This window comes from Talpa occidentalis, unplaced genomic scaffold, assembly GCF_014898055.3.
Source record: "Talpa occidentalis isolate TD23 unplaced genomic scaffold, MPIMG_talOcc4v2.1 talOcc4.4, whole genome shotgun sequence".
In the NCBI taxonomy this organism is placed as follows: Eukaryota; Metazoa; Chordata; class Mammalia; order Eulipotyphla; family Talpidae; genus Talpa; species Talpa occidentalis.
Window position 1 is genome coordinate 31870116 of NW_023604295.1, and position 288358 is coordinate 32158473.

The 288358-nt window shown below is 39.5% G+C and overlaps 5 protein-coding genes across 8 annotated transcripts in view; 2 read left to right on the top strand and 3 right to left on the bottom strand.

The window, feature by feature from the left end:
• The window catches only part of EHHADH (enoyl-CoA hydratase and 3-hydroxyacyl CoA dehydrogenase), a 62648-nt gene extending 30147 nt beyond the window's left edge, over positions 1-32501 (bottom strand). The window contains exons 1-5 of the mRNA XM_037525231.2: positions 31841-32501; positions 25762-25865; positions 23043-23215; positions 21289-21400; positions 13609-13713 (exon numbers count right to left, since the gene is read on the bottom strand). Coding sequence (XP_037381128.1) covers positions 13609-13713; positions 21289-21400; positions 23043-23215; positions 25762-25865; positions 31841-32106 — 760 coding nt within the window. The 5' untranslated portion in view covers positions 32107-32501. The remainder of the gene's footprint in view (positions 1-13608; positions 13714-21288; positions 21401-23042; positions 23216-25761; positions 25866-31840) is intronic.
• A 12525-nt stretch (positions 32502-45026) lies between these two features.
• MAP3K13 (mitogen-activated protein kinase kinase kinase 13) lies at positions 45027-177798 on the top strand. Of its 2 annotated transcripts, XM_054700417.1 has the most exons (15): positions 45027-45096; positions 47344-47478; positions 139338-139894; positions 146250-146433; positions 149536-149727; positions 152326-152484; positions 155074-155232; positions 155762-155870; positions 163931-164040; positions 164728-164844; positions 165552-165689; positions 169757-170543; positions 171993-172063; positions 174559-174856; positions 175606-177798. In XM_054700417.1, exons 3-15 carry the CDS (start codon positions 139423-139425, stop codon positions 175705-175707), a joined length of 2898 nt encoding a protein of 965 aa, XP_054556392.1. In that variant the 5' UTR covers positions 45027-45096; positions 47344-47478; positions 139338-139422; the 3' UTR covers positions 175708-177798. The 2 variants fall into 2 exon arrangements, with proteins under 2 accessions (XP_054556392.1, XP_037381129.1); XM_037525232.2 differs by lacking the exons at positions 45027-45096; positions 47344-47478 and adding an exon at positions 96829-97061.
• A 3947-nt stretch (positions 177799-181745) lies between these two features.
• Positions 181746-190452, bottom strand: TMEM41A (transmembrane protein 41A). Its single transcript, XM_037525233.2, has 5 exons — positions 190278-190452; positions 187953-188106; positions 185748-185909; positions 185255-185393; positions 181746-183560 (listed from the first exon to the last, which is right to left on the bottom strand). The coding sequence occupies exons 1-5, from the start codon at positions 190394-190396 to the stop codon at positions 183343-183345; spliced, it is 792 nt and encodes a 263-aa protein (XP_037381130.1). The 5' UTR covers positions 190397-190452; the 3' UTR covers positions 181746-183342.
• Positions 190453-195301: 4849 nt separating this feature from the next.
• LIPH (lipase H) lies at positions 195302-233759 on the bottom strand. The gene is made up of 10 exons (XM_037525234.2): positions 233578-233759; positions 212663-213030; positions 212089-212197; positions 207127-207228; positions 205083-205172; positions 203245-203415; positions 201863-201958; positions 201258-201369; positions 197885-198058; positions 195302-196483 (listed from the first exon to the last, which is right to left on the bottom strand). The coding sequence occupies exons 1-10, from the start codon at positions 233624-233626 to the stop codon at positions 196396-196398; spliced, it is 1359 nt and encodes a 452-aa protein (XP_037381131.1). The 5' UTR covers positions 233627-233759; the 3' UTR covers positions 195302-196395.
• Positions 233760-247256: 13497 nt separating this feature from the next.
• SENP2 (SUMO specific peptidase 2) lies at positions 247257-285458 on the top strand. 3 transcript variants are annotated; one of them, XM_037525236.2, is made up of 19 exons: positions 247257-247378; positions 247579-247729; positions 248402-248565; positions 251724-251779; positions 256918-257051; positions 257490-257556; positions 259490-259580; positions 263444-263612; positions 265365-265468; positions 268187-268281; positions 268869-268920; positions 269961-270024; positions 272068-272244; positions 273906-274037; positions 275783-275986; positions 276540-276619; positions 279150-279234; positions 282166-282261; positions 284273-285458. In XM_037525236.2, the coding sequence occupies exons 3-19, from the start codon at positions 248462-248464 to the stop codon at positions 284333-284335; spliced, it is 1773 nt and encodes a 590-aa protein (XP_037381133.1). In that variant the 5' UTR covers positions 247257-247378; positions 247579-247729; positions 248402-248461; the 3' UTR covers positions 284336-285458. The 3 variants fall into 3 exon arrangements, with proteins under 3 accessions (XP_037381133.1, XP_037381132.1, XP_037381134.1); XM_037525235.2 differs by having other exon boundaries at positions 247257-247729; XM_037525237.2 differs by lacking the exons at positions 247257-247378; positions 247579-247729; positions 248402-248565 and adding an exon at positions 248600-248945.
• The last annotated feature ends 2900 nt before the right edge of the window (positions 285459-288358 follow it).

The following is a 288358-nucleotide window of genomic DNA, read 5'->3' on the forward strand; positions in this document are numbered from 1 at the left end:
TTCTCCAGGATCGATCACAATACTGGGGCACAAGACAAACATCAACAGATACACCAAGATTGAAATCATATCAACCATCTTTTCTGACCATGAAGGCATCAACTAGAAATAAACCATAAAAAGAAGGCAAGGAACTTCCTACCTCATGGAGATTAAAAACCACACGACTGGAAGACCATTGGACTAATGAGGAGATCAAAGAAGAAAATAAAATTCTTTGAATTGAACGACAAGGGGACACCAATATCCTAAATGTATGGGATGCAGCAAAAGCAGTAATAAGAGGAAATATATAGCAATAGAAGCTCACATCAAAAAAGAAAGAACTCAAAGAAACAACCTAATCTCGAAGCTCAAAGATCTAGAAAAAGAACAAACAAAAAAACCCCAAACCAGTAGAAGAAAAGAAATAATAAAACCAAAGCAGAAATAAATGAAATTGAAACTAAAAAAAACATCCAAAAGATCAATGAAACCAAGAGCTGGTTTTTGAAAAATCAATAAAATAGACAAACCCTAGCCAGGCTCACAAAGGAAAAAGGAGAAAGCACAAATAACAGGATCATCAATGAAAGAGGAGAAATCACAACGGACACAGCAGAAATCAAAAGAATAATCAGTAACTATGAACTGAATAATCAGTACTATGAACAGTTATATGGAAACAAGTTTAACAATCTAGAGGAGATGGACAAATTCCTACAACTCTACAATCACCCAAAGCTAGATAAAGAAGAAATAGAACACCTAAACAGACCAATTACAAGCAGCGAAATTGAAATGGTAATCAAAAAACCTCCCCAAAAACAAAGCCCAGGACCTGATGGATTTACAAATGAATTCTACCAAACATTCAGAGACGAATTAGTGCCTATCCTTCACAAACTTTCCAAAAAATTGAGAAGGAAGGGACAATACCAAACACGTTCTATGAAGCCAACATTACACTAATACCAAAACCAAACAAGGACAACACAAAAAAGGAAAACTACAGCCAATCTCCCTAATGAACACTGATGCAAAAATCCTCAATAAAATTTTAGCTATCAGAATCCAACAATGTATCCATAAGATAATTCACCATGACCAAGTAGGATTCATTCCAGGGACACAAGGATGGTTTAACATCCGAAAATCAATCAACGTTATCCAACACATCAACAAAAAGAAATATAAAAACCATATGATAATATCAATAGATGCTGAGAAAGCTTTCGACAAAGTGCAACACCCATTCATGATAAAAGCCCTTGAAATTCTTGGATACACATACCTCAACATCATAAAGGCCATCTATGACAAGCCAACAGCCAGTATCATTCTCAATGGTGAAAAGCTGAAAGCAATTCCATTAAGATCTGGAACAAGACAAGGATGTCCACTCTCACCACTGCTTTTCATATAATACTGGAAGTCCTAGCCAGAGCAATAAGACAGAGAAAGACATCCAAGGAATCCAAATAGGAAAAGAAGAAGTCAAACTATCACTATTTGCAGATGATATGATAAATACATAGAGAACCCCAAAAAGTCCACAGAAAAACTAATTCAACTCATCAATCAGTTCAGTAAAGTGGCAGGATACAAAATCAACACGCAAAAGTCAGTAGCCTTCCTATACACAAACAATAAATCTGAAGAAGAAGAAATCAAAAAAACCATCCTTTTTTTATTGAAACAAAAAAAAATCAAATATTTGGGATAAATCTAACCAAAGAGGTAAAGGACCTATACAAAGAAAATTATAAAACACTGTTAAAAGAAATAGAAGAAGACACAAAGAAATGGAAGACATCCCCTGCTCATGGATTGGAAGAATAAACATTATTAAATGGCCATCCTCCAAAAGCAATATACAGATTCAATGCTATCCAATCAAAATTTCAATGTCATTCTTCAAAGAAATAGAACAATTATTGATGAAATTCATATGGAATCACAAAAACCCCGAATAGCCAAGCTCTCCTGAAAAAAAAGAAGGAATGGAGGCATCACCATCCAGACTTCAAACTCTACTACAAAGCCATAATCATCAAAACTGCATGGTATTGGAACAAGAACAGACATACAGACCAATGGAATCGAATAGAAAATCCAGAAATAAACCCACAGATTTATGGTCAACTAATCTTTGACAAAGGAGCAAAGACTATGCATTGGAGCAAAGAAAGTTTGTTCAATAAATGGTGCTGGAAAACTGGGTCGCTACATGCAAAAGAATGAAGCTTGACCACTACCTCACACCATACACAAAAATCAACTCAAAATGGATTAAAGAACTAGACATAAGACCTGAAACCATAAAATATATAGAAGGAAATATAGGCGAAACACTACGGTATTTGCACATCAAAGACATCTTTACAGACACATCACCCAAAGCAGTGATAGTGAAGGCAAAGATAAACAGCTGGGACTACATCAAATTAAAGAGCTTCTGCACAGCAAAAGAGACAATAACAAAAACAAAGAGAAACCCCACCAACTGGGAGAACATTTTTGCACACAACACTAATGATAAAGGACTGATCACAAAAATCTGCAAAGAGCTGATGAGACTCAACACAACAAAGAATAACAGTCAAAAAATGGGCAGAAGAGCTAAAAAGCAACTTCTCTGAAGAGGAAATGCAAATGGCCAACAGACATATGAAAAAATGTTCAACATCACTTGTCATCAGGGAAATGCAAATCAAACTACCATGAGATACCATCTTACACCAGTGAGAATGGCACATATTAAAAAACTAGCAACAACAATGTTGGCGAGGGTGTGGAGAAAAAGGAACTCTTCTGCACTGTTGGTGGGAGTGCAAACTGGTCCAACCACTGTGGAGAGCTGTGTGGAGATTTCTGGACCTACTAAACATAGAGCTTCCATATGATCCAGCAATCCACTCCTAGGTATTTACCCAAAGACACAGAAACATCCATTCCAAAAAAACCCTGCACCCCTATGTTTATAGCAGCACTGTTTACAATAGCTAAGCTTTGGAAACAACCCAAATGCCCAAAAATAGATGACTGGATCAAGAAGATGTGGTACAATATACCATGGATATTACTCAGCATTCAAAAAAGAAACACATGCAATTTGCAGCAACATGGATGGCACTGGAAGGGATCATGCTCAGCGAAATAAGCCAAAAAGAAAAAGAAAAATACCGGATGGTCTCACTCATAGCAGGAATCTAGAAAATAAATAAGGGACCAGGAAACGAATAACTATAAGAAAGTGAAAATCAAAATCAACAAAAAACTACGAACCAGAGACACTTTTAAGGGGCGGGGGTGGGAGGGGAGAGATTGGGGTCAGAATGGGAGGCTGCAATTGTATGGGGAATATAAAATAAAATATTATTAAAAAAAAAAAAACTACATATTAAAAAAAACTAGGTGTAACAAATGTTGGCAAGGATGTGGTGAAAAAGGAACTCTCCTACACTGCTGGTGGGAGTGCAAACTGGTCCGACCACTATGGAAAGCTGTGTGGAGGTTCCTCAGACTACTGAAAAAAAAAAAAAAAAAAAAAAAAAACACAGAAACTTACCATATGACTCAGCAATTCCACTCCTAGGGATCTACACAAAGGACACAAAAACTTTAATTCAAAATGATACCTGCACTCCTATGTCTATTGAAGCACTTTTTATAATAGGTAAGACTTGGAAACAACCCAAAAATAGATGACTGCATCAAAAAGATGTGGTACATATACACAATGGAATACTGTTCAGCAATCAAAAAAGATAAACTAGTGCCATTCACAGCAACATGGATGGAGCTAGAAGGGCTTATGCTCAGTGAAATAAGTCAGAAAGAAAAAGAAAAATATCAGATGGTTTCATTTACAGGAGGAATATAGGGGAACCAAATAAAGGACCAGGGGGGAAAAATGGTAACAATTAATAAAAACACAACACAACAAAAGAAAAATAAACAGACAACTATAAACCAGAGCCATACTGCAGGGGAGGGGGAGGGAGAGGGATCAAAATGAGGGAGGGAATAGCACAAGGCACTGTGGTGATGGTGCACAGGTGAATTGGTGGTAGAAATTCTATGGGGACTAGACCTGAGAAAAGAAAGCAAATAATTAAAAAAAAAAAAAAGAACAATGAACAATAATGTAAATTATATATAAATTAAAAAATTGTTATAGTATCAGAGTCATAATCTTAATTGGTGGTATCAACCCTGTTTTATATATGATGAAATGGTATATAATAACATGACTAAGGCAAGTCTCAAAAAATCAGGTTTAATTATCATTAGGTGTGCCCATCTTTTATATATTATTGCAGACACATTTTGTCTTTCTGTGCATGAAGTTCATTTGATATTATGAATCTGTTATTTTTCCTCTGTAGGCAAATATTTGTTTTAAAAACTCAAGCCAGTCATAATGGTGTGATAGGGTAAGACTTCTTCTTTTGATGATCAACCTCCTTTAAGAAGACTGAACTCATGAAGGCATATATAATAGCAGTGTTCCCCAACTGGCAATTTATGCTTTAAATTAAGAAATAAAGTGATTTTTCTCAATATTTAGTCCAAATATTTATTTACAATTCCTTTCCTACAGTCTCTGTTAAACCACTTGTGACTATTAGCAGGTTGTTGACTCACTAGAAATTGGCAACATTTTAAAATTCATCATTGTATTCCTTTGGATTTTGCACAGTATTGTGCATGTGGTAGGTACTTAATAAAGATGTGGATGAGAAATAAAAAGGAAAACTTTTTCAGGCTGCAGTTAGAAATTAGATGAGGAAGGGTTAGAGAGGTGCAGCATGAGAGACCCCATTTGCAGGTGATAATATGGCTTTGAAGGTGGAGGAACAGAGTAAGCACCAAGGAACACAGAGGCCTCAACAAGCTAGAAACAACCCCCAGTTTAAAACCTGCAAGAATAGGGGTGCCTTGATCCTAGATGCCATCTACCAAATCCTGCCAAAAACCCGAATGCGCACCAAGTGGATTCTTCCCTAGGGCTTCAGAAAAGAGTGTAGGGCCTCCCTGGTGGTGCAAGGGGTTAAGATGCAACATATGAAGCTGTCGCAGCCTCAACAGCAAGAGTTCAATCCCCAGCCGGCCAGGGAGCTACCCACATGGTTCAGCAGACCTCTCCTGTCTCGCCCGCTGCTCCCCTCAGCAGTGTATTTCAGTCAGTCTGCCTGTTCTGTTCCCCACTCTGTCTCTGGGGAATCCTCTTACCACCCCCCACACACCACTGGCCTGTACCCCAGTTCTTGTATGAATAAATAAATAAATAAATAAATAAATAAATAAATAAATCTATCTTTAAAAAGAAAAGAGTGTAGCTGCAACACCTGAATTTTAGTCCAATAAGCCTTCAATCAGACCTCTTGCCAGGTAGATAAGATAATAAATTATTTTAATAATCTGCTAAGTTTGTAGGGAATTTGATATCAAAGCAATAGTAGACTCATACAATTTGTAAATCAAATATCTAATAAAGAACTTGAATCCAGAATAGATGAGTTTTAAGATTCAATCAGAAGGCAAACAACCTCATTTTAAAAATGGGAAAAAAACTGACAATTTCACCAAGGAGGATATAAATGACTGATAAGCATACAAAAAATGTTGAACATCATTAGGCATTAGGGAAATGCAAATTAAAGCCACAGTGAATATGGTAGGTAGTCGCTAAGTAAAGGGATGTCATTTCTGAGATTAAATTACAACAAGACTCTGGTTTTGGGCTTGTTCACCACTCCCTGCTTTCTCATTTGCTCAAGCTGATGGCAGCCACGTACCCGCTATGGGTTGCATTTTGGTGAAGCCAATATGGCAAAGGATAGAAGGAGGCCTTCAGCCAACAGCCAGTGAGGAAGTGAAGACCCAAGAGGAACTGAATCTGACTCACAAGCACTTGAGAGTTTGAAAGCAGACACTTCCCAGTCAGGTCTTTTGGAACAGTTGTCAGTTAAACCTTGAATGTGGCCTTATGTGAAATCCTAAACCAGAGTATATAGCTGATCACACCCAGATTCCTGGCCACAAGAACTACAAGAGAACATGTGATTTTAAGCAGCTAAGTTCTGAAGTAACTTGATATGGAGTTATAGAAATTAATATCTATAGAATGATAATCAAAAGATATTAATACCGAATGTTGGTGATGAAACAATATAGCTGGAACACTTGTACTGTACTTATGAGAATATGAAACAGTATATTAGCTTTGGAAAACAGTTGAGCAATTTCTTATATAACTTATTGTTCAACTTATTGTTGAGTAATATAAACTTATTGTTCAGCTCAGCAGTTTCACTCCTAGGAATCTAAGAGAAATGAAAACATGTGTTGTAACAAAACTGCATATGAACGCTAATTCATAATATTCATAAAATTCAGTCTTATTCATAATAGCTCAAAACTGGAAACAAGTCAAATATCCAATAAATGAATAGATTCAAAAAAATGGTATAGTCTTACAGTGGAATACTATTCAGCAATAAAAATGAACAAGCTACTGACACATGCCACAATATAAGTGAACTGTAAGAAGCCAACGCAAAAGGTTACATATTGTGTGATGCCATTTATAGTATATGTCCAGAAAAGAAAAATCCATAGAGGCAGAAAGAAGATCAATGGTTGCGTGAGTTGAAGATGGGAGTAGGGGTTAGATGCAAAAAGTTGTGAGGGAACTTTTTGAGGTGGTGGGCAAGTCCTAAAGCTGGGGATGGTTGCATAACTGTATAAGGTAAATTATGCCTCATTAAAACCCTTTTTAAAAGGCTTCCGTGTAGTGACATATATGAAGAGGTATGACGCTTATACCTCTGAATCATATACAGTGTTATAAACCAATGTTACATCAATGAAAACCAATAAATAAAAGAATGATGATATTCCTAAAAAATAAAGCTCACAAACTAATTTACCAAGAAACTGAAATAACTTTAAGAAGATAACTACAACATTTTACTGAAGAATATAAAATGAGACCTTAATAAAGAGAACCAGACCCCATGTTCCTAGATATAAATATTTAATAACATAAAAATATAAATATTGTCCACATATATTATATATGAATTTCTAATCAGAGCCCTTATGGTGCCTATTATTTTTTAAAAAATAACTTAACAGAATGATTCTAATGTTCACATAAAAGAATGAATGTGTAACAAATTATATCACCAAAATTGTTTTCTAAAGCAGCTTACTGGGAATTGTTTTCAAAAAAGTGCTACCAACCATTGCTTCAAAAATAAAACAAAAATAAAACATTGTATCAAAAACATACACCTTAGGTAAAAAGATAGAAAACCTACCAAAGCTTATAAAGCAGTATCTCTATAAAAGACTTAATGAATTTGACATCGGTGTGTTACTGTGTGTCCAGGTTGAGTGAGAAAGGTTTTGGTGTAATCCCATTTTAATGTTTTAATTGAGGTAAAAATTAAAAAATTTTTTGTATTTTGGAAGTATAGGCTCTCCCCCCTTAGAGATCATCATATAGCACACCTGTCACCAATTCACCCATATTCCACCACCACAGCCCCTTGTGCTCCCTTCCCGCTTTGTTGTCACCTCTCCCTACCTGCCTAGATGCTTCAGAGAATCAGCTTTCAAGGATTTGTTTTTAAGATTGTCTTTATCTGACCCTTAGTTTGGTTTTTCTATATTTCACATATAAATGACACCATCTGACATTAATCTATGAGACGAGAATGTTTCCTTAATATGATTACTAAGGAGAATTGAAGAGAATGGGTTACATTAATGCTTTCCTGGGTGACACAAGGAAAGGACTCAGGAGAGGGCAGATGCAGTTAGCAGCATGTGGTCCCTGTCCCCACCTCTATTGTTGGAAAAACATGAACTGTACCCCACAGGCTTGTGGTACTGTTACTTGTTCAGTTATCCACTGAGTTAGCCCAATCCTTAATTTATGGAACAGAAAGCACAGCAGAGAAGGATGGAGATCTTCCCAGGTCGACAACTGATTTAATTCCCTAGTGGTCCAAAAGGAAAGTAGGAATGGACAGTGGGGGGAGGACAAGTGAATGAGGATCTAAGCAGATGAAGAATGGGGGCCAAGTTGTCAGAGTTAAAGCATCAACAGCAGCTAATGAGTCTGCACTGGGGACAGCACAGTCATGGGTCAGGCCCTCTTGAGCCAAATCTCTGTCCTTGTCCATTCCCATCATGACTGGGGCTGCGTCCCAAGCCACAGTACACATCAGAGCTATTGGAAGAGTTGTAAAAGTCCAGTTGTCCAAGCACCATCATAGACTCAGCTGAGAATCTTTAAGAGTAGAATATAGGTGTCATGGGGCCTCCCCGGTGGCGCAGCGGTTGAGCGCTGGGTTGCGAGGCTGCCCGCAGCCTCTGCGGCGCCGGTTCGATCCCCGGCTGCTCCCCGGCCACCGGAGGAGGGTCCCACATGGTGCGCAGACCTCTCCTGCCGCCCGCTGCTCCCCTCAGCAGTGTACTTCGGTCCTTCTGCCTGCTCTGCTCCCCGCTCTGGCTCTGGTGAATTCTCTCACCCTCCCGCACTTCTGACTGTACCCAGTGCATGTATAAACAAAACAAACAAAACAAACAAACCAGCAAACAAATAAATAAAGCATGCCTCTATTAAAAAAAAAAAAAAAAAAAAGAATATAGGTGTCAGTATTTTTATAAATTAACGTCTGCTGAAGCTCTTGGCAACTTTGCCCTGGATCAGGCATTGAAAAGAAAAAAAAAGAAGAAGAAGAAGAAAAAGAAGAAAAGCAACGCTTGCTTAATGAAGTGCAGTAATTATTGCTGACCAGCACAACCCAGTTGTGCTGTACCCCCAGTTATCATGGGGATACTCAGCTTCCCAGGCTGCACTTGGGCATTGTGGGAGCATCCACGCACTTGTCCAGACCAGCCCAAGGTCAAGTCAGGCACATTCACTGGAGAGTTCTGGATCAGGACACAACAGGAGATGAGTTTTCCCTGCTCAATTTCCTATCCCTTTCTTGCTGAAGCTGTAACTGAAAGATGCTATTATCCTATAACTTTGGTTTATTACAACAAAATATATTCAGAAATTTCCTTTTGGGTCTAGCTGCCCAGGATGGGAAGGAGAGGAAGTATTTATTGATTCAAATATGATTATAATTGAAATATTTCCAACCCAATCACATTTTTTCCTTAATTCTTCAGTTTTCTAAAACAGAAGAAAATTAAAGTTTTTATTAAAATCAAATGTATCACGTTCCTGAAGAAAGAATAGGAGACAATTAGTTTCCTTCTTTCCTTTCTGGTAAAACAGCAAGAAGAGATTTTTCTCTGGCTAGGATAGAGAGACAACATGCAGTTGGCCAAATGGTTTCCAAAGACATAAAGACCCTCTTTTCTCTAATTCTGATAAACTGTAAGCTGTGTCTGTCATGGAAACTCTGCCTAGGACAGACAGAACAACTGCCTGTTTCCAGGCTTGCAGGGATCACCCACAGACATTGGGCAGGACATGAAAAGAAAGCTCATCGTAGACATGTGTTTAGGCCTCCGATGTGAGGCCAGGTCACTCTCTCTTGTGAAGCATGTTTATAACGTAGAGAGTAAAAATGAATTAAGGGTACAGAGAAAAGGAAGACAAAGACATGAAAGCATTGAGGTTTTTTTTTTTTTTCCAAAACCACAAAATCCAAGCAGACAAATAGACCAAGGTCTTTAAAAGGCAAAATTAGAATCACTAAAAATAGTTACAGCCCAGTGCAGTCACAGAAGAGGACCAGGGCTCATTCCAGGACAAAACCAGAGCACCAGGTTCCTGAGTGGAGACTCCCAGTGGATGTCTCCTGTGCCCACCTTTAAATAACAGCACATACTTTTCAGCTTCATGCCAGACACATCACATGGAGAAGAGGGAGCTCTTATCCAGATTGGGACAAGCAGGCCTCTGGCCAAATGCAAGTACAAATAAATAGCATTTTCAGGACCCTCCCCTCCCCAGTTTAGCCAAAGCAATCTGGTTTGCCAAGTATTTCCAAACAGCTCTGCTAAACCTATAGCACTGCGGTAGTCTGAGAGGCTTCCTAGAACAAGAGCATTAAGATGCGCGAAGCTAATTAACTTCCACAGTCAGCTCTCCAGGATGTAAGTTAAGTTTGTGGAGAAATGCACAGCTTCTTCCCAAATCACATTTTAAGATACATGCTAACCTCCTGCAGTGCCTTCTCACTCATAACTGATTTCAAAAATACTGATTGCAACACTGACCCCAGAAATTCGCTTCCCTGTCTCCTTTACTATTGGATATGGAAACTAAATAAGTGTTCTTAAACTTTTCCTTTGTTATTTTTTTAAAATCAACATTTCAGCAGTGGGGGAGAGTGATAGGTTGGGTGGGAATAGGATGAAAATGAAATACTTTGACAGCACCCCTCCACACTGACCATGCACCCTTCTTTCTTTGGTAAATTGAATGATTCATTAGGAAAAGATAAACTTAAAAAAAAAATCAAGCTTCTTCATCACCTAGCACCCAAATACAACCACTATAAAAATCTGTTATATATTTTTCTTATGTAAATAATTTAATACATACACATACCCACATATTTGTGCAATTTCCTATCTACCTGTTTTCTACTTAATAGTACATATAAGCATTGCCCCAAATTTTCAACTTTTTTTAAGTACAGAATTTTAAATGCAGAATGGGATCATTTCATTGAGACTTATCGACTTTTATGTAACATGATTTAGTTGTTTCTGATGTTTAACAGTGATACAGCTTCAGTGAGTATTACTGTATACAAATCTTTGCATACTCTGTGATTATTCCTGTGGTAAATTCTTAAGCTGGACGAGCAAATCAAAATACAGGAATAAGCCTGAGCACAGGTTTGTCCTATTGTCCACTAGATGGAATACATATAAGGAGTGTAAACATCTTATTTAAACTCAATCTTACCATGTTATTTTTCTATCTCTGCGAATTTGCTTGGCAAAAATTAGTGAGTGTCTTTCAAGTCACTAAGGGTGGTTTTTATTTTTTTATTTTTGTAAGGGTTTTTTTTTAATTTATTATCAAGTTTAAAAAGCATTTAAGAATTAAACATATGTTTACTATACAGCCAAGACATACGAAGCTTAGATATTTACACAAGCGAAAGGAAAACATGTATCTACAAAGACTCCTGTAGACCCAAAGGAGAAAACACCTAAAAGTTCTTTCAGTGGGTAAAAGGATAAACAAATTGTGGTGTACTCACACTATGGATAACTGTTCAGAAATAAAAAGGAATTGAAAATTAATACGTGAAATAATATGAGGAATCCCAAAAACATTATGCTAAGTAAAAGAAGTCAGACACAAAAGTGTACGTACATACTACATGTATGCTTCTGTCTACATGAAATTTAAAAAAAAAAAAAAAAAGTAAAGCTATAGTAATAGAAAGTAGGCCAGTGTTTGTGGCCAAAAGGTAGGGGAGGGAATCTACTAGAATGAGGCATGAAAACATTTTTGAGCTACATCTTGATTGGGGAAGTGGTTACATAACTACAAACAATTACAAAAATCCATCAAACTCTACACTTTAAAAATGTATGAATTTTCTTGTGTAGAAATCACAACTCAATAAAGCTGGACAAAAATCAAAACAAAAGTAAAAGTCATTTAACAAAAAATTGAGAAAAGCTAACTTTATTTTTGTGTAGTTAAATTTTGTCTATATTCATACATTCTCTGATAGCAATAATTATAGAATCTATGTAAATTTATATTTTAGACTTTTTATATCACAACTTTACATATTGCTTCATGAAATAATGAAAGTCTTCATGATTATAATTTTAAATAGGTATATATACTTTCCTAAAGCCCAGCACATCCCTCTGTTGTTAACAGTGAATTACTAAGTTTTAAAGTATGATTCGTCCCCGATATTTGGATGCCATCTTGTGGACAAACTGCAATATTGCTGGGATTGAGTAAACCATTTTATAAAGAAAAAAGGTAACTTAATGTTCAAAAATTTAATGTAATTTTAAAAATTAAATAATTTTAATGAAAATAGAACATTCATAGAAGTGCTAGATTGTGATCCTCATCTGTTAAAGTAACAGTTCCAAATTTAGGGAATCACTTAAGAAAAAGGAATTTCTGTTTAAAATCTGAAGCCATTGAAGAAAACAAAACAAACCTGAAACTATGGTGTAAATGATAGACATGGATCAACCTTAAAATAATTTAGGGATCTAAAATAATTTAGGGATCTCCAAATGCAAATAGTCTTTGCTGTTAACTCACCCAGTGCTTCTTACAATAAGCCCTCTCTAGAAGCACCAAGAAACATGTGATGAAACACTGAAGGTCATTGCAAAGCAGAGAAAGTTACCAGGAAACTCATTCCCATTAGAGCAAAGACGTGCTGATACTGAGTCACCAGTGTTGTTCTCCCCCAATTCCCAGGCTCTCAGTGCAGGCCTTTACTATTGCATTGAAACAGCAACTGGTTAGAGCCACAAAAAGAAAGATTCTTTTAGGGAAGTGTTTGGTGCCTGCCAGGGTCAACAAAAGAATGACTTTTTCCAAAGAAAGCCTTTGAATGGCACAGAGCCATTGCCGACCACCTAGGGAGGAATAATCACACAGCCGCCCAGTACTCCTCCCAATTATTCTTTCTGGTACTCTTTAACCCTCTCCCTCCTGCTCCAACCTCCATGAATTGAAAAGAAACAGCAAAAAGAACTCTTGGAGGAATGTCATAAATCCTTAAATTGAGAAACCATTGAGAGAGAGAAAACAGTTTACAGTGACAGAATCATGGTTTTATTGTGTAAATTATGCAGATTTTCTTCCATTTGCTGAAATGTTTGTATGCTTGTTTCTCTTTTTTTTTAAGATTTATTTATTTATTTATTCATACATACATACACACATACAAGCACTGGGTACAGTCAGAAGCACGGGAGGGTGAGAGAATTCACCAGAGCCAGAGCGGGGAGCAGAGCAGGCAGAAGGACCGAAGGACACTGCTGAGGGGAGCAGCGGGCGGCAGGAGAGGTCTGCGCGCCATGTGGGACCCTCCTCTGGTGGCCGGGGAGCAGCCGGGGATCGAAATGGCGCTGCAGAGGCTGCAGGCAGCTTCGCAACCCAGCGCTCAACTGCTGCGCCACCGGGGAGGCCCTGCTTGTTTCTCTTAATTTTAACTGTATACCATAATAGAAAACACATTTATTGAATAAACACTCAAAAAGTACAGAAGATAGTACCCTTCCAGCTGCTTCCCTGACTGACCAGCCCATTTCCAGAGGAGCAATACCCATTTCTTAAGAATCCTTATAGCAATACTTCCGACATAGACAGTTACATGTGTACATTCTCCCCAGGTAGACATGTGATTCCACCACCCCCAGCTTTCTTATTAGACAAATGGTAAACCATTTTCCACAAAGATGCTTGATTTACTTAATACAATTTGTCATGGTGCTCAGACCATATCAATGCACAGAGTTCCTCATTCATTCTAAAGTTGTGCCATATTCCATTCTGTGGATGTACAATAAGATATTTGAATTCCTCATGAAAGTGGACAAAGAGCTTGCTTCCAGTCTTGTGTTATTTTATTATTATTGTCTTACCTGAAACTCTCTGGGCCAATTTGATAGCTTCTTCAACTGGGTCTGAGGTCACAACTTTATCTAGAATACCTAATTTGAAAGCTTCATCTGCCAAAATACGTCTCCCTAAAAAAAAAAAACAAGACAAAACAAAGAAGGATGTGAGATGAAGGCAAAAGCATTAATTTCTCTAAAAGGGAAGGTTATCTGTCTAGGATATAAACAGCTTTTATTAAATGAATCTAATAAGCGCCACAGTGACTTGCAGTAAAAGAGCATTACAGAATTACTGAGAAGTAACCAGAAAATTTGGATTTAAACTCTGGCTCTACAGTGAAGTACTACAACCACAATTTCCTCATTGGTAAATGGGGATAATTGTGCTTAACTTAGCAATTTTGAGTATTAAATTAGATTGCTGTAGTCTAATTATAGCCTATAAATCTCTATAGAAGTATTTTACGAACTACACGTTTCTATATAAATGAGACAATTGATTCTTTCATAATAACAATAGCAGTATTAGCAGCAGAGTAGTGCTATCTGTTTTGTACCAGCAGCAGGGACTGTTGGTTACAAAAAAAAAAAAAGTGCCCGAAAATATAGATGGATAGACAGAAAGAAATCAAGTTAGCATTATATGAATGGTAATCAAAAAACACAGGACCAATGGGATGGACTTCTGGCATATTCTGGCTCCCCAGCATCTTGACCCCTCCCTTAATTTATGGAATCACTGTTGCAGGAGCTGAGGACCACTGCTGCCTATACTACAGAAGCTTCGAAGGTAGCAGATAAGATCAGACAGTAAACAGCTTTAGGGATTGAGTCTCCTGTGCATAAAATCACTTGAGCGAGAGGTGAATCAGTCTCCCCGGGTAAAGGGGACCACATGGACACAAAATGGAACATGAAACCTGAAAGGATATTTGGGGCCACTGACTAGGGGGACATGAACTGCCCACAGGATGGACAGAATATTACTGCAGCTATAATGATTTCTTCTGGTCTAGATTTCATAAAAGAGGAGGCTTCCCACTACTGTTTTCTACAGCCAATGAGATCCAGATAATTTTATTCTGCTTCAAGGACTTAAAAACACAACTTTATACATCCAACCCGAATCCTCAGGTGAGGAACTAACTGAGATGAAATCAAGTGTTATTTTGCTGGGATATAAACTTTTTTCTTCTTGTGTTGCCTCGATGTAGATGACAACCACTGTCCAGTGAGCTCTAGGAAGAGTCCTGTCTAGGTCTACTCTAAGTAGACCCCAAAGCAACTGTGGCTGAGATAATCTCAATTTTTTTTTCCAGTTTTATTTGTGGCTTCTTTTCCAACCTTTAGGAAAAAATTCCTACATGGAACCATTTCCAGGTGTCATTTAAAAGTTTCCCTAAAATTGTAAGACTAATTAAAAGATAGGTGCATGACTCTAAGGTTCGCTTTCCTCTAATTCATGGTGATCTTTTCTATGCAAATAAAAATCCATCATATTCTGTTTTTACTTCTTCCTTCCATCACCACATTAAAAATAGTAATATTTCTATAAGCAGCAGTACTTCGGGAAAGGCCAATCCAGTTCACTTCATTTTTGTTTTGTTAAATAAGCCAGATTTTCTCCTGATTTTCCCTGAGATAATCTTGCCATAGAGATTTAATACTAAAAATAGTCAAGGAATTCCTCAATATTCACCTCCAAGCCTTAATTTTTATAAACTTTAGACTTTACAGATTCATTTCACTCCATTACATTTTTTCCTATATTTTTGCTTCTTTGCTTTCTTTCTATTTTGTCTCTTTCAGAATGTGCTTTGATTCCTGCAGCATGTTGGATTGTAGACATCTTCACATGAAGTTTACATTACTTAAAACAGATCACATTTGTAAAAGTAAACTTATAACACTGTAAAATAAAACAATTTTGAAATTAATTTATTGAAGAAATATAACATTTTTTCCTCCTTCTTTCATACTTTATAGAATTTATAACACTCCTTCCTTTTTGTTAAAGAAAAAAAAGCTATTTTTATGTATATAGACTCATTTTCTAACTTGGCTCATGTGTACACAGTTCTATATTGTGGTTTTGTGTCAAAACATGGATTTTGATAATCAGTTCTCATTCTCAAACATTTTAGCCTTAGACTTTTAATTATGAATGGAATTAGTTCATGACAATGTAACTTGATTAATGCTTTCCCTTTATACTCAGTTTTGTGGAAAAAACATTACAAAAATACTCAGAGTCGATCTCATGAAGAAATGTCGTAAACAAACAAATGTCACTGTTCTATGAGATCAATAAAATCTCTTGAAACTTATTGGCTAAATAATATGTAGTTCCCATGTACCAACCACCATTCCTTTTTCCTTGCTTTTTTTTAAAAAACATTTATTTATTTATGCATACAAGAACTGGGGTACAGGCCAGAGGTGCCGGTGGTGAGAGGATTCACCAGAGACAGAGTGGGGAACAGAACAGGCAGACTGACTGAAATACACTGCTGAGGGGAGCAGTGGGCAAGACAGGAGAGGTCTGCTTCGCCATGTGGGTTGCTCCCTGGCTGGCAGGGGATTGAACTCGTGCTGCAGATGCTGTGGATTGCCCCATAGTGCGGTGCTTAACCCCTTGCACCACCAGGGAGGCCCTTTTCTTGCTTTTTATTATATTCTTTACACACTTAAAAGTTATAGAGGATTTCAGAGTTTTTATTTATGTGAGTTATTTCTATCATTGTTTACTGTTCTAGAAATTAAAACCGAGAACTTTAAAAGTGTATATTAAGTCCCTTAAAAAACAATGATAAACCTATCACATGTTAACAAATGAATTTTATGCAAAATGACTAAATTTTCAAAATTGAAACTACTACTGAGAAGAGAGTCATTGTTTTATATTTTTGCAAATTTCTTTAATGTCTGGCTTAATAGAAGACAGTGGAATTTTCTAATCTGCTTCTGGATGCAATCTATTGTGATATTGTTAGGGGGAAAAGGATGTCCTAAGCTAATTCCATACAGGCGTTGTGGACTCCACCCCCACTCCAGACCAAAGCCATCAGGACACTGGGAAAGACAAATCCCGTCACCACCAAAGGGAAGGTTGCTGGGACCTGAGGGTGGAGTTAAGCAGCCAGGTTGGGTATAAAAACCAGACATGTGGGTCTTGGGGTCCTTTTTGGCTTCACGGCTCTGGGCTCACAGCCAGCTCTCAGAGTGCCATTGGGTTTCCAGGTCAGCAGAACGGGTAGGATGCATTTAAGACTTTATCTCCCTATTTTCTCCCTGAGTTGTACATTTCCTCATTTCCCCTTCTCTTGTAAATAAACCTTTTATTAACCTTTTGTGTGTGCTGTAGTGGAGTATTAATAAGTCCCTTTTAAGCACGCGGGTGAGGACCCACAGCCAGGCACCCGTTTTATATCGGGGCTGCCCTGTAACAATATGACATGGCACATAAAGGCCTCTAGAAAATTCCACTGTACACTTTTGTGAAAATGAGAGTGGAAAAGGCAAGTAATTAATTATTATAAAAGAGGTGTGATTCCACTCTCCCCTAGTGGTGGGAGACAGGCTCAGCAGACCCTGGATCACACTGTGCCAGCTCCTGCTTTAAATGATCACTTTAAAGGTGCATAGCGCTTATTATGTGCAAGTCCCATTAGTAGCATTCATTTATGGCTGGAGTGATTTTAGTTCTTTTGAAAGTAACCTTTTGCTGTGTTTGCTTTTATCCTTTGGAGCTTACAGGATTCTATTTCCTGGAAGTATAAAATCATTACCAAAGTACATTAGGGCATTGATCTCTCCTCATCAGTTTTTCCAGGAAAATGGTGTTCTTGCTAAAATACAGCCTTGGATTCTATTTCAAATCTGAAGAATTTCTCCTATTTTTTCCTGTGGTTACTGCTTCTCACCTTTTGCTTTGTGCTTTGGGAGCTCTTATTTGTAGCAGAAACCTCTATTACATACCTTCCATTTCTACTGCCTCATTTACACTTTATGTATCTTTTTGTTAAATTCTTCTGAATTTTATAAGTGGGTTTCTATCCTCCATGGTGCTGATTCAGCTGCCTGATCTATTATGACTTTATTCATTGTTTCAAAAAAAATTATTTTGGCTAATGCTTTGATTTTAAACGGAGTGTTCTTATTTAATAAATAAAATATTTTCTTTCATGACTAATGTGAATTTTCTAAAGTTTGCATTTAATCTTTTTCAGCAGATTCATATTTGTTTAATTTTTTTAATGTCACAGGATATTTTTATAGGTTTTAGGTTTGGGGTTTGGTTTTCATATTTTTGTCTGTTTGTTTTGATCATGTGATGTTTATTATGGCTGCCTGGGAGCCCTGGGTACTAAAACTCACCCTCAACATCTTGTTCAAATAAAGGAAAACCCACCTGGACATAAATCCAGAAAGGCAGGCAGGAGAAAGATGCCACCCCCAACTTCCTCCCTCATAGTCTGGGTGGTGAGAGGTAGCTCTTCAAAGTCTAGAGCCCAAGGGCATCCCTCTCTGAGACAATCCTAAAACAGCTCCTCAGGACAGGGGCAGTGCTCTGTGGGAATAGAGCTATTCGGTGAACAAGTGGGAAGGGACTTAGAAAATAAAAGCAGAGGAAAGGCAGGAAACTGCAGTTCTCATGATTTGATGAGACAGAGAATGTCAGCTGAATAGCAGAGAACTGCAATGTGCCCAAGCTTATCTTCTGTGATGGCTGTTCAAGGTCCTGTTGCTTTCAAGTGGCATTTAAATTTAAGAGAATTGAGGGGAAGCAGTGGTTAGAGTTGGAATTATTCCACTTTCCAGGATTACCTCTCATGGATGTCAGATCAGAAAGGTTAGCTATTTATGTGTTAATTTAATCTTAAATTTATTTACTTCTTAATTTCCAGTGGGGACAGTGTCTACAAAGTTGGTGTCTACAAAGCTGGTGTTTTTCTTTCACATTAGTAGGGAATTTACATTAGTAGGGAATCTTTGACTTTAAGTAACAATTAATTTCTTTTTATAATCCTTTCTTAGAAAAAAAAGTTTTTCCAAACCAAAAAGCAAGAGCCATTAACTTCCTACACAAATTAACACACATCTAGTAGCTTAAAATAACGCATATTAATTAATCTAAGTTTGGGATGTCAGAAGTTGAAAATAGGTCAGTCAATCATTTCTTGTAGAGGCTCTAAGGCAGAATCTGTTTCTTTGCCCATCCAGTTTCTACCAGTTGCCTACACTTCTTGGCTTCTGGCCTTTTCTTATCTTCAAAGCCAAGCTGTTTAGTGTTGTCTCACCTCTCTGAACCCCTGCCTGCCTCTTTCAGGTATTAAGGATAAAAACAGGCCCTAACACACTCCCCCAGAGGAGCACAGCTGTTTCTGCCACCACACAGTCCTGGAGGAAGGGGGAAGGGCCATTCCAATTAGTCCCCAAAAAGGAGTGACAGGAGAAAGGTATGCACAGTTATGAGGGGGAAAAAATACTTGAAAAACCCTCTTGCTTTACTGTTCAGAGCAGCCCTCCCGCTTTCCTGAGGCTGCCTCACGCGGAGTTCTGCCCTGTCACTTCCTAATAAACTTTGAGGCTGGCTTCATACTGATGGTTCATGAAATTCTTTTGTGAGACATCAAGGACCCCTGGTGTCATGGTTCTCAACATAAGGACTCTGTGATAAGTCAGGCCCACATAGAAAATCCAAAGTAATCTTAAAATCCTTCTACATGTATGTCTGTCTGCAAAGTCCCTTGTGATAAAAGGTAATATATCCACAGATTCTGGGGATTATGATGTAGACATCTTGGGGGTCCAATTGTTCTGCCTACTGAAGTTACCATTTATAAAGTGTCTCCTATGTGACAGTAATATACCAGAAGCATGCCATGTAATTTCATTATCCCATAAACCAACTAGTGGTTGTTTCACCGCTAAGCAGCATTCAGAAGACCTCTCTGATAAACTTCAAGGTCAATCTATGCAACTGGCTTCTTGACATCTCCATTTGGATGTCTACTAGGCTTCTCAAACATAACACATGCAAAACTAAGTTCTTATAATTTCTCCCTGCAACTTGTCTACCAGCAGATACTCTCTTTTTGGTAATGATACTATCCTTCCAGCTGTCCTGCTATTAGAATCATCCTCACTCTCTTCCCTCTGGTACATCTCACATCTGATCTGCCACACAAGCCTGTGAATCCCTGTCATCATAAGATATACCCAGAATTTAACCATGTCTCACCATTTACATTGTTCCACTCAGGTCCATGTTCCCATTATCTATCTCTTGGATTATTATAGCAGTCCTCTATCCAATCTATTTATGCCCTAACTTCCAAATAACATATTTTTAATAGCCAAAGTGATCTTTAAAAAGCATAAGTGAGAGCGTGCTATTTCTCTACTCAAAAAACTCCAATGCCTTTCTAACTCATTCAAAAGAAAAGCAAGCATTCTTCCTATAATCTTCAAGCCCTACACAAAGTAGGAAAAACTACTGTCAATCAAAACAAGATTCACAGTAAATGTAAATGGCATCCTAATTTGAAATATGTGAGAAAAAGTACATTTTTGAGCTGATAAAATATGGAATTATGATTAATGTTTTACTGGTATAGTTTTCTCCACATAATCACCGTATGGGCAGGCATTTTTCTTGGTTTGGTTCACTACTATAGGCCCAATGCTTAGAACAGAACTCGGCACATGAGAGAAAACTATAATAGTTGCTGGATAAATAAATAAAAATTAACTTGCACAAATCATGTTGTCTAAATGTTGACTCAAATTCAAGTCTTTGATTCTAAAGCTCATACTCTTTTTTTTTGCCCATTCTTCAGGATATAATCTAATACCAAGATTCTCATCAATTGCCTATTATTGTAGGAAGACAGATATGGGAATAATAATACACAACAAACACAGCACCAAGTCTAGGGCTGTTCTAAGCGCATTTCATTAACTTATCTAACTTATCTTCACTGTAAGTATTAAGTATGTGGCAGATAATATTATTTGCCACATTTATGAGGAAACTAAGGGACAAAAAGATAAAGTGACTGACCCCAAGGACTCATAATGAGTTCTACCTGTTGGACTAAATAGTTGTATATGTTCTTTATTCCAACTTTACCTCAACTCGAAATCTCTTTATATATCACCTTATGGTGTTTGTTAAATCTAGAGTTTCTAGATGTATTCTAGCGTTGTGCTGTTGATATTCCCTATTGAAAAAAGAACAACCCTTCTAATTGTAGCTAATATCTTAGTCATTGGAAAGGAAAAATTCAATCATTTCCACACTAAAACTTGAAAATTTATTTTGAGAATTCTGGTCTTGTTTATATTACAATTTCCAAATTGTATCATCTGAATTTCCAAATTGGATCATCTGAATATAAAGTACCCTACGTGACACCAGTGTCTGTAAATACATACTTGAACTATACTAAAATCCTGAATGTATTTAGTATGTATATACACTTTCATTTACAAAGTCATCACATTTGATCACCATGGTAACATTTGAAAAGCCCCCAGAGAATGTATCCTTTCCATTTATGGATGATAAAATTAACATCAAAGAATTTAAAGTAATTGCTTAAGGATATATGAGTAGGGAATGGTCACCCAGGAGTTTTTAAAAGCCTAGACTAGTTCTTCATATTGATGTAGACAGCTATTGGCAGAGTTGATACTAACCTGAGGTAATTAAGTCAAGAGCAGCAGGAACTCCAATGAGTCTGGGGAGAAGCTGGGTTCCTCTGGCACCGGGAAGAATTCCTAGAGTGACTTCTGGAAAGCCAATGTGAGTCTATCAAGTGTAGAAGGCATAAAGATCATTAAAATTGGGTGATATCATCAGAGTCAAGGAAAGCATTCCTCTTTATTTCCCACATTTTCCAAAACATTGTTTCATAAAATTTAGTGAGAGGTTCAAGGGACAAATTAGTGCACACCCTCTACTTCAATCAACAGCATAAAGAGAACCATGTTGTCCCTAAGCCTTCATGTTGAAACACATCTCTAGCTCCTTACACAATTTCTCAATTACTCTATTAAATATTAAGACAACAAAAATAGGACTCTCCAGAACAGCTTGATGGAGTCCTGAGATCCAGGTAGCTCAAGAAAGTCAACCCACTGATGGGCAGAGAATATTCGCTAATCATATGTTTTGAACACATAAAGAGCCTTTACAACGCAATAATAATTAGATAAATAATTCAATTAGAATAGGCAAAAGATCTGAATAGACATTTCTCCAAGGAAGAGATGCAGTGGCCAAAATGCACATGGAAAAGATGCTCAGTATCATTAGGCATCAGGAAAATGCAAATCAATCCCACAAGATACCATTTCATACCCAGTAGGGTGGCTATACTCAAACAATACAGACAATAACAATTTTTAGACAAGACGGGAAGAATACAAAATCCTCATATGTTGCAAGTGGGAATATAAAATGGAGTGGCCTCTTGGAGAACATTTGGCAGTTCTTCAAAAATGAAATATAGAGTTACAATACAACCCAGAAATTCTACCCATGAATATACCAAGAAAAATGGAAACATGCCTATCAAATTTATACACAAATTTCCATGGCTTTATTGTTCATGAAAGTCAAAAAAGTAAAAACCTAAATGTCTATCAACTGAAGAATGGATAAAGAAATTATGTTCATACATCCATATAAGGGAAGTATATCCATATAAGGGAATATTATTTAGCCATAAGAAAGAATGAAGTACTAACTTCAATGAACTCTGAAAACATGCTAAGTGCAAGAAGTCAGACATAAAAAGACAACATATTAGATGAACTATTTATATGAAATGTCTAGAGTGGTTAAGTTATAGAGACAAAGTATATTAGTGGTTGCCTAGGACCTGGGGTAAGGGAGAGGAGTGATGAAGTATTCTAAAACGAGCTGTGGTGATTGTTGCATAACTCGTGAATATACCAATACATCACTGATTTGTATACATTAAATGATTAAAATGCATGTATCAAAAAAAAAGGAGAATCAGGCACATAAGAGACTGAACTTGAATTCTTTATCACTCTGCCTTCTTGGCCATTTACAAGTGGCCAGAGCAGCGGTTGAGTGCTGGGCTGGGAAGCTGCCCGCAGACTCTGCAGCGCCAGTTCCATCCCAGGTAGCCCGTGAGGGTCCTACATGGTGCGCAGACCTCTCCTGCCACCCGCTGCTCCCCTCAGCAGTGTACTTCGGTCCTTCTGCCTGTTCTGTTCCCCACTCTGGCTCTGGTGAATTCTCTCACCCTCCCATGCTTCTGACTGTACCCAGTGCTTGTATAAATAAATAAATAATTATTTAAAACAAAAAAAAAATAAAATGATCATCTCTGATGCTCATAACAACATTTAGAGCTTGTCGTAAAGAAAAGCCCGCCCTTTCCCCCCACCCCAAGTCTCATAAGGAGCCTCTCTTTTACCTCTGCATGGGCAATCCGATAGTGACAGCCCAGGGCGAGTTCTAATCCTCCTCCTAAAGCCACACCTTGGATTGCTGCCACCACAGGCTTCTTATTTTTCTGTATTTCATCTACTATATATCCTAGTGAGATATTAGGCTTCTTAGCAGAACCAAAACCACGGATATCAGCACCTAAAGGCATAAATATAAAGAAAAAAGGAAGGTGAGAAAGCCATGGGCTATATTATATAATAACAAGTTACCATATAATTCTTAAGGAATCTCAGACCTCTTTGAACCCATGAAACAATTCATCCTATGGCTGGAGAAACAATAAAGGAGCAAATAACCTGGGAAATGTGAAACAACATGAGAGAAAATCCTCAAATCTTTGTAAGAATCCTGTACTCTTCTAAAATCTGTCTTTCTATATAAGGTAGCAACTCTACATTTAGAAAAATTAAAAAGCACCGAGGAGACCAGGAATTCTCTAATAAAGACCATCATTCTGAGATTGAGTCAACCGTTCTCATTTGATGCTGCTCACCAACCTGACTCACAGCAATCTAGGCCCACATCTTTAATAAGAGCACGAGTCATTACAAAATAAAATCTCAGGGTAAAATGCACACAATGTCTGTAAGTTATTTGTTAATCAACCAGCTTAGAATTATGTTTGGTGACAGATTTTTTTTCAATTAAAGTAACATTTATTGTTTTTCCTAATTATAAAAATAACATGCATTATAGAAAACTTGAAAAATACACAAAATTATAAAAATATAAAGATCACTTCAGATACCACAGAGATAACAGCAATATTTTGGTGAATTCCTGTTTTTTTTTAACCAATGCACATATATAAGTGTGACCTTAATAAGGTATTTAACATTTTTTTCTTGATACCGATCTTAAAAAAACAATGTAATAAAAAATGTACTAAGGTATATACTTTCAACAGTCTCAAAAATCCTGTAAAATCTTATATTTTCTGTTTTTAACAAACATTATACATGCTATTGGGAAAAATATCCTATCTGTCTTTGAAAACATTGCTTGGTACAAGTTTAAAAGGTAAGTTAATGTAATGATGTCACATTCAGCCTATTCATCTTCTTTTTCGTTTGCTGTGTATTCCTTCTCTAGCATCATTTTGCATTTTTCTCACTGAACCATCATATTTCATCATTCTAGTCTAGTGGTTTTTTTCCTAGATTTTTTTGATTCCAATTAAACGAGATGAATTTCTGAGTCTCAAAATTATCATTCCTGTAACTTGAGATTAAAAATGATTTTTCAGGGCCTCCCTGGTGGCGCAGCAGGTTGAACGCAGCTTTGTGAAGCTGTTGGTAACCTCAGCAGTGCCAGTTCGATTCCTGGCTGGGGAGAAACCCACATGGCATGGCGCGGCAGACCTCTCCTGTCTCACCCGCTGCTCCCCTCAGCAGTGTTTTCCTCAGTCCGCCTGTTCTGCTCCCTGCTCTGTCTCTGGTGAATTCTCTCACCCTCTCACGCCTCTGGCCTGTACCCCAGTTCTTGTATAAATAAATAAATCTTTAAAAAAAAAAAGAAAATAGTATTTCATCATTAATAAATAAATAACCTACCCAGTACTGGCATATACGGGCAAGATAAATGACAATTATTATAATATTAACATTTTTATATGTAAATATTGTCATAATTTCAATATCTACTACATAAGCTACTATTAACATACATTAAATTCCTCTGGGTATGGTAAGATTGTATAGTCCATCATCACTATGTAACTTTTGTCAGAGGGTATAATATATTTATTTGGGAAAAGAGGAAAAGGTAACACAAATACCATTGAATAAATCAATATTTCAAACACTTCTGCCATATTCTGTCAATATTTTTGATCTTCACATAATAATCCAATAAAGAGTGCCCTGGTCACTGAGGTAGGTGACTACCAGAAGAAAAATGAACTCCATTTCAAGCCTCGGTGTGAAATGAAAAACAACATTTCTGCTTGAGGGCACGGCACTAGGAACTTTCACATATAGTGTCTCATTTCATCTTCAAAAGGTGATTAAAATAGATATTACTGCATCTACTTTGCAAATAGAGAAATTGAGATTCAAAGATAAAAGTGGGGGCCTCCCTGGTGGCACAAGGGGTTAAGCACAGCACTATGAAGCTCTCCGCAGCTTCTGCAGCAAGGGTTCAAGCCCCTGCCGGCCAGGGAGCTGATCCACCTTGCGTGACAGACCTCTCCTGTCTCACCCGCTGCTCCCCTCAGCAGTGTATTTCAGATAGTCTGCCTGTTCTGTTCCCCGCTCTGTCTCTGGTGAATCCTCTCACCCCCTGCACCTCTGGTCTTCATCCCAGTTCTTGTATGCATAAATAAATAAATCTTAAAAAAAAAAAAAAAAAGTTAAAAGGGACTTGCCCAGGCTCACATAGGGCAGAGACATATGCAGAGTAGGCAGGTTCCAACAGGTGTGTGCTAGCAGGTAAAATAGGCAGGAAGCCTGGAATGAAATATCCTCCAAGGGACCAGTCCAAAATAACAAATAATGAGGTCAAAGTTTTCTCTGGGATTCTCTTTTGACGCCTGTGTCTTTTTCCACAGTGGATTTCATTCCTACTCAAGACTTACATATCTATTAACCCATTAAGAAATTATCCAAAAGAACAGCAAATGCAGTATCGATTTCAGTCTGTGGCTGGATTCCAGAGTTAGTGGGAGAGGGCAAGACACTGGTTACCTGCACAGAATTTGCCATCTGATCCACAAAGCACAATGGCTTTTACTGAATGATCCATTACAGCTTTCTGCAGTCCCTCTTTTATTCCATGTAGTACTGCAATACTGAAAGAAAAAAATACAGGAAGCTTAGTCAGAATTAAGTTTCTACCATTTCAGAGATTTTTCCTCTCATAACAATGAAAATCAAAGACATACAAGATGGATAAATACTGTAGGGACTCCGTGGTGGTGCAGGTGGTTGGGACACAGCCTAGCAAGCTATCTACAGCCACTACAGCATGAGTTCGATCCCCAGCCAGGGAGCTACCCACATGGCACAGATCTCTCTTGTCTTGCCCTCTGCTCCCCTCAGCAGTGTATTTAGTCAGTCTGCCTGTTCTTCTCCCCACTCTGTCTCTGGTGAATCCTCTCACCCCCCCACACCTCTGGCCTGTACCCCAGTTCTTGTATGCATAAATGAATCTTTAAAAAAAAAACTGTAGATAAGTTTTTACTAATTTGTTCAACTAATAACGTATGTGCCTATGATGAATTATAGAGAGACAATTAACTTTAAAAAACCAGTATTGGGGCCTCCCAGGTGGTGCAAGGGGTTAAGCACAGCACTATGAAGCTGTCCGCAGCCACTTCAGCACAAGTTTGATCTCCGGCCGGCCATGGAACAACCCACACGGGAGCAACCCACATGGTGAAGCAGACCTCTCCTGTCTCGCCCACTGCTCACCTCAGCAGCGTATTTCAGTCAGTCTGCCTGTTCTGCTCCCCACTCTGTCTCTGGTGAATCCTCTCACCGCCCCCCCCCCACACCTCTGGCCTGTACCCCAGTTCTTGTGTGCATAAATAAATAAATCTTTTAAATAAATAAATAACCAGTATTTTCCTTCACTCTGCTGTAAATTTGACCACTTAGAATTGGTCTAATCAATTTAAACACATTACACATCATTTTTGTAAAGTGAGAATTTATGACATCCTAGGAAAAACGAAATGTATACAAGAAAACATCACATTAAAATGGATATTGTAATAAAGATACAATGAAAGCAATGCCAAAATTTAGAGGGGAGGAAATTACTTTCAATCTGCTATATTGAGAAGATATAAGAAATGTGAAATAGTGTAAAAGAAATAGGCTATGAGATGTAGCAGAGGCAGCAAACCCAACACTCTGTCCTCCCTACCATCTTCAAAGTATTAGATATCTGGTTTTAACCAAGCTGCCCAAAATAAAGACTGTATTTCCCAACTTGTTTTGCAGTAAGGTCAACCCAAGGTATTACGGTCTTGCCAATGGGATGAAAGTAGATCTGTTTTTAAGCAACATTTGGGAAGAGTCCTTAAAAGAATGAGTACACTTTTCTTTTTTTGTTTCCCTCTTACTCCTGGCAGGATGCAGATGTGATGGCTAGATTGGGAGCAGCCATCATGGACCAAAAGGTAGACACCACATATTAAGGATGGCAGATAAAAAGATATATGGAATTGGAGTCCCTGGTGTGGAGCAGCCATAGCATTTCAGGATAATGCCGTGAGAGAAATTAACTTTTTCTTGTTTAATCCTTGACAGCCAAGCCTAATCCTACCTAATTTAGGAGGTCAGAGTAAGGTAAGAGGGAAAAAAAGAGCATGTAGTAGGTTTTGCCAAGTGCCAGTGGATGAGGGCATCATCCACAGATGAGATGGTTAAAGACAAGATTAAACGAGTCTGTCAAAGGAAAAGAAGAGAGAAAATAGTCATAGTGCTTCTCGATACACCATCACTTAAGACATGGGAGAGCTCGGTAGAGTGATTCAACCAAAAGTGACAAAAACCAAGAAAAAGCAATGAAGAGGATTTGCCAGGAAGCAGGGGATCCTAATTGCCAAGAGATGGTGAAGGAGAAGAACCTAGGAAAAACGGCAAGGGTTTCCTTAAAGAAAAAATAATAAAACAAGAGTCCACTCAGTTTTGTCTTGAACTTCTGAGTATTGGGCCTCCCTGGCATCGCAGGGGGTTAAGCACCACACTATGAAACAATCCGCAGCCTCTGCAGCAGGAGTATGATCCCCAGCCTGCCAGGGAGCAACTCACATGGCAAAGCAGACCTCTCCTCTCTCACCTGCTGCTCCCCTCACCAATGTATTTCAGTCATTTTTGCCTGTTCTGTTCCCCACTCTGTCTCTGGTGAATCCTCTCACTGCCCCCTCCATCTCTGGCCTGTACCCCAGCTCTTGTATACATAAATAAATCTTAAAAAAAAAAAAGAAATTCTGAATATTCCCATCAAAATGTCTCTTCTTTGGCATACAGGGTAAAAACAAATCTTAAAACAAAACAAAGAACAAACTTCTATAAAAGCCATATTGTTCAGGCCATCAGGTATGTGTTAAAGGCTCATGGAATGAAGGAGATCCTTTCTCTTGTAAATGATAATTCCCTTTTACCCAGTTACCTTTTTTTAAAAAAAAAAAAGATTTATTTTTATTTATTTATGCATACAAGAACTGGGGTGTAAGCCAGAGGTGGGGGGGAGGTGAGAGGATTCACAAGAGACAGAGTGGGGAGATTCAGGCAGATGTACTGAAACACACTGCTGAGAGAAGTAGCAGGGTCAAGACAGGAGAGACCTGCTGTGCCATGTGGGTCAGCTAGGGAATGGCTAAGACTTAAACCACTGCATCACCAGAGGCCCCTACCTAGTTTATTTTTTTTTTTAAAGATTTATTTATTTTATTTATACAAGCACTGGTACAGTCAGAAGCGCGGGAGGGTGAGAGAATTCACCAAAGACAGAGCGGGGAACAGAACAGGCAGGCCGACGAAATACACTGCTGAGGGGAGCAGTGGGCATGGCAGGAGAGGTCTGTCAAGCCATGTGGGACCCTCGCTAGTGGCCGGGGATCGAACTGGCGCTGCAGAGGCTGCAGACAGCTTCGCAGCAGCCCAGCCCTCAACCACTGTGCCACCAGGGAGGCCCTACCCAGTTACTTTTTATCAATTAATCTAGATGAACTCAAACAAATCCACTAATCTTTGACTGGTTAATTAGAAACTAAATCTACTAATGAAAACCAGATTGTAAACCATCTGTCATAGCAAGAAGTCCAAAAGGTACATATTTTCTTCTGGGTAAAATGATGGCTCAAAATTAGCCAAAATGAGCTCAATCGGTTCCAAATGGATTTTCCCATTTCAATCAATGCCTACTCTGTTTCTTATGTTTTTGTTACTTCTGCAAAAATCAAACACAAGGAGTGAATGAAAATGGTTGTAACAGATATACCTTTACTAGGTTCATACCAAGGAGAGGGAGAGGCGTGAAGAAATTATTTTCTCCCTTTACTATGGAAAATGCAGTCTGAAGATAACTCATGGGTGCTGACCAAAACTTTTTAGTTTCTGTGATTATCAGAGATATATTTGTGAGGTGATATTTTGTCTTTTTTTGTCTAAAGTTCATCAGGGGCCTCCCTGGTGGTGCAAGGGGTTAAGTGTCAGCACTGTGAAGCAGTCCGCAGCTACTGCAGCAGGAGCTCCATCTGGGCTGGCTGGCCAGGGAGGTGACCCACATGAATGCCACAGACCTCGCCTGTCTCGCCTACTGCTCTTCTCAGCAGTGTATTTCAGTCAATCCGCCTGTTCTTCTCCCCACTCTGTCTCTGGTGAATCCTCTCACCCCCCACACCTCTGGCCTACATCTCAGATATTGGATGCATAATAAATAAATCTTAAAAAAAAATAAAATAAATTTCATCAAATCAACTTTGTGACTTGTGACCAAATTTTTTTTTTTTCAGCAAAAATAGAAGAAGAGAGAACACTGACTGTTGTCAAAGGATGTTGAAACCATGGTGATTGTGGTGGTCTTTTCTGGTTTCTATATAATCTGCAAGAACAGCAGGGGGGCTTGCAAGAGTGAAACAATGGGACAAAAAAAAAGTAACCATTTTAAATGAGGGAAAACCAAACTTTTCAGAAATTAACAGTTGTGTTTCAGAGCTCAGGGTGACCTCTCTTTGCCCAAATAGATAAAGTAATGGATGATGGGTCTAGGAGGACTGGTTCATGGTACATCAGACAACATGCAGAAATGAAGGGCACTGAGTTTTGTTGGCAGTTTGGACCGAATTTGAGTGACACAATGATTCAGCAGAAAGCAAACAATTGGACTTTACCACCGTGCATTTTTTTTAAATACTTTCTTTGTTCCTTAACTCCATAAATACTGGCCAAAGCCCCATCCTTGGGGAGATTGAAGCCTTGCTGCCAGTCTTCTGCCAGGTGACCTTACATTAACTAGTTTCTTTTCTCAAATGCTGCTGGCATGATTCTTGGCTTCTATGCCTTTAAGTAGTGGGCCCACATTTGGAAACAACAGCAACTTTATGATCTAGTGATTAACATTTCTCCTGTAAGGGAGGTAAGTTAAAAATCAAAAACATTTTGAAGCGTTGTGAGAAAATATTGTTAGTTATAAGTATTAGATTATAGAATCCCCCCTCCCCCACACCTCCCCAAGTTCTTGATGGCAGTTTCCCTTTATGAGTAGAGGGTAGGAAAGAAAGCCTGAATATCTAATAATTCTAAATTAGAATATAGACAAGGCCAAAATGAATATGTAGTCATTTTACTTATGGTTCTCTTTGTCAAAACCAAAAATAGTGAATATTTTGCTTTTTTTCTGAGAATGGCAAGTGAGTTGATATAGCATTCTTGTGTGATTTTAATCCTGCAATTTTTTGGTATTATTAAATGCAATAATTCATATAAAAAGGAGAATTATAATACAATTAGTGAGTAATGAAATAGTTCATTTGTAACTATACATTTTAATTAAATATAATTTTAGAATTCAAGTATAAAAATACTCTTTAAAAATAATGAAATATTGGGCCTCGCCTGGTGGCATAGGCAGTTGAGCACCACACTGTGAAGCTGTCCACAGCCTCTGCAGCACCGGTTCGATCCCGCAGGGCTAGAGTCCCACATGCCGAGGCAGACCTCTCTTGTCTCACCCGCTGCCCCCCTCAGCAGTGTATTTTGTCTGTCTGCCTGTTCTGTTATCCACTCTGTCTCTTGTGAATCCTCTCACCCCTGCGCATCTGGCCTGTACCCCAGTTCTTGTATAAATAAATTAATTAATTAAAAAAATAATAAAATATTACAATAAAATAAACTCTAATATAGTCAGGTAAAAATTCAGTTAAAATTAGGAGGTCTCCTCACTTTAATCTCTTGTGATAAGAATTTTGATCAAAGATCTTTGTCTCTATGCTTTAGGTATTTGACGTAAATTATAATTTCTGCTAATTTTACTCCTGTGGATGGGTGACTCATTCCTAGGCTGATGTATCACTATAATTTTTTTCAGAGAAATGGGATAACCAAACATATGCAATGTCATTATTATTTTAAGCAGCAGAGATCTACTTTTTATAAGTAATGGCGTAAGTGCATTGCACAAATCTGGGTTAGAGAGTTTAACATGATAAATAAAATAAAAGGCATAGTAGTTTTTTAGAGAATGCTATTTAATATCTACCCTGACACTGATTTTCCACTAAAGCGCTAAGGCCCTGACATTTAGAACCTATCAGGAGGGAAAACCTTCCATTTCTGGGTCACTTTGCATTTCTTTGCTCACTGTTGGCATTCATGGGGACTTTTATGTATTTCTAAATATGTGAAACTGCCTTATTGCCGGATTCCTAAATCTTTTAGGTACACCATGGTAAAAGTGGCCTGAAGTGGGGGGCTGGGAAGTGAGGGGTCAAGATCTATTTTGCATTGTAGGAAGATCTTTGGAATACAAAGTACACCTGAAAGTCAACGTTGCAAAAGCAAACAGAACGGTTCAGCACGAAGTTAGCATGGACAGACCGATTGGAGCCAAGTTCTCGGGGTTAGCCTGCCTCTCCGCTGCAGTTTCCTTACACAGATCAACCAAGTTAACCTATGCATAAAGGCCCTGGCACTAGTTCCACCTGTGTGAGTGTCTTTCGAGGTTTAAACCAGCAGGAAAGAGTGACCGCCTCCGGAGCCCGCAGGCTGCTAAGGTCTCCGCGGTCCCCAGGCGAGAGACGCCGGAGCCTGTTACCTGAACGCGTTGACCGGTGGGTTTCGGAGGCGGATCAGCGCCAGGGAGTTGTGCAGCCGCGAGTACTCAGCCATGTTTCCTCTGCAGCTGAGGTCGTCTCCGCCTCCCGCTGTCGGGCTCTGCCACTTCCCCCAAGCGCCTGGCTCTCCTGGCGAGGAGTGGCGCCGGCTTGGCCAATGCGGTCCCGGCGCCGCCTCTGGTCGTGAGTCTGTTCCCGGGTCGGCGCTCCTCCTTCGCTGACCGCAGCCCCGCAAACGTAAACGCATGTTTTCCCTTTTTTATAGGCTCGCATCTCGCGCCCATCGCAAAGTAGATCTGGGAGGATGATGCAACATGGGTGGAATTGCCAGCAAGTGGAGATTTGTAATGCCCGGGTGCACAGGGACTGGCTTCTCTGGACAAATTCTGTCTTCACTAAACTGGTGGAGTTGTCCCCAGCACAGCTTTTATCTTCTTGAGCCTTCTCACAGGGACAGATATCTGGAATCCTGACAATTATGTGGTGGGTCACACACATGCAACACTAACGTCAATCGGTTAATCACATAACAGTCATTGTAGCTGTCTTACTATGAACTGGCAAACCTAGTGAAAACTGGGGTTTCTAGGCTTTCTGCTCAACTCTTTTCTTCTGCCTTTCTTAAAAATTGAGAGTTTTTTTTAAATACTTCATTTATCCATGAACTGAGCACCTATTATTTTCCCAGTTTAGGCAGAGATTAAAAGACAAAAAAGGGGCCTCCCTGGTGGCACAAGGAGTTAAGCACAGCGCTGTGAAGCTGTCAGCAGTCTGCAGCGCTAGTACGATCCAGGCCCCAGGCCGGCCAGGGAGCTACCCACATGGCGCGGCAGACCTCTCCTGTCTGGCCGGATGCTCACCTCAGCAGTGTACTTCGCTCAATCTGCCTGTTATTGAGACACAGGGCAAGCTAGGAATTAGGCAGTTTTAGGGACAGTGCAGGAGGGGGCCTCGGAGAATTGAGGAAGGCTTCAGAGATAAGGGCAGCAAGAGGAGTGTAACTAATTCCACCTGGAAAAACAAACATCTCAGGACCAAGGACAACATTGTTAATGCTGGCCTTGGTTTCCTTCAGGTGGTAAAGGGAGGCAAAGATTGGAGAAATAGAGAATGGTTTAATTTATGGACAACTTAAAAGGGCAGCTGTTTAACTTCAATGCAGAGATGCTCATCAGAGGACTGGGCCATAAAGATAAAGAAGTAACAAATGGGGAAAGAGAAAGCTGTTAGACAAGGAATGTGAAGATCCCCTGCTCAGTAGCAAATTAAGTGAAACAGCCAAGAACTAACCAATCACAGAGAGACTGGTGAAGCTTTAGAATAATTAGGGAAAGAAGGTATAAATACCCTGGGACACGACTCCACTTTGGCTTCCTTGCCCCTCCCAGGCCTGGTTCTATGGCCTGGGAGTCCCACTTTATTTCTGTTTTTTTTTCTCCTCAATAAACTTTTCTTTCTCTAAACAAACCTGCCTCTTCTCGCTTGCTGGCTTGAGCATCTGCGAAGTTCCTGCTGCAGCTTCGTGAGAAACCAGCCCGTGGGGGTCTAGTGGCTGGGACTCAGCGCTGCCCCTGCAGCCTGGGATCTGTTCCTGGCTGGGAGACTAGGCCTGACAATTCCAGTATCATTATGTTCCCAACTCTGTCTCTGGTGAATCCTCTCACCTCCCACACCTCTGGCCTATACCCCAGTTCTTATATGCATAAATAAATAAATCTTTTCTTTAAAAAAAAAAAAAAAGACAAATAAGGCTCAGACCCTTTCCTCTGAAAGTTCTCACTGGAACAAAGTCTTTCTAAATGCAATTGATAGTGGTATCCTTTGTCGACAATAAAACACTTTCCTTTTCCTCAAACTCGGTTTCCTTTTATTGGCTGAGGGAAACTGGGGCCAGCGTTCAGAAACTGGGGCCACAGCCCAGCAAATAGACTTTCCTTCTGAAAGCAGACTGGCAGCTTAAGAGTTAAAAAAAAAAACAATGGAGTGATTCTGGTCACAGTTGTTTCACAAATTTTAACAATAACTAAAAACTATTTTCACAGACATTTACTTCTTGGAAAGAAAAATTTTCCAACTCCTAGGAAAGTATAACTGGAGACAAATAGCAACAGAAGATTGAATCTATCAAGATCAAACTATCAAGGACAGCCATCACCTCTAAGAGCTAGCAATTCCAAACAGCCCAGTGCATAAGCCTCTGAGTGACAATGGTCAACAACACCCAGCTTCTTACAGGTGACATGCCTCTGGAAACTCACCAATCCCTGAACTCCTTCTTGGCCCCAGAACTCAGTGTAAGATCTGCTCTGCTTTCAGACGCTGTAAATGACTAGAAGCATAGCATTCCCTTACATTAGGAAGCAGTAAATTCAATTTTGTTTTCTTATTTCAGATATTGGTCTCTAGGGCTGTTGTCGTTTTTGGAGTCTGTGGGTTTGTAGCACGGGGTCCTTGGGTTCACTCTGGGAAAGATGTCACCAGAGCTCCTGTTTCAGCGATACCCGGTGAGTTTCTCCATAAGACAGAGATGGGAGTATATTTAAAGGGCAGGGTTATTAGGGAAGGGATAAAACAGTTAAAGGCACTTGCATAGACACAAGCGGGCAGGAAGAGCTGCCCAAAAAGGGACAGGTTTGCTGAGAGGCCTGCATGGTTGCAGGCAGGCAGGGAGGCTGCTGCCCTGCAGAGGAGAGTTGGTGAAAAGTAGCACCTGCATAGTCACAGGTGAGCAGTGGCATTGCTGCCCCAAGCTAGTGTAGAGACTGAACTGATACAGTATTCTTCTGTTTGGGAGGGATCACTCCTAGTGTCAGTTGGTTGCTAATTTTGGATAACTATGTAGAATTTGAAAGGGACCGGAGATTCTACAATGGACTTGTTAAGGGAAAAATGATGTCCTAAAGCTAATCCCATACAGGCTTTGTGGACTCCACCCCCACCCCAGGCCAAAGCCAAAGACACTGGGAACTCCAAATCCCATCACCACCAAAGGGAAGGTGGCTGGGACCTGAGGGTGGGGTTAAGCAGCCAGGTTGGTGTAAAGCCAGACACATGGGCTTTGGAGGGGTCCCCCATTTTGACTCTCTGCCAATTCGCAGCCTCTGGCCAGCTCGGAGAGTGCTTTTTCAGTTTCCAGGTCAGCGGATCGAGTAGGACGCATTAAAGACTTTATTTCCCTATTTTCTCCCTGAGTTGTACATTTTCCTTATTTCCTTTCCCCTTGTAAATAAACCTTTTATTAACCTTTTGTGTATGCCTGTAGTGAAGTATTAATAAGTCCCTTGTAAGTGTTAGGGGGAAAAGAATGTCCCAAAGCAAATTCCATATAGGCTACTAGACTCCACCCCCACCCCAGGTCAAAGCCAAAGACACTGGGAACTCCAAATCCCATCACCACCAAAGGGAAGGTGGCCGGGACCTGAGGGTGGGGTTAAGCAGCCAGGTGGATACAAAAGGCAGACACGTGGGCTTTGGGGGGCTCTCCATTTTGGCTCTCCACCAGCTCGCAGCTTCCAGCCAGCTCAGAGAGTGACTTTGGGTTTCCAGGTCGTCGGATCGGGTAGGACGCATTAAAGACTTTATTTCCCTATTTTCTCCCTGAGTTGTATATTTTCCTTATTTCTTTTTCTCTTGTAAATAAACCTTTTATTAACCCTTTTGCGTGTGTCTGTAGTAGAGTATTCATAAGTGTGGAACCAAGCTTAGCCGAGGTTTCGCCATTTTGTATATCCTCCACCTTGCTATGTTAGTCCTTGTCCAGCCGCATTCCGGAGATAGTTTCAGCAGTCACAACCCTCACTCCACTTGGTGACGAAAAAGCAGACCACCCCAGCCACCAATGAGGGCAGTCCTATCCATAAATGGGACAGCATCTCTAACCGTCCAATGAGTTTGAAACTAACCGCGCGTGCCAAAATGCCTTTGTAGTAGCCAATGAGTAATTGCCAGCTTCTTGCAAAGTTCGCGTCACTCGCGACCCAATAAGATACCCCTGCTTCCTCTGTTCGGGGCTCTCGACCTCTGCCGTTGCATCGGTGCGTGTCGAGGGCCCGGTCTCGAGCCCGTAATAAACTCCCTTTTGCGTTTGCATCAGCTGTCTTTGGAAGGAACTTTAATACAATTAGGAGACAATGGCAACTTTTATCTTGATTTTAATTTTGCTCTTTTCCTTCCGAGCTTGTCTGGTTGTTTCTAACCCTTTCCTGTGGGTCCTCACTGGAAGAGGCCTTAAACTTGTGGCAGGCTTTGGGGCCTGGCTTGGGCCAATCCCATTTGGACGGAGTTTTACCCACGAGGGGACAGAGTTTTACCCACTTTGGGTGCTTAATTTAAAAACTAAATTATTTGCCTTTCCTGTATTGTCTCCTAATTGTATTAAAGTTCCTTCCCATTAAAGTCTTGTATGTTTTGTGTTGATGCAGCTGATGGCAGAACCTATTTAGAACAGGCAGGTTTGGGGTCTGGGCTGCCCCTCTCCCTGCCCTGTAACATATCTAGTGCTTGCCTAAGGAAAAAGACTTGGTATATAAAATTGTTACAGTGGCAACTCTGAAGTTGACTTAAAATTCCAGTTCTAAGGAAAAACTAAAACTAAACTAAGGTTTTGCTAAGTTTAATAATAAAAATTTGCTAACCATTTACTGAACTTTCAGGTTTACATTTTGTTCCTTATTGTAAGGAGACTAAAGTTTAATGTCATCTCAACTAAAAAAAAAATTTTTTTAATTAAAAATGTGTCTAAATTGTGCATTCTAAAGAGATAATAAACAGCTATTATGGTGTCTTACATGCAGAGATTAGAAACTAGAATGTAATAATTCTAAATACAAGTAAAGTGAAGGTAGTACCTTATACTGTTGTGCGTGTTTTAACTTCTTTTCCCAGGAGTCCTGTATCTCTGTATTTTGGCCTTGACTCTATAAACTGTATAATGTTATAATTGTTTTTAATAGTCTGGACTCTGGTTAAAAATTAGTATAAAAATTTTAGCTTCTTAAGTAAATCTAAAAATTTCAGTTTTGTATTTTATGAAATCCCTTGCCTTTTTGGTAATGCATTGCTGGATTTTGGCAATTGCCTATTCATTGCTTGGTTGAAAAAAACCAACTATTTTATCCCATGTGCCCCTGGCAAAGAGGTGTTATATGCAAAAATGTGTATGTAAAAAATAGTAACATTTTAGACACAGGACAGGTAAACAAGGTAAAGTAAAATAATTTATATCAACCACCTGTTTTATAGTTAATGACAGAAATGGTAAAAAACTAGTTAGCTTCTTCACAAGAGAGGCAGCATGATAACTTTTGTGTTTCCTGTATTTTTCTCTCCAGTATTATATGTAGACACTATATAAAAAAAAATATAATGTTTAATTATTCAAAATTGGGAGAATATTATTCACTGTTTTGGTGTCACTTAATATCCAAGTGGTCTCTAGTCTCTATTTTATAAAAATTGTATAAAACGTATAAAATGTGTAATTAAAATATATATCTTTTAGCCATCCTTGTTCTGACATCAGGTGCAGGCTCCGAAGACTAAATCAAGGGCCTAAAATCCTTTTAACACTTTTATTAGACATAGCCTTCAAGGCCTACAGTAATATGGAGGGGACTTACTAAAAAAAAAAAAAAAAAAAAAAAAAAAAGGGAGAGAGGCAAGAAAAGGGCCCAGTAGATGGCAGTTGCCATCACAGTATTCTGCCACCTCAGACTCACCCAAGGCCCCATGCGCCCTAGGGCATTCGGGACCTCAACCTCTCAATGGGCTGCCAGCTTGCATCCACTGCCAGCAACCAGGATACCTCAGCTGCAAAAAGCTGTCCCCAGGGCCATGCCTTCAGTGCCATCATACAAGGCTCTGAAAAGGGGGACTGTCCCACTCTCCAGAGAGGGAGGGGGCCAGCCCAAACCACGGGCCAGGATGGGAGGACAGGCTTGACGGTCAGCTGCCTCTGATGAAGAATCCAGTGCAGGAGAAGACCTCTGAAGAAGCCCAGAGGTGAGACAAGCTCCCCTGTTTACTGTTTATATGGATAAGCCTCGGGTGACCCTAGAAGTGGCAGACAAAAAGATCATCTTTTTGGTAAATAAGGGGCCACTTGCTCTGCCTTACTCCAATTCTTTGGATTGACCTACTGGTCGATTGTCTCCCTCACTAGTAAAGATAGCCAGACTGAGCCAAGACACTTTACAGCACTGCTACCTTGCTCGCTACGAGGCTACTTGTTTGTACATTCTCAGTGGTTAAATAAAATAAAAAATAACATTGTGTTTCTTTGTCATTGACAAAGTTGCACCAAAAATGTTTATGAAAGTATTTCTTTAAGACCGTTTTATAAAACATAAAATATAATTGTGAAAAATTTTTGTTTGCATGATCATGGTTGGCCAGGTCTCATTGTGCATTGATGTTGAGCATCAATTCAAAGGAACTGTTCATTGCAGATTTTGATTGGTACCGGTGAGTCTGTGATTTTGCAACTTGTCTGTTCACATTTAAAAAAAAATTATCATGTAAAATTTCCATTTTTCTGTAAAAATAGGTGCAATAATAATCAAAGTTTTGATGTCCTGAGTCTTCATCTTGGAGAATTACCTTATTCTGTTTAAACTTAACATTTTATGCACTAACATTTAGAGGGCCTCATTTTGATAACTGCAGTAACATTAAGTATGTATAAAACCCTAAAGCCCTAGAGCTGTTAATGGCTAAAGTTAAAAAAAAAAAAAAAAAATTTGTAACCTCCTTACTCTTGAACTGAAATCTTTTGTTTTTGTTTTTCTCTTGCTTGGGCCTTACATCCTCAATGCCTTCATCGAGGTCATTTCTCGCCTGGAGACCATCGAACTATGAAGCCTCCACTGTCCTTTCGAGGTCCCTTAGATCATCGCCCTGCAGTGGAGCCCTGACTGTTTCCCCTCATCGCCCACTTTCAGCAGGAAGCAGTTACTGATCAGAACGACGCCCCTTTTCCTAACTGCAGTTAGGGGCTCCATTCGCAGAAGGGGAGGAATAAGACATAGGACAAGTTAGGGTAATTAGGCAGTTTTAGGGACAGTGCAGGAGGGGACCTCTGAAGAGTTTAGGAAGGCTTCAGAGATAACAACTAAAGAAATGTGTTAACGTTGGCCTTGGTTTCCTTCAAGTGATAACAGAGAGTGTTTTAATTGGAGCAACAGACTCATTTATGCAAGGAGAAAATAAAAAGGGGTTAGTATTAAAACTGGTGGGCAGCAACCTGTTTTATTCAATAGCTGATGTTTAGTGACCAAATGAATAACTCTGTGACTGGCTAACTGGAGAGAGATCCCTTGTTTGAGCAGAGTAATTCTCATTTGTTACTGAAGATAATACCTCTTGCTGACTAGATAGATGGTTTAGAGTCTGATTTTCAGAGGTCATGGTCTGAGATGACCCAGAAAAAGTCAGTGTTTTGTATAAGGATGGCAATTTTAAATTTTCCTGTACCTATAAACCTGTGAACACATTATGTGGCTGAACATAACCATAATTCTGAGACTGACTAACGGATAAAAGGCTTGGTAGCTGTTGTTTTCTTAGCTGACTAGCCGTTTTTCAGAAAAAAAAAAAAAAAAAAAGGGGGGAATGTGGAACCAAGCTTAGCCGAGGTTTCGCCATTTTGTATATCCTCCACCTTGCTATGTTAGTCCTTGTCCAGCCGCATTCCGGAGATAGTTTCAGCAGTCACAACCCTCACTCCACTTGGTGACGAAAAAGCAGACCACCCCAGCCACCAATGAGGGCAGTCCTATCCATAAATGGGACAGCATCTCTAACCGTCCAATGAGTTTGAAACTAACCGCGCGTGCCAAAATGCCTTTGTAGTAGCCAATGAGTAATTGCCAGCTTCTTGCAAAGTTCGCGTCACTCGCGACCCAATAAGATACCCCTGCTTCCTCTGTTCGGGGCTCTCGACCTCTGCCGTTGCATCGGTGCGTGTCGAGGGCCCGGTCTCGAGCCCGTAATAAACTCCCTTTTGCGTTTGCATCAGCTGTCTTTGGATTCTTGGAGGCTATGCTCGCCGAGTCTGCTGATCTTGGGCACAACAATAAGTCCCTTTAAAGTGCGCGGGTGAGGACCCACAGCCAGGAACCCGTTTAATATCGGGGCTGCTCTATAACATAAGCACGGGTGAGGACCCACAGCCAGGCAACCTGTTCAATATCGGGGCTGACCTATAACAGGCTCAATCTCCATATCTTTACCTTTGGGTGCGCCCTCGGGCCCTCGGATACCTGCTTGCATATTATGCTTTGTAATCTAGGCGTTAGGTGTCTGCGCCTAAGGATAGTAGTCTGCACCTAAGGAGACTAGTTTCAGCAACTGTGTGTCTGCACCTAAGGATCTTGGTTGCCATAGCTGTGTCAATGGTTATGTTAATGTCTTCTCCCCCCACCTCCTTGTGTGAGCCAGGTTTCTGGTCTAGTAGCGAACATCCTTTTCAGTTTCTTTTTTTTTCTATTCTTGTCTTCCGTCAGGGCAACAATCTGATAGGGACAGCCTAGCCACTGGGACATGTCCACAAAGGTAATTGAGGCTTGAACTTCCTCGTGGAGCAAGTGCAGATCATCTGCCCATGGTGTGGGATTGTTTTGAGGCATTTTCTCATCTGTATCTCATAGGAGACAAGTCATTTCTCCTTTTCCTAGCTTTAGTTGAATACAGAATTTTCTGCTGTGGGTGTACCTTCTCCCCACCCTCTTAGGTACAGCCACAAACTTCTGCATAAATGTATAAAAATGCTTAAGTTTAGTGTTGGGTCCTCAACACAGTAAGGAAAAGGGTACACAAGTAAGGCACCTAGTGGGCAAAATTTAAGAGGGTACTTACTCTCCTGTCCTACTCCTCAACAACAGGGTGATCCACGGTTTCTGTGATCGGTCAGCAAGTCCCTCCTATTTGCTGTCGTACTGTAGAACTAGGAATCAAAGATTGGGTGCCATCTGATCTTTCTTTTTCTGTCTGTAGAAATAATAAACTGCCTAAACCTATTTGGATTCCTTGGTCTACAAGCCAATTTAGCAGGTGCTGTTCACAGACCTCTTGACAATCTCTTGATTATTGTGACAAATTATTATGTTTTTAAATTGTCTTTTCATTTAATTTGTCTCAATAAGGGCTACTTGCCATTCCTCTCAGCTAATGCATTTCTGTATCATTTCCATAGAACTACTTTTGCTTATTAAATATCATTTTGTTGCATTATATCCCCAGTTCATGAAAATAGATCAGTTGGTCAGAAGTGATTCATTAACATTTAAAAGAATAAAATTTTTAAAAAAATTGTAAACAGAACTTTTGTATACTACAGCATGCAGATATGTACTCACAGCAAGAACACAGATGGCTATCTAAACTTGACCTTCCCTGCATTGGTCATGTTAGCTCTGGAACCAGGCTGTAGTGTTGTGAAACTTCACTCAATAAGCGCATGAAGCCATTGGAGTGAAAACCAATCAATTGTATTCTGGAACAAGCACAAAATCTTGCTTTTCAGACTGAAGTGATAAAATGTTTTCCCGTATCTCTTCCATATCCTGTCCCTTTTCACTGTGGGACATAAAGGGACACATAGCCCCCGGGGCAGACACAGCAGAGATAGAAGAAAACTGATTTCCCCAATGATTTTGTGAAAGAGGGCTGCCTTGCTGACTAGAAACAACAAGGATTATGCAGGCGAAATAAATTAATTTGGCTCTGTTAAAGATTTTTAACTTGTCCTAACTGATGCAGTGAAGAAATGGGCAGTGTGCAACCTCTTTCATAGTGAAGCTGGTTTTATTTGAGGAAAAAAACTGCTCACATAAGTGTATGAAATGAGAGATGGGATCTAAATAACTTCTTCACTATATCAATCATAGCAGTAATGATAATTTCTGCTATTTCAACTGGCTTCTCAAGTATTGAGCCTTGGAGATACACACACACTCACACAGACATTCAGTATCTTGAAGACAAGATATCAAGATTTCTAAAAAAGATCCCACTGTAGCAAAAATTACTCAGTCATATGTGGATTATTTTCACCAGCTGAAATAAGTAAGAGATTAATGTTTTATTGAGTATATTTAGAGATCACGCCTATATGGTGCAACCTGAGCTGAATGCAGGCAAAACTTGAATTGAGAATCTATTCACTTCTATCTCCCAAGACCCAACCTCCAGTTTTCAGAGATCTGCTCATCACTTTAGATTTGCAAATAGTTTTTCATTTATACATGTCATGTCTATGAAAGAATATAATGAAATGCCTCTACCTAGGTTCAATGGACAAATCATTGTCTTTTGATATCACCCTATATTACTCTAAAGTAAGCCTCAGCAATGCATTATTTAATCCACAAATACAACAAAGCACTGATGCTTTCAAATGCATTGCAGTGCTTTCTGTCTATTCCTCCCAATTAGACTCTTATTTATTGTCTTTTCTTCCTTTTCCCATCACCATAGCTTTAATACGACAAAGTATTTTAATAGGAGAAAGAGGCAGTAGTATAGCAGGGCCCGAAAGAATACCTAAGTCCATTCAGTCAACAGACATTTTATATCTTTCATTTCCTGGATTCGTGTTACCAGTACAGTAAGCCTACATTAATGTGTTCAATAGGATCTCGGAAAGTGTAATTTTAAAGGATGCATTGTATACTGAACAAGGCCCTCTATTAAATTCCCTTCAACATAGGTTAGAATTCCTTTTCAACACTATAATAAAATGTTGAACAAATCACATTATTTGAGGACCTCCTATATAGGCAGTTGTTTGGATATGCAGGGCAATGGTGTCTTTGGGCAGATAAACTAACAAGAAAGGGGTGGGGAATGGAAGAGAAACAGAGGGAGGGAAAGAGGAAGGAAGGGAGGGAGGAAGAGGGAAATAGTGGGAAATACCATGTTGGGTTTTTTTTTCTGCTAGGCAGAACAAGACAAAGTTTAGTCCAGTAAGGACCCTAAAGAGGAAATTGAGGCCCAGAGAAGTGAAGAATAAGGCCTAGAGAAGGCCCAGAGAAGTGATTTCTTTAAACAGCTAATAGCAGAGCTGCAGAGCTAAGGATAGGACCCAAACAAACTGATCTAAGGCTTGTGTAAGCTATGATTTTTGAAACTCTTAAAAATGTGGTCAAAAAAATATTTCAAGCGATTTAAAATTTGATGAAGTGTCATATTTTGTATCATATCGATAGCAAAGGATTGAAAAAGCGCATTGGTTGAATGAAGGAATTAGATGGATATTAGAAGGACATTGAATTATTTTTTCATTAAAGAGTCTGCCTCTCTCATCAGATAGGAAGCCCACTGAAGTCAGGGGATATTTTATTCATTATTGTACCTCTAATGCCTGGCATGGTGTCTCAAATTAATGGATAAATAAATTAGGAGGCTTCGATTCTAGAACTGAATGTCACTGTGACTCAGCAGTTTATTTAATTTTATGGTCCACAGATTCACTGAAAATAATTGACTTTTTTTATAGAGTTGGAAGAAATCTTATATTTCATCTATTCCAATTATATTATTCTATGGGTCTATGGGATTTCTTGGTTATTTGGACTACAGACCTATTGCCAATATTTCAACAATATGCTAGGTTTGTCATAGTTCTGGAAGAAAGGTTGAATACTTAAGGGAAATCTTACAATAGAGAAGCCTAAATAAAATTGTGCCATGTCACTGACAGTGCATTCACAGTCTTTATGTCTGCTTTCAGAAACTGCTTAGCTGAGTTAATTTTCCCTATTCTTAACTGAAGGTAGAGCTTAAAGTTGATACTTAACCTCTCATTTCTGGTTAAAAATTAAAGATTATAAGACCACTGCCAGACTAGAGGAGGTTACTATTTTAAAATGAAACCAGTTGAGGTGAGACTGGAACATTACATGAATATCAGAATTATATGGTGTCTGCTGCTAGGCTACACTACCCTTATATATCCTGGACTGTCCCTTTCCTGGTCCTTTTTTCTTGAGAGAAAAGGTTTTGAATGTGAATCATTCGGGGGACTGGAGCGAGGTAGTGAGCATTTTGACACTTCCATTTCTGGTCTTTGCCTTGCCACTAATTGTGTGACTTTCAGTGGCATCTCTGAATCCAATTTCCCTTACTTGTAACATCAGAAGGGTGACTACAGGTTATCTCTAAAGTTCTTTTCACATCTAACATTCCGTGATTTATTTATTTATTTATTTGTCCTGAGAACAAACCCTCAACTCAATTAGTCCCCCCTATTTTTTTTCCTGGGCTTTCTTCCTTCCATAAAAATCTAAGTAATCCATATTTTCTAGGCTTTATTCATCTTCTCCCCAGTATATAGCAGAATTACCAAGCAGGTTATATGAAGGAAGGTTGAAGTTGTTTCTTATATTAATATGAGTCCACTTTGAAAGAACTCACTGCTCAGAGGTGCAAAGTACCAAATACTAGTTACATAATTAAATTCGGAGGATACAAAGGACAACAGGAAAACTGGTTCCCGAGTTCCTTACTACTTCATCTGTTCCAATAGGAAACCTGAGAACGCTTTAAATAGTTACCTCATTGAACACTTTACTTTTCCCAGCGCTTCCCATGTATGACTTCAAGTGATACACACACCTATGTTCTAGGTACCGGGACTGCTTCCCACTTGAGGCAAGGCACAGAGAGGCTAAGTAACTTGCTGAGGGAACACCGTTACAACAGAGAAGCAGTATTATAAACTAGGCAGCACAACCTCAGAACCTACACTCTCATGCATTGTTTTTTCTTTTTAAGATTTATTTATTTATGCATGCAAGAGCTGGGGTACAGGCCAGAAGTGGGGTGGGGGGGGTGAGAGGATTCACCAGGGACAGAATGGGGAACAGAACAGGCAGAGGGACTGAAACACACTGCTGAGGGGAGCAGAGGGGAGACAGGAGAGGTCTGCTGTGCCATGTGGGTTTCTCCCTGGCCGGCCGGGGATCGAACTCGTGCCTCAAAGGCTGCGGACAGCTTCCTAGGGCGGTGCAGACGAGCGACTGGGAAAGAACCAGGTAAACAGGTTGCGAGAAGCGGCAGGACACCGGGCGAACTCATAGCAGCTCGCCAGTGAAGCCCTCGGCGGGCGCTGGACGTGAAATTCCCGGCGGAAGTGACGCCCAGGAAGTTACGCCCAGGAGGCGGCGTCTGGTCGCGGAGGGCGTCGCGATGGGCGGAGCTGGGCTTCTGTGGTCCTCCTGGAGCCTTGGGACCTGGGCAGGTAATCTGAGGGCGGAACCTGGACGGGAGACAGAGGGTGCAAGGGGCGGTTGCTCGCGGCCCCAAACTTAAGCGCTTAGAGACGGTGGATCTCGAACTAGGTGGTGGCGGGAGGAAGGCTCGTTGGCGTGGGTCTCCATGGGGATGGGGACGAGAGGAACTTTGGCAGTGGGGTTGTGAGGGCCAAGATCATGGAGGAAATACAGGCAGGCTGAGTTTCCTAGGAATCGTTCATGTGAGGGGGTCACGGGCTTCTGGGCATTCGCTTTCGGAGATGGAGAGATGGAATCTGGATGTAAAGATGGGCTGGCTGTAGAGTTTATTTCCCACTTATCTCGACCCTCAACTCTGATGCTAGTAGGGTACAGGGACGTCCTCTTTATCTCATCAGGACAGTACTTTGCTGCTCTTCGGCATATTTGAGATGCTGTTGAATGAGTGAGTTAATATGAACGTTCGTGAGCGCGCGAACCTGGTTCTGGCTCAGCATGGAGAACTTCTCCCCAACTTCAGTATCCCTACCACTGAATGTGGAAGTGACTCTAGCTTTGTTAGAGTGATCTATGAGAATGCCCACTACAGATCAGGACATGTGGTTGAAGTTTTGTAGTTACTGAAATGTGGAACTGTATCTTTTTTTTAGAAAAAGATTTATTTATGCATATAAGAACTGGGGTGCAGGCCATAGGTGCGGGAGGGTGAGAAGATTCACCAGGGACAGAGTGGGCAACGGAACAGGAGGATTGAATGAAATACTGCTGAGAGGAGTCTGCTGCGCCATGTGGGTTACCTCCCTGGCCCGGGATCAAACTCTTGCTGCAGTGGCTGCATATGGTTTCTTAGTGCTAAGACTTAACCCCTTGCGCCACCACGGAGGCCTAGAAATGTATCTTAATATTTTTCTTTGAAGTGGATAAGAGGGTAAGGCGATTGACGTCTCCTCTTTTGGGTTCCTTTACTTTTCTGGGAAGAACTTTCAGATGAATAATAACCTGGGAGGAGTTAGCCATCAAATGACAAACTGCAGTTGTTGGGCTGAACTTCTAATTAATGTTCCAAGTGCTATATTTTCAGCAATATGAACTTGCTTTTCTTTTTCTTAATGTTTTTCTTTTTTATGTTGGGGTTATTTCATAATAAAAATCCAGTTAGAGGTTTTACCTGGAAAGCGAACTCTTTCCTGGCAGTTGTAGAAAGCTTCCAAAATAGTGAATCCCTGGAGATTAAATTGCTGCCTTTGTAAAATATTTGTTTAAGTATCTTAAATGTGGTGAAGAGTGGGTCTACACCCAAAAGAACACATACTGTCATCAGATTGTTTTTGGTGGTCAAATGGAAAAATTGCAGATGACCCATCAGGCTATGTAATGTGAGCTGGGCAAGAATCGCTAAGGAGATGTAGTCCCAGTGAGGTAACTGTGTGTATGAGCTTCCTGCTATCTAATGAGAGAATAGTTGTTAAAAGATTCTAGATCTTGTGGATTAGATATAATGGAATAGGAAAACCTAAATTTACACCTTTTTCTTTTAACAAAGAAAAAAAATAGTAAGCATATTTGGATTTTAAAATTCTAAGATGTTCTTTAAAATAAGTTAAAAACAAAAAGTGGACATGTAAATACATCACTGCAGTCATTTAAATTTTAAAAGTTGGACTGGGGCTTCCCTGGTGGCACAAGGGCTTAAGACGCTCACTATGAAGCAATCCACAGCCACTGCAGCATGAGTTCGATCCCTGGCCAGGGAGCTGACCCACATGGTGCAGCAGACCTCTCCTGCCTTGCCCACTGCTCCCCTCAGCAGTGTATTTCAATCTGCCTGTTCCCCACTTCTGTCTTTGGTGAAAGGTCCTCTCACCCCCCACACCTCTGGCCTGTACCCCAGTTCTTGTATGCATAAATAAATAAATCTTTAAAAAAAATAAAAGTTGGACTCCCTTTTAAGACTTGTTTACATAATTTCTGGCAAGTGTTGGTATCCAGGTCATCCCTATCTTTGTATATGTGTACTATGGTGTCATCTTTAGAATACATATATACATGGCACAAAATAATGTTTTGAGATTCTCTACATTTATGTTAATATTAACATTTTACTTAAAAATTAAGTCTAATTTTGGTACCTCAGTCTGCTGTTTAATATCATGTTCACTTATTTACATACCTACATTCATAATAACTTATAATTATTATTCATAATAAATTGACATCCAAATGGTAACTTAGGTATATCTGTTGATATTCTTAAGGTTTTCAGTTTTGCAGAACATGGATATCTATGGACTCTAACATGGACATCATTTAAAGAAATTCATGGACCATTAATGGACAAAAACATGAATCAATTTGTATTGTGGCATTCAAATCCTAGCATTTTGGGAAAGGTAAGTTGATGACTGTGTTTTATGTTAGATGAGAGTTAGTACAGCCCCGAATTTGCCTAGTGAATTATAGGCTTGTGAATGAAAAATAAAAGCAGAATCTCTTTAAAATGTCTTGATCTGGACCTTCCAGAGATGTTTGCTTTGTATATGAGGCAACTGTTACTAGTTCCCTGTCAAATTGATGAGAAATTAAAAAGATTTACAAGGTATATTATTCCTGGAAGATTATTGCTGTGCTTACTTTTGGGGGAGACTTCCTTTCAACACTTCAGAGCCTAGTGGAATATATCAGCAAATGGATATCTATAGAAATGTGGCATCAAATAGTCATTTAAGTCACTTCATATCCAAGTTTGGCTCTGTGAGAGTATATGTCCCAAATCTTCTGGCCAATTTTATTTTGTCTATGTTTAAGCTACAAAAATGTCTTTTTTTCCTTAATCTCTTAGATCATTAATTCTCCCAGTCATCTTTCTGTCGTGGGGGTAATTTCTCCTTTTTTCCCTGTTTAACCTTTCCTAATTTATCAGTTTGTTGCTTTTTAAAACCTTAACTTCTACCTTTGTGATAACATTTGGCATAGTTTTTCTTGATCTCCATTGTATATACATTGACTTCTTGTTTAGAATTTTCTTAATTTTAAAAGTATGCAGTACTTATAGGGATTTATATTTCAGATGTACTTGCATACAAAAATTTGTTTACGAAGATATTGATCACCGTATTGTTTAAAAAATTTTTAAAAACTAGAAATAACCTAAATATCCCTCACTAGAGATCTAGTTAAATGAATGCCTTCATTCAGTGTAGTACATTGCAACTTTTAGAAAGAATGAAGTAGATCTATAATTGAGGTTATGAAAAAAATCTTTCAGATGCGTTAACAAGAGAGCAGTGTATAGAACTGTATGTATAGTATGTTTTCACTTGTTCCATGCATTTATGGAAACCCACGCAAAATATCTTCAAATTCACAAAAGGAACTATTGACAGAGTAACCTGGAAAAATGAGATGAGGTCTAGAGAAGGAAGAAGACTCACATTTTTTTCCTGTATACTCTTTTTAATGGATTGAAGTTTTTACTATGAGCATGTTTTTATTTTTGTAATAATAAGAAACAGCAACACTTTATGTGACTTTAATAATAATGGAAACCTACTACCATTCCTCATGACTTTTGTGCTTATAATTACTTTCACTATTCAGAAGAATTAGGGTTACCTAAATGAGTTAAGTTTTTTCCAAAACTGCATGGAAGATTTGGTGATGTTATAATAAATTTTTAACCTTGACATTACATCATTGCTTTTAATAAGTATTTGTGAATAAACTAAATGCTTAGTGCTGCCAAATTCAATGCTTATTTACAGCTTATAGCATGTTGCTGATCTTACCAGGTGATGCATGTTGTGACCCGCGTTGGCGAGCTAGGTTGTCTTGCATTGGCATGGCTCTTCTGAGCTACTCAGTATTACTGAAGGAGATGAACTTGGCTTCATTTGATCCTGTTTGGATCTTTAAACATATCTTACAGTTATTATTTCACTTTTTCTTGATGTTTAGAACTGGTTTATGTCATTCAAAGAATGACTTGTTCTATTAATAAGATCAGTAAACCAGAAATGTTTTTTAGATATACATGAATAATTTCATTCTATATTAAGAATACTATTTTGAATTGAATGATTACCTACCTTTGGATTCAGTAAAAATTTCTGGTGACTTTCTTTTCTGTAGGCATCTTTATTTTTATTTCATCTGCTTTTATAGTAGGAAATTTTGAATAGTGATAAGTGAGTAATTGAGTTATACGAGAAATTTAACAATATAACATCTTCATTTTATTGTAGAGGGATTTTATTTGAAACTTTCTTGAGAATAGGCTGCATAAGATACATTCCTATATGATATGTCTGATTGTGTATCTTGTTAAAATCAAAATGAGGGCTACTAATCTATTGGCTAAGTCATAATTAATGAAATAGAACAGATGATGGTATGTCAGGTGTTTTATACTGTTGTTTGACAGATTATTTTGCATATAATCATTTCTATGAAATGATGATTTGCTTCTTGAAGTGCTTGAGGTTAATCACTAAGAGCTACCAGGGGGAAATCATTGGATTGTATTCCTGGAGTGGAACTCTATTCTTGTGGAGAGCAGTGAATTGAATCTAAGGGTAGATTGGGTTATCCTGAGTCCAATTGTTAGATTAAGGTGACATATAGGAAAAAAGGAGATTAGCATGAATGTAAAAGTTACATGCAGAGAACACAGAATTAGAGAAGATGCATGTATGTGTGTGATACGCACACATATGTACAGTGCACATATATAGATACACAAATTACAAATGTTCAGAAAACCAAAATTACAGAGAGGAAGATATCCAATTAGTATAAGAGAAAGAAAAAAGAATTTCAAGGCCTCAGAGCTAAGCCTGTCATAGCTAAGTCATAATTGTGAGAGCAACCAAAAAGAATTTACAATCCAAAATTTATAGGGTCCAAGTGTTAGAAAGGTAGACAGAGCCCAAGAGTGAAAAAATTAAAATCTGGCAACATACAAGGTTAAGATTAAGAATCTCTTTCAGGGTTCCGTTTTATGGTATTGTTTTAGGAAAGGGAAAAAGAAGGGGGAACTGAAAATGTATTGCCATTCAGTTTTAAATGAGTCAGGCCCAGAAGCCTTTCCTAGTATTCCAATTAGTATATGGCCAAGATGGATTAACTAGACCCATTAACCTACAAAACATTTATATATAAAAACTAATTTCATTGTTAGATAAACCTTGAAGAACAAGAGAATTGCTTTTAATCAATTTTGTGATTACATAGAAGGACTACTGTGATGACCTAGATTGAGGGAACAAGGACTGTTTTGTTCAGAAAATAACAGACTTTGGAAGAGCTGCAGAAACTCTTCAAGAAGCATACTTGTTCTCTGTTATTTGAGGCCAAAATTAGTTCTAAACGAGAGAAGGTATAGAACTAGTCAGCAGTAGAGCAGATTGTGTCAAGAGACTGAACTTGGGTCATTAGGGTTGCTTAAGTTGTTTTGAACAGTAGGAGTGTTGTAGAAGGTTTTCCTGCTGTATGGGAGATTATACTAGATTATTATGAAGGTCCCTCAAATCCTGAAATTTTTTTGTGGGGCAATAAAGTGATTTATTGTAGTATAAGGCTATTATCCCTGTTTTTAAATAATGACAGCTAACTTATCCACTCAGACCACTCAGGTTATCCCTCAGTCTTGCTTTACCCAAAACCAGGAAATAAATTTTAAAATTACCTGAGGATGTAAATTGTAGACACAAAATCCATATGTTTTTCTCAGTTTGTTACTAAGTTTATTTGCTTCACAATTGTAACAGGCTTAATTACTGGTATCTAACTCCACAATGTGCTAGGAGCAGCAATATGAAGGAACTGAGTGCCTGAGTGGTACAAGAAAAAAATCAGAGAGCAGACCAACTAATTTTAAAATTGTAGCAGCTTGGGCCCTTTTGGTTAGATAAAAACAGCTCTATGTTAATAAATCTTCAAAGTGATAATCCTCACTTATGTTCACTGTTTTCTATGAAGAAGAATACCTGAATTTCTAAAATATTTCTAGAAATAGCTCTTTGGTGTGTTTAATACTAAAGATAGATATTTTGTCATTTTACATGTAGAGAGGTAGCACTATATAGTAGAAATAACATTGATTCTAGAGTAGTAAATGTTTGAATCTGGGCTCCAATATCTACTGGAACTTCTCTTCATTTATTATTCATTCCAAGACTCAATCTCTTCATCTGTAATATAGGAATTTACTGAAGAATAAAGATAAAATATATAAAAGGTTTGCCTGTGTTAGGTGCTAAGTAAATAATAATGATTGTTACCATTATTATCATAAAGCTTACTTGGTGTAGGGGCTAAAGTCTCAGGGCTATTAAAGCTATTGCCAGCCACTGCAGCACAAATTCGATCCCCAACCAGGGAACTAACGCACATGGCACAGCAGACCTCTCCTGTCTAGCCCACTGCTCCCCTCAGCAGTGTATTTCAGTAGATCTGTCTGTTCTGCTCCTCAGTCTGTCTCTGGTGAATCCTTTCACCCCCCCTCCATCCCCTGCACCTCTGGCCTACACCCCAGTTCTTGTATGCATAAATAAAGTAAATCTTTTAAAAATAAATAAATGAAGCTTACTTTGCCTTGAATTTTTTTCTCTTCAAATATAGGTAAAAACAAGTTCTTCTCAGCATTCTAGTGTGAATTTGAAAATATGTTAATGCTAATAATGGCGATGGCATACTTTTAGAATGCCCTTTTAAAAACTAGTACAAGTTATCTATGTCCAATTTTTAAAAGTTAGGATATATAAATAAATGTATATAACATATGTATGTCAAAAAGGAGTAAAATTGCCTATAATCCTCTACCACTGTCAATGTTTTAGTGGCATGCTTTTTTTTTTAAAAGGAGCATTTACTTGTTTTTTACTAGTCCTCTAAGAAATATAAAAATTAATTACATTAAATTATGCTTAGGTCCAGAGCCTGGATATAAATTACCACTTTTGGAGTCATCTATCATACCTTTGGCTTCATTTCTGCATATTCCAATATATTTGGCTTAAAAAATGCTTGAAAGTATTTTACCAACACACATCTTTGCAGACACCATCATTACAAATACAGTAAATAATTGGCATCCTTCGTTTTTAAACTGCTTTGATATTCCTGCATAATGTCACGTCTGAGTGAGATGACTGGAGAAACTGATTCTACTCACTTGAATTGGAAATTTAAGTCAGTCACTACACTTTCCAATCAGAATATGCAGTGAAAGATTGTGACATGGCATAATACTAGTTTAAAGAAAGTCCTGGTAATTTGTAGGGTAGGAGTGTAAGTTGGTGTTCTAGAGTCAGAGGTTCCAAGTTTAATCCTGACTCCACAATTTACTACCTAGGTAAACTACCTGAATTTCTTAACTTCTCTCTGTCTCAGCTTCTTCATCTGTAAATTGGGAATAATAGTATTTAGCTTATTATATCGGTGTAAAGATTTAATGAGTTAATCTCTATAGAGAGTTTATAGCAATGTTTGGCACAAAGTATAGACACTTAGTAAATATTAACTGTTCCTATCAGTTTTTAAAAGCTTAAAGTTTTCTCGGAAAACAGGATTATAGGAGCATGTAAGGTAAAAAGAAACAATTTAAAATAAGCATAAGAATGGTCAGGAAGATTTAAAGTCCTCTCCAAAAAAAAGAGAAGGGGCAACTGTAACAGGGATGTTAGTAACACCATGTGGGATATGTGTCACTGGCATTTTCAGGTGGCTATAAACTTTCCTGTTATATTGGTGCCTGTTTGTAATATTATTTCTATCTATTCTTCATTTGAACTTGCACAGTAGCTTGAATTTTTCTGTTTTAAGGCCTTTTCACTTTTCCTCCCTGTTTAAATATTTTGAAACCATAATTTTCCAATTTCTTTTTCTACCCCACAAACTCAATAGTTTTATGCTATCTTCATCCAATACTTTGGCCAGGTTTCAAAGGTCAAAAACTCTTCAAAACAATCTGATCTCACAGATAGTAATCCAAGAGAGTATCATTAAATTAATTTATCTGACTGCAGCCATGGGTGATTCTGTAAGAGCTTTAGATTCTGTTGAAATATGAAGTGAAAAATATTAAAGAGATAAGCCAGTGAACATATTTCGTTGTAGACTTTAGTCTACAACTTTTTAATCTTAAAAACTTTTTTCTTTTTTATTTCTTTTTGTCTCTCTCTCTCTTTGTAGTGATCTGTTTAATCACTCTTCAAAGTGTTGTAGCTTTTCAAACCTTCTAAAAATAATTTATTAGAATTGCTAGTAGAACTTTTGTTCTTTGTTTTGTTTTAAAGCATCAAGTTTTTGAAGACCTTGGGGCCCACCATCATTACGCATTCAAGATTTGAGTTTGAATAACTTCATCAAGACTTAGATCCTCTTCAAAAGCTTCAAGTCTCATCTACATTAAACCATTCTTTTGAACCTTCTCACAAAAGTAAAAGCTTAAAGGGACTAAATCCATTAATTCATTCTACTTTTTATATTTTCTTCTGATTTCCTTGGCCTCCAGGATCTTCCATATTGCTTATGTTTCCTTTAGAGACAAGGAAACAGTGCTTTCCAAAAGAATGTGTGTCCTGTGGCCATAAACTTTCATTAATAGAGGAGCATAAATTTGGCTTGATAAGATAAGAATCAGATCTTTTGATGTGCTCTCTAAAAACTTAAGTCAACAATAAGAAAATGAGGATAAAGTGGTCAAATATTTGAGATCAGATTATACTCTCAGAGGCAACCTTCTTTCAAGAAAAAGATTCCTCAACCTAAAGCTTAATGGTTCTTATTCTCCTGCCTCTTACTAAATATTTGATAATTGGGAAAGTCACTTTACCTCATTGGACCTTAGCTTCATCATCTGTAAAGGAAATCTGATAGTTTCCCTACCTACCTCACAGGGTTGTTGTGAGGATCAAGTGAAATAATGTACATAAAAAGGACTTATATAAAAGTGCAATACAGACATAGGGTCCTGTTACATAGCACCTGCAAATCATTCCTTTATCTTTTGGGCTTGAAAAGGTAGGTGACTTAAGTACCTTATCCAGGCTGGATACATGGTAACAAGGATATGCTAACTTGTGTTTTATCTGAATACATAGAAAACTACTGTGGGCTAGTACTAGGAAGGAGGAAGACTGTACTAATTCTCCTAAAATTATGAATTAGCATTGATAATTCTCAAGAGCAGTTATGGATTATAACATAGTCATGGTTTACAAAGTTTATTTTATTAAGTTATTACCAGCATTTTTTTTAAATGGAAGATAGAACAGGAAATTTTATAATGCATCCCACATGGTAAGAGTAAATACTGTTGCAATTTTATGTCTGTGTGAATGTGTATGTGTTTGTAGTTGTGTATGCGGTCATTAAATAAAATGCATTTTCCCTATGATTTGCAGTAGCTGATTTACGAGTATCATCTTAGTACTAATGACTTTCTACTTACTTGGATTCTTAGGAGACTTTCTTTTCTTGCTGTTTGTGACAAATTAACAGTTATATTAGATTGACTTTTGGTCTAATTAATGAGATAGTTTTTATTCCATAGCATAGCAAAATATTTTATATAAAATTTAATACTATCTTCTCTGACCCTTAACTGTTAGAGCATTTAAGGTAGATTCAGCCTCATAGCAGTAGAAAGATTGTATTAAGAGTTTTTCCTTTTGTGTTTCTGGTCTATTGGAAAACAAACAAAAACCCCACTTAGTTTAGAACTGTTAGAGGACTCTAGAGACAGGCTATAGAAATTATAGTTAACATGACTGGAAATTTGGTGGTCTCTGTAAGAGAAAATGCCATGTTTTTTCTCTAAATTTATCTTTAATGATTTAAAATGAATAAGTCACTCACATTAACATATGCAGCTGTTTCCCTGAAAACCTTTTTGGTGATAGCATTAGTTAGGAATAGAAGATTTTTAAAGTATCTGTGCTTAATAAGGAACACCTTCTTTCAAGGGTTGTACATTCTAATTCATTGGTAAAAAAATAGTTCTTTGGTATTTGGTGCCCTGGAATTACTTATTTAAACTTTTTGGAATGCTACAGGAAGTGCTGGTTTTACCGTCTTACAAGTTAAATAAATGCATACAGTCCTAGCATCATACAGTCTGTTGAATATTTATCAGAAGATTTTAAATGTGCAATCCACCTGCTTCGTTTTCTAAACAGTCATAGCCAAGCTTCATGCCTTGGTGGAGATAGAACAAATTGCATAGATTGTGCAAATTGAGGCTCTATTGTGCATGACAATTGGCAGTTCTTTTATGCATGACTATTGGCAGCTGTGGCTCAGTTACCATATGTGATCAACTTTTTGTTTTTTTTCCTCTCTTCCCCCAAAAATCACATTAACATTTATCTCCACTCCATGTAGAAAGTAGGATCTGTCTATAAAAAACATCAAGAAAAGTAGCTAAATAACCTCAGCCATACTTGACCGTCCTCCACCTTCATAAATCTATCATCAAATTCTGTCTTTTCTCCTGTCCATCTGTCAACCTATCCATCTGTTTCTGTTCGCATGCTGCTATCGTCTCTGCCCATTCTTCAGCAATAGCTCTTTTTTCCCCTCCTAAGTGCCATTGTTACACATCTTTGCTAGTGTTTTGACAGTACAGGATTTCCCCTCTCAGGTATAGGCATCACAACACTCCTACCACCCATCACTGAAACAACCATAGTCCTCTACCATAGTCCATTATGCTCTTCCTTGCCCCTCACCTTTTTCTTCCCCCTTCCCCCTCCTCCTCTGAAAGCCCCAGATCTATGATCAGCTTTCAGAAGTTAGTTTTAAAATTTATCTTTGTCTTACTTTTTTCTTGGTTTTTCTATATTTCACATGTAAATGATATCATCTGGTATTTAGGTATTTATCTTTCTCCTCTGGCTTATTTTACTTAGCTCTTGACTGATCTCCTATATTGACTCTTCCCTCCTTTAATTTCATTGCTTTTAAAAATGAAACTGTAATCTTTTTGGCTTCCTGCTTTAAATTGTTATTACCCTTAGAATTTAACCCAAAATCTTAAGTGATTCTTTGCCTACTAGTCTCCAGCCACAGTGGTCCTCCAATTCTCCGAAGGTGCATTTTTTTTCTTCAGGGATTTTGCAGACACTTTCTGCTTGGAATGCTCTCTTCCCTTCAATACCTCTTCATTTAACTCACTTCTATTTATACTACCCAGGTCACTTTAATTTTTTATTCAAAAAAATCTTCCCTCATAGACTAGACTAGACCTCCCTGCCTCATTGTTTCATAAATCATCCAGTTCTTCTCAGACCTAGTAGCATAGCTGTAATTCTTTTTTTTTTTTTTTTAAGATTTATTTATTTATACAAGAACTGGGGTATAGGCTAGATGCATGGTAGGGTGAGAGGATTCACCAGAGTCAGAGCGGGGAACAGAACAGGCAGACTGACAGAAATACACTGCTGAGGGGAGCAGTGGGCGCGACAGGAGAGGTCTGCCACGCCATGTGAGACCCTCGCCGGCTGGCCAGGATGGAACCAGCGCTGCAGAGGCTGCAGCCAGCTTCACAGTGCAGCGCTCAGCCGCCTGCGCCACCAGGGGAGGCCCCATAGCTGTAATTCTTAATCATTTGTTTGTATTCTCACCCACTAGACTAAAGCTTCATGAAGGCCAGGAATGATCTTTGTTTTTATTTACCACTGTATATCCAGTGTTTAGGAAGAGCAGAATAAATAGTATAAATTAAGTAATTTTTGTGGATTAATCCACCCACACACACACCCCCACACCGCACCCAGCTACCATTCTTTTCATTTACCATTTCAATTACTGTAAATTCTTCTAGGTCAGTTAACTTCTATTCAGCGCCTTCCATTTGCTTCTGATCTCTCCCCAATTATAAGTCTGGACCTTACCTGCTTTGCCTCTGTTCTCCGCTGATCTCTCCATCATGTCCTAACAGTCTGCTCCAGCCTCTCTGGCTTCCTAACTGATCCTCCAAAATCAGACTTACCTTCTGCCTCAGGACTTTTGCTCTTGAGATTCCATGTGCCTGGAATACTTTTGCTTTCGATATCTATGTGGTTTAATCTCTCATCTTCTTCATATCCTTCAGGTCATGATATAACACCTCCTTAAGGCTCTCTCTGACTCCCTCATTTAAAATTTTAACCTCACCACCCCATGGCATCCCTAAACCCCTTGCCTGCTTTCTTTTTTCTATTTCTGGCTGACATATTATTTACCAATATTTCCCCCAGCACCCTGAACAATGTCTGCACTATTGTTCAGGGTACAGACCTGAACACTTATTTATTAATGACTGAATTTAACTTGTACTCACAGAGTTATACATTTGGGAAAATGAGAAGTATAACCCAAATTATGGGCACTTAATATTTTTAAATGGTTTTAAAAGGTGAGTAATTAAATTTATATCTTGTTTTGTTCTTTAAAATATTTGAAGTAGCTCCTAAAAATATATATAGTGCAATGGAATGAAGACATATAAAAAGATCAAAACCAAGAGAATATAATAGTAACACTAAACTAGATGAAGTTAATATATTGAAGTTCTCCATAGTGTAAAGGCAGGTTGTAAATTTGACTCATTGAAGAGTGAGCTTGTACAAAAATAATTGGACTACAATCATAAACTTTGTTCTTTGGCAGAGGTCAAACATTGAATCTTACATAGAAACCCAGAAAACCTATTTGATTTAGCTGTAAGAATGAAATTACTCTTCTAAAAAAATTTGCTTTCTACATTAGGAAGTCCCCCATTGGTATAAACTGTAATCTATCCTTAATAAAGTCTCTACAATGTCCTAGAGATGACAGTCAGGACTGCCTGCTTAAGCTTCTCAAGACATCCAAGGTTTATTGAAGCTTAGTAAGAGAATATTTTTGAAAGTCTGCTGTGAAAGATACCAACCAGGACTTTAATTATTCTAGTTTCTCTACTTTAATCATGACGTAATATAAGATTCTATGGTTTTTGAGATAGGTAAGTGGATACTTAGAAGTATGTTTTTCATTTTGTAACATACATATATCAAATCATTGTGTTGTATACCTTAAACCAATACAAACTTATATGGCAATTATATCTCAATGAAACTAGAAAAAGTAGTTTTATACAGTCAGTCTCTGAATTGGGGTAGAGGATGGAGAGTTAAGCAGCTGCATTAGACTTCAAAAAAATCTTTTATTAATATAATAACCAAACTTAGATCTATTTTGTTTATAGGTGAAGTTAAATGGGACATTATACAATACAGGTCTTCATGGTGTATGTACTTCCCTAATTCTGTTTTGCCTTTTTTTTTTTTTTTCCCGGTCATTTAAAACAGTCTCAGTTATGGAGATACCTGCAAGCCAGAGGGAAAGCAAGGATGTGGGCAGGGGTGCACTGCAGAACTTTCTGTAAACTCTGCAGAGCTTCTTAAACAAAACTGGTATTTTGAGGAAAAGATGAGAATATTTAGCAAATGGCCTTCCACTAGCAATACATGATCTTATTTTTTAACTCTTTTTTTACTTTTTGCCTTTCTGCCTTTGACCTGGAGATAAACAGTACTTTTTGAAGTCAAAATCTTTTATTATCCTGTTCTATTTTTCAGGGTTGAAAAGGGAGAACTAAACTTTTAGGGAAATAATGGAAATATGTATTTTTTAAAAAACTCATTTATGTCCAACATATTTCTTTTTTTCAAATTTATTTATTCATGCATACAAGAATCAGGGTACAGACCAGATGTGCGGGAGGGTGAGAGGATTCACCAGAGACAGAGCGGGGAACAGAACAGGCAGACTGACAGAAATACACCGCTGAGGGGAGCAGCAGGCAAGACAGGAGAGGTCTGCCACACCATGTGGGATTCTCGCCGGCCAGCCGGGATTGAACCTGTGCTACAGAGGCTGGGGACAGCTCCGCAGCGCTGCACTCAACCGCCTGCACCACCAGAGAAGGCCCCATATTTCAAAGAAAGACTATGAGGAGACATAATAAGAACACTACAGAACCATTAACGTGTACAATTCACATAGAGGGAAAGTAATTTTACCAAAAGTATTCTGCGTAATGTGTTGCTTCCTTAATAATTATATTTGGTTATATTTAATCTATAAATATACTTGATTCTAATTAATTTAAGATGTATTAATTGAATTTGCTTTATATATTGTATTTATTTGATGGAACTTTATGTTTATTTTATTTTCATTTAAGAACTGGGGTGTAGGCCAGAGGTGCGGAAGGCAAGAGAATTCACCAGAGACAGAGTGAGGAGCAGAACAGGCAGATGTACTGAAATACACTGCTGAGGGAAGCAGTGGGCGAGACAGGAAAGGTCTACTGTGCCATATATGGGTTAGCTCCTGGCCAGGGTCTGAACTCAGGCCATAGTGGAGATAGTGCTGAGATTTAACCCTGAGGCCACCAGGGAGGCTCCAACTTTATGTTCATTTTAAAAGAAATCAAAATCTTCACCTTGGCATCTAATGAGTAATAAAAACCTGAGAACAGAAAACTATCAGTGTAAAAGTAATGTGAAGATCATCATATCTAGCACATGTGATGTAGAAACAAAGATTTTGTTTTCAGTAAATGTTGAATTGACAAAAAACAGCCCCTCTTCAATTCTTCACACACAAATTTTGCTATACAATGAGGGCCAAAAATATATAATCAGACTTTTAACTCAGAGAGGTAGCTTAAAGACTCTGTAAACCAAAAGGCTTCTGTAATGACATAACTTAGGAAAATGTTATGTTCTTTTTTTGAAATTATAATAAAAATTAGCATTTTCCAAAACTTATCTGTATCCAGAACCCTTTTTCATTCATTTTAATAACCCTTGGGATATTGTTTCCAGAAATGCTGTTCTAATTTTAAAATGAATTTAAAATATGTATACATATGTGTAGATGTGTATGGTAACATTCTACAACAGTATTGGATATTCTCTAAAATGAAGAAATCATGGGCTTTCCTGCTGGCTCAGGGGTTAAAGACAACGTTATCAAGATTTCGCCAGCCACTGGAGCGCGAGTTTGATGCCAGCTGGCCGGGGAGAAACCCACATGCTGTAGCAGACCTCCCTGTCTCACCCGCTGCTCCCCTCAGCAGTGTATTTCAGTAGATCTGCCTGTTCTGCTCCCCACTCTCTGGTGAATCCTCTCACCCTGCCTCCCGCACCTCTGGCTTACACCCCAGTTCTTGTATGCATAAATTAATTAAAAAATAAATTAAGAAATACTGATTATTATTGAATTTTTTTCTCATGTCCTTAATGTATAATGTTAAAATATTGAATTTATAAAAATTGCTCTCATGTACGAAGTTGTGTGTCATTAGCATTGACATAACTAATCACTTACCTTTTCTTGGAAACACTTTTTTACTTGACCTCCAGTATATCACACTCTTCAAGCTTCCCTCCTATTTCTCTGACTATTCCTTCTAATTGTCTTTGTTGGTTTCTCCTTGTTTTCTTAACCTCTGAATATTGGAGTATCCTAGAGCTCAAGCCAAGGACTATCTTTCTTTTCTGTCTAAACTCATTTTTCTTGATGAGCTTGTTTATTCTTATGGCTTTATTACCATCTTATGATGTTCACTACAAAATTTTTATTTCCAGCTTGGATTACTCTTCTGAACTCCAGACTTGTGTATTGCCATTGTTAACTGCCAACTTAACATGTCCAATTTTATGTCTAATATTCATCTCAAACTTAGCATGTTCAAGATTGAACTAATCTTTCCTTCCATCAAAACTCTCTTTGGTTTTTCCATCTCTGTTACAGGCAATTATATCCTTCCTATTTTTCAGCCTTAGCGTTATACTTGACTCCTCTTTCTCTCATACCTACAATCTGATCCTTTAGAATGTCCTGTTGATGTTATTCTAAAAATATAACTAGAATCTGATCACCTCTACTGCTGCCCTTTGCAATTACTTCCTAATTTATCTTCTTGCTTATACTGTTGCATCTTTCAATCCTGTTAAAACAAGTCACTTCAAGTCACTCCACTCAAAAAAATAAATGATAAACATTTTTTTCATGTGTATTGGCCATTTGTATGTCTTCTTTGCAAAAGTACCTATTTAGCTGGTCTGCCCATTTTTTGATTGGGATATTTGTTTTCTTTTAGTTGAGTTGTATGCATTTGTTGTAGATCTTGGATATCTGCCCCTTCGTAGATGTGTGGTATGCAAATACTCTCTTCCATTCAGTTGGGTGTCTTTGTGTTTGGTTGTCAGTTTCTTTCACTGTACAGAAGTTTTTTAGTTTGATACAGTTCCAGTTGCTATATTGTCTTTTGTTTTCCTTGGTGTTGGATACAAACCCACAAAAGCATCTCTGAAACCTGTGTCACAGAGTGTTTTGGTGTTTTCTTCAATTTATTTTATGGTTTCAGGTCTTATATCTAAGTCTTATATCCATTTTTAGTTTATTATTGTGGGTGGTATGAGATTGTGGTCTAGTTTCATTCTTTTGCATGTGGCTGTCCACTTTTCCCAGTATCATTTATTGAAGAAGCTTTCCTTTCTCCAATGTACATTTTTTGTAGCTTTGTTGTAGATTAACTGTCCATATAGGCGTGGGTTTATTTCTGGGCTTTTTTTTGGGAAACATTCTCTCTTCTTCAATTTTTTAGAATTTCAGAATAGGCGTTACTTCATGTTTGAAGGTTTGGTAGAACTCACTGGCTCCCTGGCTTGAAACTGGTCCTGGGATTTTGTTTTTGGGATGCTTTTGATTACTATTTCAATTTCTGAATTTTGTATATCTTTGATCAGATTTTCTGTGTTTTCTCCCATTTCTTTGAATTTTTTATTGTAATTTTGAACTCTGTATCTGATAGGAGTAAAAGATCTCCCATGTCTTTGTGGTTGGTTTCTGGAGATTTGTTCCCATTCTAGCTGGTGATATATTCCCCTAAGGAGTAAAGGTGCCATTTGTTTTATTTTTCCAACTCCTCATTATTGGCTTTTTAAGTTATTTGTTCCTGTGTTAAAGGTGCAGACGTCTCCTTTTCCAGTAGATGGCACTGTATGAAAGCATTTACCTGTAGCTGCCTAATCTGGGGTGCAGATAGGAGCGCTAGTGAGAGTGGTGTGGGAAGCAGCTCATGCCTGTCTTACCTCTGATAACCCTCCTCTCTGGGTTCCAAACATGCCTGTCTACTTTTCAGGGCTTTCAGTGTAACTTTGCAGTGGCGCTTTCAAGCACAGCTTCACTTTATCAGCTCAAGCCAGAGGGAGAGGGGAAGAGGAAGTCATGCCTTCCTGCACTTGTCTTTTTCACTGGGAGCCCTATACAGCTGCATCACCCCGGTCCTCTCATACAAGTATCTCCCCACTGCTAGGTCCACACTAAGCATTTTCTCTTTCTGGGCACCACCCTACCTGAAGAACAAGGGTCTGGATCTAGGCACCTCTTGACCCTCCCACCACCCACATTTGGTTGTGTAGAGTTGAATGTCCTCAGCATCTCTTCTTTCTCAGTTGATGCATACCAACCTATTTTATACTGAGAACAATTTAATTTCAGTTGCATACACTTTATTCCTTTATGTCTCCCTCTTCATGACTGATATCATAAATTGCATCCTTTTTTGGATTTTGTGACCAGTAACATGGCTTTTTTGTTATTTTTATGCCTTTATTTTCAAAATTCTCTATCAGAATTAAAGGTGATTTATATGTTATCATTACACTATTAAAGGATTTTGTATTTGCTTATATGTTTACCTTTACCAGAGAACTTTATGTTTCTATATGCTTTCATGCTGCTCTCTAGTAACCTTTTTTTTTTTTTAAGATTTATTTATTTATACAAGCACTGGGTACAGTCAGAAGTGCCGGAAGGTGAGAGAATTCACCAGAGCCAGAGCAGGGAGCAGAGCAGGCAGAAGGACCGAAGTACACTGCTGAGGGGAGCAGCGGGCGGCAGGAGAGGTCTGCGCGCCATGTGGGACCCTCCTCCGGTGGCCGGGGAGCAGCCAGGGATAGAACCGGTGCTGCAGAGGCTGCGGGCAGCTTTGCAACCCAGCGCTCAACCGCTGCGCCACCCGGGAGGCCCTCTAGTAACCTTTCATTTCAACTTGAAGGATTCCCTTTAACCTTTCTTGTGAGACAGTTCTCATCATGATGAACTCTCCAGCTTTTATTTATTTGAGAAAATCATTTCTCCTTCATTTTTAAGGACATTTTTGCTGGCTGTAGTGTTCTCGGTTTGCATGCAGCCTTTTTCTTCTAACACTTTGTATATGATATACTACTTCCTCAGGCCCCCTCTTGTTACATTATGAGTTGCTTTTCTCTTGCTTCTTTTAAGATGTCCTTCTTGGGGTCTCCCTGGTGGCACAGGGGTTAACGTTTCAGTGCTATCAAGATACTGCCAGCTACTGCAGCATGAGTTCTATCCCCGGCCAGGGAGCTAACTCACATGGTGCAGCAGACCTCTCTTATCTTGCCAGCTACTCCCCTCAACAGTGTATTTTAGTAGATCCACCTGTTCTACTCCCCACTCTGCACTCTGTCTCTGGTGAATCCTCTCACCTCCTGACCTCTGGCCTATATCCCAGTTGTTGTATGCATAAATAAATAAAAATTAATCTAAAAAAAAAGATGTCTGGTTTTGACTTTTGACAATTTGATTATACTGTGTATAGACGTATGTCTCTTTGGATTCATTTTAGTTAAACTTATTTGAGTTTCTTGAATTTGAATATCCTTATCATGCCTTATATTTAGGAAATTTTCAGCCTTTGTTTCAAGTAAGATCTCTAACTCTTTTTTCCCTCTTTCAGGGACTCCTATAATGCATATATTGATCTTCTTGATGGTATCCTTTAAGTCCTTTAGACTTTATTAACTCTTCTTTCTTCTTTTTGTTCCTCTGACTTGATCATTTCAGATAAGTTGTCTTGAGTTTACAGCTCCTTTCATCTCCTTGGTTAAGTCTGTTCTTGAGCCTCTCTAGTAAGTTTTTTAAATCAGTATTGTCGTCTTCCTTTCCATAATTTCTGTTTGATTCTTTTTTATACTTTTTGTTTGTTGATATTCTCATTTTGTTCATCATTTTCCTGATGTTGTTTAGCTGTTTATCTGTGATTAATTGTGACAATTCAGTTTGTTCAAGGTGATTGTTTTGAATTCTTTTTTTTTTTTTTTTTTTTTATATAGAGGCATGTTTTCTTTCTTTCTTTATTTGTTTGTTTTTGTTTATACATGCACTGGGTACAGTCAGAAGCGCGGGAGGGTGAGAGAATTCACCAGAGCCAGAGCAGGGAGCAGAGCAGGCAGAAGGACCGAAGTACACTGCTGAGGGGAGCAGCGGGCGGCAGGAGAGGTCTGCGCGCCATGTGGGACCCTCCTCTGGTGGCCGGGGAGCAGCCGGGGATCGAACCGGCGCCGCAGAGGCCGCGGGCAGCTTCGCAACCCAGCGCTCAACCGCTGCGCCACCGGGGAGGCCCCTGTTTTGAATTCTTTGTTAGATACAGACTTACTTTTTTTATTGTTTATTAGAGATATCACATTTTTTATGAATCAAATATTTGTGGCAACCCTGCATTAAGCAAGTCTCTCAGCACCATTTTTCCACTTTGTGTCTTTGTGTCACATTTAATTAAGGTGTATGCATTTTTAAACATATAATACTATCAAACACTTAATAGATGACAGTATAGCATAAACAAATATTTTATATACTCAGGGAAGCCAAAAAATTCATGTGAATCATTTTATTGTGGTATTCACTTTATTGCAGTCATCTAGAACCAGCTGTGCAGTATCTTCAAGTGTGCCTGTAATTCATAGACCTCCATTCCTTTAAGTTTCTAGAGATTTACTTTGTTCCTCTGAGGGGGCTTTTTCCCTGTTTCTTCATATGCCTTATTTGTTGTTGAATTTGTGCATTTGAAAAAACAACCACTTTTCCCAGTCTTATGGACTGATTTCATACTGGGGAAGACCTATCCCAATCAACTCTGCTAAAAGATTCTGAAGGCTCTTTTAAGCTTTGTATGGGGATGCCTCTTCTTTGTATTGTATGATTCGTCTATTCAAGAGTTTTGCTTGTTTCTTTTTTAGGGTCTTGTAATCTCCCTCTTGCTTTGGTATGTGGTATTACAGAGGCTTTTTATGCAGCTAGCCTCTGTGTTCTCCCCTGCTCATAGCAACCCCCAGGCATCCAAAGTATGCTGGTTTCCCCAGCACTCCAGTCCCTCAGGCTGTCCCCTCAAGCAAGGAAGAAAAAGACTTGGTTGATGTATTGAACATACATTCTAGTCTTCTCTTTCTCTACCGATGGAGAAGCTGTGAGTTGGGTGGTTACTCTTGACCATGCCAAATTGTGCAAGCCTGGGTAAAGGACTATCAGGTAAAATGAAATGGGTTTCTAATACCTTGTTACGTGACTGTTCTTGTCTTTGAGGTTCTCTGGATACTATGACTTCTTAACTGGTTTCTGTAGGCCATATAAAGGCTTTTCAGACCATATGTTGTTGTGGGGGAACAAGGTATGGGACTAACTGTGTTTTATTATAAAGGATACCAGTCATGTTTGGTTAGGGCCCACACTATTCTAGTATGACCGTAACTTGATTACATCTGCGAAGAGCCTATTTCCAAATGCAGTCACATTCACAGGTACCAGGAGTTAGGACTTCAATTTATCTTGTGGGTGGTACACAACTGAACCTACAACAGCTTCCACTGTTGCGCATAAAAAATTGGAGGCAAGGCAGGAGAGGGATACCCTTTAGGACATATAGCTACAAAGCTTTGCACACTTTCTCAACCACTCTCTCATATGAAAAACCCTGAGTCATTAGGAGAGGGATAGAAAACCTTTTCCATTTTCAGGGTCCAGGCAAAGATTTACTGCAAAAAGTTTTCTGCCCTGGGAAGGCATAGGAAACTTTTCACCAGTGGCATCTGGGATGCTGAAGTGGCTTTTGCACAGTTTCCCCATAGTTATAAGACAATATTTATTGCCATGGAATTGGAGTAGGGATTAAGTAGCTCCAGGTCCAAGGCCTAAACACATATGGCCTGCTAAGATTGAGTCTAGAACAAGGAATCAAGACACTTAGCATTGTTTAATAATCAACAGCAACCTACCCACTTAAGGAGAATCAATGATGCAGAAAAAAGAACCCCTTTGTGGTCTAGGTGTGCAGTACTTTCTAAAAGCTGAGCCTGGAGCAGGAACACTGAGTAAAATCCCTTGAGTATCACAGGCTTCACTAAACACAAAGTTCCTTCCTCCACTGCTGGAGGAAGGTACATATAAGGTAACTATAGCAACAATAAAACAATAATACAGGGCCTCCCCGGTGGCACAGTGGTTGAGCACTGGGTTGCAGAGCTGCCCGCAGCCTCTGCAGTGCCCGTTCGATCCCCGGCCACAGGCAAGGGTCCCACATGGCACGCAGACCTCTCCCGCCGCCCGCTGCTCCCCTCAGCAGTGTACTTCGGTCCTTCTGCCTGCTCTGCTCCCCGCTCTGGCTCTGGTGAATTCTCTCACCCTCCTGCGCTTCTGACTGTACCCAGTGCTTGTATAAATAAATAAATAAATCTTTAAAAATATAAATAAAACAATAATACAACTAAACTACTGACTAGATTTTTCTTTTTGAATTTCAGTTTATCTTGTTGCATGACACTGTATTATTAGCCAGCATTATAAGTATTTAATTTCCATTTCTTACCAGACTATTGGTTTTTCAAGTACTTGTTTTATGGCACATAGTAGGTGCTTAATATTTTTTTTTAAATAGTTTTTTTTTTTTTTTAATATAGAGGCATGTTTTCTTTCTTTCTTTCTTTATTTGTTTGTTTTTGTTTATACATGCACTGGGTACAGTCAGAAGCGCGGGAGGGTGAGAGAATTCACCAGAGCCAGAGCGGGGAGCAGAGCAGGCAGAAGGACCGAAGCACACTGCTGAGGGGAGCAGCGGGCGGCAGGAGAGGTCTGCGCGCCATGTGGGACCCTCCTCCGGTGGCCGGGTAGCAGCCGGGGATCGAACTGGCGCCGCAGAGGCCGCGGGCAGCTTCGCAACCCAGCGCTCAACCGCTGCGCCACCGGGGAGGCCCTTAATATTTTTTTTTGTGGAAAGAATGCAGATGAGTTCCCCCTTCCAAAAAATACAATAAAATTAGTGAAAATATGTAATTATGTCACTATATGAAATATGTAGTCAAATGAGATCTTTTTCATAACTGATGGATACATTACACATTAGAACAATGGCTCTCAAACTTCAACATACATTGGAATCATCCTGAAGGAGTAATTTCCCAAAAAGCAGCTTGTGTGTGTGTGTATTTTAACAAAAACACAGATTGCTAGGCCCTGCCCTGGAGATTCCGTTTTAGTAGATCTAGGTATGACCTCAGACTTGGCATTTCTAACAAATTCCCAGATGATACTGCTGTTCCATAGACCAATAGTTGAGAACCACAGCATCAGGGAAATTCTGGGCAAAAATACGGAGATATATTTAGAAATCACATATCCCTTTCCTTTGAGGATCATTACTTTGGGAATGCATCCTAAGAAATTTAAAAAAAAAAAGAAAAGGAACACAAAAGCAATTTAATTATAACACAGATTTTGCTACTGTACTATTAATAAGTGGGATATTAACCTTTGCATCGGGTCCTATCTGTAAAAGGAAGATAACAGTATATTTCTAAACTGAAAGTATTTCACAGTGTTGTTATGACAGTTAAATTGCATGTACACAGCAGTATCTGTCTTGATACATATTAACTATTATTGCATTTTTTGGTTAAGAAATTTCAAAACTTATAGAAAAGAGGAGAGAGAATTAAGCAGAAGATGTCAGTGTGGGAGTTGTTAGAGTATAAAAGGTGAATAAGAGGAAACCCTGAACAAAACAGACACTGAATAAAGTATCCCTTACTTATAAAAATGAAATTGTATCTAAGAAACCAAAATGCTTCTTATTTTTACATTTGAGAATTTGATGTTAAGTAGATAGCATCACATAAAAATCTTTGAATCAGGCCTCCCTAGTGGCGCAGGCGGTTGAGCGCCATACTGTGAAGCTGTCCGCAGCCTCTGCAGCGCGGGTTCGATCTTGGCCAGCCTGCGAGAATCCCACATGGCGAAGCTGACCTCTCCCGTCTCGCTTCGCTGCTCCCCTCAGCAGTGTATTTCAGTCTGCCTGCCTGTTCTGTTCCCTGCTGTCTCTCTGGTGAATCCTCTCACCCTCCCGCCCATCTGGCCTCTACCCCGGTTCTTGTATAAAAATAAATAAATCTTTTTAAAAAAAACTTTGAATCAAGAGCTTGTATTTTTCTTTTCTTTCTTTTCTTTTCTTTTTTTTTTTTTTAAAGATTTATTTATTTATTTATACAAGCACTGGGTACAGTCAGAAGCGTGGAAGGGTGAGAGAATTCACCAGAGCCAGAGCGGGGAACAGAACAGGCAGATGGACCGAAATACACTGCTGAGGGGAGCAGTGGGCGCGGCAGGAGAGGCCTGCACGCCATGTGGGACTCTCCCTGGTGGCCGGGGATCGAACTGGCGGTGCAGAGGCTGCGGGCAGCTTCGCAGCCCAGCGCTCAACCACTGCGCCACCAGGAGAGGCCCAAGAGCTTGTTTTTTTTTTTTTTTTTTAAATATTAAATTTTATTTTTATATTCCCCCATACAATTGCAAACGCCCCATTCTGACCCCAATCCTTCCCCTCCCGCCCCCCACCCCCCAAAAAGTGTCTCTGGTTCATAGTTTTTTGTTGATTTTGATTTTCACTTTCTTATATTCATTTTCCTGGTCCCTTATTTAAGTTTTCTAGATTCCTGCTATGAGTGAGACCATCCGGTATTTTTCTTTTTCTTTTTGGCTTATTTCGCTGAGCATGATCCCTTCCAGTGCCATCCATGTTGCTGCAAATTGCATGTGTTTATCTTTTTTGAATGCTGAGTAATATTCCATGGTATATATGTACCACATCTTCTTGATCCAGTCATCTATTTTTGGGCATTTGGGTTGTTTCCAAAGCTTAGCTATTGTAAACAGTGCTGCTATAAACATAGGAGTGCAGGTGCTCTTTGGAATTGATGTTTCTGTGTCCTTTGGGTAAATACCTAGGAGTGGAATTGCTGGATCATATGGAAGAAGAGCTTGTTTTTTTATTTTCTTAAATGAAAATACCTTTATTGAAGTTTCATGATTATAAATATATTTGAACCAAAATATGTACAAAAGCATGAAGAAAAGATGTATTGAAATTATTCCTCCAAAAAGCCAACATTTTATATCAACATCCTTTAAATACTTCTCTATAATGCATATTGTTTAAGGAAAGCATTTTGGGAAGTTAAGTCTAGAAAATTACTATGAATTGTGTATGTTAAATATTGTTTTTGTATTTCCCAAATAATATCAAAAGTTTCTTTTTGTTTTTGCCAGGTAAATGGGTACAGGAAGGTAGAGATGGAAGAGAGAAGTTCTTAGGAGAAAGCAATTTAATTATCTAATTTTTTTCTCCCTCCCTGCTCCTAGCCATCACATTTTTATTCCAGCTTTATTTGAAACATCAGGATTGCAGTTGCGCATGGAATTATTATCCCATTTACTTCTTCTTCCTAAATTGAAGGTAGGAGGGGCAGTTGAAAGGCCTTTAATTTTATTGTGTAATTATTGTGATATGCTAATGGTTTAAATTTGTAAAATACTTATAATACTGAGAAGTAGAAACAATTTTTGAGATAAAGATAGATGACTGGGCTACAATTCCAGGGTGAAACTTATTGCACTTTGACCTTCTAGAAATGAAGGAAAAGTGTCAACGGGTGAAACTGGAGGTGTGGTTTAAACTGGGGAAATATTTTTTTCTTATTCCAAATTATTTACTGATTTTCAGTAGTTTTGAGGGTAGTTTCATAACCACCTCACACTGGAAAGAATAGGTTTCCCATAATCCTTTTCACAGTAAATCTGAAGTAACTTCCTCTTGGTAAAAACAAATAATTTAGAAATTCTGAAATAAAACAAAAACAATAAATGCCTGTATCATCTAGAGTTTTGGGTAGTCATTCTAATGTAGTAGCAATTAAATGTGAACTCAGATTCTCATTTCAGCATGATATATACAGTGTTTAACATATTTAAAAACTGGCCTGTCTTTGATAGCTTGAAGCTATGTCAGGTGTATTGGGTTGGGTAAATATGTGAAGTTTTTTCTGTGTTAAATTGAATTGAACCTATAAATATATAATGTCAGACATATATTAATTTGATCCTTTTTACAAATGGTCTAAGGTGGGGGCAACCTTTCATTTTGTGTAAAGTTTGATTCATGTGATGTAACATCTAAGTTCAAGGTACAGAGACAGATAACCATGTGGCATACCATTCTAGTGTGTCATGTGAAGGTAGTTTCTGTTTGAAACTTCCAGGTAGATACTCCAGAACTGATAGGGAAATTCCAACAAAGTCACTCACCTATTAAAACTTTAAAGGAAAAAAAAAAAAAAGAGGAAAATTGCCTGTGTGTAAACATTATCTGCTTTTAAGTGGCTCTAAAAAAAAAAAAAAAAGAAAGAAAGAAAGAAAAAAGAAAAATTAAAGGGAAAGTTCAAACTGAATTGTTACGATACATTTCAAATTAAAAAACAATAAATTCAATTAATTGGGAAGTTTATATCTTTGTGGTCTGGCTCTTCAGCTCTGGCAAAATATCCGATGCTTAGAAAAATGGCTTTCCACTGTGTAACCCTTAAAATACATGGAAATGAGTACAGACAGGAATTCTCAAAATGTTTTCATTGGTAGTTATCTCAGTTGAAACAGACCCAGTTCTTGCTCTTGAAGCTTTATAAACCTGCCCTGAAATAACATTGACAAACAGACAGGCATTTAACTAAGCAAACATTGCTGGATAAACATGGTGAATTAAAGTATTGTCATTCTGTAAAAGTCTTTTGTGTGATCTAAATACACAATGAAATGTTGAATATTTAGAAAACAGCAAGAGCACTAATTTGTCCATAGGCTGACAGATTATTCAGTCCTGATTATTTTCTTTAATGTTAAAATTTGCAGGTATGCCATCTCATAAAATAACATATTAATTTAATTTTAACTATTGTACATTTATTTTTTTACCTAGTTTTAATTTAATCTATTCAAGTGTGACATTATATACTATAATTTAAGCTAATTGCTGTATTTATCAAGCAGCATACAGAATTCCTGAAATTTTTACATTCAGCTTTCATGAATCAGGGTGAGCTACTTCTAGCATCTCACTGATTTTGACACCTTAATCCCTATAGAAGTATCAATAAAGACAAAATGGGGAAATACATTAAAATAATTATTGAACATGAGGATTTTTATTTGGCACAAAGAAAAAAGTTTTCATAAATGAGGTATGTGTTATTTTGGTTTTTTTTCTTTTTTCTTTTCTTTTTTAGATTTTTTTTATTTTTTACATCACTGTTCATTTTTAAACAATATTTGCTTCCCCCCCACCCCCTCAGGTGTAGTCCTCAGAGTTTCCTTTACCAAGGCACCCGTGCACCATCACCTCAGTCCTCTGTGCTCCTCCCTCCCTCCCTCTGACCCCTCTCCCTCCTCCTCCCCTGCAGGATGTCTCTGATTTATAATTGTCTGTTTTTGCTTTGTTGTGTTTTGTACTGTTTTTATTTTTATTTTTTACAATGATGTCTTATTTGGTTCCCCTATATTCCTGTTAAAAAGTGAAACCATCCGATATTTTTCTTTTTCCTTCTGGCTTATTTCACTGAGCATAATTCCTTCTAGCTCCATCCACGTTGCTGCGAATGGCATGAGTTTATCTTTTTTGATTGCTGAATAATATTCCATTGTGTATATAGATCACATCTTCTTGATCCAGTCATCTATTTTTGGGCATTTGGGTTGTTTCCAGGTTTTACCTATTGTGAATAGTGCTGCAATAAACATAGGTACAGATGTTCTTTTGAATCATTGTGTTTGTGTCCTTTGGGTAGATCTCTAGGAGTGGAATTGCCAGGTCATATTTAGCTCCATTTTTAGTAGACTGAAGAAACTCCAGACAGCTTTCCACCGTGGTTGGAACAGTTTGCACTCCCACCAGCAATGCAGGAGAGTTCCTTTTTCACCACATCCTCGCCAACATTGGTTGTTGCTGTTTTTTTTGATATGTGCCATTCTTACTGGTGTAAGGTGGTATCTCAATGTGGTTTTGATTTGCATATCCCTCATTGTAAAGGATCTTGAACATTTTTTCATATGTCTGTCGGCCATTTGCATTTCCTCTTTGGAGAAATGCCTTTTAAGTTCTTCTGCCCATTTCTTGACTGGACTGTTTATTTTGTTTTTCTTGAGTCCTGTGTGTTCTTTGTATATCTTTGTGATCAATACCTTATCAGTTGAATGGAGTGCAAAGATTTTTCCCAGTCAGTGGGGTGTCTCTCTGTTTGGGTTAATGTCTCTTTTGCTGCATTGTACAACATTTAAATCCTTATTCTCTATGGCTGTCTAGGGCCTTTGTGAAGGTTTGGTATCTGACTTGCAGAGCTCTGTATAATTTGGTGCTTTTTGTCCCTCCTATTTATTGTATCTCTTACTCTTACAGAGATGGCAGATGCATTCACTATATAACTTTGGGCAAAGCAAGGCTTTTTATAAAAATGTTTATTAAATGTCGAGGAGGTATAAAATATCTGTGAAACTTACAGAATAACTAGATAGGGAACACATGTGCCCAGAGTCCATTTATGAATGTATTACTCCTAGGGTATCTTGTGTATTCCTCTCATATTGCACACTTTTTTTGCTCCCTCAGAGGTAATCAAAGTTCTAAATTTTGTGTTAATAACTTTATTGCTTTTGGGGCCTCCCTGAATGGTGGCACAAGGGGTTAAGACCCAACCTATTAAGCTCTCTGCAGCCACTGTAGCACGAGTTCAATCCCCGGCCAGGGAGCTTCCCACATGGCGCAGCAGACCTCCTGACTCACCCGCTGCTCCCCTCAGCAGTGTATTTCAGTCAATCTGCCTGTTCTGTTCCCCACTCTGTCTTTGGTGAATCCTCTCACCCCCACACACACACCTCTAGCCAGTTTTTGTATGCATAAATAAATAAATCTTTAAGAAAATAATTTTATTGCTTTTTTTAAAATGGTTTATCACATATCTGTATATTCCTAGACATTAATTTGTTTTACATGTTTTTGAACTTTATAAAAATGGTGTCATATTTTACATTTTTTCTGAGACTTATTTCTTTTACTCAAAATTATAATCTTAGGTTTACCCATGTCAATGTATATAGTAATTGCTCATTAGTTTTCATTAGTTTTATTGTTTCCTTTATAGTTTTCATTAGTTTTTTTTTAATTAGTGAAATACCATTGTTTTACATCTTTGTTAATATTTTGACAACGTAGGATTTCTCTCTTCTGGTGTTATCAGCTTAGCTTTTCCACTATCAAAGTACCCATAGCCTTCACCACAATCTGTTGTGCTCCCTTCCCCGCCCACCCATTCTCATCACTTCCTTTTTTCCTCCCACGTCACCTCCCCTCTTGGATACCTCAGAATCTATGGTCAATTTTCAAGGGTTGGTTTTAAAGTTAGTCTTTGTTTGACCCTTTGTTTGGTATCTCTGTATTCCACATGTAAGTGATGCCATCTGGTATTTATCTTTCTCCTGCTTATTTCACTTAGCATAATCCCTTCCAGCTTCAACCATGTTGTAGTTAATAACATGGGTTTATCTTTTTTGACTGCTGAATAGTATTCCATTGGGAAACACACACACACACACACACACATATACACACATACATACCACATCTTCTTGATCCACTCATCTATTTGTTGGGCATTTAGTTTTCTATATCTTGGCTGTTATAAAAATTGCTGCAATAAACATAGGAATGCAGGTTTCCTTTCAAATTAGTATTTTATGTTATTTGGGTAGATACCTAGGAGAGGAATTGCTGGGTCATGTGGTAGATCCATTTTCAGTCTTTTTTTTTTTAAGATATATTTATTTATACAAGAACCAGGGTACAGGCCAGATGCGCGGGAGAGTGAGAGGATTCACCAGAGACAGAGTGGGGAACAGAACAGGTGGATTAACTAAAATACACTGCTGAGGGGAGCAGGGGGCAAGACAGGAGAGGTCTGCCTCGCCATGTGGGATTCTCGCCGGCCGGCCAGGATCGAACCCGCACTGCAGAGGCTGCGGACAGCTTCACAGTGCTGCGCTCAACCATGCGCCAGTAGGGAGGCCCTCCGTTTTCAGTTTTTTGCGGAATCTCCACACTGCTTTACATAGGGACTGGACCAGTCTACGTTGGCACCAACAGTGTAGGAAGGTTCCCTTTTCTTCACACCCAATCCAGCACTTGTTGTTTCTTGATTTTTTGATATGAGCCATTCTCACAGGTGTGAGGTGGTATCTCAATGCAGTTTTTTTTAAAAAAATGTATTTATGTATGCATACAAGAGCTGGGGTACAGGCCAGAGATGCAGGGGGGTGAGAGGATTAACCAGAGACAGAGTGGGGAACAGAACAGGCAGATTGACCCAAGTACACTGCTAAGGGGAGCAGCGGGCGAGTCAGGAGAGGTCTGCTGCACCATGTGGGCAACTGCTCCCTGGCAGGAAGGGGAATCGAATTCGTATTGGAGAGGCTACAGACAGCTTCATAGGTTGGGTCTTAACCCCTTGCACCACCAGGGAGGCCCTCTCAATGTAGTTTTGATTTGCATTTCCCTGATGATAAGTGGTGATGAATGTTTTTCATGTGCCTGTTGGCCATCTATATGTCTTCTTTGGTGAAGTGCTCATCTGCCCATTTTTTGAATGATATGTGACTATTAATTAAAATCCCAATTTCATTCAGTTTTCACAAATATTCCACTGTTGTACTTCTTTTAAATTCCAGGAGAGCACACTATCAGTTATTAGCTCTGATAATATTCAGAAAGGTGAAAAGGAAATAGTTTCCTTCCCACTTCTAACCCTGGCACATTCTCTCTCTCTTCCTCCCTCCCTCCTTCTCTTTCACTCTCCATAAACACAAATAATTGCATTTTAAATATACTACTTCTATACTTTATTTTTAAAACAATGTAGCTCAATTGTTTTTTCAATAATACACAGTTGCCTATTTTTTGTAATAAAATTTTCCAGTTTCCTCCTATCCAAGTCTTACTTTTGCAAACAATGCTGCAGTGAATATCCATGTATATCCATCGTTTCATATTGCTAAAAAGCCAGCTAGCTTTTTAGTGAGGGTTTACTAATTTATTCTCCACTATTTCCCTACAACTTCACTTACATTGTGACTTATGAGACTTTGAACTTTGTTTACTTGCTAGGTTAAAATGATGTCATTAATGGGCCTCTCCGGTGGTGCAGCGGTTGAGTGCTGGGTTGCGAAGCTGCCCGCAGCCTCTGTGGCGCCAGTTCGATCCCCGGCTGCTCCCCGGCCACCGGAGGAGGGTCCCACATGGCGCGCAGACCTCTCCTGCCGCCCGCTGCTCCCCTCAGCAGTGTACTTCGGTCCTTCTGCCTGCTCTGCTCCCCGCTCTGGCTCTGGTGAATTCTCTCACCCTCCCGCTCTTCTGACTGTACCCAGTGCTTGTATAAATAAATAAATAAATAAATCTTTAAAAAAATAAAAATAAAAAAATAAAATGATGTCATTACTTATGTTCATTAGAACAGTTCTCAGAGTAATATCTGCCAGACTGCTTTCCAGGTTCCAATCTTCATTTTGATTATCTAATAAACTCTAACTATTAAAAAAATTAAGTGATGTCATTGTACTGTTAATTTTCATTTCTCATATAATGAGTAAAGTTGAGTGTCTTTTCATAAATTTAAGGGCCATCTTATTTCCTCCTTTGTGAACTGTCCATATACTTTGCCTATTTTTCAATGGTTGTTCATTAAAGTACTCTTCTTATTCTGTTTTCTTGCTTTAAACCTTTTAATTATTCCTATTTCTTGACATATTGTTTTAAAATCCAGTCTCCGACTTTGCACCGTGTGTTTCCACTTCAGGTTCACACTACTTTCCAACAACAACCATTGCTTTGATCTGATTGGCTTTTATCCTCTCTCAGGGGTACACACTGCTTCTTCCTCCACCATAATTTTTCATAGTGTCCCCCCTTTTCCCTCTACTTATCTCTCCTCTTTTGTGACAGATTATTGTTACTTCTATAATTATGTAAATTTCCTTTTCATTTCAAGTAGTCTTGAAAGACTAATTAACCTACACTTTGTAAACTCTAAAATAGAAAATGATAATCACTAAGAGACTGCACTGAATTACAAAAAAAACCTGCTCATATTAAACTATTTCCAGTAGATTTCTAGTGGATTGGTATGCTATAGACATATCTTTATATGTTCAGGCATTTTATTCTCCTGATATGTTTGAACAGTTTAAAAAGTAAGCTATATAGCAGTAGCTAGTTTTTGTAGCTAAGGAGTATTGATTCAGGGATCAATGTCAAACTGAAGATCTGTAATAACAGGTTTCAGAATTCTGTTTTTGACCTTGACTGCTCAGTGTTTATTTACTAATAATTTGATGAACACACGGGAATAAGTAGATGTAGTTAGGATTAAAAAGGTTACTTCCTATGTCAGAGTACAAAAAATTATTCGGAAGGATGGGCTAAAACTAATAAGGTGAAATTTAAAAGAATTGAATGTAAAGCCCCGCATTTTCATCTCTCAAATTAGTTGAAAAAAGGAATGAGGGTAGAATCAGGCACCTGGTTTGATATAGTTCATGTGACAAAAATTTAGGAGTCCACTAACTTAGAGTATGATGCATTAAAAATGGAAATAATCTTGAGTTGCATTTGTGAAAGTATAGCAAATATCCAGATTAAGGGACTTGATAGTTTCACAATTTTTTCTCCATCGGACCTCTTTTTGAATATTCTGCTCAGTTCTGGGTATTATATTTTCAAAGGAGCATTTTGAAATTAAAGACCTGTATTATTTTTCTACTGTTGCACTAACAAATCATGACAAACATACTGTTTTTTTTAAAGATTTTTTTTTTATGCATACAAGAACTAGGGTACAGGCCAGAAGTGTGTGTGGGGGAATGAGAGGATTCACCAGAGACAGAGTGGTGAACAGAATGGGCAAATCTACTGAAGTACACTGCTGAGGGGAGCAGCGGGCGAGACAAGAGAGGTTTGCTGCGCCATGTGGGTCACCTCCCTGGCCGGAGATCAAACTCGTGCTGCAGAGGCTGCGGACAGCTTCACAGTGCTGTGCTCAACCCCTTGCACCACCAGGGAGGCCCCCAAACATACTGTTTTTTAAAAACACAAGTTTATTATCTCACAGTTCTGTAAGTCAAAAATCCAACGTGGGTCTCACTAGGCTAAGCCAGTGTCATGAGGGCAGGAGCCCTTACTGGAAGCTCTGGAAGAGAAGCTGAAGGAGACTTTTCCTGCTGCTAATGGGTCCTCTTTGTTCCTCTTTTCCATTGATGTCAGAAAGATCAAGATGAGCCCTCACATTTCATCTTTCTGGCCACAGCTGGGAAGGATTTACCATTTTTAAAGAATTCATGTGGTTTAGATTGAATCTCTCTTCTGGAAATCTCCCCCATCTTCAGGGTCTTATTCCTAGTCATACTTCCAGAGTCCCTTTTGCCATATTATCAGTAGGTAACATAATCCACGGTTTCTGGGAAGTAAGGTGCACATATCTGTGGGAGGCATTATTTGACACCACAGTGCTTATTGTAGGGGACTACTGGGGTAGTGAGTGGGCTAAATTGGATACAGAATCAGACCTAAGCAGAATTCAAGATAATCCCCAAAAGAATTGCTTACAAGAGAGTGATATAATGTTTATAAAGTGACTACTACAGTTGTACATAATAAATGGTTTCTGTGTCAAAGGCTAATGCTATAAATTACAGAAATAGAGTAGTTCAGAAGTGAAAGAAACTTAGAGATATGGAAAGGGATGAAGCAGCATAACATTTTATCTTGCAAAGAACATAAATTGGGACCCAAGTTCTCATTTTATCTTAGATCAGCAAGTGGTTTCACTGTCAGAAAACACTAAGTTTGCCCCAAACAAGGGAAAGAGTGGTGGAGAATGGAGGTGATGGGGGACCTCGTTCTGCCTTGATTACACAATGGATAGATTCTGGGGTAGAAGGAAAACTTATCAAAGGAAGAAAGCAATATTTTTGAAGCGCCAAGAACTACTGTATTGTATTGTTTGTTTGTTCCCCACTCCCCCCCCCCAAAAAAAAATACAACGAAAAACAAAAACAAAAACCTATGGGAAGAGGGCCTCCCCTGGTGGTGCAGTGGTAGAGCACTGGGCTGCGAAGCTGCCTGCAGCCTCTGCAGCACTGGTTCGATCCCTGGCTGCTGGCGAGGGTCCCACATGGCACGCAGACCTCTCCTGCCACTCCCGCTGCTCCCCTCAGCAGTGTGTTTCATCAGTCTGCCTGTTCTGTTCCCCACTCTGTCTCTGGCAAATTCTCTCACCCTCCCGCACTTCTGACTGTACCCAGTACTTGTATAAATAAATAAATAAATCTTTAAACAAACAAACAAACAAACAAAAAAACCCAGAAAACAAAAAAAAACCTATGGGAAGAATTCCCCTCTAAAAAAAAAAAATCCAGCCATTGGAGATTGAGCTATTTCAGGCTTTCTTTACATCCATCCAACATCTGTCTCTTTTTAAAACAAGTGGAATTCTACCTTTGAGAAGTTGTTGATAAGAAGTTATCAGACAGGAGCTAAATTAACAAACCCTCCCACCTTGCTCTGTTGGGTGGCAGCTTCCAAGGCCACAGCCAATGTGTATCTATCTGAACCTGATCCAGAAACAGTCAGGAAGGGAACAAAGTTTAATCTGTGAGGAAATAGACAGCTGCTGTTAGTTTCATGCTGTCTGTCCAGACTTCAACTGGCTGTGGTGTAAGTAGTTTTTAAAAAATGATTATGGTATTTGAATATAAAAAAGATTGTTAGGATAATTTCCCTCTCAGGTTAAATCAAGTTTCTACCTGGCTATAAATCTTGTGGACTAGACCTGCTTAATAGAAAGTTTTAGCATTTCACGAGTAGTTTTATTTTTAAAAATGAAAAGGAAAGCCATGAAGTTTTTTAGCAAGTGTTTTGCTAAAACAGGTCGTGCTCACTTAAGATAATTTTTAACATTCTATCTTTGGTTAAGCAAAGGTGTTTAAGTCAGAAAATTAAAGCAGGTGAGTATATACCTGATGCCCAAAGATTATTTCTAAGTACTGCTTAGATACTCCCCAATGCTTTCAGTAGATTTTCCTTTCCTTTACATTCAAGTTACAAGTTTATGTTAGCAGTATTTAGTCGTCTCTCAGGTAATTAAACAAGAGGTTTTGATGTTCAAAGGAATTACAGTAGAACTTAATCTACTGAATGAGAATACAGTAGAACTTAATACACTGCAATAAGTGCAGGAATCCTAGATTTAAGAGTGGCAAAATTTGTTTTCAAAGATGAGAAACTTTGTGAGATAGATGGAAATGGCAAACTGACTTAGAAATTTCATGCAACTTTGGAGAAAACCTTATGAAAGTTTTATGTATACTAATTTTTCTGACTAAATTCCCTACTTAATGGGAAAAAATAAATTTTGCATATGGAGATTAGGATTCCAGGAATGACACATTGTTTCACAAAATTGGCTTGGTTGAGTGAGCTATGAGAATGTTAAGGTTACATTTGGTGTTAGAGAGGTTGTGACTTTCTATTTCCCTTTGACAAAATGTATTTAAAAAACTGGTACACAACATTTTTTATGACTTTGAATATAGAAACAAAGTTGGTATGGTTAAAATATATAAAAGTTATAAAAGCTGGCTGCTACCCAGTGGCCTTAAAAACCACCCAAGGGGTGAGGAGACAGATTGTTTATGTTGAAGTACACTGGATTTCTCATTTTCCTCTTTCATCATCTCAGACAAGAGGAATATTCAATCTTTTTCTCTGGTTTGCTTCTTATTCCTGCTGGACTGAGCAGAAGCCAAACAGGTAGCACTGGAACCCACCTGATCCTTGGTAGGCTGGGACTGTGAACAGTCTTAAGCAAGCTCCAGGCCTGTAATAAAGTGAGGCTTTTACTCGCCCTTTCACACTGCTGAATTTCACTGATTTTAGGTTCCCGGTCTAATTAACTTCCCCAATTCAATAGCCTCTGCTGGGCCAGGTTACTTATTTAGTTGTTGGTTCACGAAATGGAAATAGGGAGGTGGGATGGGGCATCCTGAGAAAGGAGTCAGCATGGCAGGTAACACGATTACCAGGGAAATAGCCATTTACTAACAGAATTTGAAATATTTCAGTCTTTTTACATCTTGGAAAGTGTGTATTAGCTGTATCTTAACCAACATTCTTTTCCATTCTTTTTAAAGCTCCAATAGCTGCCTCTAACATCCAAATTTTTGCCTATGCTCTACAGAGCAGCACAATCTGCCTTCTGACCATCTGTTCAACATCATTGCCTACTATTGTTCTCCTCGCTCAGTTTGCTGCAGCTGCACTGCTGTTTTTGCTGTTTCTGGAACACATCAAGCTTGCGCCTGCCTCAGGGCCTTTGCTGCCTGAAAAGCTCTTCCCCTCCATTGTTTCTTTGCTTCATTCAGGTCTATTTTCCAATGCCTCCTCCTTGGTGTTACCACTACCCCACTTCCATCAACTCACTCCTTTCTCCTTTAGCTATTCACTCTTAATAAAAAGTAGGTACCTGGCATTATTTAATCTTTTTTTTCTTTCTTTCTGTCTTTTTTTTTTTTTGCTTAAAACATATATTTGGTCTGTCCCATTCAGATATACATTCTATGAGGCAAGAGCTTTGTCTCGTTCAGTGTTATATTGGCAGTTACCAAAATCGTACCTACCTGACATTGATAGATACTTGGTAAATAAATATTCATTTTATGAATAAATTAATGCCAACTAGTGCCAAGATGAAAACATATAAGGAGATACACACTGAAAAGTCTCCCCACTGATTACACCTGAGATAAGTCAAACATTGTATAAAAATGAACAATAATATATGTGTGTGTGTATCTATATCTATATCTATGTATATGTTTATCTATATCTATATATATGTTAAATAAAAAAAAGAAAAAAAGTCTCCTCACCCCAACCAGTCCCCTGTCCATTCAATTCCCATTCCGGGAACAAAGTGGGGAGAATGTCCAATGGTCTGTTGTAAAGAACTTTGGGTGTTTTGGTGGTGGATGGGGTGTGGGGACACACATTTGAGGAGGTGTGCACGAATCCCCCTAAAATGTTTACAGTGTTATAAACCAATATTATCTCAATTAAAACAAAGAAATTTCATAGATATTGCCTTGGTATCTTCCAAAGAGTGCACCAATTTGCACTCCCCTCGCAACATGTAAGAGCACGACTGTTACTTTTATCCTTGCTCAGACTTTTGGGTATTTTGCCAAGATGATAGGTTAAAAATGGCCAACATAGTTTCTTTTTAGAATTTATAATACAGTTTAAATAATTTTTAAATTGTCAGCAAGAAACATAAAGTTTACCCACTCAACCATTTTTAAGAGTCCAGTTGAATAGTGTTAAGTATAGTAACATTAACAGGCCTTTGGAACTTTTTCATCTTTTTTTAACCTTGCCAATAGGAAACTCTACACCCCTGAAATAACAAATCCCACTTCCCTCTCTCCCCAGCTTCTGACAACCGCCCTTTTACTTTCTGTTTCTTTGTATTTGACTGTTTAGACACCTCCAATAGTGGTGTCTCTCTCTCTTTTTTTTTTTTTGGTGAGATTTATTTCACTTAGCATAACATCCTCAAGTTTCATCCGTTGAACATGTGACAGGATATCCCTGTTTTTTTTTTTTAAAGCTGAATAATATTCTGTTTTATGCACAGACATTTTCTTTATCTTTTCATCTACCAACAAACATTTGGATTAAATACACAATAGCCAAGATCTCTTTGAGATATTATTTCTGGATATATACCCAGAAATGGGATTGGTTGATCATATGGTAATTGTATTTTTCATTTTCTGGGGAACGCCATTTAAACATAGTTTTAATTATGAATAGGGTTAAGAATGTTTTCATATTTATAAGAAACGATCTTTTTTCTGTGAACTATTTGTATTCTTTCTCTTTTTTTTATATTTCAAAAGACTCAAGTTTATTTTTAAGAAAAGAAGCTTAAAAATTCTAGCAAGTAATGTAGTTAAATATTTATATACATGGAAGAACAACTTTCAAAGCAGGACAATCAAGGCAGAAATTATAAAGTGAAAAATATATTGGTCTTAATATAGTTCTTTTTAAAGATCTGTTCTACAAAGTTAAATGCAAGAAATCAGAATCCCAAACAAACCCAAATGAATATGTGAAACACATAGGACAAAAGAAAAGAATTAGTATGAAACGACAATCTTAGCAGAAAATGAGCATTAGGTTACCATGAATAGTTCTGTAAAGAAAAAATAAAATGACAGCATTATTTCTTTACTAATAATCAAAAAATATTTAAAAAATCAAAACGAACCAATGCTAGGATAAAATATTTATTAATATGGTAGAGAAATAAAAAACTGACAATGATATAAAGCCTTGAAAAAGATGTGAGGCTATCACTCAGTAATTTTGTCTGTGGCATAAATTTACTAGTTTTTCTTTCTTTTTTTTTAGATAGATATGCTTTGCTCATTTTTCTTTTTTTATTAATTAATTTTTAAAATTTTTGTACATCATTGTTCATTTTTAATCAATATTTGCTTCCCCCCACCCTCAGGTGTAGTCCCCATAGTTTCCTTCACCAATGCACCTGTATTCTTTCTCTTAATGGTATTTTTTCCTATGATTAATTTGGCAACTTTTTTGTTTTTATGCTTCTGAGTTTTCCAAACTGAATAAATAGTATGCACAGGCACAGATTTGGAAGAAGAGTGCTTAGGTTTAAATTTTAAATCTGTTAATAAATGTGTAATCATAAGTGGGCACGTTATTGAGCATTTCTGAACTTCAATTTTCTCATCTGTAAATTAGGAATAACATTCAATTTTTATAAAAATTAGATGAGGTTGGGGCCTCCCTGGTGGCACAGGTGGTTGAGAGCCGCACTGAGAAGCTGTCTGTAGCCTCTGCAGCGCAGGTTTGTTCCCTGCAGGCTGAGGAATCCCACATGGCGAGGCAGACTTCTCCTGTCTCTCCTGCTGCTCCCCTCAGCAGTGTATTTCGGTCACTCTGCCTGTTCTGTTCCCCACTCTGTCTCTGGTGAATCCTCTCACCCTCCCGTGCATCTGGCTTGTACCCCAGTTCTTGTGTAAATAAACAAATCTTTAAAAAATATTAGATGAGTTTATGTATATTAAGTGTTTACAATAGGGTCAGTATAAGGTAAGAAACGAAAGAAAAAAATAAAAGATGAAAGCTCAAAAAGGAAGAAAAATTGTCATTATTTATACATGTCATGATTCTGTACATAGGAAACCCTGCTGAATCTACAAAAAAAAAAAATCCTATATGAACTAATTAATAAATTTAGCAAGGTCACAGTTATAATCAATATAAAAATTGTGTTACAAATATTAGAACAGCTAAAACAACATAAATGAAAATATCATAATTAAAAATATCAAATAATACAGAAATAGCTTAGAATAACACAAGCTCTTTATACTAAAAACTGCAAAATATTGCTAAGAAAAGTTAAAGAAGACCAAACAAAGAATGAAACATATATACCATGATCAACTAAAATTGTTAAGATGCCAATTCTCCCTAAATTAATCTTTAGATTGAATATAACCCCTATCAAAATTCTTGGATGCATTTTTGAAGAAATTTTCAACAGGATTTTAAAATTTATTAGAAACGTGATAAATATAGAAAAAAATCTTGAAAGGGAAGCACAAGGTTTATAATATGTGACTGCAAGACTTAAATATAAAGCTACACTAGTCAAGCATTGTCCTCAGGATAGACAATTATGGAACAGGATCATGCATCCAGAATTGAACCCACACATACATCAATTGTTTTTTGACCAAGATGTTATGTCATTTCAATGTGAAAAAATAGCCTTTTTAAACTTGTTGCTGGAACAAATTTATTTTCTTATATAAAAAAAGAGGCTTTCTTGCCCCTTAACAAAAAGTAAACAGACATGGATCATAGATAACATAAAACTTAGAATCAGAAAGTTACAAAAAACAAAGGAAAATATAATATATATACACAAATGTGTATATATACATGTATACACACATACATATATATCTGTCAAGCTATAGTTTGATAAAGCCACTTAGTATCTACACAGCTTACTCTGCAACATTATCTATAGGGTTCTAGAATAATTAGTAGTTTGATTAAAGGTAAAGCATAATGATGTTGCTCTCTGTTTGCCTGACTTAAATTATTTTTAAGTAATATTATATTGCATTTTCTCTTTTATGTTTTTTGAACATCTTTCAAGTTCACAGTAGGTGGCAGCAGCAGAAAGCATTCTTTCAACTGACTCAAAATTAATCACGCATTTATGAGGAATAGTGTAAACCAACTTTCCCTAAATGTGAAGTTTTGTGATAGAGGTTATGTCAGAAATGCAAATCCACCATGACACTAGTGAGTATTTCATAGCCTAAGAAGTAGGTTCCAACAAATACTCTTCTTGAGAAAGTACTTTTTATTTTTCAAATGTTGCAGTGTTATAAGTTATAGTATGTCTTACTATTTTTCTGGAATCATACTCATCCCAGCTTCTTTTCATGTTTATAGTGAAAACCACTTCAAGACAGCAGCCTCTTTTCCAAAGCAATGAGCTTTTGAACGATGACACAACCTTGAGGAATTTAACAGACTAAAAATATATGCTAAGAAACGTGGCCTTTTTAGGCTACTGCTTCCATTATGAATGGTCATCAATTGGACTTCATTTTGCTCACTTTAAGATTTGGGGCAAGACATGTTTCAAGAAATTTACAGTAATTGTCTAGATCATTAAAAAAATTCCCCCTAAAATTGGATAAGTATTGTCTGCAGTTCATTCACCACAAGGACAAGCAACATAACCACAGAGGATCTGGGGACATACCTACTTTTGCTTCTAAACTATAATAACAAGTGGATATGATGTTCCACAGACCCAGAGGGGTGGAAGTAAGATAGACTCAGTGCTTGTGAATTTTAGGGGAAAGAGGAGCACTTGTGTCTATGGCCAACCGGAAGCTAACATTGATTTTGATGGCAGAGACCAGATTGTTCTGAACTAGGAGCTTCTGATGGTGTCAGTGTCTGACACTTCCTCAGGCATCACTGGGTCGGGAATCTCAGTTCAAAACATGAGTTTTAGTTCAAAGAACACAGATCATTAATCACATTGGATTTGCATGCAGCCCATGCTGTGTGTACCTGCACATTCTCATACTAGATATGGTATCCTTCCCTTTCTCCCTAGCCACTGTCATCCTTTCATGCTTAATCCATCCCAGCTCCAACTCCATATGTGAAAAAGCATTAAGAAAGGAAAATTTCCAGTTGTGGATTGTAAGGTTCTTCGGGGCAAGGACTATGTATTATCACCAGATCTCAACTCAACAGCAGCACATACTGAGTGCCCAGCAAGTTTTGATGTTGTATAAGTGAAGTTAGCAATCTCATCGTGACCCTGCCCTCTCGTTCTTTCCTTTAGTATTTCCTTCAAACTGGCCTCTCTCTTTATAGGCTCTATAATAGACTTAAAATGAAATATACATTAGTTCTTCCTCATCAGTAAGAAGACAGCTTAAAAGTTTCTGGTGAAGAATAGCTATTGTTGGTCAACCAACATAGAAGCCACCCATAGACAGAAGGCTTTGGGGTAGTTTTTAAAAGATTAAAACATTAAAACTTTCCAGGCCAAGGGAAAGGAAGGAATTTTATGGGAATTGAAAGAATACATTCTCAGGTCCTGGCATGTTTAATTAGGTTTCAACAGAACACTTAAGAATTGATTCAAGTACCCTTGAATCATATTTTCTCTATTTCCAAAGCACTTGTTATCAGGAAACAAATTGCTTATGTAATATTTTTATGACCATTTCCACTTACAGCTTGTTGGATCTCTGATTAATTGCTTAGGTCTCTCTCTCTTGTTTGTTTTTCCTTGTTTTTGTGGTACCATATAGTTATACCAGTATTTTCCTTTATGTTGGATTTTAGATCCCTTTGAGACAAAATACGAACTTCCAAAATTATTCTTCGCTTTTTTTTTTTTTTATAACGGAGAACAGTATTCTATGTCTCAGGAGTGCTAAGTAAATCTTAACTATGTCAAGAAAAGAAAGAGGCAGCATTTGTGGTGAGATAGACAGGCTGATGTAATACAAAAATACTCAGTTGACCTGGAATCAATTCTTAGCTCTGCCACAAATTCCAAGATTGTGCACCTGAATCTCAGTTTCTTCATCGGTAGAAAAAAATGGAGACAGAGTAGATCTGAGTTTTAAGGTTTCTCCAAGCTCCTTGTTCTCTGAGTTAGTATTTCTTCCTAGGGCATCTGGAACAATCATTGCTTATATATCTCATTTATAAAATAATCATTTGCTACCTGGTAACAGGATTGATTGGGATACAGGCTAAGCAACAGTGACAAAAGTTCGTAAAAAGTGGTGGTTCAGAAAGGGCTAGAATGTAATGTATATCCAGCCTTTATTAAGAATCCTAAAATAGACAGGTATTCCAGGATAGCCACTTCTGATTGACTAGAATAGCCAAAGCCCAAGGCTAATTCGATTTCGTTGCTCTGCCATTGACTGTGGTATTATCATCATCTGCACAGTAGAAGTTGACTCAGGATGGCGAGGAAGGAAGAAAGTTCAGAACAAGCAGTGCCATCGTTGGAATTTGCAAACATCCCTTCTGTTCACATCCCATTGGATAGAACTTAGCCATGTGGTCACTTCTATAGCCAGAAGAACAGAGAAGTCTTTCAGAGTATGGCTTGTATACACTTAAAACTTTAAGAACAGATCTGGGGTAAGGATTCTCTAGCTAAAAGAAAAGAGGGGAGATTGAATACTGGGGCCAGTGTCTACCACTATACCATCTGTTATGATTTTAAGCCACTATAACAATTTTTATTTTACTATTTACTATTTCTATCTTATGTAACGACATAGACTAAGATCAGGATATATGATTCATCCTATATATATACACCATACAGCACATGTCATGGTATCTTGAATACAGATGGCATTCAGTAAAAAATGTGTGTCTGATTTATAAATTATTGATAGATAAGACTCATTTTTAAAACAGGCCACAGTTTACTGACTCAGAGTTAACATCTTGGCACTCTCACATCAGTTCTTTATCTGCCTCATTTGTACAGCATGGTCTTATACTGGAATCAGAAGTATTAATATGTTCCTTACCAGTTTTACATTTGATATGGGCTACCATGGGAAAAATGTCCTTGTTCTTTCATATCCAGTTTCCCTTTAAAGGTCCTGTTCAAGTTACCTCCTTTTTATAACTAACTGTAACCACCCAGCCCAAAATGATCCTTCTATTAGGGGGGGGAAAAAAAAGACTCTGTTCAGGCCCTGTGCAAACTGCAGGATAAGGGCAGGGTGTGTTTGTAAAAGGACAAGCCTTTATTGCCTTTACAAACAGGCCAACTTGCCAAAGACAAGCAAACAAAAAGTATTGACTATAGTCTGGACCAAGAGTGTGGCTCCCAGCCTTTCATCAGCCATATTGCACAATCCCAGAACGCCCACTGAGTTTTAATGTCAGACATCTTTGTCCTTGAAACATTTTTCTCCTAGGAACACGATGCTTTTTTTCTCTCTGCTAAGGGCTTAATCTTTTCTATAACAACAGAGGGCAGCAGAGAGTACCCACATGATAGCCTAATCTATAGGTCTCAAACTAGGACAGTCCCAGTCTCAAACCAGTGCCTAGAGACACATACATGGTCGCTTTTTTCCTTAAACTATGACAACAACTGGGCCTGTTATAGTTGTGGGGGAGGCTTGAGTGTGTATGTTATGTTGTGGGGAGATGCTAAATATTTTGCATTATGTAGGACAGTTCCATGCAAGGAATTAGTTTCCATTTAGTATTGTTTTCCAACCTCAAGTAAAACATTTCTGACTACTCCACTTATCTAACACTTTCACCATTTTATGTAGTTATTACCTCACAAAAGCTCATTGATACTAAAAACAGGCTTTTTCATCTTTGCTTTGTCACTTATTTTCTTCACTTTATATATATATTTTTTCTTCTAGTTCTTACTTTTTCTTTTTTCTTTTATACATTTTTATATCATTTTTCATTTTTGCACACTGCATGCATTTTCCTCTTGGTTATAGTCCCCATGCAATTCCCACCCCCCTTGTTTTGATCCTACTCCCTCCTCTTACCCTCTCTGTAGTGTGTCTCTGGTTTATAGTTGCTTGTTGATTTTGATTTTTACTTTATTATAATTAGTTTTTTTCCTGATTTTCTTCACTTTCAATTTTTTTTCCTTCAGTTTTAATTTTTAGTCTTTGAATGATTATAGACAAGTCTTCAATGGGGGTGGGGCGATGGGTAATGTAATTAAAATGATAGTAGGTTATAGAGTGTTGATAGACTAGACTGGATAAGCCAATCTTCCTGATTAATTTTCTCACCTTGTAAAATGGGACTAATCTCTACCTTATTTTAAAGTACTTTGTAAGTTATAAAGTGAAGTGCAAGATTATTTACAAAGAATGTCCAGGATCAGATGTATTCACAATTATTATGCACTATTTTTGAAATTTAGGTGTTTGAAACTCTAAAAGAACACACTTATATAAAGAAATATGTCTTAGCACAAAAACCATGTCATATAATATGGGATAATAAGAAACATATAGAAAACATTAACTCAAAAAGATATATGCACATATTCATTGCAACATTATTTATAATAGCCAAGATATAGAAACAACCCAAGTATCAATCAGTGGATGGAGAGAAAATGTCACACACACACACACAGGTGTATGTATATACACACATGTATTTTTTCACACCCATATATTCCAGATATATATATAATGGAATATTATGTGACCATAAAAAGAATTTAACTTGAAGGCACTGTGCTTAGTAAAATAAATCAGACAGAGAGAAAGATAACTACCATATGATCTTACCTATATGTGGAACCTAAAAAAAGAATAATTATCAAGTTCATATAATAGACTGGTGGTTGCCAGAGATGACAGGTGGATTGGGGACAATAAAATGGGTGAATGGGGCTGAAAGATACAAACTCCAGTTATAAGTAGGTCATGGGAATGTAATGAGTAATGTGGTGAATATGGTTAATAATACTGTGTTGATATTTGAAAGTTGCTAAGGAAGTAGTTCTTAAAGAGTTCCCACTGCACACACAAAATTTTTGTGACCATGTGTGGTTGACAGATATTAAGTAGGTGTATTATGGTGATCATGTTGCAGTATATACAAATATCAAATCATACATCTGAAATTAATGTTATATGTAAATTATACCTCAGTTTAAAAAATAGAAACAGATACGGGTTAATGTATGTATCATAGAATAGTGATTTTCAAGCTTCTTGTACCTCACACCATAGTAAAAAATACAACTATCGCAGTGTCCCATTACATAACCACACATTGCTAGTTTTCTGAAACAATATGCTTAATCTTACTACATGGGTATACCATTTTCCACCCAGTTCTATTTTATTTTTATTTTATTCCTGTTTTTCTATTTTATTTTTTAAATGATAGTCATGACCCACTAAATTAATATCATGGTTCATTAATGGGTAGCAAATGCAGTTTGAAAAATACTTTCTTAAACCCTTTATAGATCATATGAGTCTATTAAAGATTTCGTTTTCATGAAATCACTTTGTATCAGCTATTTGCCCATTTTCTAATGAAAAAAGCATATTACATAAACTCTAAATAGTTAGGGATGGGAACACATTTGTTTACTTATTAGTTCTCACTAATTATTATCTGTAGTTATACTCTTTACCATAAAAATATCAAAATACATCATGCAATAACTTAAAAATACATGGAATTTTTTTTGGCTATTTATGTGTTTTTTTCTTTTTTAAGATTTATTTATTCAATCACTGGGTACAGTCAGAAGCGCGGGAGGGTTAGAGAATTCACCAGAGCCAGAGCAGGGAGAACAGACAGACTGATGAAGTACACTGCTGAGGGGAGCAGCGGGCGGCAGGAGAGGTCTGCGCGACATGTAGGGACCCTTGCCCTGCGGCCGGGGATCAACCCGGCGCTGCAGAGGCTGCAGGCAGCTTCGCAACCCAGCACTCAACCGCTGGCCACCGGGGAGGCCCTATTTATGTGTTCTTTAAATGATTTTCTTAACAGCTTTGTGTAGGTACATACAATGAGTTGCACATATCTGAAGTGTGCAATTTTATACATTTGATATAAGGATATGCCCTTGAACCCGCCATCACGCTCAAGACAATGAACATATGCAGTACCCCCAAAAGCTTCCTAAGGTCCCTTTGTCTTCCCTCTCTCCCACTCTCCCCTTTACCCGGGAAACACTGTATGTTTTCTGTCACAAAATGTTAATTTTCACTTCTTAGAATTTTAGGTACATGGAGTCATAAATATATATTCTTTTAACTGGCTTCTTTCATGTAACATAATAACCTTGAGATTCAACAGTATTGTAGCATGTATTTTTAGTATATTCCTGTCTATTGCTGAGGACTGTTTCTGTTGTATGGATTTACCACCTTTTATTCATTCATTGGTAAGGTGGACATTTATAAATGTTATTTTCATTTGGGGGCTATTGCAAGCCAAGCTGCTTTGAACACTGTATTCAAGTCTTTCTATGGACATATGCTTTGACTAAATTACCTAGTGGAATGACTATATCATATAGTTTACTTAACATTTTAAGAAACACTGGTTAGGTCTTAGCAGCTCCTGTTGAAGGAGAAGTTAAGGCAACTGTTCTTTTGAAAAGACTAATGTAGTCATCTTCCTGATGCCATACCTCTAGTTTGCTGCTTATTCTTCAGATGGTGCATCTGCTTAGGAGACAATGGCCTTTGTTCTGTAAGTTTATGAGATGATTTTGTATTAAAACCCAAGACTAGATTAAGTCTTTTATGATACCACACACTGAATAAAAAATTACCTCTTGCCCAAATAGTAAGTCAAAATCATTAAAAGAATGATAATTGTGTATAATGCTAATACACATGTGTGTATAAAACATAACTGTGAGTGTATGTGTGTGTGTGTGTATATATATATATATATATATATATATATATATGTATGATGAAGTCTGCTAAATTCTTATTTTCCTCAAATAACAACTTTGATTCTTTAAAACAATCAAATATCTGACTCTTATAAAAAATAAATATTTAAGATGTTTTTTATTCTTGGAGCTCAAAGCACAAAGTCTGCCTGGATAGTCCTGAACAAATCACTCAGTGACATGGGTTCTAACAGGCCACTTTTTCATTTGCTTTTTACTATGCTTACCATTACCATCGATCAGGCTGCCAGGCACCCACTTGCTAATTCACAGACCTGCAGATTGTCGAAAGGCTTCTTCAACAATTACTGTAGCATAACTTTTGAAATGGATAATTTATTTATTTATACAAAAACTGGGGTACAGTCAGAGGCGCGGGAGGGTGAGAGAATTCACCACAGACAGAGCAGGGAGCAGAACAGGCAGACGGACCAAAGTACACTGATGAGGAGAACAGCAGGCGAAGCAGGAGAGGTTTGCCGTGCCATGTGGGTTTCTCTCCGGCCGGCTGGGAAGCCAACCCGCGCTGCAGAGGCTGCGGACAGCCTCACAGCATGGCGCTCAACCCGCTGCGCCACTGGGGAGGCCCTTGCAATTTTTTTTTTTCCAACTGTCTGTAACTTCAGATTATTTAGTCTTGCTGTGGCTCAGATTCTTCATCTTAAAATGGGAAGTAAAATATTGGCTTCAAACCATTATATGAATTAAGTGAGAGTTATAGAGGGTTTTTAACATAATGCTTCACATATAATACAAATGGCAAAAGTCACTGACTTTAAAATATCAAATGTAGAAATAGTAATTGAGAGGAAATTTTGAGCCCTTGGAATGTTAAACATTTGAGAATGACAAAGATGACAATGAAGTACAAACACTATGTGAGAGTTAGAATTTGAAAGATAATCTACCAAAGTACTGAAATTATGAGTGTCAGAAAAGAAACTCTTATAATACAGGGAATCTGATATTAATTGGGGTTTGAGTATGACAGAAGAGAAGCAATAACACTGTGTTAATAATCTCTTGGCAGGAACTATATCAAACTGATTTAAGCCAAGGAAAAGCACAGGGGGGGAAGGAATTAACTGACATGTAATTGCATGGCCCAACAGAGTACTTCATTTGATGCCTCTTCATCTGTTAACCTTCAAGTTCATTATATTCTCTTTTTCTGTGTATTCCTGACAAAAACTTGCCACTGGGTCTTGATTCTTTGACTTCTCTTCGATTCTGTCTTAAATGAGTCATTTTTCTTTAATAAAACACTTTTTCTTTAAAAAAGCCCAACCCTAGAATAGCTCATATTTTTATATCAGAATAATTGTAGCTTACTTCTATTCTTAGAATTTTTCTAATAATGAGTTTTGAAGCTCTTCTTGGGAAATGAGACTGGAGTCATCTTCCAATCATTGTTGAAATTTGAAGAGGCTCATTTGGTTCTTAAAAGAGCTTACTCACCTAGATAATGGCTTTGTAGTCTTCCACACTTAGCATGCCCACCTGCTGAAATGAAAAATTACTTGTGATGAGGGATTTGGCTTTATCTCTAGAGTTGCAGTGTCCCATAGGTTTGCTACCTGCCACGAGTGACTTTTAAAATTTAAATTAATTTAAATTTAAATTTAAAATTCGGTTCCTCAATCATCCCAGCCACATTTTAAATATTAGTAGTCATATGTGGCTACTGTATTAGTGCAAATTATGGAACATTTCCATCATCTCAAAAAGTTCTCTTGCACTGCTCCTCTAGAATGTACACTCTTCATAGCCCCCTCTCTTTCTACCCGTTGTCCCCCAAACAACAATGGCTACCTCCAAGAGTGAGCACTACAATTTCTGCAATTTGGGGAGACAACTTATCTTCCCAACGATCTCTTGTTATTTGACATGTAGAATGCTTTGTTGACCTAGCTGATATTTCTGTAGTACAACAAATCATGTCAACCCAAACTGAGTTCATTTTATTAACATGCTACGTCCAAGAACAAATTAGTTTTTATTTGTCAGTTTATATCTTGAACCAACATGTAAGATGAGCATTCTTAGAGCTATTTACAGACACCATTTTCTTGAGTTGTTTCAGAAACTACCCTGATCCTTGGTAACTTATTGTAAGTAATGATGTTGCTGTCAAACCTTATAGCAAACATGTTTAGTTCTGAACAGACTTAGCCATTTTATTGACATTATTCCACAAAGAGATTGTCTCCTTCTATTAGTCCATATTGTTGTGGAAGAAAAGAATGTTTTTATATCTGACTCATTTATATCTTGGTTGACCTTGAGACTGTTAAAAGAAACAGATGTATTTTCTTTATCTTCTTCACATATGTGGACTCTAAAATAAATCTTGGTAGGTGTACATATTGATATGTACATGAGGCCACCTGGAAATGTACCACTACTACATTGGTCTGGAGCACTCCCACCTTACATGGGTAAACGTCTTTGGTCTGTCTTTTTCAAAGTGATATTCCATAGCAAGTTCCTTTAGAGAAATTCATTGAATATGTTGTTTGCAATGACATTCTATTGTTTGAGTATATAGAACTGTACTCTGACATCCTTGCTGTGTGTAAAATACTCCTGGAAAGTTTTCTTTTTTCCAACGGAGCTAATCAGTATGCAATACTTACTAGTTTTAGGTTTGAACCCTCCATAACCATACAGAAACAGGCAACCACTTTTCTTCTCTCAGCTGTACAAATAATCTGTTTGAGAGAGAGAGAGCAGATCTCTGTTCAGAATGTTCTTGGTCACAGGACACCTCATAAAGAGGCCTTATATTCACCACTATTGTACCAGTTTCAAGGATTTGAGGCCATTTTCCAAGTCAAAAAAAAGTTGTGATTAGTATTAGTAAAGTATTGGTAATTGTGAAATTAAGTAATGACATTCAGAGGAAGTAAATCATATTACTGTCCACTTTGTGTAGCTTTGAAAAAAATTAAATAAAGAGTAAGGAAATGTTGTGAGTCATTTGTTGTTGTCTTTTTTTTTTTTTTTTTTGCTATTGAGTTGTATGAGTCCTTATATATTTTGAAAATTAACCTTTTACCAGATATATGGTTTACAAATGTTTCTTCCCATTCTGTGAATTGCTTCTTTATTCTGTTGAAGCTTTTTTAGTTTAATGTAGTCCTCCTTGTCTATATTTGCTTTTGTTACCTGTGTTTTCAGTGTCATATCCAAGAAATCAGTGCCAAGACAAATGGCAAGAGGACTTGAATAGACTTGTGCAGACATTCCTCCACAGAAGCCATACAAATGGCCAACAGCTATATGAAAAGATGCCCAACATCATTATCAGTGAAATGCAAATGAAAATCACAATGAGATAGCACCTCAACCCTCTTAGGATGGCTAATTTTTTATTTTTTTTTTTTTTTTTTTTTTTTTTTTTTTTAGAGGCATGTTTTTCATTTATTTATTTGTTTGTTTGTTTTGTTTATACATGCACTGGGCACAGTCAGAAGCACGGGAGGGTGAGAGAATTCACCAGAGCGGGGAGCAGAGTAGGCAGAAGGGCCGAAGTACACTGCCGAGGGGAGCAGTGGGCGGCAGGAGAGGTCTGCGCGCCATGTGGGACCCTCCTCTGGTGGCCGGGGAGCAGGCGGGGATCGAACCGGCGCTGCAGAGGCTGCAGGCAGCTTCGCAACCCAGCGCTCAACCGCTGCGCCACCGGGGAGGCCCAGGATGGCTAATTTTTTAAATAGAAAAAAAAAAGTTGTGGAGGATGTAGAATCCTTGCACACTATTAGTAGGGATGTAAAAGTTGCAGCAGCTATGGAAAACAGTATGGAACTTTCTCATAACATAAAACATAGAATTACCATGTGATCCAACAATCTCACATCTGGGTATTATATATACAAAAGAATTGAAATCAGGGTCTCATTCAGATATATGCCCATGCAGCACTATTTACAATACCCAAGATATGAAAACAACGCAAATGTCCATTAACAGATGAATGGATAAAGACGATGTAGTATATATATACACAGTGGAATAGTATTCTGCCTTTAAAACGAAATTCTGCCTTTTATGACAATATGGGTGAACCTGGAATACATTAAATGTAAGTAAAATAAGCTAGTCGCAAAAAAGATAAATATTATATGAATCTACTTACAGGAGATATTTAAAATAGTTAAACTCATAGAAGCAGAGAATACAATAGTGGTTGTCAGGGCTGGGGAAGAGTAAAATGGGGAGTTGTTATTCAGTGGGTATAAATTTTCAGTCATGCTAGATGAATAAATTCTAGAGATCTGCTGTATGACATAGTGCCTATTGTTAACAATCCGATATTGTGCACTTCAAAATTTGCTAAGAGGGTTTATCTCATAAATTAAGTTAAAAATAGCAATAACCAAAAAACCCAAAGGAACAGAAGGAAACTCTGGGAAACACTGGGTATTTCTACTACCTTAACTGTGGTGATGGTATCACAGATGTTTGTGTAGCTCCACGCCCATCAAATAATACACATTAAATATGTGCAGTTCTTTGTATGGCCATCCCAAGAAAGCTGTTAAAATTTTTTTAATTAGAAATTTTTTTTAATGTCATGAGTTCTTTGGGTTAATTTAATACAGCTTTTTGCTCCTACTAATAAAACATCCTACTAAAATAAAAATTTACTCTAAAAATCATTAAGAGTACTGTTGGAACCATGTTTTAATTAAATGTCAGAAGTTTAATAAATCAATAAGAAAGTGTTTTACCTTATCTAAATGTTGCAGTAAATCATTCTTTCACACCTACTTTTGATGCATCACAAAGGTCAGCAAGATGATATTGTTCCACAAAACAATGCCATTTATGTAATATTGTCTTAAATATGTATGTTTCCTTAGTCATAGGTTCTTATTCCCATTATTATTATTATTCCCTTCTATTTTGCTTTTTAAGTCTTGGTGTGCAGGGCACATGTCTAACAGCCACTAGTTTTAGAAACTATTTCCCTGACTTTGATTTGTTTTTATCACATCACATCAAGCACATAGCTAAATAGCAAGAAAGGGTTAAAAAAAATAGATCTGATGAGTAAAAGACTTTCTTCCATAAGCATTTTTGGTAGTGTAGATTCCACCAAAATTATATATTCGACTTTGCTTTTCCCCCATTCAATTGCAATAATAATGTTTTTACGACTCTCACATCTTGAAACACACACACACACAAACACACACACACACACACACGAATCACTCTCTTCTCCTCCTCCTCAAGCTGCCAGTCTGTCTTAAGGCAGTGGCAGACGCCTGATTGGCAGGCTCTGTTTATTCTGTGACCAGATCCCATCTAAAAGAAGGCAGGCCATGATTGCCTGAAGCCTATTGGCTGGGCCTACTCTGGACCCTCCCTTTCTTTTTCATGGCACACACCACAGCGAAGTCTGTGCGGAATCCTAAACCAGCCCAATTTACATCCATTCATGAATCTGTGACGTCAGCAAGGCTTTGGGCTCCTTTGCGGTGGGCTGGAGGATTGTGTGGGTGGAATCCCCCTCCCCTTTATTTTCTTAATTCCGCAAGGCTCTCTAAATTAACCTTCCATCTTTTTAAAGCAAGAAAATGGAACAGCATGTGTAGGAATTCTTCACTGTTGTGAGTATGCCACTCTTGTTTTTCTGTTTCATCAGCAGTAATTTCATAAGGACTGATGGAGATTGTATTTGTGATTTGAGGTGATCGGAAAGCTGATATTATTGAAGGATACCCGGCGAGAGCGAGACAGACAGACAGACAGAGGCAGAAGCAAAGAGAAACCCGAAACCCAGTTCCAGCTAGGGAGTCTTTGAAACTGACAGCTGGTTTTCCTTTGCTTGTCTGCCTGCTAGACGTGGACATTTTTCATTTAAGGTTCTGCACGTTACCTCTGGATGCTGGCTTGGCTTTCCTTAAAGGGAGATTGATTTCTCAGAGAGACGATGTGGGTTGTGTTAGGGGAACCGCGAGCACCCCGGGAAGGTGCTGGGAGTGAGCAGGCTCTGTCCTGCTGAGCGCCTGTCTTCCTTCTGTCGACCTTTCTGTCGTTTCTCACCCTTCACCTTGCCTTTGTCTCCTGGTTGTGTAACAGTCAATAGCTTGGGACAGCGATTTGAGGAAGATGAATACTTGTCCAACCATTTTTCTCAAAAGCTTTTATTGTGGGAGCACTGGTGGTATTTTTATACGTATTTGTAGCGCTTTACGTCACTTTGTACGTTTTGTTTATGTTTTCAAAAAACTAAAAGCCGCATCACAGGCAAAGGGGTATTAGCCTTAAATTCTGATTTTTAAAATATGTTTTAGTGAAAACTGTAAGTGGTTTTTAAAAAATAGTCCAAAAAATTCTATAGCTTAGAAATGCGCGTGAGTATTTTTTCTAAATGAACTTCCAGCTGAAAATAGTTGATCCCACTGTGTTTGGGTTTGGAACCATTACAGAATGCTGGTATATTCCAGGTTTTAACTTGGTTCGATAGTTTGCTTGGAGTTTTAACAAAAAGTTAGTATTTGTGATTGAATTTGTTTTTCAAGGCTCTGTTTTCTTCTGGTGAAAGTTGTGATAGTAAAGACGAGGGATGTGACATTGTGACATGTCCTGCCCCTGGGCAGCTCCTCAATCTAAACAATCATAACAGCATTTCCACTGGCTCCTTGGGGCAGTTTCTCTTCTTGTCTGCTGCGGGTACCTGGTTGTTTTTTTCAGTCAGGGAGGAAGCAAAGTGTTTGTTGTTTCTTATCCAGCCTTGTCATGTTTGCCTCCTTTGATCAATATTCGGTTTTGATATGGTACAATCTTTTCGCTCGAAACAAGACTTTTCATTTACTGAGCTAATATAACTTGAATTATTTTTATTACTGTAAACTAGGAATGTGAACTGTACATTCATCTCATTTCAAAATGGTCATACTTGAGAATCTAGAAATTTCTTTTGTTTGTCATCTTGGCATGATCCTCACTCATTTTGTTTTTCTGCGTGCATTTGAATTCACTGGAGTTACAGAAAGGAAAAACTTCTGCCTGCTTTTAAACCAGAGCTTTATCCTATAGTCATACAACTATGATTTCATATTTTGCTATTTTTAAATTTGCTGAGTCTGAACAAATGATATATTTCTATCTGTTAAACATTTTGACTTATTTCAGTGTTTTTTTTGGTGTATCTTCAGACTTTGTTGAAAGTAACAATTTCAAAGTTATTTTAAATTATTGAAGTCTACTAGCTCACTGCTAGATCAGAAGACTGAATTCTTAAGGTATTTTTAATGTGTTTACGTAATCAAAGTCATTTTGAGAAATATTCATCACATTCTGTCTGTTAATTTTGCCGAGAGAACTTTAATTTCCATTAAAAAAAAGAGTCCACATTTTGGATGTGTTAAAATAAAACTATCCCTTCAAGGTTCAGAGTGTATATATAGAATCTCTCTCTCTCCACTCCTATGGCTATATTGTAGACAATATTTATTTTCATGTATAGTGTACTTGTCAGGGGGAAAAAAAACAGTAACTCTTAATTGTTTAATATCAGACAATAAAATCCTGTGTATCAGTGACTACCAATAGATGGCTTTCTGTTTAAAACTTGAAGCTACTCCAGAAATAGGAATTTATTTAGTAAATAAAGTCAGTCAAACATAGCCATGTCCTGGGGAACTGTCAAAAGAATGGTTCCTAAGGGCCAGAGGCCACATCCACTGGTAAATGAAGGAACAACCTTTCTTTGGATGGCAGAACCGGTCAGTTTGGTTTGTACTGTCTACCTACCCTCTCTCTATGTGCTACAGTTGAATTTATTGTTTGGGGTGTTCAAATGAATCAAGATATCCCAGATGACCAGTTCTGCCAGGTGGCAATCTGATTCTTAATTTTGATTGAAATAAAAAACATTCTCCAAAAATACTGTTTCCTTTTTTAAAAAGTCATTTAAAAGGTAACACGCTTCTGCTCTGTGTGGGTGGTGAGAGAGGCAGGGATTTAGAAGATATGATCTTTCCCCCTGAGGAAGTAAAAAATGTTACCATATACACATAGTGAGTGTTGTGGTTCAGAAAGAAACTGGTGTCTGTAAATAGACTTCTTGATTAATAACCCAGGGAACTAGCTCCCCAACCCCCTTTTCAGCACTTTTTATTGTGTTCATAGAGTTGTTTCACCATCACTATAATCAATTTAGAATATTTTCATCATCATAAGTGGATACCCCATGCCCATTAACATTTTGCCTCCACCCCCAGTCTAGGCAAGCACTTTAATATACTTTTTTTTTTAAAGATTTATTTATTTATCCATACATATAAGAACCAGGGTACAGGCCAGATTCACGGGAGGGTGAGAGGATTCACCAGATACAGAGTGGGGAACAGAACAGGCAGACTGACGAAATACACTGCTGAGGGGAGCAGCGGGCGGGACAGGAGAGGTCTGCTGTGCCATGTGGGACCCTCGCCCGCCGGCCAGGATCGAACTGGCACTGCAGAGGCTGCGGACAGCTTCACAGTGCAGTGCTGAACCACCTGCGCCACCAGGAGAGGCCCTAGTATACTTTCTCTATACTGATTTGCCTGTTCTCATCATCTTATACAAATGAAATCATACACTATATGGTCTTTTGTGACTAGTTTCTTTCAAGTTGTATAAGGTTTTTCAAAGTTCATCTATATTGTAGCAGATATCAGTGCTTCATTATTTTTGATTGCCAAATAATATTCCATTGTACAAATATACCATATTTTACTTATTCATGCAACAGTTAATAGACATTTGGGTTGTTTCCACTTTTTGACTGTACAAATAATGCTACTATGTGTATTTTTGTACAAGTTTGTATGTGAACATTTTTTTAAAATTTCTCTTCTATACCTAGAAGTGAAATTTCTGGGTCTTATGATGACTCTATGTTTACCATTTTCAGGAAAAGTCCAACTTTTATAAAGCAACTGCACTATTTCATATTCCCAGTGAGCATTTCAATTTCTCCAGATCCTCACCAGCACTTGCTATTATCTTTCTTATTAGAGCCATCTTAGTGAATTTCAAGGTGTATCACATTGTGGGTATACAACTTCCGAATCAGGAGAGAGGATACATGAAGACATACACTGATATAGAAAAGAGGGAAGAGAAGAAATTGAAGAAGATTCATACCAGAGAGCATGCATTTTTTTTCCTAAGTATGTGTTAGTCATTTTAAAATAGTGAGGGCATCATTAGAGTTAGTGAAATATGTTAAATTAAAGAAAGAGGAAGAGCTATAATTTATTAAATATCTCTACATGACTATATGTCTGTAGGGGCATTAACATACATCATTTTATTTAAAATATAATCTCGCTGATAATGAAGGAGGTACTATTATTCCCAGATGACAAGACAGGTTCACAAAGATTGCTGATTCAGCCAGAGACACCCAGTCATGCCTAACCTACCCAATGTTCAAACCAGCTCTAAATTTTTAATCATGCTCTCTTCGAGTACTACCATAAATTGTAATTTGTCCATTCCATCGTGAATCTAAGATCTTCTCTAACAATGCTGTGGACTAGACAAAGAGAAAGAGAAGTTGGATGGTAGGGGTAATATAAGTCAAATCTTGGTTCAGCAGATGAAGTGGAAGAGAACAGGGTGGGGGTAAAGAATAGCTAATCATGGAACCCAGGTTGGCTGTACTCTGCTAGATGTAGCTATCAGGATAAATCCCAAGAGGATGGAGGCCAACACACTGTGCATGAGAGAATGATGGAAGGGGGTTGGAGGAAGGCCATGATGGAGTAGGGATATGTCCAGTAGAATTGGCAGGTATAGAAGTGTTGACATTCATATAATCGACAAATATTATTGAGCATTGGGCCTCTGTGGTGGTGCAAGGGGTTAGGACACAACCTATGGGGCTGTCGGCAGCCTCTGCAGCACGAGTTCAATCCCTGGCCAGGGACCTACCCACATGGCACAGCAGACCTCTCCTGACTTGCACACTGCTCCCCTCAGCAGTGTATTTCAGTATATCTGCCTGTTATGCTCCCTGCTCTGTCTTTGGGGAATCCTCTCACCCCCCGCACTTCTGGCTATGCCCCAGTTCTTGTATGCATAAATAAATAAATCTTAAAAAAATATTATTGAGCATTTACTGTGTTTTAGGACCGGGCACACAGCAGTAAAAAAAACAAAAAAAAAAAAAACAGACATTTCTTGCCCTTGGAGGTGCTTATTTTATTAAGGAAGACAAACAATGAATAAGTAAATTCTATATAGACAGTTGATAATGTTGAGGAGGAAAATGAAGGTTGGAGGGAAATGAAGGTTGCTGGGGGTGAGCTAGAGTCAAATCTCAGAGAGATTAAGGAACCATCAAACCAAGGGGTCTGTGGTTAACCAAATCTGGCCCTTTGGGTATATAAGGAGAGCTTCTTCTAAGTCCTAAAACTCAAAGTGAATATTTAGCGTTAACTTTTTTCAGTACTTTATGCCCTGTGCCCGGAACTGAGTGGACACTCCATAGACATTTCTTTAGTTGCGTGAATACCATTTTTTTTTTTTTTTCAGATTGGTGATTTTCTATCCTGTGGAGTCCAGGGCAGGGGCGGTACTTGTGAAACTTTTCCAAACTTTGCTTTCTGCCCGATTAGAATAGATTCTTCTAAATATATGAATGGATGTGTGTGTGTGTGTGTGTGTGTGTGTTGGGGGGGGCGGCGGGGTGGGAATGTCTCATTATCACCACCGAGAATCACTGCATAGTGAGCAATAGTTAACACGGGGTGTGTGTTCTAGTTCTCAGGCTAATTGGGCAGAGAACCACCACTGTAGGCAATACTAGACACACTTAAATTTCTTTTTTTTAATACTTTAGTAGGGAGCATAGAGACTACCTTGAACAGAGGATGAATTGAACCTTCATATATAGTAGTTTTTAATAATGAAGTTCCATTATGCAATCATTTATTGCCTTTTTTTATCTAGAAGATTACTTATACTAAAAATAGATAAAATCAGATAAAACAGATAAAAATAGATAAATCAGATAAAAGTAGATAAAATCAACTTGCTTTCTGTTTACCTTATGTAAAACACAATGATGCAGTGAAAAATGGGTTGGATGGACTGTTACTTAAGTGCTCATATGTCAGTTTCAGGTCCTCCTCAGCAGACAATTCCCTAAGCTTTTAAATTTTTTCCCTCAGGTTATAACATATAGGATGAAGAAGTTGTTCTCAGTGATCTCAACTTCCCTTTTTAAGTCTAACGTTGTAGGATTTTTTGAAATCTGGCTATTGCCAACACTGAATAGACAAGTAACAATTTCTAAGATAATCTGGTTAAATTTATCTTTATTCCAATTCTTTATAGAACTTTTATACATGTTTTCCCCACATAGGTTGCCTCTAAAGCTAGACAAGAAGAAAGCGTCATAAGTATTACAGATGGAGATATCTGGTGAGACATAGAAATCAGATTTGCCCAGGGACTTCATCATATGCAGGAAATAGAGTCCTGATGAGGTCTTATATCCTACCTTCAGACATGACCCCTAGAAATGCCATTAGCCTTGGTCAATGCTCTCTGAAATCAAGAGAGAATTTCCAGACTAGTGATATGGTCGTCTGGGCTAACAGGGAATATGGCAACAGATGATCCCATCTCAGTTTGGTTGTATGTTGTAGCCTTTTTTTTTGATCTGTTAGTGCTCTTAAGAAGTAAAATTCATCATGTTGGTTTTTTTTAACCATCTCTCAATACTTTCTGGTTTTCACTAAATCAGACTGAAGTGTGATGAAGTATAAAAAATAAGAAAACAAAGACCCAGTAAATTCATAAATGATACACCAATCTTTGGGAAAAATAAGATTTTGTTATTTTTATGAGAGTTGCTAACTTTAGAAAATTATTAGTTTCATAATTTTTCAAATAGCAAATTAGTTGCTGCATTAGTGTTTTGAGTTTGCAGATTTTATCAAAGAAAAAAATAATTTTTAAAATTACAAAGCAGAACTCCTTTTCATTTCTGCATTCATTTCATCAGTCTAGAACTGTTATCTCCTTTTTCCTTTGTATACTAGTCAAGCAGAGAGGTCTAATGTCTAGTCCTGTATGGGATTAGCTCAGGACATCATTTCTCCCTAACACAACTATAAAAAGTTCACACAGTGGTTCCCTTTAGAAACAATATCTAGCAGTGTGATATAAACATCTTGCAAAAAAGCAATTATGTATCACAGGACAATCCTAAGGGAATGTGCGGTAACAGTGAAATTTCAATTATTTAAGTTTTCTTTGAAAATGTTAAGGAAAAACGATGTAGAACTTCCCAATGACAGATGGTAATTGTCTTCAATGTGCTATCAATTTGTATTGTGAATTCTGGGTTGGGGTAATAGTAGCATTAAACAGTATTAGAAGGATATGTTAGTGAAATTCTGGTTTCAAAAAAGGCCAATGAAGTGTAAGAATGAGTTGACAATGAAGAGTTTAGGAAATAGCCAAAAAGAAAGGACTGGAGAAAAAAGGTAGAATTTGAGAAGACTGCCGCTGAGCTGATGTCTCCGCCTGCGCAGGCAGGGGCAGGCAGGACAGCAGTGTCTACCTTCAACCAAAGAGGGTGGATCTGGGACACAGACTGGAAAAGACTCTTTTAGAGTTCTAAACAGGGCTGCCACCGTAGCTTTGACTAAAGAGAGCTCAATTTGCAAATAAGCCCACCGAGGCTTATTACCCCCTGAGGCACTGTGCCTGCATTTCCAGTAGCTGCCCTTCTGCATTTAATGGGACACTTTAGGCTATCCAAGGCGTGAATAACCATGGATAATCAAGACTAGTTAAATCAAGTCCACCAAGATACAAAGCCAGGATTGCTTTTTCCTGGGGAATAAAATCTTTTGATTAAAGTGAGATTAAGCATTTCCCTAATTACTCACCAATCCTTTCCTCTCACATAACAAATTCAAATACATACACACACTAAGAAGAAACAAACACAGCATACCTTTGGATATTTCCAGTCATTGCTTCTGGACCTAATGTACAGACTATTTTAAATCTCTGCTAAGCATAGAAACTCATGGGAAATACCCACCTGATCTTGCAGCTGCTGGGGCTCAAGAGCCAATTTGAAAAGAAATTTCACTACTTTGCCATGTTCTCATTCCCCACTCCTCATCCTTCCCTCCAGTTTCTGGCTGTTTTTGAACAGAACTCCTTCCATCTGTTTGTCTAATCAAAAATAACTGAACATTTGCTTTATACTGTTTATGTTAATGATCAAAGTTAGGCCCTTATCTAATCCTCAAGCATTCTCAGAAATGTGGAGATCAGAGTAGATTTCTTGGGGAAAGAGAAACAATCACATAATACTTAAAATTTTCTGTGATGATCTTTTCTCCAATCAGGGCTTCTGCCATAACACACTGAAACTGCGCCCACTCCCCCTTGCCTGCTTTCCCACTATCAAAAGTTTACCTATATTGATAAGGATTTCTTTTCCTGGAATTATGTACCTTTGATAAAGCTTTTTGTTAGAATCAAAGTACTTTTTGCCACAGGCTGTTTTATAAATAGACTTTATCTTTTTCCTGCTATTTAAAAGGCATGGAATGATTTTTAAAACAAAGAATAGCCAAGCACCCAGGTTCTAGAAGCCTTGGACCAGGTCTGCAAGGTAGAGATTCAAGCGAATCTTATTATGAATGTAGAACAAAGAGACCCCTGGGGTAAGGAGGAGGCAGGCACTATGGAGTACCTATCCATGGGGGCTGTACAGCCACAAAGTTTCACCAAGCTCATGAGCAATATCAAACGATAATGGTGATTTGCCTGCAATGCATATGGAATGTATCCAGAAATTTCCTTATACTAGAGAGTAAGTAGTTAAGCACTGGAATTGACTGTGCCCTGAAATTAAGTGTTCAGGGTGAGGAAACCATAGTCTCGTGATTTCCATCTCCTTAGAGAGATCTCTAGTTTATTCATGGGTGGACTTGGTCAAGGATTTCCAAAGACTAGAAAACAGCTTTGGGGCCTTGTTTTGGGACTTATCCTTTCCTTGCTATGTATTATTTTCCATCACAGGAAACTAAAACAGTTTTTTAAAAAATAAGTTTCTTTGACACCTTTTTCCAGCAATTTCTTCAGATTCTCCTATTTTTATTTATAATTCATGAAATAAAGTTTATGAAGAACTACTCAATAAGAATTTCTTTGGGTGCATACATTTATTTTAGATTCTCTTATAGTATGTGTCTAAATAACAGGAAGAAAACTATATTTTCCTCTATTTCTCTTTCTCAGTTGACTCGTCTCCCACCACCAACTATAACCAGATATAAATATCCTGAGTAGCTTCCCAAAACCTGGCCCCTGTACAATGAGAACCATTTCTTTTGATGAGCAATAAATCAATTATTTTTTCCCTCCCTTCTACCGAAAAAACATGCATTAACAGTCTTAAAATATTCATCCAGGTAGAGACCTGTCCACAAACCCATTAAGAACGTGGTTCCCCAAGTTTTGTCCTGGGACTGGAAACATCAACATCAGTAGAGATTTGTTAGAAATGCACATTCTCAGGCCACTCCCCAAATGTTCTGAATCAGAAATGCTGGTGGAGGGTCCCAGGTATGTTTTAACAAGCTGGTAAGGTGACGTTGGCACATACTAAAACTTAAGAAACATTGATTTGTAGCAGAGCTTCTTAGACTTTTAATGTGCAGATTTTGTTAAAAATCACATTCTGATTCACTTCAGCTGAGGTGATTTTGTCAGCATTTCTAATCAACTCCCAGATGACATTGACGCTGCTGGTCTAGGACCACACTTTGTGAGTAGCAAAGATCTGAAGAATGAATGAGCTCCTCCCAAGATTGTAACTACCCCTCCCTGTAGTTCTAAGGAGAGATTTTTAAAAGAGGATGTTTTATCATCAAGATATTAATCATAGCATTATTTAATAAATGCTGGTAAAAGAAAAAGCCTAATTGTTCAATAATAGGGAAATACAGGGGCCTCCCTCCTGGTTTAGGGGCTAAGTCTTAGAGCTATCACTCCTACAGCCTGAGTTCTATTCCCAGTCAGGGAGCCAACCCACATGGCACAGCAGACCTCTCCTGTCTTGCTTGCTGCTCCCCTCAGTAGTGTATCTCAGTAGCTCCACCTGTTCTGCTCCCTGCTCTGTATCTGGTGAATCCTCTCAGCACCCATACCTCTGGCCTACACCCCAGTTCTTGTATGCATAAATAAATAAAAATAAATCTTTAAAAAAATAGGGAAATACAGTTGATACTCATTGTATGTGATTCTGTATTTGTGAATTCACCTACTCACTAAAATTTCTTTTTAACCCAAAATCAGTATTTGTGGTTTTCAACAGTCATTCATAGACATGCCCAGAGCAGTGAAAATTTTAAGTTAGCTGATGTACACTCTCAGGTGCGACTAGCGATACTGTCTTCTGGTTTCATCGCTCACACTATAAACAAGTGTCCTTCTTAAAGTCAATTTATTGTCCTGTTTTTGCATTTTTGTGCTATGTACATGCCATAGCTTATGTTAGAATTGCCTTAATTTTTTAAAGCTAAATAGTAAAGTCAGAGTTTTATTTGTTAAGAATAAATTATAAACATAAGATCTAAAAATATACCAGTTAATAAAAGAGAAAACATATAAAAATATTACATTGTGTTTGTAAGATATAAAAATTGTGTTTGTAAGATATTAAATATTACATTGTGTTTGTAAGATATGCTCCTTTAAAGAAAGGATCTTAAGTCTATAATGTATTTCTAAGCCTTATTACAAAGTTACTGTTTTCAACATTTATCCTAAACTCATAATGTTGCAAGGGTAGGAAGAATTCAGTAGGAGATGTAAAGAATAAAGGAAAGTCTGGGCAATAGCAAGAACCCATCATGTATCCTGTAACCATTTCACATGATTACAGCTTTCTTTGCCCTTTCTCATGCTTTTTCCTGCCTCCATCCCCTTTTCCCTGTCATGGAAAAAGTAAAACAAAATGCTCTTTCATCTTTCCTAGCCACGGCCATTTTATGGAACTGCTCACAGTTTAAAAAACAGATGAGTTAAATATTTTACTCTGACTCTATAAAATAAAAGCTTAACCAAAATGAAGCAAATTCTTTTTGAGTATAATCTGGGCTTTTTTTGTGGGAGAGAGATTGGTTGGCCATGGTTCTTGAGAAGGATTTGAGTAGAAAACCTTCTGGTATCATCCTGGGACTCTACAAAAAACTTAGCTTTCAGGATATGTTCTTAGATGACTATTACATGCTGGATGCTGTGCTGTGCACTAGGGATATAAGAGTGAACAACTATTAGAGCAGCTGCCCTCTTAGAAATTACAAAATAAAAGAGAGGGAGCATCTAACCCAGACTTGAGGAGCATCTAACCCAGACTTGAAGAGCATCTAACCCAGACTTGAGGGATCCAGAAAGGCTTCCTGAAGGAAGTCACAACAGACATGAATCCTAAAGAACAAGGAAGAGTTGAATGGAGAGAGGTGTACAGAGTATGCTGCATGCAAATTAGACAGCAAGTGCTAAATTCCAGAGGTAAAACAGAGGGCACTAAATTCAGAGAACTGAAATGAGTCTTTTTTTTTTTTTTTTTTTTTGCCAGGGAGATGGTCATCTTGTTTATTTAGTTATAAGATTTTTTTTAAGATTTATTTATGCATACAAGAGCTGGGGTACAGACCAGAGGTGCAGGGGGTGAGAGGATTCACCAGAAACAGAGTGGGGAACAGAACAGGCAGACTGACTGAAATACACTGTTGAGGGGAGCAGTGGGCGAGTCAGGAGAGGTCTGCTGCACCATGTGGGTCGTTCCCTGGCCAGCCGGGGATCGAACTTGTGCTGCAGTGGCTGCGGATTACTTCATAAGGTTGTGTCTTAACCCCTTGTGCCACCAGGGAGGCCCTAGTTATAAGATTTTTAACTCCTGAAATGAGTCTTATTGGAGAACTGTAGGGCTGTGTCAAGCATGAGACAAGAGAAATAAATCACACCAAGAGGGTTGAACTTTATTCTAGAATGTTCAGAATTACACACTAAATAAAGCACTCTGGCAATGGAAAGAATGGAGTAGGATGGAGAGACTAGAGACAAATATATAAATTAGGGAACTGTAAAAATAATCTAGGTAAAAATGATGACCTGTGCTACAAAAAGTTTGGGGATGGAAAGAGGTACACAAATTCGAAGAGCTATTCTGAATATTAAGGGATACTTTTTCAAGGGCAAAATTATGATCCATCCATAAAATGGGTACATGTCAAGTTTTGTATTTACTTAATTAATGAGGGAACTAATAAGATGTTAAAAGGTAATAAGATGTTATGGACAATAAGGAATGAGGAAATAACTGAAAATGAATGTGCAATTAGATGCAAAGCTGGTCAATATCCATAGGACATTAATAATCAATTGCTTTCCATCAGATACATGTCATTTGCATTTCTATGCTGTTGCATTATGAGATGTGCTATGATTTTCAGAGTTGTAAATCCCTCCAAAACAAGGAAAGACTCCTATAACCTGGAAATGATGCCTTAAGCAAGGATACCCCGTAAATTTTTTTTTTTTTTTTTTTGCCCATTTCAAAGTCTTTGACAATTTTACCTGACAAAACAGGACTTTGGTAATTAGTTAGATGTAGTGATAATGAGCAAGGAGAAAAAGTAGAGAAAAATGCTACCATTCATTCAGGGAATATTCAGTTGTTGAAGCTGCTGAAGATGGAGCTAGAGAGTACAGCAGGAAAGTTTTGGAAGGAGGGGACAATGGGAAATGGGTTCAGAGAAGAAGACGCACAGAGGAGCTCAGGATTGAGATGAAAAACCAGAACTGCTGAGATTGTGGGCTCTACCAATGGAGAACAAGAACTTGATGTAAGGTGTGGTTAGCTGGCTCTAAGATTTGCAGAATTATTGCCAGTAATCTTCTGCTCTATGGTGTCAGTATTAGAACTCTGTGTCCTTTTGGGCATTTGTCCCTATGTGTGTACTTGCTTGGTATAGGGGCCCAGAAGAAGCATGTTCATCAAGAATGTAGAAGATGATTTTGATTTAATGAAATTGATTTGATAAACATAAACTCTGAGAACAGAGAGTCATGTCTTGTATGTCTTCCTATTCCTGGGATGCTTCATTCAGTAATTATATTTCATAATCATATAGAGTGAAAGAATAATATATTGAATTATGACCTACACAATTTAAGGGCTTACCCCAAGTCACATAGGTCTTGAAGGAAGGATTCTAGGATGTAAACCCTATTCTTCTGATCCTAAAGCTCGTGTCTCTAGGATGAGTGAGTCAAATTAGAACATCTCATGGAGTTGTCAGCCTACCAATTATTAGGAAAGGTAAAAGATAATTGTGTTTTAATTTCTCATGCTTCCAGTAACTAAATATAACTTCAAAATTGAAATATGCTTTTTCTAAGGAGAGGTAACTGTCTAAAAGGACCTAGTTTAAAACCAGATGGACCTGATAAACTGTATAGTAACTGTGTGACCATAGACAATTTATTCATCTCTCTTAGTCTCAGTTTTCTCATCTATAGATTGATGATCATGTTAATCTCCCTGAAGCTATAAAGATTAAATGAGATAAAGTATATAAAAAGTATAAGCATAGTAAGTGCTTTGGCAGATACTGGCATTTTTTTTTTCTTTTAGGGCATAGTTTTTGCATGCTTAATTTATGCCAAAAACTGCCTTTACTCAAACATGGGTATATTTAGTACCTAGCTCTTTTGCTTAATTCTAACCTAAGTTTAGTTCTTTCAATATAATATCTGTAGAACGATCCTGTTTTTCAATATGTGTAGCACTTACTTCCAATACTTTGCTCTTCTCTCTTTCTTCCTAGTATACTAAGTTTTACCATTACATCTTTCCAGAATCACATTGCTTGGTTGCAATTTGAATTGAGTTTGGTTTGTTACAGTTTTTTCCATCCTCGTTATTATTTCTTAGATGCAACAGGCATTTCTAAATCAATATCCATTTCTAATTCAGCTCTGAAAATACCATTACAATCAGGATTATTGTTGTTTTTTTTTAAATAAAATTGCATTCCTTGAGGTTTGTGCCAATATTATATTCCTCTGCCATTTCCTGAACATATACAAATATACTGAAATCATAAACAGATATATCCTGCCAGAACTCTTACAACAGAAGCATTTGAGGAGGTAAAAGCAATGTAATAAGGATTTGATCGGTTTCCCATTGTTGAGGAAAGAGAATGTTACTAAACCTCATTAAGGCTTGATCTGGCTCAGAGAAGGTGGATAATGATAATACCTGCTCTGCCCACCTTACATGGCCTCTCTGAGGCTCACATGAGGTTAAAATATATGGAATCACTTGGAAACTCAGCTCATACATAGAAATGTAATATAACACAGTGATTATTGTTTTTATTTACCATGTTTGTGATATATGGGCTTGATATATGTTCGTGATATATATGAGAACACAGGCCAATGGAACACCCCACTGGATGAAGTGTCTCTGTGCCCACAAACAAGTGTGAGCCCATGGCGATCCTCTACCTTGCTTTCCTTAGTTTTTCTCACCAACAATCAGAAGGCTTTACAGAATGAAACCCTATAGGCTTACTTTGGAGAGACTGAAGGCATTTAGACCTTTTCATTGCTAGATGTTGTGTTTGCAGAGTTATTTACACCACCTAGCAACCTGGCCCAAGACAAACAGTCCCTGTTAGCTACACAGTGACTCGCTCTACCTGTCATTGCCCTGTTAATGTAACAGCAAACATTTACTGTACCCAGAAGAAGGCTTTCCGTCTTCCCTTTTACTGTTAAATTAATTTTATTCTCTAGTTGTTTTATGGTCTCCAATATTAATCCATAAAATGAGAGAATCTTACCATTGAAATACGTAAGAGGGGTCATTTGGTTTAATCTCGCTTTACCAAAGCAGGAGTTTTGTGATTTTTCTTATAGCCTGAACATATCCAGTGGTAGGGAGAGTGAATCAGTTTTAATACATGTTTTTCCTCTGTTGGATTGTTTGGATTCCTTATATTCACAGAATATTTTTTAATAGCTAAAAGGGACCTTAGAGATATTCCAGTCCAGTTCCTTCAGTTTGCAGATGAAGAAATTGTGGTCCAGAGCAGTTAGGTGACTTGCCGAAGGCCAAACAACTAATTTTTGAACACAGCTGGCACTCCTGACTCCTGGTAGCTTCTTTCCAAATCATTAAACTGCAAAATTACCAAAGTCATAAATGGTGGGCAGTAGTAAATGTTATCATGCCATACATAAATGCGGTAGCATGCAGCATATTCTAGCAAGCAGATATTTATGCACTACCATAGAGAAACTGATTTTGATTTTGATGGAAAAAATCTAAATCTTTCCTTTTAATTATGTGCAAATGTCCCCTTAAAACTTCTTGAGACATTTTTGCTTTAAATGGACATATTCTTTGCTTTCTCTTTCAGAGGGAGGGAAAAATAACCCATCATTCTTACAATATGTATATATATGCATAAGAAGTCATATGGCCAAAAATGATACAAAAACACATTTTTCTGCCTGACATGAGGGTTGTGGAGTGGACTGGAGCCAGGAACGTTTTTATATTCCTGTCAGGCTTTGGTCCCAGGCCTGTCAGCAGCGATGCAGATGAGACGAGAGTAGAGACTGCCCATATGCCGGGGGACTTTGAAAGGTCAACTGGCCTCTCCCTACCTTCTGGAAGGACTGTACTTAGAGGGAATCAGCAACCTTTTTGTCCAATAAAACTGCTTGCTGAAAGTTTTAGTTTCACCCCTTGCACTTTGTGTGTAGGCTTATAGCGGGTGGTGATGAAGAGGCACATATAACATTGACTATGATGGGAGAAGCTATAGACTGTGAGAGGGCTTTGAGGTTTGTGGAAAGACTTAGGAAGAAGGAGTATTAGAAATGGGATCTAAAGAGCTGACAAGCATGGCTGTCTGTTCTGACAATCAACCTAGAGCCTTAGAAAGAGGACCTTGCAGAAGCTTTGGGCTTTAATGTCTTTTTTAGTTTTAGATTAAAAAATATTTGTCTTGTTGGATATATCAGCAAGAAAGACATTTTCCTTTCATTTTGGTCTCATATCCTTATAAAGTCAGGTGACCAGACTTTTATTACCCAAAAGATAAAAGATTGATTTATTGTTTATTATTCCACTGTACTTTGTACGTCTAGTCTAAGCATTTATCATGGTCTGCCTTCATTTTTGTTTTTGGCTCTCTTCCCTATCAGATTTGAATTCTGAAGAGCAGGCCCTCTTTTGTTGTTGTTGTTGCTGTTTTAATTATGAAGCGTATAAGGCATCCCAAAAGAGAAAGAGGATGTCATCTTGACACCCTCCTTTTCCCATATGGCTTCCAAGAAGCACAGCACAACGCCCAGCATAGAACAGGCACTCAGGAAAGTCTTACTGATTTGCAACACAAACTTCCTTTTTATACTTGTGCAATCATCCTTTCCATCCTAGCAGATCACACAGAATTAGAATCATTTTTTTCTGGAGACAGAAGGGTCAGGGTCAATGCTATTATGCTCTGCTAATCATGGAAATGGTAGCTTCTCAGAAAGGCAGTTAGAAAAGCGATGCCCCCGTCAGGCATTTCTGATTGCTGATGGTCATTCGAACTTAGAAGTGCTGAGATTCAGAACACTGGAAGTTTAAGAGAAGGAATGAAAGTTTAAATAGCTAATGGGAATATGAATTTGTCCGTACATGATAGAAATATTTGCTATCTGTGTTCACTGTTACATTCTTTAACCACGATTGATTTTTTTTTTTTTTGAGGTGATCCCTAAAAGTGACTCGTAGAAGACAGAAGGTTTTGAATGAACGCTCTTGGGATAAGGAAAGGATAGGAGATTATCCATATGTGTGCTTGTATGGTATGGGAGGTGGGTAAGGAGCTTTGTGGCAGATTCAGGAGGATCGAGAAAGAGACAAAGGAAAATGATGAAATTACCAACCCTTGAGAAAGGAATAATCACTGATCACCAAGCTAAGGTAGAGGCATAAATTTTATAACTCTCCTGTCCTGAGTGTAATCATTATATGAAACACTTCCTTCATATTTGTCTCTCCAGCAATATTTGTAGCCCTTTGTCCCAATTTCAGGTTAGCTACTTCCTTGTTCCATTTCCAGCGGCCTTGACCAGTAGAGATTGTGAAAGTAGAAACCCCAACTTGTTACCTCCTCACTGCACTTGCCTCACTGGAATCTACTCTGGAGTTTCTGACTTATTAGTGGAAGCATCTAGTCCTCCTCCCCGCTAGAAAACCCTCTCTTTCCATCACATCCAGCCAGTCACAAAATCCCATTTCTGGCTTTCAAATATCTCTCAGATTTGTTTTCATTCTCACCGTAGTAGGTTTTCCCCCATCTTCCACCCTTCACCCATCCACCTGCTACCTCTAAACAGAATCACATTCCGAACCTAATCATGCCATTTCCTCCAAGTCTCTATTGCTCTCTGCCCACAGGAGGAAAAAAATTCACTAATTTACCTTTCCAGCCCTGTATTCTACATCTTTCACCGTCTCTCACTAGCTTGCTGATCTTTTCTCTTTGCCCCCAAATTACCATGTGGTTTCTTCCACACTCGCATGCATTTGTGCATGCCTGTGCCTCTGACTGATGTCCTTCATGCCTCTTTCCTTTTCATCCTGGACAGCAATTTTCCCTTCTTTGTACTTCCACAATGCATACCTCCTTTAGAAAATGCCTCATATACATCATATCATTTATTCACATATTTCTCCTTTAATAGACTGTAAGCGTCTGTGTATCAGGGATCCATTATCTTATTCATCTTTGCATCGTCCTCAGTGTTTAGCACAGAGCCAGCACCATAGGTGATTAACAAAGAATTTCTTGAATCAGAAAATGAGCTGAATAACAAATATCTGATAAGCAACCCCCTCCCTCACAGAAATGGGAGTTTTTCAGTGTAGTCTTGTGATTTTGGTGGCCTCGCTGATGAGTGCCTCTCTCAGATGGCTGTGGTGAGTGCTGATATGAGCATGTCTGCCAAAGTTCTTGAATATCTTAGATGTGACAGGCCTAAGCCTTAGGTTTTTTTAACAGCATACCAAAAAAAAAAAAAAAATCTAGTTGTTTTAGCACTTCTAATTTCTATTTTCTTTCTAAGAATGATCTCAGGTGCACTTTCAGGTTTAATGTAAGACCTCAAAAAAATGCACTAATGATAAGTTTTTCTCTTAGGTTGTTCTTTTCTGATTATTTTTATAAACGATTCTCTGTACTGTTCCCCTTTTTATTAAGATCATGCCTGTCTTCTGTTTTGTTTTTACCAGCTTATACCATTTTAAAAATGATCATATTTGGAGGAAATAGTCCAAAACTAAGCCCTTAGCCTAGAGTCAGAGACAGAAAGAATAATCAGCTACTACGACCCCTATTTTGGGAGCTGTGCAAGTTTACACAAGCATATTCATGCAAAATGATGTAGCTTCTTGCCAGATTAACTTCCCAGTGGTTTTCATTCTATGATAAGTAATGTCACCTTTTTTCCCCCAAGACATATTTATGAGTTTATTAAAAATAGACAAAGAAGCTCTGAACTTTTTGTTCGCTCTCTCTCACTTGAGGACTTTCTTTACCCAGAGCTGCTCAAACCCTAAATTCCCTTCTAATTGTGAACATTTAAATTGTGAGAATTTTCTCTATCATTTCCTAAACTTCAGAAATTTGGTATGGGAACTTGGGTGAGAGCGGATGGTGCCTGAGAGTTGCTTTTAGAATATATGACTCTGCCCTGCTGTGGCAGGGCTCCTGTGTGGACTCACGCTGCCCTTCCATGAGCTGCTGCCATGGCCGGCTGCACTGATAGATGGCTTCTCCTAGGGGAGCGCCGCAACTCAGCCCTCGTCCATTACCATGTAGCAGGATTATAATTTATAGCCCCAGATGGTGACTCACTACCCCACAACTCCCCATTTACTCCAGTAAGGAGCAGAGGTATTAACTATTAAATTGCTTCCTTCTTTTTAAAATAATTGATACTATTTGCAAAGGGCTTTGTATAAAGATACTTTAAAAAACTTAAAATTGTTTCAACATAAAGGGAAGAACCTCATGCATTATTAAAAAAAAAAAAAAAGTAAACCACCACATGGTCAGGCTTATGTTTCTTGGCCCACCTTTGTGTGAAAATGAGGTTTTGAGACACACAAATTTTGGTTAGGTTCCTGACTTTTCATAGGAGGGTATCAGCTCTTTCTTCTTGGTTGATTGTTTATGCTTATGGGTCCACCCCTTACATGAAAACCCAAACTATTTGCATTCAAGGTTCTTGCCCAAGAACCTTGTAATTCTTAGCTACTAAGTTGTTTTTTGTTTTTTTTTTTTTTAAGTTAAGTGTGATAAATGATGGCCAGGGTTGATTCGCTGAAGGAGAAAGGAGATGGAGTCTGTGCCCTTCTAGATTAAATCAGACTTTCAAAGACCTGTTTACTTGGAATCTCTTACTGTAAGTATTGCTTTTCTGGAACACTTAGGCATCTTTCCTGGTGTGGATAGGTGCTCTCAAAACTGTCCTGAGAAAGATGCTGTAAGGATTTTCTTGAGGCTATTTTACCTTCCAGATGTTATGTGCATCAGCAGAAGAAAGGCCGTTTGAGCCTTAGTATAAGTAAAAACTGATTCTCCTGGACAATGAGTATGTTTTTATCTTACTTGAATATTGATTGTTTCTGTCTCTCTACTTTAATCAGAATACTCTGGTCTATATTTGTGAACACTGTAGTTGCTAGCATGCGAATTACTTTTGTCTATTGGTTTTTATTTTGGGTTGTTTTTTGACATTTCATTATTTTCCCTTTACCTATTTACCTACTATGCTCTATGCATATTTGTAAACAGCCTCAAGTTCAAGTTCTTTTTAGAGGAATGCCCATGTGTCTGTCTCCTAATATGTAATTGCTTATTTAAATCCATTTAAGAGGTCAAGCTTATTATACTAAGTTTCAGATAACACCATAATATCATCACTTTTGAATTTCAGTATGTAGCTGTATGTTTTTGAACCCTTAAGATCAGAACTCCACAATGTGCACCATGGACAGCATTTATTAGACAGGATGTAGAGGCCAGATGACTCCTGGAAGTCTTACTGTGTAATTTAATCCTGGGCTCTGTGTTGTTTGGCGTTGCTGGACTCCAAGTGTGCATATATAATTATGTGCGCATGTGTAAAAAGCCCAGTGCTGATAGGAAAGAGAGGGAGGAAGATCATTAGCCGAGATTAGATTTGTCTCTCCAGCTGGGCAATGTGCCTCTGAATTCCAAGGGCTTTCCCCAGTGTAAATGATTAGACTGACTCAGCTGCTGCTCCCTTCCCCTCTGGCTGAACTGCTTTTGCTAATGCTATTAAGCTGTGGTTTAGGAGGCAAATGTCCTGAGGTACTAGATAAATCTTTGGTATGTAAAAAGAAAAACCTCCCTTTTTCTCATAGTCGCAGGATAGTGGTAGATAGTCTCAAGCCAAGAATAAAAAGGCAAGATGGAGAAAAAGAAAAAGAGGCCAAACTTCTGCTATATCGGCAGTGCTTTGGAAATTGTTAGTAGACTGAAATAATTCCTGTCTAAGCTAAAGCAAATAGGAATAATCTAATCTGAAGTTTCATTCAGATCAGTTGAGAGCACCTGATTTTAGATCTGCAACTACTCTGAAATGAACCCCACTTAGCACTCTGAACCACATGCAGGTTCATAGTCACAGGGGATTCTTGTCTGAAGGTCTTCAGCAATGGCAGTAATAGGGAAATGTGCACTTTTCAATTCAGTATGAAGCACAAGGCTCAGAGTAATAGACATACCTATAAATTGGTTGAGTAGAATTGACAACTACAGTAAATGGCCTGTTTCTGTTTTCTCATTGACAATAAAGGCTATGTGTATGTTGTGCTAGTGAAATGAAACGGCCATGGTGTCCTTGGCCACGATTTTATTGCTAAGATAATGGACTTATTGATGTAGATATGCCTAGTAGTGGTCAATGTATCTGTGAAGCTCAGGAAGAGTACATGGAATGCATAGATAATATAAGAACTGTAATTAAGTGATTGCTCTAAATCTTTTTTTTTTAAAGATTTATTTATTTATACAAGAACTGAGGTACAGGCCAGAAGCTCAGGAGGGTGAGAGGATTCACCAGAGACAGAGCGGGAAGCAGAACAGGCAGATGGACCGAAGACACGGCTGAGGAGAGCAGCGGGCAAGGCAGGAGAGGTCTGCCGCACCATGTGGGTATCTCCCTGGTTGGCTGGGAATCAAACCCATGCTGCAGAGGCTGTAGACAGCTTCACAGTGCTGCGCTCAACCCACTGTGCCACTGGGGAGGCCCCTAAATCTTTTTTTTTAATTAACAGGTTCTTTTTCCCATACCAAACCTATTAACAAGTAGCCAAGTTGTCTGACCTGAGTGAATTTTCTCCTTTCCTCCTTCATTTTTCCTTTGGAGAAAGTGTTAACATGCTGAAGATTAGAACTAAAATATAAAGAAGGAAGTCAGAGAGCAGAGGGATCATCCACTGATCAATTTTTAGGACTGTAAAATGCCCAACACAGTATCTAGTTACTCAGCTCCATCGTCAATATTAGCAACAATAGTTAACAGCTATCCTTAAACTCCACATGAACAATAACCTCGAAAGTGCATCCACTTAAGATGAAATGTTGGATGTTGCAGAGAACTTACTACCTTACTGGTATCCTATTAGTGAAGACATTTTGAAGAGGGGAGGTTTTTTTTTTTTTATTATTAAAATTATTTATTTATTTTCTTACATCATTGTTCATTTTTGTATAATATTTTATTTCTCCCTTCAGGTATAGCCCGCATATTTCTCCCACCACTGTAGCACCCATGATCCATCACTATAGTCCCTTGTGATCGTCCCTCCTCTGTTTTGAGCCCTTTTCTTCCCCTTCCCCTGCTGAATGCTTCAGATTTTTGGTCAGCTTGCAAGTTTTGTCCTTTTTTTGAACCATTTATTCAGTTTCTCTATATTCCACATATAAGTGAAACCATCCAATATTTATCTTTTTTTTCCTGACTTGTTTCACTTAGCATAATCCCTTTCAGCTCCATCCATGTGACCACAAATGGCATGAGTTTATTTTTTTTTTGATCACTAAGTAATATTCTGCTCTGTATATATACCCCATCTTAATACATTCGTCTATTTGGGGGCATTTGTTGTCTTCATTTCTTAGTTATTGTGAATAGTGCTGCAGTAAACACAGGTGTGTAGGCTTCCTTTTGAATTAGTGGGTTTTTTTTTTTTTGTTTTTTGGGTAGATTCCTAGGAGTGGAATTGCTGGATCATATGGTAGCTCCATTTATAGTGTTTTGTAGAACCTCCACACAACATTCCGTAATTCCTGGACCAGTTTGCATTTCCACCAACAGCTTAAGAAAGTACCTTTTTCTCCACAACCCCAATAGCATTTGTTTTTTCTAGTTTTTTTAATATGGGCCATTCTCACAGGTGTAAGTTTGTATTTCATTGTAGTTTTGATTTGCATTTCCTTGATAATAATGATAAACATTTTTTCATGTGCCTATTGGCCATTTGCATTTCTTTTTTGGAGAAGTGTCTTCTTTGTGCCCATTTTTTTATTGGATTGTTTGCTTTGTTTTTGTTGAATCCTGTGAGTTCTTTGTAGATGTTTGCTATCAGTCCTTAATAGATGCATGATGTGCAAATATTTTCTCCCATTCAATAAGGTATCTCTTTGTTTAGGTTGCTGTCTCTTTTGCTGCATAGAACTTTCCAGTTTAGTGTAGTTCTAGCTGTTTATCTTCTCGTTTTTCCTTGCTTCTGGAAATAGCTGAAGAGGGTAGATTTTTGAACACAGAAGCTTAAGGTAAGAAAACCCAAGCTCTCAATGAGCAGGAGAATGGCATTATGAGAACAGGTAAAGAAGTTAGCACTTCTCTAATAAGTTTTCTCCTGTCATCATTGCCAGTGAAGCAGGAAGGAAAGCACACTAGCGGGGACAGGACGAATCTTGGGGAGTAAAAACTTCCTTTTGAATGTGATAGTCATTCTACATGTATTAGGCTGCAGAAACTAAGTGGATTATCATTAAACATTAGAGTTGGCAATGAGGCCACTTCATGGTATGTACCCCGTGTACTTACTTGGTTGTTTTTAGTCTTTTTTTTTAAAGATCTATTTTTATTTATTTATGCATACAAGAAATGGGGTGTAGGCCAGAGGTGCGGGGGTTCGGTGGAGGGAGGGTTGAGAGGATTCACTAGAGACCGAGTGGGGAGCAGAGCAGGCAGATCTACTGAAATATACTGTTTGGGGAGCAGCAGGAGAGACAGGAGAAGTCTGCTGAGCCATGTGGGTTAGCTTACTCACTGGGGATTGAACTCATGTGGCAGTGGCTGGCGATAGCTTGATAGTGCTAAGACTTAACCCCTTGCGCCACAAGGGAGGTCCTCCATGTTTGGTTTAATGCTCTGCTATCTCTGTCTTGAAATTCTTGATAGTTCCAAACAAAAGGCCTTACATTTTCATCTTGTCCTAGCCCAGTCAATTTTGTAGCCAGTACTATGGGCAATGTATAAAATTGTAATAAGCCCTTAGATGGTGTTCTCACTAGCAGTGCATCTCAGTATGTTGAACACTTCAGGTGGCATCCCCCCTTTGCTCAAAGATCAGCATGTTTATTGCTTCCTGGATACTGTTAGATTCCTCAAAGTGGCTCTGAAGAATGTGTTTGTGCCAATAAATGACAAGATAAACTCTGCCTCAATTTTATGCCCCCCAAACAATGCTACTTTGCTATAAGATATATGTGCAATTTTTAATGTGATAGCATAATTTCAGAAACTATGTATTAGTTGTTTGTTTACATGTCTGTCTGACATACTATGTTGTATGGACCTTGAGGGTAGGACACAAATTAGACATAATCTGACTCCATTTCATCATCCATGGTATTATAACACGATATCTGGCACATGTTTAGTGCAGTTCACTGAGTGAGTATCTTAGTCTACTTGGGCAGCTATAATAAAATACCACAGACTGAGAAGCTTATATACAACAGAAATGTAAAACTTAACAGTTCTGGAGGCTGAAGATCTGAGACCAGGCTGCCAGCATGGCCAGATGAGGACTCTTCTGGGTCACAGACTTCTTGTCATTGTGTCCTCCCATAGTGGAAGGGCAAGGGGTCTCTCTGGAGCCTCTTTCATAAGGGCACAAACCCTGTACATGAGTACTCTTCCCGCTATCTGCATACCTCCCAAAGGCCTCACCTACTAATGCCATCACTTTTGGGGATTAGAGTGTCAACATAAAAATCTGAGGAAGATATAAAACATTCCATCATAACAGTGAATGAATCAGAAGGACTACTCTAGTTCCTTTGCAGTATTATCTTATATACTTAAAGCACTGGCTTTAATTCCCTAACATGAAAAAACCAGCCTGGATTTTGTTGGAAATAATTTTGAATTTGAGAATCATCTGTGGAAGCAAAAATTAATACAATCAGGGCTGTCAGGGGAAATGAAGCCCCCTCTAATTGTGTAATGTGGCAACCCTGGATGAAAAAGTAAGGAGAGTCCAGTAGCAAAAAAGTTAACAAAGACTGGAGGGCCCCAGAGTAGTCACAAAAAATTACCTAAAATAGTACGAAATCTGAAAAACAGGAAGTCCAGGGTACCACTTGACTCCCAATTTAGCCATTCCTAGCCAATAATTTAGTTCTCAACTTTTCTTTTTGTAGCACCTTCCCTTAATTAAATTATCCTGCCATGTCAGGGCAAGGCTTGAAAGAAAGCCAGTAGATGGCAGGTCTATTTAGGAGTATGCTAAATACACCTTCTTCTACCACTCTAAAGTAAATCCTAACTATTGTGAAATTTGAGTCTTTTGTTAACTACCTTGGCTGTGGGTAAATAGAGAGGAAAACAATAAATCATAATCAGAATTTGATTATACTAGAATTGAAAAGTAATCAGACTTTTTGAACTTCTCTGTGATCATGGCTAATCACGCTTTTTAATTTTATCTCATGGGATTAGATGTATGTAAAGGGAAAAAGCCATTAATCCCAAAACCTGGATTGCTCAAAGTACTGTCAGTGGGTTAGTTTCCAAGTTATTGATGTGACAGAAGGACCGTCCTAGCCCTATTGTCATTACAGAAGAAAGCCATTTAATATATTAGATAAAAGGACTCTGTGATTCCTCACAGGTATTTACTGATTTATTTTCATACTTTAAATTTTGGTACTCAGTTTATTTCAGTCTTGTAGAACTGAGTGGTTGCCCCATTATGAAACCTATTGTCAGAAATGAGTCTACTTATTTTTACAAGTAAGAAAGTGGTCCATGGGAAAATCCTTCAAATGAAAGCTGGAAATTATAGAGTGGGGTGGGATCATCCCCAGAAAATGTGAAATATATTCCCACAAAATTTTTATCCATTTAAATAAATGTAGAAGTTACTATTTGAAGCATGTCTGGAAAGGAAGGAAAATCATAAATGTACAATAGAAACCCTGATGATATTCTGGGAAGGACACTGATTTCCCTCAGTGAGTAAGGGAAAGGATTCATGAACTGACTATGTGTTTCTCCATAAACTTTCAGGATACAATTAATGTGTCCTTCCTTCCTCATTTTCTATCACCAGACCCTGGATCTTTGCCTCTACCTTTAACTCAACATTGATTCTTGGGCTTGAAACTCTAGGGATGGTTTTTAGATTCTAAGGACATAAAACCTTGAGTATATTAACCTCAAATTCTGGTTATTAACTTTTACACAGAAATACCCAGAGGCACTTGTCTGAACAAATTTTAAAAGATGCTAAATACAAAATTCTGATGTATACATTAGTGGAAAGTTATGACTTTCAGGCAATGTGATTGCATTTTAACAGAGCTTGCCACAACTTAATTAAATGGACTTGGTCTTTATCAAAACCATCCTAGTAAAGGTGTCAGAAAAAGTATCTGAGTCCTTGGAACACTGATTGTTTCTAAGGTGCCTGTTAGAAGGCTCTCCATATGTCCGGGACAGTGCTTAGGACAGCCTGGAGACTTAGCCTTCAGAACGCCACTCACAGATCTCAGCCTGGAGACTGCAGAGGAGGGAAGCTCTAGTAAGTCCCCTCTGTGCTCATCCTACCCCTGTAAACCATTGCTCTGTTTTCTGTCCTGTAGCTAGTCTTTTCTATAAAATGGATTTCATGTAAATGGAATCACACATATGTAGCTTTTTGTGTGTTTTCTCTTGGCACAGTGCTTTTGAGATTCATGCACAGTGTTGCATGCCAAAAAATATGTTTTATTTGCTTTGCTTTCATCTTGCTGCAGTTTGGTGAGAGTAGGAGCAGGGGGAGGGAGGGTGGACCATAGACAAAATATTTATGTTGAATCTACTATGTTTAACTAGATATCTTGCTTAACAATTTCAGAGCTTAGAATTTAAAATTTTACAATTTTACTAAGTATGAGTATTGAATGAAATCTTCCAGTTCTGTGATTGAAATCAAACTTATTTGGGATAAGAAATGCCAAGATAACAGAGAGAAACCATTTGAAGATTTTGGGGGTACTTACTTATGGTAAGAATCTAAAAAGCCCCAAAGTGGGATTTATTGTCTCTAGTGTGCAAATGAGATATTTATATAACTTCTTAAAGACTTTACAGCTGGTAGGTAGCAGAGCTAGGATTCAAATTAGGTCTTTCTCACCTCAAATTCCACATTCTTTCCTGTTACAACACTTAATAAGCAACATGGAGAAAACAACTATTTATGATCGTCTTAATTATGATCTGGTTCATTACAGCCCTGGGAGAAACCTTGCAGTGATGTTAGGTTATTCACTGATGAAATCTGCTCAGTGTGAGCATCGTCAGGAGGGTGTAGCAATGAAATAGAAAACAGTATCCTCTCCTTAATCCACAAGCTGGGGACAGTGACATTTGGAGCATAGTTCTGGATGGTAGTTTAAGGAAAGAGGACATGAGGTTGGAGATGGATCAGATAAGGGCAATTGAAATGATTTCAAAAGATATATCTCCTGGCATAGGATTACAGGCTAGAATTTTTAAAAACCCAACAGTGTTGAAGAATAAAGATTTATATTTATAAAATCAATTTGTACAAATTGCAGAATTCTGTACTTCAAGAAGGTCAACTGAAATTTAGCTCAGTATTTTCAGCATGTTGGGACAATTTTTTTTGTTGTTGTTGTTTTGCTTAGTTGAAACCAGAATTTTCCTTACCATTTTTTTTAATTGTGGTAACAATATTTTACAACACTGTATTTGATTTAGGGGAATAGTTCACACTTCTTCAGGTGTATATTATCATACCACACCCTCCACCAAAGCACCCCTAATCCTCCACCACAGTCCCTTGGGTTTTCTCTCTTCCCCTCCCTCTCTGGTAGCCTCAGTAGGACAAATAACCTTTTATTCCCTGTCCTCCCAGTACAGAAGTATTAATTCTAAATTTTGAAAAGACATTTTTTAACCTAGATTCATTAATTCATGAGATCTTTATTAATATCAGATTCCATGCAACGTGTTGGGAAAAACAGTATTAAGATAGGCCCTGCCCTCAGCAAGCTTCTCTTCTAATAAGAGAGACATGTGTCGAAAAGATCATATATAACATTTAATAATAAAATGAAGACATTAATGTGTAATAAAACAGTAAGTTCAACACATGAATAAGATTCATTCGTGGATCATAAAGGAAAACAAGGGATTATATTACATATGTTCATGTTATATTCATTTCTTTTGGATGTAGAAGCCATAAAAACCAGTTATGTTCCCTTCAAAGCTATTGTTAGAGGCTGCATATTAGACTGAAAGGGCCACTGGCATGTCATTGTTTCTTAAGGTAGAATTGTCTTGTCCTCACTTCACAAGGTATTATGACTGTAGATCATGCTATACTTTAAGATCAGTTAGACAAACATACACACAAATTTTCAAATAGTTATTTAAAACCAGAAAATAAGCAAGGAAAGGGAGAAGGTTTTCAGATTGCCAGAATGCAAGTCACAAGGCACTCAAAGTTTACTCATAAGAGGAGTATACAAACAGGGCCAATTATAAAGACTATTAATTACTCAGGCAGATTTTCTTTTTCTTTTTTCTTTTTTTTAAAGATTTGTTTATTTATACAAGAACTGGGGTACAGGTCAGAAGTGCGGGAGGGTGAGAGGATTCACCAGACCCAGAGCGGGGAGCAGAACAGGCAGACTGACCGAAGACACTGCTGAGGGGAGCAGCGGTCGAGGCAGGAGAGGTCTGCTGCACCATGTGGTGTTCTCCCTGGCTGGCAGGGAATCGAACCTGCACTGCAGAGGCTGCAGACAGCTTCAAAACACGGTGTTCAACCACTGTGCCACCGGGGAGGCCCTCAGGCAGATTTTCTAAGAGCTATGAGAAGTGATGGTTTTAACCAGACATTGGAACAGAAGAAAATTCAAATTAACCAAATAAGTGTAATAAAAGCAATCATTAGCATTTCAAATGGATTTTTCCCTTTGCAAATAGATATACCAACATTACTTCAAATAGTAACTTTTATTGAGGATTTTTTTTTTTTTTTTGGCTAACTTTTTTGAAATTGTGATTTATACCACAACTTTTTAGGACCATGTTGAAAACTTGCACTTGTTATACAAATTGTAATTTCTGAAGGGAAACAGTTAAATATGTCTTTGAATTCACCCTCTGTAATGTTCATCTTTGCATGGGGGGATTATATACCAGCTGTTTTTTTTTTTATTACAAATACTGTATTGTTCTGCATTTATTTTTCTTTCCATTAGAACTGTCTTGTACATTTATTATTTTTTAACACAGAATAAATATTTAATATTTATTGATGTTCTTTCTTGTCATCTTCATCTTAAGCAGATGGGACTTATCAAGGATCCTTTAGTAGACTGCAAATTTCAGCTATATATTAGGAGTCGAAATGGAAACTATCCAAATGAATAATTAAATAATGGGTTCGGATTACTGGCTAGCACAAAGTCAAATTCACATTCCAAAGCAGTGACATGAGAAAGGTGAAAAATGATTGATCTTTGCCAATCTCAAACTTCTATTCTTGCTAAAGCTCAAAATATTCTATCTTACATTTTCTAGGGTATCATCTTGGTTGACATATAACCTTAAAAACTTAAAGCTTAAGATTGCTTCTGTGAGCAAAAACTATGTTAAGTAAGTAGAAATGTAAACATCTAAAACAATAAGATCTTTTACTAATATGTTATTAATTACTTATCTATTAAAATTGGACATTGGATCTAGAGTCTAGAGTTCCTTGCTCCTCCTGGAGTTTTTATCCTGTGTGATACAGTCTTCTTTAAGAAGTGACAAGAGCTGCTAAGGATTTAGTAGGAACATCCCACTCGTCCCACCCCCCCACCCCCCCCACCCCCGTTAATCGTCCCCTACTTTTCTGCCTTTCACCTACTAATCCTATGATTAGGAAATTCAAGGAATGGTAACTTATGAGAATAGCAATAATCCAAATTCCATTTAAAAATTGTCCACAAATGACTGTTGAAACTGCTTAGGTATTTGAAAATTATCCCTCTGGCTCTTTCTGAGATTTTAGACACATGACTAATTTTTTTTTTTAATTCTGCTTTATTTGGACCCTGATGAACCAATATTAGAATGAACTATACTTATTTTAATTTCATTCACAAGCATCACTAAAATTTGATTACAAAACTCCCATTTTAAAGAAGTAGTAGAGCTCTATACATTTAGTAAATCTCATATATAAAGGGAAGCTACAATTTTTATTAACCCTCACAATAAATCTATCAATATGAATAAAGCATGTAGAGCACTATTCCCCATCACAATGTTCTATAATTGGATGATGCAAATGTGCCACTTTGCATCATCCAAAGTGTTTGCTACTAACCACATGTCACTACCAAGCACTTTGAATGGATCCACGTAATTGAAGAACTGAATTTTTCATCTTTGTAAGTTAAATAGGCACATATGACTAGAAGCTACCGATTTTTACCTTTTATCCTAAGTATAATACCTAAGTTTGAGGTAAGATATGAGTCCATATTTTCCCTAGACTTTTCTCAATTAGATAGGAGCCCCTTGTAATATTGACGGGAGACTGTGGTGACGGAGGACATGAGCTTTGCCTGGACTTAGGCTCAGACTCTGGAGCTGGAGTGAAACTGGGCTCAATCCTGTCTTTACTACTTAGTCACTGTAGGCACATTATTTAAATTCTCTGTGTCCCAGAGGGAGATAATATCAGTTATTTTCAGAAGTAATAATCCGACCTTTCTCAAAATTAATGTGAAGATTAAGGTGAATATAGGAAAAGGTTTAGAGCAATAGGTGGCAATAATATCAGTAAATATAAGCTATTGTTATGAATATATGGCTTAGCACATTGCTTTGTGTGTGTATATGTGTATGTAAAGTTCTCCTATCCATAAAGTAAATCGCATCATATTTTACCAGATCCTGTACTAGGTGCTGGAGCTAGATAGGGAAGAAAAGAAGAGTAACATGGTATGGAGATATATACTTGGATTCAGCTCCGAGTGAATTTGCAAACTAATGTGTATGAGTTATATCTCCTGAAGAATTATAACCCACTGGTTGCTGTCTTGAATCTAACCCTCTATGGTTCTATCATTTCTAAGCAAGACCTGAAAAAAATAATGCAAGGATAGCAGAAGGATGCTTGATGACTTCTTGCCTGCCAAATATATTTATGTAGGACTTGCCCAGGAACAACCTATAGGATCTGCAGCTTTGTGGGAAGTTCCAAATACATCACTGGAAATCTGTTACTACTGCTCATCACTCTATTACACCAAGCTAGCGATGAATTAATTTGGTTTTAATGTTATATATAGTATAAGACAAGTGCAGAATGTGTTATATGCACATCTCCACTTTGATTATATTTTACTGTCGAATTAAACAGTCCAAAACTGACATTAAATTTAATGGGGAAAGAGGGCCTCCCCGGTGGCGCAGCGGTTGAGCGCTGGGTTGCGAAGCTGCCTGCAGCCTCTGCAGCCGGTTCGATCCCCGGCTGCTCCCCGGCCACCAGAGGAGGGTCCCACATGGCGCCGCGCAGACCTCTCCTGCCGCCCGCTGCTCCCCTCAGCAGTGTACTTCGGTCCTTCTGCCTGCTCTGCTCCCCGCTCTGGCTCTGGTGAATTCTCTCACCCTCCCACGCTTCTGACTGTACCCAGTGCATGTATCAAACAAACAAACAAACAAACAATAAATAAATAAATAAATAAATAAGACATGCCTCTAGAAAATTAAAAATAAATAAATAAATAAATAAATTTAATGGGGAAAGAGAACTTTCATAATATAATTTCATTCAAAGGATTTTCCCTCCTCCTTCCTTTGCTTCAAGTAATGAACGGTAACTCCTGACAGCAGACAGCCAATTCCTCTAAGCAGCATATTATCCATCATCTCCCTATGCCTGGCATATATTCTAATAGCAACAACTAGTATCAGAATACCATTTCGGGCCTCCCTGGTGGCGTAAGGGTTAATGCAACCTATGAAGTTATCCGTAGCCACTGCAGCATGAGTTTGAGCAGCATCCTGCATCGTGCATCAGACCTCTCCTGACTCGCTGGCTGCTCTCCTCAGCAGTGTAGTTCAGAAGTCTGCCTGTTCTGTTCCCCCATTCTGTCTTTGGTGAATCTTCTCACCCCCCACACCTCTGGCCTGTACCCCAGTTCTTGTATGCGTTAATAAATAAATCTTTTTTTTTTAAGATTTATTTATTTTTATACAAGAACTGGGGGACAGGTAAGAGGCATGGGAGGGTAAGAGGATTCACCAGAGACAGAGCAGGGAGCAGAACAGGCAGACCGACGAAATACACTGCTGAGGGGAGCAGCGGGTGAGACAGGAGGTCTGCCCCGCCATGTGGGACCCTCTCCAGCGGGCGGGGATTGAAACGGCGCTCCAGAGACTGCGGACAGCTTCACAGCTGCGGCGCTCAACCACCTGTGCCACCAGGCGAGGCCCAATAAATAAGTCTTTAAAAGAAAAAAAGAATACCATTTCATCACTTGAAAAGCGCTTTCAGGGCCTCCCAGGTGGCGCAGCGGTTGAGCGCTGGGTTGCGAAGCTGCCCGCGGCCTCTGCGGCGCCGGTTCGATCCCCGGCTGCTCCCCGGCCACTGGAGGAGGGTCCCACATGGTGCGCAGACCCCTCCTGCCGCCCGCTGCTCCCCTCAGCAGTGTACTTCGGTCCTTCTGCCTGCTCTGCTCCCCGCTCTGGCTCTGGTGAATTCTCTCACCCTCCCGTGCTTCTGACTGTACCCAGTGCTTGTATAAACAAAACAAACAAACAAACAAATAAATAAATAAAAGCATGCCTCTATTAAAAAAAAAAAAAAAAAAAAAAAGCGCTTTCATGTCCCTTATCATATAAAACTCAACTGAATCTTCTAGGAGGAAGTCTGTTTTTCAGCAACCCATGTATAGCAAATCACCTCCACTGTAATCACAATATGGATATTATTTAGTTCATACTGATGAAATACTTTTAGGATATATTGTATTGGTATTAACGCCCATGAAAGAAATTAATGTAATGAATAATATTTTATATATTTAGAGGAAAAAAATCAATCCCCATACTTCAGTCTGGGCAGAAAAAACAGATTGTACAGTGGATACCCAACTGTTAAAGAGCCCATGGCCGACGCCAGAGTTCACGTTTTCTCACCAAACCAAAAGATCCAGAAGACCTCGAAGTAGCAGCGGCTCAGTTTTGATGGTTACCTTTCCAGTTATAATTCTTCAAATTACATCAATAAACATTTTTTTTTTTTGGCAAACTAGGCAAGGCATAGAGTCTACAAGAATGGGGTATCAGCATCTGGGACCAATAAGTAGTGACAACAAATCCTGCAGGCTAGGCCACTTCTTATTTCTGGCTAAGCTTCTCTACTTAACCCCTTGGAATTAAATGGTGCTTTTCATTATAAAATATAAAATGGAAATAACCATTCTTTGGGACAACTTTAAGCTTGTCTTTGTTTGTGGTTATGATACCGTAATTTTAGGCTTTCAGGTCTAGTCTCCAGCCAAATAGAGTCACCCCAGTTACAGCCCAGACTTGAACTCTGGTGTCAGGCCTGGGCTCTTTAACAGTTGGGTATCCACTGCACAACCTGTTTTTTCTGCCCAGACTGAAGTATGGGGATTTATTTTTTCCTCTAAATATATAAAATATTATTTAGAGTCACCCCAGGCTGCAGGGGCAGCGCTGAGTCCCAGCCACTAGACCACCACGGGTTGGCGTCTCACGAAGCCACAGCAGGAACTTGCTGACACTCAGGCAAGCAAGCGAGAAGAGGCAAATGTGTTTAGAGAAAGAAAGAGTTTATTAAGGAGAAAAATAACAGGAATAAAATGGGACTCCCAGGCCAGTGGAACCAGGCCAGGGAGGGGCAAGGAAGCAGAAGTGGAGTCGTGTCTCAGGGAATATACACCTTCTTTCCCTAATTATTCTAAAGCTCCCCCAGTCTCTTTGTGATTGGGTAGTTCTCGGTGGTCTCACTCACTGCCTAAAAGTCTCTGTGCCCAGGACTGAGTCTCTGTGTCCCAGCCCTTATCTTAGTATACTTTTCTTTATCATCCTTGTTCCAGAAATGTCCTGTTGGCCCTGGTCCTGGGGTGTTTTATTAGTTCCCTTTGAAATTTATTGCCCTTATCTCTGGAGCCCTCCTTATTCCTCTGAGGATTTTCCTATTCTATTCTGACCCTAAGGGCTCTCCGCTTGCCCTCTGACTCAGTTACAGCCCCGAAATGATCAAGAACAAATCTATTTTAAAATATATGTTGTAATTTGACCTGAACACTTTTAATTATAAGAATATAATTATTAATAAAGAAAATACTTCCTTATTTTATAATAAAATGTTTATTAATTTAAAATATAAATAGGAAACTTTTATTGAGTGCTTACTCTATGCTAGGTAGTATGTTAAGCACTGCCAATATTATCTCATTTAGTGCTCATTACAACCCTATTAGGTAGATACTCTTATTATTCTAGCTTTTGATTAGGGACACAGAAACACACAAAGATAAGAAATTTCCCTGTATACAGAATCAGACTTCAAAGTCAGGCACTCTGAATGCAGAGCTCATACAGTTTACTGCAATGTTAAAGTTATCACTTAAAACTATATGATTTTTCTAAGTTTGTGGGAAATTGCTATTATTTAGAATTCTCTAGGCCTAGAGATATAGAAAACTTTTCCAACTTTGCCTTGGGGATAGAGTCTTCCTAAGAAAAGTGAAGGCAAGCTGCCTGAAGATTGAGCTGAGTAATAGAGTCACCTGGAAGATGGGCGATGCAAAAGCAGAGTTAGGCAGAAATGAAAGGCAGAATGTCATTCTGTGTACCTAACCTGGTGTGGAAATAGAAATATGTGGCTCTCTAGGAAAGAAACCCCTATAACCTCTTTTGGGGTCACAGTTCAGCAATGGTTTGCCTGTGTTCCGATTGCTCTTTTGTTTATAGCTTCTTTTCCTAGAGATATTTTCTTGAATCAACAAAATTACCTCCTAATTTAACATAGCAATGTTACAACTATGGAATTACATTTTTTTCTAGAACTGTATATTATATATTAGAACTATATTGTGTTAATGTTCTCTCAAGTAGTATAGTCAGATAGAGCTTTCCTTTTTTTTTTTTTTTGCAATTTAGTTAAAACCTGACATGTAAAGACAAAGGAAATTTGTCTATTTTTCATCTTATTTTTGCCCTTTTGACCTGGCATCTCTCTGGTTATTGATTTGGCTTTTTGTTTTTGTTTTTGTTTTTCATTTTTAACCTGAAATGAATCTTGCAAACTCAAAGTACCTCAATATTTTATGTATATTGATCTCTTTTCCTTGTCCCCCCTTTTCTCATTTTTTCACTTTTTTCTGAGAAAACCTTGACTTTCCTTTGCCCTTCCTTTCATGTTCCCTGATTTCATATATATATATATATGTATATATATATATATATGTATATATATATAGACCATATTGGCATATGTCTATTCTAGTTTTTCTAGTTAAAGATCTGAATAGCTAATAGGTATCCAATGTGTATTGGGCAAATATGTTTATATGCGTTGTGTCATGTAATCATGTAATCCACTCTATGAGATAGATTCTGTTCTTACCGTCAGTTATATGTGATGAAATTGAAGCTTAGAGTGTAAGGTCAAGTTAATAATTAGGATTTGAATCCAGGTCTATCTTCCTCCAGTGCCTTGCCTCCTCTCCCCTCTAGATGATGAAGTTTAAGAAGGACCTCAATTGATTAGGAAACAATTTTCAGGTAGGCATTATAGCCCAAATTTTAAAAGGTAATTATAAATAATTCTTTCAAAATAATTTCCATTGTCATTTCTATTTTTCTCCTGAACTATTTATCTTAAGGAGACTCAGCTTTCCAGAAAGAGAGAGAGAATGTAGAGAATAACAGGAAAGGAAAAGAAGAAAAGGGACTAGCATTATTTGTCTCATTAGTATTCTTAAATGCTTACTATATACTTGATACTTTTATTAGGGACCAACTCAAGTTCATAATTCTATATCTTCTATAATGCTCTTTTTCCTTTTTTAAAAATTAATGTATTTCACTGTGGTCTACTTTTCCATGATTACCCGTTTTGCTTACAGTTCCTAAGGATACTTCTCTACCACAGTTTGTTGTTATGATCCTAAATGCAAGAGTTGTAGTGCCTTAGCCTGTAATTCATCCGGTCCCTAGAATTTGGAGATAATCACAGCACTTAGATAAGCCTTTGTCTCCACCCATCTGAGTTTCACTTATCTAAGTCACGATTAGTCTGCCATTCCCAACTTGATTATGATTCTCCCTGTTGGAAAAGGTAAAAACAAAACATGAGCTGTCAGCTTTGTTTCCTCATCTTCATCTATTTTTCGCTCATTTTTCTTTTCAGTTTGAACTTATAATACTCTTTAACATGTTGGCAAGCCTCCGCACAGGATTCTGGCAATGTCCTTAACATTTCATATCATTTTTCATATATGCAAATATAGTAAAATGGCTCACTAGTCTATGTTTAAAGCAATAAAGATTTGTATTGAAAACATCTGATTAAAGAAATACATGCTAAGAATAGAAATTTGAGAAATAGAAAATTTAAAAAGCAACTGATAACTGCCTTTCACCTTTTTAACCTTTTTTCCTATTTTTTTGACAGGCTTATATAATTCATATAATTATTAATATTTCTATATTAAAAGCATATATGTCTATATGTCTATATTTTAAAGGCATTTTAAGTAAACTTAATTAGTTGTTGATTTTCTTCTTCATAGCAAATCAGATTAGGTCAGAAAATGCTGATTCTATTCTGGAATCTTAATATTTATAGTACATAAGTAGTACATATTATTAAGTACACAGTACATATTATTTTATTAGAGATTTATGGAAGCTATGGGGAAATCATTCCTTCGGTCAAGAAGTATGTTAAGATATATTTGATATGCCTTACAGGTTTTTGTTTCTTGATAAGTTTTTGTTTCTTGATTAATGAAGCATCTTTAATCACTTAAAAATCTACATTGGAAACTTATTTTCACTTTAATGATGGTTGTATTTATAGGTATTGGTATTCAGAAGGTAATCTATCACTGAGGAGGATCTGCCTTTTTGTAATTTTTAATTGTTGCTGGCTCCAGCATACTTCAATATTATTAAATATTTATGATCTTAACCAAAAATATAGGTTTATAGTAGGCACCAAATCAATATTTTTTAATGTATGTTTACTGAATAAAATATTCTAAGGAGGATGGAATGAGGTAGGCCAGTGGATTTTGTTGGTGGGAGGTTATTGTCCTTTCAAACAGGGGTTGCAGAGAGCAAGTGAGGGGTAATGGTGAGATTGTAGGTCACTCTTTCAGCTCATCTTAAATCACATATATTTAGTTTTATAATTTCATTTTTAAAGTTATCTAATATTTTTAGGTTCCAATCACGATCTCATTGTCAAATCTCTGTCCTGGAAAGACCTTTTTACATTATTATTATGAACCACTTAATTCCAGTTAATTTCAGTTTTAAAATGGGAAAGGTGCCCTAATAGCAAAAATCTCTCTTTATACACTAAAGTTACTATTTGAATTTTAGAGAAATGACCAGAAGGTTAGGATGGAAGGTTGTGTTCATTTTAAGAAATAAACAAGAAAATGCCACGTAAAGAGACGACAGCTTGGGAGAGTTCAGCATCAATCAATAAATCTCAGCAATAATACTTAAAATTTTTTCAGTTTTCATCATTCTGAAAACTTTATGTGTGACACTAAATAGTCCATAATCTTTGACTTATTCATATTTGTGATGTAAAACTCAAATTTTTATTTATTACAAAATGGTCCTCTATTAGGAACCAGGGAAAAAATGTGTGGTATAATAAAAACACAGAATCCAAGAGTCATTTGGCCAAATCTCCTCTTCTATTCTTCCTTCTCTCTATGCCACATCCATCTTGGCCAAAAGCCAAGGTAATTTCCAGAAATTGGCAATGCTCTGGCAAATGCACAGCTGCTGCTGCTGTCTCCAGCCCTTGCCTGCTAATTTTGCACCAACCACTTCCTCCTCTTGGGGCTGAGAAATTCAGAGGGCCGGGGAAGCGAGCCGCAGGGCAGGTAGGGAAGCACTACCTAGTGCTCCGGACAGTCCTTGTTGGGGCAGAGTAACATCTCAGCTGCTGCTCTGCCCACAGAGCTTCATACTCGTGAGGGTGACCTTCCAGTCTTGCCCTTTAACCTGTTTGCCTTCATCTTTTTCCATTTGACTCTCAATGTTTAAAAATCTTGCTTCATTTCCTGTTATCGTCTAATAAATACTAGCTTTGACTGCTCATGAATTAAAAGAGCCAAACAGTCAGTTCCTCTGAGGGTACCTGAGTTAAATCTGGACAGGGAGAGAGGAACCGAGAGGGCAAAAGACAGAGGCAGTGATAGTGGGGATGTGCTCCCTCTGTTCCCAGCTTCTCCAGCGTGCATTGGCGGCATGTGGGTGTGCACACACACAGGTAACACAGAGATATTTTTATCCTCCTACATTCTTCTTAAATGTAGCATCAGCTCCAGTCATATTTGAATATAGTCATGGTGATGATTCCTTTCCCTTTGTTCTTTTGTCTTTCCATTTCTCTGCTTTTGTTGGTTGAGATTGGACTTGATATTCTTGGTGAGCAGGAGGAAGCCTCTGTACCATCTTACACACAATGCAAGGTTTCCCTTGCTTCTGCCCACTCTGCCAAATCACCAATAACTCCATAACCTTTGGCTGTTCTGTTGACAGGTAAAGCTCATCCCAGTAGGTGGTGCTTGTGCTTTCTTGGGGGTAACTTTAGAGCATCTAGAATAATACTATAAATCACTATGATTTCTGTCTCAGTGGTCACAATATTCTGGCTATTTGTTTCTCTATCTGAATTTAAAAAAAAAACCACCAGGCTAGGGAAAAGGACATAGGGTGAGGAAGGACTCTTCCCAGCTCTGACCATCACAGGTTGTTGTATTCAAAAAGTCAGGCTTCTTTCTGGAATTTGATTTTCATATGTAAAATAAGTAGATTGGACTGTATTCTTTGAAGGTCCAGTTAGTCTTTGATCTCTTAAATATCAAACTGAGTGTGAAAACTGTGCTGAAGTTCTCTTTCTTAGACTCATTTCCAGTGCCAGTGGGAACAGACCCATTTCCTGTGCACCCTTGATCTTTTTGAAATGGGAACAGGTTATATAACTCATAAATATTTTTCTAACTTTTTGTGTATGGGCTGGTTCCAATATGACATCATCAGGAGGAAACTGAGAGTAAAATTGCTCAAAATGGAAATTGACCAGGAATGAACACCATGTCCAGTAGTTTGATTCAAAGAATAAATTGCACATGTAGATATTTGTGTGAAATTCACATGTGCATTTGGGAGCTTGCATTATCCTTGTTTGATGTGAGCCAACTGCAGAAACTATGCCCTGTGCTGGGTTAGGATAACCACGAGTCTGCGGCAAAAGCAGCTGGAAGTGCTGTAAGGCAGCAGCCAGGTCAGAGTGTGAAGTCAGCAGTCTTAAAAGAGATCAGGCAGAGCCAGTGTGAGAGGAGAAAGGCAAGTGGCAGCTCAAGGTTGTGGCAGGAGATAGCAAGAAAGCAAAACGAGGGGATCAGTAAGTTCAAAGCTTAGAGATGAGCACAAAAAGGCGGGTAGGGGTAAGCTAGAGCATGAGGTGAGAAGAAGGGGGTCACTCCAGCAAAGAGTAAACAAAGGACTCTGGCTTTTTATTTTTTCCTCTTTCTTCCTCTTCCATTTTTATATTCCTGGGCAGCTTCCCAGCCCCTGAATTTCTCCAGGCCCTAGAATTTAAGTCACTCTTAATCCAACCTCATGCAGTTAAGTTGACCTCTCTGACTTGATTAAAGGGAAGACATCATCTGTATTATTTCATGAGCCTTCATGAAATGAGACAGGAGTCACCATTGTTGCATGCTGCTCCCCAACATTAGCCAGCTATTATTTCTGGGTTACCCCGCTTCTCACACATGCCTTGTGGTTGTGTCTGCTTTCCTGCCTCAGCTAATGCTCTTATTCCTCCTGAATGTCGCAGCCTTGGTCAGTCTCAGTTGCATTTTCCTTTCAAATGTTCATGTCAGGTCCTCGCTCTCATCCAGCTGGAGCTTGCCGCTCCTGTCCCCATCATTGTCCCTTCTCTACAACTCTGTGGAATACGACATGTGTGTCATGGGGATGGAGAGAAGGTAATTCTCTCAATGTAATTATTAACTTCTTAAGTGGCTTATAAGCGTTAGAAGGAAGGAACTCTATTTTACACAGTCTGCATGATATAGGAGGGAGATTAGGATTAAGAAAAATAACCTGGTATTTAATCCTGGTTCCATAAACTTAGCAAATCCCTCTTTTTGGTCTTAGTGTATGTCCATAAAAGTTAGGAGTAATGATTCTATGCCCTGGCTTCTTTACACAGGGGATCAATGTTTAGATCGAGATCACAGGCCATTTTTTAACCTGTGAAGCACTCTGAGAAGGTGATGGGTTATCATAAAATGTGCTGTCATAGTATTAAAAAGGCAAGGGAATTTAGGGATCTGAATTCTGAGTTAGAGTTTCTTTTTAAAGATTTGTTTTTCTTTATTTATGCATACAAGAACTGGGGTGTCAGCAGTATGAGGTGGAGGGCAGTAAGAATATTCACCAGAGAGAGAGTTTAATTCCTGCTTTACCACTTGACATATGACCTTAGAAAAGTTTCTTACTTCTCAGTAAAATAAGAATGACACTATTACAAGAACTGTGGTGCTGGAGCTGGGTTATACAGCAGTTTGTGAGAGCCAATTGTCAGATATTTAGTAACTTTGCAAGCAGGTTGTTAACTGTTCTTAGCTTGAAATTTGCCATGGTGGGAGTATTTATACCACAGAACTTGGCAAATTTCTACACTACAGATTGAATTGTTGAGGCTTTTTTTTTTTTTTTTTCCTGGGCAGTTGGTTTATCAGCATATCACTTAGTATATAAATGTAAATTTTAAACCACTTTGTCTTATTTATTATTAAAAGTAGTAATAGTAATATCCATATGCACAAACCCTAACCCAGTGCATGGCATGACTCTAGCATATATTTAATAAATATATTTTTATATTTTAACCCAAGTTAAAAATATATTAAGTTGTAATATATTGATATATTGCCCTTGAGCTAAGGAACCCCTATATTTGCCTCCTTTCTTCTACCTTTTCTTCACCTACCCCCATGTCTAATCAATCACCACTTCTTACCAATTCTTTCTTATATCTACCCCTCCTCTTCATTGCCATTGCTACTGCCTTGGTTCAGGCCCTCATCATTTCTTATTTGAACTCTTCCTCCTAACTGATACCTTGACCTTCAGTCTTTCCCCTTCAAGCCAACCTCTACTTCTACAGATGTGATTTGGAATTGTAAATCTGACCAAATGACACCCTCGCTTAAAATTGCTTAGTGGCTTTCTGTTGTCTTGAGGACAAAATCCAAACGCTTTAGCTTGTCATAAGATCTACTGTATTCGGACCTTTGCCCACCTTTTGTAAGAATTTCCACCTGCTGCTCCTCCTACTACCTGGAATGTCTAGTCTCACTCTCTAAGGGACCTCTGGTTCATCCTCCAACTCAAACAGTTTTCCCAGGGCTTCCTAGACAGACATACTTATTTTCTGAACTCCCTATTGTACATGTCCATGTCTACCCATATGTCATTATTTGTTGGTCTTTTTCTCTAGATTGTAAGTTCTATAGTAAGAACCTATGTAGCATACATTAATTCCTAACACCTTGTATGTAGTAGGAGCTCAATTAATGTTTAAGTGAGTAAATGAGAGTTCACAGAATAGGATCTTTTTCTTGGTTCACTCATATAAGCTCTCTGGGCCTTAAAATTTGGGTCTATGTAGTGAAGATTAAAAAATTAATGAAGCAGGCTAAGTTTACTTTTATCCATAATCTCCAATATGGAGCTATGACTCCCCATCACTTTCAGGATAAAACCCAGGCCTCTTTGCCTACCATACAAAGCTCCTTGTAATCTAGCTCCTGATTTTGTCTTTGGTCTTACCTTTCTCTACACAAATACATATAACCTACAAACCAGTAACTTATAATAACACAGGATGCAGTTTCTCATTTAAAACATTATCAGGACAGTTAATTTCCCTTTAGGAAGGGAAACAATTTTTTTCTGGTTATAAACATAAGATCTATGCCTTGGTCTATTCAGGCTGATGTAACAAAAATACCATAGACTAAATGGTTCAAGCAGTTTATTTCTTGCAGCTCTGCAGGCTGAGCAGTCCAACATCAGGGGCCTGCTACCCAATTCATAGACAGCCACCTCCTCACTGTGCCTTCACCAGGCGAGGGAGCTCTTTGGGGTCTCTTTTACAAGGGCACTAGACCCATTCACTAGGGCTCCACACTAATGACCTATACCTTTTAAAACTCCCCTTTCCAATGCAGGTTGGGTTTCCACATAGGAATTTTTTTTTAAAGATTTATTTATTTATACAAGAACTGGGGCACAGGCCAGATGTGCAGGAGGGTGAGAGGATTCACCAGAGACAGAGTGGGGAGCAGAACAGGCAGACTGACGAAGTACATTGCTGAGGGGAGCAGTGGGCGAGTCAGGAGAGGTCTGCTGTGCCATGTGGGTCAGCTCTCGTTGGCTGGCTGGGGATCAAACTCGTGCTGCAGAGGCTGCGGATAACTTCATAGTGCTGTGCTTAACCACTTGTGCCACCAGGGAGGCCCCTCCACATATGAATTTTTGAGGGCCACATGCACAAAGTCTATAGCAACATATTCATGTGGCATGTTTGGAATAGCTTGAAAAATACAACAACGTAAAATTCCCCCCCAATCTCATCACCTCAAACTAACGATTGTTAATTCTTTGGATGAGTGCTTCCAGTCTTTTTTTCTTGTGTATATGTGTGTGTGTATCTCCTTGAATAAAAAATGAAAAAGTTTATGTTGTGTAAATTATTCTAACCTGTTTTTTATATTTACATGGCATGAACACTTTCTCATGTTAGCAACATGATTTTTAACCGCTGCATGTATTCCATCATGTGGCTACATGCCCCCATTTAACTAGTGTCCGTTGTTGCAATGATCTGGTTATTATAAACAGAAGTGTGGTCGTGTGGGTAAATAAAGAGAGGGTGATCTCATGTCGTCCTCCTGTTCCCCCAGGTTTTGGAGCCGTCTCTTCCATCAGAACTCTGTCCCCTTACCCCTCTGAGTACCATCTCAGGACGCTGTGCACACTCATGGCACGATGGCTGACCCTCAGGAGCACCTGAGCTGCTCCTCCTCCCCACACCTGCCCTTGAGTGAAAACAGAACCTTCAATGGACTTCAAGATGAACTCTCACCTATGGGGAGCCATCCTGCACCCCAGCTCCTTAAGGACCTGCAGGAAAAGGGGGTGGTGCCAACAGAGCCAACTGAGACCATGAGCAGCCCCATCACCACAACTGTGTTGACCAGCGTAAGTGAGGATTCCAGGGACCAGTTTGAGAACAGTGTTCTTCAGCTACAGGAACAAGATGAATCAGACATGGCCATGTCTCAGGGGAACAACACAGTGGATGGAGAGAGCACAAGTGGAACTGAGGACATCAAGATTCAATTCAGCAGGTCAGGCAGTGGCAGTGGTGGGTTTCTCGAAGGACTATTTGGCTGCTTAAGACCGGTGTGGAATATTATTGGGAAGGCATATTCCACTGATTACAAATTGCAGCAGCAAGGTAAGCTAGAGCATGGACCTGGAAGGTATGTCCTGTGCAGACACATCACCTCCTTTAATGGGATTACCTTTGACATGTGGGTAAATTAAAGAACTAGTGCCAGATGAATACCCCTAGCAGTTTCCTAGAGACTTGTGAATGGAACATATTCACATTTACTGCGTCTTTTTTGGTTGAAGGTTATCTTTTGTGGTTGTCTAGTCTCATGACATTGAAAATAAAGTACATACAAGACAACAGCTCTGAGGAAGAGTCCTATTCTTGTTATCATTTAAAATTTCTATTTCATGCAGGTCTTCACATATATTTGGTATTTTAATAAAGTTGTGCACATCTATAATTTATATATAAATCCTGTAACAGGTGCATGTTTAAAACTTTTTTACTAAAAGTTTGTGCAATTAAAAGTCTGATGGCCATTTGACTAATTCAAAACCAGACAGAAGCCATATAACATTGCCCTTAAAGATTGCAGACATAAACATGGATGGTGCTGGAAGGGATCATGCTCAGCGAAATAAGCCAGAAAGAAAAAGAAAAATACCGGATGGTCTCACTCATAGCAGGAATCTAGAAAACTTAAATAAGGGACCAGGAAAATGAATAACTATATGAAAGTGAAAATTAAAATCAACAAACAACTATGAACCAGAAACACTCTATGGGGGGTGGGAAGCGGGGAGGGGAGGGATTGGGGTCAAAATAAGGGGGTTGCAATTGTATGGGGAATATAAAAATAAAATTTATTTTAAAAAAAAACAAAGATTGCAGACATGCCTTAGGTTGTAGCAAAAAGCAATCATTTTCTTACAGCAAGCACAGAAATCTCACATTTTGAGGAAAGAAAAATGCATAATCAATCTTCAGAAGCTTTATTATTTCTAGATCCCATAGCTTTCTAAATAATCACTTTTTAACTCCCATCACTGTATAACATATATTTTTGTGTATTTCAATCCAACATTATGATTTTGAAGTAAAGAGAAAATGTGGCCCTGGAGTTTTTATAAAAACTTCATTTATATTCTTTAAAAGAACATATAGTAATATATAAAGAAATAACATATATAGAAAATATATAGAGAAAATCTGGAATATGCAGACAAGTTCTCCCTTAATTTTAAAATAATCTGTGATCCTCTGTTTCCTGAAAATAGCTACCATTAATGTTTTTGATGTATGTTGTGCCCTATTTGTGTGTGATGTGCTTTAAAAAAAGAGTCAGACTATTTTGTAACACTTTTTCATTTTATATTGTGAACATTTCTTATATAGTAAAATACGCTTCTTCAGCATCATTTTTAATAACTACATAATAGTGAATTATATGAATGTGCCAATATTTATTTAAACAGTCCTCTATTGCTTGACACTTAATTTGTTTGTCGTATTTAGTGAGTAAAAAACATACCACTTTGAACATCTATATAACCATTACTTAATTTTCACACATATGTTTGATTACTCCTTAGGATAAATATCCAGAAGGAGAATAGTTGGCTACTAAGTGTTTCTTGCTTTCAAGGCTTTTGATAAATATTTCTGTAGCCTTATGGAAATGATTCGATTGTTATGAGTTCTCATATCAAGAAAGTTTGGAAAGGAAAAATATGGATGAGAAATGAATTCTATTTTGTTTATTTTATAACTCTATAACTTCCCCTTAAAAATATATCTCTCTATATCCTGCAGGGGAGGAGGAGGGAGAGGGATCAGAGGGAGGGAGGGAGGAGCACACCGGACTGTGGTGATGGTGCACGGGTGCCTTGGGGAGGGAAATTCTATGGGGACTCAATCTGAGGGGATGGGGGGAAGAAAATATTGTTTAAAAAATATAAATAAATAAAAATAAAGAGAGAACACTAGAATAAAAAATACATATATATATCTCTGTCTCAGTCAAGGCTATTGATAGTTTTTGCATGACAACCAGTCAAACATCAGTCGTCATAAACTGCTTTTTCAAGTTTTCTATTTTTCCTATTTCTGCCATACTTTCTCTTAAACCAATACCAACCTCTCCCTCAAGCCCCCTTCCCCATAAGTATATTGATATTTTTCTATTATAGCATCTTCTTCTGCTCCATGAAGGAATTCTTTGTCATTCCCTGGGTTTTATCTGCCTGTTTCTCTCTCCCTCTCTCCCACCCCTCCCCCATGAAATACTCATCATCATTTTCTCCCCTCTATAATCTTACTTTCAAAGGCATTAAAAAGCTGTTTGATGTCACACAAAGGTGGGGGACTGCTATGGTAAACCACATTATTACCATTTTAAAAGTTGGAACACGGAAAAGCACAATGGGGAAAATAAAAATCACTTGTTTTTTGCCACAATCCAGAGACAACTGTCCTTAATTTATTACTTTTTAAAAGTTCCTGCTTCTCTGCTTAGATATAAAAACTATTAAATCTACTAACATATGTTTAAGTGATAAACTACATTTGGCTTCTAAGGTCTTAATTTGATCAATCTAATTATTATTTTGGTGATAATTGGAGGTTCAAAATCCAAATGCAGCTTTGAAATCAAACTTGTAAAGAAGGGTAGCAGACACAGCCCCTGTGTTTGTGAAAGGGACATTTTAAAATGTTTTCTTGTTCTCCAAGTTTGTATTTAATTTTCTTCCAATTGATTATGTGACTTTCAAAAAGAATTATTTCAGGAATAAATAAGAAACAGGTCTGGTCAGCTTAAGTTTACCAGTATACAGCAGCTGCCTAACTTTTCAGCAAATGACAGGATATTCTCGTGTGGGCTGGTGTTGCTGTGGGCTGTAAAACAAATTTGCTAGCCAGAAACTTATGGTAGTCTTTCCTTGTCAGTTCTGGGATCAGGAGCTAATCTTTAATCCTGGATTATAGTCAACCAAAAGATAACACATATAACAGATGTGTCCCTGCATTTGGTACTTATAAGGAAATTTCACTGGATTTTTAAAAAATTTAAACATGTCTTCATCTCTCATGTAGTATGTTGGTAGTGAAGTCCAAGTAAGGTAGTGCATGTAATTGAAATCTTTTATTACCAAATAGTTCCTAGCCTCAAAACAAGTATTATCATCGACATGACTCAATAAACAAAGGAGAATTATGCATTAAAGTAGGTGGACATGTGGCTTTTTCTCAATCCTATGGCTCATGGTGGGTATTGCAATTAAGATGGTAGTCATAGTGATAACTCAAAGAGAAGGGGAGAGCTAGGAAACAGTACCAATGGGACTGCTGTAAAAGCAGCAGAAAGGCTGGTACTAAACTTGGAGGGAGCACAGCGAGTTTCCACAATTAAGAGGTTAGTTATCTCATTTGTCAGTAATCTGGGCCCCCAATTTTTACATTCGTATAATTAACATTCTTTTTTCTGCCACTCCTGCTCCGTGGTTCTCTACTCCATTATTGACAGGGACATCGGGATGGGACAAAAAGACTAAGTCATCCAATCAGTTTTATTTCTGGTGATCAATTCTAGTAAAAAGATTGATGAAAAAATTAGCTGAAGTACTACTTTACACTTTGTGTACATTTATTTATATTTCACTTAAAGATAATGAATAACAGTTTGCAGTAGAGTAATAGGCCTTGCTTATAAATATATAATAAATTATTATAAAATAATATGAGAAAGGATGACTTAACAAATTGCTTTGGAATAACTAGATAACTATAAAAAATTAATTTACATCAGTCCTCATACTATAAACCAAAATAAACTCCAAATAGATGTAAAGGTCCAGCTTTTAAAAAACCAACTCTTAGAAGACAGAGTAGCTAGTGGGGAAATTGCAAAGGGAATAACAAGCAAATATAGGTTTTTTCCCCCAAAATATAATAAAAAGGAAAAGTCTCTTGTAGAAATATTCTCTTCATATGTACCAAAGAAATAGAGACCTCTTCAACTTCAATAGACACTAATAGATAAATGAACAGCGACAATTCATACAAAACAGATGTAAATGTTAAATGTGGAGAAAATATTCTGTATCATTGGCAATTGAAGTAGCACAACCATATAGTACATTATTTTTTACCTAACTAAATTAGTGATAAAAAATAATTGATAGTATTAATAAGCTGAAGTAAAAAGAGCATACTCATACATTACTATTGTCAGCAAAACTAGCAAAATCCTTTTGTATAACTGCTTGGAAGTGTAGCAAGGGCTTGGAAATTGTATTCTTTAACCCAAGGATTGAGTTTGAAGAAGAAATATAAAGGAAAAAGTATTACATTTAAATTAGCAAACAAAAGGATGGAAAAACCTAAGAACAAAAAAAAATAGAGTACAGTAAATAACTATTTAAGTTTATAAAGACTATAACTATATGGAGAACACATAACACAGGGAAAATGTAGAAAAAATTATACATAACTTACAACTTTTCCATAGCTGTATACATATGAGCAAAGACTAGAAGAGAAGATGAAAACTAAATATGGGGGGGGGGTTTCTATTTTTCTAATATTTTCTAATGTTTCTAGTATCCAGCAATTAAAAAGATTGATTATTATATTAATCTTTACTAATTATTATATTAAAGATTAAGTGTGGGCTTTTATACAGTTATTCAATGAAATATTGCCCATTTTATTCTTACCCAAGATTCCAGTAATAATACTTTATTCCACCCCAGAATAGTCAAAACCACATGTGTCCAGTCCTGCACTGTACCTTTTGGGAGAGGAAAGTGAGACTGCCTGAGCCACTTGATACTCATGAGGCATTAGCAGCCATAACGGTGCAGAAAGCAGTCAAACCTGTAACTTATTCTTTGCCCCCCAATCTCATATGGTATCATTTGTTCCTTTGGTGATTTCATCTTGGTGAGCTATTTGTATTTTAGAGAAATTTCTTTTATGTAACATCTATTCAATTTCAATAAAGCAGAACCTTGTAATTCTGCTCATATCCAAAGAATCGGGCATATGTCCATGCTATAAACCACACTCACTATAAATTTTTTGTTCTATGTGGTTATATTTTGAATATAATGAGAAACCACATTTTACTAGGACTCTGTGGAATTTCTCTTTTCTTAAGATAGGGGAAGTTAGAGAAAAGGGAAATGTAGTTCCCTTCTAGATATTGAAGAACTCTTTCTGCTTTTGCTTCAACAACACAATAATGAGCTGATTTCCTTTCAAGACCAGAATATCTTCAAAGCTGAACTCAATGCTACCTTGTTCAGTGTTCTGCAAACAGTGGCCTGTTAGTGATCAGTGAGCTGACAAAATCTCTTCTAACCTTTAACATTGTCATCATCCTTCTCCTACTCAGCAGGGCACCTTGCTCTTTGATGTTCATTGTTCCCAGCACAGTGATAATGTACTGGCAAAAAGGGGGACAAGGAGAAGGATCAATGGATTATATTCTTCTTTGTAATTTTCATGAGATTAAAGCACATGTTGATTGAATTTCTGAAGTGCTTTATTTAAATTAGCATTTTATTCATTATAAAAGTAATATAGACTTATGGTAAAAAATGTTTAATACAGAAAAAGATAATGAACGTAATATCAATCATCAATTATGCCACCAGTTAGAAATGACCCATGTTAAAATGTTGGTGAAAAAAAAATTAAACTCTAAGAGAAACTTGAAAATACTGTATAGATATACTGCATGAGAGGCAATGAGGTGTAGTAGAGAACCTATGCCTGAAATCAGCCAGTTCAGGAATTCCAGGTCCAGTTCTGTCCTTTAATGGCTATATCATCTTGGGTAAATTACTTAACCACCCGAAATCTTAATTTTCTTATCTTTAAATAACCACACTTAAGCCAGACGTAAGATTTTTGTAAGAATTAAACACATGAATGATGTAAAGCTCTGTGCTGCTAGTTTCTGGCACACAATAAGCACACAGTAAAGGTGAATACTAATGTAAGTGTTATGTACAACTAGGTCCTAAGAGAATATCACTGAAAATTCACTCAGCAAGGATTAATAGAGCATCTACACTAGCAATTCAAAGATAAAACAAATTACCTTTGGTGATGGGGTAAGGCATAATGGTGTCTGGGCAGGTGAATTGACTGAACATCAAGTTTGAGATGAGGAGGTAGAACTATAGGGGTGTCAGGGTATGTTTTGCTTGGAGGAGAGTATATTGAAGATCTCTGATCTGCTGGATTTCACTGGTTAAGAAGTGGGACGAACTAATATGTGTGTGTATCAGATCCATAGTATCAGAGTTCATAGAAAGGTTTAATCTTTTGGGGAGTTACCAGTGGGAAGCAAAGAGTAGAGGTCATTTTTGGGTGATGGTGAGTTTGGTACCTTGGACATGGCTGCTTAGAATGAACCCTAAGCAAATTCTGAGGTCTCTTTAAGCTTGTTTCTCACTTGTGTGCCTAGATACTTGGGAAGTGCCATTTGAGGAGATCTCAGAGCTGCAGTGGCTTGGTAGTGGAGCCCAAGGAGCTGTCTTCCTAGGCAAGTTCCGAGCAGAAGAGGTGGCCATCAAGAAAGTAAGAGAACAGAATGAGACGGATATCAAGCATTTGAGGAAGTTGAAGCACCCTAACATCATCGCTTTCAAGTAGGTCAAGGCTTTTTTTTTTTTTTTTTTTTTAAGAAATAGGTTTTTCTCTCCCCTGATATTAACATATACATTCCTGCTTTGAAAGACATCAAGAATGCACTATAGACTTAATTACCCCTGTGCTATGTGCTTGGAGAGGATACCAAAGGATTATTCAAAGCATGGCTTTTGCTCCACCTAAAGTGAGCTAGTCTGAGTCCCAAGTAAGAGGGTTTTCCAGCAGGGTGTCCTGGCTCACTAAAGGTGTGACTTTAGAGGATGGGTGTGAGCAGCTTATTTTTCCTCTCTTTTAACTTCATCCCTTTTCCCTGCAGTCTTCTCCTGACCTCACTCTTTTGGCACTCCTACCTACCCATGCAGTTTTCAGCATTTCAGGACGAGCATCCCATGCTCATGCCCAACTCTTTAGGCTGAGGAGACTTCAGTAGTCTTAACCTCCCCGTGACAAACAATAGTGACACCGTGTCCCTGGCCCATTGCGCCGGGCTCCCGAGGCACTGTGCAGCCTTGTGTTTTCAGCCATCTGTGCCATGTGTTGCTTGGCCAATGAATCATTCAGGACCGTCTGGAAGATATGAAAGCTGAGGAGATTTTAAACCTCTCTGGATACTGGTTTTTGTGCTTACAGCTTCTTGTGAAGTACAGAACCATGTACACAAGGGCAAGGACAAGAAAAGAATACTATATTCTTTTTTTTTCTTCCAGTTCTTTAAGCAGTCTTATAAGAAAACCCAACCTGACTGTTCCTCTTGGAATTGAGTGCCGAGGGGAAGAAAAGGTAGCAATTAGAAGTGATTATAGAGCTGTTATTTATAGCTACTAAGAAGCCTTGTCATAGTACGGGGCTGATGGGATGATTGCTTCTTATTCGTCAGTCAGAAAAGGAAAAGCGCATAGCATCACCGTGAGGCCCTCCTGTCTGTGTTTGTGTGACAAGTTAAAACATATTTGAATAGGATGCTGACTGGTTTCAAACAAATATATATTTTTATATTCTTAAGCACATGGCATTCTTCCTGCCTTATTCATTATTTCTGTGTAATGAAACTTAAATTGTCTGTTTATAGTTGCTATGTACGTGTGCTCTTGTGGGGAGTCCTAAAAGTCAAGTAACAAAATTGAAAAAAAAAACATTTTCATGGAATATCAAGAGGAGAATTCTGGGTGACTTAGAAAATGGTAGGAGAGTGGTAGAAACAGCTTTGTGGCATTTGACAGGCACGTCACGGCAGGCGAAATAGAGAGTAATTATGCTTCTTCATAACCTGCTATTATTACAAGACTTCCACGTGATCACAGCCCTGGCCGCGCCATTCTTTCCTCACTTTCGGTAGCCTGAGAGATAGGACACGGGTTGGTAGCTTGACTGAGGACTAGAACTAGAAGTCTGGCACAGAGTACTCTTGTAACTTCTCTAGAAAGTCTTGAAGGGAGATATACACACCTTTAAAAAGTGGGACATGGAGAAGTCCATAATTATGATCATTTTTCTTCTCTTTCCTCATCCTCCGGACAACACATGAAAACTGTGGAAAAGGTTAATATTATTATTCCCATTCTTATGGGGTTGTGATGTTAATCTAGGAACCCCCAATTTGTTTGTTTCTACAGAGGTAAAAAAGCTAAAAGGGTGGCAGCAGAGCATATGGGAAAAGCATGGGCTTTGAAGTTGGGCTTTGAAGTTGGACAGACTGGAATTGAATTCCCCCTCCATCACTTATTAGTTCTCTGGTTAGGGTCAGTTTCCCGCTCTGAGCCTTATTGGTAAAAATGGAAAAGGTAGCTTCTATTTCTCAATGGTTTGGGCAAATTAAATAAATATGTAAGATGCCTGGCAAATCGGTGTTCTTTCATGTCAGTTCCCTTCCTGCTTCCCTTTGCCTCTGCATGTGTCTGTGTGAAGTTCTTTTGTTTGACAAAGAAAGTTAAGGTGAAATTAAGAAAATTTCTGAAGAACTTGCTTGATATTCTAGGCCTTGTGATAGAGAGAAGGGAACATGAAGACCTTTCCCTTCAAGGAGCATCTATATGCAGAGGGAAAAATTCTTTATAAATAGCTAATGGTTGCTATGTAACAGGAATTTAGAGAATATAAAGATCTTTTTGACTGGAACAATCAAGAAAGCCTTCATAGCAGTTGTAGAAATAACACATTGAATAACATTTTTTAAAGATTTATTTATTTATGCATACAAGAACTGGGGTACAGGCCAGAGGTGTGGGGGGTGAGAGAATTCACCAGAGACAGAGTGGGGAACAGAAAAGGCAGATCGACTGAAATACACTGCTGAGGGGAGCAGTGGGTGAGTCAGGAGAGGTCTGCTGCGCCATGTGGTTCACCTCCCTGCAGTGGCTGTGGATAGCTTCATAGGTTGGATCTTAACCCCTTGCGCCACCAGGGAGGCCCTGAATAACATTTTTAAATTCTAAACAGAAATCTTTCAAGAATATCCTAAATGTTAACTATTTAATTAGCATATATTGAAAGACTAGATAATAAAATTGATTCTTTTTTTTACCCCTCAGTCTAGTCACGGCAGTCTAGTCTGTCTTAAATTTGGATAATTTAGAATTCAACAAATAGTAGAAATATCAATATAATGTTTGAATTTTCTCTTTCAGTACACTATATGAAAAAATCCTCTATCTAATTTTAAGGGGAAAAATTTTAATTATTTTTAATCTAAAACAACACAATCTCCACTCTACGCAAGTCTCAGTAGACAGTGCTCTTTGTCCCAGAATGGAATTGTCACACAGAAAAAGGACCAAATATAACACCACATATCAATATCTGAAGCAAACAAAACAAATTAAGTTGTCTATTGTATTAAAGGAACCTGTAGACTAGAGGGATTTTAATGCTAATTTAAGAATCAGGGAAGATTATCCAATTGCAGTATATATAATGTGTATAAATGTCAAATTATGGTGCTGAAACTATGCAATGTTTTAAACTAATGTTACTTCAATAAAAATTAATTAAGTAAAATAATTTAGGTATAGAAATGGTCTTAAATATTCTTAAAACATCAATATGTATACATGTATATTGTGTGAATATGTGTACTAATATGTGTGTTTGTGTTTTCTTGAAAGGGGTGTTTGTACCCAGGCCCCGTGTTACTGTATCATCATGGAGTACTGTGCCCATGGACAACTCTACGAGGTTTTGCGAGCTGGCAGGAAGATCACTCCTCGGTTGCTAGTAGACTGGTCTACAGGAATTGCAAGTGGAATGAATTATTTGCACCTTCATAAAATTATTCATCGTGATCTCAAATCACCTAAGTGAGTTCTGGAGCTAATTTTCACCCGTCTTGCTTTATTGCTTTGAAACCAGGAATTTTATCAACCGTAGTGGAAGCATTCAGACGTCATACTACCAGTTCAGTTTAGAGCAGTGCAGTGGTAATTCTGTTTGCATATCCTTTGGGTTATTGGAGACCTAGTTATTTACCCAGATGGCAAATATACCTGGGCACCTGACCCTAGTTTTCCCTTTTTGTTGCATTTTAATTGCTCAACTGTGAAATAAGATTCATTAATGTCTGAGGTAATTGCCTCTCATCTTGAATAACTGAGTGTTTATTCAGGTCCCCCAATTGCATGAAGAAAAGAAAGGAATTGATAAAATGGTATATTTCAGTGGGCACCCATTCTTAAACATTGTTTTATTATTTCTCATCACATTTTGGTTTAGAGGAGAGAAGAACATATATAGTAAATTCATGATTCTCAACATTTTTTATATCTATTATAATATCTGCTTTGATCCATGCAAGAATTGTGTGGGATAAATGCAAACGAGTATCATTATTCTTATTTTATTTAAGAGAAACTTGGGCTCAGAGTCCAAAGTCATTGGCTAGGACTTGAATCCAGAATTTTTGGACAGAAGCCCACTCACAATATGAAGGTGAGGGTTCACAATGAATTCTGCCTCGTCTCCATGGAAGATACAGATCAGTTTTTGTTTATAGACTCAAAGCAATTTTTATTTATCACCGTGGTTCTGAACAATGTTTATTACAGTGGTTAGCTCTGCAAACAACCTCCTCCTTTCTTTACTTGCCAGTGAACCTTACTGTATAGTGTTCATTCCTTCTGTTCACATTCTTAACACAAACCTGCTTTTGTCATCCACAACACGTGTACATAAAGTACATGACATATTTGCCAAAGGCCTCTTTGAATGGTCTCTTTAACCACCTTGTTTTCCTTGAAAAATAATTTTAGAGGAAGTCAGGAAAGTTAGAATATAAAAAATTGCATGCAACTTTAACATCTGTCACTTAAAGATCTTTGAGTAGGCAAAGATCAATCTGGCTTGCTGTTAAGAAAGATTTCTTTACTGGCATTAAATCTTCAGCCAGTATGACCCCAACTTTATCTCAGATGATTTCACCTAAATTCCAGTATCCAATCTGCTCTAGTTTACTCCCACATTCATTCCCTCATGTCATGCCAATAGGTCCCACAGTGAGAATTACAAAAGAGACAGAAAGAGAAGTTTCTAGTGTTTTTTCTTTCTAGGAACTTATCACTTTACCATCAATTATCTCTGATTTCCCATGATAGTTTACTCCAATGGTGTTTTCACCAAGACTAGGACCATTAATTCAAAAACTCCTAAATTATGCAAGTATGTGGGTAGGATGTGAATGAGGTATTTATAAACTAATTATGATCACTGAGCTGTTTGGTAAATAACCCTTTGCAACTGGTGGAAAGGAAGGTAAACATGAAGTCTCTGGTTCAAACAAAGAGGGAAGAGATAAGCTGAGACATTTCTATGTTCTAGCTATCTCATTTCTCATACTATTTGGGTATCAGAGCCTTCTTATTGCTACAGATGCATTGCTATATCATTAAGCCTCTGACACCCTAATTCATTAACATTCTAAATAACATTATTTCAAATGAATTCAGTCTAGTATTTGAGGATGTTAATACTTTGGATTTGACTGGTACCAGACTCATCATCCTTAAGACTGACTAGCAAAGTCCGCTTTGCCCAGGTCACATTTTAGATATTGGGTTGTCAAAAAAGTCATAACATATTTTTTCTATGTTTTTCAAGCAAAAATGTGTCATGACTTTTGTGACAACCCTATTGTTACTATCTACAAGCAAAAAATTGTGTGGCTTCTATTTAAGCTTAAATTTATTCCTGATTTTCCTTATCAACATTAGTGGAATTCCAGCACGCTTTTTAGTCCTTTAGTGGAATGAACTCCTGGCCCCATGCATGGTTTTATTGGGCCATATCAGTTTTTTTAAAGAAGGGTTTTTCTTACTGGGTTTTCCAAGGTTGGCAAGGGTGGAACATTCTATGAGGCTGAGGCCCATTATATTAAAGGCCTACAATCCCTTGTCCAAAACTTTCAGAGTCAGATGATTTCAGAAAGGAAATGGAATTATTTCCTTATATCCCCAGCACCCTATAATCAGCCACACTCCTGTATCTATAGCAAAACCTTTGACAGTCACACAAAGTGGGATAAAGTAAGCTTGTTTATACATGTAAAAAATTCTACACACCATTTTCAGAGCTTTTTACATTGTATTTAAGATACTGTGACCTGAACTGCTGCCAGCTTGCACATGAGAAACCTGCCCCAGAAGACTTAAGTAACTTGGCAAAGTTCACACAGTTAGCAAGTGATGGAGGCAGGATAAAAGCAGGTGTAAAAACCCACTGTGCTTTGCTGCCTGGCAAGTGTGAATGATGCTGTTGCTAGTGTATCATTCACGCCCAGTAGTGTTGGAAATTGCAAGCTGAATTCCACAAGGTAGGAGGAGCAAACAAAAGCTTCAGTTGCCAATTCTAGTCGTGATTTTCATTAGTACTAATGATCTGGCTGTCTTCTTTATTTCTTTTTAAAGTGTTTTAGTGACTCACACAGATGCAGTAAAAATTTCAGATTTTGGTACATCCAAGGAACTCAGCGATAAAAGTACCAAGATGTCCTTCGCAGGCACAGTGGCATGGATGGCGCCGGAGGTGATCCGCAACGAGCCTGTCTCTGAGAAAGTCGATATATGGTGAGCAGCGCCCCCTGTGGCCGCTCTAAAGCCTTCCACACTCACGGGGCTTGGGGTTGGGCGGGGGTGCACTTCCTCCTCTTTTCCCAAAATACTCCTTAGTGTCCTTAGTGTTACTCACTTCTGGCTGATTTCTGTCTCATGTTATCTGAGATACACTCAGTGTGATGACACATAGTAAGAAGGGCTGGGAGAGGAAGTAGGGTGAATACCCGTCAGGTAAATCATCTGCTTAGGGGGCCCTCAGAGAATATGCTGAAATTTCTGGAAACACTTGGTATAAAAAAACTTTTGGAAATATTTTATGTAATTCTCATCTTCTTTAACTAAAACACATTAAACAAATGTGTGACTTGGTGACTACAATTTATGTGTGTTTGTGTGAGTGTGTGTGTATGATACTTTGCTGTCTTACAGTTATGTGCTTTAGACATATTTTACATGTATAAGGCTGTTTTTCCTTTCATTTGAAAGTCCCTGTTGGCTATGCTTGCTCTTTTTTTTTTTTTTTTGCCTTTTTAAAATCTTTATCAGGGGCTTCTGTGGTGGCCTAGGGGTTAAGACTCCGAGTTATCACCGCTGTGGCCTAAGTTTGATTCACTGCCTGGGAGCTAACCCTCATGGCGCAGCAGACCTTTCTTGCTCGGCTGCTACTTCCCTCAGCAGTGTACTTCGGTCATCTGCCTGTTTTGCTCCCCACTTTGTCTCTGGTGAATCCTCTCACCAACCCCCCAGCATCTCCCCTTCTGGCCTATATCACAGTCCTTCCGTACACACACAAAAAAATCTTTATCAGTGTTTCTTCTGAGATTATAAATCTTTCCTATTAATTGTATATTTTCCCGAGGTTGCTTTTCTTCTATTCTTTTTTTTTCAAAGATTTATTTATTTATTTATTTATACAAGCACTGGGTACAGTCAGAAGTGTGGGAGGGTGAGAGAATTCACCAGAGCCAGAGCGGGGAACAAAACAGAATGATGAAGTACACTGCTGAGGGGAGCAGCAGGCAGCAGGAGAGGTCTGCGCGCCATGTGGGACCCTTGCCAGGGGCCGGGGATTGAACCGGCGCTGCAGAGGCTACGGGCATCTTTGCAAGCCAGCACTTAACTGCTGTGCCACCAGGGAGGCCCATTTTCTTTTATTTTTTTTATTTATTTTTTTTTTTATGTTTTTATTTATTTATTTATTTGTTTGTTTGTTTTGTTTGTTTATACATGCACTGGGTACAGTCACAAGCGCGGGAGGGTGAGAGAATTCACCAGAGCCAGAGCCGGGAGCAGAGCAGGCAGAAGGACCTAAGTACACTGCTGAGGGGAGCAGTGGGCGGCAGGAGAGGTCTGCGCGCCATGTGGGACCCTCCTCCGGTGGCCGGGGAGCAGCCGGGGATCGAACTGGCGCCGCAGAGGCCGCGGGCAGCTTCGCAACCCAGCACTCAACCGCTGCGCCACTGGGGAGGCCCTTCTTTTATTCTTAAAATGGGCTACTAGTTAACTTCTAGATTTAAAACCAAAATAATAGCATATGTTAACATGGCATGCAACACCAGAGTAAATAAGATAAAATGGAAATATGGGCTCATTTGTAATTTGGGTAATTATTACCAAAGCATCTTCCTTGGGGATTATTCCAATTTATATTCCCAACAGAAAAGTATGAATATTTTCTCAGTCTCACCAACAAAATATGTTAAACTTGGACCTTTGCCAGCCATAGAGGTAAAAAATGGAATCTTGGGTGCAGTCTTAATTTGCATTTCTCTTCTTATATGTGTAGTTGTACATTTTTCACACCTTTATGAATCATTTATAACTTATTTGTGAACTACTCATATCCTTTGCTAAGTTTTCTCATCTTTATTCTTATCAACTTGTAAGAATTTTATCTATTAAGGAAATTAGACTTTTGTGTATATGAATTACAGCTATGCTTTTCACATTTTATTATTTTGCTTATGGTGGAGTTTTTTTTTTTTCCCTGACAGATTTATTTAATGCAGTTAAATTTATCAGTCTCTCCTTTTATGACTTCTGAATCTCATAATTAGAAAAAACTTCACCATTCTAAGATTATTTTTTTAACTTTCCCAGGTGTTCCATTAGGATTTTTACAACTTCATTTTTCACATTTAAATCTTTGATTCATTTGGAATTTGTCTTGATGTAAGATGATGTATAGATTTAATTTTTTCCCCACTTGTCCCAATAGCACTTATTGAATAGTCAAAATTTCCCTACTGATTTGAGATGTCACTTCTATTGTATATGAAACTCTTAAACGCATTTGGTTCATTTCTGGATTTCCTTTCTATTCTATTGCTCTAGCTATCTGCTCATGTGCCAGAATTAATTATTCCCCCACCACCACCAGAGTTAATTATTGAAGTCTTATAACATGTCTTAATATCTGGTAATATTGTTTATCTTTCATTGATTTTATTTTCCAGAGTTTTCCTACCTGTTCCTACTTTTCTGATAGCAGTATTAGAATTTTAAAACTGGGTATTTGTTTGGTTAAAACTGAAGAAAGAACTGATGTACAAGCCAGTCTTTCTGAAATGCCTTCTGTGCCTGTTCTTGGTCCTACTGCAGGTCTTTTGGAGTGGTGCTTTGGGAACTGCTGACAGGAGAGATCCCTTACAAAGATGTAGACTCTTCAGCCATTATTTGGGGTGTTGGAAGCAATAGCCTACACCTTCCAGTTCCTTCCACTTGCCCTGATGGATTCAAAATCCTTATGAAACAGACATGGTAAGAGATTCATTTCTCCCAATGTTCTCTTTTGTCTTTTTCCTCAAAATATATTTAAAACTGCAGGCAAGTCTCTAATGTATGTTTTGAGTGGACCACCTGATAGTTTGAGAACCTTGGGTTCCAATACTTGCCCTGCCCTTTTCTATCTGCACAATTTTGAACTTGTCATCCAAGTTCTCATCTGTGAAATGGGATAACACCTACTCACAGAGTTGTGTTGTGGTTAATTAAAACTTATAAAGAGTTTTATATGATATCTCAAAATAGGAGGCATTAGTAAATGATACTTATCATTATTTTACCAATCCTAAGGAACTATTATTATCACACAGGTCACTGATCCTAGAGATTCCCATTTCATCATTTGAGGTATTTTATAATTACATTTTCTTTTGCTCTTCAGTATGTCAAAACTGCCTGAGATACAGCCATGCATGGAGTGAAAGTGTTTTCCATGAAGTAGAATAAAATCTTTTACTTGGACACAACTTCTGAGATGCACAAGCTGTCTTTTTTTTGCTTTTAGGCAGAGCAAACCCCGCAACCGACCATCTTTTCGGCAGACACTCATGCATTTAGACATCGCATCTGCAGATGTACTTGCCACCCCACAAGAAACTTACTTCAAGTCTCAGGTAAGTCTGGAAACTTTCTACCAGATGCTACTGAACGGGCACACAGGAACTCTCAGTGAGAAAGAATAAGTCTTAGAAGGAGGACCATGCTGATTCTCATCACAATTTTATGTCTCCATTCATTACCAAATAATAATTAATAATTATGCTACCTCACACACATTTTGGAGGTTTTTTTTTTAAAGATTTATTTATTTATGCGTACAAGGACTGGGGTAGAAGCCAGAGGTGTGTAGGGGGAGGGGGAGAGGATTCACCAGAGACAGAGTGAGGAAGAGAACAGGTGGATTGACTGAAATAACACTGCTGAGGGGAGCAGCAGGCGAGACAGGAGAGGTCTGCTGTGCCATGTGGTTCACCTCCCTGGCCGGGATCAAACTTGTGCTGCAGTGGCTGTGGATAGCTTCATTCATAGGCTGCGTCTTGACCCCTTGCACCACTAGGGAGGCCCCATTTTGGAGTTTTTTGAGCCCTTAACATATATTATTCTCTCATATTAAAAAGAAAGTGTATGGGAATGTCATCTTCACATCTTCACACAGTGGGCGCTGGTGAATTTACTGAAAGGAGGAAAAGAGGATGTAAAAACTGTAATGTATATATATCTGACCTAGAATACTGCTGAACTTCATGAAAGTATTGCTTTCCTTGAAGTAGAAAAATTAAAGTACACAACAGAGAAGCTCAATATCAGAGAGAGCCCAGGATAGAATTAGGCCCAGAGAGAGCCTTTTCTCTAACTTTAAGTATCATCTAGAGGCACCAAATAAAATATAATTTAACAGGTCTGTTAGCCTTTACTACATTACAAACCATCCCCAAACTATGGCTTTAAATAATAGCTTTTATTTAGCTCCCTGTTCTGTGCATTGAATTTGGGCTTGGTGCTTTTGTTAGCTGGATGGGGCTCACCCTGTGTCCCCAGGCAGTTGCCAGGTCAACTTAGAAAATGTTGATGGGCCTCCCTGGTGGCACAGGGTTTAAAGTGTCAGCACTATCAAGCTATTGGCAGCCACTGCTGCATGAGCTCGATCCCCAGTGAGGGAGCTAACCCAATACGGTGCAGCAGACCTCTCCTGTCTTGCCCGCTGCTCCGCTCAGCAGTGTATTTCAGTAGATCTGACTGTTCTGCTCCCCATTCTGTCTCTGGTGAATCCTCTCCCCCTCCACCCTGCACCTGTGGCCTACACCCCAGTTCTTGTACGCATAAATAAATAAAATAAATATTTAAAAAATATATTGATGAAAAAAATATATTGATGATTGACAGGTTCAAGATGGCCTGTTTCATCAATGTGGTGGTTGGTTGGCTAGAAGCTGGAGCACCTCTGCCCTCTTCCACGTGTCCTCTCATCCTTCAGCAGGCTAGCATAGCAATGTTTATATTGTGTTTTCAGGGTAACAAATGCAACAAGTGCATTAGTAATTTTCAAGCCTGCGTCATGCATGTTCATGTCCCATTAGCCAAAGCAAGTCACAGACCACCCATGTTGAGATATAGACTTCACCTCTTGACAAGAGAATCTCTCACAGCACATTCTAAGGACAGGTGTAAATAGGGGAAGAATCTGTCCTTCTTAAGTAGAAATGCTATAAATGTGGTAAGGATTAGTGATCTTAGAACTGTCAATGTGGGCAGGGAGTTGCAAGAGATGAGTTATTCCTATCAAACCCAGGCAATAGGAAAAGGTGTAAAATGGGAAAAATTATGGCTTTTGAATAAATGTTATTATTCTAAATTAAAATTTTATGTTTATAGAATTTAATAATTTCTCCTCATATAACTTTGTCTCAGTTCATGTTGCTATGTTTCTAAAATGAAGTTTTCTAAGATGAATTCCATCTCCACACTGACTTTCAGAGTCATTTCAAAGATTCTTTCTCAGAAGACATTTCATTGCCACTTGGTCTCAGTCTACTCTTTATAGCCCATCTCCAATAGGTGGTGAAGTTACTTACCAGAAAGTATGTGTTGAAAAGAATACTGGGTGGAAGGGGCATCATCCCTGATAGTTAAACAAGTCCTCCAGCTGCTTTTCTGCCTGCCCCGGCTAGAGACATGGACTACTTGCTTCTCTGGTGTCTGATAAACAGACACCATCAGACATTGGGGAATAACTTAATAAAGGCACATGGGTTTTTACGTTTGTTTGTACAGCTTCTAGGACTGAATCAGAGACACTTATCCTGCTGCCCAGAATTGCAATACACTTTCTACAACAAGCTTAGCTGTCCTCACAACTGTGTCTTTAAATGATCAGGCTTGCTCCTAAAGTTTCTTGGTGTTCATGAATCATTATGTAAATAAAGTGTTTACATACTCCTGAAACTAATATAATGTTATTTGTCAATTTTATCTCAATTTTAAAAGGTAAATGCATTTAGAGAAAAATCAGAGGAAGTTGAAGTCATGACATTTCCTATGTTCTTTGGTATACATTCAGATAAATTCCCTTAGACCTATTAAACTATTGCCTAATTATTCAAATACACATAGGTATGGACACTGGATAAGAAATCTTTAAAAAATTTTTCTCTTGGTATTCAGAAAAAGACTTAGGCCCTTTTGTGAAATGTACTTCCTCTACAATAAAACTATACAGACACAATCTTGAAAAGTAACTTCAAGCCATTGAGACACTATATCTGCAGTTCCTTGGAAACTTCAAATTGTAAACATTTTATTCAAGTGCCTCCAGCACATGATTTCTGAGGCCAGTCCACATCATTGTGAGAGCCTCCATAAGTACCCACAGATGGACAAACTCACTTTTATTAGCCATACCTGCAGCATTTAAATTGAACTCAGAAGAAAAGGGTTTTTATGGGCTAGGAATATGAAGGAGAAAGGAAAGAGAAGGAAGGAAAAGAAAATAAACTGTGTGTTGGGCATCTTTTAATATTCATTAATCCTTCCACATTTTTCTTTTTGTATCAAAATGTACCTCTCCTTACATAGCTACAAGTCTGTTCTCCTTGCTAGTTGCTAGAATTTTTTAGGCACTTACAAGCTGACTTGTCTGTGGGTCTGAAATTCACACTATTTCTTACTAGTGATAATAAAGTGTTTAAGAACTAGCTAATGAGGTAGCAGGAAAAGTGACAGACCTTGAGTCTAAACCCCTGTACTGTGACCTCGGCTAAGTCACTACATTTCTCTAAACCTCAGAGAGCTCATCTAAGCAATGAACGTAATCATATCTCCCTTCCTCTTAGAGTTTGGTGAGGATCAAATGAGATGATAGAAATGCAAGCATATTGAAAGTGTAAAGACCAATTTGATGGTGAGTTGTTATTATTCACCCCTCATAAAGCTACAGAAATTCAGCTTTGGGCTGTTTCACTCTGCGATTTACCTGATAAATTCCTGAGATGCACAAGATGGCATCCAGGGATCTCCTGTTGATTGTGTTTTGACCTTATCCTCCTAAAGTGGGGAAGAACTGGTTGTTTAGCACTAGCTTTGCTTTCCTCTAGCAGTCTTGGCTTCTGCCTGCTGACAAAATCCTCTCCCCATCAATCATCAGTCTGTGGTTGTTAGCTACTGATCTCTACCTTCCCCCTAAACTGTCAGTCAGGGGGTGCCAAGAGCCCAGCTGACTCCTTCCTGAGAGAAATTGCTCATCAACAGATCATGTATAAAGATGCAGCATATGTAGAACAGATGAACAAAGCAACAAATTTCAATTCAATATTAGATTATGCCAAAGCTATGGCTTCATTCCTAGACAATAACCCATTCCTCCAAGCAGGCAATTATTGCTCCTTGTATTCAATTATATTTGATATGAGTCTTCAGGAAGCATTTTAGCCCAGTCAGACCCCAGCTGCTAGGTGCGTCATGTGCCTTGCTTCTAAGTTCTTCCACCACCCTTTGCCTTTGCCCCATTTTAATTTCCTTTAAAGTGCCGCTGTGTCTCCCCTGTAATTCAGGGACTGGGAGTTGCAGGGACATTCTCTCCCTATAGGGCCAGATCATGCTGCCCTCAGGGTTATCCCATCTTGAGTTAGCAGGAGCTTGGGCAGAGGCTGAGCTCGCAGACCTGTGGAGGAGAGAAGAGGGCTCATGTGCCAAGAGCTAGATGAAGTGTTTTCTCACCAAGAATCTGATTCCTGGCTCCTTCCTCCCCAGCATCCACTGCTTCTCTTTTCCTCAAGCTAGGCTGGAACTGGCTCAGCTTCTTTCTTCTTTTAGTTTTGATAAAATATATATAATATAAAATGTTCCATTTTAAGTGTACAATTCAGTGGCATTAATTACATTCACAGTATTGTGAACCCATCATCACTATTTCCAAAAGCCTTCATCACCACATTAAACAATAACTTACAATCTCTCGCTCCCCTCAGGCCTTGACAATTTATGTTCTGCTTTCTGTCTCTATGAATTTGCCTATTCTAGATATTTCATTCAAATTAAATTATACAATATTTTTCCTTTTGTGTTTGGCTAGCGCCACTTAGCATGTTTTTGAGATTCACCTATGTTATAGCATGCATCATAATGTCTCTCCTTTTTGACTGAGTAATATGCTGTTGTATGCATATACCCCATTTTGTTTATCCGTTCATCTTGTCATGCAACTTCATTTTGACCTGTACTTTGGGGAGAAAAAAGCAGCTTCAGTCTACTGATTGAATAACTGGAAAAGACAAAGGTCCTAATGTTCTCACCTTTCCTAGACCTTATCTGGGACATAAAGAAGATTCCATTTAAGTGTTATAACCTAAGTTTCACTGGATTTTCCCTTTACATGCTTACACAGGACTTAAGTACCTTGTCAAGCACCCCTTACTTTCTCGCCCCAGATCCCCAACTTGTATCTTGAGGGAAATCCCCAGTGAAGGGTGGGAATCTCAAATAGGCTCATATTAACATCAGATTTGCTTTTCACAAACTCTGGCCAGACACAGCCATCTCCTGCTTAGCATCTGCTGGTATAACATTATTGGTTAGCACTGTTTCCTGCTAAAGGACTGTGGTCCCCAGCTGGCATCTATTGGATGCCACTGCATCCTTAAAGCACCCACTGGAGCTGCTATTTCCTGCTTTTACAAGGTCTGCACTTCTCAAGATGCCAAAGCTGCACATGATTGTTTACACAATGAACTCTTCCTTTTCCTGTTGAGTTACACTTTACAAAGATAACAGAGCAATGCTGGTTGTGACCCAGTGTTTTATAGGTGTATTATATGTGTGTATGTGTGTGTGATTATGTAGAAGAACTGGGGTGTAGGCCAGAGGTGTGGGGGGTGAGAGGATTCACCAGAGACGGAGTGGGGAGCAGAACAGCCAGACTGATTGAAATACACTGCTGAGGGGAGCAGCAGGTGAGACAGGAGAGGTCTGCTGCGCCATAAGTGGGTTCGCTCCCTGGCCAGGGATCAAACTCAGGCTGTAGTGGTGCTAGCACTGAGATTTAACCCATAGGCCAATAGGGAGACCCCCATTTTATAGGTATTTTAATGCAACAATGGGCAATGCCCCTGCTGTCCTATGATGGTGGTTTTGTTGTCGGTCAAGTTCACATGGGAATCCTTCACCCATGACATGTTTTCTCTCAGAGGCTCCTCAGTCTCTGTGCAAATGTGCTTCAGGCCTGCCCACCCTCCATGTCTTCAGATATGCCCAGACATGCCTGATTGCAGATGAAGTGCAAATTGGAACTCTTATTACATAAAGAGTCTAAGTATGTGTGATGAAACTTCAAAATTAACATATACCAGTAACATGATACCTTTGGGGAAGGAAAGCACATTATTATTCAGTGCCTGGCATTTTCCCACACATCTTGTTCTACTTTCTTAATGGGTTTTAATCTTCAGATGGTTTGCTAGATTTCCCATACCCATAAGTTACACATCAGGAGGTTTATTTCTTCAGAATTTAAAAAAAAAAATCTAATCTGTGTGTCTGATTCCTCACCACCAGGTGGGATATTCCTTCATCTGGTCCCTTTAAGTGTTGTACTGGTATAATATTGTATCAGTACTATTGTATTGTAGGTAATAATATTGTACTAAGAAAAAATAATAATAATATTATACTAAGGATAACATGGTCAGGTGTTTGCATAAAAGGGTTGGTTTAAGGCCCAAATTTGACCTCCTTTTTTCTTTTTTTGGTCTAATAGTTTTTAACTGTTGATCTTTGGCCTCTCAAAGATATTCTTCCTACTTCATGATTTTTCTCTGATGATTTAAAGAACAAATAGCATTATTTGAAGCTCAACCAAACCTGCATTTATTGCTTAGATACTGTCAAAGACTGTTACCAAACAATGAGTAGTAGCACATTCTAGATCTTGACTTTTTGATGGCATTGTTTGGCAGGTTTGGTGTCTGAAAGTGAAGACAGAATCTCTCTCCAATGGTCAGTCAACAAATATATATATTTATATGAAGATCTAGCACATTATAAACAGATAGGCAGGGTCATCACTTTCTAAATAATTACAATATAACTGTCTCAATAAAAAAAATTAATGAGAAATAGCAAATACATATAAAAATAGTAACTTCACAACTACTTAAGCATAACTTCTTCCATGACCTAGAGCAATAATTTTTAACATGAATCTAAAGGTAATGGAAAAGTTCTAGAGGGATATTATGCAATGCAAGACATTTAATTACACATCTAGCCTTTGCTCAGTCAACCTCAGTCATTTCTTGGGGTGGTAGTCTATACAAAGTTTGAGAAAACATCTCAAGCTATTTGTCTAGAAATGGCCCAGCATTGTATCCCAGCAGAGGTTTTCCTGCCCCTCCCCCCAAATTTTGATAAAATTAACTTGGAATTGATTCTCTGTGGGAAGTCCAGTGTGTTTTTTAACACCTTTTGAATCCATGGGAGATTTTTTTTTTTTTTTTTTTTTTTTTTAATTTTCTAGAGGCATGTCTTATTTATCTATTTGTTTGTTTGTTTGGTTTATATAAGCACTGGGTACAGTCAGAAGCCGGGAGGGCGAGAGAATTCACCAGAGCCAGAGCGGGGAGCAGAGCAGGCAGAAGGACCGAAGTACACTGCTGAGGGGAGCAGCGGGCGGCAGGAGAGGTCTGCGCGCCATGTGGGACCCTCCTTCGGTGGCCGGGGAGCAGCCGGGGATCGAACCGGCGCCGCAGAGGCCGCGGGCAGCTTCGCAACCCAGCGCTCAACCGCTGCGCCACCTGGGAGGCCCAGAATCCATGGGAGATTTACAATTTCATGCCCACTCTGGCTTTTACAAGGCTTTGCCTTGTAAAATTCTTGGCCTGCCCCTTTTCTGCCATCTTGTGGTTATTCCTTTATCTTTGTTTTGTCATTGACCCAAACATAAAGTTCAGCACATTTCCTTGATTTCTAAAAGAACAGAACAACTAAAAACACTCATTCAAAGTCAAGTGAATGTCAGAGACTTTATCAAAGGCTTAGGAAACTAGAAAAGGCTTCCATTTTGAACTTAGATCACATTAGATATCCAGCCCTGTTTTAGAATTATTGTCAGACTACTAAGTTCTTTAGCCATTTCTCCTGTTCCTCTTCCCTTTTTCTGTTTTTTCATCATATTTTTATTCCCACCTCCTGCTGTTCATGTCCTTTGGGTCTTCTACTCCAAACATTTTCTCAAGATATTTTCGTAAACTTAGCCTAGGAAAGATTCAGGTGCTAATTATAAAGATAATCATATTCTCACAGATACATACTGTAGCATGCGGTTATCAGAATAGTTCTTTCTTGTCAGGCCATCCCAACCACCATCTTGACTTAAAATAGAGTTCTTTTGTTCCAGAGGTGATGGCTTGTATGCCAGCTATAACATTTCTTATGGCCAATACTATAAAAAAGAAACCCAAGAGAAATAGTATCTCATATTGGATTAAACATAAAAAGTAGGTGGGGGGTGCAGATTACACTAACATGAGCTATTTTTCCATCAACTAATACCTACTGAACAGCTATTTTGTAAAGCTCCTCAGTAGAAGCATCAGGGAAAAAAATATGTTGTACATGATCCAATGGTTATATCAGAAACTGAAGCGCCTAAAATATCAACAAAATCTAATCTGCCCTTGTCCAGGCCGAATGGAGAGAAGAAGTGAAAAAACACTTTGAGAAGATCAAAAGTGAAGGAACTTGTATTCATCGATTAGATGAAGAATTGATCCGAAGGCGCAGAGAAGAGCTCAGGTCAGCTGATCCTGCCTTCCCCGCCTCCTCCTAGGGGAGGAAGCGGCCTCTCGTAGGAACTGTCTTTCTGAATTACATTTTCATACTTTTCATCTCTGCTGTTGATGATTGCTCTCTTTAAAAGTTAGACCTCCTTTATATTGCCTTCTTATCCTCTCCCCTCAATTCAACAATCTTCCCTTTTTATGCATATCTGCAACTAAGTCTCCAGGAATAATGCTGATTGTTCACTCAGTCCCTGTCTTACATGATACGGAAAGCCAGAAATTTTTAAGATATTGTGCCTATTCATATATGACTGCCATATTAGTCCCATGGATAAGTATGAATGAGTGGATATTCCACTGACAGATGAATTTATTATACCGTATTCTTAGCAAGGTATTGCCAACACTACGTAAATGAAGGCTACAAATTATACACAATTCACATTCAGATGTTATCTGTGGCCCTCCTGGCTTTTCTGTATGACTGGATATGGCCTTTAATGATAACCCAAGAAAAGAGCTCTGACATCCCATCACCCACTCCATCTTGAGCCATTGTTTGGACAAGGGAACCTTAAATTTAGAGACCCCTTGGGCAAATACTTTGAGATTAAACCCTCCTGGTTCTTATTTCTTTAGAACTGAACTTTGTTCGCTTCCAAATTACCTGGCTTTGCTGATTCAGTGTTTTCTTGGACAGGCATGCTTTGGATATTCGTGAACACTATGAGAGGAAACTTGAGCGGGCTAATAATTTGTACATGGAGCTGAGTGCCATCATGCTGCAGCTAGAGATGCGGGAGAAGGAGCTCATTAAGTAAGTATCTGTCTGTCCTTCCTGCGTTATTTGGGTTTCTCAATCAGCAGCTCAATCAGCAGGTTTCTCTTCTATGCTGTGCCACTGAGAACTGACAGATATTTTATTCATTTTCCCAACATTCCTAAAAGGATGGCATGTGCTGTGCCACTTCCCAGGGGCTCTTGCCTCTGGGAAGGTATACAGTTAAGTGGAATTGCCATCCAATTGGTTATGGGAAAAGATGTTCCGGAAGCTGAAATTTGCAGCTTCACCCTCTGAACGTTCACAGAGAGGGTCCTCATTTCAAGAAGAGCTTGGTGTGGATGAGTGGGAGTTTATTGTCCCCTGGTGGCTGCTGCAAGTGGTTTAGGATATTCCTGATAGTGGCAAGAAGATCCTGGGGTGCTGACCAAAACAGCAGCTACTCAAAATAAGTAGGGCTTCCACCATGGCATTGGTTATTACACTGTATTCTTCAAGGTGTGCTGGGGATGGGAAGGTCAGCCTCTGAATGCATCCGTGCATAAGCTGAAGAGCACAATGAAATCAGGTTAGTTCGAATTTAGTATCTTTTTTTTCCTATTTAACCTCAATAGCAGCCTTGTTGTCCAAATGGCTGAGATCTCTTAAGTGTGGGCCGAGCCTGTGGCCAGCCTATGAAAATATTCTGCCCATCCTTTCTGTCTGCAGTGACTGAGATGTGGCTTTTTCTTTCCTCCCTGCAGGCGTGAGCAAGCAGTGGAAAAGAAGTATCCTGGGACCTACAAACGACACCCTGTGCGTCCAATAATCCACCCCAATGCCATGGAGAAACTCATGAAGAGGAAAGGGGTGCCTCACAAGCCTGGGATGCAAACCAAACGGTGAGACACCTGTGCCAGCCTGATATTCAGATAGATGGGAAAACACTCCCCCTAAAAACACAGTATCAGGTGGTGGTGGGTATGGCTACTCTGGGCCTCGTCATTAGCAAACATGCCCTGCGATAGAACAGAGGATGAGTGTGCCGTGGACTCTAAGAATCTAGTTCTCACTCTGTAAGGCATATTTTTTTAAGATTTATTTTTATTTATTTATGCATACGAAAAATGGGGTGCAGGCCAGAGGTGCAGAGGGTTAGAGGATTCACCAGAGACAGAGCGGGAGCAGAACAGGCAGACTGACTGAAATACACTGCTGAGGGGAGCAGTGGGTGAGTCAAGAGAGGTCTGCTGTGCCATGTGAGTCAGCAGTCTGGCTGGGGATTCAGCTCATGCTACAGTGGCTGCTGATAGCTTAAACCCCTTGTGCCACCAGGGAGGCTCCTATTTGGTTCTTTCCAATAGTGTAATGAATGCCTGTAAATCCACCGCCAAACCAAAAGCAGGTGTTTTGATAACTACCTCTATCTAACCCGAAGTTTCCCACTCTTGTATGGGACTTCTGTGAAATTTGAATAAGGTAGCATGTAAAATCACCTAGAAAATCTTAGGTGATCAAAAAATTGGTATTCGAATAGTTTGAAAAATAGATTTCTCTTTCCCCTAACTACAAAACATGGTTCTTATGTTAACTTAACCTTAGAAAACTCCTCCAGTCAGTTTTTATCACCACGCACTGCCAAAGCCTCATTCCCCCTAAAATAATGAAGGCCTGATTCACCTTTAAGCTAAAGAAAAGAAATGAACCTAAACCTGAGGGGTTGACCCAACAGTGAAACTTTAACCTAGTGTGCTAAGAATAAAAGTAATGAGAAGATGCAAACCAAAAATGTAATTTAAGATTTTCCAAATGGTGGTCATTCTACCACACCATGACTAATATAAGCCTAATTTATCATTAGTTACTAGGTAGTAAACTATATACCTAATAGGTAACTACGTGGATTAATCACAATTTTTCATGCATTTACTACCCACAACTATCCTGTAGTTAGGTTCTGAGGCATTGTCACCAGGTGACACCTGACAAAACTCTCAGGAACCCCAACACCTCTTTTCTGGGTGTACTAATTAAACAAGAGGTCACCTGTCAGCTCCTCTTTGATTCTGCATAAAGTTAAATGAAGAGGTTGGGGGGGAGAGTCACTTTTCAAAATAAAAGCTCACTTTTACTTTCACTTTTATGTAAGAAATATATTAGAAAGTTTGACCATCAGCAGATGCCTAGTTGTATGAGCACATCCCAGGACGGCAGCCCAGAGTGGGGATCAGGACAGCAGAGTTACACTTTCAGATTGTTGGTTGGATTTCAGGTAATTTGGACAGTTCAATGATTATCACATCAGAATCCAGTGACCTCTGAAGTGATCGAGAGGAACCAGCCACCATCCTCTAGCCTAGGCTTCAGTCTCTATTTACTAAGGGACTAAACAGAAGAGACAGAATCTATTTATGGATCCAGCAAGCCTATCAAAAGTGAGTTGAGGAGCCTCCCTAGTGGTGCAAGGGGTTAAGTCTCAGCACTATGAAGCTATTGGCAGCCACTGCAGCATGAGTTCAATCCCCGGCCAGGGAGCTGACACACATTTGGCACAGCAGACCTCTCCTGACTCGCCCGCTGCTCCCCTCAGCAGTGTGTTTCAGTAGATCTGCCTGTTCTGCTCCCCACTCTGTCTCTGGTGAATCCTCTCACTCCTCCCCTCCCCCACACCTCTAGTCTACACCCCAGCTCTTGTATGTATAAATAAATAAAATAAATCTTTAAAAAGTGAGTTGAATCCAGTAAGATAGCTTGAAAGCTTCATAATAAGAAGCATGGAATCATGAAGGAGCTACTCCCTGGTGTCCAAAGATTTGGGCTTGATTTATAACTTCTGCCATTTATTAGCTTTGTCATAGACACAAGCCAGCTAACCTCTCTGATACCTCTGTACCCTTATTGTGGGTATTCTGACAGTAGGAAAGCGTGTTTATATATTGTAAACTGCTTTGTAAATGACACAATGCTGTGACAACGTCATTTTGTGATTTTTGCCCTGCCAGCGTCAAAAAAGCAGTCTTCACTGACAGGACACTTTCACCTCAGCCCTCTTTTAGATCCCCCCATAGCTACTAGTCACAGATGCCTCTAACTGGCCTTTGGAGGGCTCTCCCTAGGACCTCTTCTGTCTGATTATCTTCTGTGTCTCAACTTGACCAGCTTGTGAACCTGAGACAGGAAGCTGCTGATGGCGGTACTGTCCTGACTCTTTGCCCCATCCCAGATCTCCTCGATCATTTTAATAAACTCCCAAGCAATTTGCATGCACCTACAAGCTTGTGCTCTGACTATCCAGGAAGCCAGATGGGCAATGAGTAGACTGCTTGTCTGGATTCTATCAGTAACAAGCGGTAAGACCCTGAACCACTTTGGCTGGCCTTTGGGGTCCTCATCATAGAGGATGCTGGCAGGAACCTCTGGTTTCCATACAAGGTGTGGGACACCGTGGGGCCTGCATAAACAGGCATCTCAGAAACTACTGCAGGGGTAGAGAGGATGAAGTGGGTGAGGCCTGCAGGGAAGGGCTCACCTCACCATCTCTTGTCAACTGCTCTACTATAGCTGGGCTTTTTGTCTTTTAAATATAATTAACATTACATAGCATTATATTGATTTCAGATGCACCATGTTAGGATTCAGTGCATGTACATATTGCTACACAATCACCACAATTAGTTTAATTGACATCCATCATCACACAGTTATAATTTTTTTCTTTGGGAAAACTTTTAAGATCTGCTTTCAATGTAATACAGTATTATTAACTATGGTCTCCATGCTGCACATGACACCCCCATGGCTTGTTTATTTTATAATTGTAAATTTGTACCTTTACCCATTTCACCCATCTCCCCTTCTCACAACCACTACCACCAATCTATATTGGCAGTTACCAATCTATATTCTCTTATTCTATATGTTTTGTATAGTGGGTTTCTCACAATAACTCGAGAAAACGATTCTGTTGTTAAAGGAAAAAGCTGGGTTCCTCCAGCTCTGAAATCTCCTGCTGACTTGTGTCTGGTTCTAAAGGAGGGTGAGGCCACTCCCTGATGGGAAGGAAGTAGTGGTGAATCAGTACCTGAGTCAGTTCCCTTGGAAACCACTTACTGTTTATCTGTGTGCCTTGAGGTCCGTGTGTGCCACCTGCACCTTCAGGCGCTGACTGCCCCCTGCACCTGACCTGCACCACTGGCCTAGTGGGCCTGTGAGGACAGGACTGGGAGGGCCCTCCACCCTGAGGAGCACTGTGGCGTGCCAGATGACTCCTCACAACCTGGTTCTACTCAACCTCCTGAGCTCGCTACTACTCCCCCTCCTGTGTCCACCCCCTTCTTCCACGACCTTAAACATATGCTGAGTGCCTACTATGACGCCTTGCTAGCATTCTTCACATACAAAGATGGGTATGACGTCATTCCAGCCCTCAGCAAGACCATGTCTAGACCAAACTTCCCAAACTTCCCCCGAGCTTTCCTTCTCTGGTAGCCGAACTCTTTCCCTGTCTGTCCATCCAGATTCATCACCAGTCAGATTTCTGATCGTGGACAATCAGGCTTATCATGGACAAACCCAGGCTTATGCCTTGGTATACTGGCACCAGGCTCTTGATAGCTGAGATTATGAGGATGAGCTCAGGAAACCCCGTGGGTAGGATTAGAATTTAAACGGGATTGATTCCCTCAATCCTGAGAGGCACAGGCTAAATCCCAGAAGGAATAAAGGGAATCCTCTGTAAGTGAACATCTAGTTGTCTTTAACTCTCTGCTATTTTAAACAATACTCTAACCTAACATTTTGCACCTACTTTTTTGTGCATGGCCGTTATCACCACTGCATGAATCCATGTATACGTGACTGCTGATTCAAAGTTGTGTGCATTGTAAAACTCAGGATACATTTCCCCAAAATCAAATATGTTTTCGTATGGTTAAAACTGAACCTGGTTTTTTTTTTTTTTTTCTCACAGGCCAGATCTGTTGAAATCTGAAGGTATCCCTAATATGGAGGTGGCTCCTGCTGCATCCCCTTTATCAGGGAGCCCCAAAATGTCCACCTCAAGCAGCAAGAGCCGATATCGGAGCAAACCACGCCACCGCCGAGGGAATAGCAGAGGCAGCCATAGTGACTTTGCAGCGATCTTAAAAAACCAGCCAACTCCAGAAAATTCACCTCACCCCCCTTACCTACACCAGGCTCAATCCCAGTACCCTCCTCTGCATCACCATGATCCTCTGCAGCAGCAATACCAGCAACCCCCTCCTGCCATGTCTCAGAGTCACCACCCCAGGCTCAATATGCACGGGCAGGACATTGCAACTTGCGCCAATAACCTGAGGTATTTTGGGCCAGCAGCAGCCCTGCGGAGCCCACTCAGCAACCATGCTCAAAGACAGGTGCCTGGCTCCAGCCCTGACCTCATCTCCACAGCCATGGCAGCAGATTGCCGGAGGAGTCCCGAGCCAGACAAGGGCCAAGCTGCCCGCTGGGGCTGTTGTCCGGCTGAGCCCTATGACTCCTACCTCCAATGCAGGCCAGAACAGTGTGGGTCCCTAGACGTGCCCTCAACTGAGCCAGCAGGGAGGAGCTCCAACCTTTTTAAGTCACCAGCACACAATCCTCTCTCGGAAAATGCGCAAAGTTCTGAGAAAATAGAAGAAAATGAATTCAATGGCTGTAGGTCCACATCATCCCTTGGCACCCCTCATCACATCACCCCACCACTGCTACCTCGAAAAACAAGGCCTCTTCAGAAGGTAAGCTGTAATAACAGCAGTGTGTCACTGCCTTCACAGTCTGTCGTGTTTTACACAGTGTAAAACATACCAAAAAAGTGAACACTGATGCCAGTTTAGCAAATACCATGTTAGTGCTAGATTATTGATTTAAAAACACACATGTGCAAAAAAAATTATACAATATAAAAAAAAATTACTCTTTTATAGGGGCTAGGAAAAGAATTTTCAGCAAAGTCTAAGAATGTAAGCATTCCTTTCTTTAGTTTTTTAATTCTTTACTGGGAAATTGCTCATAATGTCACTTCTGTTTTAAATAACAGAAATTGATAAATGAGCAAGGAAGCATAATTTGGATTATAAAATTCCTTAAGTAGTTAAAAAAAAAGTACACATTCCGTAAGAGCATGAAACCACAAAAGCATAAAAGTTTCTTTCACCATACTTTCCACGCTACTTTGGTGAGGAACTAGGAAAAAACTTTGGGAGCTACTGACCCGAAGGACTGATTCAAATGTGTATAATGTAAAAATAGATAAATAACCATATATTAGGGACACTTAATCAGAATAGTTTGTAAACCACTAATGTAGCCCGCTCCTGAGGGATGTTGCAAGAAGGAAGGATCCTGTTATAAAACAAATTTGGGAGACAGTATCCCCTGCCCCCTTGTGAAGATTCCTAGTGCGCATTAACTACCCCTGGGCTTGAGAAATGATGTGGTCACCCTGTCGAATCCAGCATTTCACTCACCTATTTGTCCTTTTTTTTTAAATATTTTATTTTATAAATTCTTACATCATTTTTCATCTTTGCACAATGTATGCAAAGATTATGGTTATATTCCCCATGCAATTGCACCCCCCTCCCTGCACCTTCCTCTCCCCCACCCCACCCCTCTGTAGTGTGTCTCTGGTTTATAGTTGCTTGTTGATTTTGATTTTTACTTTGCATTGATTAGTCTTTTCCCTGGTCTCTTATTTAAGTTTTCTAAATTCCTGCTATGAGTGAGACCATCCTTTCAGTTTAACATCTATGATCTCCCATAGAACTAGCTTTCTCAACAATACATTCTGGGAAACACTGACTAAATTAGTAACCATCATAATCCAGCCAGTTCTTAGACATTTAAACCTGTTCTCCTCCATGGCCCTGGCTGCCTGTGGTTTATTAGCCACGAGGCAGTCACCATGGCGGTTAAGAGCATAAGCTTGAGACTCAGACAGACCTGAGCTCAAAGCCAGGCTCTTTCACTTATTACCTCCATGAACCTTAGTGACCTCGCCTATAAAATGGGGCCAATAGTGGGTGGTGTCTCATTGTTTAATGTGAAGATTGTAGTGAGTTTTATAGTTTTTAGTGAGTTTTATATATAAAGCTTGTAAATAGGGTCTGGCACGAATCAACCTTCCAAAAACGTTAGCTTGTCCTGCTAATGAATGAAAAATAAAACTTTTTTCTTGTTCTCAGAGTGGAGATGATTCCTCTGAAGAGGAAGAAGGGGAAGTAGATAGTGAAGTTGAATTTCCACGAAGACAGAGGTAAAACAAACAAACACATATGATTGCCTTCATCATAATGGTGTGTGTGTTGAAAGGCACCTGAGTTTGCCAATTTTCTGCTTCCAAGGTTATTTTCTAACAGTCACGTCAGGGGAGTTTGAACTTGCTGTGTTCGTGATGTCCCTTTGCCACATTTTGGCAACTGGCTCAGCATAAAAGATCCTAGTTTAATAGAATTCCCTCCCTAGAAACTTCAAGATGAGGAGTGTAAAGATAGGTTCAAGATGACGATTGAGAATACAGTGGGATTTTATGAAGAATGGCTGTGCTATTTTATGGAAAATTTTACTGGCTTCCAGTGTTCCCCCCTATAGTAGTCACGCAGGTTGCCATAACAAAATACCATGGACTGCATGGCTGAAACGATGGACATTTATTTCTCACAGTTGTGGACACTGATAAGTCCAAGTCTCTTCTTGGCTTGCAGACTGCAGCCATCTTGCTGTGTCCTCACAAGGTGGGGAAGAGAAATCTTCCTCTTCTTAGGACCACAGTCCTATGGGATTAGAGCCCCTTCCTATGACTTCTTTTAACCCTATTTATTTCCTAAAGACCTTAAGTCCTGAATCTCCAGATTTAGTCACTTTGTGGGTAGCGTTTCAACATGTGATTTTTGGAGGGCACAATTCAGTCCATAGCATAAACAGATGAGTCCTTCTTCAGCCCAACCTTAGAAATACCTTCCTGCTCAACCAGCAATAATAATCTGCTGGTAGGTTAAAGATGGACTGCATCCCCCTGCTTCTGGAATAAGATCTGCCCCTCTGTAGAAATGGAGACTAGTTTTCCTCCAAGAAAGAGTAAGCCCTCAGGATTCTGTGTACCTGCCAGAAACAGGAATTCCCTGCAAACCAAGGGCCCCTCCTAGTCCTGTGCTAAGTTTTGTTCTGCGTCTATACACTACACAAAATTGAAGTCTGTCCTCATCCCCTGAGCTATTCCCACGACGTTGCTACTGCTGTCTTATTGTTTCCTTGGACACTGTGTTTTCTCTGTGCAGTGAGATGTGTCCAAGTAAAATGGCTTTTCATTCTCTGAACTCCTTGTACTGGCGTCACAGTTACGTTCCTTCCAGCCGGTGTTCCTGTGACATTCCACGAACTCAGCCCACCCACTGGCTTCCCACCTTTCTTGCCATGATGCAAATGATCTTTATGTTCTCACCTCACACTTTTGTTTTTTACATATAACTTTCTTCTCCCTCTCTCCCTTCTGGATTACCAGCCTAGAGAAGTTGTGTGAGTCCTATTTTAGCTTCCCTTGCCCACGTGAGCCTCTCCTGTCTGCCCTCTTTTCATGCAGCCTTGATGTGCCACCCCTCTCCCCTCACATGCCAGGTCACCTGCCTGGCTCAGTCACGTGCCAGCCAAATGACTTTGTATCATAAATACAGAAAGCTCAGACAATGACCAAGGAAAAAGCAGTCTTCCTTTATATTGTTTTGTTTTTTAAACCAGTGTATGCTAACAATGTGCTTGTTTGCTAGACTACTTCTAAACAATGGGTAAGAAATGAGGACTTTTTTTATTAATTTAGTTTTTTACTTTCTAACATCTTTATTCATTTTTGTGCAATAGTTGATTTCTCCGCTCAGGTGTAGTCCCCATGATTCTCCCACCACCACGACACCCGTGCACCATCACCACCGTCCCTTGTGCTCTTCCCGCCCCTGTTTTGACCCCTCACCCCGCCCCCCCCCCTTTGCGGTATGCCTCAGATCTATAGTCAGCTTGCAAATTTGGTATTTTTCCTGATCCTTTGTTTGGTTTCGCTATATTCCCCTTATAAGTGAGACCTTAAGTCCTCCTGACTTAAAGGAAATGAAGAACTTTTGCATAGCCCCCCATCCCCTAGATGTTTTGCCTCATCAGAGTTAAACCCAAATGTTAACTGGCTGGGCAGTGACCACAGCTGTAGAGTGACCTTCTTTCCAAACTCAATTCTGTCACGGGTTGGCCCACAGGGATCGTGATGGTTCACAGCCTTCCAAGGCCACCACGCCCCAGGAAATGCAGCTGGGGTCGAGGGGGGCTGCTGAGTGGGATGCACTTCCTCTGACAGTGTAGCCTTGAACAAGTCACTTTCTTGCTCTGGCTCCCGTTTTCTCATGCAGGACATGAGTTTGACTAGAGAATCTCCATTTTCTTTCGCCTGTGGGATACAGGTGTTCTATGAATAAGAAAAAACATTTCAATTTGAGCATTTCCGCACCACACATAGGTGTACGCAGAGAGATTCCACCCGATGACTTTTGTCAAACCATCAGCTGTGGCGTGTAGCCTTTTAGCCACACAAACTAATGAAAGGAAAGCCAAATGAGAAGGAAACACAAATTTCCCTGTCTGTTGCTTCACAACTATAGTTTCTATTGATCTGTATTTAAATACCCCTCAGGGGCAGGATGAAACTTCTCTCCCAGGTCACACTGACCCAATCAGGAAAGTAGTCTTTGTTCCTGGTTCTTTCCGATCCAGGCCCCACCGCTGTATCAGCAGCTGCCAGTCATACTCAACCTTCAGCTCCGAGAACTTCTCCGTGTCTGATGGAGAGGAGGGAAATACCAGCGACCACTCCAACAGTCCCGATGAGCTGCCTCACAAACTTGAAGACCGCCTGGCAGAGAAGCTGGATGACCTGCTGTCCCAGACGCCAGAGATCCCCATCGAGATATCCTCGCATTCAGACGGGCTCTCCGACAAGGAGTGCGCTGTGCGCCGCGTGAAGACGCAGATGTCGCTGGGCAAGCTGTGCGTGGAGGAACGTGGCTATGAGGTGAGGCCTCTCCTGCCCCCTGCTCGCATCCCTGTCATCCTGGAGCTCTTTTGGGTTGAACATGTGCACATCCTTTACGGCTATGACCTGGCATCCAAGATGCAGCTGCCTCCGTGACTCAGCAATACCGAGATCAGCGAAGCTGCAGCATCAGGGTAGTTTCTCCTGGAGGCCGCACAAACGCCTTGCTGCTCAGGAGCCCTTCCACCCAAGGTTGAGCTCAAACGTCACCTCCTCTGGGACCCGTCTCCCCACCTGGTTAATGGGATGGGCCTCCCTGCTCTGTGTTCCCAGTGCCCAACCTCCTTCCCTCTCGCCCCCAGGGTGCTGCCACTGCGCTAGCACCTTAGCCCATGTAGGCGCTGCCTACCACACCAGAGTACAGAGGCTGAGCATGTACAGCCTGCAGTCCGCCAGCCCACATATAAATCCCAGCCTTTCTATTTTCTTACTGTGGATGCTGGGCAAGCCTCATAACCTCTCTGTAGGTCCATTTCCTTCTCTGTCAACTGGGCATGGTAATAGCATCTGTCCCTCGTTGTGAGGCTGAGATGGATGAGTAGATGCAAAGCCCTCACAGCAGAGCCTGGAATGTGGCCAATGCTAAGTGGGGATGTGCAGGTCCTGCCTCATCATCACCATCACCCCCTTTCTAGCAAACCAGTAAAGTGGCTGTTGCTCGGGAAGTGCTCAACATATGTTCACTGAGTGCAGGAATAAATGAGTTTTCTTTTGTCTGGACTTTGCAGAATCCTATGCAGTTTGAAGAATCGGACTGTGACTCTTCAGAAGGGGAGTGTTCTGATGCCACCGTTAGGACCAATAAGCACTACAGCTCTGCTACTTGGTAATGCGAGAATACCCACCCCGAAGAGCTCGTGGCTATCCTGGCATTTCAAGTCCATCCCACCCCTGACTCTTCCCACTCTCTCCCTGCTTTTTTGTCTGGGAAAGAGAGCTGCCCTATCTTTCTTACCCCTAGAAATGAGCTGCAATAACAGGAAATTGAGACTTTGCAAATCTCTGGAAAAAATATCCAAATGAAATTAAGTCTCACTGAACATTTCAATCAAGAATGGCAGGGATCTATTTTATTGAATATTCTAGCTACTGTAACATTGATATTTATTTTTGTTTGACATTTTAACACTTTGTACTGTAAAGAGTGAACTATATGATATATAGAAAGACAATAATTTCTTGCTTAAAAAAAAGAGAGAGTGAGAGAGAGAGAAAGGAAGAAAGAAAGAAGTGGAATCTAGGAGCAACATCCTTGGGAATTTGTGGGGCCAGGAGGTTTTATTGCTACTTGAACAGGGGACCAATTCTTTTGGACATAAGTGACTGAAGAAGAGCCAGAGCAAGACATATTGAGCATTTTAGAAAATGCTTTTCCTTTCAGCAACAGGAAATCAATTTTAGATAACTGGTGACAGATTACATTAGCTTGTCCAGATGGGTAATGGGAATGACCTAGAAAAGTTTGGTGACCAGATACTTGTGTCCAAGGTCTTTGAGCGCATGTGCTTCCTCTAGGAGGAAAAGGAAAACTGTATGTGGAAGCTGATTTCATTTTTAAAATTTTAAGCAGTATTTGGTAGTGAGACTTACAGTGTCAAACCTTATCCTTGACAAATACTTCCCTTTTTAATGCTGTCATTGTCATTTCCTTGACCAATGTGTTGACTTGTCAGACTCAAGTGCCATTTTCTTCTAGCTTTTTCCTTTCACCTGTTGACCACTTCCTTCAGGAGAAAAGGAGGGTCAACTGAGGCAGAGAGCAGGGCAAAAGAAAAAAAGAAAATCTACAACAGTGTTGGAAAAGCAAACATGGAATCTGTAAGAGTGCATTCTCAGAATGTCTCAGTTCAGCCGCGGGGAGAAGATGCGACCCTCCCTCTGTGGAACCAGGCTGCTTGTCTCCTAGAGTCAGACTGATGCTAACTGGACAGACTTTGAAGACAGTTAGATATGTGTGAGTCTGTCCCATGTCCGGTCCCAAACTGTCCCCTTGGTTTGTATTCGCTAACTCCTATCTTGGAAGTTTTAGTGACTGATTACAACTATCATAGTAAAGGCAAACTAGGCAACTTGCAAAAGGCAACCTCTCTCCCACCCCAGTAGCATTTTTGTTAAATGCTACTTGTAAAAAATGTCTTTTACCTCCCTTTGGATCAATGCAGTTTTGAATCATTGGATTTAAAAATTTGTAGAAAGAGCAACTTCTGCTGAGCAGCAATTGAAAAGATTTTACATTGTCCAAAGCATGAGGTCCCTCATGTCTCCAGGGTCATGAGCTCTGCAAATCATCCCAAGGTACTTCACAGTGCCTTGGCTTGAAGGAAGTATTTTTAGCTAGAATTTTATATAAAAATAGATGTTGGCCTAGTTGCGGTCTGTCTTCAAGGTAGGTTACTGTCAAACAACCTCTCGAGGCTCAAGACTTCAGAAGATGGCTGTTCTCCTTGACAGTGCCTCACCTGGACATTAGGAAAGACTGACACATACATGGATTACACCATCTCCCGTGCGGACGAAAACGTGGCCCACTGCTGGGGTTCGCTGATGGCGTCAGCCAAAAAAGGAAAAGCAGGAGGGAATGTAGCGTGGTTCCTTTGCTTGTTTGATCCCTCCATTTGTTTACATTTTATGTTGAGACAGTGATTTAAATTTTCGTGTTATAGCTCTTAGGTAGGATGAAGGAAAATGTTTAACTTATACAGAGAGCAGTATTGTTTGCATTAAATTATTCCCTTTTGTACAAATTCTGTAGCTGGACTACATGAAAGATCTTAAGTTATGGCATTCTTATCATTGTTATTTTATTTTATAATAATTATCATTATTCTCATTTTCTGTCGATCAGAAGGTGTGGTTTATGGTGCAGCACAATGATTGTGTTTATTGCTAACCATGAATTATTATGGATTTTTATGATTTTTGTGAAGGAATGAAAATGGACTGCGCTTTGGGAGCTCCTGGTATCCGTGTTAGTTGTATTCCCTCATTTTCTGTGTACAACAACAATCACCGGAGGTGTCTTCTGCCCTGGAGCCCAATGGGTACGCTATGATTTTGACTTGATCATGAAATCTCCTGGGTGGACAGATGACTGAGTGGCTGAATGGACAAGAGTTTCAAAAGCTGTAAACTTCCTCAAGTTTCTCAAGAAATAAAATCATGAACTACATTAGAAACAAAAGGAGCATGATTTAATGCCCTGAGAGTAACAGACCTAGAGCGTTTCTGCCTGGGGCCCTTGGTTAGATAGTGTGAAGAACTGAAGGCATAGACTGTAATCTCCTTCCTGCCAGATGCCACAGAATCAGCCACTTTTCTCCTAATTTGGGTGGCAGGGAAACTGAAACAAAGGAAAACACACACACACACATTTATGGTAGGACAAAAAGTGCCTGGCTGGGATGATCCTGTGACAAAATGAGAGAAATTCTGGGATGAGACTTAGAGGGTCTTAATAGGACTGGTAAAGTCTCTTGAAAGGCCATGTTTTCCATCCTTGACTTCAGACCACCCTGTGCTGTGAATGTCTCTGTTTCACTGTGGCTAGGAAGAAAGAGGCTAATTTCTATATCCTCTTTCCCTCCAACTTTTCTAAAACACTGACACTTCAGCTTGCCCAGTTCTTGGCCACCTGTAGTGCCATAAGAGAAACACCAGTATCGAAGTCTGTCTTACACCTTTCGGTCTTCCTAGAAAACCCACACCTGATACCTGATAATCTTGGAAAGTTTTGAATTCCTGTCTTGACTATCATAAAAATGTGACATACCTTATGTGAATTAACTATTATGAGCATGTTAGGGGAGGCAACACTATTGAATCTTCTTGACTCCGTGTCTTCAAGAGTTGAATAAAGTTCCATATTGCACATTTTTATTTTTTAGAATAAGTGACTAGAGGCTACAGAGAATAATAGTGTCCTTAGTGTAGGTTAAAAAGAGAAATCCCTTCTCTACCCCCGCCTTGCCTTTCACTGCCTGCCTTGAGATAACCAGGATGATTTTGAGTTGGTATATTGGTTTCTTGAGAACAACTCCAGTCGCTTAAAGAGTATTGAATCAGGAGCTCAGGGAATTCAAAAGCTAAGTCTTCAGTTTTGACAGCTGTGCAACAATGCTTTAAAAAAAACCTCACAGGACTGTGATTTCAAGCTTCATTGTTGATGGAAAGTTCCACTGCCTTGGGATGAATGTCCACATTCATTTAGCATCTGCTTTTGATTGACTGCAAGATAATGAGTTTTAATGTGTGTTGCAGATGAGCATTTGGTTCCGATTTCCATCTATTTCTAGATTGTGTCCTCTGAATAACAATTCCTCCTAAAATTGCTTAGCAGAAGAAATGAGAAGCCTGCATACACTTTGAAATTAGACCAGGCCCTCCCATCAGTAAAGTTTAGACATGTTTGCAAAATTTGGGGGCGCTCTGCTCAGAGAGGTGGAGACGCTAGCTAGACCATCTGGTCTAGCCTGCTTGAAGTTCAGCTATTTTAAAACTTTAGGATGAATAAATCTATCCTTGTAGAATTAAGGACATTTTAATAGGATTTAATAATACTGGACATTCATTTCAGAGCCTCAAATTGCTAAATTTCCCTCTTACATGATGTAATAGATTTACTGGCAACCTTTTGGCGTAAATGCATCCTCACCAATCAAATGATTTAGTGGTTTTTTCCATGTCCCATGTTTCAGCTTTTCCTGCTTTTCTTAAAATATGCTTCTTGAGCTTCCTGAAATTGATCTCCAAAGTGAAATATAACATTCCAAGGAATTCCCACCCTGCTCTGCAGCATATAGTGTGCGGTGTTTCGTTTTTCCATCTACCATCTCCACCATAAACACCCAAGACTAACGTTATTTATTGATCACCATAGCCTTTCCAACTAAGCCTGGACATTCCAGAACTTCTTACCACTCGGCACCTGGGGCAACAATTACCACTTGATTGGAATTGCTGTGCCAGGGAGGTTTGCCATCCAACGTCTAAGTGCATAATTAATTTTCCAAAGGTGGTTTGAGATCTTGTGTGATACCTCACAGGAGAACGACAGGAGTACATTGGTGTTCTCCTAATGGATCCCACCCAATAGCTGTCAGGTGGTGACATAAGTACCTCCACCCACTGCCCTTTTGGACCGCACTTCCGATTGAGTAATCTCCCATCACTGATGGATTGAATTCCAACATGTCCCTTCATTTGCCTCATTTCATTGTATTAAATGAGCATGTTCATTCCTCATCTGCTATAAACAGAAAGTTAATATGTTAAGTCCCAGTTAGTTGCTTCTTCCTTAGTCTCTGTACCAAAACAATGTGATATTCTTTTTAAGACTTGGACTTGTATCGTCACAATGAATTTAGTGCCTTTCCAGGCAGCAAGATTTTTCTTTGCTGATTTCATAGAATCAATGTCCTAGTATGATCACACCACCAGTGACCCACTTCACCTTAGAATCGCATTAGTCTTTCTGTCTGCATGTTACAGCCTATATTGCAACTCATATTCAAACTGAATGAGCTAGACTGCTGAGTGGAGGGCCCCGTGGGACCTGGAACACTTCTCAGGGACAGGTGGCAGAAGAGGGGAGCTCTGAAACCACTGTTCTGAGAAACAGGGTCGGTTTAAGGCTTCCATCATGTGACCATGGCATGATGGCAGGATTTCAGAACCAAGCCCCCAAGCAGATGGCTAGGCCACCATAAGGAAACTTCCAGTAGAATCCCAGGCCTACTCTCTTCACAGCACTCAGGGGAATGCCGGCTCCTGGTGGCAGACTGCTGTCCAGACACCAGGCAGACTGGTGGCTGCAGGCCAGAGGGGACCTCAGCCAGAATGTCAGGGCATGGAAAGATGCCCCAGGAGGCTTTCTGCCTCCTGAGAGGCTGCTCGGATTCCGCAGGTACAAAGATTCACTCTGGGAGCCTCCCTAGTGGTGCAGGGGGTTGAGCGCAGCACTGTGAGGCTGTCTGCAGCCTTTGAGATGCGGGTTCGATCCCTGGCCAGCCAGGGAACACCCCACATGGTGCAGCAGACCTCTCCTGTCCTGCCCACTGCTCCCCTCAGCAGTGTATTTTGGACATCTGCCTGTTCTGCTCCCTGATCTCTCTGGTGAATCTTCTCACCCCTCCGCCCCACGCCTCTGGCTTGTACCCCACTTCTTAAAAAAAAAAATCCACTCTGATTCTATTTGCAATGATTTGAGTTCCTATCAATTTGGAGCAAATTAACTTTTTTTTTGAGTTAAATCTCAAAATGGGCCCCCTCATGTGTCTTCCCTATGGTCTCAGGACTGGTCTTCCCCTGCACCCTGTGTTGGTTTCTGACGGGACACCCTCTGTGTATTGTACAGCCATGGGAACAAGAGCAACTATCAAAGCAAATGCATGGAATTAAAAAGTGTACTTCACTGTTTCCTGGTCCTGTCTTTTCCTAAAGATACAGCTTGGATCCTGAAAGCTGCCTTTGCAAGTCTCAGCATTTGTCAAAACTTTAGGGAAAGAAGATTTTATACGACTGGTTGTCCACAGGCAGGAGAAACATGACGGGGAAGCTGGTTTCTGTGGCACTTTCATCAGACACATTCACAGAAGGAACAGACAACCATCCTTTTCCTTTGGTGTACTCTCTTCTTGATGCTTGAACAGCCTAGGCAGGCGCTCTGCTTTTTCCCTAGGACTTTCTGATGCCTGTTGTGTAGCATATTATTAGTGGGCCCATTAAAGTGAGCATGAAAAGGAAGAGGGGAAAATGAAAATCTCCTTCCCAAAGAATGATACCGGTCAGCCTACTGAGAGTGGAAAGCTAAAATACCATTTGGATTGTCTGATTTACAGCCGATCTCAACTCCCATTGGCAAGGGAGATTGAAACATGCACAAATAAGCACCACACAGAACATTTATATCCATTTATTTGGGAAACTGCTTTGCCTGTAAACTCACAACTGATAAGGCACATTGTTACAAAATCAAGGGGGAAGAGAAGGACAAATCTCAGTTTCCTCCTGATAAGGGCACAGGGCACACACTTGCAAGTGTGAGAAGCTCCTCTGGCCCCCTCCCTCCCCCGACTCCAGAACACACAGCCAGGGGTTGCAAAGTCCAGTTGGCCATCCCCTTACCCCCACTCATGTAATCAAGCTTCTCTTAAAGCAACACATCTTTACAAATGAAATTCTCGTTGTGTTTTTTGGATCATTTCCCTGCTTGCGAATTCATTCTTGCTACTGAACATAAGCATTCCCAAGAATTTCCAGAACAAGTCATCCAGATCAAAGCCTTGGCAAACTCCTTGGCCAAGTCAAATAAAAAAACCCAGTAAGTGATGCCCCAGGGCAACAGTGCTGGCAAGAAATGATGAGTTCCTCCTGCAGGGTACAGGATCCCAGACCTGGTCAGTTTAGGAGCCAAGGTCTTTCTGTCCTTAAAAACATTTCCCAGATCTGTGCCCACTCAATATCGCCACTGCAGGAAGTAATGATAGATATAGATAATTAAAACACAACATCATAAAGTGATCCAAAACCAGTTTTCCTCTTTGAACTAAAAGATAAATAGAATTATTGCTCAGTTATTCTCAACAAATGCCAAAATGAAAAATGTTCTGAGGGTACATTTGCTGATATCTGAGAGTACTGAATCCACTTTCCCAGCAGGGAGATGGAGAAGAGGTTCCCACAGGGAAAGGTCAGATTAGAAAATGTACTGATGGTCCTTTGGTTCAAGTGAGTCAGGGCCCTGTCCTATCCACATGGGTAAAAAACTTCCCCAGAACATACCCATTTGCTCCATTCATATTTAATAGTCTGTTTGCAATCAGCTTAATTGTCAGGAGACAAATATGCTAACATCAGTATCTCAACACAAAGTGCATCACAGAAATCATAGTGCATTTGAACTGAACATGAAGTTCTATGTAGCGTGTCAGCTTGTTTCCCTTGGTTTATGGAAGAGGTAGGTCATCAGCAAAAGAAGTACAGAAGAAATACTTTTCAAGAGACTAAAGAGAGAGAGCGATGCCAGTGATGTGGGCTCACATGCCATTTTTACTAGAAACATCCACTAGGGACTTACTAGAACACTTGTCACAATAGCCTATCACTTTGCAAAGGAGGTTCTCTGGACAAGGACAATCAGCATCCTTTCCCCAGCCACCTCCACGTTTGGCAACAGATGAATACAGTGGACTATCCTGAGTCTCTTGTCCCTCAATAAACTATGATCAGGATTTGCTAGGAGGCCCATTTTGTAGCATATCTTGCTAAACCAGGGCTAGTGTGGAACCTGATATAATTCACTATCCAGAGCACAGATTTGTCCTTTATGACAAAACAGTGTACACGATAAACAGTACCCAAATCACCTGCTGAGGGTAGTTAAACAACAAATGAGGGGCTTTAGAGGACCACACCCATTATACAAATAAGCAACAGGGTCCAGAAACACAGCAACCAACAAATTCACATCATGTGTCCTTTCTACCATTTAGATGACTGGTGTTACTTGTTTCATTCAAATGCAGGTCTTTCTGGCTAACCTTCATGAGGGCTGCAGGAACTAAGGCCATCATGGCAATGGCCAACAGCTTAAAGATCGTTTCCCAAGAGAAAAGAGCATCCAGAGAGGTCAGAGTTGACAGGATGGAGCCCGTCTGCACACAGATGAAATTATATGGGATCAAACCTGCAAGAGGAAAAGGGAAAAAGCCTGTTACTGGCGGACAAAAAAAAATGAAGAGTAACATTTCAGAAATGCCCCCAAGGAGTCACAACAGGGACGTCCAGTCTTTCTCTTCCAACTACTACCCCTACACAATTCCCTTTCCCTTCTTCTTTTCCCTCCCTCCCCTCCTTCCTTCAACTTCCCATATACATCTGCCTTGTGCAATAAAAGGATAAGATAGTTTATAAAAACAGATATATACTTCAATAAGACAAAAAAAATTAGGAAAAACCAAATGAGTGAAGAATAAAATAAACAGGGGCATATTATTAGTACAAAAAGCACATAAGATTCACCCATTTGACAGTGGAAGGGTCCAAATTTGCTTCTGAGTGCCCAACTGCAAGTACAGAGCAGCAGCCACACTGTGAAATTTATAGTATGAGAATGACAAAAAAATAAGTTTCTTAGAAGAAACTACTTTTCATATTGTAGAAGTACTACTTCTCATGTTCTACATGGTCTCTAAGAGATTAAATCTGCTAACCCCAAAGCCTATGTGGTAGACAGGCTGGTTATATCCAGCCCCCTAACTGGTGAAGTTCCTAAAACATTCTCAGCTTGACCCCAGAGATTCTGGTTACCTGGGTCTGGTAGAGCCAGCATTTTAAAAGCCTTTCCCCACCTACACGCGTAAGATATTGATTGGTCTGGTTCCCCCGATAATCCAATCCTCTTCTATAGTACGTATGCTCAAGATCACAGACCACTCAAGGTCACACAGCTGATCAGAAGGGACACCTCCAGAATCTTTCCAAGCCTCACACCACCTAGGTAAATACAAGCTGCTTACCGAGGTACTGAGGCTCTTTGCCTGAAAGCCGATATGACCAAAATTAGCTGTGGTAGATTTTGCTTCAATTTAAGATCTCAATTTCTCTCAAGAATTCCCTATTAATAGAAGCTGCTCAACCACAGATTTGTTATGTTTGACCTAAAAGCTCTGAGCAACTTTCCCTCTATGCCCTAAAGAAGGTTGAAGAGAGCCAATCCTTGTCTTAGCAAAGGCAAGAACATGGTTTATTTCCAGCATGGAGAAAATATTAGTCTTTGGTCTTATAAGATGTTAGCACCTTTACTATTCTGATAAAGGTGATCCAAGGCCCATGCTTTGAGAAAACATAGACCACTCAAGCCCCCAGCCCCTCATCTGGCCAAGCAGCCCACTGAGGGTATTGAGGAGCTGAAGGTCATTCAGTTGTCGAAAAGCAACTCAGTGACACCAGCTCTACCTAAGACAGATCTTATCAAAACAGAGGCCAAAACCAGATATGAAGTTCTTTGTTCTGCTGCTTTCTTCTGTCTATTCCTACCCGGCTTTTGCTGGCTTTCATTGAGAACTTACCATGGGCCAAGTCGAGGGCTTTATAGATTACTCTTCCAATCCCAGTGCCTAGTGCAGAATGGCATTGCATACAGTTATAGAATAAATAATCCTTATTTTTTTCCCACAAGTAGTTTTTTATGGGTTTTCATGTTCAAGCCTGAGCAGCTCTAAAATCAGGTAGAGTTCCTTTTGGTCACAGAGCTTGCAGATGTTCTTCAGGACACTGGGCCCTCAAGGTGGGCACATGCCCGTGTGGCTGGCTATAACCCTGGGAAACAACCCAATATGACAACTCTGAATGCTCAAGCTTATCCTACCAGCATCTTACCGATAAGAACAGAGAAGAAGAACTGCATCAGGGGGATGTTCAGAATAGGGGCTGAGAGGTTCAAGAACCAGTTTGGCGTCATGGGGAAAAGTCTCAAAAAGAGTAAGAAAAAAAACAAGCTGTTCCTGTTCTCCTCCACCTATAGCCAAAAAAGACAAGGGCATTAAGAAGCAGATTGAAAAAGAAAACTATACACTTTCTGTTTCTAGAATCCTTCAACAACCCTCTGGGATAGAAACTGGCATCTTCACTTTTAAAACAGAATTGCCCGAGGCTCAGAGAAATCAGAAATTTACCCAAAATCACAGAGGTGGTAATGATGGAGCTAGGATTTGACCCCAGGTCTGTGTCTTTTGAAGATATCAAAAGAAGCCCAAGATTCTCCCAAAGCAGGGCAGAGGAACACTAGGGGGAATCCCTACCATTTAGTTCCCCCAAGGCCACCAAGTGGCTCTCCAGGGGCCCAGCACTCAGCTGTGCCTCCCCTCCTTACCTTCTTCTGCAGCATGGTCACTTTATCAGGAAAGTACAAGACCACCAAATCCTTGCCAAAAATACTGGAGAGCAGGTAGCAGCACGTGGCGCCCACGGAGGTCAACACACAGCACAGCAGAAGGCCCAGCCACGGCCCAAACAAAGCACCAGCTAAAACATTCTGCAAAGAAAGCAAACTCTCAGCCATTAGAACGTTTCACAACTGCCAATCACCTTGTCCTGGAGCCCCAAAGTCATATGTTCCCTTCTCCTTCAGTGATTTTCCTGGCCTAAACCCAACTCACATTTCAAAGAGGTGAATGAAAAGTAATGGAAAAGCTGCGAACTCCAGCCCTGGCCTCAGTCTCTTCACCTTTAAAACAGAGATGAGGTTTTTTAAAACCTCACAGGCAGGAGAGGGTGAGATGTAAAAATACACGTCTACAGCACCCAGCCTTCCATGTGGACCATGGCAAGTCCCGCAAACCCTGATGCTCTAGTAAGGCCGAAATGCAACTTGCAAGTTATTTTCATTATTTTAAATGCACACAATCTGTGGGTTTTTCTACGACAAAACCATGTAAGTGATGTAAATGTCTTATTTTTTTGCTTTTTGCTGGGGTGACATCTATGTGGTATGCTAACACCCGGGATTCCATGTTGACGAGAGCTCTCGTTGACATGCAAAAAAGGTTTCAATGAGCAGAAATGGAAAGATGAACCATTCCTTGCTAAATGCAATTCAGTTAGTAGACATCATCCTGCTAAACTTGGAATTCAAAATAGAAAGTAAAAAGGGATCCTGGAAGTGAGAAGAAGGGGGTCTGCAGAGCACCTACTACTGCAAGTGCGTGACTATGTCTTGCTCAATCCTCACTGCCCACTGCACCATAATACCCCTTATCCTCTTCTGCTGGTGAGAGATTAAGTATTGGGCCCCAGATCACATTAGGTACCCCATGGAGCAGCTGGTTCTTTGCCCTGCTAAAGGATCAGGTCAACAGGGAAGGCAGGCAACCCCTCGGGGCAAGCCCAGCATATCCTATCCCTGTCTCCACACCTGCCCTGTCTCTCTTGCCATGGACATGTTTGCTTTTCTTCCAGTTTCCAACTGCTTAACTGGATCCAACCTGAGCCTGAAGTAGAGAAAAGATGCTGGGACAGGAGAGCCAAAGAGGACAGGGTGTCCTGCTTAGTCACTCAACCATTTGACAACTGCTGAGAGCCACTGTGTGCCAGGGACCATCACCAAGATGGTCACTCTAAACCTACTCTTTCATTTGATTCTCCCACACAACAATCGTGGGTAGGAGTGTCTCCGTTTAATAGATAAGGAAACAGCACTGGAGAAGGTAAAAGGCTTGCCCACAGTTACACAGCTATGACTCAAACCCACTCCAAGCCCAAACATAGGCATACAATTATTTGAGCCAACTTAAAATGCTGCTGGGAGGATCACACAGATTCTCTGCAAAACCTGAGATGGTAACTAATGAGGAGCATCCAAAAGACAGAGCACAAGCCCAGGTCTAACACTGCAGTTCCTGAAAGCAGGGCACTGCTAGCAAATCAGGACTTGTCCTTTCAACACCAGGGAGACTTCCCAATCCTCTACAGCCTAGTATCACCATAAACAACTTGCATTTATTCATCAAACACTTAGAAGGCACTTTCTGTGCCAGCCAAAGGAATACAAAGGTTGATAATAAGGAATAGGCTCTGCCCTCAAGGAATTCACAGACAAGTAGAGACAACAGATTTAAACAACAAAAAAAATAAATAAATAAAAAATATGGCTAACATGCAGAATATTACAGGAGGTAGCACAGTCCAGAGTGTGTATGCATGCCTGTGTGTCTGTCTCAGGGACAGCTTTCCTTAAGCATCAATGCCTTAGAAACAAAGCAGCAACATACCTAAGAGGAAAAGCAAGGGAAGAGATGGGGTTGAGACCCCAGTCTTGCCCCCTCCTCACCAGTCACCTTAAACTGTTACTTCAAACCATTTGTTTCCTTATCTGGAAAATGTAGATAATAATGCCCACTATGGGCTTTTGAGAGAACTAAGTGAGATCTTGCAGGGAAAGCAACTAGGTCAGCGCATGACACAGGAAGCTGTCAGTAGTAGTCAGTGTAGTCTGTCTCAAGGCCATATGACTTGCTGCCAAGGGCCCCTCGAAACACAAGGTGGGCTCCTGGTAAACACAGAAGGGTAGGGCACTGACCAGGAAGCTGGACCCCGGGATAGCAAAGCCCTGTTTGTAGAGGTAGGCACTGCAGAAGAGCAGGAATACGTAGCTCTGGTGCTCCTTCCGATATTCTCGAAGGACTTCGGAAAGCTCCCGAAGCTCTGCCAGATCTGAGGGGAACCGCAGGGACCTGGGGATTTGGAAAAGCAGATGGAAACATGAGTCCAGATTAGCCAAGCACTTAAGAAAATCATTTGTGTCTTCTTTCCAAAGTAGGTTTATATCAAACAAAACTTGCAAGATGAACATAGACAGATCTGAGGCATACGTCAGGGGAGAGGAAAGTAGAAGGTCAAAACGGGGGAGGAGGGCCTCCCTGGTGGCGCGAGGGGTTGAGACCAGCCTGTGGGGCAATCTGCGGCCACTGCAGCACGAGTTCGATCCCTGGCCAGCCAGGGAGCTACCCACATGGCGCAGCAGACCTCTCCTGACTCGCCCACAGCCCCCCTCAGCAACGTATTTCAGTCAGTCTGCCTGTTCTGTTCCCCACTCTGTCTCTGGTGAATCCTCCCCGCCCCACACACACCTCTGGCCTGTACCCCAGTTCTTGTATGCATAAATGAATAAATCTTAAAAAAAAACAAAACAGGGGAGAGAAGAGAACAAGGGAATGTGGAGATGGATCACAAGCGTTATGGTGGTGGGAGAACTACGGGGTCTACGCCTGAGGGGAGAAATCGAATATTGTACAAAAATGAACAACAATGCAAGAAAATTAATTATTTTTAAAAAGCGCCCATTATCTGGCCTGCTAGAAACACACATAATGAAAGCATGGGATACAGGTGACTTGAAACAGCACAGCAGAGGCAGACAGAAGAGCGCTGGGTTGGAAGCAAGAGACTTGGGTTAGTTAACATCTTAACTCCCCTACTAGCTAGTTTATGGTCCTGTGCTAGTCTCTTATCTTACAAATGAGGGGTTGGTGCTTATAATCACTAAGTTCCCTTTTAGCATTGAGGTTTTATGATCTACTCTTATGAGCAAATGTATTAATTTCCATGTTGCCTTCCATTCAAAAAACACCCCCTCCCCCACAAGCTTTAGGTCAAGGACAATTAACAACATCACATTGTTCCTGAATTAGCAGGCTAAAAGACTGTTTATCAATCAGTAACAAGCCAATTAAAGAGTCTCCGAGAAAGTTTATCTGTCCCACACCATAAATATAACCTTCTTGATAATGTATCAGTCTTGAAACCAGCCCTTTCAATGGGCCTGCTTTTTCGTTAAGCTCTTAACCTGGCTTCTAGTGTACTCTGAATCCGGTACAAGGGTTACAGAGTAAAGGCTACCTTGCTTCTGCCACCTGACCAGAATCCGTCAAAGATCAGCTTTGAACAAACCCTCCTAATTCTCCTAAGAATGTTTCTTTTCTTATGTCTAACACCGACAGCAAAGCCTTCTCAGACCAAAAGAACATAGTAACTAAAAACAGTTGTCCTGATCTTTAACCATCAGTAACATCCTTGACAATACAATACTCTGCCAGGCCCACTTTTGTAACTTTATACAAAGGATGCAGCACTCGCAACAAACCAGTCGGGTAAGTACCAGCAGGTACCGTTCTGACTCAGTGGGTCAGAGCAGAAAAACAGGCAGCCAAGAAGAGAGATGGACGCAATTAGGATCCGTGAATAATTTAAAGTCAGAGCAAAACATCTCCTGAAGACCTAATGTTTTAAGGTCCCAAGGGTAGACCTGACGGAAATGGGCTGGATGGGAGCCCCGAGGGCAGTCGTGGTGGATTTGTACTGCGGCAAATGGGGGTCAAGGGTGTGCCTGAGAAGACTCCGCTGGGTAAGACGCCGCAAAACACCAGCCCGAGGGGCCTCCCCAGTGGAGCAGCGAGTTGAGCGCCACGCTGTGAAGCTGTCCGCAGCCTCTGCATCGCGGGTTCGATTCCCGGCCGGCCAGGGAGAACCCACATGGCGCGGCAGACCTCTCCTGCCTCGCCCGCTGCTCCGTCTGTCTGTTCTGCTCCCTGCTCTGACTCTGGTGAACTTTCTCACCCTCCAGATCCTCTGGTCTGTACCCCAGCTCTTGTATAAATAAATAAATCTTTAAAAAAAACCAACAACAACAAAAAAACCCACCACCCCGAGCCGCGCGCCCCGACAGCGCAGGGCCGGGAACTGGCTACTCCATTGGCCGCCCGGGTACCGTACCCCGATCTCCAGCCCTAGAACTGAACCCCAAATCCCGATCCCCGACGCCTTCGAATCCGGAAAGCGAATCTCAGAGTCTCCGCCCCCATCCCTTGACCTGCTCCCCTTCCTCTGACCCGACCCCGCCAAACACCTGTCTCCAGTCTCTCCATCCGAGGCCAGGGTCGGCACGCGGGGAAGCTGGGTTGAGAGCAGGTACAGGGCGAAGGTGCAGCCAGCGAAGATCAGGAGGAGGCCGAACAGGGAGCGCATGTCGGCGCGGAACCCGGGCCCGCCGGGCCGCGGAGGAGCCGGGACTCTGCGCGAGGAACTCGCGGCGCGGGCTCCGCCAGGGGAGCGAGTTTGCCGACGGACATGGGCGGGGCCACCGCAGAGCCCGCCCCCAGGCCCAGGCCCAGGCCCCGCCCCCGGCCCGGGTTCCTGCTGCGGTTTCTTGGGCAGAGCTACGCTAGGGGAAACCTGTCATCCAGCGGGTGTCCCCGTGTGTTATCTTTTCCTCCCCGTGTGTTAACTTTTCCTCCTCGTTCTGCATTTGTTTGCAGAGGCTCTGTCAGACACCGGGAGAAGCAGGGATGAAACATGAACCCTGCCTACGGCGAGCTTGCAGTCTAGTGGTCAAGACAGTTCTGTCCACCACCAATTGCAACACAAAGCAAATGCAGCAGGTGTAGAACCAGGGGTAGTGACCACGGAAATAATCAGAATTACCTTTTTTTTTTAAGGTTGGTTTTTTTTTTTTTGTTTTGTTTTGTTTTTAAGATTTGTTATAGAAGCCAAAGGCGCAGGAGGGTGAGAGGCTTCACCAGACACAGAGCAGGGAGCAGAACAGGCAGAAGGACCAAAATACATTGCTGAGGGGAGCAGCGGGCGAGGCAGGAGAGGTCTGCCGTGACATGTGGGAATCTCCCTGTTCTGCCGGGAATCCAACTGGCGCTGCAGAGGCTGCGGACAGCTTCACAGCGCCGCGCTCAACCTGCTGCGCCACCAGGGGAGGCCCAGAATTACCCTTTATTGAGTGCTTTCTAAATGTCCAATATGCCTGATCGTCACAACAATTCTGCAGGGTTGGCATTTTTGTCTTTATTTAGCAGATGAAAAATCTAAGCCTCAGAAAGACTAATTGACATTCCCTCCCCCGGCCCCAAAGAGAGCCAAGATTAAAATCCAAGTCAATCTAGATCCAAAATGAGTGGTCCTTATGGTGTATGAAGTCATGGAGGCGGTAGGATTGGGGTAAATCTTAGAGGATCAGCAGGATTTCTACAACAGAGGAAGGAGGGAAAGAGTTGGGGAAAAAATAATGTCTTATAGTTCAGTTTCAGTGAAGCCTAAAGTATGAGTGAGAAGTTGGGGACAAACTGGAAGGCATGTAAGCTAAGAAGCTGAACTTTTTTTTTTTTCTTAGTATTGTACTAGGTGAGACACCAACAGAGGTGTTTAACCAAGAAAGCTATTTAACTCCATTTTAGGGCATTAGCTCTGGAGGGTGGATGATTAGAACACAAGTTGAGAGTTCCACCTGTCTTGGAGAGAAAGGATGAAGGTCTGAGTCAGGACTACAGCAATGAGAATGGAGAAAAATGGACAAACTGAAAGGAGTTGAGTTGGTAGGATGTATGATGAGTGTAATGAATAAGGGACAGATATGACCCAAAATGTCACAAACCTGGATAACAGAGAGAAAGTGTCCTTGTCATGTCATTCAAATCACCTCTTGGGTCAAATAGGGAGCACCTGTCAGAATCAGAAGTATGCAAAGTCTAGAATCCCATGTCCTGGAATTTAGCTTATAGGTACACTCATAGGTAGACAAAGATGTTCAAAGGTATTCTTTTTGCACTGTTTTTATATTAAGAGATTGGAAAGAACCTAAATGCCTATCACTCATGGATTAGAAGGTAAATTATGGTGAATTCACAACTAAAACACTGAATACCCTCCTAAAAGATGGAGGCAACACTACATATCCTGAAACAAGTTGTTTCAGGAACAACTACATATCAAACAAGTTGCAGTGTTAGCGTGGAGTTGTGAAAAAGGAAAAAAATACATGTTTTCAAAAATACTGAAGTTCTTCTGAATGAAATGATTCAATGTCTGGACTTTGCCATCAAAATAACTGGATAGGAGTTTAGTAGATAGGGATATAAATAAAAAAGACTGGTCATTAAACTGATACATTTTAAAGCTGGATGGTGGCTGCATGAAGGAGAATTTTATACCATTTCTCATTTCTGTACCTATTTGAAATTTTCCATTTTAAAAAATGAAGAGAAATGGTCTCGGTCTTTCATTCTAATTTTCTCCCCTCAGATCTTCCATCCCAGCTAAATATGAACCCATGCCTCTGACAACACTCTCCCTCTATTTAGCAATCTTCTCTGCCTGGAAAATTCCTAATCTTTCATCAACACCCAGAGCAATTTTCATCTCCCTTGAGAAGTCTTCTCCAGAAGAAAGGTTACTCCTTCTCTGTACTTGGGCCTTCCTGTAGAGTGCCTGTATAACTTGGTTCATCAATACTGTATTCCAATATCATCCATGTCTCCAGTAGATAGCAAAAATAAGACAAATGTCTCACCCCAATCCTTAGTCTTTGCTTGGTATAAAAGTGGCACTTAATGTTTGTTAAATTACTGGGTCAGTCTCATGAAGAAATGATTAGGCAATGTTGATTTTGAGATATCAAAGGAATATAGGAGAGGAAGTAAATGAGAAGTAAACGTTAGTGAGCATGTACCAGGAGTATGCTGGGACAAGAAATAGAGTAATTAACAAGAATACAAGGTTCCCACTCTCAAGGACTTTACTCTCCCTTTGGTGGGAGAGAGCATGGAGAAAAATACAAGTATAAAGTATGATGAATATCTAGAAGGAAACACGTGTTAAAATGATTTGCTTCAGAGAAGCAAGTATTATATCCCACTTATGGATGAGAAGGTTTTCAGATGAAGCCACTTTGTAAAATCCACAGTCATGAGTGCTGAAAAGGATTCATGCCCTTATCTGCTTCTCCTGAGCTCTTGCTCTTTCCTCTGTCTCACGCCACCTCTCCGTTGAGCAAGTGAAAAATCCAGAGCGCAAATTGGCCATTCAGATTTGGAGGTCAGCCATCAAGAGGAAAAGTTGAAATGAGGGGGCAGTGGAAGGTCTCTTGGAGGCCTTGAGAGGGAAAGTAACAGCATCTGATATTCATTGAGTACTTAATACACTCCAGACCTCATGAGATTTTACAAATATGAACGTACTCGTTCCATATAACAACTTCCGTGAAGCTGGGACTCTTCCACTGTACAGTCCAGGAAATGGAAATTTAGGAACACAGGTGATCAAACAGGTCACAAAGCAAACACCAGAACCTAATCTCTACACTACCTGTTTGGGAGAGAAGACTGAGATGAGAAATTGGCAAGGAAATAGTGGAAACCGTGAAAGAGAACAGGATGGCTCATTTAGGGGTGTTGGATGACAATCAGTGGGGATGAGGAGAGGAGTGGTCTGAAGGGTCAAGAAAGACTATTAGAAAAGGAACCAGTATGAATGACAGTCCACAGAAAAATCCAGCAGGGAGACCTAAGTGTTTGTGGATACAGTCAACAGGGGAGTATAAGAAACCGGAACTCTTTGGAGACTTGATTTCCTACAGATTCACTCCCCAAGCTCTGCTTTCCACCACCAACCCCCACCCCACCTCCAGTCCTGCCATTCTCTTATTCTGATTCCTCTGTTAAACCTATCTGCTTGAGGAAGCAGCCTTGGACTTCCCACTCTCAACCCACCTCCATGTTGATCTATGTCCCCAACCCCATGGTTGGGGATGGGCCCCCATCACAACACCTGCAAAGCCAACTCTAACCAGTCACTGCACCACCTACAGGCTACACCAGCCTCCAGTCCAGTCCCCATCATTTTCAGTCATGTGCAGGTAGCCTGACAAAGGATACCTGCAACCTCCAATGAGGACACCTGCTGGACTGGGACACAGGTAGTTGCTCTTGAATCAGGGAAGTGGGAGTAAAGGCCAGGCAAGAGTTTCAGTGGAGTGAATTAGCCAGTCATGCACCATGGCTGTCAATAGTTTACTCTTCCTTAAGGCTTCCATGGGTCTGCATGGAACAACTGAAAGGAATTGCTATGAAGATCACAAGATTTTGCTCCCCAGCGCCAGTAAAACATAACTGATTGTGTCAGGATAGACACCTTCTCAAAGAGCAGGATCCAAAGGCTGGTTCTTCTCAGAGTTGGGCTACCTAGTGAATGAGTGGCCAAGAGTCCAATGGTCTCAAGGACCACAAAGGTCCAGAGCTGTCCTGCAGAGGGAGCTGGGCTAAGTCAAAGAGGCTCATGAGAGGATAGTTGGTTATAAAGGCCCATGAGCTTTTGTTGCAGAAGACTCCAGGACAGCCCCCATCCTGAGGTCTGATGATTGTCCAACTCTTCTTAGGTTTCTGCAAGTCCTCTTTCTAATAAAAATTTGAGTGGAGTCTGTTGCTGCCATCCAAAGTCTTCTTGGCTAAGATAGGGTTTTGCAGGACTGGGAATAAGGGGCCAACGTCTAAGGATGGGAGGCTCTGAATTTGGGAAATAACAGAGTGTTGATGTCTAAATTCAGAATGGAGATGAGCCCTTGAGTTCCTAAAGATGAGTCTGCTCCATCTCACTCATTAGACATTTCTCAAGCATCTGCTTTGTGCCTGGCACTGTGCTAGGGCAGCAATGACACAAGAGCAGCAGCATGCTCGTGGCACTCTGGGCAGGGTACATATGCAGAAACACATACAATGTGCTATGATTTAAAAAAAGCAGTGCTGAAGCCTCCATGGAAATGGGTTGTGGCTGGGGTGAGGAAGTCTTTACCCACATCTGGGAATTAGCTCTTAGGGCTCAGAAGATGGTGGGCAGCGTTCATTTAATAAATATGTCCTGAGCAAAACTATACAGTAGAAGAGAGGTTACTTCAAAGAGGAGGAGGTTCCGGGGCCCATGACACTCAGGAATCCCAGGCACTTTCTGGCAGAGGCCACACCTGTGGCATGAGGGGTTCGGGGGCACTCACCTCTTTGGCTCTGTGCCCGCACTGGGCATCTGGCCCCAAGAATCATCCTTTTTGGTTCTGTCCTTTCTGGCCTTGACCCTCCAGGCCTCTCTAGATTTGGCTGGTTGTCACGCCAGATTACGGAGCACATCCACTTTGGGGGAAGCCCAAAATTTCCTCAGACTGGAAGCTTCAGGTGCTCTAAGAACAAAGTGGTTTATGCTTTGGATTCACGTGTTAGCAAAACAAGTTTATTTAGCATCATTTCAAAAGGTTAACAGCAATCCCTTTAATAGGCAAGATTAGGGAAAGTGTATTTTCATTTTGCATCTTTGCGTTTTCTGAATGCCCTTCAATAATCATGGATTACATTAGTAATAAGGAAAAATAAACATGTTTAATGTTTATTGCTTAAAATGACAGTTGCCTAAAAAGTGATCCTTCTTCACCTGAAGTGAAAAGCAAGCTCTGCTTTTCTTCCCTGCCTCTCACTCCCTCCCTGGTGACTGAACTGAAAGCTGCCTGGCTTCATCTACCATCCTCCTTCATCCACTTGCTTTCTAGTCCCAGCAGCTGCTCCAATCTCCCCCTGCACCAACGGTGTCCCTTTCTGCTTTCCTGAAGCAAACCACTCCAGAAAGAGGCTGATGTGATAAAGAGAAGTTGCCTGATTGCACATGAGATAAGACATATCAAAATAAATAAAAACATTTCACATTTATCAAACCACTCACAGAGGTGGCCATGGGATTCAAAGAATATTTCACACCTGCCTCCCAAGTCCACCCAACAGCCCTGAGATAGATCAGCCTCCAACTCCCACTGCGGAGACCCAGAGGATTTGGGGATTTTGGCACAGAGATGAAAAGGAAGTCCAAAGTGAGGTTTCCTACCAGTCTTTCCCTTAAAGATACTCGACCAGCCTCCACCGTTACAGGTCAGAACAAAAGAAGTCCCAGGATTCAGGCAGACAAACCTCAGGGCTATGGACAGCCTGGCTATTTCTGACTTGCTCTACTTAGGGGCTCCCTCCCCAGAACTGTTTTATAATCCAAGGTTGTTTGACATTTTCGCACTTGACATCCACAGGACATTACTGAGAAAAACCCGGGTTACTCCCTATGTTTTGTGCCTAGAGAACAAGGCAAGGTGAAGCTTTGAAAAAGTCTGTAGTTGTGCTTTCTTGATGTTACTGGTGCCCTCCTGTCCTGACAAGTTACAATTGCAACTTGGAGCAGTGAATAGGCTGGAAGAATGTCTCCACGTTTTCCATCAGTACGAGATCATACCGACACAACTGGGGTCTGTAAAATAAGGAGAAGTATCCTGGTCAACAGAGGAATAAAAATGCCACGTTCTAGTAAAGGAACTTGTACCATATTGTTAGGATACAAAATTAGTTAATGATTATTTCTGATGGGACAGGAAAATGTTGGGGTAAAAAAGCAAAGCAACATCCACAAAAAGAAAGGGGGAAGAAATCATCAAATCTCTGAATAATGACACCATGAATGATATTTTTCAGTTTCCTAGGATTTTCTGTACTTTCCAGATTCATAAAATGAACATGTATTCATTAATCATCGGGGAAAAGCATTAAAAAGTTCCAGAGTTTTAAAATGCAATGACTATCCTCTTAGGAGCCACATGTATTATTAAATGCTTCAGGTACCCTAAAACCTGAGAAAAAAAGGGCTGTATAATCATAAAACACTAATTTCCAAACTCTCTCCATCCACAGATTGAGGGCTAGGATTGTATGATGGAGTCACATTGTCACAAAACAACATATACCGTCATGCTCTGCACTTTAAAAAATCATTCACTCTCTCTCTCTCCACATTTACACATTGTTTTGTTTTTTCTTAATCAATTGAGAATAGGTTGTTTGGCCCTAAATACTTCAGCAAGCATTTTCTGAACAAGGACATTCTCTGTGCAGATATCAAAGCTAATGCTGGTATAGCTACTTTATATTATACCTTACAATGTAAGTACCAATTTACATTTACATAGTACTGTATCCATGAAATAAAAGATTATACTGTATCCATGAAATAAAAGATTCATTTTTCAGCACCTTTTTTTCATTTCTGACCCTTTTTACCAGTTTGCAAAATATATGAGACTTTCTTTTCTACAACAAATTTTCAAATTGCAAGCAATGTGTGCGGCTAAGGAGAAATTATATAATGCTAAACATACAACAGTATCATTTCCTTGAATTTCTGGCCCATTTATCTTTAGGGTCATACGAGGCTAATTTTTTTGGATTACTGGACTACTTGTTTTCATCAAATCTATTTTTGTAAAATCCCTCACTTCTTTCGTGATGAATGATGAAGTCCTATTAAAACATCAGACCAGGGCTGCCCTGGTGGTGCAGCAGGTTGGGCACAGCACTGTGAAGCTGTCCACAGCATCTACAGTGCGGGTTTGACTACCGGCTGGCCAGGGAGATTCCCACATGGCGTGGCAGACCTCTTCTATCGTGCCCTCTGCTCCCCTCAGCAGTGTATTTCGATCATCTGCCTGGTCTGCTCCCTGCTCTGTCTCTGGTGAATCCTCTCACCCTCCCATGCTTCTGGCTTGTACCCCAGTTCTTGTGTAAAAATAAATAAATCTTAAAAAAAAATCAGATCAAGCATACTGGACAGGATCGAATCTTGGAAAACAGAGCTTGTCAAGCCCTGCCTACAGCTCACCTGTCTGGATGGGCAAGTGATCTTAATTTCATGCGGAGAATCCTGAGCTTGTACTTTGGGCCTATTATATTGCCTGTAGAGAACACCAAGGAAATTGATGCCACTTTATCCAGATCTTTATTAAATCTTGCAAGCAAACTCACTTGCTGGTATTTCTGAAATGTTGAGGGCTCACTGGAAGAAAGGAATAATATTTTTTTAATATTTTATATAATTCTTACATCATTTTTCGTTTTTGCACAATGTATGCATTTTCATTTTGGTTATATTCCCCATACAATTGCACCCCCCCAAAAGGAATAATATTTTAAATGGATACAGATTATTAGCAAAATTTTTCCAGCCTACAAATCATTCATAAGCAGGTATTCATTTGACCCCATAGCTTGCACTAGCCAACTTTCTTGAGCAGAGTTGGCTGAATCCAAAGCACTGCACGAGTGAAGCTGTTGACCCCAGGGCTGCTGACATGGTAGGCCATTAGAGAGGGATGTGCTCTAACTGCCTACCACATGCCGGACATCTTTTCCCTTGGCATATCTCAACTCCCCTAACAAATTCTACAGGTGAGGGCCTCCCTGGTGGCACAAGGGGTTAAGTACCGCACTATGAAGCAATCCACAGCCTCTCAGCAAGAGTTCAATCCCCAGCCGGCCAGGGAGAAACCCACGTGGTGCAGCAGACCTCTCCTGTCTCCCCGCTGCTCCCCTCAGCAATGTATTTCTGTCAGTCTGTCTGCTCTGTTCCCCACTCTGTCTCTGGTGAGTCCTCTCACCACCCGCATCTCTGGCCTGTACCCCAGCTCTTGTATGCATGAATAACTAAATCTTAAAAAAATTCTACAGGTGAAGTTATTATCTTCATTTTACAGACGAGCAAACAGATGCTGGCAGGGTTTAAGCTCACCTGGGTCATAAGGCATGTCTGCCGCAGTTCAGGGATTTAAAGCCAGTTGTGGTTGAGTTCAAAGTTTGTCGTTTCATTAAACTACATTGCTAGACACTTGCGTATATTTTTAGCCAAACCAGATAGATACTAATGTAGAAGTTGTGCTTAAGCATAGCCTTTTTTCATTCCTGCCTGTTAAGATAAACCTTAAATTAGCTATATCCCAAATACCAATACTTTTATCCAGGTGTATGGAGATGTTTTCTACAGTTGGAACTTCAAGTTAAGCCTTCAGTTTGCTCACAGCAAGGGTCAAAATCTCCTTGAAGTTCTGGTAAGTAAGCAGAGGATCCCCCCCTGGCTTTAGAAACAGGAGGCTTTAGCTTACTCTTTAGCTTGGAAGTGGCATAGGGGCTGGGCGGAGAAGTGTCTGTCATCCCCAACCTCATCGAATCATGTGTAAGTTCCAAGGACAGCACAATTATGAAAGGTGTCAAGATTTTTAGTTTCTAAATACCATTTCCACTCAAAGGAACAAGGGTTCCCTGGAGAAATGGCTGACTCCAGGGCTAGGGAGGGAAAGTGCAAAGTGATTCTGGAACAACCTGCTTACTAAAAAGTAAGGAAGTGCAAAAAGAATAATAAAGATTGTTCAGAGACACAGAATTACCTCACACCCATTGTGAAGGCTGCTAAAAGAAGATTGAGTGAAACACTAAAATAAAGATGATAGGGTTTCTATCTTGACCAAGATCTAAATCTCCAAATTTAGGAACTCCTAGTTGGGAGAAATTCACTATGTAAAATTAAAACTTCTAAGACACGTGAAAAGCAAATATGTAACCAAGTGTTGGCATGAATACCCAAACTGTGGTAGGTGAGCACTTCCTATAACTGCACGACCTCCCCTGCTATTTCTTAGAGTGTCCAGATGAGGTCTCTGCTCAGCTTCCCCACGTAAGCACGGGCGAGAAGTTACCTGAGCCTGGGTCTCCAGATGCGCCCCCTGGCGGGGCGCCCCCTGATTCACACTGATGAAGAGTGTGATGTTAGACATGTCACTTGGCCTCTTTCTTTGAGCCTGAGATTCCTCGTAGATAAAATGTAAGTGGTAATATCACCTTATGTGGTCTTGGTGAGAATTTCACTAGCCAGTGTGTGCAATGTGCTTAATTTAATAAGCAAATGCACCCTCATCTATTCTATTTATCACCCATAAGGTGGTTGTCAGTTTCCGATGCTATTCTAGTTAGTTTTCTATGGGTGACAAGTCAGGAGACAACCCAAGTGTCAGGAAACATTTCCTGATTGAATGAATAAAATATGCCTCAAATTCCTTTGCTTAAACAAGAATTTGGGGGGAGGGTCCCACTTTATCCTAATTATAAAATTATATACAAATAGCGACTTAATAATTTTAAACTATATATGTATAAGTATGCACAACATCACAGAAAATTGAAGAGAGAAGCTGAAAGAACACACTTTTATTTCTACCACCCAAGAGGCAATCTAACATATTTTGGTAAATTTCTTTTTCATATTTTTACATTGTTGAGCTCATTTTATATTTTATGTAACTTGATGTGCTGCATTTACAAGCACATTATAAGCATTTTACACATAACCTCAGCATAGAAAAATACTCTACTATATGGTAATATTTAATTCACCATTTCCCCGTTGTTAGATTTGTAGGGAATTTATAATTTTCTATTGCAATTTACATTTTTCTGAACTTCAGAAACATATATATATATATATGTTTGTTTGTATGCATGTATGTATATTATAAGCTCATAAAAGAATAAAAACATGTGGGAGAGTGAGTGCATTAGCAGAAACAAGGACTTGCACTTTGTGTTACATACGCCTCTATTGTTTAAATCTTTTATAACAAGTGAGAAGGGCATTTGTAATAAAATGTTAAATCAAAAAAGGAAGAAAAAAGAAGAAGGGAGGGGGAAGGCAAGAGGGAGAAAAGGAGGAAGAAAAGAGACAAAAGGAAAGGGAGGGAGAAAGAAAGGAAACCGTTGCACCAATTCCATTTGTAAAGAGCCTGGAAGACCACAAAAAGCAACTAAGCAATACAGTATCTCCCCTTGTATCTTTTGTAGAATCAACAAATCAACAGACCTATAAATAAGAAAGTAGCTCTAGGGCCTACCTGGTGGCATAAGGGTTAAGTCTGAGAGCTGTTATATTATCACTGCCATGGCATGAATTTGACTCCTGGTCAGGGAGCCCACCCACATATGGCACCGCAGACCTCTCCTGTCTCGCCTACTGCTCCCCTTAGCAGTGTATAGTAAGTCTGTTGTTCTGCTCCCCACTCTGTCTCTAGTGAATCCTCTCGCCTCCCACACCTCTGACCTATACCCCAGTTCTTCTACACAAAAATAAATAATTTTTTTAAAGTAGCAATGTATGTGATTAATTTCTCTGAGCAAAAGAAGAAATGGAAAACTATCCCAGTCCAACTTACTGATTGATTTTGGATTCTGTGGTGTCTCCAGCTTTGTCTCTCAATTTGATTGTAATGGACCCTCTTCTTACGTTCTTGTTCCAAATTATAATGTCCACAAAGTAATGATATACTGCAAAACAGGGAGAAAACACAGGAAGAGAGAGATACTCCCAACTGCTCCTTGAAGGGTCAATTCTTAAAACCAAACCTCCCTAAAATGGTCATCATGGTTGCTTTGGAGTGGAATTGACACATAAATGTGGTTGACATCTAATTTTTCTAGACCCGATCTCGTATCTCTTGAGGATCAAGCAATTTTCTGGAACGTCCCAGTGAAGCTAATGATGACGATTTATTGATACTTTAATCTTCATAACCCAGAAGACAAGCATTATTATCCCCATTTTACCTAGCAGGACACTGAGTCTCAGAGAGGTTAAATGCCTTGGCCAATGTCACACAACTAGTATATGGTAGAATCAGCATTCAACTAGGTCTGTCCGGCACCAAATTCTAAACTTCATCTTGACTTTCATTTGCCAAGAAGTAGCCTGGTGCTGAGACTCAGTTATTCCAAAAAGAAAAGGATTGAGCAAAAGTAGACCACCACATTCACCACTCACTGCAGTAGGGTTCCTTCTCAGCTGTGTCAAAGAATGCTTTAGTCATAGGAGGATCTTTCTCTCTTAAATAGTCTTTCCAATTATCAGCATAATAGCCTATAAAAAAAGTTGGAAAAATGTAATGTTAACACATATTTCATTACTATATAAATGCAAAAGCAAATCGGAAGGATAGAAGCGGGAGTTTGACAGTTGCCACCACCAAGATAATCCCCCTTGCACTTCTCCCCATGATGAGGACCTACAGGGCCACAGGGCAGTTCTCCCCAGAACCCACCGGAGTTTTGCTCACTAAAAGCTGTTCCTAAAAGCTAGGGCTTGCAAAAGGACACAGTGGTGACTTTCCCCCTTCCTACTGATATTACATCACCTAGCCCTGCTTCTCGGCAGCAAGGGCTGGCAAGGGGCGAGAGGCACACACTAGGGTGATCCAAAAATAGCACTGACATTTCTCAGTAATAAGTTCATTTTTATAGATTAAAACAGATTCAGGCATATGCCTAAAATAGCACCGCTCTTGCAAAGCGATGTGCTTTCTGGAAAAACTGCAATTAGGCTTGCCATGTGACTATGTCACCAAGCAGGGAATGTCCTCCTTCATATCTGTGCCTGCAAGGAATGAGGTTGAGTGCCATCAGGGGGGCTCTTTCTCTCCTCTGTACCCACCCCTGGAGAAGGGCCTCCAGATTCTAACTTAATTGTTCTGGGGACCCAGGCATCAGTATTTCTGAAAGTTCCCCTCTGTGGTTCTCATGCACAATCAAGGTTGAGAACCCCTGTCTCTAGTATGTTCTAATGTGAATTTGGATTGGTTTTTTTTTGGGGGGGAAAAACTGGAAAATTCTCATTTGAACTTCCAGTTTTAAAGTTCCTCATCACCTGGAATATTTCTACTAAATCTTAGCAAATATCTAAGCAGCCCCATGGTAGCTATCACACCAGTACATGCTCACAACGCATGTAGTGAGTGCATTATTCGGAGGGATCATTGTTCAAACCTCATTTCACACAAAGGTCCCTCCTCGAGCAGAGGTTGTGTGCACCAGAAGGGGTGTCCTGTCTCTATGAAAGCAGGTTACCATAAGGTGACTATGCCCTGTGTTTTGGGTTTGGAGACTCTTCTGGAACCTTCTTTTTCATGTTAAACTAGAGTATCCAAGGAAATTGCCCTACCTTCTAGATAAATCTTATACAGATCACTTTTCTAACAATGTTTATTGGGAGACACCAGAGTAGTTCTCAGAAGAAACTGACTAGAAAAAGCTGACAGAATCAATTTTTAAATACACTCAATTTCCAGGTTAATTTTAAGATAGTAAAACAGTGTTGGGATACTACAAAAAAAATTAGGTTTTTGGGGGGAAACTCCTTGTTGGACTCACCCAGAAGGGGACAGGACTCCTTGTGCAGTGTGCCGCAGGTGACACATTGGCCATTCCTATAATTCCGGTAGGAGTCACAGGGATACGCAGTGATACTACAGTTCTCTCTCAGGGAAGAAAGGTACAGGTACACGGACCTCTGGTGGTCGCATTTAAAGTACGCTGCGATTCCTTGGTTGTCAAGGGGATGATTAAAGAGGAGAGCAGTTGTGGCATTTAATAATGGCACCTCACATATTATGTGCACACGCACATGCACACACACACAAATTTATCATGTCTCCTATATGCCAGGCACTGTGCTAACAGTGTAGTACTTACAAAAACCCACAAATCAGAATTTATGCTAAGTAGCAGGCGAAAATAAGATAAGTGTGATTATCCCCATTTTACCTAGCAGAGCATTGAGACTCAGAAAGGTGTCTTGATCAAGTGTCACACAAGTGTCTTGTGATCAAGTGATCAAGTGTCTTGATGAAGGTCACACAACTAATATATGGCAGAATCAGGATCCCACCTAGGTCTTTCTTTTGTCAGTGTAAAGGAAGTGGAAAATTCATTGGTATGCCGAGATCCCCCAGAGGTTTGCAGCAGAAGGCAAGCCCAGTTAAACTACTAAAGACAGTAGGGAAAGAAGGCATCAGGGAGCAATTGGTAGAGGAAGTTGCCTTTGAAAAAGGTTGGAAGAATCTCTCCACTTGGAGTGGGTCAAGATGGAACATGTGAACTAAGATAAGTTCAATAAAATGTCTCCCTTGGGTGGAACCTTGATCTAAATACAAAAGTCAAATGGAGCTCGCCTTTGTGAGGTGGTAGTTTACAAGCAGGAAGTTAATTAAACTAAAAGCATGAAGAGTCATCACAGGGCCACAGCAAGAGATAAACAAGGACTATTCTCTGATGTTATTGAGGTCCAGGGAGAAGTTGAAGCATATACCTGAACTTTGTACTCCATCAACAGGCTCCATTTCTGTTCTGGGACACTCCCAGGTAGGAGTATGGGGGGCAGGGCGCTAACATAGTAAAATACTAAAGTTCTGGGAGTGCACAAGGCATTCAAGACAGCAGCCAAGTGTCAGCGGCTCTATTTCTGCTGGAAGGGTGAAGGGTAAAGTGAAAAGGGCTGAACAGTAGGAGGTGACACTGAAAGGCCTGAATGGAAAGAAGAGGTAAGAGGCAAGCCTGGAAGTAAGTCTTCGTGGTACCATAAGGTGTAATGGAGAGAGAAGAGGCCAATGAGACAAAGATATGGGTGTCAGAGAGTTGGAGATGATGAAGTACTGAAGCACAGAGCATCATATTCATGAGTCAGATGATAAAGTTATTCAGAAGAGGGTAATCAAAATTAGTAAAGTTAATTTGGATCATACTGTATAGTTTTGTCTCTGTCACTTACCATTTCGTAAGCATCTTTATTAACCTCTCAAAATATGATTTTTAACAGTTATGTTCCTTTGTGTCTGCACACCATAGTTTAAAATAATTTTCCTATTATTTCTAAAAGTTTAACTATATTAAAGAATGTTTTGTGGGATATTTTAGAACTCTGATCTTTTTGTCTACATTTTCCATAATTCCTCCAGCAGATGTTTCCAGATTGGAATTTTTTATGTCAGACACACCTTGTCAAAAGAGAGAAATGTTTCATAATAGCTTTTAATCAAAATGTTGTGGTTTTTAAAGGCAATATATTTGAGCAATAATTTTAACTTATATTTATAACACTTCTATTTCTCAGGGAATTTGGTTTTTGTTAAGTACTACTCTACGTAGCATAACATCAAATTTTAAAATCTCTTAAGTCACAATTTTACAAAACATAAAATATCTGCACTTACCTCCAAATATTGTTTGGGGGCAACCAGGTTGGTCCAAACCTCCATTTGGGTAGAAGTCTATGTTTCCTAAAGGTTCTCTGTAGCCCATTGCTGGAAGAGAACACACTATGCTTTTACACTGCGCTGAACTTTGCACACCTCCTAGCTCATCTGCCTGCAGGATATAGGCAGAGATTATATTGTGGTGTCCTCATTATTATTAGTGCTACTATTGTTATGCCTATCTAAATTTTTTGCCCTAAATTACCCAGGTACTTATTTAGAAAGCAATGATTTCTAACTATGAGGCTATGGAAATAATGCTGGCATTGTTTCCATTCTTGTACTCATCCACTGCAAGGTTAATAAAATGTTTCTTCTTTACATTTGATTGGAACCCTGTAATTTCCAGGTGCTTCCCAAGCCTCTCATGAATAAAAAATAGGAAAAAAATTAACATTGACTTAGTAGGAAAAATCTTATAAAATTTGGGATCTAGATTGGTAAAAAATAGGAAACTCTTTTAGAAACTGGAGGCCTAAAATTATAGATATTTTTAGTAATTGCTTTTTTCTTTAATATTATACCCCAAAATAATCAGTAAAATACTTGATCACAAGGATCATATAGGTATCTGCATACATATGTAGTGCCTCATTGCAATAATATTAATAGCTATTTCATATTGAGAAACTATATGTATCTGTGGGAATGATACTATGTGGTTTACACTAACCTTTTCTCTGATTTTCACATTGTCTGCAAAGTAGATGTTGGTAAATTCAGATGAAGTAAGTTACAGGTAAACATAATGAAGCTCAGAAGATTTAGGGAACCGGGCCTCCCTGGTGGTGCAAGGGGTTAGGCAAAACACTATGAAGCAATCCGCAGCCTCTGCAGCACAAGTTCGATCCCTGGCAGACCAGAGAGCAGCCCACATAGTGCAGCAGACCTCTCCTGACTCACCTGCTGCTCCCCTCAGCGGTGTATTTCAGTAGATCTGTGCCTGTTTTTTCCCCACTGTCTCTTGTGGGTCCTCTCACCCACCCACCCCCCACATCTCTGGCCTGTTCTCCAGCTCTTGTATGCATAAACAAATAAATCTTTAAAAAAAAAAAAAAAGAAGAAGAAGATTTAGGGAACAAACATGATGACACCATGACCCTGGATTTCAATCCACGGCTGCCTGACTGCAAAGCTTTTATCTTTTTATTCTTTCCTTCAAAATTCCCTTTCTCTTCAGGCATAAAAAATAAATCGCTCTATTCCACTAAGCATCAGAATGGCATTGAGGTATGCACTTCAGTAAGGTAATATTTTGCCAGCTACGTAGTAAGAATGCAGCTGTATTGCAGAGACATCTCTTCTAAGGATAACAATTGCTGAATAGCACACCCGGGTACCCATGATAGGTGGTCAAGGGTTTCTTTCTCAGGTGGTTGTGTCACAGAGTGTGTACAACTGAATGGTCATTCTGCTCTGTCTCCTCAGCCCTATCTAGGTTGCAGCTTTCCAGTTTTTTTTCCCAGACATTCAGATATAAAGACACATCCTTCTCATCCCCAGCTCCTGAGACACTGGCTGATCCTGAATATGAAATCAGCAGCAAGAAAGACAAAAACCACAGTGTTGACCCACGAAGTCCTGGGGCACTACAGGTGTTTCAGAATCACTCCTTGAGGAGACACAAACCTTTTAGTTTAAGGTAATACTGAAAGAAACAGAAACCAAAAAGAAACAAACAAAATCACCACAGGAGCAGACCCAGTTGCACATAGGGAAACATCCATCCAAACGGTGCGCAAGTCAGCCTGTCCTGGATGGGTCAAGATGATCACTTTACAAGGAAGAAGGGACAGGAAAGCACCTCCACTTGCAAGAGAGCCTCAAGGTCTGCGTTCAACCAGCTTCCCTGTATGATTTCTGTGGGTTTGGAACTGTGCCACTGGAAATAGGGAATCTGGAGAAACCTGATCCACCCCTGCATGCCAACTCCCCCAGGGGGAGGCTCCTGGGAGTTGGGGAGGCGGGAGTGCTCACTGACCCACCAGGGCAGGAAAGTTACCGTCAGTGTCTGAGTGGATGACATCAACGAACTGAGCGTCCCTGGAATCTAATCTCTCCTCCGGAGGTTTCCCGTTGTATGAAGGGCCTGCAGGGTCAAGACCTGGAAGGAAAACAGAGTCAGCTTGGCAGCCCAACGCCATGAGTCACCTGCAGCCGGCCTTTTGATCGCTCCCCCAGTGATGGCTTAGGCTGCAGGTCACCCTCCCGTGGGCAAGCATCATGTTCCCATCCTGCTCTGCCAGGCTCCTTTCCACAGCCCTGTAGCCTTTTCCCACAGTAGAGCTATTACCCTGGCAGTACCCCTGAGAACAGCACCTACATTCCATCGGTAGGTATATCTTGTGCATGGCTAAGCACCAGACAGTGCAGGCAGAGGTGGACCAGGGGCTGAACTGGTTCCTGGGGTTTTGGTGGGGAACCAAAGTGTGCATATAAAAGCAGATGCCATACTTATCTTTATCCCACTTTGAATGATCCAGAAACTTCACTCAAGCTTTCCTTCTTTTTATAAGAAAAACAAACTCCTTTCAAGTTTCCATTTTTGTTCATCTATACTACCTCATCCAATCCACATCACAAGCCTGTGAGGGAGCCAGGGTTTCCATTATTCCCATTTTAAAGATGTGTGACTAAGGTTTAGGGACTTCAGATATCTTAACCAGAGCCATGGTCTCACAATGCAGTCACCTCTCTTTGTAGAGGTTTGGTTTCATTGCACTGGGTTTGGCAAGCCGAGTGGGAGAGTGAAACTTGCTGGCCTGGCCGGTATCACTCCATATGTCCAAGAGGGAGGAAAAAGTGAGTGTTTATTCCTACAGAACTAACCCACCCCATAAGTGCCTGAACTTATTTCTTGCCCTTGGTCAGTGTTAGCTGTGCCTCCCTCGCCATCATTAAACACTTGGAATTATAAGGGAGTAGCTCCCACAATGCTGTAAACACAACACAGTAAAATTTAAACTTAAACAAAAAGCAAAAACAACCCACCAAGGCACAAATAGTCCCTGCTTGCCAGATACCTGCCTGAAGCTTTGTATCTGTGGGCATCATTTTAATTAACACCTCCCAATCCCTGGTGTTATATAGAAAATCTAAGATAGCATCTTTGCCCCAACTGGTTTCCTGTTTCTAGTCTCAATCTTTCCATTTTTCCTCTCCAAAAGCTTTTGCTTCCTGGAGGTATTTCTTTACCTGCCACTTTCCTTATTGCTTATCTCTTTCTCCCCTGCCACCACTACCATCCCAATTGAAACTGTGTATGTGAGGAAATGGCGCAACACCTAGTCACTGGAGTCCACAGGATATTTTCAACACAGTATGGGAAACTCATAACTGGGGCAGAATTTGCTGGGGAAGCCTCTCCTGCCCCAGTGAGAGCCCCAGTGCATTGCAGCCTCCAGATCCATGTGGATAAATTGGCTTACTGTATAACTTCTAAAGCAGGGCAATTTTGAGAGTAATGAGGGTGCATTAATTATTATACTAGGACAAATGACATAAATAGGGACTGTCACAGTAAACTTGGACATATGAGCCACAGCAAATGATAAGCTTGCAAAATTACAGTCAAACTGCTCTAAAAAACTTTGTATTTTGTGTGGGTTGAGACCATTGATGTCAGAGATGTGACATGGAGTTCCAAACCTAACACCAAGCAGGCATATGACTTTAGGCAGCTTATTCTATTTCTCTGAACCTCAGTTTCCTGATGTGCAAAATGGAGGTAGACTTAATAGCTAGTTCAGAAGATTTATGAAAGGACTTCTGAATCTGAATCCAGAATATTTTAAGATTAATATAGAATAGAAACAAAATGGGAAAATGGAGTGTTTGATTATTCCTCAAAGATCATCACAAAGTGTCTAGCTAGTGATCCTTGACTTTTATAGCAGTGTTAACTTGGCTTTGAAATTTCTGAACTTCTCTCCAGGACAGGCATCCAATATGCTGTGTACAGTTTCAGGGTCCTCTAACTCTCCTCTCCAAGGTCACCATGAACCCTCTAAAACAGTGCCATTCAATATCTAATTTTTTTAACTTTTAGAAGCTACTTTAAGAAAAAGAAACAAGGACAATTAATTTGTACTTGTATATCCAAATATGTAGTCCTTGTATAACCCAGTATATACAAAATATTATCATTTCAACATGTAATATAAAAAATTTGAGGGCCTCCCTGTGGCGCAAGGGTTAAAGTCTCAGTCCTACCAAGATATTGCCAGCCTCTGCAGCAGGAGTTCGATCCCTGGCCAGGTAGCTAACCCACATGGTGCAGCAGACCTCTCTTGTCTCACCCATTGCTCCCCTCAGCAGTGTATTTCAGTAGATTCACCTGTTCTGCTCCCCACTCTGTCTCTGGTGAATCCTCTCATCCCCTGCACCTCTAGCCTAGACTCCAGGTCTTGTATGTATAAATAAATCTTTAAAAAATAATTTAAAAATTGAGATTTTTTTTTTAATATTCTTTTTTGTTATTCTTTGAAATCCAATATGTATTTTGCACTTACAGTATACTTTAGTTTGTATGAGCCACATTTCAAGTGCTCAATGACCATATGTGGCTAGTGGTTACTATCTTGGACAGAATAGTTCTAAGGTCATTTCTCAAAGAGTGGTTTTTGATCACCTGCATCTTCTGGTTAGAAGTACAGACCCCTGGCCTCCAACCCCAGAGATTCCAATTCAGTAAGTCAGCTTTATAAGCACCCCCAAGGTGATTTTTACACACAGTTAAGTTTGAGGATAAAATTTAATGTGTAATTTATATCACTTATCAAGTGATATAGATACTTGAAATATTTTAAAATCCACTCATCCTCTACATCTTCTGTTGAAGAAGTTAGGAAAGTTAGAAAGAAAGGGCAATAGAAGAGATGAAGCAATCATTGAAACTGAAATCATTATCAAGTAGAACTGGCCAGTTCTTGGGATTGAGAGTGAACTTGGTTAACATGCCAAATTCCTGCTCCATAATCCAATGAGTCCACTCAGGCAAGACAGTGGGGAATAGGAGAGGGAATGCTTTACCCTCAGAAATGCTCTTGCAGACAGCTAAGGTTGGCTTCGGGGTTCAGAGTGAATGCAGATGAGGATGGGGAAGTCAGTGAAGATAGAAAATTGAGCTACAGATCATGGTCTGAGTCTAGGCCACAGAGCACAGCCATGTAGTCCAGAGTAGAAGGAAGGCTGGCTTGGGGAATTTCCATGATCAGAGATGAGGTTACATTGCATTCACATTCAAAGTAGTCATGGCAACAGCTTTGCTGGCAGGTTAAGGAACTGGGGGTAAATGGAATAAGGCAGTGGTGGGCTAGAGGGAGATAACACCAACACTGGGGAGCAGAATTTAGTCAACTGTTCCCAAACTTTATGGTCCGTGAGATCAAATTGTAGCTTGAAGTTAGCCACAGTGGAGGGTTTACACCATGAAAATGAGTAAACAGTACAAATCACTACTTTTTTTTTTTTTTAAGACTTTTTTAGCTTCTAAACACACCACAAAGAAAACACCTACACTTTGGCAGAAGAGGAAATCCCAAAAGGTAAGATACACGAGTAAGTGCAAGCCACCCATCTTTTATACTCATAAGCAAAAAATGAAATCTTTTAAAAGTAAATGTAGTTGAGTCTAACTGATTAAATTGCTTTCATACCCTAAAGCACACAAAAATAAAAAAACCTACCTAACTTTTTCTCTGAGTTTTGTACTTAGATTCAGTAATAAAGACAGCCTTGAGCTGAGCTCCAAGGCAAGAATTGAGAACACAAAGAAATAAGGGCCATATAGAGGCAGGGCACCTTGAAAAAACTAAATCCTGGTCCTGGACACCAATTGTAGACAAAGTCTTTTCGAGTGTGTTTGAATAGCTAGGACCCTTACACAATTCCATGGTTACTGTTACTTCTTTTGATTGTTAGTCCCTTTGTCTTCAAATGTCTGGAAACATTAAAAACTTCCAAATAATTGTCACTCAAGGGTATAAATCATTGGTATTACCACCCTGTGACAACTAGTCATATCCCAAGTTAACGAGGGGATAATTTGTTAAAGGATCTATCAGTGTGGCTGTGGGGGCAGGCAATACTTTCCCCACCTCCATGCTGCACATGTCAGATGCTTTGGAATACAACTCCCAGTATGCCATGAATCACACTTCCAGAATGAGGGCTGCTGGGAAGGAAGAAAGAGCAAGATGGATATAGTGGTAGGGAAAGGAGAAGTATGGGTGATACATGGGGACTCTGCTCATGGTCCTTGATCTCAGTGGCTTTAGTGCTTTGGCAGGCAGGCCCTTCACAGACAATAGATTTAAATAGCTATCTCGGTGTGACAAAGGATACTGAGAAAGACATGAATGGGCGGAGCCCTGTGTCTCTGAAAGAGAAAGGCTCCTTCAGCTCTTGGTTTGTAGCTGTGGAAAGTTACAGCCTAACAGGCAAGACATCCCAGCAAGAGAATCTTTGTTTGGAGTTCCACCTGCTAAATTTCTGGGTGTTTTTCATTTAGCTTTGACCTGAAAGCTGATATTCAGAGAGTAAGATCCAGTCATCAAAATTCCCACCTCATTTTCCTATCACAAGACTCCAGCTATGCCTAGGGACAGAAACATATTGGGCATGTAGTTCAAACTGTTCCAGATTCAATGAAAAGAAAAAGGCTGTCTGCTTTGGATACATAGATCAAGTTCTCAAGGGACGTAGCTGTTTTCTAGTCATAAAAGAAAAAGTCATTACCAGTATTTTCTATGACATATACAATTTTAAAAATGTTTTGCACATGTTTTATTAAATAATAACCCGAGGTCAATATTATTATGGTCTTCTTTTTGTACGTATGCTTAGAGATAGATGTTAAGTCATTGGAAGAGCTGACTAAAGACTTAGATGGCCTGCATAATGTTCTCCCAATGAGCATCCTGCCCAAGCCAACTACTCCATTCCCATGCTCAGGAAGCCTTACCTGTAATTCTCCCCAGCTGCCCATCGAACATCTTTCCAACAAACCCAGCTATGTGGGCTCCTAAACTTACTCCAATCATGTAAATGTTGTCAAGAGAAGCTCCTTCTACCTGGAATTTCAAGAGGTCCATCATTATAAATTGTGAGGGGCCCAGGAGATGACAACATTTGGAGAAATATCCCAACTGTTAACTTTGCAGAAACATTTCTAAGACTTTATATCCACTATCTCATTTAGCTACATAACACTCCTGCAAAGAAAATTCCACTCTTTTGGTTATACAATTAAGGAAATGTGGCCCAGAATTGACATAATCTACCAAAGGTAGGCAGTTGGTGAGGGAGTAAAGCAGGATTCAAATCAATCTATATATCTACCTGTGTCTTAATCTTTATGCCATAATATCTCCATTCATATTTCTGCTAGAAATCACACCTGTGGGCCTTCCCTGGGCTTATTCAGATTTGCAAATGTTACAAAATAGCTCCGTGTCAGACATCTTTTGGCCTTAGATCTCCAGATAATGGGACAATTTCAACTTGGCCTGGAATTACTTAAGAGAATTCTCACTTACCAACATCCGGTCAATAAAATCCTTCAGGACTGTTGCTACTTTTTTGGTTTTACCAGTGGCCGAGGAGTATATTACAGTTGTAGCTCCACGATTCCAGTCAACAACAACCACGTTCATGTCTTCTACAGAGAGTAAACCCTGTACTAAGGCTTCCATCCAAACTGGAGCGGAGCCTGTTGGTCTGAATCCATGGATGACAAAGGTGGTTTTCTTGGCCACATTCAAGTTCCCCAAATTCACGGAGTTGACAATTTGTGGGCAGGTCCGGTTTCTCCAAGTGTAAACCATCAACCTCACGTCTAGTCCTGTACCAACCACTGCACTGTGAAAGCTCAGTTTGGTGAATGAAGGACATGTCTCATCTGTGTCTAGAAATAAAAATGAGATGGCATCATGACAATTCTTTCCTTAGGTGGGCATCAAGCAAGAGGGTGGTCTCTTACTCACTAGAGTTATTTCTACGTGACTTACAAAACCTGGCAGAGGACTGGATCTAATTGAAGAAGTGAAAAAAATCATATTTCATTCAAAGTTCACATAGGGCCTCCCTAGTGGTGCAAGGGGTTAAGACACAACCTATGAAGCTGTTCACAGCCACTGCAGCACGAGTTCAATCCCCCGGCTGGCCAGGTGGCTACCCACATGGTGCAGCAGACCTCTCCTGACTTGCCCACTGCTCCCCTCAGCAGTGTATTTCAGTCAATCTGCCTTTGGTGAATACTCTCACCCCCCATACCTCTGGCCTGTACCCCAGTTCTTGTATGCATAAAAAAATAAATCTTTAAAAAAAAAAGTTCACATAGTGAGTTCTTTTTCACCAGGAAAACCATTTTTTAAATCCTGTCCTCCTTCAAGTTCTAAGCCAAAAAGTCACCTTAGTGAAATCTCAGATTTACTCAGCCATAAGTATCAACCCAAGCTCCTGAAACTTCTTATATATGCCTTATTGTCAGCACAATAAAAACCCCTCAAGGTTGTATTATGGGTATTTATATACATGCATTTCTATCCTGCTAGAACAGAATCTCCTTGGAATGGTTTCTTACAATCTTCTCTATTCCTCATACTACCCAGCACATGGAGAGGACTCAATAACTGAATCTATATGGTCAAAGTGCCCTTTTCCTGTCTAAGAGCACCTGCCTGGGACAGCAATGGGGAAGGTAATGTGTTTCTCTGAGTCATTCAATAGCATCTGAAAATATTGATCACAGTAACATTTCTTGGACTTTCCCAATTTCAATTAACAACACCATCAGCCACTCTTAGGGATCTACCCAAAGGACACAAAAATATTGATTCAAAAGAACACCTCTACCCCTATGTTTATTGCAGCACTATTTACAATAGGTAAAACCTGGAAACAACCCAAACGCCCAAAAATAGATGACTGGATCAAGAAGATCCAGTATACACAATGGAATATTATTCAGCAATCAAAAAAGATAAACTCGTGTCATTTGCAGCAACATGGATGACACTAGAAGGAATTATGCTCAGTGAAATAAGTCAGAAGAAAAAGGAAAAATGTTGCATGGTTTCACTTATAGCAGGAATATAGGGGAACTAAATAAGACGTCAGTGTAAAAAAAATAATAACGGTACAAAACACAACAAAGCAAAAACGGACAATTATAAATCAGAGACATACTGCAGGGGAGCAGGAGGGAGAGGGATCAGAGGGAGGGGGGAGGAGCACAGGGGACTGAGGTGATGGTGCACGGGAGCACTAGGGAAGGAAACTCTATGGGGACTACACCTGAGAGGTTGGGGGGAAGCAAATATTGTTTTTAAATGAATAATGCTGTAAAAAAATTAAAAAATTAATTTATTAAAATTAAAAAATAGAAAAAGAAACACCATCAAGCATTCATCCTGCTGAGTAGACTTTAAGGATGACCTTAGAGAAAGGTTGGGGATGGGGAAAGGGACCACATGAGATGAGCCTAAAGCATCTTGAAGCAGAAGTAGAGGAGTATTTTAAAATACATCCCAAGGACACAGCGAGAGCTTGAGTCAGCTTGAAGGGCCTTCCATTTACCAAATCTAGGAAAATCAGAGTTCAAAATAATTAAGAACAGTAATGGATTATAAATATTTGAAAAAAAATAGGAATACATGACTCCATAACAAATAACCAGGTAAAGAAATGGGTAAATAAGTGGAAAAGAGCAGATCCTCAGCATAATGCTAAATGCCTTCTAGTGAATGTGGAATGAATGCTGTAGTTGAAACTCATTATTTTGCAATCATCATAAGAAAGGTTGGTTAAGCAAGAATCATCCATGAATGCTAAACCAGTGTGCACGGGGGGAGGGGAGCTTGAGGAGGAGTATATTATTTGTGTGGTCTTAAAGACCACCGATTACTTTTTAATGACTAGGGGAAAGATAGTAGGTGGAGGATTAGGAGAACACCCTGACTAGGCTGTCCAACTTATCATCATCAAGAGGGCCAGGTGAATATCGAGCTCCTATCGTTACAACACCCTGAGGGCATCATTCACACAGCATTCCTGTGGGAAATGCATAACCCACATCCAGTTGTCAAGAAAAATCAAGCAAACATAATATAAGAAATATTCAAAAAAATCTAAATGACCCATATTCTTTAATAAGGTCAATGTCAGAGAGAGAAGGAAGAGCTGTGGAAATATTTTAGATTAAAGGAGACTAACAAGACAGGTTAAATAAATGCAGTATTTGGTCTTAAACTGTATTCTGTGATGGAAGAAAAAAATGCTATAAAAGAAATTTTTGTGTCAATTTAAAAAACTGGAATCTAGTTGAAATTAGACAAAAGTATAGCATCAGTGATAAATTAATAGAGATGGTAACTCTACAGTGGTTTGTAATAGAAAAATCCTAATCCTTGGAGAATACAACTGAACTATTTATAAGGAATTGGTCAATGTATTCCCAAATGATTCAGAAAAAAACAATTGGGGATGGATAGACAGGTAGCAGATGCTAAAATATATGTAGCAAAAAGTTAACAGTAGGTGAATCTGTGTAAAGGGTTACTATGAATTTTTTAAATTCTTGTAACTTTTCTCAAGTTTAAAATTATTTCCAAATAAAAAGCTTAAATAAATTAAAGAAGAAAGGGGAGAGGGCCATGTCAGTGACATAAAGAGGAGGGGAACTATTAGTTCTGATATCATAAAGCAAGAGTAGATAAGAAAGTTTAAGACTTCTGCTCAAAAAGAAACAGGGATTTGGAAATAAACTTAAAGTCAATTTGCAAGGTGGAGAGTGTAAGAGCAAAGGAGGGCTTGGGGTCTTTGGGTAGTAAACAGAATATTATTTTTATAATGTTATATAAGGCCTTGATCAAGATCCATAAACAAGTAAAAGTTAAAAGTCTCTAATCAACATTGGTATCCAGACATAATACAACAATTAGGAAGACTGTATTTTTTTTTAATTACAAGAATTTAAAACTGTGCTGTGATCTTCTATGCCCTGCAGTCAAGTGTAAGTGAACTAGAGCAACAACCAAGCCCTAACTCCAAGGTGGAGATGGCTGCGAGGATATTCAGAAGAGTGAGCAAGGCCCTGAGGAGGACCATTCTTGGGGAGAGGGGGCAGGAGAAGACTCTTGACTTGCAACTGGTCCACAGAAGACAAGAGTGCCTGGGAAACATCACCTCTGGTTCCTCCAACAGGAGTTTAGAAACCATCCCCCACAGAATCTTACACTCAATACATCTACATTTACACACCCAGGAATTGCTTCTCCCTTCCTCTGAGCCTGAGAGTGGCCTGCAGGCTGGAGTGTCCGACCTTCCTTTATCACCAGCGTCCATTCACGTATGCTTTCACCTGAAACCACTGCCTAGGCGCTGGTATGCAGGAGTATAGAGAATGAGCCAAAGAATCTGAAATAGAAGGTCAAAATTTATGGAGGGGACCTCCCTAGTGGGGCAAGGGGTTAAGACGCAACACTATGAAGCTATCAGCAGCTACTGCAGCGAGAGTTTGATCCCCGGCTAGGGAGGTGACCCACCTGACAAGCAGATCTCTCCTGACTCGCCCGCTGCTCCACTCAGCATTGTATCTCAGTACATCTGCCTGTTCTGTGTCCCACTCTGTCTCTGGTGAATCCTCTCACCACCGCCACCACTGCCCCCCGCATCTCTGACCTGCACCCCAGCTTTTGTATGCATAAATAAATAAATCTTTTTATCTATTTATTTAAAGATTTATTTATTTATACAAGAACTGGGGCACAGGCCAGAGGCACCAGAGGGTGAGAGAATTCACCAGAGACAAAGTGGAGACACAGAACAGGCAGAAGACACTGTTGAGGGGAGCAGTGGGCGAGGCAGGAGAGGTCTCTGCACCATGTGGGAATCTCCCTGGCCAGCCGGGAATTGAACACATGCTGCAGAGGCTGCAGACAGCTTCAACCGCAGCGCTCAACAGTTTATTTGGAGGCCCTAAATAAATCTTTTTAAAAAAAAAATTATGCAGGCTTTGAAAACCCTCACCCTGGAAAACTTGGGAGATTCCTGCTTTTGTTCTACCTTATCTAGTAGTTTATGGAGTGAACCTCACTCTCACTGTAAATATGGTCTTTCTGGTTGTTGTTTTTTTCCAGTTTTGTGGGAAAAAATTGACAATAACATTGTGTAAGTTTAAGGTACATAGACAATTTTCCCCACACACATATTGTGAAATGATTACCACATAAGGTTAGTTGAATACATTCATCAACACACATAGTTAAGGTGTGTGTGGTAAGAACACTTAAGATCTAATCTCTTAGCAAATTCCAAGCAAACAATATAATGTTAACTATAGTCACCTCTCTGTACATAGATGCCCAGAATTTATTATGTAACTATTTCCTCCATTTGTTGGACGCTTTCATTTTTCTCTTCCTGTAGATTGCTGGGAGCTATAGAACATGGACTGAAACTTGTCTGGTGTTACAGAGTAAGCCCCAGAATAAGTAATTGACTGTTCAATTAGTCACTTTATTGAAAAGGAGGTATCTCAGGATTGGGCTGAGCCTCTCTCGGTCTCAGTCATCATAAAACTGGGTTTTGTTCCTGGTTGCTGGGCTGACTCACTAGGAGGCCTGGGGAAATTATGTCATCTTTCACTTGCTACTTACCTGCCCAACAGAGGAATGTCATGGAGATGAATTATGAATGAGGCCAAACTGGGGAAGACAGAGATCCCTTTGCAGAGACAAGGTCTATTTAACACCATGTCTGGCCATTTTGAACCAAATGAGCGGCGTTGGCCAAGATGTCCTAAGTCACATATCTGGGTCCTTTAAAGGTTTGGAAAAGAGTTGTAAAGTTTTGAGCCAGACCTATTTTGTAGCAGGAACTGCCAACTTTAGTGTCTATAGAATGGTTCATCCAACTTCCTTGACTTGCTGAGTCTTTACTAGAAGCCTTAAAATTGACAGTTACTACATGGCAAAATGGGCAGATCAAATGAATTTTTATTTTGCATTTGATAGAACCACTCTGACTTCAGATTTTTTTAATGTCTCAGTTATTTTTAAAATGGCATTGTGCCCTGAATAGTCCATTATAAGGATTGCATGGAAAATAGAACATTTTCCTTTTCCTCTCTCAATGCTAAGTATTAGAACAGCTTTATATATTGATATGTTATCATTCGTCTTCAGGGGATATGTGTAATTCATTCAAAAAGGATTTACTCTATACTAGGCTCTGGTCAGGCAGTATTTTAGAGGGACAGTCAGGCATTAAGAAAATGAAACACACAAATAAATATAAAATCGCAGCCTACAATATACACCATGTAAAAGAGAGGTGGTCAAAACGGAAATTTAAATAATTTGGCCTGGCTTGGGGAACAGGAATCTTCTTTCTTTTCATAATCTGGAAATAATCTATCTAAATGCCAGTGATGAAGGAATCCTTTTGCAAAGTTCCGCAACAACATTACACTAAAGGGAAAATTCAAGTTCTCCAAACTATTGAATTTTTTATTCATAATTTTTTTAAAGATTGATTTATTTATACATACAAGAGCTGGGGTACAGGCCAGAGGTGTGGGGGTGAGAGGGTTCAACAGAGACAAAGTGGGGTGCAGAATAGGCAGATTGACTGAAACACACTGCTGAGGGGAGCAGCAGGTGAGACAGGAGAGGTCTACTGTGCCATGTGTGTTTCTCCCTGGCCGGCCGGGGATCGAACTCGTGCTGCAGAGCCTGCGGATTGCTTCATAGTGCTGTGCTTAATCATTGCACCACCAGGGAGGCCCTCATAATTTTTTTCCTGTAATTACTTAAATTTTCAGGTGTATCTTTTTTTTTCCATTTTAATGTACTTCATTTGCCTTAAATTCCACCAAATGATATTTCTTATCATAATTTGATTTTGTTTTTGTTAGCATTTGGTGAGCCTGTTTTTAACAAAATATTTAGGGATCTTATATGTAGCCCTGCCTGGATTTTATTCTTTTTCTTTTTTCTTCTTTTTTTTTGGGACCCCCCACTCTCTCTGGATTTTGTTCTATGATCTCACAAGAGAACCTTTATAGGTGAGGGGGATCTATGAAAATGGCCCATTTCAAAAGACCAGAAACAATAAGTGTTAGTGAAGAAAAAAAGGAACTTTATCACACAGTTTGTGGGAATGTAGAACTATTTTAGTCCCTATGGAAAACAGTATGGAATATTTCTCAAAATACTAAAAATGGATCTACCATAAGACCTAGCAATTTTTCTCCTAGGTATCTTTTTGATGAATACAAAAATATTAATTCAAAGGGAAACCTGCTCTTCTATGTATATTGCGGCACTATAAGATGTGGTATATACACACAATGGAAAACTACTCAACTATCAGAAAAGATAAACTCTTGCCATTTGCTGCAAATGGATGGAACTGGAGGGGATAATGCTAAGCAAAATAAGTAAGAAGAAGAAAGACAAATACCAGTTGATGTTGCTTATATATGGAATATAGAGAAACAAAACAGAGGGTCAGATAAAGCCAAGTTACCAGCAAATCCAAGGAAGTTGATTATAAAACTGAGACTCCCAAAGGGCCTGGGGCAAGAACAAAATGGGGAGAAAGCACAAAAGACTATGGGGCTGAACTGTGGGTGCGGTGGTCTTGGATGTGGTACAGCAACAACATTTGAAGTGGAGATCCTAAATACACAAATACTGATGTAAACCAATATTAGCTCAATAAAAATTAATAAAATATTGAATAAAAAAAGAAATAAGTGAGGGGGTGGGTAAATCAGGTAAAAGGGGTCAATTGTATGGACCCCAAAGGATGGAAACTAGACTTTTAGTGACAAACATAATGTATATAAGACATTGATTTATAATGCAACACACCTGAAACCTGTATATTATAAACCAATGTTACTTCGATTCAAAAAATTAATGGAGGGCCTCCCCTGGTGGCGCAGGCGGTTGCGCACCACGCTGTGAAGCTGTCCGCAGCCTCTGCAGCACTGGTTCGATCCCCGCCTGCCAGCGAGGGTCCCACTTGGCACGGCTGACCTCTCCTGTCTCGCCCACTGCTCCTCTCAGCAGTATATTTTGTCAGTCTGCCCGTTCTGTTTCCCGCTCTGTCTCTGGTGAATCCTCTCACCCTCCCGTGCATCTGGCCTGTACCCCAGTTTTTGTATAAATAAATAAATACATCTTTAAAAAAAACCTTATTAAAAAAACCTACAAAAAATTAATGGGGGGCCTCCCCGGTGGCGCAGCGGTTGAGCGCTGGGTTGCGAGGCTGCGCGCGGTCTCTGCGGCGCCGGTTCGATCCCCGGCTGCTCCCCGGCCACCGGAGGAGGGTCCCACATGGCGTGCAGACCTCTCCTGCCGCCCGCTGCTCCCCTCAGCAGTGTACTTCGGTCCTTCTGCCTGCTCTGCTCCCCGCTCTGGCTCTGGTGAATTCTCTCACCATCCCGCGCTTCTGACTGTACCCAGTGCATGTATAAACAAAACAAACAAACAAACCAGCAAAACAAATAAATAAAGCATGCCTCTATAAAAAAAAAAAAAAAAAAAAAAAAAAAAAAAATTAATGGGAAAAAATACCTGAGTTGCCATTTATTGGCAAAATAGATATAATTGGTCAGGTGGCCACAGACGTGCCTCATTCAGATCTGCTTTCAAGAGAACCTGCTGCAGGCATCACAGCTGAGTTGTATGTGCCTCTGTTTGCTCCACAACAGCTGGGCCCAGCAACCACCAAGAACTGTGGGGTGCTACAGTCAGGAGAGGCAAGCTTCTCCTGCCTCATGGAGGATCCCAATAATCAGTTACTTTGGCTCACAGACTCCCTTTCAGCCTGGCTGGAATATTCTCAGAATGTGCTGAAACTCTTCCTACCCAGCTCTTCCTTCTTCTTCTCCTTTCTTATATGTTACATCTGCATGGTGGTGTAAAGTTTCTTTCTGCAAACTCCTCTGTCTTTATCCTTCACACATATTTCCTGCATTTCCTGTACTAGATCTCTTGTGCGTCCATTTCCTTCTGGGTGTCTGTTTCTTGCAAGAGCCACAGGGACACAACTGGATTTAACACTCTAATGCTCTATTTGCTGATTTTAGTACTTTTGGTTTACTGTCTTTTGCTCTACCAATCACTCTGTCTCTTTTCTTTGGGTTTCTTTCCCCCTCTGTTTACATATTCCCTCTTATACTGGGAAGCTTATAATCTACTTTAATTCTTTCGGTGTTTACCTTTGTAACTTTATGTGAAATACTTAAACTATTTCAAGGTCTGTAAGTGGGTGGCCTAGGGCCAAGAGTAAATTTGTGCAGAACTGCTCAAGTCTTAGGTACATTTGTTCAGACCTAAATATCCACAAATGTGAACCCTTGTAGATTCTGGCATCTGGAAACTGTCCTTCAGATTGTTGTGGAACAGATTATTAAATTTTGCAGTGTCCAGCTGCTAACCTTTGCCAACATCAAATGATCCCCTGCTATACATGATGAGGCATCAGCTTACCCAGTATTTCTCCCCACTGATCCAATAATGTCTACATCTGATTTTATTAATTAAAAATTATTTTTGTAATTTTGATTAGTTGATTCCTTTTTTAGTTTAAAAATAAATGTTGACATCTCTGTGTATTGATGTAACAATCACAGAGAGTTTCTGATCTATTTACTATATAGTTCTATCTCCTTTTTCCTACCAAGAAAGGTGAAAAAGTTAATACACTTATCTGGCCTCTCATATCTTCCTTGACCCTTCCTTTCAGGACTTACAAATTCACCCACTTTTTGTTCCTATTATTAAAATACAGGAAGTTCTTTTTATTTATAGATTTCATATTTGCAAACTCACCTCCTCTCTAGAACATTTTTGTGACTGCCAAGACAAAACTCAAGGTGTTTTTGTGGTCATTTAGACATGGACACAGTGACAAAAGATTTGAATCACTCCCCACACCTGCTCCCACCTAAGGTCAACACTCTGTTCTTGCTTCAGCTCTCGTCCTCCAAACAGTCTGTTGGAGGACAGACTTTACACAGTATGTTTAGTGCCATATTTTTTGCTTTTTGTGCTTTTTCTTGGTGATTTTACTGTTTAGAATGGCCTCTGGGCATAGCCCTGGAATACTGTTTCTGAAGCTCAAGAAGAAAGCGATATACTTACAAAGAAAATACATGTGCTAGCTAAGCATCACTTAGGCATTGAGTTATAGTGCTGCTGGCTGTGATTTTAATATTAATGAGTCAGTAATATATACCTAAAAAGGTCTTTAAACACAAAAACATATAAAATAAGATTATGTATTGATCAGTTAACAAAATCATTGTAACCACAGACTTTCAGGAACCTATCCCTATATTTTCCCTAGGAGCAATGCTCAGCTTTGCTAATTCATTGCTTTGGCTTTATAGACCATAATGACAATGAATAGTGAGAAAGGACTATACATAAAAATTGTCTCTGGAATCATATTTCCCTGGCTCCATAGTTGTTCTATAATAGATCATTGTTCACTGTGAATCCTTCTAGGTTTCTCCATTCACCCTTGGGAGACTGCTATTGATCTCTTCAAGGTGGGGGTGGGTTAATGGATAATATAATTCCTAAGTTCATTTGTATCTATAAATGGATTCCTTGGTCTAAGTGATGACCCTTCCCGCAGGATGTATAGATATTATTTTCTTCTTATATTGAATGCCACCTTGTTTGTTTGTTTGTTTTTAAGATTTATTTATTCATGCATACAAGAACCAGGGTACAGGTCAGATGCGCAGGAGAGTGAGAGGATTCACCAGAGACAGAGCGGGGAACAGAACAGGCAAACTGACCAGACTGACTGAAATACACTGCTGAGGGGAGCAGCAGGCGAGACAGGAGAGGTCTGCTGCCCCATGTTGGATTCTCGCCAGCAGGCTGGGATCGAACCCGCACTGCAGAGGCTGCGTACAGCTTCATAGCACTGCGCTCAACCGCCTGCGCCACCAGGGGAGGCCGTTGAATACTACTTTAGAAAATTTCTTTTTCATAAGTTGACTGAAATAAAAGTTCTCAATGATAGAAAAAAAAATTTATTAGGTAATCAGAAAGAGGATTTGAATCCTGGAAAGTCCAATAAATTTTACTCATTGAGAACTGCTTCAACTCCTGCATGTTTGAGTTCAGTTTATCTATCTTGTTACAGAGCAACATATGTAGAAAAGAGGAAAAGTCACAGTGAGTCATTTACACTAAAAATGTATTATTCCTGGGGTAGGGAGGGTCTGGTTTTTGTTTCTAGGTTTAGATCTCTTGATTTCCTACATTGACATCATCTTTGTTTCAAAGGGGTACATATCAGGATTTAATTATTACCATGACATCTAAACAATCTATCATGAGACACAAAGACTAGGTACCCATTTTTCTCCCTGGTTTCTTTGGTGATAAGCAAGAGTTGGTTTTTAGCAGGCCCCAGATTTCTGCAGGCTGCTACACAAAAAAGGACAAGCCTGCTCTGACTTAAGCAGAGCTTTTTTGCCTGCTAGATCAGGGAAACAGTCCAGTTTGTTCACAATATGTTCACAATGTTACTTGCTTTATTCCCTACCAGGTACCTGAAACATCCTTTTATCATGCTGAGATAACTTCTCCCCTAACAGAAGCACTCCAGCATAATTCATCTACGCATCTGCTCTCCCATTGTTTCATTCCCAGTGCCAAGAACAGAGCTTGACTCAGAGTTGGCGTCGTTAAATATTTCCTGAATAAATGAATATCAAGCTTCCAGCACATGTTTCAGCCATTCAGAATAACAGGGGCCTCCCTGGTGGTGCTAAGGGTTAAGACACAGCTCTATGAAGCTATCAGCAGCCACTGCAGCACAAGTTCAATTTCCAGCCAGGGAGGTGACCTACATGGCACAGGAGACCTCTCCTGTCTCACCCACTGTTCCCCTCAGCAGTGTATTTCAGTCAATCTGCCTGTTCTGCTCTGCAATGTCTCTGGTGAATCCTCTCACCACCACCCCCACACCCACCTCTGTCCTGTACCCCAGTTCTTGTATACACAAATATATCTTTTTTTAAAAAAAGACTGTATAAAGCAATGTTATTGAAATAAGTGCAGTACAAAATGCACATGTATTAGAGCTGACATTACGTAAAAAATATATATCTGAGGTGACAAGGTCTGGAATGTTATATTCAAAAAAAAGTGGATCCTGCATCCTATTTCTGATGTTCTTTGATTAAAATCATCTAAGATGGGCCTCCCTGGTGGTGTAGGGGTAGGGGCTAAGTTTCATTGCTATCAGGCTGTCAACACTGAGGGACTGAGTTTGATCTCCAGCTAGGGAGCTAACCCACATATGGAACCAGCAGACCTCTTCTGTATTGCCCAGTGCTCCCCCTAGCAGAGTATTTCAGTACATCTGCCTGTTCTGCTCCCCATTCTGTCTCTGGTGAATCCTCACCCCCTGCCCCCGCCTCTGGCCTACACCTCACTTCTTCTATGCATAAATAAATAAAAATAAACCTTAAAATCACCTAAGGTTATTAATCCCCTTATCTCAGAATTAATAACAGTTTTAAAAGAAAACATTAAATTTACCTATTTGGACCATGTAACAAGTCAGTTTAAGTTCCTTGAAGGCAGTTACTGTGTTATTTTTTGTCCAATATTGTGTCCTCACAACTTAGCACAGGAATTCGTCTTGTGAATGGACCCTATTCTCAGCAATTTGGACAGCATACAAACACTAAATATTTGTGAGTGGCCAATATGTTAAATTGCTTCAATCTCAAAAATGCAATTCCTTAAGTTCAACTTTATGCTTGAATTTTTTAAATGATTAATTAGTTTTATGCTTTCAGAAAGCTGACCTCTTTTTGGTTATTTTGTCATTTTGTTACAAAGTCAAGTTTGCTCTGAGTTAGTGTTGACAAGCCAACTGAGTAACCACAGAACATGTTAAACTGGTTTCTAAAGCTTAACCTCTTCTTAGAAACTGGAGAAACTTTGCCTTTCCTTTGCAGGTTACTTTGAAATTCAATTACTTGGAAGGCTATTTCCTGTTGACTATTGGAAAATCACAATGATTCCCATCCCATGAGGAATTCAGACTCCCAGATAAAGGAGGCCTGATTGTCATTTATTGCCTTCCCTCTGTTAAAGTAAAAGGAACATAACTGGGTAGGATGCCAGGGAAATGTGGCTATAGAATCTTGTGAGATAACATATTTGTGCCTGTGACATCTTGTTATAATCAAATGTCCATGGCCAAATTAAGCCATGCTGATGTCTGGTCTACAGTTGCTTTCCTGCCAAAAGGCATCATTGAGTGACTGGTGGTCCACCAAGCAGACAACATTTACTATACGGCCCTTTACAGAAAAAGCTTGCCAACCCGGACTAACGTCTTAAACAAAAAATACATGATTTCGGAAAGGGCTCAGGTTTTGGAGTTGCAGACATAGATTTAAGATCGACTCCATTGCCTACAGCTACATGATCCTGGAAATGAATGAATACTGAACCTCCTGGGCCACAGTTTCATTTGTGTAATATGATCATAATAATAGGTGCTGAAAAATTAGTAATTATTGATAATGTTGATGATAAATATTGATCAAAAAGGGTTGTGGGCCTCCCAGGTGGTGCAAGAAGTTAAGTCTCAGCACTAGCAAGCAATCCACAGCCAGAGCAGCAGGAGTTCGATCTTCAGCCAGGGAGGTGCCCCACATGGCTCGGCAGACCTCTCCTGTCTTGTCCTCTGCTCCCCTCAGCAGTGTATCTTAGTCAATCCGCCTGTTCTGTTTCCTACTCTGTCTCTCTGGTGAATCCTCTCACCCTCGTGCCCCTCCCACACACACCTTTGGCCTACACCCCAGCTCTTGTATGCATAAATAAATAAAATAAATCTTTTTTTAAAAAAAGGGGTTGTGATGAAGACTAAGCGAAATAAATTGCTTAGAGTGGGATTTGATATAAAAACAAGTGTTCAACAAATATCAATTCATTTCCTTTATCATTTTAGTTTCCTTAAGCCAATTAAGGATTTTGGAAAAGGGAAGATTTGTTAGCCAGTGTACAGGTGGCTGTGTTCCTACCTGGTCCGGGTTTGGTTCTGGCTCTGTCAAGGTAAAATGAAAAGTCAATATTAGCCATCATTTTTCTCATTAAAATAAGAGGCTTGTTCCTCATTCCTTAGAAACTTAGCTAATCATTTTGGATGGAAAATTCTAAGATCTGTAAGCAAGGATTTGAAGGAACAAGAAGCATCTATTCAGGGAAACATTTCAGGGTGAGCTTCATAATTAAAGACAACCCAAATCTAAAAAATAAGTGTAACAAGAAATTAAAATTTCTTTTAATTTTAATTTAAATATGTGGAAATAGCCATACTTCATTTTGTAATTAAGATGTTGATCAGGTAGCTGATTTGTCACCTTTATGTCAAGTTTTTTTAGGGGGGAGGGAAAGGATGGTTAATTAAAAAATCCTTTAGTTAACAAAGATGATATGCTACAAAAAAGATGAATCTTGAAGATTCATCTTGAAGAAGATAGATTCAATCTTCAATCTTGAATCTATGAAGAAGAAGATTCAATCTTGAAGAAGATATGCTACAAAAAGGATGAATCTTGAAAACATTATGATAAGTGAAAGAAGCCAGTCACAAAAAAACACATATCTTATGATTCCATTTACATGAAATGTCCAGAATATGGAAATCTACAGAGACAAGAAATAACTTAGTTGTTGCTTGGGTTGGGGGTAGAGGCAGATGGGGAGATAGGGGTGAGATAGCTAAAGGGCACTAGGTTCATTTTTGGCCTCTTGATTACATTCTAAAAGTGACAGGGCATAGTTGCACATACCTGTGGACATTCTAAAACCATTGAATTGTACATTCTAAGTGGATGGATCGCATAATATGTGAATTATAGCAATAAAAATGTTTTAAAATGGTTCCAAGCAGTTCACATTTTCATGGAATAATAACTGAGGCTAAATAATTAAATTGCTCTGGGTTCCTAAAGAGCGTAAAAGAAAAAACATACCTAGCTTTCTTTCTCTCTCTGACGCCTGTATTTACAGAGACAGTAATAACAACCTTGAACTGACCTTTAGCTCCAAGGTCAGTAGGGAACTGAAAACACAGAGAAAGAAGGGACTACCAAGAGGTGGGGCAACTTGAAACAACTGAATGCTGGTTCCAGATGCCTAGAAAGTCTTTTTCAACTGGTTTGGATGAACTGGGTCCTTACTCACTCCCATGACAACTGTTACTGTGATAGACTTATTTCTTTTGATCTTTACCCTTTGTCTCCTGAATTAGTCAGTCCCTTTTGTCTTCAAAAGGTAAAACATTAGAACTTCTAAATAACTGTAATTCAAGGATATAAGCAATTGGGATTGCAACCCTGTGACAACCAGGTTGTCATAGGTCAAGTTATGGAGTGAAAGATTCTGCTCCTCTGTGGGCCCCCAAACTATTCAGCAGAAAGTCATTCCAGAAGCTGAACCTCTGCCCATTGCCCTTAAAGAATGAGCAGCAGGGGCCTCCCTGGTGGTGCAGGGGTTAAAGTCTCAGCACTATGAAGCTATCCAGCCACACAACACTCCAGCCAGGGAACTAACCCACATGGCTCAGCAGACCTCTCCTGTCTCACCTGCTGCTCCCCTCAGCATTGTGTTTCAGCAGAATATTTCAGTATTCTCCTCCCCACTCTGTCTCTGATGAATCCTCTTGCCCCCTGTATCTCTGGCCTGTTTATCCTTGTATGCATAAATAAATAAAAATAAATCTTAAAAAAAGAAAAAAAGAATGAGCAGCAGGATATAAAGGAGGGAATTGTCACTGGCCTGGTAACCATAACATCCTTGTCTTTGCTCTGTTTCAATTTATCTTTCCTTAAAGACAAAACTATAGAAATCCAGACCACAAGGGTTAAGCCACAATATCAATACCCAGCAGAACCATGGCAGAGATGGTCAAGACCAAACTTGGAAGAAAAAGTGATATGAATGCAGTTCCTAAAACACCCTACCTATTTCTCTGAAATTCTACTGACACAGACTCTTTAGCCCCTCAATTTTCTTAGTAATCCCCCATATAAGACCCTGCTTCTCCTCAGTCTGGGGAGATAGCCTTTGAAACAGTAAGCTGCCATTTCCTCAGGATGCCAGCTCTTGATTCAACCTACTTCTTTTCACCTCCCTTCCTTGTCTGAGTTTTGATTTATGATAGATGAGTAGTCAGACCCCAAACTCCAGTAACAGAATGATCAAAAGATGAAAAGTCATGGAGGTGGGTGGGCAGAAGTTTCACTTTTTCTGTCAAAATCAAAACAGGCTCGGGCCTCCCCGGTGGCGCAGCGGTTGAGCGCTGGGTTGCGAAGCTGCCCGCGGCCTCTGCGGCGCCGGTTCGATCCCCGGCTGCTCCCCGGCCACCGGAGGAGGATCCCACATGGTGCGCAGACCTCTCCTGCCACCCGCTGCTCCCCTCAGCAGTGTACTTCAGCCCTTCTGCCTGCTCTGCTCCCCGCTCTGGCTCTGGTGAATTCTCTCACCCTCCCGCGCTTCTGACTGTACCCAGTGCATGTATAAACAAAACAAACAAATATAATAAATAAATAAATAAAAACATGCCTCTTAAAAAAAAAAAAAAAAATCAAAACAGGCTCTGAGTTTTCCAATTAGTTTTCTTTCCCCTTGGGGGCCAAGGTTGATGGTTATCCATTTTCTACCACTGAAAGTTGCATTCAACCCACAACCTTGGTCAGTCTGTTGCAGGAGAGGGTTTGTGACTGTGCCTGTGCAAAATAAACTCTTATTTTAAAGCTTAGGGACTAAATACAACTGTTGCTTAATCTTAACCAGATTGCTTAAAATTGGGTTGGGTAGACAAAATACCCTCTTGATTGGAAAGACATCTCTACCTTAACTATTGGTTATGTTTCTTTAGGATACAATGGAGAAAACAGACATCTACTTCTGTGGAGTGACTTATTTCCTAAGAACCCCAGCATGTTGGGAAAGTGTGATTCTCTGAGACAAGACTGACCGCTGACAATCTGGCTCCTTTTTGGATTAAACTTCCAAGGAAAAGGATCCTTTTGCTCTGTCTTCAAAGGCCACACTGGCTTGAAGCTAAAATAAAGCTGCATGCAGCCTCTGTGTGATGCTCAGTTCTGGCATTTTTGCTTCTACCTGCTTTTGGAGAAAACTGATTTCATTTCCCACATATCTGATTGGAGGAAAACTTCAAAAAGAGAAGACTTCCACATCCAAGACGTTTTGGTGAACAGGTGAATTTATGGATAACCCACTAATGAAGTAACTATAAATGTGAGCAAAAGGAGAGAAAGTTCTGAGAGTCTATAAGACTCAAAAATCAAAAGTAGGTTCACATCAAACCTCTCAACATGGCTAAGTCAACTGATTAAAAATAAAAGTTACCAGTTTTTCTTAGACTCATGGTTGGTGAAGTTCAGTCCATCACCTGCATACCCAAATGAAAACCATGAACTTCCACCTAATTTAAACTTGCTTGGTATTCAGTCAGGGAGTTCAATCCAAATGGCCGCACTCCTTTCATTTCAAGTTTTGGGGTTCTAAGACATACACAAGCTCCCCCTCAAACCCAAACCCAGTACAGAGAAGTACGTTAGCAACTTCTTTAGAACAGAGGTCCAATATCAGGTATATTCACTCAATACTGCCTGAACATATTTACTGAGATGCAGAGCAAGGCTCAGGGAGACATTTTGTGTAGGCTATATGTGGAGCAGTGGCTGCTAGTCAGTGTCTCGGACACAGCTCACCACGTGTTTACTGAAGAAGCCGGGAAGATTGCTGCAATCCACACCCACACCTGAGCACACTCACACTTGTCTGAAAACAATGTTCTGAAGGAATTTCCAAAAGTCACAGAAATAAAAATCTCTTTAGGCCAGAAATTTTGCCTTACAGAAATTAAAAAGAGTTGGCTCCCTATTTTTTTTTTAAGATTTATTTATTTGTGCATTCAAGCACTGGGGTGCAGGCCAGAGGTGCGGGGGATAAGAGGATTCACCAGAGACAGAGTGGGGAGCAGAACAGGCAGACTGACTGAAATACACTGCTGAGGGGAGCAGCGGGCAAGACAGGAGAAGTCTGCTGCGCCATGTGGGTATCTCCTGGGCCCAACAGGGCATGGAACTCTTGCTGCAGAGGCCGTGCATAGCTTTACAGTGAGTACTTAACCCCTTGCATCACCAGGGAGGTCCTGGTTCTCTATTTTTTTAGTAGAAGGGGGAGGTGACTTGTCCCTACCGTTAAATTATTTAAATCTAAATGGCAAGTCCATTTACACTTTCCTAATGCAGAGGGATACACTAAATGGGCATTAGAAATCCACCCTAGGGATCTCCCTGTTGGCTCAAGGTGTTAAATGAGCACCATGAAGCCACTGCAGCAGGAGTCTGATCCTGACCAGGGAGCTAACCCACATGGCATAGCAGACCTCTCCTGACTCGCCTGCTGCCCCATTCAGCAGTGAATTTCAGTCAATCCTCCTGTTCTGTTCCTAATTGTCTCTGGTGAATCCTCTCAACACCCCTCTCCCCCTCCACCCACGGCCTGCACTGCAGCTCTTGTATGCATGCATGCATGCATGCTTAAATAATAAATTAAATAATAATAAATAAATAAATAAATATTTCTTTAAAAAATCCATCCTAAGTCAAATTGTCACTGTCCACAGTTGGCCAGGGACAAACCTAGTAGACTCTCATTCCTTTTTTTTTTCTCAGGCACAGACAGGCAAGAAGCAGATGGGCAAAATGCCCTCTCGGTTGGAAGGACATCTCTGCTATTAACCGCCGGCTGTATTTCTTGAGACTATAACTGAGAAAACAAATGAGATGCCAGATTTCTTCACAGTCATCTCTTAATCATGTGAATAAATATGCAACCCACCCCTTCACTCACCTTGCCTTCAAGTTAGTAAAATGAGGCACACAAGCAGAGTTATGTATCATCTGCACAGGATTTTCAATATCTATGGAAACAATTGTTTGGGGCACCAAGCTGTATTCTCCAGGAAAATATCTGCCTGGTCTTACACATATTGCCATAGGCCAAAATATTGCTAACAGAGTAACTCTTGTAAATATTTATGACAACAGTTTTCATTTAGAACAATATTTATCAGTGTGTGTTCCTTGGGCCATCACACCTGAAAAACTCTGAGGGTTTGTTAAAAATACAGATTTCAAGATGTCACCCAGGACCTACTGCACTGGATTTCTGGGGGTGAAGTCTCTGCATTTTAAACAAATTCTCCAAGTAATTCAGGTACACACTACAGCTTGCCAGCCGTTGCTTTATCCCCGATAAGATTATGGTAAACATTCTTATCATTATTTCAGATGCTAGAATAAGGAAAGAAAGTTTTCCAAAAGTGAATGACTTGTATCCTTGGGATTTTGAATCATCTTAATACTTGCTAATTTTTGGGCTGCTAGTCAAAGAAAACAAAAAGGGAAAAACAAAAAGTCAATTTGTGATTAATACTTTCTGCTTTCAGATGCGTATTATTCAACAACTTCCCCCATGAAAGTTCCAAGGTCATATTTGGCAAATACCGAGAAGTCTAGATTTAGCTTGTAGCCACAGAATTTGCTGTGGTGTGTCTCTCTCTGCTTAGATTCCATGAAGCAGCAGTGACTCTTCCAGAATCATTTAAAATAAATCTTTACTGATGAGATAATGTTAAGTAAAAAGGCAGGTCGCAAAATAATTAAGTTCTATTTTTAAAGGTCACATTTTTAAAATAAATAGACATATATAATAGGAGACTGCAAGAAAATGCCCACATGTCATCATCAGGTTTTTGTGTGAGGGTTAATCCTCATTGCCCTGAAATTTTTTCAGTGTCAATTTTTTTTATCTTTCATTAAAAATTTTTAAATGATAATACTTTAGAATGCTGACTTGTCAGTTAAAAATATCACTAGTACTCTAATTTCACTTACTATTAAACCAACTTCACAAGCACAAATTAAGAAACGTTAAACTTATAGGCCTGAAGCTAATACAAATATTTAAAATTTTTCATTTCTCTTCTGAACTTTATTTAAGGACATACACGATTTTAACATAGTTGTAATCTTAATTTATCTACAAATTTGAGCTGTTTATTCTACTTTGCACTATTTTATAAACAAGTGTACATTTCTGCGTAGCTTCAGAATTATTTTAAAGGTCACATTTTTAAAAAAGTTGATATACTATACTGGATTCATTTCTGTATGTAGGTGCATATCTGATCCATCTAGCTTTAAGTTATTATAAAAAACAGAAACATCTTTGTATACTAGGTTTTCCAGTTCTTTTTAAAAGTTATTTCTTTTGAAGAAAAATATCGGATGGTTTCACCTATAGCAGGAATATAAGGGAACCAAATAAGACGTCAGTGTAAAAAAAATCACAACAAAGCAAAAATGGACAATTATAAATCAGAGACATCCTGCAGGGAAGGAGGGAGGAGAAGGATCCTAGGGAGGGAGGGAGGAGCACAGGAGGCTGTGGTGATGGTGCATGGGTTCATTGGTGAAGAAAACTCTATGGGGACTACACCTGAGGGGGTGGGAGGGAGCAAATATTGTTTAATAATGAGCAATGATGTAAAAAAAAAAGTTATTTCTTTTTAATGAATTCCCCTCAATGGTTTTACTAAAGATGTGAACATTTTTATGAGTGCTAATATATTACATGATTCCCTGAAAAAATAACCTTACTATTCTTCATCATTACAGCAGTGTGAAAAAGAACTGGATTCCTAAAAAGGCTGAGGAGTACTGAGGTTTTTTTCTTCCAGGAAACTTAAGAGTAGTTGAATTCCACATGGAAGTATTGAGGTGTTTTTTTTTTTTTAAGCATTTCACCTTATTTTTGTTACTTTGCTGTGTACAACACTGTTTTGATCTTTTCCTTATAATTTATAATTAATAATTTTAAATTATCAATATCCCAGGCATCATGCTAAGGTTTATGTGTATAAATCATGTTTTTCTAAAAGAATAATTTAAATAAATCCTCAACATAAAAACTATTAAAAACCTACCCTTCACACACTTAATAGTATAATGGAATAAAATTTAAAATTTCCAGAAAATAAATTCCTTTATTTCTTAGAGGTGAAAGGCACAGAAAATTTAACAATGAAAGAAAATAATCCTATGCTAGATTTTTCAGCATATTTAATTTTTGTACATCAGAAGAATACACTAACTCAAAAGAATAATAGTTTCTTTTATTACTAGGAAAAGTAATATCTTTCCAAATTAGAAAGTTCATTTAATACATATTTTCTTTCATTAAAAAAGAACGTGTGGAACTTTAAAAAGTGCATTGAAGAATGTGAAGTTGCAAAATGACAGTAAGACTATTTTTTCTTAAAAATTGAGAAAATTATTTAATAAGTGACATACCTGATCTCACCAAGCATATCAAACTGATGAAGAAGTATAATCTCCACATGTGGAAACTGGAGAGAGTGAGTGTCCCATTCACAAGAAGCCTTTCCCTCTCCGAGCCCGGGAGTCCCTACTGAGAGCTCTGCTCAGCGTGAGCTCAGAGACCGAACTAATCCAGAGGTGTGGTGACAACAGGAAGTTCCTGAGGGACTGCGGCTAGTCCCAACCCTTTCAGGATATTTGACTCCTCCTCCTTTCAATAAAAGGCCAGGTTTGTTCTACTTATGCATATCATAATATTATAATTTGTATTTGCAGAATGACGAGTTCATTCTTTGTGGGTGGTTTATTAGTTGTTTGGCTTGGTATGTTGAAATCAAGTGCAATTTGAGATATTTTCCCCCCTTGCTCTTGTGAATGAAACAAATTCAGTTAGTTCTCTGCTGGCATGTGTATATGAAATTGCTTTTTATGTTAATTCCCACATTCAGTTCTCACGGAGCAGACTTTAGATATTATCAAGAACATTTCATTAGGGGCTCCCTGGTGGCGCAGCGGTTGAGCGCTGGGTTGCGAAGCTGCCCGCAGCCTCTGCAGCGCCGGTTCGATCCCCGGCTGCTCCCCGGCCACCGGATGAGGGTCCCGCATGGCGCGCAGACCTCTCCTGTCGCCCGCTGCTCCCCTCAGCAGTGTACCTCGGTCCTTCTGCCTGCTCTGCTCCCTGCCCTGGCCCTGGTGAATTCTCTCACCCTCCCGCGCTTCTGACTGTACTCAGTGCTTGTATAAATAAACAAATAAAAATAAATCTTAAAAAAAAAGAACATTTCATTAAATACAATCATATATGTTGCTGATTAGAGGGAACATTTTTATCGTATTATATAGCTTTATTTTCATTTTTCCCTATCTGGAATAGAGTTCCCAGTAAATACAAAAACTAGACTACGCCAGCATTCATCTACTTCCATATTAGAAGTAGTTAAATCTGTGCTCTATAGATGCAAGATAATTTAGTTCCCTTTCTTTTTTATATTTTTTATTTCATGAATACAAGAGCTAGGGTATAGGCCAGAGGTTGAGAGGAGATGGGGGGAGGGGAGGGGTGAGAGGATTCACTAGAGACAGAGTGAGGAGCAGAATCTGCAGATTTACTGAGACACTGCTGAGGGGAGCAACAGGAGAGACAGGATTGAACTCATGCTGCGGTGGCTGCCTATTGCTTCATAGTGCTGAGACTTAACCCCTCGCACCACCAGGGAGGCCCTTATTTCTCTTTCTTGTGGAAGTGCTCCCAACACTTTGTCAGGCTTCTGGTGGTCTAATTTATAAATAAATAAATAAAATTTAAGAATATATCCAAAGCATCAGCATAAGCCACTAGTCATTTAGCATCTTTTGCCTGAAGGTGTTTATCAAATAACAGCATCTCTCATATAAGTTTATCAGTTTTCTGTGTTTTCACTCCATTTGAATAACATGGGATTTCTTGCAGGAAGTAGGTTCCAGCAATATTTCCCAAGGAGTCAGTACATCAGAATCACTTGGGGGAGTGGGAGAGGTTGCTTATGAAAGTCTGACAGGGCAACCCCAATATGAAATGTGTTGGCCTGACTTTGGGGCCTCACCTGCATGCTTAAAAGGAACTTACAATGAGACCCAACTGCAGGAACACACAAAAAGGGTAATAAAGGGCTTATTTACAAAAAAAAAAAAAGGAAAATGAAGAAATGAATAACTCAGGGAGAAAGAAAGAGATAAATTGGTGAATGCATCTTACCAGTTCCGCTGAGCTGGAACCCTAATAACAAGCTGAACGCTGGCCAAAAAAAAAAAAAGCCAAGGACCTCCAAGGCCCACATGTCTGGTTAAATACTAACCTGGCTGCTTAACTCCACCCTCAGTTCCCAGCAATCCTCCCTTCGGTGGTGATGACATTATGGGATTTGTAGTCCTTGTGTCTTGGATCTCTTTGGTCTGGGGTGGGGGTGGGGCCCATAAACATATTTGTGGAGTTTGTTCAGGACATCCTCTCCCCCCCAACAAAAGAACTGTGTATAGAATTCTGTGTCACCTCTCAACCTAATTAATGTCAAGACTCCCCACACTGGTCCACTGACCTGGGTTCAAATTGAGAATCCTCTGCTCACCAATTGTGTAGTCTTAAGCAAAATACTTAAGTTCTCCGAGTCTTAGTTTTCTCAATTGTAATATGAAGAACAAAACCACACATCTCACAAGGTTATGATATGAATTAAGTGAGATATTATAGCTAAAGTTCTTAGCACCAATACTACCAAAATAAGCACACTCATCACTTGGTACCTACTGTTATAGCCTAGCTGATCACATAACCTCACGTTCTCCCTCCCCTCAGGAGGAAGACTGCACAATACCAAGACGGGGGATGGGACAAGCATCTCTGTGGGGTTTAAGGAATGGAGGGCAGCTTACACCTCACCTGTAGTTTCAGGAGAATGAATAGTCAGCTCTTTGTCTTTTGTTTCTTGGTTAGAGAAATACATTAAGGACACATAAATAAGAAAACCAAATGACTTGCTAGCTTTTTCCTTTTTCTATTCGCTCTAAGCCTTACTAATTTCAAACATCTGCCCTTTGAAACCAACAGAGAATTGTTTCCTGTTGTCCTAGGAGCTGTTAGGGATCGCTTTGCTCCCTGCTGGATCAGTGTATTTGCCTGATAAATATTTGTTGAGCTGCTATTGGTTTTAGTACCATGGCAAGCATTTATCTAGACAAGACAATGTACATTTTCTTAGAAACTAGCCAATTATAGAAATAAGAATCATTTCCTTGGGAGCCTTCTTTGTGTTACTATTAATGATTTTTCCGCTGGTGGGCACAGAAGTTCCCCTAACTTCCAAGCCGGTGCTCCTTTCTACTTCCAGCATTCAAAACAACACAAGAACCAGAGGGAGAACCTACTTCCCCTTTCAGGAAGAAAGTTAGTGAGAAATACCAAATATACACACAAACACACACACATTAAGCACATATATGTATATACATTCCAAAATACGGGAGGGAGAAGTTCAGAGAATGGGTGTGACTATAAAGGGGTTACACAAGAAATCTCTGAGCAGTGGATTATTTCTCTCTTGATTGTGGGGGTAGTTACAGGAATCTGTACATGTGATAAGAATGTACAGACTACACACACGCATGCACACACACGAGTATGAGTACAAAGTAAAACTGGTAAACTCTAAATAAGTCCTGTGGATTGTATCACTGTCAATTTTCCCATTTGATAGTGTATTCTACTTATGTAGGATGTTATAATTGGGGGAAATTGGGTGAGTGTACACAGGCCATCCCTGTACTACTTTTGCAACTGCCTCATCCTTATAAAATTTCAAAATTATAAAGTTTTTAACTATTCCAAAAGATGGACCAACTCATAACCATTTGAATGTCAACATTTATTTAAAGGTATTCTGAGGAAAATCATGTCTTCCTTTCTCATCAGTAAGTCAAGAGTGAATATGGTTAATTTTCCCAACACTATGACCTTGATAAATGATCACAAACAAAAAATCATAATTTCCTCATTTCCAAACTAGGTTTTTAAAAATACCTAGAAATCACTTGCTACATAGAACAGAGTAGAAAGGAGTAGCAAGCGTCCAAATGCATGGAGAGGAAAAGCAGGTATAAGGGTAATTGTAGGGAGTGGTTTTATAACTATTATTGAAATCAATAGGAGAGATGACCTATGCCCCCTCCCTCCCTGGTCTAAGGTTTCCAGCTAGTATATGACTCTATAATACCATTTCATCTTCTCTGCTATCCTTCAATTTCAGTCCAAGTTTGGAAAGATAAGTGTTTCCTTAATATTCTACAAGGGTATCAGAGTAACTTTTCCTAAATCCATGTATTTGTCTCATTACTTCATATATTGAGCATTACTTGAACTTCTTATAACAATAAGGAAAAAATAGGAATGACTCCTTCCCTCAAGGAGACAAACACATTAATGGTAACAACAACAACAACAACAACAACAACAGCAGCAACAACAATAATAATAGAGATATACATTCCACAGGAGAATTGAGGAAGAAGCAGCAAGATGCTGGGAAACCCAAGTGAGGAGCCGCTGGAGAGCTTCATTCAAGGAGGGTTTTGAGGGTTCCAAACTCTGAATATAAGTTTGTGAGTTTGCAAGAAGGTAGAAGGAGGAAAGGCATTCTGCAGAGGAGTCATAAGAAGTGTTGACTGAGAATTTGAGAATTTGAGAATTTGGTGTGTATCAATAGGGAAATAATAAAGCAATTTGAAGACAAGCTGTGAACTTGTATGGCATGCTTAGGATACTGAATTTTATCTTCAAGGCAGTAGGAATCTAACTTCTTTCCTCTTAATTTATATTAATATACTTGCTTATGTTATATATTACCAAAATATAATGATGTAAAAAATATAGATCATATCTACCACATAGATCATATATGCTATAACATAATAAATGTAATACATAGTATAAACATATATAAAATCTACTTATGTTAACTTTTTTTAAAAGATTTATTTATTTATACAAGAACCGGGGTACAGGCCAAATGCACGGGAGGGTGAGAGGATTCACCAGAGACAGAGCGGGGAACAGGTAGACTGATTAAATACACAGTTGAGGGGAGCAGCAGGAGAGACAGGAGAGGTCTGCAGCACCATGTGGAATTCTCCCCCACCAGTTGGGATCGAACCTGCATTTCCAAGGCTGTGCAGTTTCACAGTGCAGCGCTCAACTGCCTGCGCCACCAGGGGGCCCTACTTATGTTAACTTTTAACATTATTATGTGAATAATTTTCTTGGTCATTCATTACAAAACAAAGGAAAAGGTCTGTATATTACTCTTTTGGCCAAAGAAATACATTTTTAAAAGATTTATTTATTAATGCATACAAGAAGTGGGGTACAGGCCAAAGGTATGTGTAGGGGAGTGAGAGGATTCATGAGAGATGGAGTAGGAAACAGAACAGGCAGTCTGACTGAAATATACTGCTGAGAGAGCAGTGGGCAAGACAGGGGAGGTCTGCTGCACCATGTGGGTAGCTCCCTGGCTCCCAGGGAGCCCCCCAAAGAAGTATTTTTTTAAGAACTAGAGCTCCTTTGTTTTAGAAACCATGAATTCCTTACAACGGATCAAACGAAAGCAAAGCAGGTCCTGCACTTTCAGGGCCTTCCTGGTGGTGCAAGGGGTTAGGATGCAACCTGCCAGGGAGCTACCCACATGGTGCAGCAGACCTCTCCTGATTTGCCCACTGCTCCCCTCAGCAGTGTACTTCGGTCAGTCTGCCTGTTGTGTTCCCCACTCTGTGTCTGGTGAATCCTCTCACAACCCTCCCCCCCCAACCTCTGGTCTGTACCCCAGCTCTTGTATGAATAAATAAATAAATCTTTAAAAAAAAAAAAAAGGAATGTGCTTTCAGAGTGCTGCATAGACCATTTCAAGGAGAGAAGGCTTTTGCCAGGTCTATAAGTACATTGGCTGGACAGAAGCAAATGTTTTTATTTACAAACAAAATCTCTCTTGTAATAGATTCAACGAGAACTTGGGGAGAATTCCAAATGCTCAAAGTCCAACACAACCACGTATTTTAGATTTATTTGGATCTTAACTTAAAAAAAATATTGTTATTAACAGATTTCTGATTTTACTTTTACTTAGCTGGCCTCCCAAACACTGGTAATGAGAAGCCTGAGCCTTATTCCCTGGAGCATGCAGAGAGATTTTTGTATGAGTAGCAACTTGATAGAAAAACCTACCCCTGCAATTGGGAAGGTCTGTCCTTGTGACTTCCCACCTGGACCTTCTTTGGAGCCACCCAAACCATTTGAGGAGCTCACACTATCTGACTCAGCAGGCTTTTGTGTTGGCAATGCCCTGTCTTCTGATTGCACTTCTGTTTCAGTTGCTGCCAGAGATAACTGTCTCTCTTTTCAAGGATCTCCATAAAGTCATCCAACATAATTTTTAGGGTTGCCACATACTTTAAATCTTACAAATCAACCCAACCATTTTAATAATTTGGTAATAGAAAGCCAGAAAAATTTTTTTTCTTACTTAATAAGAACAACCATATTAATGTACCTTCCTTAACAACAATAAAAGGACCTCCCTGGTGGCACAAGGGGTTGAGCACAGCACTGTGAAGCTATCTGCTGCATCTGCATCACGAGTTCAATCCCCAGCCAGCCAGGGAGCTGCCCACATGGCACAGCAGACCTCTCCTGTCTTGCCCGCTGCTTCCCTCAGCAGTGTATTTTAGTCATTCTGCCTGTTCTGCTCCCTACACTTTCTCTGGTGAATCCTCTCACCCTCCTGCGCATCTGGCCTGTACCCCGGCTCTTGTATTAAAAAAAAAAGAACTGGGGTGCAAGCCAGAGGTGCGCGGGGTGGTAAGAGGATTCACCAGACACAGCGTGGGGAACAGGACAGGCAGAATGACTGAAATACACTGCTGAGGGGAGCAGCAGGCAAGACTGGAGAGGTCTGCTCGCCATGTGGGTTGCTCGGAGTCCGGTGGGGATCGAACCGGCACTGCAGAGACTGCAAACAGCTTCACAGTGCTGCACTCAACCACCTACGCCACCAGGGAGGCCCTGTACCCCAGTTCTTGTATGCATAAATAAATAAAAATAAATCTTAAAAAAAAAAAGAAAGAAAGAAATGATCAGCCCCTGAATGACAGTAGTTCTGACAAGGGAGGGAAGAGGTAGGGGCAGACCTGTGGGAAATATAGGATGGAGAACTGGCAATTAACTGACTTATTAGATCAGAGAAGGAAGAAGAAGGAAGAGAAAGATTTAGCTATTTAGCTATGGATTAAAGTATGCTCTTTACATACAAAAGCATATTTAATCGGCTCACTGATCTGAGAAGCAGTTTTGAGTAATTCTCTTTCACAGATTAGGAAATGAGCTTCAGTAGGACCTGGTGCTATTTCTCCATACATGGCAGACACAACCGTTTATAGTCAATGTGAGCACGTTCTGTAATAAAATCTAGGGCAAGAAAGAACTGCACTTGCTTTCCGCATCATAAGGCCAAGGCTGTTATTAGGTACACTGAATAAGATCAAAGTCACTTTATTAGGTGGTCACATTTTTCTTGAGTACCAGAAGAGCTGGTCCCTAGGTGAAAATTAATCTTTAAGATGGTGACTTATATTGGATTTTAGGCATATTGGGCCCAAACCAACAGCCTCTCTTCTTTGGGCTCCCACCTCTTCCATCTGGCCAAGAACTCCATTCCCAGGGAGGGAGGGAGTTAAACAAAAATAAGTTTGAGGGGAAACCTTGAGAGTGCTGGCAAAGGGAAAAACTGCAAGATTATAAAATGGATTAGAGAGCTGGGTCTTCATTGTTATGCGGAGAGAAGGTAGGTTTTGAGGAAGATGGGGGAGGGGCCCTAGAAAATCTTGAAGGAGAAAAGCTCCACAGGAAGTGAATCCTTTTGGTAAACTAGGGAGACTGTTTATACCACAGGAAAACTTCGGCAATAAGGTTGTATTTCTGCTGCCTGCCTGGAAAATACAAGGGTGCAAGTTATCCAAACCAAGAGCCAAAATCCAGCACCTTTGTTTTTCCTCAAAGATTGTTTATTTATTTATTTATGTATACAAGAACTGGGGTGTAGGCTAGAGGTGCCTGGGGATGAGAGGATTCTCCAGAGACAGTGGGAAGCAAAACAGGCAGATGTACTGAAATACACTGCTGAGGGGAGCAGTGGGCAAGAAAGGAGAGGTCTGCTGCAACATGTGGGTTAGCTACCTGGCAGGGGATCGAACTCATGCTTCAGTGGCTGGTGATAGCTTGAGTGCACTGAGACTTTAAACCCTGCACCATCAAGGAGGCCCCCACAGTGCTTTTGTTACTGCATATGGCTTTGGGATTCTCCTCTAGTCTTTCAGTACCAGGGTCCAGTGGTTGGGGCTAAAAATAACCCCCCTTCTTGGCCTGTGGACAGGAAGTGTCCCATGCCTGTACTATGGATGACAGCACATTGAAGTCATCAATTGGCAGACAAGTTCTAGGAGGGAGAAACTTCCAGGCTGAGTCCTCCTTTTTCCACTCCAGAGGTCAATTAGAGAATTAAGAGAACATAAAAGGGTATATGCATATGTGGCTACTGGGAGTTAATATAAGTACTCATGAGCTATTTGCTGATGAGACCCAGGGATTTTGTCTGAGACCTGTAATTCCAAAGTCTCCCCAGTTTTCATGGCCAGTGACCAATATTTCAGTATTGGGTATATGTGATTTCTATTAGTGAGCCAGGAAATAAATTGTGTTGGGTGGTTGTATTAGAGTGCTGTGAGACTTGACGCCGATATTTTGAAAATATTGGTGGCTACCACCTGAGATACGCTTCTATTCTAAACTCTCTTGTAGTTTTCAGATTTGTTTTGAAGGAAAACTGCTCTTTGTTTGCAGAATCCAAATATGACTTTAGTTGTCATATCCATTTGGCCAAAATCAAAGACCAACTCTTATAGTGGAATGGAATTGTTATAGGACAGGGAGAGGGGCAGCCCAAACCCCGCAAACCTGCCTATTCTAAATGGGTTCTGCCATCCGCCGCATCAACACAAAACATAGGACACTTTAATGGGAAGGATCTTTAATAAAAACTAGGAAACAATACAGGTGAGGCAAAGAATCTAGTTTCTAAATGAAGCACCCAAAGTTACCCGTCCCCTCGTGGGTAAAAGTCCATCCAAATGGGATTGGCCCAGAACAAGGCCCCAAAGCCTGCCACAAGTCTAAAGCATCTTCCAGTGGGGACCCACAGAAAAGGGTCACAAACAACTGGACAAGCCCGGAAGGAAAAGAGCAAAATCAACATCAAGATAAAAGCTGCCATTGTCACCTCCCCACGGGTCTCACCCACATCTGTGTCACCTAGTCCACGACCAAAAGACAAGTGCAGTTTCTTCACGTGTCTCTAGGCTCCATGTGCCTCCTCCAGGTCTCCTGGCTCCATCCTGCTTCCTTCCTCAGTCTCTTCTCCAGCTTCTCCTCTTCCTGCTCAGCTCCACCCTCCCTTGGGTGAGGCAGGGAACCTCCCCCTTTCCTGGGGACCACCCTGTTGCAATCCCCCCTTTAAATTTTTATTCCACCATATCTATGGTGGCACAATCTCAGGGTGTAGTCTTAAGAGACAGTCTTTTTTTAGGGTTACAATGTGTGTAAGAGAAGCAACAATTAGTCAGCAGCATTGTCTATGAATGTCCAGTATGACAGTTTTCCATTCTGAAAAATAGTCCATTATACCAGCCAAAAGAAAAAAAAATTGGAGCGTTAGCTAAAACAAGACAGCAAATATATCAAAATCACAGGGAAAAAAATGTTAAAATGGTTCAACTGATGTAAAATACAAATTTTCTCAACCTTGATCCCAAACTTTTAACAGCATAGCAAAAGTTTGCAAACTAAATCTACTTTTAAACCATTTTTCCTATTTTTGCATAAAATCACAGGGCAAAAATAACTAACAGCAATTTTTAGCTGGCTTTGTTGAAATACCCCATATAGGATCAGAGCGAACCGGCGCCATCCAGTCGATGTAGGCTTCAGGTATAAAGTTGGTCTCATCAGACTCCACCTGGGCTTTCCTCTTCTTGAGGGTACCAGGGCATTTTCGTTGGCCGGGTTGTCCAGTCCTGCCAATGGAGGCAAGCTTCCTCACCTTCTTTGGAGGTCTCTGGAACCCTACAAACAAGGCAAACAGGTTCTCCTCTTCTTGGTTCAGCTCTTTTTCAACTTTCTGGAAGAACTCCACACAAAGCCACACAATCAAACTCGCGTCCAATTTTTTGTTAAAACAGACAAAATCCCTATGGAAGTTATGCAAAAACAGACTCTAAGATAAGTAGCAAAAATTACTACCACTGGGCCTCCCCGGTGGCGCAGCGGTTGAGCGCTGGGTTGCGAAGCTGCCCGCGGCCTCTGCGGCGCCGGTTCGATCCTCGGCTGCTCCCCGGCCACCAGAGGAGGGTCCCACATGGCGTGCAGACCTCTCCTGCCGCCCGCTGCTCCCCTCAGCAGTGTACTTCGGTCCTTCTGCCTGCTCTGCTCCCCGCTCTGGCTCTGGTGAATTCTCTCACCCTCCCGCGCTTCTGACTGTACCCAGTGCATGTATAAACAAAAACAAACAAATAAAGAAAGAAAGAAAACATGCCTCTATATAAAAAAAAAAAAAAAAAAAAAAAATTACTACCACTATTTGTATGCTGTGTTGGTATCAAGGGGAGAGAAAATGTGACAAGTTAGTTTTGCTGGAAAAAAATTACAACCTTTCTGCAGATCCTGGTTACTCAAAACAAAACAAAACAAAACAAAAACTTCGTGGATTCAGGACAGAATGCATAAAAAATTTCCAGTATGTCAAAGAAACCTTAGTAAATGTCAGGTGTATTTCCAGGTCCATTCAGTCCTTTGTAGGAAAGTTTTTTACTCTCAACAGTTCCATCAATAGGAATCTGTTGAGACCTTTTCTCCATATATTTCCGGAAACAATTTCTGTAGGTGTGAAACAATTGAATTATACAATATTACGAGGTGACAATCACCATTGACAATTTACATACATACCAGATACTACTGTTAACATTTTGTACATACCAAAGTTTTACCATTTTCCCAAGTGACAATGCTTCCCTTCCAGTTTTACTTCATTAGGTAAAAGCCAAATAGAACAAATTCATGTAATGCCTTCCCAGGAGGAAAGGGAGAAACTTCGTGGAGTGTCTCAGGAGCTCTACTGAGGTTCCACAAAATTTCCTTGCATCAGTCAAATGACAGGCTACCAAATTTGTACTTGAATTTAGATTTCTGGGAAGCTTTGCCATAAATATCAGAAAATTAACAGAAACAACAATGTTCAATCTCTGTGAAGGCACCGGCTTAGTTCAGTAGCACAATGTTGACAATCAAACCATAACCTTTTGTTTTTCTCATAACTGGAGACTCTTTTTTTTTTTTTCAATGTCTATGGCACCATGTATACCAATTTGTCGATCACTGGAGGTCAAGACAGTTAGACACAAGGACATACAGACATACAACGTATAGACAAAGACAGTTTTTTTTTTTGTTATGCCACGTAGAATATGTTATGTAACTGCAGTTTTACTCCATAGGCTCAGAAAAAAAATGTCAAAGTCCAAAAAAAATGTGGAGTGTTGCTGGCAGAAAAATTTCCAGTAGTCATCCTGCAAACCTAAGACTTTGGAAATAGGAAGGAAAAGTTTTATTAATCACAAGAGTTACATGACCTTGTTTATCACCTTTGGGTTTTCAGTGTTGAAGACTTTTTATTAGAAGTCAATCCTGGGGTATTCTGTACAGCAACTGAAAGAATAAAAGCAACAGTTAACTTTCAAGCAAAAGGAGTCATCTCTTGTTAGCCACCAAGCAGGCACTCCTTGGGTTTCCTGGAATAGAACCCGAAAAAGCAAAATCAAAATATCAGTAATTAACTTTCAATTAAAAGGAATCATCTCCTTACTTCTGTTAGCCACTCTGGGACAGAAGCTGAAAGAGCAGATTAAACATCTAAGCACAGATTACACCTCCCCCACACTAGGGAGGGACAACAACAACACAGGTATGAAAACCTGGTACAGTTATATGATGCATCCTAAAGAGTGCTTTCCATAACAGACCTTCCTCAGTAGGAAGCAGAAACTTAGAATCTTGTCTTACACCAGCAATTGAACAAATCCAGTATTCAAAATGGCAAACATACCCAAAACAAATTGTGTAGACAAAATTCACAGCAGCAAATCCTTTCAGACTCAGACAAAATCTTGTTAATTTTTCTGATCCAGACTTTGCAAAAATTCAAGTTATCTCCAAGAACCCATCAAGGATACCAGATTACCAGTTACTGCTTAAGGCTACTCTTTCCTTAACACCCAGGCAAACATTTGCTAATTAAAACACCACTGCTCCACAGTTGGCTTGCAAAATCCATCAGGCAGAGAGCAGGAAGTAGCCAAAGACAAAGCAACATACCACTGAAGAACCATTATTGCCTTTAGAAATGCTAATGAGACAGCAGAGATTACAAAAAGAAAAAAAAAAAAGTTCCAAGTGGCCTCAGACGCCATCTTTGATCTGGCCACATGGTCCAATGTACTGCCTAATCTTTTGAGTAAAACTGGCACAGAACAATTTCCACAAAATCAAATGTCTTAGCAAGTCACTACAAACAAATTACATACAGACACACAGATCTTCACAAAGCCCAAGCCAGTTTTTCAACAGCAAATCGACATATGAAACAAACACACCGGAGAAACCAAAAATCACATTTGCGCTTATGGTAGCCAGTGCCATAGGGAAGCCCAATTTCCCCATGGGGCTGACTAACCACGGATGGCTCTGTCCTAAATCACGCTGGACGCCAAATCTGTTATAGGACAGGGAGAGGGGCAGCCCAAACCCCGCAAACCTGCCTATTCTAAATGGGTTCTGCCATCCGCCGCATCAACACAAAACATAGGACACTTTAATGGGAAGGATCTTTAATAAAAACTAGGAAACAATACAGGTGAGGCAAAGAATCTAGTTTCTAAATGAAGCACCCAAAGTTACCCGTCCCCTCGTGGGTAAAAGTCCATCCAAATGGGATTGGCCCAGAACAAGGCCCCAAAGCCTGCCACAAGTCTAAAGCATCTTCCAGTGGGGACCCACAGAAAAGGGTCACAAACAACTGGACAAGCCCGGAAGGAAAAGAGCAAAATCAACATCAAGATAAAAGCTGCCATGGTCACCTCCCCACGGGTCTCACCCACATCTGTGTCACCTAGTCCACGACCAAAAGACAAGCGCAGTTTCTTCACGTGTCTCTAGGCTCCATGTGCCTCCTCCAGGTCTCCTGGCTCCATCCTGCTTCCTTCCTCAGTCTCTTCTCCAGCTTCTCCTCTTCCTGCTCAGCTCCACCCTCCCTTGGGTGGGGCAGGGAACCTCCCCCTTTCCTGGGGACCACCCTGTTGCAGAATGTTGGAACACAACTAAATAGCTCCACCAGAGTAGTCTTAAATTAACTACTTGGATACTGTCCTAATGTTGCCAGACAGGGAGAAGGGCACCCCAGAACCCCCAAACCTGCCTGCTCTAAGTAGGTTGTGCCATCCACCGCATCAAGAGAAAACACATTAAGACCTTTAATGGAAAGGAACTTTAATACAATTAGTGTGCAATACAGACAAGACAAAGAATATAGTATTCAAGTCAAGCACCCAAAGTTACTCATCCCCTCGTGGGTCAATGTCCACCCAAACAGGATTGGCCCAAAGGAAGGCCCAAAATCCTGCCACAAGTCTATAGCACCTTCTGGCAGGGACCCACAGAAAAGGGTGAGAAACAGCCAGCAAGTCTGGGAGGAAAAGAGCAAAATCAAAATCAAGATGAAAGCTGCCAGTGTTAACCTCCCCATGGGTCTCTCACCCCCGTCTGTTCTAACCAGTCCAGGACCAAGAAGTAAGCACAGTCTCTTCACATGTCCCTTTGCTCCACCTGCCTCCTTCAGGTATCTGTCTGGCTCTCCATCCTACTTCCTTCCATCTCCAATCTCCTCTTCAGCTTCTTCCTCCTCCCCCCACCTCAGCTCCACCCTCCTTTGGGTGGGGCAGGGAACATTGACCCTCCCCTTTTCCTGGAGACCACCCTGTTACACTAAGATGGGTTGGGTAGAGGTGGAAAGAAAAGTCTCTTCTGTTGATTGCTTATAAAAGATGTTGAGAGATATGAAGAGCTATCTATAGGGAGAGGAGAATCCTTTAGGTAGGCAATGGGCAATGGGCTGTAAGTACTGGATTTGCAATAACCACTTTTAAATCTTCCCCTACGTTTTTTAAAACTACTCAGGCTTTCAGCAACAGCTTGGTAGTTATGTTTAAAGGAATTGAGGAAGGGGGTCTAAGTCTACACTTAGGATTTGCTTCCACCCTTGTGACTCTGACCTAGCTCACCTCCCCCACCAGACAGGTCACAGTGGTTCGGAACGTTAGGGGGCTTGGAATGCAAGCAGAATTCTAGAATACTGTTTATTGAGCCAAGGATGAGACTGTACTGGGACGTGCTTGTGCTGAAGTTCAAGTAAGTCTGGAAGTCGGACTTGAACTGAAACCACAGGTAAGAATCAAAAGCAGTGAGGAATGGCTATTTTGGGCAAGAAAATCTTTGAGGATTCTCAGGACTGGGGGATGGGAGTAGTTTTCTACCAATAGGTAGGGTGGGGCTTTTTCTGTTGATAATTAACCGGAAGTGTGACCTCTAGATAACAAAGGGGAGTAATTAACTATACTTCCTGCCAGCTCAGGGAGACTTGTAGATACTGGTAGGCCGGTACCTTTTTACCCTTTCTGTGTACTCCACCGGGTATGGTTTTCCTTTCGGTCTCCTACTGCACTTTACCCACATCTTTATCACAGCAGCGAATTATTTTGTAATTTGAAAATCATTCTCTCTCCCAGTAAACTGACCCCTGGGCTGATACTGAGGGTCTTGGGCTGATACTCGGACCTCTGTTCAGTTCCAGCTATGCCATTAACTAGCTCTGTGGTCATACGCAAATTTCTCAATCGCTCTATGCCTTGGTTTCCTTATTTGTTAAAAAGGGCACAAGATAACCTACCACTGCAGAGCAGTGACGATGAATTGACGGTGACAATGCGTGTATAGCATCCTGTTAGTCATAGACACATGCGCACAACACAGTGCTTAGCACGGCGCACACTTGTTCATTAACTTGACCTGCCTTGATCTGTTTGAACAAACATTTACCGAGCTCCAACTGTTTTTCAGGCCCCCGGAGCACCCCTACCCGGCTAGAGAATCTCACGTGCGGCCGTGGGCCTGGCCCAGATGGCGGACTCGGGACTGGCTCAGTCGCGAAAACCCCGCCCACAGCGCTCTCGATCTCGTCGGCGATTGGATGAGGACCGTTTCGCCGGCATTCCGGTTGCTAGGTTCGAAGGGTTGGGGGCGGGGCGGTGGTTGCGCGTGCGCAGACTGAGTTCGAAGATGCGATCCGGGGCGGGTGGAGGAGGTGACGTCAGGAGCTGGGGCTGGCTGGGGCCTTCTGTAGCCCTGGGGACGTTTTATCTGCGGGCCCTCAGATCGCGTCACAAGTCGGCGACTGAGAGCCTTGGCGGTGGTGGCCGAGGCGGCTAAGGCGGCAGCGGCGGCGACAGCTCTGGGGTTTGTGTCTCGGGGTGTGTCGGCCGCCGCTGCTGCTTGGGCCTGGTATGTACAAATGGCTGGTTAGGATTCTCGGCACCATTTTCCGTTTCTGTGACCAGACGGTGCCCCCTGCCCGGGCCCTCCTGAAGAGGCGGCGCTCGAACAGGTGAGAGGAGAGGGGCCCGAGCGCCGGCCTGGCTGCCCCACCTTCCCCAGCCCGGCGATCGGCCGGGGAAGCGCAGATGCTGGCGGGCCGACCCTGCTCTGCCCGTGCAGGTGGCAGGGCCGCGGCTGTGGAGACCCCGCTGGCGGGTGTCGTGGTTACGTAGTCGCTCGCTCCGCACTGTGCGGATGTGGCTCCTGGTGATGGAGGTGCTAGTCGTCTTAGGAGTGGTGGGCGATGGTAGGTAGGATCTTTGATGGTAGCTTCCGCGTTCAGGTTGTTTGCTGTCAACAAATGGGGCTTGGTCATGTTTTGGTGCTCCTAGGTTGGAAATTTAAAATAGGTGGAATATTATCTTTGTTGCTCACTGTTTATAAAGCACACGCCCAAATGTCATCTGCGGGCAAAAAAAAAAAAAAAATGCAGTTAAGGGAAGTGAGAGTCTTCACTTGCTCAAAGCTGTTTTGACCTCCACTACTGTTCTTTGCACCAAGACAGCAGCTGTTTTGTGTGAAGCAGCTGTCAAACAGTATGTGTGCGTTGGGGGACCACGGAAGGAGGGAGAATGGTTCTGTGCTTTAGAGTTAGTGTAAGAAAAAAAGGTATTTCATTCCTTTAAAGAGATGACTAGTCTGTACTCTAATGTTCAATTAAAATTGTAGGGAAACTTAAAGCTATTCTTCCTTTGCTTCTACATCCTTGGTTTATTCCATTTCATAGTGTCACCATCCTCCCTTGCCTAAGAATCTAAGGAATAAAGTACCATACACACACACACACACATACACACCCCTCAACTTAAGAGCAATCAGGTGTTAATTTCCTTTTTTTATTAAGCCTCAAGATCATTGAAGGGTGATTTCTTGGAGCTAGAGCGAACAGGATGATTAATACATGAGTCTGAGAATGTAGGTCATTGATGAAATTGTTAGCTAAATTCCTTCATGAGTTCCAGAGATAGCAAGATTTCAACTTATTTTTCCTTTCTGTAGGGTTGTAGGGATCATTTGAGAAATTATTGAAAGTGCCTAAAATGATTATTTGTTACTTCTACCTTAAGGACCGTATGCAGAGGCAGGTACACATCATAGACACTTGCTACCTATTTACTGAATAAGAGAATGTTAGTTCCGCTTCCGCTCTCCCTTTTTGATAAAAATCCCTGCTACTAGCAGAAACAGTGTTTGGAGATAAAAACTCTGTTCTTTACCATCCATCCTTCACTTAAAACAGCTCTTTGTAATGCAGGCTATTTTTCATTCAAAATGAAACCAAAGAGATCTTGTTGATTATTATTTGAATGGCATTTTCCTAGGATGTATTCTGTTCATCTTTTGGTAAATGTGATCAGTCATAATCCCCTTTAGAAAGATGATTAGTAGTATATATCATAAACCTTCACATTCCTGAGGTATTCAGAACAACTGAACTCCAAAATTCTTTATTACTGCTGTAATGTATTGATAGTTTCCATAATAAAATTATGTTTAAATATAATTCTTTTCAGGCTAAGAACAATTTTTGAAGGTTTCTTATATTGTCTACTTCTACCCGAAATAGAAGATGGGTTTTTTCTCAGGGGAGGTGAGGAGTCTGGAAGATGGTGGTGTCATCTTTCAGAAGGAAATTTGTTGTTTTAAAATTATTTCTGAAGCTAAACATGCAATTTGTAGCAACATGGATGGAGCTGAAAGGGATCATGCTCAGTGAAATAAGCCAGAAAGAAAAAGAAAAATACTGGATGGGCTCACTCATAGCAAGAACTTAGAAAACTTAAATAAGGGACCAGGAAAAAGACTAATTATAATAAAGTAAAAATCAAAATCAACAAGCAACTATAAACCAGAGACACACTACAGGGGGGAGAAGGGAGTAAGATCAAAACAAAAGTGGTGGGAATTGTACAGGGACTATAACCAAGATGAAAATGCATACATTGTAAAAAATGATAAATGATGTAAAAATATATAATAAAAATTATGCTTAATTAATAATAAAAAATTATGCTGACTTTGTAAAAAATTGGAAACATTTTGGGTCTCCCCGGTGGCGCAGCAGTTGAGCGCTGGGTTGCGAAGCTGCCCGCAGCCTCTGCAGCGCCGGTTCGATCCCCGGCTGCTCCCCGGCCACCAGAGGAGGGTCCCACATGGCGCGCAGACCTCTCCTGCCGCCCGCTGCTCCCCTCAGCAGTGTACTTCGGTCCTTCTGCCTGCTCTGCTCCCCGCTCTGGCTCTGGTGAATTCTCTCACCCTCCCGCACTTCTGACTGTACCCAGTGCATGTATAAACAAAACAAACAAACAAACAAACAAATAAATAAATAAATGAAAACATGCCTCTATTAAAAAAAAAAAAATTGGAAACATTTTTATTTTTTTCCCTATAGCTGGAGATATTTCAAATAAAGGTGAAATAAAATTCAAAATAAATAATTGTTTTTGGAGGGAAAAAGGAAATATTAATCTTCCTGTGTTTATTTACTAGGTGACTTCTGCCAGCTTCAAATTTGTATTTTAGCCAAATTATGGATTATTATATGATAGAGGGTTTTGGGTCTCTTTCAAATAGCTAGGCCCATAGTGTTAACACCTCATGTGCTAAACACCTGTAAAGTAGAATTCTCTTTTAAACGTAAGTTGGATCTCATTTCATGCCAAAGTGGCTAGAAAGGCGTGTGTTGTATGAATAGTAAGTTTACTTATAGAAACAGTTATGTGTGTATATGTAAACATATATATATATATATATATTTTTTTTTTTTCTCTCTCTCTGTCTTTTTCAGCTCTGTGTTTTCTACAGTGGACACTGATGAAATACCTGCCAAAAGACCAAGATTAGGTATTGAATATTAATTTTAAAAATTAGTCTTTTTAATAGGAAAAAATATATGGATGGAACAAATTCAAAAGGTAAAATGTATATTCAGTGAAAAATAAGTTTCTTTCCTGTTCTTGTCCCTTTTCCACTCAGTTATCTTTTTTGGAGGTAGCCATTTTTACCAGGTAGTTAGTTATCTTTCCAGACAAATAAACCTATATATTGAATGTACATTTAAAAATTCTAAATCTGGAGCCTCCTTGGTGGCACAAGGGGTTAAAAACAGCACTGTAAAGCTATCCACAGTGAGTTTGATCCCTAGCTGGCGAGGGAGCAACTATATGGCACAGCAGACCTCTCCTGTCTCGCCTGCTGCTCCCCTCAGCAGTGTGTTTCAGTTAGTCTGCCTGTTCTGTTCCCCACTCTGTCTCTGGTGAATCCTCTCACTCCCTGCACCTCTGACCTGTACCCTAGTTCTTGTATGCATAAATAAATAAATCTTTAAAAAAAAAATCTAAATCTTCTGTAAAGAAAAAGAACTCTCTTTTTTTTTTTTTTAAAAATAATGTGCTTTCTTTTTTTTTTTTTTTTTTTTTTTATAGAGGCATGTTTTATTTATTTATTTATTTATTTGTTCGTTTGTTTTGTTTGTACATGCACTGGGTACAGTCAGAAGCGCGGGAGGGTGAGAGAATTCACCAGAGCCAGAGCGGGGAGCAGAGCAGGCAGAAGGACCGAAGTACACTGCTGAGGGGAGCAGCGGGTGGCAGGAGAGGTCTGCACGCCATGTGGGACCCTCCTCTGGTGGCTGGGGAGCAGCCGGGAATCGAACCGGCGCCGCGAGGCAGCGGGCAGCCTCGCAACCCAGCGCTCAACCGCTGCGCCACCGGGGAGGCCCAGAACTCTCTTTTTTTGAAGGAGAAATATTTCAAAAACTGCTTAAGACTAAATGATCTAGTTCAGATCACTGAGTGAATCAATTTAATATGTTGCCCCAAAATGTTTATTTACTTCCCCATATCTGAAGGATTAGACATAACCCGAAGAGAATAAAACTAGATTAATGAGAAAAGGTACAATGGGATACTACAATAATATATCCTCCTTTCTCAAAAAAATGAATATCAGTTTGGATCTACTTCTAGATGTGGTAGTTAAGAATGAATATATCTTTGTTAAGATTTCATTTAAATTCAATGAGTACATATTGAGCCTGTCTTAATGCTAAGTAATGTGTTAGGTTCTAGAGGAAATACAGAAATGAAGTAAGCAGAGATTTTTTAAAGACCTTATAAATTGTAGGGGTATATGAGTATATAGTAGCTGGTATAAAGATAAGCACATAAATAATAATAATGTCAATGAGTATATGTTAAATAAAATAAAGCCTGTAGTAGTAACAAAATACTGTCCAATTTTCTGCTGCTTCAGAGTCTCAGTAAATAATTGATGAAGGAGGTACTATGTCTGATGGGTCTTGAAGAATGGATAGGATATTAACAGAGAGCAATAGGAAGGAAAAGCATTCTATGAAGAGGGAATGGTATGGGAAAGTTGTGCAGTTTAGGAAATGGCAACTAGGTTTTGGGAAAGTTGACTAGTTATAAATATGCCAGGCATATTTATACTGAATTCACTAGGACAGTATTTCTCAAAGCACAGGATAGATACCAATTCAGGAAATGATTTTAAGCGATACAGCATTCATAGCATTATTAAGCAATATTTAAATTATGTTATATACTAAAAAGTTTATCAGTTTTATATATAAAAAGTTTATAAAAATTTATTTTTACTTTTCTGATTATTTCAAGCAGAAAATCTTGATTTAGTGTTAATGTCTTCAATAGTTGTTTAATACATGATGATCTTTTTTTTTTTTAAAGATTTATTTATTTATTTGTACAAGCATTGGGTACAGTCAGAAGCACGGGAGGGTGAGAGAATTCACCAGAGTCAGAGCCGGGAACAGAACAGGCAGATGGACCGAAACACACTGCTGACGGGAGCAGCGGGCGTGGCAGGAGAGGTCTGCTGCGCCATGTGGGACCCTCGCCAGTGGCTGGGGATTGAACCTGTGCTGCAGAGGCTGCAGGCAGCCTCGCAGCCCAGCGCTCAACCGCTGTGCCACCAGGGGAGGCCCTACATGATGATCTTTTTTAAAACAGTACTAGCTGGAACTTAAAATTATTGTGTTTTCATTTCTTTGTAAGGCAGATGATGTTGCTTTACATTTATATAAATATATATTTACTATAAAATATATATATATTTAATGATTCATTCATTTATGCACACAAGAACTGGGGTACAGGCAGAGGTATGGGGGGTGAGAGGATTCACCAGAGACAGAGTGGGGAATGGAACAGGCAGATTGTGAAATACACTGCTAAGGGGAGCAACGGGCAAGCCAGGAAATGTGTGCTGTGTCATATGGGCAGCTCCCTGGCCGGGGATTGAACTCATGCTGCAGTGGCTACGGATAGCTTCATAGGTGTGTCCCAACCCCTTGCGCCACCAGGGAGACCCTAAAATATATATTTCTTGGGCCTCCCCGGTGGCGCAGAGGTTGAGCGCTGGGTTGCGAAGCTGCCCGCGGCCTCTGCGGCGCCGGTTCGATCCCCGGCTGCTCCCCGGCCACCGGAGGAGGGTCCCACATGGCGCGCAGACCTCTCCTGCCGCCCGCTGCTCCCCTCAGCAGTGTACTTCGGTCCTTCTGCCTGCTCTGCTCCCCGCTCTGGCTCTGGTGAATTCTCTCACCCTCCCGCGCTTCTGACTGTACCCAGTGCATGTATAAACAAAACAAACAAACCAGCAAACAAATAAATAAAGCATGCCTCTATTAAAAAAAAAAAATATATATATATATATATATATTTCTTTATGTAAATATAAAATTGCCTCATGCATTTATTTAGCAAAAAATTTAAGTTAATTTTCTGGAAAAAATATAAATAATTATGCACGGTGGTATTATAGAAAGTTCCTGAAATAGTTAAGGTAATCATCTATTTTATGGACTTCTATGTCAAGGCTCTCTCCCTCCATGATTTCTATGATATGTGTTATGGTTTTCTGAATGGAAGCTCTAGAAAGGAACCTAAGTAAAGGGGGAAGCAGTGGGCCCAGGAAATAATATTTACTGTGAGAGTTTGTAAAGGTCTATAGCAATGTTATCCAATTCTCAGCATGATAGCTGCTGAACACTTTAAATGGGCCTAGTGTGATTGAGCAGCTGAATTTAATTTTAATTAAGTTTAAATTTAGGTAACTACATTTGGCTACAGGCTGTAATATCGGACAGTACAGTTACATTGGTTGTTTTGAGATAAAAAAAAAAAGGAAGGGCGAAAGAAAAGGGGACCTTAAAATTACAGACTCATGATCTTACAGATTAAGGGGTTTTACGAAATTTAGTGTCGTCTCAGGAAAATCAGGTGACCAATCTTATCCCCATTTACAAATTAGGCAGGCTTGTCTTCCTTCCCTCCACCCTACCCCTGTTTTTTAGTCAGTGAGCTCTTTTGACATAATCTTTGGGCATACTCATTTTTTGACAAAATTTATAGGAAAACAAATATAATACTTTTTAGCAGTCACTATTATGTTACTAAGAGTATCTCTTGTCCTCTGAGGTCTAGATGAGGTGACAGTCTGGGTTAAGCACCAATTCCCAAAGTTCTTCTCCCCCCATACCCCCCCCAACAAATGGGGGAATATAAGTAACATCTCTAAATGGCAGAATGTAAGTGACATCTCTAAACTTTATTAGAGGGGTAACCTGTAACTCCCTATAATTCCTGAAATGATAAAGTCATTGGCCAACTTTGTTACTTTTAACTATTCTCTAGTTACAAATTGCTTCAAATTGGATTCTGCTTTACGCAACTGTCTCATCCTCCCTGTTGCTTAAGTTATCCTCCTATGGGTTATTTGAATAATCAGTACATTCTCTTTTTAAGAATTAATGTATAGAGTTACTTCTTCCCAGAAATGTTTCATATCTTGTATGTTCTGGAGTGCTTGTTGCTTAAAAGCCACCATTTCAGTTCAGGCTATTTTCTGTAAAGCAGAATATGGCTAAATTGATGGTTTCTTCCTCAAACTAGGCTTTAGAATACCTTTAATTAGGAAATAGGAAGTTTTCAAAAACAAGTCTGCAGCATAAGAAATGAGAAAGGATAGTGTGATAAAAGGAGGACATGGGGAATGCACTGAAATCTACCTCTCACCTTATTTATTTACTTGTTTTTTTTTTTTTTTAAAGATTTATTTGTTTATGCATACAAGAACTGGGGAATAGACCAGAGGTGCGGAGAGGTGAGATCATTCACCAGAGACAGGGTGGGGAGCAGCACAGGCAGATCTACTGAAATACACTGCTGAGGGGAGCAGCAGGAGAGACAGGAGAGGTCTGCTAAGCCATGTGGGTTAGCATCCTGGCTGGGGATTGAACACATGCTGCATTGGCTGCGGATAGCTTCATTGTGCTGAGACTTTAACCCCTTGTGCCACCAGGGAGGCCCTTATCCTTATTTGCTTATTTTTTTATCCTTATTTTTGGTGGTAGAGACGGTTGTTTCTGAGCTCTTCCAGTGCATTTCTGGCAGAGGGATGGGCTTGTTTCATTAGATGTTTAAGAGCTACATCTCTTATACTTCACTAATTTCTACCCTGGGCCAAAAATATAATGTGCACTTAGTAAGTAGTTGTTTAGGACAACTATGTTGTCACCAGTCTGGGAGGTAAGGACAAACCAGAGATTAAATAGTAGTGCTTCCTGAGGGATTCTGCTATACCCAGTGGTTATATGCTTCTGGTTGTTTAAGTTATGTTCCTGTATCTCTGATAAAGATTTATAAATTCTGGAGAACTCACCTTAAAAGCTGTCATTTCAGGAGTTCTTTGAATTATTACGTAACTTGCTAATGTGATAGTTTTATGTTTTTGTGTCATCTCAGATAATACAAACAAAAATCACCATGCTAGAATTCCACTTATTCATCTAGGAGAAAAATTATCTTTACAGATGTCTTTTTAATTTGATAAATGAAAATAGGACTTCCATGAAAATTAAGAAATTAAGGCCTTTTCTCAGATATAATCTTTATGCTAGAAATTTACTACTCTTTATATGTATTTTGTATTATGCTTTCTAGATTGCTTTATTCACCAAGTGAAAAACAGTCTCTACAATGCTGCCAGCTTATTTGGATTTCCCTGCCAGCTGACCACAAAGCCCATGGTGACTTCTGCTTGTAATGGAACACGGAATGTGGCCCCTTCAGGAGAGGTCAGTGGGGATAGGACTCTGTAGGGGCTACTGATATTTCTACTTAATCACTGAAGTTAAATTTTAGAAATATAGTCTTCTCTTTTTAAGAATTAATGTGTAGAATTATTTCTTCCCAGAAATGTTCATATCAATTAGCCTTGATATAAAGGTTAAGAAATTAAAGATTTAGAGATTATACATTTAAAAAATATTTATAAAGAATCTGATTACTAGTCCATCTGCTTTTCTTATGTAAGTATGTGGGAAGAACCTGGAATTGTTATTTTTTTAATATTATTTTGTGTGTCTTCACAAATTAAACCTTCGGTTTTTATTGGTATCTCTTCTGTGAGCTACCTAAGTAAGTAATCTCCAATAGAGTGATTTTTTCATATCAGGAACTTATTTCTATTCTAAAATCTAGATGCTACAGAGATTATTCTATTTGATTTTAAGGTATTTTCGAACTCTTCACCTTATGAACTGACAGGTTCTGGATCCTGGAACAACATGCTGAAACTGGGTGAGGTGGTCAAATTATTTCTATTTCTGCTTTTCTCTACCTCCATCTGCCCCTTTTTACTGAATTTTGAGACTATGATTGGAAACATTGATTTTGAATCGGATGGAAACAAAGACATTCTTTTCACCATCCAAATAGCAAATAGCTTTCCTTTGAATTGATTGTTACGTTTTCTATTTATATTACCAGGGTCCTTAATGTGACTTACATCAAGGTTTGTTCATTAAAAAAATGTCAGGTATTATGATAAGTTATCAGGCAGGAATAACAAAATTATAAAGTCTTTAGTAAAATAATAAAGCAAGGAAAATAATGAAAGCCTGCCTTAGAGGAATATCATCTAATTGGGAGCAATCTTAGTTTCTCATTCTCATAATTTTATGGTTTAAGAACCTACATATCATCCTTACACCATGAAATTGAATTGTAGTTCTTGTATATACTCTATAAAGTGGTAGGAAAAATAGGAAACAGCCAGAGTCCCCCCCAAGGATTGTGATCTCTGCCACACAGATAGGCTTGTAAAGTTTGAGAAGGAGAAAAAGTTTTTAGAGAAGTTGTGGGTTCAGAAATCAAAAGTAGAATTAGTTAAGGAAATGGTAAAAATCTTAGAGTAGTGTTTCTCAATCCTTTTCAGTAAGGTACTTCTGGTGGTAGAGAAGAGCAAAGAGTTAACAGATACCCCTGACCCTGAGAGTCTAGTTCCAGAGGGTCTGGAATAAAAAGACTTTTCTCAAAGTCTTTCATTTCATTTTAAAAGTTAATACAAATTAGATTTTATACATCTATTTGTATTGTTTGAATTATATGTTTAATTAATTTACCATTAAAATTGACTTAGAAGGATGATAGTTTATCTTGTGCTTGAGGTACCAGTGCTGTATTTCTTTAGCTTTTGTAGCCTAATCAGAGAGGTACAGGTATAGGTAGGGCAGGTTTCTTGTGGAAAGAGGTCCACAGGCTCTTCGTACCTGTGGAAATTCAGAATTTTTCCTATTTTTGGATATACTGTGTTTATTGAATATTAATTTTTAAAAAACTACTGGGATTGAACATTCATTCAGGTCAGGTTTTGCAAATGTGAATTCAGGTGAGTTTAGATTTTTTTTTTAAGATTTATTTATTTATGCATACAAGAACTGTGGTACAGGCCAAAGGTGCAGGGGGTGAGAAGATTCACCAGAGACAGAGAGGGGAACAGAATGGACAGATTGACTGAAATACACTGCTGAGGGGAGCAGCGGGCAAGACAGGAGAGGTCTGCTGAGCCGTATGGGTAGTTCCCTGGCAGCCTGGAATCGAACTCATGCTGCAGTGGCTGCGGATAGCTTCATAGTGCTGTTTTTAACCCCTTGCACCACCAGGGAGGCCTGAGTTTGGGTTTTGCTGCTACTGGTATATGAAAAAAGTTTTCAGTTTTAGACCTCCGCATTTTGGAGTCCTCAGGGACACCATGCCTCTATAGTCACTCCTACAGAGAATGTGACAGATTAAAGTGGTTACTCTTTTTTTGCAGTATGTAACCATGACACAAGTGTTGGAAGTTTTCAGTGAAGTGTGGTAAAATGGCAGATTTATATTTAAAACTTCTGTTTTCTTGGAAGAGGAAACAGTTGGAACAAATTATTCAGGTTGATTAGGTTTCAGAGAGTTTGCGATTATTGAGTTCCTGTCTCTTATTGGTCGTAGCAAGCAAAACTAGAAAATATTCCCTGTAAGTTTTTATTGTCTATCTGAAATCAAAGACTAAGTGAGCACTTTCTTTTCCTTTGACTTCTGCACAGGTTGTGCTGGATCTCTGCTGTATAGTAATAATATTTGAAAAATAAGATATTTAATTCTACGATGCAGACTGCTCACAGCTTTTCTTTTCTAATGCAGCTGTTCACAGGCTTTTTTCCTCCTAACAATTACAAATGCATTTTAAAAATAGGTAATAAATCTCCTAATGGAATAAGTGACTATCCAAAGATCAGAGTGACAGTAACCCGAGATCAGCCTCGCAGAGTTCTGCCTTCCTTTGGGTAAGTGTTAAATTCTGCTGGTCTGTAAATGGAAACTTTGCACCATTAGATGCTCTCTCTTGCGAGGCATTTTCATTTTTATTCTATTATATAATTTTGTTAAGTAAGTACTCTGAGGTTAGTGACTTGCCAAATACTGTACAGCTAGTGAGAGATTTAAATTCAGGTGTATGTTACTTTTTCTATCATTATTATATGACTATAGCATCTGATTTTTAAAAACCTTTACAAAAGAATTGTTTACTTCTAACCATTTTCTTTGAAGTATAATATGTACGTAGAAAAGTGCAGAAATCATGTGTGTAGCCCGATGAATTTTTATACACTGAACACATTTATCATTTCTATGAAATGTTATTATCTTATAGGTAATTTTCTTCTTTTCATATTCTCACTTTCTAGGATTCCTATTGCTTAGATGTTAGAGCTTCTGGAATTATCTAATATTCCTATATATCCTTCTCCTTGCCCTTTAAAAAATCTTTTATTGATTTTTAACTTTTTTGGCTATTAGTTTTTAAGTTGTAAGCATTCTCCCTTCCCTACATGCCGTGTTTCTTTCTTTCTCCAAGCATCTAATTTAAGGATGCAGTATCTTATCTCTAAAAATTGTTAGTTATTTTAAGTTTTCTTCTCCCTGCGTTGTCTGTTTCCTCTGAATATTTCTCCCACCTTGACTTACTTTTGTCTTATGTTTTATATAGAATCTTTATTCAAATACTTGGTAACCTTTATTTTTTTTTCTTCTCATTTTTACCCCCCTTACTTGGTAATCTTTAGCTATATACTCATATTTAAGAATCACACACCACAAACTAAAAACTAGAGCTCTCTGGAGTTAGACAATGGGCTGCTTGTAGCTGAGAGAAAGTACAAAATGAATTTGGAACATCTTGTGCAAGAAACTAAAGAAGTGCTCAAAAACTGGAGATATGCCAGCAAGAGACAGGAAGAAGTTTGAGGGGCTTTTACTTAGCAAATTGGAGACAATTTAAGCATCAAAATGAATGAAAATAGGAATAAAGAGACTAGTAATTAGCTATATCTTGTGGGGCGGGAGAGATCTTTATGATGAATGCCAACTAATATCAATTTAGAAAATCATCATTTAATAACTATCATAGTAATAACTGATATGAATAGGAATCATCAATTGAACTGACACTCCTAAGTAAAAGTTTGATAAGGTATGAGATATTTATGTAAACTCAAAACATCTTGCCAGAATTCCTTATTTAGTTACAAAGGGAAAAATACTTTTTTAAAAAAATAAATTATTTTTATTTATCTGTGTATACAAAAACTGGGGTGTAGACCAGAGGTGCGGGGTGGGGTGGGTGACAGAATTCACCAGAGACAGAATAGGGGCAGAACAGGCAGATCTACTGAAATACACTACTGAGGGGAGCAGCGGGCAAGGCAAGAGAGGTCTGCTGTGCCATGTGGGTTAGCTCCTTGGCAGGGGTTGGAACTTGTGCTGCAGTGGCTGCCGATAGCTTGTTAGTGCTGCAACTTAACCTCTTGCGCCACCAGGGAGGCCCCCAAATCTGTCTGTTCTGCTCCTTACTCTGTCTCTGGTGAATCCTCTCATCACCCCACAGCTCTGGCCTATACCCCATTTCTTCTACACAAAAATAAATAAATGAAATCTAAAAATAAATAAAGATGAAGACTGAAAAACTTTTAGAGAGTGCAGAGAATGAAGATACATGACAACTAAATGCACCATGAGCTCCTGTATTGGATTCTAGATAAGAAAAAAATTGCTATGAAGGATATTTTTAATACCATTAGAGGAATATGAATATGGGCAATGTGTTACATATTGTATCATCAGTAAAATTCTTAAATTTGATGATTGTTTTGTGGTTATATAAGAGATGTTCTTGAGTGATAATTCTTACATATTTATAGGCGTGAACTTATTCTCCAAGCATTTAATGCTATGAAATGACCCTATAAACATTGCTTTAGCAGCAGCCCACACATTTTGAATGTTGATTTTACTTTTAATTCAATTTAAGATGTTTTCTAATTTCTGTTTTGCTTCCTCTTTTAACCTGTGATTATTTAAAAGTGTATAAATAATTGTTAATTTTCAAAAACTTGGGACTTTCCAGATATCATTCTGTTGTTGATTTCTAGTTTAATCCCTTGTGGTCAGAGAACATACTTACTTCATTTCTTATGAATTTGTTAATATTTGTTTTATAGCCTGGAATATGGTCTATCTGGGTGATGTTAAATGTGTCCTTGAAAAAGATAAATATTCTGTTGTTGTTTAGTGGAGTGCTCTGTAAATGTCAGGTCAAGTTGCAATAATGTTTTATAGAGTTACAGATTTTCTGTTTATATTTTTACTGGTTGATAAGAGAGGACTGTTGTTATTTTCTGCTGTAATTGTGAATTTGTCTGTTGCTCTAGTTATGTCAGTTTTTGCTTCATGTATTTTGGAATTCTGTAGGTGAATACATTTGACTCAGATTCACCAGTTAACATTTTGCCAATATACCTTAATCTGTCATTTATACACAGTATTTTTTGTAAACATTTGAGAATAAGCCTTAGACTCAAGTCCCTTTAATATTAGTGCTTGAGTGTGTTTATTTCTTAAGAATGAGAATGTTTAGTTACATAATCCTAGATTACCAAAATCAGAAAATTTAACATTGATATAATACTATTATATAATCTTATTTGAATTTCTCCATTATAGAGATTACTTTTTTCTGGTCCAGGATTTAGTGCAGGATCATGTATATTTAATTTTCATGTCTCTGATCTCCTTTAATCAAAACAACTCCTAAACCTTTCTCTTTTTTTTTGTCTTTAATGGCATGGGTATTTTTAATGAGTGTAAGTGTTTTTTTTTTAAAGATTTATTTATTTATGCATACAAGAACTGGGGTACAGGCCAGAGGTGCAGGGGGTGAGAGAATTCACCAAAGACAGAGTGGGAAACAGAACAGGCAGATTGACTGAAATACCCTGCTGAGGGGAGCAGCAGGCAAGACAGGAGAGGTCTGCTGCTCCATGTGGGTAGCTCCCTGGCCGGCTGAGGATCGAACTCTTGCTACAGAGGTTACTGATAGCTTCACAGTGCTGTACTTAACCCCTTGCGCCACCAGGGAGGCCCCAGTATAATCATTTCTTTTGTAGAATATTCTTTAATTTTATTAGATATCACTCATATTTGTTCTATATAATGCATTTTTTTGGGTAAAAATTCTATGTGAGTGTTGTATCCTTTTTAACACATCACATCAAGAAAGGGTATAATATCAATTTTTCCCACTGTTAATAGAGGCAGGAGAGGGAGACTCTTGTCACCAGCAACAATGACTGGGTGGGAGCTTCATGGCTTTCATTTCTAGCATTTGTTAACTTAGCATCTAGCAGGTATTTATTGAGTGCTTTTGACTTAGATCCTTCACCTAAGATGACAGTGATAAAAGGGCATACTATCTGTCTCCGTGGAATTTAAATAATATGTGATAGGAACATAAAATACACACCAATAGTTAAATCCAGTTGTGACAGGTGATTAAAGAAGTGCAGTATTAGAGGAGGACATGTGTAATGCAGAGCTCAGTCCAGAAAGGTTTGGAAAATTGGGCATGTGGAAGAAAGCAGATACTTTATTGTCACAGCCCTGGTGACTGGAAACAGACATTCCATAGTGGAATGCTGGGATACACTCTGCTATCGAGGTAGATCTAACTTTATAAATGCTAGTTGTCTGATTTGCCAAGTGTAAGCTTAATGTAGAACAGCATAAACGCAAGATGATCTGGGAGCTTAAATTCCAGCAATTTAAGCAATTTGGTGATAATCTTTTTTTTTTCCTTTCTTTATTCTCTTAGTTTTACTTTGAACTCAGAAGGCTATAGTAGAAGACCAGGTGGCCGTCGACATAACAGAGGCAATCCAGAGAGTTCCTTAATGTGGAAACCTCAGGAACAGGTTGTAACAGAAATGATTTCTGAAGAGAATGGCAAGGGCCTGAGACGTCCCCACTGTACTGTGGAGGAGGTAAGCCCTTTTTGCCTGATCTCTTTTTTAAAAATATTTTATAAATTTTTGGGAATAAATAATATAGGTAGTATGATAAAGAATTTGGAAGGTACCAAAGGGAGAATGCTGATTATAAATTGCCCAGTCTCCCTTTGTACCCTGCTCCCACCCCCTTTTTGACTTAACAAGTAACCTCAGATACTTGTACATATCCTTCTAGAGATACTCTACACATTTATAATTTAGGCAACATTCATACATAGTTATTTTTGCTATAAGAAAGAAAAAGGAATAATGTTAGGAAAAGGTAAGATTATAGACTCTCCTTTTGGGCACCTGAATTACATTAACTTGTTTCTTTTACAAACTAATAATTGTGATTATGTAAGGGAGGTAAATGTCTGCTTTTCCTTCCCTTTTCAGGGCATGCAGCATGATATCTTCATCAACAATCTTTTCTTTACTTCCCTCTTGAAGTCTTCACTTATTCCAGGAGAATTTAGAATTATTCTTGTATCTGGTATTCCCTAGGACCACCACCTATTGCAATTTGCTAGATGGTTTTCTGAACCACTTAGTTGGGTCAGAAATATTTATTTGGGTCCCTGGTGCTGTGCTAGTTGCCAGCAATTTACATCAAGGACAAATGTGGTCCTTGTCCTCTAGGAACTTATACATAAATAGTTAAAAATTAACCAATAGAGATAGGCTGAAGGGAGGATTGACCCACAGCCCAAGGAAGGGTTTTAAAGAGAGGTATTAAAGTAGGCTGTTATATCTATTAGATAGGAAATTAGAGGGGAACTGAGTAATATATATTAGGTAAATACAGGATATATTCTAGAAATATTAGAAAATAACATTAGCAAGGTCATGTTCAGTGGTTATGTGTTATATAAAATTAGAAGGAAGAGCCTGAATCCCAGATTTCAGTCTTGGATAAATATGTGTCACTGACCTAGGTGTTTTAGGGGAAAGATGATGACATCAGTTTTGGACATTATTTAAAGTGCCTGTGAAACACGCAAGAAGACCTGTCCCATAGACTTTTGGATATAGGTGATGAGAGTTTTGAGAAGAAGGCAGGGTTAGAGACACATTTCTGAATTTATACATATTGGTGTGACATAAATCAAAAGAACTAAAGAGACTACCCAGGGAGAGAATATAGTGGGAGAAGATACTGTGCAGAACCTTTGGCATTTAAGGGCAGGCAGAAGAAGAAATAATCTGCAGTGAGAAGATACGAAATTAGGAGAGTGTAATATCCAAGAAGGCAGGCCAGGTCAGCAGGGTGAAATGCTGAAGGTAGAAATCAAGTAACATAAACTGAAAAAGTGTCTATTGGATCGAACCATAGAAGGTCACTGGTGACTTTGATAGACCATTTCCATTTTGGAAACTGAATATTGACTATGAATTGGGTTGTTCCTGCTGTATTTTGGGATTAACTCAGTTCCTCTATCAAAAACCTAGATACCATCTGGTACAGTAGAAAATGTAATTGAGTGAAATGGGCTCTAGGGTAAATGACCCATCTAAAAGTAATTGACTTACAATTGTTCTATATTGTTGATTCAGTTTTTCAAGAGGCCAGATTTTTGATTTTTCTTTTCAAATTTATAAAGTTGGTAATTCAACGAAAAATTAAAAACACTGTGCTGAGGAACAAAACACATCTGTGGGCTGCGTTTGGCCTCTCAGTCTGTTTATGGTTTAATTATAGATTTAGTGTGCTAGTAGTTATCTAACATCCTTTCTTTTATTTAGGGTGTTCAAAAAGAGGAAAGAGAGAAGTACCGAAAGTTGTTAGAGCGACTTAAAGAAAATGGCCATGGAAACGCAGTTCCACCTATAACTTCAACTCATCACAGGTAAAAATGAGTAATAAGAAATGTGAAGTGATTTGCAGACAGCTTTTTCTTATTTTTGGAGAGGAGATTTGGGGAAATGGTTTTTTTGGTTTTTGTTTTTTTTAAAGATTGATTGATTGATTGATTTATACAAGCACTGGGTACAGTCAGAAGCACGGGAGGGTGAGAGAACTCACCAGAGCCAGAGCAGGGAGCAGAGCAGGCAGAAGGACTAAAGCACACTGCTGAGGGGAGCAGCGGGCGGCAGGAGAGGTCTGCGCGCCATGCGGGACCCTCATCCGGTGGCCGGGGAGCAGCCGGGGATCGAACAGCACTGCAGAGGCTGTGGGCAGCCTTGCAACCCAGCGCTCAACTGCTGCGCCACGGGGGAGGCCCGGGAAATGGGTTTTGTGGAAAAAGAGATTTACATCGAGAGAACTAGCCCTGCAATTTGCATAAACTTTGTATTTGTTAGTGGATTAAATAGAACATTGCTTTTATAAAATAGAATTTTCTCCTAGCTTTAGAGTCCAGTCCTATGTTCAGGTAAACTCTTGAAACTCTGATATGAAAAGTAGACTACAATGAGATACCATCTTATACCAGTGAGAATGGCACATATTAAAAAACCTAGCAACAACAAATGTTGGCGAGGTTGTGGAGAAAAAGGAACTCTCCTGCACTGTTGGTGGGAGTGCAAACTGGTCCAACCACTGTGGAGAGCTGTGTGGAGATTTCTTGACCTACTAAACATAGAGCTTCCATATGATCCAGCAATTCCACTCCTAGGTATTTACCCAAATGGCACAGAAACATGAACTCCAAAGGGCACCTGCACGCCTATGTTTATAGCAGCACTATTTAAAATAACTAAGCTATAGAAACAACCCAAATGCCCAAAAATAGATGACTGGATCAAGAAGATGTGGTATATATACACAGTGGAATATTACTCAGCAATCAAAAAAGATAAATACGTGCAGTTTGCAGCAACATGGATGGATGGAGCTAGAGAGGATCATGCTCAGTGAAATAAGTCAGAAAGAAAAAGAAAAATACCAGATGGTCTCATTCATAGCAGGAATTTAGAAAACTTAAATAAGGGACCAGGAAAAAGACTAATCAATACAAAGTAAAAATCAAAATCAACAAGCAACTATAAACCAGAGACACACTATGGGGGTGGGGAGTGGGGCAGGGAGAGGAAGGACTAGAGTCAAAATAAGGGGGGGGGGGTGCAATTGTATGGGGAATATAACCATAATGAAAATGCATACATTGTGCAAAGATGAAAAATGATGTAGGGCCTCCCCTGGTGGCGCAGTGGTTGAGCGCTGGCCTGTGAAGCTGCCCACAGCCTCTGCAGCACCGGTTCGATCCCCGGCCCCTGGGCGAGGGTCCCACAGGGTGCGCAGACCTCTCCTGCCGCCCGCTGCTCCCCTCAGCAGTGTACTTCATCACTCTGCCTGTTCTGCTCTCCGCTCTGGCTCTGGTGAATTCTCTCACCCTCCTGCGCTTCTGACTGTACCCTGTGCTTGTATAAATAAATAAATAAATCTTTGAAAAAAAAAGAAAAATGATGTAAGAATTATATAAAATAAAATATTAAAAAAAAAAAAGTAGAGTCGCCGACTGAAGCAGGGCTCCCAGAGGGCAGAGAGTTTTTTCCCCCCCAACTTTCCCAACACAGAGATTTCCCACAATCTCTGACTTTTTCTTTCTTTCCCCCTCCTTTCCTCTTTCTTCTCCTTCCTCCTCCTTTCCCTCCACTCTCCCTCCTTTCTCTCTGGCACACACATAATCCCTAAGACATCTTGGTACTTTTCGACTTTATTTGGAAAAAACCTCTACTTTGGAGATAAGATTAAAGTAACCCCGGGTCATAAGAAGTTTTCCTTATAAGACCGCTTGTTAATGAAATACAATACTCCAATGCTTTGAGCAAAATATGAAAGTGGCAAAAAGAGTTGATGTCTAACCATACACTCACCTGTAAAAAGGGGGTAAAAAATATGTGAGTTCAGGATTGAGGTCCACTTGGTAATTCTAACAAGTGGAGTGAGAATATGCAGAGCAGAGCCTGGACATTTGTACAATAAATTGAAGGTGAGCAAGTTATGAGATCCTCTAGCTTTTTAAATGCAAAATAACAAAGAATTATTTGCCTGGGAATTTTAACTTTGGTTGTGAATATAAAAAAAAAAAATTTCTTGGGCCTTCCCTGGTGGCGCAGCAGTTGAGCGCTGGGCAGCGAGGCTGCCTGCAGCCTCTGCAGCGCCAGTTCATTCCCCGGCCGCTGGCGAGGGTCCCACCAAAAAAAAAAAAAATTCCTTAAGTCAGAATGTCAATATTTTCTCTTTTTTGGTTTTGTCATTTGGCAAAATCCTTTAACTATTTTGCTTTCATGTAAAAGCAGATGTGTTATTTAAGGCTCTCTTTCAGTATATCATTTGAAAATTTTCAATTTTTAACCTAGGATTTTTTAGTTAAGATGGTGCTGGTGATCGAGAGCATCCAGTTTTACAAATGGAGAAACTGGAGGTTGGGTAATGTGGCTGAAATGTTAGAATCTGGATTAGACTCTTTATTGTAGTCCCAGAGGGTGCTGCTTTATTTCTTTTCTCTTGTAATTTGATGTTTCAGTAATTCTTGTTTGGAGAAGCTTGTCGGTAGACATATGAGTATTTATGGTAGGTTTTTTCCTTTTGTATCATGTTCTTCATTTTTTGTGTTTCTAAGTTCTCAAAGAAGTCAGATGGACGCTCTAAAGACCAAAGGTTGGGGGGACGAGCCAAGTCATGGAGTCAAAACAACTCAATTTGTTCCAAAACAATGTGAGTTCCCAAATAATAAGATTTAGCCCTATCTTAATATATGACCTTAGTTCATGTGTTATGAAATTAAGAAATGACATATTAGTGAAACATGGTGTACAAGACTTTAACTCATTATTATGAAATTGAAGCACTACCTACTACAATAATGAAACAGCTTAAAACATTTTAAGCCCTAGGACATTGCTGACAAGTGGGTTAGTACAGCAGCTATTTCAAGATGAGATTCATAAAATATCTCTTAATTATTACTCCTAACTTAATTATTACTCCTAGCAAATAGTATGTGAGCCTACAATTAATTTCTTAATATTCCTTATGTTAATTTCCTCATATTTCTACACTGTCTACTAAATGACTTTACTAAATAAGCAGATATGAGCCAATTTATGCTAAAGATGATATTTTAAAAAGAAAGAGATATGTTTCTTAAGTTACTAATTTATAAGAAGGCTAGTGTTTTCGAAATTCATTTAACATTTCAACAATTAAATGTTTTGATAATTTACAGACTGTAAGTTGAAATTGTAGCTATATGATTAATTAATAAAGGTAACATTTGCTTTTTTTCTTTACCATCCTCACAGATAGAGTTGTTGAAACAAGGGGACCTCTGTGCTCAGTAAGAAGTGAAAAGAGGTATATGGTTCAGTTCATTCTAAGTTTTCTTTTGTTTTTGATTTTTTTTTAAAAAGATTTATTTATTCATGCATGCAAGAACTGGGGTATAAGCCAGAGGTGTGGGTGGTGAGAGGCTTCACCAGAGAGAGTGGGGAGCAGAACAGGCAGATGTACTGAAATAAAATACACTGCTGAGGGGAGCAGCAGGCAAGACAGGAGAGGTCTTCTGCACCATGTGGGTCAGCTCCCTGGCTGGGGATAGAACTCATGCTGCAGTGGCTGGAGACAGCTTGCTAGTGTTGAGACTTTAACCCCTGTGCCACCAGGCATGCAGGTGCCATTTAAATGGGAGTGGAGGGTTTCCCCTGGTGGCGCAAGAGGTTAAGCACCACACTATGAAGCGATCTGCAGCCACTGCAGCACAAGTTGGATCCCCGGCTGGCTAGGGAGCGACACACATGGTGCAGCAGGCCTCTCCTGACTCACCCGCTGCTTTCTCAGCAGTGTACTTTGGTCAGTCTGCCTGTTCTGCTCCCCACTCTGTCTCTGGTGAATCCTCTCCCTGCCCCCACACCCCTGAACCTCTGGCCTGTACCCCAGCTCTTGTATGCATAAATAAATCATTAATAAAAAAAATATGGGAGTGGAGGTGTGATAGGCATCACTAGTGACCAGGCGTCTCTTGTATAAAAGCAGTAAAGGCAACTCATAGCATGTTTATGGCAGAGTTTGATAAAATATGTCCCATGAGTCAAATCTAGCATACCTGCCTATTATTGTTTTTATTTGTAAATAAAGTCATGCTCATTTATTTACATACTGTCACTGGCTGCTTTTAAACTACAATAGAAGTTGAAAAGATGTGACAAAAACCATAAAATGACCTACAAAGCATAAAAAATTTTCAGAAAAATTTTTGATTCATGGTGTAGAGAACTATATAAACTCAAGGCAATTTTGGTTACCAATTATTAATTCTTATTTATAAAATTAGTATAACATGTACCAGGTTAAAATTATCTGATCTGTAATCTCTCAATTCTCCCCTCACCCCCCAGGTGTTCAAAGGGGAAAATTTCTGATACAGAAAAAACAGTGGGAATCAGACTTGAAAATGAAGGTGTAAGTAGAAACCCTATTTAAATTTTATATATTTGGTGCCCATGAAAAATAAGATGATATATTTTACTTAAATTATTGTTTCCTTTGAAAAAGCATCAAGTATTGGGCCTCCCCGGTGGCACAGCGGTTGAGCGCTGGGTTGCAAAGCTGCCCGCAGCCTCTGCAGTGCCGGTTCGATCCCCAGCTGCTCCCCGGCCACCAGAGGAGGGTCCCACATGGCACGCAGACCTCTCCTGCCGCCCGCTGCTCCCCTCAGCAGTGTACTTCGATCCTTCTGCCTGCTCTGCTCCCCGCTCTGGCTCTGGTGAATTCTCTCACCCTCCCGTGCTTCTGACTGTATCCAGCTCTTGTATAAATAAATAAATAAATAAATCTTTTTAAAAAAAAAAAAGAAAAAGCATCAAGTATTGAGGATGCAAACTTTGGCTTCCTGCTAAGTTGCTGGATTTTTCTCTGGTAGCCATCTTTGTAAGAGATACCAGCTTGTTGCCATCCCAGCCCTAACCTGTATTGCCTGACTTCCTTTGGATAATTTTTTTTTTTAAGATTTATTTATGCATACAAGGGCTGGGGTACAGTCCAGAGATGTTGGGGGCGGTGGGGGGGTGAAAGGATTCACGAGAGACAGAGTGGGGAACAGAACAGGCAGGCAGATTGAAATACACTGCTGAAGGAAGCAGTGGGAGAGTCAGGAGAGGTCTGCTGTGCCATGTGGGTTGCTCGCTGGCTGGCCAGGGATCAAACTCATGCTGCAGAGACTGTGGATTGCTTCATAGGGCTGGTGCTTAACCCCTTGCGCCACCCGGGAGGCCCTGGAGAATTTTTTTTTAAACCATGTATCTCTAGGAAAGATATATGTTCAGAACTTTATTTTTACAGTCAAGATTTCTGATCAACTTGAAAATATTGACAATCTTCTGCTTAATTGGAATTTGTATTTTCTAAATCAGTATTGGAATAAGAAGTGTTCCAGTGCAGGCTTGAAGTTTTAGATTATTTCACATTTTAGATACATACAAATACTAAAGTTTAGGGGACTGCTTTAAGTGTCAGTTTGATCAAGTTTCTTTTCTTCCATTAGACTTCTTCATAAGAAAAGTTAAGTCATCGTCTTGTTATAATTCTTAGAACTTCCATTTTCTAATGGTCCCCATTTCCTTGTGTGTTTAATTGTATTTAATTATTATTCATCAACTGTCGACCAAAAACTGAAGAAGAGGGGAACTAAACTTGAGAAAGGACAGAGTTGGAGGTATATTTGTTACTTGGATAAGACTCCATCCTGCTCCTAGCCCAGCTGACTCTGAAGCCTTTGCTTTCTGGGACTGTGGGGAAGGACAGTACCTTTTGCTTTCCTGGGCCCACTAAATCTGGTAATTAAAAGTACTAGCTAGGCAAGTTGAGACTAGTGTGGCTCTAGGTCAAAACTCTAATTCTAAATAAATTTCCTAATTTAAAAAATAGTTTGCCTACAAGATGATTTAAATTCAGTGTTTTAGTGTTACATAGGTTTATAATAAGGAAAGATCTCGAGATGCTGGCACAATTCTATTTGTGGACATGAATCATGAATACAAAGGTATTATTTCTACAAAAATTAGGTGGTGCATTAATGTTTTGTGCATTTTTCTATAATACATAATTACTTTTTACAAAGATGAAGTAGAACACCTTTCCTTAATATAAGAATAGCAGTGATTTGTTCTAAGTGATGAGATTATAGATCATTTTTTTGCTTGATTTTTCAAATGTCTTTTAACTGTTTTATTTTGAATTGGATTAAGAGAATTAGAACTATTTTCCTTGCTACCTCCAGTATTCTGTTTCATGGTTTGTAACGTGTTCTTTGAGGCTTAGGTCTTGAACAATTTTTTGTCCCCTCTTGGCAGTCAGGGCAAAGGCAGATACGCTCAAGTTTTCCTAATTTGGGTTTGTGAATTCTCTTTTCTTTCAAGATAATGGCACTGTTTTATATTTCATGAATTATATATATTTATATGTTCAAGTATCAAACTGTCAATAGAAAACAAACTTTCTTTATAGAGGAGGGGACACCGACTAGAACCGGACCTGTCTGAAGAAGTATCAGCCCGACTCCGCCTGGGCAGCGGGAGCAATGGCTTGCTAAGGAGGAAAATGTCAGTTCTGGAGACAAAAGAAAGACATTGCTCAGGCAAAGAGCGGGATAAAAGGACGGATGATCTTCTTGAACTGACAGAGGTATTATTTCTTGTGTTGAAGGATATTTTTAAATAACATCATTTATTCAAGACTTGAATATTTTGTTTTGAGGAGTTTCTCCAGGTGCGGAATGAATCTACCAAAGAAATTTGACCCAAAGACTGTTTAATCATGGTTACATTGATTGTTAGTCACCTCTGAAGGGATGAGATTACTTTATGTTCAGCAAGTGTGAGTAGACATAATTGTCAGGTCGTGAAATAATGGGTTCTTTGTAAATAATTTTTACAATCTTCAAATATTTTGGTTATATAGTATAGGCTTTAGAAATGGGATCATTGCAGTTTTTTTCAAAAAAGTTTCCTAAAATGTCCCCTTTCAATGATTATTGCATTTCACAATAGTAGGAACTTATAGAAAACAAGGAAATGAAAGTAGATAAAAATTCTTAATCTAAATGTAAGCTCTCATTTTGCCTCCTCCAGTGTTGTTTTAGTAGATAGTAGTCAGTCCTATTCATTGACTAGCTCTTGAACATTTGCTGTTGGGCATGTGGATGAAGAGAAAAAACCATAAAATAGCAAAATTTTGTGCAGTTGTCATAGCAGTATTAAAAATATTTGAATGAAAATAATTTCTGTTGGGTTTCTAGTTTCGGTTTATGTCTTAAATGTGCATTTGGCCACATAATTCTTTAGAATAATGGAGCCATATCAGTGAGCACTCAGCTGCTAGACTGCTGCCTGGTTTTCTAGCTTCTGCCTGTTTCCTTCCATCTTCAGGTGTCCTAATTTTGTTATTTTGATGTTTTTAAATAAAAGTTTAGGAGATAAATAAGTATAAAAATACTTTTATAGTATTGTGAAAGGAGCAAATACTTAAGAATTTAGACACTTGTAGGTTCAAATATTGGCTCTGTCTTTTTAAAATTTGTAGGGTTATATTTTTGCTCTTCTATATGTGTACATGTTCTGCCTTTTAATTATATGATTTGAAAGCATATAATTTAAATTATCTGAGCTTTACCTCTTCCATAAATGGTGATAATCCTTTCCCCATAAATACGGATTATTTATGTGTTTCAAGCATCTGCACCATGTTTGTTTAATAAAGCTCAATAAATGGCAGTGGGATCATTGAGACTACTTTAATAGAGGCATGTTTTTCTTTATTTATTTGTTTGCTTGTTTGTTTTGTTTATACATGCACTGGGTACAGTCAGAAGCGCAGGGGGGTGAGAGAATTCACCAGAGCCAGAGCGGGGAGCAGAGCAGGCAGAAGGACCGAAGTACACCGCCGAGGGGAGCAGCGGGCGGCAGGAGAGGTCTGCGCGCCATGTGGGACCCTCCACCGGTGGCCGGGGAGCAGCCGGGGATCGAACCGGCGCCGCAGAGGCCGCGGGCAGCTTCGCAACCCAGCGCTCCACCGCTGCGCCACCGGGGAGGCCCACATTGAGACTACTTTAAATATTATGAAATTATTATTTCTGGAAGTTAATGATTGGACTAGATTTTTATAACCATTAGTAAGACTGCTTTGTAGTCCTAATTTAAACCTTATTGTATTTTAGTTTCGTAGTCTTTGATATGTTTTTCCCCAAGAAAAATTTATAGAAATGAAAAACCTTTTTCCATCTCAGACTTTTCATATATGATAATTGTTGTACATTAAAATAGCAACTTCTGGGCTTTCTAATTCAGGACATGGAAAAGGAAATCAGTAATGCCTTAGGCCATGGCCCACAGGATGAGATCCTAAGTACTGCTTTCAAATTGCGAATCACCCGAGGAGATATCCAGACCTTAAAGAACTATCACTGGCTCAATGATGAAGTAAGCTGTCTTTTTTTCTTTACCCCTCACCCCATCCTTGACTATCATGATATTTATTTAATTTTTTTAAAGGTTAACAAAAGGTTTATTTACAAGGGAAGGGGAATGAGGAAATGTACAACTCGGGGAGAAAAGAGGGAGATAAATTCTTAAATTTATCCTACCCTTTCTGCCGACCTGGAATCCCAAATGACCCGCTGAGACCAAAACTGCCTGGCCAAGATCATGAGCCAAGTGTGCCCGACCCCACTAACATGGCTGGTTTTTACTTACAAACAGAGAAAATGGCTGATTAACTTGCCCTTAGGTCCTCGCCACTTCCCTTTCTAACCAAGGAATTTCTACCCAATTATAAAGGTTTCAGACAGCAGCTTCCAGGTTGTTTTTTTAAATTTTTTTTTTAAAGATTTATTTATACAAGAGCTGGGGTATAGTCCAGAGGCACGGGAGGGTGAGAGAATTCACCAGAGACAGAGCAGGGAGCAGAGCAGGCAGATGGACTGAAAACACCGCTGAGGGGAGCAGCAGGCGAGACAGGAGAGGTCTGCCATGCCATGTGGGTTGCTCCCTGGCCGGCGCTGCAGAGGCTACGGACGGCTTCACAGCGTTGTGCTCAACCCACTGCGCCACCAGGGAGGCCCTAGCTTCCAGTATTATTTGAAACAAAGAACATTTAAGTAGAGGGTTAATTCTTATTGCTGCTGCATTTAATTAGCAGTGTTTCCCTCTTATGCATCCTTGTGTTGTTTCATTCATCACTTGATTTACTAGTTTTCCGTGATTGCACCAGATGTGTGGAAGGAAGCAACAAGTGATTTTTTGTTTTTTTTGTGGGACCCTCACCGGCGGCCAGGGAACGAACCAGTGCTGCAGAGGCTGCGGGCAGCCTCGCAGCCCAGTGCTTAACCGCTACGCCACCAGGGGAGGCCCAAGTGATGTTTTTTTAAAGATGAATTCTTATTGGAGCCATTTTAACTTTTCAGTAATATTGGGAGTATATTAGCCACCATCTTTTTATTTATTTCTTTTGAGTGCTAACTAAAAATTTGCCTAATCTGTCTCCTTGCATCTTTACATATTTATTTAAAGCTAACTTGTAGTTCTTTGACTATTTTTCATTTGGTCCTTCCTCAACTGCTCAGTCCCTGTTTTCTTCCTTTGCTTCCTTCTTGCAGCTGCCTCTACCCCCAACTAGTGATATAAAAGCACATTTTTTAAAAACTTTTTCAAAGTGTTTTGTTTTACATTATGAATGTAATATGTTTGTTATGGAAAGTATAGCAAAAGTGAAAGAAAAATATTATCATTCAAGGGAATTATCAATTAACATTTTAATGATTTGGCATATTTCTAGTTAATGCTTTTAAGCATAAGTTATGTATACTTACATGTAAAATTTACCCATGTATGTTTATATTTCCAGTTAGTATTTCTACATATTTTTGGTGTGATATAATTCATATACCCCTTTTCATTGTTGATGATTTTCTTTTTGAGTTCCTTCTCTTGGCTCTCGTCTCAGATACCTCAAAAGTATAATTTCATTCCTTCTTATCCCTCCCATTTTGCACTGATCAATTTTTATTTTCCATCTTTCTGCCATAAAGAGTTATTTCATCACATTTAGTATCTTTTCTTCCCTAAATAAGATGCTTACCTTTAATTCATCCTAATTCAGGTAGGGAGAAGTTTATTTTAGATAATGTACTTGCTAAGTTCTGACATACAATGTCTTGTTATTACAGGTCATTAATTTTTACATGAATCTTCTAGTGGAAAGAAATAAAAAACAAGGCTTTCCAGCACTTCATGCATTCAGTACTTTCTTCTATCCTAAATTAAAGTCTGGAGGTTACCAAGCAGTGAAAAGATGGACCAAAGGGGTCAATCTCTTTGAACAGGAACTAATTCTAGTGCCTATTCATCGGAAGGTACATTGGAGCCTAGTGGTAAGTTGAGAAGGTTAATTGTTGAAATTTAGACCGTGACTATGTTCTTAAATAATGAAGGCTGTGCTTTATTGTCTTGTGTACGTCTAGTGTGCTGTCTAGTATATGTTAAAGGTATACTCTGCCAAGTCTCTTCATGGTTCTTGAGTTGAACAACTACAAAAGATAGAAGATACTCCCTGTAGCTGAAGAGCTTCTACTTATAGTGCTTCTAGGAAAATTTTAGTATATATAGGTTATTTATTTAGTTTTGTTTTCAAGATAGTACAGCTTTATTATAGGAAAGTATATGTATAAAAAAAGCAAAAAAAATTCATCATTCTGAGGATGACTAATGTTTTGGTAAATAAGTTTCTAGGCCTTTCTTTCAGAATAGAAATACATAATTTTATAGAAACAAAGCTCGTGTCTGTGATGTGTAAAAAGTGTGTTCTTAGAATTTCATTCATATTGGCACGTATTGATTTTTAAAAGATGCTTTTCTTTTGAGAAATAAAATTCTCACTACTGTTATGACTAAGATTATTCTGGATGTTATATTTTTCCATTATAGGTGATAGACCTAAGAAAAAAGTGTCTTAAATATCTGGATTCTATGGGACAAAAGGGCCACAGGATCTGTGAACTTCTCCTGTAAGTAAAGGTTGAAAAACTTCATTGTTACCTCAGATTGCCTTAGGTGATCATTCCGTGTATCATTCTAGAAGACACTGATGGTGGCAGAATAATATAGTGAAGGTTCTTTATAGTCACTTAGGACTGAATTTGAATCCATCATTTTGTCTAAAAGGAAGCCTAAATCTGATGCTGAGAATTTGTGTTTAGTAGCATCACTATAAGCACCTTTGTGATGCATTGCAGATTTAAATATATCTTAGTGGAATTCTGTGATTTTAATCAGATTTCTTTGGAATGGATCCAGACTTTGCCTGGGGAGTATTTATTACTATTACTTCACCAATTTTTTTTTAATATATCCAAAATGGCAAATTTATTATATAAGGGAAAGGGAAGAAAAGGACACCTGCATAGACACAAAGGGAGCAAAAAAAAAAAAAATTGCCCCTGAAAAGGGCAGGTTAGGCAAAGGAGAAAGAAAAAGAGGTACCTGCATAGACACAGGTGGGCAAGAGAGCTGCTTCTGCCAAATTCTTAAGCCCACTCATGTGTCTGTATTCTCCTTGATAGTGAGTTCATTTCATAGAACTTTTAAAGTGTAAATTTTAAAGTGTGTGATGTGTAGGTAACTGTTTCAAATAGTAATTGCTGGAAAACTGCCTTTAAAACATAGCCCACTTGGGCCTCCCTGGTGGCGCAGGGGTTAAAGACAAAGCACTGTCAAACTATGGGCAGCCACTGCAACATGAGTTCCATCCCCTGCCAGGGAATTGACCCACATGGTGCAGCAGACTCTCCTGTCTCTCCCACTGCTCCCCTCAGCAGTGTATTTCAGTGCATCTGCCTATTCTGCTCCCCACTCTGTATCTGGTGAATCTTCTCACCTCCCATACCTCTGGCCTACACCCCAGTTCTTGTATGTATAAATAAATAAAATCTTTAAAAAAAAACATAGCCCACTGATTGGCTATGAAATGAGGTGACACGAACTTACAGTGAGGAAGTAAATCAGGGAGACAAGTCTGTTTTAAACATCTGTTCACTGGAAGCGAAGAATAAAGAAATCCTCATACATAACTACACTGTCATTGTCATACTTAGAAAAATAAGTATGGTTCATGTTCTGATTTCTTCAGGTCTTTTTTTTAAAAGATAATATTTATTTATGCATTCAAGAGCTAGGGTGCAGGCCAGAGGTGCAGGGGGTGGGAGTGAGAGGATTCACCAGAGAAAGAGTGGGGACAGTACAGGTGGATTGACTGAAATACACTGCTGAGGGGAGCAGTAGGTGAAACAGAAGAGGTCTGCTGTGCCATGTGGTTTAACTCTCTGGCCAGAGATCGAACTTATAACTGCCAGTAGCTTCATAGTACTGAGACTTAACCGATGTGCCACCAGAGAGACCCTCTTGGGTATCTTTGATAGTATTTTTTCCTAATCCAGGAAGCCCATCAGGATTCACCCATGTACTTAATGTTGCTTTAGTCTGCCTTTTTTTGTATTTCATGGCAATACCTGTTTTTGTATTTGAGAGTCTTGGCCAGTTGTTTTACTTTTTATCTTTCAAGTGGGGAAAAGCAAGTTTTAAAGTGAAGTCCTTTTGTGTGTTTTTAAATTGTGTGTATAAGGATGGAGTAGAGAACTAGAATAATATACAACATTAATAATAATTACTTCTGAATGGTTATTATGTAGTCTTTTGCATATTTCTAAAAGTAACCATGTACAATTTTTATAAGCAGATAACTCAAAAATTAAAACCAAAGGCAAACCAAAGACAATCACATTTTATTTATTTATTTATTTTTAAAGAATGTGTATTCTGAGTCCTCTTTTATCTCTCTCTTTTTTTTAAAGATTTATTTATTTATGCATACAAGAGCTGGTATATAGGCCAGAGATATGGGGAGTTAGAGGACCCACCAGAGACAGAATGGGGAACAGAACAGGCAGATTGACTAAAATACACTGCTGAGGGGAGCAGTGGGTGAGACAGGAAAGGTCTGCTTCCCCATGTGGGTCCCTCCCTGGCCGGCCGGGGATCAAACTTGTGCTGCTGAGGCTGCGAACTGCTTCATAGTGCGGTGCTTAACCCCTTGTGCCACCAGGGAGGCCCTGTTCATTTATTTTTTTAAAAATTTATTTATTTATGCATTCAAGAACTGGGGTACATGCCAGTTGGTAAATAAGTTGTGGGGGGTGAGAGGACTCACCCGGAGACAGAGTGGGGAGCAGAACAGGCAGATTGATGGAAATATACTGCTGAGGGAAGCATCGGGAGAGTCAGGAGAGGTCTGCTGCGCCATGTGGGTCACCTCCCTAGCGAGGGATCGGACTTGTGCTGCAGTGGCTGCGATAGCTTCATAGGTTGCGTCTTAATCCCTTGCACCACCAGGGAGGCCTGGCAATCACATTTTAAAGAAGCAAATGGAGATAGATTTGAGAATAGCATATCTGTTGAAACATCAAAGAGTTCTTTGTAATCATAATGGTCACTATCTACAGATATTCATCCAAATATCCTTTCTTTTTTTCTTTTTTTTAGTCAGTATTTACAGGATGAAAGTAAGACCAAAAGAAATATTGATCTGAATCTTCTAGAGTGGACCCACTACAGCATGAAGCCACATGTAAGTGGTGATCTGCGTTTGAAATACTTGGTTGCATTTACTGACAGTGGCATATTATTTAGACTGGCTTCCTTGCTCCCTTTACTCACTCACATTTTAAGGCATGCATTCTCCTGAAGTGTGTACCTTATGAATGATCTATTTCTTAATCTTTAGAAATTCAGTTAACAAGTAGGGGAGGTAGTGGTAGGGGGCAAACCATTTACAGTGTGCTCACGTATGTTTTCTAGCAGTGGAATCAGACTCTTAGCCTTTACATCTCACCTAAATTGTAGATGTTAACTGGATGCTAGCATATCTCAGAAAATCAGGGGGGAAAAATAACCCAATAACTTCAAGTCAGCTACTTATTTGGTGCTAATAAAAATTTAAAATTCTTGTTCAAAACTTAACTGGGAATTTTGTTTTGTCTTAAGGGTTCCATACTTAGGATCCTAAAGAAAATCAGTTCTCTTTTGTATATTGGAGTCTATAGTTCTCTCTACCATGAGAGATGCTGGGCCGGGGAGAAAAGCATGGGATACCTACCTCATGGTGTTCACATTCAAGCAACTTTTTCTTTGTTACAATAGTCTTCCATATTTATTTGAATAAAAATTGAGTAATTGCCATCTAGTGTGTGTCAACTGAAATAAAAATCTAAGTGATAGCTAGACAAAAAGTTTATTAGATAAAGTGAAGATTTGAACCAAACATTCCAATAAATTTTGCTTTGAGATCTGTTTCAACAGTAACAAGTTTGAGTTCAATGTATATAGCTTGTTATAGAGAAATATATATGTAGAATTAATATGAACATTGACTCACTAATGCCAAAAATGTAATTATTTTTGAGAGGAGGCTTTTCGCTTTCATTTCTAGGTATAGCTGTATTGATTTCCTAAGTTGGGGGGCGCGGGGTGAAAGGTTGGTTTACCCACAGGCTTTGGATTCCTACGTGACTGTTTAATAGAACAGGATAGCGCCTATTCTGACTTTAAGCCCATGCAGATGGCTTTGCTCTCTTGCCTGCTTGAGGGATGTATGAGGCATGGGGAGGCAAACCTTTCACAGTGTGTTCACATATGTTTTCTAGCAGTGGAATCAGACTCTTATTATCTTGTGCTGGGGGAACCTGTGAGCCTAACTCAGAACAGTTTGGAATCCACTGCCTTAGGCTTTTGATGTCCTTAGTGCTGCTTCCAGGAAGCTCTGTTTTTGCCTCCAGCCAGAATTGAGAAATCAAGGCAAGATATTAATTGCTTAAAGCTTATCAGGAAACTTTTTTCTTTTTCCTGCTGGCAGCTGTGGGGATACAAATCAGTACTGTACCCTTTCTCCACAAGAGATATGTTGCAAGATCCCCAGTGGATACCTAAAACCATGGACAGTACTGAACCTTATATATACTATGTATTTCCCTATATATATTTCTGTGATAAAGTTTAATTTGTAAATTAGGCATAGTAAGAGATTAACAACAATGACTAATAGAATACTTATAATAATAAATTGTAAAAATGTGATCTCTTCCCCTCTGTCTGTCTGCTATCTCTAAATATATTCTTGTACATAATATTTTCTGACTGCAGTCCCCCCTCCTACTGTCGACTTGCTTTTCTGACTAGGGAAGGGAAGTTAAACTGCAATATGGAAGTACATTCGTTGTATTGCAAACATATTTCTTATAGAGCCACTTTTAGCCCTCTTCAAAATTTGTAAATGTTTCTGAAATAATTCTGACTAGAATTCCTGTTTCTAGTGTTAAAAAAAAAGACAAAATTCGTCTGAATAAATTTAGAGTTTTAAATGGCTTTATTCCAGTCCATGAAATAGGGAATCATCCCATTCTAGAAAGCAGAAAGGCTCTGCAATGGGTTATATAAAATGGAAAGTTTTATAGTCAGAAAGAGGGTGAGACAAAGTTATTAGCAAAAGAAAATAAAGATTATTTCAGGCTAAGCTGTCGTCCCCTGCTTCCAAGGGAAAGTAGAGAGGTCTTTTGCACATTATCTCACCTGATGCTGGCCTGGGAACTCCAGATTGTTTTAAAATTAACTTTGGGGAGAGGTTGAAAATTCAGTTAGGTTAGATATTAAATCTTGGTGGGGCCTGTCACAATTGTTTCCATTTTGGGTCTGTTTCTTTCTAACACTGGTACTAAACCTTCTTTTAGTTGGGCTTCTTTGAGTTGAGAGTTGGAACATTTAATTTACTTCTCTCTTTCCTACTGAAAAGCATTTTCTATGAGGTCACATACACTAGTGTCCAGGTTTTTATACCGCATAAAGACTCATTGCATTCGTGTGTATATGTGTGTGTTTGTATAATACCAGACTTAATTTTTATCATTTTTCTTTTTAAATATTTATTTATTTATGCATACAAGAGCTGGGGTACAGGCCAGAGATGCAGGAGAGCGAGAGGATTCACCAGAGACAGAGTGGGGAACAGAACAGGCAGACTGACTGAAATACACTGCTGAGGGGAGCAGCGGGCGAGACAGGAGAGGTCTGCTGCACCATGGGTTGCTCCCTGACCGGCCGGGGATTGAACTTGTGCTGCAGAGGCAGTGGATTGCTTCATAGTGCGGGTGTTTAACCCCTTGCGCCACCAGGGAGGCCCAACTTTTATCATTTAAAAAAAATTCATTTGTTGCATAGAAGAACTAAGATGTAGGCCAGATGTGTGGGGGTAAGAGGATTCACCAGAGACAGAGTGGGGAGCAGAACAGGCAGGTGTACTGAAATACACTGCTGCTGGGAGCAGTGGGAGAGATGGGAGAGGTCTGCTGCGTCATGTGGGTCAGCTCTCTGACTAGGGATCAAACACAGGCCATAGCTGTGATAGCACTGATAGGCCACCAGGGACACCCTTACTTTATCCACAGTTAGAGGAACTTGTATTTGATGAAATTTTACCCCTCTTTTCTTTCTTTTTTTGTAATTTTAGGAGATTCCTCAACAGTTGAATGGCAGTGATTGTGGAATGTTTACTTGTAAATATGCAGATTATATCTCTAGGGACAAACCCATCACATTTACTCAGGTGAGTGAAGACCCCACCTCATCCACTTACTGGCTACTAAACAAGATGAACTTAGAGCATGTTAGCAGTGCTCTGCATACATTAAGCTCTTAATGATGGTATTCACGCTTCTCCTGTTATGCTGTAAATGTTGGCCAGAGTCTTATTCTGGAGTCACTTATCTGCTCTTAGGTTTATCCTTTGTCTTCAGTGACCAGTGGGACAATTTCTGTATCTCTGAACTCCAGTGGCCACTGGTTCCTGAGTGTTACTGATATGTTTAGCCAAAGGTGGAGTCATGTCAGAATATGCAACCACAAGAGAAAATCAGGTCCTGTGAGAACTTACACTGAAAGTCTAAGATGTAACTATGAATACTGCTTTTCCTTTCTGTTCTGGTTATTTTTGGTTCTCTAAGGCTCTGCATTTGAGTGGAAATTCAAGTATGTTGGGAACTCTTGAAAATTTGCTTGTAATAGTGAATGCCCAACCTTTCTACAACTGAGAACAACACCCTTTAAAACATATTTTTCCTTTAACAGACCTCATTTTGATAGATGTTGTCTACCTAACTGTACTTATTGAGTAGTAGGACTAAACCCCATTCCTGACTTTTGAGCAACATGAGGTCTCTCATGCTGAATTAATGCATTTGCAGTCTGAAAAGCACTTGTTACTGGTTAAGTTCAGAAGTTTTACTAAGAATAAATGTGCAGTTTTTACTCTTATTTTGAACTATTTAGAATCGCTTAGAAATCCATGTGTGAAGACTTTAGACCCCTCCATGTACGAAAATCACTAGTCTATAGTAAATTGGTATATCTAACTATAATGAAGCACCAGGAGTACCTGAAGGTTGTGAAGTGACTTCATCAAAAAGAGAGCTAGTTAAGTTACAGGGGAAATTGGCCCATAAAGTGAGTGTCAGTTATAGTTATAATATAGCTGTAGTTATATTAAGTAAAGCATCTCATTCTATATAATAAGGAGTTATTTGTCCTCTGAACCCAATGACATGATGTTACTAGTCATAGGGGCTAAAAGGGGCTAGTCACTGGGTTAACAACTCTCCTACTGGTTCCAGCCACCCACCACCACAAATGCAAACAAAAGGGCTTTTGGTGCAGCAAAAGAGAAAAAAATGTTATTCTACCCAATGGGATGGAGGAAGAGGGAGAATTAGCAGGGGAGAGGGAGGAGGAGAAGTTCCAGTTACCAACAGGTGGTTCTAAATGGAATTGCAGCTATAGGAGCTGAATGTTGGGGTCCCCCCCGCCACAGTGTGGGTGTGCAGTATGAAGGCCCACAGCCATCTGACCCGAGAGTGGCTGCCTGCCTTTCACATCAGCTCCCGCTTGCGTAGCTCCTTCTTACAATAAAACCTTGCAAAATGGTCACTTACTCCACCCCCTTCCTAGCATCCTCTTTGCTCAGGACATTCAAGGGCAAAGTTCAAACTGTGGCACTGGGTGGGCTTTGGCCCCTCCAGCTTGGGTGGTGCCCGATATCAGAAGTTTGGCCCTTCATGGCAAGCTGGGTGCCCCAGGTCCCTGGAGCGCGAAGCTCAGCATTGTTAGTCTGTTCCAACAGTGAGGTCTGCAGGAGAGAAGTTGGCAATGTGCAACATTTGGCCAAACAGAAATATGGATTTCTTTTCTGTATTTAAATAAAATTCATGTTTTTCTCATAAAAAAAAAGCAGAATGTGTTCATTTTAGAATGTTATGAAAATACATATACATAGGAAATTACCTCCCTTGCTGCCATTTGATATTCCATTTTTTGGTACATATTTAGTTATGAAGTTGTTGCACCCTATTTTACTTTCCATACCCTACTTTGATTTCCCTTAACATATAAAATATTTATGATACGTAAATAGTAAAAATCATAAACCTTTTCTATGTCTTCATATAAAAAGTCATCTTCATAAAGCCATGGACATCCTACTTTATTTACACGATTATTTCTAAAGGTTGTGATGTTCTGCTCGGTAACGTGTAACGTATGTCATGTCTTTGGATTCTTTGCAGCACCAGATGCCTCTCTTCCGGAAGAAGATGGTGTGGGAAATCCTTCACCAGCAGTTGCTGTGAGAATGCCCTGCCTGGTCCCTCTAGCTGCTGGTGGTTCTTTCATGAACAGACATTTCCATATACCTCATGCATTGTGGGTTCAGAAGTCCCTGCATCACCTCTGTTCTCTCACAGGTACTGAGCTGTCAAGTGCATGAAGGCCTCTCACTGCGCTTGATGTGCGGGGAGGCTGCTTGCAACCCTGTTTGTAAGGCTGTGCCTGCTTGGAGCCTTGGACTGTTCAGCCCACACAAGAACAAACTCTAATACTTTTTTTTTTTTTTTATATTTTTTTCCCTATGAATGTGGGAAATGCAGGATTTATTCTGTGATTTGTTTTTTCTGTGTGTTTGTTCACGTGTATTCATTCAATGCTCACTCATTTGCAAACATAATGGGCAGTGGCTATTCTCTGCTGCTCTTTTATAATTAGCTCTGAATGACTTGTTTGAACTATTTATTTCTGGAAAGAATGTTAATCAAGCACCACTCCCTGCTGAAGATGAGAAGGGAAATCAGTTGGGGGAGGAAGGAAGTGTTCATTAACTTCTCTGATGCTGGAGCAGTAACTGCCAACCTGAAGCTGGAGGCTCTCAGTTCTTTGGAGGCTTGGAGATCTAGCAAGGTGCGGCGTAGGACTCTTCTGCGAGGAACACTGACACCACCGCTTTGCACCATGTCATGGAAAAGTGAAACTGTGGCCCAGGAACTCTGACTACCCAAGCTTCTTCAAAAGAGTGTCCTGGTCATCCTAAAGAGACTTCCCTTTCTGGAAATAAGGTGACTTGGCTACTCTTGAAACTGGATTTGAAGTAACCGTAAACCCTAAATCTTCATTTACATCCCAGATCTAGTTGAGTGTAAGTCGCAGAATTGTAAAGACTGACCTGAGATGTTTATTTCAAAAGATGTTATTCAATTTAAAGCTATTTTTCCTCAAAGGTTTTTTTTTTCTATATATAAAGCCAAAATTAAGTTTTATACTCATTAGGATTTACATCCTTCCCATTTCACCCCCACTGGAATTTGTGGAAGAAAATTTAGTACTTGGCTTTGAGGTTGCCAGTTACACAATAATCTATTTTGCATAAGAAAGTTTGTATTTAACTTTTTTGTTCATTTAAAAACCCTTACAGATGTGGTTATGTATTTTTAATTTCAGAAAGTTTAGAGTTGGTCAGAACATATTTTGCAAGATCTAGTGCCTAGTGTTGCTTTTCCAATGTAATAAAAGGTTGTCTGGCGGAACCTGAAAAGTATATGCTGAAATGATTTCTAATCCTCTTCCTTACTTAAACCTCCCAAACTTGTCGTGGTACACAAAAGCAAGAGGTAAGCCCAGAACAATTGGCAAGTGTTTGCTGTGACTCAACCTGCTCTGTGAGGGCCCAGAAGGCTATTTGATGGGGCATCCTGTTGCAGCCATTTTTCTCTGTCAAAGTCTTCAAAGGATCTGGGGCCTGTGATGTGGATTGAAAATGCTGAGACAACTTGATAGCCAAAGGGCTGTGTGATGATTAGAGCAAGCTGGTTATACTGAGACCTTGAGTGCCGCCTGCACAGAGCACCCCACCTGCAATCTGTTCCCACCCAGGGCTGCTGGAGCTGTGCCAGAGTGTCCACATGTGGCAGCTGGCACAGCCACGGAAGGCCGGAGATTTCCTAGGTCAGAGTATACTAAAAACCTGCTTCCTGCTTGACTGTAGGCCTCACCTGAGAATTTAGTGCCTTGGTTAAGATTTGTTCCATTTGATGGGAATCCTGTTAAGAATGCCAGTTTGTATTCTGCCCATGTGAATGATGCTGGGGCTTGTATATTTGTATCATATCACAAATGTCTGAGGAACTTCTTAGAGCAGCTTTTATTGAGCTGTCTGTGAATGTACTCCTCAGGCTCTTCATAACCTCGCAGGACATGGTGAAAAGTTGGTTAGAGCAGAGAGTAGAGTACTAGCATTCTACTTTACCCCAAGTTCCTGATTTCATATGAGATCCCACAGATCATGCTTCTCTAGGCACCGATGACTTCTGTCTCGGTGCAGAGAAACTCGTTTAGAATATTTATACCTAAACAATTTATGAGAAAAGCTGTCAGGTGATAAAAACAGCTCTTGATTTTATCAGCAAATTATCAACATTAAAGCCAGTGAATCACACATGTATGTACACATACAAATATAAAAATATTTTTTTCTCTTATTGCAATAACTTGGGGATCTGAAAAATGGTACACTGAATTGTTACCCTTTTTTTTAGTAGGTAATACCTCCTAAAGATGAAAAAAAAAATGTTGGTGAGCAAGTCTGTTTGAGCTGGGATGTAAGTAGGAGGAAAGCAAACTTGGGGCATGTGGAAGATGTTCTGGAGAGCCCCACATTCTACCTCAGTTACCTCAGGTTTTTAGAGCTGCTGGATCTTTTCTTCCTCTGAAATCCTAAGCACAATTTGGGGAACGCTGTTTTGAATGGTGGGTGTTTGTTTCACTGAAGAGTTATTTGGTGCTGGGACCACGGTGTGGGTGCAAGGAGAATATCCTTGGAGATAATTAGAACCTCAGACAAAAACAAGGTAGAGAAATTCAAGTTTGTAATAACCTCAATACTATATTTAAGCTAAATTGGCTTTTGTGAACCAATTAAGGACCTAATCTCTTTATAGTAGTTTCTTTAGAAAAATTCAAAGCACCCTATTCAAACAAACTTTTGGTACTTGTTTGTAAGTTGAGGATCTAGCTGGCTGTATTGCTTTGATTTTTTTCTTTTAATTTATCTATCTATCTATCCATCTATCTATCTCTCTCTATATATATATACAGAGAAGGGTTTGGGTGTATTGAAATAGATGTTGATTTTTTCTACTTACCAATAAATTCATCTCTTTAATTCAGTGACTTTTCAATTTTTTTGATTGCAACTCATAGTTAAATACATTGTATATTGTGACCAGTGCACACAAGCATATATATATATATATATTATGTGACTATATACTGACATAAAATTTTCACAGAAACATGACTTTTACTATACCGTGATAATTTTATATTTTAAAAAACTGACCAAGTTGATTTCTCAATCTGCTAATCGAAATTTGTTTGAAAAATACTTTGTAAATGACCTGACAACAAGAAAGACATTGTGTTTAAGAATCTAAATCTTGAGAACATAAAAATATGATAAATGTGGGGCTGTTTTGAGATGAACCAGTCTCAAGCTAGGAAACAGGACAGAAACCAGATCATCCTTTGAAATAGGTCATGTAAACAATCTTTGTTTTTCAGGTTTTACACTGGAATTTCCTAAAATATGTTAAGTAGAAGTCCTGTTACTTCTGTGTAGGATGTCAGAGGGTTCCATGGCTCAGTAATGTGTGTGTCATAATGTCTTTCCTCCTGGGGACGCACGGCAAACATTGTAGGAAATGAACATCTTAACCTAGCATATCTGACAACTTGGACATTGTGCAATAGTTACAGAGCTATTTTTGTGGAATGCACTTAGAAAGCATTGGAATGAGCACAGAGTTCTTGGAGCATGTGCTTCAAACACACACTGGGGAAGCCCCAACACCCCAACATACACTGCCTCTAAGGGTACATGGTGATAGTAAAGTCTGAATTCCACTTACATTTTTTCATATATTAGTAATGCTCATAGTAGAAAAATAAATGTTGATAAAAGATAAAGAATAAGAACTCTGCCAACTCACCACCCAGAGTTAATAATTCAAGATTGACATTTTGGCAAATATCCTGCCCTTACTATATGCCCCTCTGGGTGTGTGTGAGTAAGTGTGTTGTGCGTGCCTGGGCATGTGTTATGTTCTGTTACTGGCAAATGTGGTATCATCCTACAAGGCTATATAACACCCTTTCCACATAATTTATCCTGAACATATTTTCATGTCAATAAGTACATCATTTTGATTGTTGCAGAGTGTTCCAGTATATGGCTATAACAGTTCCTTTAGTTATTTTTGCACATAGCATCTGCATAATGTTTAGGTTATTCTCTTAGGAGAAATTCTTAAATTAAAATTTGAGTT

Excerpts from the sequence above, each read along its gene's own strand:
- LIPH (XM_037525234.2), bottom strand. The coding sequence starts at position 233,626 with ATGTGGAGATTATACTTCTTCATCAGTTTGATATGCTTGGTGAGATCA. Across the intron at positions 212,198-212,662 it reads ATTTTATTGACCGGATGTTG|GTAGAAGGAGCTTCTCTTGA; the intron begins GTAAGTGAGAAT and ends TTGAAATTCCAG. Across the intron at positions 198,059-201,257 it reads ACAGAATCCAAAATCAATCA|TGAGCCCTCAACATTTCAGA; the intron begins GTAAGTTGGACT and ends CCTTTCTTCCAG.
- TMEM41A (XM_037525233.2), bottom strand. The coding sequence starts at position 190,396 with ATGCGCTCCCTGTTCGGCCTCCTCCTGATCTTCGCTGGCTGCACCTTC. Across the intron at positions 185,910-187,952 it reads TCCCGGGGTCCAGCTTCCTG|AATGTTTTAGCTGGTGCTTT; the intron begins GTCAGTGCCCTA and ends CTTTCTTTGCAG. Across the intron at positions 183,561-185,254 it reads CTTCTTCTCTGTTCTTATCG|GTTTGATCCCATATAATTTC; the intron begins GTAAGATGCTGG and ends TTCCTCTTGCAG.
- MAP3K13 (XM_054700417.1), top strand. The coding sequence starts at position 139,423 with ATGGCTGACCCTCAGGAGCACCTGAGCTGCTCCTCCTCCCCACACCTG. Across the intron at positions 170,544-171,992 it reads AAACAAGGCCTCTTCAGAAG|AGTGGAGATGATTCCTCTGA; the intron begins GTAAGCTGTAAT and ends TCTTGTTCTCAG. Across the intron at positions 174,857-175,605 it reads TGGAGGAACGTGGCTATGAG|AATCCTATGCAGTTTGAAGA; the intron begins GTGAGGCCTCTC and ends TGGACTTTGCAG.
- SENP2 (XM_037525235.2), top strand. The coding sequence starts at position 248,462 with ATGGCGGACTCGGGACTGGCTCAGTCGCGAAAACCCCGCCCACAGCGC. Across the intron at positions 279,235-282,165 it reads ACTACAGCATGAAGCCACAT|GAGATTCCTCAACAGTTGAA; the intron begins GTAAGTGGTGAT and ends TTGTAATTTTAG. Across the intron at positions 282,262-284,272 it reads AACCCATCACATTTACTCAG|CACCAGATGCCTCTCTTCCG; the intron begins GTGAGTGAAGAC and ends GATTCTTTGCAG.